General features: G+C 40.5%; 1 protein-coding gene and 1 long non-coding RNA gene across 2 annotated transcripts; both read right to left on the bottom strand.

Moving 5' to 3' along the window:
- Positions 1-99,206: 99,206 nt before the first annotated feature.
- On the bottom strand, positions 99,207-100,587 carry LOC133026986 (uncharacterized). The gene is made up of 4 exons (XR_009683246.1): positions 100,097-100,587; positions 99,761-99,875; positions 99,548-99,641; positions 99,207-99,456 (listed from the first exon to the last, which is right to left on the bottom strand). It is a non-coding gene; the product is annotated as an uncharacterized LOC133026986 (long non-coding RNA).
- Positions 100,588-106,308: 5,721 nt separating this feature from the next.
- pde1ca (phosphodiesterase 1C, calmodulin-dependent a) lies at positions 106,309-237,126 on the bottom strand. Its single transcript, XM_061093614.1, has 17 exons — positions 237,042-237,126; positions 226,876-226,926; positions 225,666-225,825; positions 224,149-224,262; positions 222,898-223,080; positions 219,914-219,980; positions 219,173-219,289; positions 203,586-203,726; positions 189,167-189,267; positions 188,777-188,905; positions 188,215-188,316; positions 175,676-175,796; positions 160,039-160,120; positions 143,137-143,257; positions 129,862-130,016; positions 122,227-122,397; positions 106,309-106,469 (listed from the first exon to the last, which is right to left on the bottom strand). The coding sequence occupies exons 1-17, from the start codon at positions 237,124-237,126 to the stop codon at positions 106,309-106,311; spliced, it is 2,061 nt and encodes a 686-aa protein (XP_060949597.1).
- Positions 237,127-288,358: the final 51,232 nt, after the last annotated feature.

The raw sequence follows: 288,358 nt of genomic DNA, 5'->3' as shown, positions 1-288,358 counted from the left end.
GTGATGAAAAATTCAAGAATTTAACCTTTTCTTCCAAAAAAAGGCAGATCTCCCTGTTTCCAGCGCTTTTCTGACACTGGAGCTGATATGTGATGAAAAAGTCAAAATGTTAACCATTGCTTCCAAAAAAGGCTTATCTCCCCGTTTCCAGCTGTTTAGTGACATTTGGGATGATGTGTGATGAAAAATTCAAGAATATAACCTTTTCTTCCAAAAAAAGGCAGATCTCCCTGTTTCCAGCGCTTTTCTGACACTTGGGCTGACATGTGATGAAAAAGTCAGAAATCTTAATCAATTCTTCCAAAAAAGGCTTATCTCCCCGTTTCCAGCTGTTTAGTGACATTTGGGATGATGTGTGATGAAAAATTCAAGAATTTAACCATTTCTTCCAAAAAAGGCTTATCTCCCTGTTTCCAGCGCTTTTCTGACACTTGGGCTGACATGTGATGAAAAAGTCAGAAATCTTAATCAATGCTTCCAAAAAAGGCTTATCTCCCCGTTTCCAGCTGTTTAGTGACATTTGGGATGATGTGTGATGAAAAATTCAAGAATTTAACCATTTCTTCCAAAAAAGGCTTATCTCCCTGTTTCCAGCGCTTTTCTGACACTTGGGCTGACATGTGATGAAAAAGTCAGAAATCTTAATCAATGCTTCCAAAAAAGGCTTATCTCCCCGTTTCCAGCTGTTTAGTGACATTTGGGATGATGTGTGATGAAAAATTCAAGAATTTAACCTTTTCTTCCAAAAAAAGGCAGATCTCCCTGTTTCCAGCGCTTTTCTGACACTGGAGCTGATATGTGATGAAAAAGTCAAAATGTTAACCATTGCTTCCAAAAAAGGCTTATCTCCCCGTTTCCAGCTGTTTAGTGACATTTGGGATGATGTGTGATGAAAAATTCAAGAATTTAACCATTTCTTCCAAAAAAGGCTTATCTCCCTGTTTCCAGCGCTTTTCTGACACTTGGGCTGACATGTGATGAAAAAGTCAGAAATCTTAATCAATGCTTCCAAAAAAGGCTTATCTCCCCGTTTCCAGCTGTTTAGTGACATTTGGGATGATGTGTGATGAAAAATTCAAGAATATAACCTTTTCTTCCAAAAAAAGGCAGATCTCCCTGTTTCCAGCGCTTTTCTGACACTTGGGCTGACATGTGATGAAAAAGTCAGAAATCTTAATCAATTCTTCCAAAAAAGGCTTATCTCCCCGTTTCCAGCTGTTTAGTGACATTTGGGATGATGTGTGATGAAAAATTCAAGAATTTAACCATTTCTTCCAAAAAAGGCTTATCTCCCTGTTTCCAGCGCTTTTCTGACACTTGGGCTGACATGTGATGAAAAAGTCACAAATCTTAATCAATGCTTCCAAAAAAGGCTTATCTCCCCGTTTCCAGCTGTTTAGTGACATTTGGGATGATGTGTGATGAAAAATTCAAGAATTTAACCATTTCTTCCAAAAAAGGCTTATCTCCCTGTTTCCAGCGCTTTTCTGACACTTGGGCTGACATGTGATGAAAAAGTCAGAAATCTTAATCAATGCTTCCAAAAAAGGCTTATCTCCCCGTTTCCAGCTGTTTAGTGACATTTGGGATGATGTGTGATGAAAAATTCAAGAATATAACCTTTTCTTCCAAAAAAAGGCAGATCTCCCTGTTTCCAGCGCTTTTCTGACACTTGGGCTGACATGTGATGAAAAAGTCAGAAATCTTAATCAATGCTTCCAAAAAAGGCTTATCTCCCCGTTTCCAGCTGTTTAGTGACATTTGGGATGTTGTGTGATGAAAAATTCAAGAATTTAACCTTTTCTTCCAAAAAAGGCTTATCTCCCTGTTTCCAGCGCTTTTCTGACACTTGGGCTGACATGTGATGAAAAAGTCAGAAATCTTAATCAATGCTTCCAAAAAAGGCTTATCTCCCCGTTTCCAGCTGTTTAGTGACATTTGGGATGATGTGTGATGAAAAATTCAAGAATTTAACCTTTTCTTCCAAAAAAGGCAGATCTCCCTGTTTCCAGCGCTTTTCTGACACTTGGGCTGACATGTGATGAAAAAGTCAGAAATCTTAATCAATGCTTCCAAAAAAGGCTTATCTCCCCGTTTCCAGCTGTTTAGTGACATTTGGGATGATGTGTGATAAAAAATTCAAGAATTTAACCATTTCTTCCAAAAAAAGGCAGATCTCCCTGTTTCCAGCGCTTTTCTGACACTTGGGCTGACATGTGATGAAAAAGTCAGAAATCTTAATCAATGCTTCCAAAAAAGGCTTATCTCCCCGTTTCCAGCTGTTTAGTGACATTTGGGATGATGTGTGATGAAAAATTCAAGAATTTAACCTTTTCTTCCAAAAAAAGGCAGATCTCCCTGTTTCCAGCGCTTTTCTGACACTGGAGCTGATATGTGATGAAAAAGTCAAAATGTTAACCATTGCTTCCAAAAAAGGCTTATCTCCCCGTTTCCAGCTGTTTAGTGACATTTGGGATGATGTGTGATGAAAAATTCAAGAATATAACCTTTTCTTCCAAAAAAAGGCAGATCTCCCTGTTTCCAGCGCTTTTCTGACACTTGGGCTGACATGTGCTGAAAAAGTCAGAAATCTTAATCAATGCTTCCAAAAAAGGCTTATCTCCCCGTTTCCAGCTGTTTAGTGACATTTGGGATGATGTGTGATGAAAAATTCAAGAATTTAACCATTTCTTCCAAAAAAGGCTTATCTCCCTGTTTCCAGCGCTTTTCTGACACTTGGGCTGACATGTGATGAAAAAGTCAGAAATCTTAATCAATGCTTCCAAAAAAGGCTTATCTCCCCGTTTCCAGCTGTTTAGTGACATTTGGGATGATGTGTGATGAAAAATTCAAGAATTTAACCATTTCTTCCAAAAAAGGCTTATCTCCCTGTTTCCAGCGCTTTTCTGACACTTGGGCTGACATGTGATGAAAAAGTCAGAAATCTTAATCAATGCTTCCAAAAAACGCTTATCTCCCCGTTTCCAGCTGTTTAGTGACATTTGGGATGATGTGTGATGAAAAATTCAAGAATTTAACCATTTCTTCCAAAAAAGGCTTATCTCCCTGTTTCCAGCGCTTTTCTGACACTTGGGCTGACATGTGATGAAAAAGTCAGAAATCTTAATCAATGCTTCCAAAAAAGGCTTATCTCCCCGTTTCCAGCTGTTTAGTGACATTTGGGATGATGTGTGATGAAAAATTCAAGAATTTAACCATTTCTTCCAAAAAAGGCTTATCTCCCTGTTTCCAGCGCTTTTCTGACACTTGGGCTGACATGTGATGAAAAAGTCAGAAATCTTAATCAATGCTTCCAAAAAAGGCTTATCTCCCCGTTTCCAGCTGTTTAGTGACATTTGGGATGATGTGTGATGAAAAATTCAAGAATTTAACCTTTTCTTCCAAAAAAAGGCAGATCTCCCTGTTTCCAGCGCTTTTCTGACACTGGAGCTGATATGTGATGAAAAAGTCAAAATGTTAACCATTGCTTCCAAAAAAGGCTTATCTCCCCGTTTCCAGCTGTTTAGTGACATTTGGGATGATGTGTGATGAAAAATTCAAGAATTTAACCATTTCTTCCAAAAAAGGCTTATCTCCCTGTTTCCAGCGCTTTTCTGACACTTGGGCTGACATGTGATGAAAAAGTCAGAAATCTTAATCAATGCTTCCAAAAAAGGCTTATCTCCCCGTTTCCAGCTGTTTAGTGACATTTGGGATGATGTGTGATGAAAAATTCAAGAATATAACCTTTTCTTCCAAAAAAAGGCAGATCTCCCTGTTTCCAGCGCTTTTCTGACACTTGGGCTGACATGTGCTGAAAAAGTCAGAAATCTTAATCAATGCTTCCAAAAAAGGCTTATCTCCCCGTTTCCAGCTGTTTAGTGACATTTGGGATGATGTGTGATGAAAAATTCAAGAATTTAACCATTTCTTCCAAAAAAGGCTTATCTCCCTGTTTCCAGCGCTTTTCTGACACTTGGGCTGACATGTGATGAAAAAGTCAGAAATCTTAATCAATGCTTCCAAAAAAGGCTTATCTCCCCGTTTCCAGCTGTTTAGTGACATTTGGGATGATGTGTGATGAAAAATTCAAGAATTTAACCATTTCTTCCAAAAAAGGCTTATCTCCCTGTTTCCAGCGCTTTTCTGACACTTGGGCTGACATGTGATGAAAAAGTCAGAAATCTTAATCAATGCTTCCAAAAAAGGCTTATCTCCCCGTTTCCAGCTGTTTAGTGACATTTGGGATGATGTGTGATGAAAAATTCAAGAATTTAACCTTTTCTTCCAAAAAAAGGCAGATCTACCTGTTTCCAGCGCTTTTCTGACACTGGAGCTGATATGTGATGAAAAAGTCAAAATGTTAACCATTGCTTCCAAAAAAGGCTTATCTCCCCGTTTCCAGCTGTTTAGTGACATTTGGGATGATGTGTGATGAAAAATTCAAGAATATAACCTTTTCTTCCAAAAAAAGGCAGATCTCCCTGTTTCCAGCGCTTTTCTGACACTTGGGCTGACATGTGATGAAAAAGTCAGAAATCTTAATCAATGCTTCCAAAAAAGGCTTATCTCCCCGTTTCCAGCTGTTTAGTGACATTTGGGATGATGTGTGATGAAAAATTCAAGAATTTAACCATTTCCTCCAAAAAAGGCTTATCTCCCTGTTTCCAGCGCTTTTCTGACACTTGGGCTGACATGTGATGAAAAAGTCAGAAATCTTGATCAATGCTTCCAAAAAAGGCTTATCTCCCCGTTTCCAGCTGTTTAGTGACATTTGGGATGATGTGTGATGAAAAATTCAAGAATTTAACCTTTTCCTCCAAAAAAGGCTTATCTCCCTGTTTCCAGCGCTTTTCTGACACTTGGGCTGACATGTGATGAAAAAGTCAGAAATCTTAATCAATGCTTCCAAAAAAGGCTTATCTCCCCGTTTCCAGCTGTTTAGTGACATTTGGGATGATGTGTGATGAAAAATTCAAGAATTTAACCTTTTCTTCCAAAAAAAGGCAGATCTCCCTGTTTCCAGCGCTTTTCTGACACTGGAGCTGATATGTGATGAAAAAGTCAAAATGTTAACCATTGCTTCCAAAAAAGGCTTATCTCCCAGTTTCCAGCTGTTTAGTGACATTTGGGATGATGTGTGATGAAAAACTCAAGAATATAACCTTTTCTTCCAATAAAAGGCAGATCTCCCTGTTTCCAGCGCTTTTCTGACACTTGGGCTGACATGTGATGAAAAAGTCAGAAATCTTAATCAATGCTTCCAAAAAAGGCTTATCTCCCCGTTTCCAGCTGTTTAGTGACATTTGGGATGATGTGTGATGAAAAATTCAAGAATTTAACCATTTCTTCCAAAAAAGGCTTATCTCCCTGTTTCCAGCGCTTTTCTGACACTTGGGCTGACATGTGATGAAAAAGTCAGAAATCTTAATCAATGCTTCCAAAAAAGGCTTATCTCATCGTTTCCAGCTGTTTAGTGACATTTGGGATGATGTGAGATGAAAAATTCAAGAATTTAACCTTTTCTTCCAAAAAAAGGCAGATCTCCCTGTTTCCAGCGCTCTTCTGACACTGGAGCTGATATGTGATGAAAAAGTCAAAATGTTAACCATTGCTTCCAAAAAAGGCTTATCTCCCCGTTTCCAGCTGTTTAGTGACATTTGGGATGATGTGTGATGAAAAATTCAAGAAAATAACCATTTCTTCCAAAAAAGGCTTATCTCCATGTTTCCAGCGCTTTTCTGACACTTGGGCTGACATGTGATGAAAAAGTCAGAAATCTTAATCAATGCTTCCAAAAAAGGCTTATCTCCCCGTTTCCAGCTGTTTAGTGACATTTGGGATGATGTGTGATGAAAAATTCAAGAATTTAACCATTTCTTCCAAAAAAGGCTTATCTCCCTGTTTCCAGCGCTTTTCTGACACTGGAGCTGATATGTGATGAAAAAGTCAAAATGTTAACCATTGCTTCCAAAAAAGGCTTATCTCCCCATTTCCAGCTGTTTAGTGACATTTGGGATGATGTGTGATGAAAAATTCAAGAATATAACCTTTTTTTCCAAAAATAGGCAGATCTCCCTGTTTCCAGCGCTTTTCTGACACTTGGGCTGACATGTGATGAAAAAGTCAGAAATCTTAATCAATGCTTCCAAAAAAGGCTTATCTCCCCGTTTCCAGCTTTTTAGTGACATTTGGGATGATGTGTGATGAAAAATTCAAGAATTTAACCATTTCTTCCAAAAAAGGCTTATCTCCCTGTTTCCAGCGCTTTTCTGACACTTGGGCTGACATGTGATGAAAAAGTCAGAAATCTTAATCAATGCTTCCAAAAAAGGCTTATCTCCCCGTTTCCAGCTGTTTAGTGACATTTGGGATGATGTGAGATGAAAAATTCAAGAATTTGACCTTTTCTTCCAAAAAAAGGCAGATCTCCCTGTTTCCAGCGCTTTTCTGACACTGGAGCTGATATGTGATGAAAAAGTCAAAATGTTAACCATTGCTTCCAAAAAAGGCTTATCTCCCCGTTTCCAGCTGTTTAGTGACATTTGGGATGATGTGTGATGAAAAATTCAAGAATTTAACCATTTCTTCCAAAAAAGGCTTATCTCCCTGTTTCCAGCGCTTTTCTGACACTTGGGCTGACATGTGATGAAAAAGTCAGAAATCTTAATCAATGCTTCCAAAAAAGGCTTATCTCCCCGTTTCCAGCTGTTTAGTGACATTTGGGATGATGTGTGATGAAAAATTCAAGAATATAACCTTTTCTTCCAAAAAAAGGCAGATCTCCCTGTTTCCAGCGCTTTTCTGACACTTGGGCTGACATGTGATGAAAAAGTCAGAAATCTTAATCAATGCTTCCAAAAAAGGCTTATCTCCCCGTTTCCAGCTGTTTAGTGACATTTGGGATGATGTGTGATGAAAAATTCAAGAATTTAACCTTTTCTTCCAAAAAAGGCTTATCTCCCTGTTTCCAGCGCTTTTCTGACACTTGGGCTGACATGTGATGAAAAAGTCAGAAATCTTAATCAATGCTTCCAAAAAAGGCTTATCTCCCCGTTTCCAGCTGTTTAGTGACATTTGGGATGATGTGTGATGAAATATTCAAGAATTTAACCATTTCTTCCAAAAAAGGCTTATCTCCCTGTTTCCAGCGCTTTTCTGACAGTTGGGCTGACATGTGATGAAAAAGTCAGAAATCTTAATCAATGCTTCCAAAAAAGGCTTATCTCCACGTTTCCAGCTGTTTAGTGACATTTGGGATGATGTGTGATGAAAAATTCAAGAATTTAACCTTTTCTTCCAAAAAAGGCTTATCTCCCTGTTTCCAGCGATTTTCTGACACTTGGGCTGACATGTGATGAAAAAGTCAGAAATCTTAATCAATGCTTCCAAAAAAGGCTTATCTCCCCGTTTCCAGCTGTTTAGTGACATTTGGGATGATGTGTGATAAAAAATTCAAGAATTTAACCATTTCTTCCAAAAAAAGGCAGATCTCCCTGTTTCCAGCGCTTTTCTGACACTGGAGCTGATATGTGATGAAAAAGTCAAAATGTTAACCATTGCTTCCAAAAAAGGCTTATCTCCCCGTTTCCAGCTGTTTAGTGACATTTGGGATGATGTGTGATGAAAAATTCAAGAATTTAACCATTTCTTCCAAAAAAGGCTTATCTCCCTGTTTCCAGCGCTTTTCTGACACTTGGGCTGACATGTGATGAAAAAGTCAAAATGTTAACCATTGCTTCCAAAAAAGGCTTATCTCCCCGTTTCCAGCTGTTTAGTGACATTTGGGATGATGTGTGATGAAAAATTCAAGAATATAATCTTTTCTTCCAAAAAAAGGCAGAGCTCCCTGTTTCCAGCGCTTTTCTGACACTTGGGCTGACATGTGATGAAAAAGTCAGAAATCTTAATCAATGCTTCCAAAAAAGGCTTATCTCCCCGTTTCCAGCTGTTTAGTGACATTTGGGATGATGTGTGATGAAAAATTCAAGAATTTAACCATTTCTTCCAAAAAAGGCTTATCTCCCTGTTTCCAGCGCTTTTCTGACACTTAGGCTGACATGTGATGAAAAAGTCAAAATGTTAACCATTGCTTCCAAAAAAGGCTTATCTCCCCGTTTCCAGCTGTTTAGTGACATTTGGGATGATGTGTGATGAAAAATTCAAGAATATAACCTTTTCTTCCAAAAAAAGGCAGATGTCCCTGTTTCCAGCGCTTTTCTGACACTTGGGCTGACATGTGATGAAAAAGTCAGAAATCTTAATCAATGCTTCCAAAAAAGGCTTATCTCCCCGTTTCCAGCTGTTTAGTGACATTTGGGATGATGTGTGATGAAAAATTCAAGAATATAACCTTTTCTTCCAAAAAAAGGCAGATCTCCCTGTTTCCAGCGCTTTTCTGACACTTGGGCTGACATGTGATGAAAAAGTCAGAAATCTTAATCAATGCTTCCAAAAAAGGCTTATCTCCCCGTTTCCAGCTGTTTAGTGACATTTGGGATGTTGTGTGATGAAAAATTCAAGAATTTAACCTTTTCTTCCAAAAAAGGCTTATCTCCCTGTTTCCAGCGCTTTTCTGACACTTGGGCTGACATGTGATGAAAAAGTCAGAAATCTTAATCAATGCTTCCAAAAAAGGCTTATCTCCCCGTTTCCAGCTGTTTAGTGACATTTGGGATGATGTGTGATAAAAAATTCAAGAATTTAACCATTTCTTCCAAAAAAAGGCAGATCTCCCTGTTTCCAGCGCTTTTCTGACACTTGGGCTGACATGTGATGAAAAAGTCAGAAATCTTAATCAATGCTTCCAAAAAAGGCTTATCTCCCCGTTTCCAGCTGTTTAGTGACATTTGGGATGATGTGTGATGAAAAATTCAAGAATTTAACCTTTTCTTCCAAAAAAAGGCAGATCTCCCTGTTTCCAGCGCTTTTCTGACACTGGAGCTGATATGTGATGAAAAAGTCAAAATGTTAACCATTGCTTCCAAAAAAGGCTTATCTCCCCGTTTCCAGCTGTTTAGTGACATTTGGGATGATGTGTGATGAAAAATTCAAGAATATAACCTTTTCTTCCAAAAAAAGGCAGATCTCCCTGTTTCCAGCGCTTTTCTGACACTTGGGCTGACAAGTGTTGAAAAAGTCAGAAATCTTAATCAATGCTTCCAAAAAAGGCTTATCTCCCCGTTTCCAGCTGTTTAGTGACATTTGGGATGATGTGTGATGAAAAATTCAAGAATTTAACTATTTCTTCCAAAAAAGGCTTATCTCCCTGTTTCCAGCGCTTTTCTGACACTTAGGCTGACATGTGATGAAAAAGTCAAAATGTTAACCATTGCTTCCAAAAAAGGCTTATCTCCCCGTTTCCAGCTGTTTAGTGACATTTGGGATGATGTGTGATGAAAAATTCAAGAAAATAACCTTTTCTTCCAAAAAAAGGCAGATCTCCCTGTTTCCAGCGCTTTTCTGACACTTGGGCTGACATGTGATGAAAAAGTCAGAAATCTTAATCAATGCTTCCAAAAAAGGCTTATCTCCCCGTTTCCAGCTGTTTAGTGACATTTGGGATGATGTGTGATGAAAAATTCAAGAATTTAACCATTTCTTCCAAAAAAGGCTTATCTCCCTGTTTCCAGCGCTTTTCTGACACTTGGGCTGACATGTGATGAAAAAGTCAGAAATCTTAATCAATGCTTCCAAAAAAGGCTTATCTCCCCGTTTCCAGCTGTTTAGTGACATTTGGGATGATGTGTGATGAAAAATTCAAGAATTTAACCATTTCTTCCAAAAAAGGCTTATCTCCCTGTTTCCAGCGCTTTTCTGACACTTGGGCTGACATGTGATGAAAAAGTCAGAAATCTTAATCAATGCTTCCAAAAAAGGCTTATCTCCCCGTTTCCAGCTGTTTAGTGACATTTGGGATGATGTGTGATGAAAAATTCAAGAATTTAACCATTTCTTCCAAAAAAGGCTTATCTCCCTGTTTCCAGCGCTTTTCTGACACTTGGGCTGACATGTGATGAAAAAGTCAGAAATCTTAATCAATGCTTCCAAAAAAGGCTTATCTCCCCGTTTCCAGCTGTTTAGTGACATTTGGGATGATGTGTGATGAAAAATTCAAGAATTTAACCTTTTCTTCCAAAAAAGGCTTATCTCCCTGTTTCCAGCGCTTTTCTGACACTTGGGCTGACATGTGATGAAAAAGTCAGAAATCTTAATCAATGCTTCCAAAAAAGGCTTATCTCCCCGTTTCCAGCTGTTTAGTGACATTTGGGATGATGTGTGATGAAAAATTCAAGAATTTAACCATTTCTTCCAAAAAAGGCTTATCTCCCTGTTTCCAGCGCTTTTCTGACAGTTGGGCTGACATGTGATGAAAAAGTCAGAAATCTTAATCAATGCTTCCAAAAAAGGCTTATCTCCACGTTTCCAGCTGTTTAGTGACATTTGGGATGATGTGTGATGAAAAATTCAAGAATTTAACCTTTTCTTCCAAAAAAGGCTTATCTCCCTGTTTCCAGCGATTTTCTGACACTTGGGCTGACATGTGATGAAAAAGTCAGAAATCTTAATCAATGCTTCCAAAAAAGGCTTATCTCCCCGTTTCCAGCTGTTTAGTGACATTTGGGATGATGTGTGATAAAAAATTCAAGAATTTAACCATTTCTTCCAAAAAAAGGCAGATCTCCCTGTTTCCAGCGCTTTTCTGACACTGGAGCTGATATGTGATGAAAAAGTCAAAATGTTAACCATTGCTTCCAAAAAAGGCTTATCTCCCCGTTTCCAGCTGTTTAGTGACATTTGGGATGATGTGTGATGAAAAATTCAAGAATTTAACCATTTCTTCCAAAAAAGGCTTATCTCCCTGTTTCCAGCGCTTTTCTGACACTTGGGCTGACATGTGATGAAAAAGTCAAAATGTTAACCATTGCTTCCAAAAAAGGCTTATCTCCCCGTTTCCAGCTGTTTAGTGACATTTGGGATGATGTGTGATGAAAAATTCAAGAATATAATCTTTTCTTCCAAAAAAAGGCAGAGCTCCCTGTTTCCAGCGCTTTTCTGACACTTGGGCTGACATGTGATGAAAAAGTCAGAAATCTTAATCAATGCTTCCAAAAAAGGCTTATCTCCCCGTTTCCAGCTGTTTAGTGACATTTGGGATGATGTGTGATGAAAAATTCAAGAATTTAACCATTTCTTCCAAAAAAGGCTTATCTCCCTGTTTCCAGCGCTTTTCTGACACTTAGGCTGACATGTGATGAAAAAGTCAAAATGTTAACCATTGCTTCCAAAAAAGGCTTATCTCCCCGTTTCCAGCTGTTTAGTGACATTTGGGATGATGTGTGATGAAAAATTCAAGAATATAACCTTTTCTTCCAAAAAAAGGCAGATGTCCCTGTTTCCAGCGCTTTTCTGACACTTGGGCTGACATGTGATGAAAAAGTCAGAAATCTTAATCAATGCTTCCAAAAAAGGCTTATCTCCCCGTTTCCAGCTGTTTAGTGACATTTGGGATGATGTGTGATGAAAAATTCAAGAATATAACCTTTTCTTCCAAAAAAAGGCAGATCTCCCTGTTTCCAGCGCTTTTCTGACACTTGGGCTGACATGTGATGAAAAAGTCAGAAATCTTAATCAATGCTTCCAAAAAAGGCTTATCTCCCCGTTTCCAGCTGTTTAGTGACATTTGGGATGTTGTGTGATGAAAAATTCAAGAATTTAACCTTTTCTTCCAAAAAAGGCTTATCTCCCTGTTTCCAGCGCTTTTCTGACACTTGGGCTGACATGTGATGAAAAAGTCAGAAATCTTAATCAATGCTTCCAAAAAAGGCTTATCTCCCCGTTTCCAGCTGTTTAGTGACATTTGGGATGATGTGTGATGAAAAATTCAAGAATTTAACCTTTTCTTCCAAAAAAGGCAGATCTCCCTGTTTCCAGCGCTTTTCTGACACTTGGGCTGACATGTGATGAAAAAGTCAGAAATCTTAATCAATGCTTCCAAAAAAGGCTTATCTCCCCGTTTCCAGCTGTTTAGTGACATTTGGGATGATGTGTGATAAAAAATTCAAGAATTTAACCATTTCTTCCAAAAAAAGGCAGATCTCCCTGTTTCCAGCGCCTTTCTGACACTTGGGCTGACATGTGATGAAAAAGTCAGAAATCTTAATCAATGCTTCCAAAAAAGGCTTATCTCCCCGTTTCCAGCTGTTTAGTGACATTTGGGATGATGTGTGATGAAAAATTCAAGAATTTAACCTTTTCTTCCAAAAAAAGGCAGATCTCCCTGTTTCCAGCGCTTTTCTGACACTGGAGCTGATATGTGATGAAAAAGTCAAAATGTTAACCATTGCTTCCAAAAAAGGCTTATCTCCCCGTTTCCAGCTGTTTAGTGACATTTGGGATGATGTGTGATGAAAAATTCAAGAATATAACCTTTTCTTCCAAAAAAAGGCAGATCTCCCTGTTTCCAGCGCTTTTCTGACACTTGGGCTGACAAGTGTTGAAAAAGTCAGAAATCTTAATCAATGCTTCCAAAAAAGGCTTATCTCCCCGTTTCCAGCTGTTTAGTGACATTTGGGATGATGTGTGATGAAAAATTCAAGAATTTAACTATTTCTTCCAAAAAAGGCTTATCTCCCTGTTTCCAGCGCTTTTCTGACACTTAGGCTGACATGTGATGAAAAAGTCAAAATGTTAACCATTGCTTCCAAAAAAGGCTTATCTCCCCGTTTCCAGCTGTTTAGTGACATTTGGGATGATGTGTGATGAAAAATTCAAGAAAATAACCTTTTCTTCCAAAAAAAGGCAGATCTCCCTGTTTCCAGCGCTTTTCTGACACTTGGGCTGACATGTGATGAAAAAGTCAGAAATCTTAATCAATGCTTCCAAAAAAGGCTTATCTCCCCGTTTCCAGCTGTTTAGTGACATTTGGGATGATGTGTGATGAAAAATTCAAGAATTTAACCATTTCTTCCAAAAAAGGCTTATCTCCCTGTTTCCAGCGCTTTTCTGACACTTGGGCTGACATGTGATGAAAAAGTCAGAAATCTTAATCAATGCTTCCAAAAAAGGCTTATCTCCCCGTTTCCAGCTGTTTAGTGACATTTGGGATGATGTGTGATGAAAAATTCAAGAATTTAACCATTTCTTCCAAAAAAGGCTTATCTCCCTGTTTCCAGCGCTTTTCTGACACTTGGGCTGACATGTGATGAAAAAGTCAGAAATCTTAATCAATGCTTCCAAAAAAGGCTTATCTCCCCGTTTCCAGCTGTTTAGTGACATTTGGGATGATGTGTGATGAAAAATTCAAGAATTTAACCTTTTCTTCCAAAAAAGGCTTATCTCCCTGTTTCCAGCGCTTTTCTGACACTTGGGCTGACATGTGATGAAAAAGTCAGAAATCTTAATCAATGCTTCCAAAAAAGGCTTATCTCCCCGTTTCCAGCTGTTTAGTGACATTTGGGATGATGTGTGATGAAAAATTCAAGAATTTAACCATTTCTTCCAAAAAAGGCTTATCTCCCTGTTTCCAGCGCTTTTCTGACAGTTGGGCTGACATGTGATGAAAAAGTCAGAAATCTTAATCAATGCTTCCAAAAAAGGCTTATCTCCACGTTTCCAGCTGTTTAGTGACATTTGGGATGATGTGTGATGAAAAATTCAAGAATTTAACCTTTTCTTCCAAAAAAGGCTTATCTCCCTGTTTCCAGCGATTTTCTGACACTTGGGCTGACATGTGATGAAAAAGTCAGAAATCTTAATCAATGCTTCCAAAAAAGGCTTATCTCCCCGTTTCCAGCTGTTTAGTGACATTTGGGATGATGTGTGATAAAAAATTCAAGAATTTAACCATTTCTTCCAAAAAAAGGCAGATCTCCCTGTTTCCAGCGCTTTTCTGACACTGGAGCTGATATGTGATGAAAAAGTCAAAATGTTAACCATTGCTTCCAAAAAAGGCTTATCTCCCCGTTTCCAGCTGTTTAGTGACATTTGGGATGATGTGTGATGAAAAATTCAAGAATTTAACCATTTCTTCCAAAAAAGGCTTATCTCCCTGTTTCCAGCGCTTTTCTGACACTTGGGCTGACATGTGATGAAAAAGTCAAAATGTTAACCATTGCTTCCAAAAAAGGCTTATCTCCCCGTTTCCAGCTGTTTAGTGACATTTGGGATGATGTGTGATGAAAAATTCAAGAATATAATCTTTTCTTCCAAAAAAAGGCAGAGCTCCCTGTTTCCAGCGCTTTTCTGACACTTGGGCTGACATGTGATGAAAAAGTCAGAAATCTTAATCAATGCTTCCAAAAAAGGCTTATCTCCCCGTTTCCAGCTGTTTAGTGACATTTGGGATGATGTGTGATGAAAAATTCAAGAATTTAACCATTTCTTCCAAAAAAGGCTTATCTCCCTGTTTCCAGCGCTTTTCTGACACTTGGGCTGACATGTGATGAAAAAGTCAGAAATCTTAATCAATGCTTCCAAAAAAGGCTTATCTCCCCGTTTCCAGCTGTTTAGTGACATTTGGGATGATGTGTGATGAAAAATTCAAGAATTTAACCATTTCTTCCAAAAAAGGCTTATCTCCCTGTTTCCAGCGCTTTTCTGACACTTGGGCTGACATGTGATGAAAAAGTCAGAAATCTTAATCAATGCTTCCAAAAAAGGCTTATCTCCCCGTTTCCAGCTGTTTAGTGACATTTGGGATGATGTGTGATGAAAAATTCAAGAATTTAACCTTTTCTTCCAAAAAAGGCTTATCTCCCTGTTTCCAGCGCTTTTCTGACACTTGGGCTGACATGTGATGAAAAAGTCAGAAATCTTAATCAATGCTTCCAAAAAAGGCTTATCTCCCCGTTTCCAGCTGTTTAGTGACATTTGGGATGATGTGTGATGAAAAATTCAAGAATTTAACCATTTCTTCCAAAAAAGGCTTATCTCCCTGTTTCCAGCGCTTTTCTGACAGTTGGGCTGACATGTGATGAAAAAGTCAGAAATCTTAATCAATGCTTCCAAAAAAGGCTTATCTCCACGTTTCCAGCTGTTTAGTGACATTTGGGATGATGTGTGATGAAAAATTCAAGAATTTAACCTTTTCTTCCAAAAAAGGCTTATCTCCCTGTTTCCAGCGATTTTCTGACACTTGGGCTGACATGTGATGAAAAAGTCAGAAATCTTAATCAATGCTTCCAAAAAAGGCTTATCTCCCCGTTTCCAGCTGTTTAGTGACATTTGGGATGATGTGTGATAAAAAATTCAAGAATTTAACCATTTCTTCCAAAAAAAGGCAGATCTCCCTGTTTCCAGCGCTTTTCTGACACTGGAGCTGATATGTGATGAAAAAGTCAAAATGTTAACCATTGCTTCCAAAAAAGGCTTATCTCCCCGTTTCCAGCTGTTTAGTGACATTTGGGATGATGTGTGATGAAAAATTCAAGAATTTAACCATTTCTTCCAAAAAAGGCTTATCTCCCTGTTTCCAGCGCTTTTCTGACACTTGGGCTGACATGTGATGAAAAAGTCAAAATGTTAACCATTGCTTCCAAAAAAGGCTTATCTCCCCGTTTCCAGCTGTTTAGTGACATTTGGGATGATGTGTGATGAAAAATTCAAGAATATAATCTTTTCTTCCAAAAAAAGGCAGAGCTCCCTGTTTCCAGCGCTTTTCTGACACTTGGGCTGACATGTGATGAAAAAGTCAGAAATCTTAATCAATGCTTCCAAAAAAGGCTTATCTCCCCGTTTCCAGCTGTTTAGTGACATTTGGGATGATGTGTGATGAAAAATTCAAGAATTTAACCTTTTCTTCCAAAAAAAGGCAGATCTCCCTGTTTCCAGCGCTTTTCTGACACTGGAGCTGATATGTGATGAAAAAGTCAAAATGTTAACCATTGCTTCCAAAAAAGGCTTATCTCCCCGTTTCCAGCTGTTTAGTGACATTTGGGATGATGTGTGATGAAAAATTCAAGAATATAACCTTTTCTTCCAAAAAAAGGCAGATCTCCCTGTTTCCAGCGCTTTTCTGACACTTGGGCTGACAAGTGTTGAAAAAGTCAGAAATCTTAATCAATGCTTCCAAAAAAGGCTTATCTCCCCGTTTCCAGCTGTTTAGTGACATTTGGGATGATGTGTGATGAAAAATTCAAGAATTTAACTATTTCTTCCAAAAAAGGCTTATCTCCCTGTTTCCAGCGCTTTTCTGACACTTAGGCTGACATGTGATGAAAAAGTCAAAATGTTAACCATTGCTTCCAAAAAAGGCTTATCTCCCCGTTTCCAGCTGTTTAGTGACATTTGGGATGATGTGTGATGAAAAATTCAAGAAAATAACCTTTTCTTCCAAAAAAAGGCAGATCTCCCTGTTTCCAGCGCTTTTCTGACACTTGGGCTGACATGTGATGAAAAAGTCAGAAATCTTAATCAATGCTTCCAAAAAAGGCTTATCTCCCCGTTTCCAGCTGTTTAGTGACATTTGGGATGATGTGTGATGAAAAATTCAAGAATTTAACCATTTCTTCCAAAAAAGGCTTATCTCCCTGTTTCCAGCGCTTTTCTGACACTTGGGCTGACATGTGATGAAAAAGTCAGAAATCTTAATCAATGCTTCCAAAAAAGGCTTATCTCCCCGTTTCCAGCTGTTTAGTGACATTTGGGATGATGTGTGATGAAAAATTCAAGAATTTAACCATTTCTTCCAAAAAAGGCTTATCTCCCTGTTTCCAGCGCTTTTCTGACACTTGGGCTGACATGTGATGAAAAAGTCAGAAATCTTAATCAATGCTTCCAAAAAAGGCTTATCTCCCCGTTTCCAGCTGTTTAGTGACATTTGGGATGATGTGTGATGAAAAATTCAAGAATTTAACCTTTTCTTCCAAAAAAAGGCAGATCTCCCTGTTTCCAGCGCTTTTCTGACACTGGAGCTGATATGTGATGAAAAAGTCAAAATGTTAACCATTGCTTCCAAAAAAGGCTTATCTCCCCGTTTCCAGCTGTTTAGTGACATTTGGGATGATGTGTGATGAAAAATTCAAGAATTTAACCATTTCTTCCAAAAAAGGCTTATCTCCCTGTTTCCAGCGCTTTTCTGACACTTGGGCTGACATGTGATGAAAAAGTCAGAAATCTTAATCAATGCTTCCAAAAAAGGCTTATCTCCCCGTTTCCAGCTGTTTAGTGACATTTGGGATGATGTGTGATAAAAAATTCAAGAATTTAACCATTTCTTCCAAAAAAAGGCAGATCTCCCTGTTTCCAGCGCTTTTCTGACACTGGAGCTGATATGTGATGAAAAAGTCAAAATGTTAACCATTGCTTCCAAAAAAGGCTTATCTCCCCGTTTCCAGCTGTTTAGTGACATTTGGGATGATGTGTGATGAAAAATTCAAGAATTTAACCATTTCTTCCAAAAAAGGCTTATCTCCCTGTTTCCAGCGCTTTTCTGACACTTGGGCTGACATGTGATAAAAAAGTCAGAAATCTTAATCAATGCTTCCAAAAAAGGCTTATCTCCCCGTTTCCAGCTGTTTAGTGACATTTGGGATGATGTGTGATGAAAAATTCAAGAATTTAACCTTTTCTTCCAAAAAAAGGCAGATCTCCCTGTTTCCAGCGCTTTTCTGACACTGGAGCTGATATGTGATGAAAAAGACAAAATGTTAACCATTGCTTCCAAAAAAGGCTTATCTCCCCGTTTCCAGCTGTTTAGTGACATTTGGGATGATGTTTGATGAAAAATTCAAGAATATAACCTTTTCTTCCAAAAAAAGGCAGATCTCCCTGTTTCCAGCGCTTTTCTGACACTTGGGCTGACAAGTGTTGAAAAAGTCAGAAATCTTAATCAATGCTTCCAAAAAAGGCTTATCTCCCCGTTTCCAGCTGTTTAGTGACATTTGGGATGATGTGTGATGAAAAATTCAAGAATTTAACCATTTCTTCCAAAAAAGGCTTATCTCCCTGTTTCCAGCGCTTTTCTGACACTTAGGCTGACATTTGATGAAAAAGTCAAAATGTTAACCATTGCTTCCAAAAAAGGCTTATCTCCCCGTTTCCAGCTGTTTAGTGACATTTGGGATGATGTGTGATGAAAAATTCAAGAATTTAACCATTTCTTCCAAAAAAGGCTAATCTCCCTGTTTCCAGCGCTTTTCTGACACTTGGGCTGACATGTGATGAAAAAGTCAGAAATCTTAATCAATGCTTCCAAAAAAGGCTTATCTCTCCGTTTCCAGCTTTTTAGTGACATTTGGGATGATGTGTGATGAAAAATTCAAGAATTTAACCATTTCTTCCAAAAAAGGCTTATCTCCCTGTTTCCAGCGCTTTTCTGACACTTGGGCTGACGTGATGAAAAAGTCAGAAATCTTAATCAATGCTTCCAAAAAAGGCTTATCTCCCCGTTTCCAGCTGTTTAGTGACATTTGGGATGATGTGTGATGAAAAATTCAAGAATTTAACCTTTTCTTCCAAAAAAGGCTTATCTCCCTGTTTCCAGCGCTTTTCTGACACTTGGGCTGACATGTGATGAAAAAGTCAGAAATCTTAATCAATGCTTCCAAAAAAGGCTTATCTCCCCGTTTCCAGCTGTTTAGTGACATTTGGGATGATGTGTGATGAAAAATTCAAGAATTTAACCTTTTCTTCCAAAAAAAGGCAGATCTCCCTGTTTCCAGCGCTTTTCTGACACTGGAGCTGATATGTGATGAAAAAGTCAAAATGTTAACCATTGCTTCCAAAAAAGGCTTATCTCCCCGTTTCCAGCTGTTTAGTGACATTTGGGATGATGTGTGATGAAAAATTCAAGAATATAACCTTTTCTTCCAAAAAAAGGCAGATCTCCCTGTTTCCAGCGCTTTTCTGACACTTGGGCTGACATGTGATGAAAAGCCAGAAATCTTAATCAATGCTTCCAAAAAAGGCTTATCTCCCCGTTTCCAGCTGTTTAGTGACATTTGGGATGATGTGTGATGAAAAATTCAAGAATTTAACCATTTCTTCCAAAAAAGACTTATCTCCCTGTTTCCAGCGCTTTTCTGACACTTGGGCTGACATGTGATGAAAAAGTCAGAAATCTTACTCAATGCTTCCAAAAAAGGCTTATCTCCCCGTTTCCAGCTGTTTAGTGACATTTGGGATGATGTGAGATGAAAAATTCAAGAATTTAACCTTTTCTTCCAAAAAAAGGCAGATCTCCCTGTTTCCAGCGCTTTTCTGACACTGGAGCTGATATGTGATGAAAAAGTCAAAATGTTAACCATTGCTTCCAAAAAAGGCTTATCTCCCCGTTTCCAGCTGTTTAGTGACATTTGGGATGATGTGTGATGAAAAATTCAAGAATTTAACCATTTCTTCCAAAAAAGGCTTATCTCCCTGTTTCCAGCGCTTTTCTGACACTTGGGCTGACATGTGATGAAAAAGTCAGAAATCTTAATCAATGCTTCCAAAAAAGGCTTATCTCCCCGTTTCCAGCTGTTTAGTGACATTTGGGATGATGTGTGATAAAAAATTCAAGAATTTAACCATTTCTTCCAAAAAAAGGCAGATCTCCCTGTTTCCAGCGCTTTTCTGACACTGGAGCTGATATGTGATGAAAAAGTCAAAATGTTAACCATTGCTTCCAAAAAAGGCTTATCTCCCCGTTTCCAGCTGTTTAGTGACATTTGGGATGATGTGTGATGAAAAATTCAAGAATTTAACCATTTCTTCCAAAAAAGGCTTATCTCCCTGTTTCCAGCGCTTTTCTGACACTTGGGCTGACATGTGATAAAAAAGTCAGAAATCTTAATCAATGCTTCCAAAAAAGGCTTATCTCCCCGTTTCCAGCTGTTTAGTGACATTTGGGATGATGTGTGATGAAAAATTCAAGAATTTAACCTTTTCTTCCAAAAAAAGGCAGATCTCCCTGTTTCCAGCGCTTTTCTGACACTGGAGCTGATATGTGATGAAAAAGACAAAATGTTAACCATTGCTTCCAAAAAAGGCTTATCTCCCCGTTTCCAGCTGTTTAGTGACATTTGGGATGATGTTTGATGAAAAATTCAAGAATATAACCTTTTCTTCCAAAAAAAGGCAGATCTCCCTGTTTCCAGCGCTTTTCTGACACTTGGGCTGACAAGTGTTGAAAAAGTCAGAAATCTTAATCAATGCTTCCAAAAAAGGCTTATCTCCCCGTTTCCAGCTGTTTAGTGACATTTGGGATGATGTGTGATGAAAAATTCAAGAATTTAACCATTTCTTCCAAAAAAGGCTTATCTCCCTGTTTCCAGCGCTTTTCTGACACTTAGGCTGACATTTGATGAAAAAGTCAAAATGTTAACCATTGCTTCCAAAAAAGGCTTATCTCCCCGTTTCCAGCGCTTTTCTGACACTTGGGCTGACGTGATGAAAAAGTCAGAAATCTTAATCAATGCTTCCAAAAAAGGCTTATCTCCCCGTTTCCAGCTGTTTAGTGACATTTGGGATGATGTGTGATGAAAAATTCAAGAATTTAACCTTTTCTTCCAAAAAAAGGCAGATCTCCCTGTTTCCAGCGCTTTTCTGACACTTGGGCTGACATGTGATGAAAAAGTCAAAATGTTAACCATTGCTTCCAAAAAAGGCTTATCTCCCCGTTTCCAGCTGTTTAGTGACATTTGGGATGATGTGTGATGAAAAATTCAAGAATATAATCTTTTCTTCCAAAAAAAGGCAGAGCTCCCTGTTTCCAGCGCTTTTCTGACACTTGGGCTGACATGTGATGAAAAAGTCAGAAATCTTAATCAATGCTTCCAAAAAAGGCTTATCTCCCCGTTTCCAGCTGTTTAGTGACATTTGGGATGATGTGTGATGAAAAATTCAAGAATTTAACCATTTCTTCCAAAAAAGGCTTATCTCCCTGTTTCCAGCGCTTTTCTGACACTTAGGCTGACATGTGATGAAAAAGTCAAAATGTTAACCATTGCTTCCAAAAAAGGCTTATCTCCCCGTTTCCAGCTGTTTAGTGACATTTGGGATGATGTGTGATGAAAAATTCAAGAATATAACCTTTTCTTCCAAAAAAAGGCAGATGTCCCTGTTTCCAGCGCTTTTCTGACACTTGGGCTGACATGTGATGAAAAAGTCAGAAATCTTAATCAATGCTTCCAAAAAAGGCTTATCTCCCCGTTTCCAGCTGTTTAGTGACATTTGGGATGATGTGTGATGAAAAATTCAAGAATATAACCTTTTCTTCCAAAAAAAGGCAGATCTCCCTGTTTCCAGCGCTTTTCTGACACTTGGGCTGACATGTGATGAAAAAGTCAGAAATCTTAATCAATGCTTCCAAAAAAGGCTTATCTCCCCGTTTCCAGCTGTTTAGTGACATTTGGGATGTTGTGTGATGAAAAATTCAAGAATTTAACCTTTTCTTCCAAAAAAGGCTTATCTCCCTGTTTCCAGCGCTTTTCTGACACTTGGGCTGACATGTGATGAAAAAGTCAGAAATCTTAATCAATGCTTCCAAAAAAGGCTTATCTCCCCGTTTCCAGCTGTTTAGTGACATTTGGGATGATGTGTGATGAAAAATTCAAGAATTTAACCTTTTCTTCCAAAAAAGGCAGATCTCCCTGTTTCCAGCGCTTTTCTGACACTTGGGCTGACATGTGATGAAAAAGTCAGAAATCTTAATCAATGCTTCCAAAAAAGGCTTATCTCCCCGTTTCCAGCTGTTTAGTGACATTTGGGATGATGTGTGATAAAAAATTCAAGAATTTAACCATTTCTTCCAAAAAAAGGCAGATCTCCCTGTTTCCAGCGCCTTTCTGACACTTGGGCTGACATGTGATGAAAAAGTCAGAAATCTTAATCAATGCTTCCAAAAAAGGCTTATCTCCCCGTTTCCAGCTGTTTAGTGACATTTGGGATGATGTGTGATGAAAAATTCAAGAATTTAACCTTTTCTTCCAAAAAAAGGCAGATCTCCCTGTTTCCAGCGCTTTTCTGACACTGGAGCTGATATGTGATGAAAAAGTCAAAATGTTAACCATTGCTTCCAAAAAAGGCTTATCTCCCCGTTTCCAGCTGTTTAGTGACATTTGGGATGATGTGTGATGAAAAATTCAAGAATATAACCTTTTCTTCCAAAAAAAGGCAGATCTCCCTGTTTCCAGCGCTTTTCTGACACTTGGGCTGACAAGTGTTGAAAAAGTCAGAAATCTTAATCAATGCTTCCAAAAAAGGCTTATCTCCCCGTTTCCAGCTGTTTAGTGACATTTGGGATGATGTGTGATGAAAAATTCAAGAATTTAACTATTTCTTCCAAAAAAGGCTTATCTCCCTGTTTCCAGCGCTTTTCTGACACTTAGGCTGACATGTGATGAAAAAGTCAAAATGTTAACCATTGCTTCCAAAAAAGGCTTATCTCCCTGTTTCCAGCTGTTTAGTGACATTTGGGATGATGTGTGATGAAAAATTCAAGAAAATAACCTTTTCTTCCAAAAAAAGGCAGATCTCCCTGTTTCCAGCGCTTTTCTGACACTTGGGCTGACATGTGATGAAAAAGTCAGAAATCTTAATCAATGCTTCCAAAAAAGGCTTATCTCCCCGTTTCCAGCTGTTTAGTGACATTTGGGATGATGTGTGATGAAAAATTCAAGAATTTAACCATTTCTTCCAAAAAAGGCTTATCTCCCTGTTTCCAGCGCTTTTCTGACACTTGGGCTGACATGTGATGAAAAAGTCAGAAATCTTAATCAATGCTTCCAAAAAAGGCTTATCTCCCCGTTTCCAGCTGTTTAGTGACATTTGGGATGATGTGTGATGAAAAATTCAAGAATTTAACCATTTCTTCCAAAAAAGGCTTATCTCCCTGTTTCCAGCGCTTTTCTGACACTTGGGCTGACATGTGATGAAAAAGTCAGAAATCTTAATCAATGCTTCCAAAAAAGGCTTATCTCCCCGTTTCCAGCTGTTTAGTGACATTTGGGATGATGTGTGATGAAAAATTCAAGAATTTAACCTTTTCTTCCAAAAAAAGGCAGATCTCCCTGTTTCCAGCGCTTTTCTGACACTGGAGCTGATATGTGATGAAAAAGTCAAAATGTTAACCATTGCTTCCAAAAAAGGCTTATCTCCCCGTTTCCAGCTGTTTAGTGACATTTGGGATGATGTGTGATGAAAAATTCAAGAATATAACCTTTTCTTCCAAAAAAAGGCAGATCTCCCTGTTTCCAGCGCTTTTCTGACACTTGGGCTGACATGTGATGAAAAGCCAGAAATCTTAATCAATGCTTCCAAAAAAGGCTTATCTCCCCGTTTCCAGCTGTTTAGTGACATTTGGGATGATGTGTGATGAAAAATTCAAGAATTTAACCATTTCTTCCAAAAAAGGCTTATCTCCCTGTTTCCAGCGCTTTTCTGACACTTGGGCTGACATGTGATGAAAAAGTCAGAAATCTTACTCAATGCTTCCAAAAAAGGCTTATCTCCCCGTTTCCAGCTGTTTAGTGACATTTGGGATGATGTGAGATGAAAAATTCAAGAATTTAACCTTTTCTTCCAAAAAAAGGCAGATCTCCCTGTTTCCAGCGCTTTTCTGACACTGGAGCTGATATGTGATGAAAAAGTCAAAATGTTAACCATTGCTTCCAAAAAAGGCTTATCTCCCCGTTTCCAGCTGTTTAGTGACATTTGGGATGATGTGTGATGAAAAATTCAAGAATTTAACCATTTCTTCCAAAAAAGGCTTATCTCCCTGTTTCCAGCGCTTTTCTGACACTTGGGCTGACATGTGATGAAAAAGTCAGAAATCTTAATCAATGCTTCCAAAAAAGGCTTATCTCCCCGTTTCCAGCTGTTTAGTGACATTTGGGATGATGTGTGATAAAAAATTCAAGAATTTAACCATTTCTTCCAAAAAAAGGCAGATCTCCCTGTTTCCAGCGCTTTTCTGACACTGGAGCTGATATGTGATGAAAAAGTCAAAATGTTAACCATTGCTTCCAAAAAAGGCTTATCTCCCCGTTTCCAGCTGTTTAGTGACATTTGGGATGATGTGTGATGAAAAATTCAAGAATTTAACCATTTCTTCCAAAAAAGGCTTATCTCCCTGTTTCCAGCGCTTTTCTGACACTTGGGCTGACATGTGATAAAAAAGTCAGAAATCTTAATCAATGCTTCCAAAAAAGGCTTATCTCCCCGTTTCCAGCTGTTTAGTGACATTTGGGATGATGTGTGATGAAAAATTCAAGAATTTAACCTTTTCTTCCAAAAAAAGGCAGATCTCCCTGTTTCCAGCGCTTTTCTGACACTGGAGCTGATATGTGATGAAAAAGACAAAATGTTAACCATTGCTTCCAAAAAAGGCTTATCTCCCCGTTTCCAGCTGTTTAGTGACATTTGGGATGATGTTTGATGAAAAATTCAAGAATATAACCTTTTCTTCCAAAAAAAGGCAGATCTCCCTGTTTCCAGCGCTTTTCTGACACTTGGGCTGACAAGTGTTGAAAAAGTCAGAAATCTTAATCAATGCTTCCAAAAAAGGCTTATCTCCCCGTTTCCAGCTGTTTAGTGACATTTGGGATGATGTGTGATGAAAAATTCAAGAATTTAACCATTTCTTCCAAAAAAGGCTTATCTCCCTGTTTCCAGCGCTTTTCTGACACTTAGGCTGACATTTGATGAAAAAGTCAAAATGTTAACCATTGCTTCCAAAAAAGGCTTATCTCCCCGTTTCCAGCTGTTTAGTGACATTTGGGATGATGTGTGATGAAAAATTCAAGAATTTAACCATTTCTTCCAAAAAAGGCTAATCTCCCTGTTTCCAGCGCTTTTCTGACACTTGGGCTGACATGTGATGAAAAAGTCAGAAATCTTAATCAATGCTTCCAAAAAAGGCTTATCTCTCCGTTTCCAGCTGTTTAGTGACATTTGGGATGATGTGTGATGAAAAATTCAAGAATTTAACCATTTCTTCCAAAAAAGGCTTATCTCCCTGTTTCCAGCGCTTTTCTGACACTTGGGCTGACGTGATGAAAAAGTCAGAAATCTTAATCAATGCTTCCAAAAAAGGCTTATCTCCCCGTTTCCAGCTGTTTAGTGACATTTGGGATGATGTGTGATGAAAAATTCAAGAATTTAACCTTTTCTTCCAAAAAAAGGCAGATCTCCCTGTTTCCAGCGCTTTTCTGACACTGGAGCTGATATGTGATGAAAAAGTCAAAATGTTAACCATTGCTTCCAAAAAAGGCTTATCTCCCCGTTTCCAGCTGTTTAGTGACATTTGGGATGATGTGTGATGAAAAATTCAAGAATATAACCTTTTCTTCCAAAAAAAGGCAGATCTCCCTGTTTCCAGCGCTTTTCTGACACTTGGGCTGACAAGTGATGAAAAAGTCAGAAATCTTAATCAATGGTTCCAAAAAAGGCTTATCTCCCCGTTTCCAGCTGTTTAGTGACATTTGGGATGATGTGTGATGAAAAATTCAAGAATTTAACCATTTCTTCCAAAAAAGGCTTATCTCCCTGTTTCCAGCGCTTTTCTGACACTTGGGCTGACATGTGATAAAAAAGTCAGAAATCTTAATCAATGCTTCCAAAAAAGGCTTATCTCCCCGTTTCCAGCTGTTTAGTGACATTTGGGATGATGTGTGATGAAAAATTCAAGAATTTAACCTTTTCTTCCAAAAAAAGGCAGATCTCCCTGTTTCCAGCGCTTTTCTGACACTGGAGCTGATATGTGATGAAAAAGACAAAATGTTAACCATTGCTTCCAAAAAAGGCTTATCTCCCCGTTTCCAGCTGTTTAGTGACATTTGGGATGATGTTTGATGAAAAATTCAAGAATATAACCTTTTCTTCCAAAAAAAGGCAGATCTCCCTGTTTCCAGCGCTTTTCTGACACTTGGGCTGACAAGTGTTGAAAAAGTCAGAAATCTTAATCAATGCTTCCAAAAAAGGCTTATCTCCCCGTTTCCAGCTGTTTAGTGACATTTGGGATGATGTGTGATGAAAAATTCAAGAATTTAACCATTTCTTCCAAAAAAGGCTTATCTCCCTGTTTCCAGCGCTTTTCTGACACTTAGGCTGACATTTGATGAAAAAGTCAAAATGTTAACCATTGCTTCCAAAAAAGGCTTATCTCCCCGTTTCCAGCTGTTTAGTGACATTTGGGATGATGTGTGATGAAAAATTCAAGAATTTAACCATTTCTTCCAAAAAAGGCTAATCTCCCTGTTTCCAGCGCTTTTCTGACACTTGGGCTGACATGTGATGAAAAAGTCAGAAATCTTAATCAATGCTTCCAAAAAAGGCTTATCTCTCCGTTTCCAGCTGTTTAGTGACATTTGGGATGATGTGTGATGAAAAATTCAAGAATTTAACCATTTCTTCCAAAAAAGGCTTATCTCCCTGTTTCCAGCGCTTTTCTGACACTTGGGCTGACGTGATGAAAAAGTCAGAAATCTTAATCAATGCTTCCAAAAAAGGCTTATCTCCCCGTTTCCAGCTGTTTAGTGACATTTGGGATGATGTGTGATGAAAAATTCAAGAATTTAACCTTTTCTTCCAAAAAAAGGCAGATCTCCCTGTTTCCAGCGCTTTTCTGACACTGGAGCTGATATGTGATGAAAAAGTCAAAATGTTAACCATTGCTTCCAAAAAAGGCTTATCTCCCCGTTTCCAGCTGTTTAGTGACATTTGGGATGATGTGTGATGAAAAATTCAAGAATATAACCTTTTCTTCCAAAAAAAGGCAGATCTCCCTGTTTCCAGCGCTTTTCTGACACTTGGGCTGACAAGTGATGAAAGAGTCAGAAATCTTAATCAATGGTTCCAAAAAAGGCTTATCTCCCCGTTTCCAGCTGTTTAGTGACATTTGGGATGATGTGTGATGAAAAATTCAAGAATTTAACCATTTCTTCCAAAAAAGGCTTATCTCCCTGTTTCCAGCGCTTTTCTGACACTTAGGCTGACATGTGATGAAAAAGTCAAAATGTTAACCATTGCTTCCAAAAAAGGCTTATCTCCCCGTTTCCAGCTGTTTAGTGACATTTGGGATGATGTGTGATGAAAAATTCAAGAATATAACCTTTTCTTCCAAAAAAAGGCAGATCTCCCTGTTTCCAGCGCTTTTCTGACACTTGGGCTGACATGTGATGAAAAAGTCAGAAATCTTAATCAATGCTTCCAAAAAAGGCTTATCTCCCCGTTTCCTGCTGTTTAGTGACATTTGGGATGATGTGTGATGAAAAATTCAAGAATTTAACCATTTCTTCCAAAAAAGGCTTATCTCCCTGTTTCCAGCGCTTTTCTGACACTTGGGCTGACATGTGATGAAAAAGTCAGAAATCTTAATCAATGCTTCCAAAAAAGGCTTATCTCCCCGTTTCCAGCTGTTTAGTGACATTTGGGATGATGTGTGATGAAAAATTCAAGAATTTAACCATTTCTTCCAAAAAAGGCAGATCTCCCTGTTTCCAGCGCTTTTCTGACACTTGGGCTGACATGTGATGAAAAAGTCAGAAATCTTAATCAATGCTTCCAAAAAAGGCTTATCTCCCCGTTTCCAGCTGTTTAGTGACATTTGGGATGATGTGTGATAAAAAATTCAAGAATTTAACCATTTCTTCCAAAAAAGGCTTATCTCCCTGTTTCCAGCGCTTTTCTGACACTGGAGCTGATATGTGATGAAAAAGTCAAAATGTTAACCATTGCTTCCAAAAAAGGCTTATCTCCCCGTTTCCAGCTGTTTAGTGACATTTGGGATGATGTGTGATGAAAAATTCAAGAATATAACCTTTTCTTCCAAAAAAAGGCAGATCTCCCTGTTTCCAGCGCTTTTCTGACACTTGGGCTGACGTGATGAAAAAGTCAGAAATCTTAATCAATGCTTCCAAAAAAGGCTTATCTCCCCGTTTCCAGCTGTTTAGTGACATTTGGGATGATGTGTGATGAAAAATTCAAGAATATAACCTTTTCTTCCAAAAAAAGGCAGATCTCCCTGTTTCCAGCGCTTTTCTGACACTTGGGCTGACATGTGATGAAAAAGTCAGAAATCTTAATCAATGCTTCCAAAAAAGGCTTATCTCCCCGTTTCCAGCTGTTTAGTGACATTTGGGATGTTGTGTGATGAAAAATTCAAGAATTTAACCTTTTCTTCCAAAAAAGGCTTATCTCCCTGTTTCCAGCGCTTTTCTGACACTTGGGCTGACATGTGATGAAAAAGTCAGAAATCTTAATCAATGCTTCCAAAAAAGGCTTATCTCCCCGTTTCCAGCTGTTTAGTGACATTTGGGATGATGTGTGATAAAAAATTCAAGAATTTAACCATTTCTTCCAAAAAAAGGCAGATCTCCCTGTTTCCAGCGCTTTTCTGACACTGGAGCTGATAAGTGATGAAAATGTCAAAATGTTAACCATTGCTTCCAAAAAAGAATAATCTCCCCGTTTCCAGCTGTTTAGTGACATTTGGGATGATGTGTGATGAAAAATTCAAGAATTTAACCATTTCTTCCAAAAAAGGCTCATCTCCCTGTTTCCAGCGCTTTTCTGACACTTGGGCTGACATGTGATGAAAAAGTCAGAAATCTTAATCAATGCTTCCAAAAAAGGCTTATCTCCCCGTGTCCAGCTGTTTAGTGACATTTGGGATGATGTGTGATGAAAAATTCAAGAATTTAACCATTTCTTCCAAAAAAGGCTTATCTCCCTGTTTCCAGCGCTTTTCTGACACTTGGGCTGACATGTGATGAAAAAGTCAGAAATCTTAATCAATGCTTCCAAAAAAGGCTTATCTCCCCGTTTCCAGCTGTTTAGTGACATTTGGGATGATGTGTGATAAAAAAATTCAAGAATTTAACCATTTCTTCCAAAAAAGGCTTATCTCCCTGTTTCGAGCGCTTTTCTGACACTTAGGCTGACATGTGATGAAAAAGTCAAAATGTTAACCATTGCTTCCAAAAAAGGCTTATCTCCCCGATTCCAGCTGTTTAGTGACATTTGGGATGATGTGTGATGAAAAATTCAAGAATATAACCTTTTCTTCCAAAAAAAGGCAGATCTCCCTGTTTCCAGCGCTTTTCTGACACTTGGGCTGACATGTGATGAAAAAGTCAGAAATCTTAATCAATGCTTCCAAAAAAGGCTTATCTCCCCGTTTCCAGCTGTTTAGTGACATTTGGGATGATGTGTGATGAAAAATTCAAGAATTTAACCATTTCTTCCAAAAAAGGCTTATCTCCCTGTTTCCAGCGTTTTTCTGACACTTGGGCTGACATGTGATGAAAAAGTCAGAAATCTTAATCAATGCTTCCAAAAAAGGCTTATCTCCCCGTTTCCAGCTGTTTAGTGACATTTGGGATGATGTGTGATGAAAAATTCAAGAATTTAACCATTTCTTCCAAAAAAGGCTTATCTCCTTGTTTCCAGCGCTTTTCTGACACTTGGGCTGACATGTGATGAAAAAGTCAGAAATCTTAATCAATGCTTCCAAAAAAGGCTTATCTCCCCGTTTCCAGCTGGTTAGTGACATTTGGGATGATGTGTGATAAAAAATTCAAGAATTTAACCATTTCTTCCAAAAAAAGGCAGATCTCCCTGTTTCCAACGCTTTTCAGACACTGGAGCTGATAAGTGATGAAAATGTCAAAATGTTAACCATTGCTTCCAAAAAAGGCTTATCTCCCCGTTTCCAGCTGTTTAGTGACATTTGGGATGATGTGTGATGAAAAATTCAAGAATTTAACCTTTTCTTCCAAAAAAAGGCAGATCTCCCTGTTTCCAGCGCTTTTCTGACACTGGAGCTGATATGTGATGAAAAAGTCAAAATGTTAACCATTGCTTCCAAAAAAGGCTTATCTCCCCGTTTCCAGCTGTTTAGTGACATTTGGGATGATGTGTGATGAAAAATTCAAGAATTTAACCATTTCTTCCAAAAAAGGCTTATCTCCCTGTTTCCAGCGCTTTTCTGACACTGGAGCTGATATGTGATGAAAAAGTCAAAATGTTAACCATTGCTTCCAAAAAAGGCTTATCTCCCCGTTTCCAGCTGTTTAGTGACATTTGGGATGATGTGTGATGAAAAATTCAAGAATTTAACCATTTCTTCCAAAAAAGGCTTATCTCCCTGTTTCCAGCGTTTTTCTGACACTTGGGCTGACATGTGATGAAAAAGTCAGAAATCTTAATCAATGCTTCCAAAAAAGGCTTATCTCCCCGTTTCCAGCTGTTTAGTGACATTTGGGATGATGTGTGATGAAAAATTCAAGAATTTAACCATTTCTTCCAAAAAAGGCTTATCTCCCTGTTTCCAGCGCTTTTCTGACACTTGGGCTGACATGTGATGAAAAAGTCAGAAATCTTAATCAATGCTTCCAAAAAAGGCTTATCTCCCCGTTTCCAGCTGTTTAGTGACATTTGGGATGATGTGTGATAAAAAATTCAAGAATTTAACCATTTCTTCCAAAAAAAGGCAGATCTCCCTGTTTCCAACGCTTTTCTGACACTGGAGCTGATAAGTGATGAAAATGTCAAAATGTTAACCATTGCTTCCAAAAAAGGCTTATCTCCCCGTTTCCAGCTGTTTAGTGACATTTGGGATGATGTGTGATGAAAAATTCAAGAATTTAACCTTTTCTTCCAAAAAAAGGCAGATCTCCCTGTTTCCAGCGCTTTTCTGACACTGGAGCTGATATGTGATGAAAAAGTCAAAATGTTAACCATTGCTTCCAAAAAAGGCTTATCTCCCCGTTTCCAGCTGTTTAGTGACATTTGGGATGATGTGTGATGAAAAATTCAAGAATATAACCTTTTCTTCCAAAAAAAGGCAGATCTCCCTGTTTCCAGCGCTTTTCTGACACTTGGGCTGACAAGTGATGAAAAAGTCAGAAATCTTAATCAATGCTTCCAAAAAAGGCTTATCTCCCCGTTTCCAGCTGTTTAGTGACATTTGGGATGATGTGTGATGAAAAATTCAAGAATTTAACCATTTCTTCCAAAAAAGGCTTATCTCCCTGTTTCCAGCGCTTTTCTGACACTGGAGCTGATATGTGATGAAAAAGTCAAAATGTTAACCATTGCTTCCAAAAAAGGCTTATCTCCCCGTTTCCAGCTGTTTAGTGACATTTGGGATGATGTGTGATGAAAAATTCAAGAATATAACCTTTTCTTCCAAAAAAAGGCAGATCTCCCTGTTTCCAGCGCGTTTCTGACACTTGGGCTGACATGTGATGAAAAAGTCAGAAATCTTAATCAATGCTTCCAAAAAAGGCTTATCTCCCCGTTTCCAGCTGTTTAGTGACATTTGGGATGATGTGTGATAAAAAATTCAAGAATTTAACCATTTCTTCCAAAAAAAGGCAGATCTCCCTGTTTCCAGCGCTTTTCTGACACTTGGGCTGACATGTGATGAAAAAGTCAGAAATCTTAATCAATGCTTCCAAAAAAGGCTTATCTCCCCGTTTCCAGCTGTTTAGTGACATTTGGGATGATGTGTGATGAAAAATTCAAGAATTTAACCTTTTCTTCCAAAAAAAGGCAGATCTCCCTGTTTCCAGCGCTTTTCTGACACTGGAGCTGATATGTGATGAAAAAGTCAAAATGTTAACCATTGCTTCCAAAAAAGGCTTATCTCCCCGTTTCCAGCTGTTTAGTGACATTTGGGATGATGTGTGATGAAAAATTCAAGAATATAACCTTTTCTTCCAAAAAAAGGCAGATCTCCCTGTTTCCAGCGCTTTTCTGACACTTGGGCTGACATGTGATGAAAAGCCAGAAATCTTAATCAATGCTTCCAAAAAAGGCTTATCTCCCCGTTTCCAGCTGTTTAGTGACATTTGGGATGATGTGTGATGAAAAATTCAAGAATTTAACCATTTCTTCCAAAAAAGGCTTATCTCCCTGTTTCCAGCGCTTTTCTGACACTTGGGCTGACATGTGATGAAAAAGTCAGAAATCTTACTCAATGCTTCCAAAAAAGGCTTATCTCCCCGTTTCCAGCTGTTTAGTTACATTTGGGATGATGTGAGATGAAAAATTCAAGAATTTAACCTTTTCTTCCAAAAAAAGGCAGATCTCCCTGTTTCCAGCGCTTTTCTGACACTGGAGCTGATATGTGATGAAAAAGTCAAAATGTTAACCATTGCTTCCAAAAAAGGCTTATCTCCCCGTTTCCAGCTGTTTAGTGACATTTGGGATGATGTGTGATGAAAAATTCAAGAATTTAACCATTTCTTCCAAAAAAGGCTTATCTCCCTGTTTCCAGCGCTTTTCTGACACTTGGGCTGACATGTGATGAAAAAGTCAGAAATCTTAATCAATGCTTCCAAAAAAGGCTTATCTCCCCGTTTCCAGCTGTTTAGTGACATTTGGGATGATGTGTGATGAAAAATTCAAGAATTTAACCTTTTCTTCCAAAAAAGGCTTATCTCCCTGTTTCCAGCGCTTTTCTGACACTTGGGCTGACATGTGATGAAAAAGTCAGAAATCTTAATCACTGCTTCCAAAAAAGGCTTATCTCCCCGTTTCCAGCTGTTTAGTGACATTTGGGATGATGTGTGATGAAAAATTCAAGAATTTAACCTTTTCTTCCAAAAAAAGGCAGATCTCCCTGTTTCCAGCGCTTTTCTGACACTGGAGCTGATATGTGATGAAAAAGTCAAAATGTTAACCATTGCTTCCAAAAAAGGCTTATCTCCCCGTTTCCAGCTGTTTAGTGACATTTGGGATGATGTTTGATGAAAAATTCAAGAATATAACCTTTTCTTCCAAAAAAAGGCAGATCTCCCTGTTTCCAGCGCTTTTCTGACACTTGGGCTGACAAGTGTTGAAAAAGTCAGAAATCTTAATCAATGCTTCCAAAAAAGGCTTATCTCCCCGTTTCCAGCTGTTTAGTGACATTTGGGATGATGTGTGATGAAAAATTCAAGAATTTAACCATTTCTTCCAAAAAAGGCTTATCTCCCTGTTTCCAGCGCTTTTCTGACACTTAGGCTGACATTTGATGAAAAAGTCAAAATGTTAACCATTGCTTCCAAAAAAGGCTTATCTCCCCGTTTCCAGCTGTTTAGTGACATTTGGGATGATGTGTGATGAAAAATTCAAGAAAATAACCTTTTCTTCCAAAAAAAGGCAGATCTCCCTGTTTCCAGCGCTTTTCTGACACTTGGGCTGACATGTGATGAAAAAGTCAGAAATCTTAATCAATGATTCCAAAAAAGGCTTATCTACCCGTTTCCAGCTGTTTAGTGACATTTGGGATGATGTGTGATGAAAAATTCAAGAATTTAACCATTTCTTCCAAAAAAGGCTTATCTCCCTGTTTCCAGCGCTTTTCTGACACTTAGGCTGACATGTGATGAAAAAGTCAAAATGTTAACCATTGCTTCCAAAAAAGGCTTATCTCCCCGTTTCCAGCTGTTTAGTGACATTTGGGATGATGTGTGATGAAAAATTCAAGAATATAACCTTTTCTTCCAAAAAAAGGCAGATCTCCCTGTTTCTAGCGCTTTTCTGACACTTGGGCTGACATGTGATGAAAAAGTCAGAAATCTTAATCAATGCTTCCAAAAAAGGCTTATCTCCCCGTTTCCTGCTGTTTAGTGACATTTGGGATGATGTGTGATGAAAAATTCAAGAATTTAACCATTTCTTCCAAAAAAGGCTTATCTCCCTGTTTCCAGCGTTTTTCTGACACTTGGGCTGACATGTGATGAAAAAGTCAGAAATCTTAATCAATGCTTCCAAAAAAGGCTTATCTCCCCGTATCCAGCTGTTTAGTGACATTTGGGATGATGTGTGATGAAAAATTCAAGAATTTAACCATTTCTTCCAAAAAAGGCTTATCTCCCTGTTTCCAGCGCTTTTCTGACACTTGGGCTGACATGTGATGAAAAAGTCAGAAATCTTAATCAATGCTTCCAAAAAAGGCTTATCTCCCCGTTTCCAGCTGTTTAGTGACATTTGGGATGATGTGTGATAAAAAATTCAAGAATTTAACCATTTCTTCCAAAAAAGGCTTATCTCCCTGTTTCCAGCGCTTTTCTGACACTGGAGCTGATATGTGATGAAAAAGTCAAAATGTTAACCATTGCTTCCAAAAAAGGCTTATCTCCCCGTTTCCAGCTGTTTAGTGACATTTGGGATGATGTGTGATGAAAAATTCAAGAATATAACCTTTTCTTCCAAAAAAAGGCAGATCTCCCTGTTTCCAGCGCTTTTCTGACACTTGGGCTGACATGTGATGAAAAAGTCAGAAATCTTAATCAATGCTTCCAAAAAAGGCTTATCTCCCCGTTTCCAGCTGTTTAGTGACATTTGGGATGATGTGTGATAAAAAATTCAAGAATTTAACCATTTCTTCCAAAAAAAGGCAGATCTCCCTGTTTCCAGCGCTTTTCTGACACTGGAGCTGATAAGTGATGAAAATGTCAAAATGTTAACCATTGCTTCCAAAAAAGAATAATCTCCCCGTTTCCAGCTGTTTAGTGACATTTGGGATGATGTGTGATGAAAAATTCAAGAATTTAACCATTTCTTCCAAAAAAGGCTTATCTCCCTGTTTCCAGCGCTTTTCTGACACTTGGGCTGACATGTGATGAAAAAGTCAGAAATCTTAATCAATGCTTCCAAAAAAGGCTTATCTCCCCGTTTCCAGCTGTTTAGTGACATTTGGGATGATGTGTGATGAAAAATTCAAGAATTTAACCATTTCTTCCAAAAAAGGCGTATCTCCCTGTTTCCAGCGCTTTTCTGACACTTGGGCTGACATGTGATGAAAAAGTCAGAAATCTTAATCAATGCTTCCAAAAAAGGCTTATCTCCCCGTTTCCAGCTGTTTAGTGACATTTGGGATGATGTGTGATAAAAAATTCAAGAATTTAACCATTTCTTCCAAAAAAGGCTTATCTCCCTGTTTCCAGCGCTTTTCTGACACTTAGGCTGACATGTGATGAAAAAGTCAAAATGTTAACCATTGCTTCCAAAAAAGGCTTATCTCCCCGATTCCAGCTGTTTAGTGACATTTGGGATGATGTGTGATGAAAAATACAAGAATATAACCTTTTCTTCCAAAAAAAGGCAGATCTCCCTGTTTCCAGCGCTTTTCTGACACTTGGGCTGACATGTGATGAAAAAGTCAGAAATCTTAATCAATGCTTCCAAAAAAGGCTTATCTCCCCGTTTCCAGCTGTTTAGTGACATTTGGGATGATGTGTGATGAAAAATTCAAGAATTTAACCATTTCTTCCAAAAAAGGCTTATCTCCCTGTTTCCAGCGTTTTTCTGACACTTGGGCTGACATGTGATGAAAAAGTCAGAAATCTTAATCAATGCTTCCAAAAAAGGCTTATCTCCCCGTTTCCAGCTGTTTAGTGACATTTGGGATGATGTGTGATGAAAAATTCAAGAATTTAACCATTTCCTCCAAAAAAGGCTTATCTCCTTGTTTCCAGCGCTTTTCTGACACTTGGGCTGACATGTGATGAAAAAGTCAGAAATCTTAATCAATGCTTCCAAAAAAGGCTTATCTCCCCGTTTCCAGCTGTCTAGTGACATTTGGGATGATGTGTGATGAAAAATTCAAGAATTTAAACTTTTCTTCCAAAAAAGAGGCAGATCTCCCTGTTTCCAGCGCTTTTCTGACACTGGAGCTGATATGTGATGAAAAAGTCAAAATGTTAACCATTGCTTCCAAAAAAGGCTTATCTCCCCGTTTCCAGCTGTTTAGTGACATTTGGGATGATGTGTGATGAAAAATTCAAGAATTTAACCATTTCTTCCAAAAAAGGCTTATCTCCCTGTTTCCAGCGCTTTTCTGACAATTGGGCTGACATGTGATGAAAAAGTCAGAAATCTAACTCAATGCTTCCAAAAAAGGCTTATCTCCCCGTTTCCAGCTGTTTAGTGACATTTGGGATGATGTGTGATGAAAAATTCAAGAATATAACCTTTTCTTCCAAAAAAGGCTTATCTCCCTGTTTCCAGCGCTTTTCTGACACTTGGGCTGACATGTGATGAAAAAGTCAGAAATCTTAATCAATGCCTCCAAAAAAGGCTTATCTCCCCGTTTCCAGCTGTTTAGTGACATTTGGGATGATGTGTGATGAAAAATTCAAGAATTTAACCTTTTCTTCCAAAAAAAGGCAGATCTCCCTGTTTCCAGCGCTTTTCTGACACTGGAGCTGATATGTGATGAAAAAGTCAAAATGTTAACCATTGCTTCCAAAAAAGGCTTATCTCCCCGTTTCCAGCTGTTTAGTGACATTTGGGATGATGTGTGATGAAAAATTCAAGAATTTAACCTTTTCTTCCAAAAAAAGGCAGATCTCCCTGTTTCCAGCGCTTTTCTGACACTTGGGCTGACATGTGATGAAAAAGTCAGAAATCTTAATCAATGCTTCCAAAAAAGGCTTATCTCCCCGTTTCCAGATGTTTAGTGACATTTGGGATGATGTGTGATGAAAAATTCAAGAATTTAACCTTTTCTTCCAAAAAAAGGCAGATCTCCCTGTTTCCAGCGCTTTTCTGACACTGGAGCTGATATGTGATGAAAAAGTCAAAATGTTAACCATTGCTTCCAAAAAAGGCTTATCTCCCCGTTTCCAGCTGTTTAGTGACATTTGGGATGATGTGTGATGAAAAATTCAAGAATTTAACCATTTCTTCCAAAAAAGGCTTATCTCCCTGTTTCCAGCGCTTTTCTGACACTTGGGCTGACATGTGATGAAAAAGTCAGAAATCTTAATCAATGGTTCCAAAAAAGGCTTATCTCCCCGTTTCCAGCTGTTTAGTGACATTTGGGATAATGTGTGATGAAAAATTCAAGAATTTAACCTTTTCTTCCAAAAAAAGGCAGATCTCCCTGTTTCCAGCGCTTTTCTGACACTTGGGCTGACATGTGATGAAAAAGTCAGAAATCTTAATCAATGCTTCCAAAAAAGGCTTATCTCCCCGATTCTAGCTGTTTATTGACATTTGGGATGATGTGTGATGAAAAATTCAAGAATTTAACCATTTCTTCCAAAAAAGGCTTATCTCCCTGTTTCCAGCGCTTTTCTGACACTTGGGCTGACATGTGATGAAAAAGGCAGAAATCTTAATCAATGGTTCCAAAAAGGCTTATCTCCCCGTTTCCAGCTGTTTAGTGACATTTGGGATGATGTGTGATGAAAAATTCAAGAATTTAACCTTTTCTTCCAAAAAAAGGCAGATCTCCCTGTTTCCAGCGCTTTTCTGACACTTGGGCTGACATGTGATGAAAAAGTCAGAAATCTTAATCAATGCTTCCAAAAAAGGCTTATCTCCCCGTTTCCAGCTGTTTAGTGACATTTGGGATGATGTGTGATGAAAAATTCAAGAATTTAACCATTTCTTCCAAAAAAGGCGTATCTCCCTGTTTCCAGCGCTTTTCTGACACTTGGGCTGACATGTGATGAAAAAGTCAAAATTATAACCATTGCTTCCAAAAAAGGCTTATCTCCCCGTTTCCAGCTGTTTAGTGACATTTGGGATGATGTGTGATGAAAAATTCAAGAATTTAACCTTTTCTTCCAAAAAAAGGCAGATCTCCCTGTTTCCAGCGCTTTTCTGACACTTGGGCTGACATGTGATGAAAAAGTCAGAAATCTTAATCAATGCTTCCAAAAAAGGCTTATCTCCCCGTTTCCAGATGTTTAGTGACATTTGGGATGATGTGTGATGAAAAATTCAAGAATTTAACCTTTTCTTCCAAAAAAAGGCAGATCTCCCTGTTTCCAGCGCTTTTCTGACACTGGAGCTGATATGTGATGAAAAAGTCAAAATGTTAACCATTGCTTCCAAAAAAGGCTTATCTCCCCGTTTCCAGCTGTTTAGTGACATTTGGGATGATGTGTGATGAAAAATTCAGGAATTTAACCTTTTCTTCCAAAAAAAGGCAGATCTCCCTGTTTCCAGCGCTTTTCTGACACTTGGGCTGACATGTGATGAAAAAGTCAGAAATCTTAATCAATGCTTCCAAAAAAGGCTTATCTCCCCGTTTCCAGATGTTTAGTGACATTTGGGATGATGTGTGATGAAAAATTCAAGAATTTAACCTTTTCTTCCAAAAAAAGGCAGATCTCCCTGTTTCCAGCGCTTTTCTGACACTTGGGCTGACATGTGATGAAAAAGTCAGAAATCTTAATCAATGCTTCCAAAAAAGGCTTATCTCCCCGATTCCAGCTGTTTAGTGACATTTGGGATGATGTGTGATGAAAAATTCAAGAATTTAACCATTTCTTCCAAAAAAGGCTTATCTCCCTGTTTCCAGCGCTTTTCTGACACTTGGGCTGACATGTGATGAAAAAGGCAGAAATCTTAATCAATGGTTCCAAAAAAGGCTTATCTCCCCGTTTCCAGCTGTTTAGTGACATTTGGGATGATGTGTGATGAAAAATTCAAGAATTTAACCTTTTCTTCCAAAAAAAGGCAGATCTCCCTGTTTCCAGCGCTTTTCTGACACTTGGGCTGACATGTGATGAAAAAGTCAGAAATCTTAATCAATGCTTCCAAAAAAGGCTTATCTCCCCGTTTCCAGATGTTTAGTGACATTTGGGATGATGTGTGATGAAAAATTCAAGAATTTAACCTTTTCTTCCAAAAAAAGGCAGATCTCCCTGTTTCCAGCGCTTTTCTGACACTGGAGCTGATATGTGATGAAAAAGTCAAAATGTTAACCATTGCTTCCAAAAAAGGCTTATCTCCCCGTTTCCAGCTGTTTAGTGACATTTGGGATGATGTGTGATGAAAAATTCAAGAATTTAACCTTTTCTTCCAAAAAAAGGCAGATCTCCCTGTTTCCAGCGCTTTTCTGACACTTGGGCTGACATGTGATGAAAAAGTCAGAAATCTTAATCAATGCTTCCAAAAAAGGCTTATCTCCCCGTTTCCAGATGTTTAGTGACATTTGGGATGATGTGTGATGAAAAATTCAAGAATTTAACCTTTTCTTCCAAAAAAAGGCAGATCTCCCTGTTTCCAGCGCTTTTCTGACACTGGAGCTGATATGTGATGAAAAAGTCAAAATGTTAACCATTGCTTCCAAAAAAGGCTTATCTCCCCGTTCCAGCTGTTTAGTGACATTTGGGATGATGTGTGATGAAAAATTCAGGAATTTAACCTTTTCTTCCAAAAAAAGGCAGATCTCCCTGTTTCCAGCGCTTTTCTGACACTTGGGCTGACATGTGATGAAAAAGTCAGAAATCTTAATCAATGCTTCCAAAAAAGGCTTATCTCCCCGTTTCCAGATGTTTAGTGACATTTGGGATGATGTGTGATGAAAAATTCAAGAATTTAACCTTTTCTTCCAAAAAAAGGCAGATCTCCCTGTTTCCAGCGCTTTTCTGACACTTGGGCTGACATGTGATGAAAAAGTCAGAAATCTTAATCAATGCTTCCAAAAAAGGCTTATCTCCCCGATTCCAGCTGTTTAGTGACATTTGGGATGATGTGTGATGAAAAATTCAAGAATTTAACCATTTCTTCCAAAAAAGGCTTATCTCCCTGTTTCCAGCGCTTTTCTGACACTTGGGCTGACATGTGATGAAAAAGGCAGAAATCTTAATCAATGGTTCCAAAAAAGGCTTATCTCCCCGTTTCCAGCTGTTTAGTGACATTTGGGATGATGTGTGAGGAAAAATTCAAGAATTTAACCTTTTCTTCCAAAAAAAGGCAGATCTCCCTGTTTCCAGCGCTTTTCTGACACTGGAGCTGATATGTGATGAAAAAGTCAAAATGTTAACCATTGCTTCCAAAAAAGGCTTATCTCCCCGTTTCCAGCTGTTTAGTGACATTTGGGATGATGTGTGATGAAAAATTCAAGAATTTAACCATTTCTTCCAAAAAAGGCTTATCTCCCTGTTTCCAGCGCTTTTCTGACACTTGGGCTGACATGTGATGAAAAAGTCAGAAATCTTAATCAATGGTTCCAAAAAAGGCTTATCTCCCCGGTTCCAGCTGTTTAGTGACATTTGGGATAATGTGTGATGAAAAATTCAAGAATTTAACCTTTTCTTCCAAAAAAAGGCAGATCTCCCTGTTTCCAGCGCTTTTCTGACACTTGGGCTGACATGTGATGAAAAAGTCAGAAATCTTAATCAATGCTTCCAAAAAAGGCTTATCTCCCCGTTTCCAGCTGTTTAGTGACATTTGGGATGATATGTGATGAAAAATTCAAGAATTTAACCTTTTCTTCCAAAAAAAGGCAGATCTCCCTGTTTCCAGCGCTTTTCTGACACTTGGGCTGACATGTGATGAAAAAGTCAGAAATCTTAATCAATGCTTCCAAAAAAGGCTTATCTCCCCGTTTCCAGATGTTTAGTGACATTTGGGATGATGTGTGATGAAAAATTCAAGAATTTAACCATTTCTTCCAAAAAAGGCTTATCTCCCTGTTTCCAGCGCTTTTCTGACACTTGGGCTGACATGTGATGAAAAAGTCAGAAATCTTAATCAATGGTTCCAAAAAAGGCTTATCTCCCCGTTTCCAGCTGTTTAGTGACATTTGGGATAATGTGTGATGAAAAATTCAAGAATTGAACCTTTTCTTCCAAAAAAGGCAGATCTCCCTGTTTCCAGCGCTTTTCTGACACTTGGGCTGACATATGATGAAAAAGTCAGAAATCTTAATCAATGGTTCCAAAAAAGGCTTATCTCCACGTTTCCAGCTGTTTAGTGACATTTGGGATGATGTGTGATGAAACATTCAAGAATTTAACCTTTTCTTCCAAAAAAAGGCAGATCTCCCTGTTTCCAGCGCTTTTCTGACACTGGAGCTGATATGTGATGAAAAAGTCAAAATGTTAACCATTGCTTCCAAAAAAGGCTTATCTCCCCGTTTCCAGCTGTTTAGTGACATTTGGGATGATGTGTGATGACAAATTCAAGAATTTAACCATTTCTTCCAAAAAAGGCTTATCTCCCTGTTTCCAGCGCTTTTCTGACACTTGGGCTGACATGTGATGAAAAAGTCAGAAATCTTAATCAATGGTTCCAAAAAAGGCTTATCTCCCCGTTTCCAGCTGTTTAGTGACATTTGGGATGATGTGTGATGAAAAATTCAAGAATTTAACCTTTTCTTCCAAAAAAAGGCAGATCTCCCTGTTTCCAGCACTTTTCTGACACTGGAGCTGATATGTGATGAAAAAGTCAAAATGTTAACCATTGCTTCCAAAAAAGGCTTATCTCCCCGTTTCCAGCTGTTTAGTGACATTTGGGATGATGTGTGATGACAAATTCAAGAATTTAACTATTTCTTCCAAAAAAGGCTTATCTCCCTGTTTCCAGCGCTTTTCTGACACTTGGGCTGACATGTGATGAAAAAGTCAGAAATCTTAATCAATGGTTCCAAAAAAGGCTTATCTCCCCGTTTCCAGCTGTTTAGTGACATTTGGGATGATGTGTGATGAAACATTCATGAATTTAACCTTTTCTTCCAAAAAAGGCTTATCTCCCTGTTTCCAGCGCTTTTCTGACACTTGGGCTGACATGTGATGAAAAAGTCAAAATGTTAACCATTGCTTCCAAAAAAGGCTTATCTCCCCGTTTCCAGCTGTTTAGTGACATTTGGGATGATGTGTGATGACAAATTCAAGAATTTAACCATTTCTTCCAAAAAAGGCTTATCTCCCTGTTTCCAGCGCTTTTCTGACACTTGGGCTGACATGTGATGAAAAAGTCAGAAATCTTAATCAATGGTTCCAAAAAAGGCTTATCTCCCCGTTTCCAGCTGTTTAGTGACATTTGGGATGATGTGTGATGAAAAATTCAAGAATTTAACCTTTTCTTCCAAAAAAAAGGCAGATCTCCCTGTTTCCAGCACTTTTCTGACACTGGTGCTGATATGTGATGAAAAAGTCAAAATGTTAACCATTGCTTCCAAAAAAGGCTTATCTCCCCGTTTCCAGCTGTTAAGTGACATTTGGGATGATGTGTGATGACAAATTCAAGAATTTAACTATTTCTTCCAAAAAAGGCTCATCTCCCTGTTTCCAGCGCTTTTCTGACACTTGGGCTGACATGTGATGAAAAAGTCAGAAATCTTAATCAATGCTTCCAAAAAAGGCTTATATCCCCGTTTCCAGCTGTTTAGTGACATTTGGGATGATGTGTGATGAAAAATTCGAGAATTTAACCATTTCTTCCAAAAAAGGCTTATCTCCCTGTTTCCAGCGCTTTTCTGACACTTGGGCTGACATGTGATGAAAAAGTCAGAAATCTTAATCAATGCTTCCAAAAAAGGCTTATCTCCCCGTTTCCAGCTGTTTAGTGACATTTGGGATTATGTGTGATGAAAAAGTTAGGATTTTAACCATTTCTTCAAAATAAAGGCTTATCTCCCTGTTTCCAGCTGTTTAGTGACATTTGGGATGAAAAAGTCAAGATTTTATCCAGTTCTTCCAATAAAAGGCTTATTTCCCTGTTTCCAGCGCTTTTCTGACACTGGAGCTGATATGTGAAGAAAAAGTCAAAATGTTAACCATTGCTTCCAAAAAAGGCTTTTCTCCCCTTTTGCAGTTGTTTAGTGACATTTGGGATGATGTGTGATGAAAAATTCATGAATTTAACCTTTTCTTCCAAAAAAGGCTTATCTCCCTGTTTCCAGCGCTTTTCTGACACTTGGGCTGACATGTGATGAAAAAGTCAGAAATCTTAATCAATGCTTCCAAAAAAGGCTTATATCCCCGTTTCCAGCTGTTTAGTGACATTTGGGATGATGTGTGATGAAAAATTCGAGAATTTAACCATTTCTTCCAAAAAAGGCTTATCTCCCTGTTTCCAGCGCTTTTCTGACACTTGGGCTGACATGTGATGAAAAAGTCAGAAATCTTAATCAATGGTTCCAAAAAAGGCTTATCTCCACGTTTCCAGCTGTTTAGTGACATTTGGGATGATGTGTGATGAAACATTCAAGAATTTAACCTTTTCTTCCAAAAAAAGGCAGATCTCCCTGTTTCCAGCGCTTTTCTGACACTGGAGCTTATATGTGATGAAAAAGTCAAAATGTTAACCATTGCTTCCAAAAAAGGCTTATCTCCCCGTTTCCAGCTGTTTAGTGACATTTGGGATGATGTGTGATGACAAATTCAAGAATTTAACCATTTCTTCCAAAAAAGGCTTATCTCCCTGTTTCCAGCGCTTTTCTGACACTTGGGCTGACATGTGATGAAAAAGTCAGAAATCTTAATCAATGGTTCCAAAAAAGGCTTATCTCCCCGTTTCCAGCTGTTTAGTGACATTTGGGATGATGTGTGATGAAAAATTCAAGAATTTAACCTTTTCTTCCAAAAAAAGGCAGATCTCCCTGTTTCCAGCACTTTTCTGACACTGGAGCTGATATGTGATGAAAAAGTCAAAATGTTAACCATTGCTTCCAAAAAAGGCTTATCTCCCCGTTTCCAGCTGTTTAGTGACATTTGGGATGATGTGTGATGACAAATTCAAGAATTTAACTATTTCTTCCAAAAAAGGCTTATCTCCCTGTTTCCAGCGCTTTTCTGACACTTGGGCTGACATGTGATGAAAAAGTCAGAAATCTTAATCAATGGTTCCAAAAAAGGCTTATCTCCCCGTTTCCAGCTGTTTAGTGACATTTGGGATGATGTGTGATGAAACATTCAAGAATTTAACCTTTTCTTCCAAAAAAAGGCAGATCTCCCTGTTTCCAGCGCTTTTCTGACACTGGAGCTGATATGTGATGAAAAAGTCAAAATGTTAACCATTGCTTCCAAAAAAGGCTTATCTCCCCGTTTCCAGTTGTTTAGTGACATTTGGGATGATGTGTGATGAAAAATTCAAGAATTTAACCATTTCTTCCAAAAAAGGCTTATCTCCCTGTTTCCAGCGCTTTTCTGACACTTGGGCTGACATGTGATGAAAAAGTCAGAAATCTTAATCAATGCTTCCAAAAAAGGCTTATATCCCCGTTTCCAGCTGTTGAGTGACATTTGGGATGATGTTTGATGAAAAATTCAAGAATTTAACCATTTCTTCCAAAAAAAGGCATATCTCCCTGTTTCCAGCGCTTTTCTGACACTGGAGCTGATATGTGATGAAAAAGTCAAAATGTTAACCATTGCTTCCAAAAAAAAATTATCTCCCCGTTTCCAGCTTTTTAGTGACATTTGGGATGATGTGTGATGAAAAAGTTAGGATTTTAACCATTTCTTCCAAATAAAGGCTTATCTCCCTGTTTCCAGCTGTTTAGTGACATTTGGGATGAAAAAGTCAAGATTTTAACCAGTTCTTCCAAAAAAAGGCTTATTTCCCTGTTTCCAGCGCTTTTCTGACACTGGAGCTGATATGTGATGAAAAAGTCAAGATTTTAACCATTGCTTCCAAAAAAGGCTTATCTCCCCGTTTCCAGCTGTTTAGTGACATTTGGGATGAAAAAGTCAAGATTTTATCCAGTTCTTCCAAAAAAAGGCTTATTTCCCTGTTTCCAGCGCTTTTCTGACACTGGAGCTGATATGTGAAGAAAAAGTCAAAATGTTAACCATTGCTTCAAAAAAAGGCATATCTCCCTGTTTCCAGCGCTTTTCTGACACTGGAGCTGATATGTGATGAAAAAGTCAAAATGTTAACCATTGCTTCCAAAAAAAAATTATCTCCCCGTTTCCAGCTTTTTAGTGAAATTTGGGATGATGTGTGATGAAAAAGTTAGGATTTTAACCATTTCTTCCAAATAAAGGCTTATCTCCCTGTTTCCAGCTGTTTAGTGACATTTGGGATGAAAAAGTCAAGATTTTAACCAGTTCTTCCAATAAAAGGCTTATTTCCCTGTTTCCAGCGCTTTTCTGACACTGGAGCTGATATGTGATGAAAAAGTCAAGATTTTAACCATTGCTTCCAAAAAAGGCTTATCTCCCCGTTTCCAGCTGTTTAGTGACATTTGGGATGATGTGTGATAAAAAATTCAAGAATTTAACCATTTCTTCCAAAAAAAGGCAGATCTCCCTGTTTCCAGCGCTTTTCTGACACTGGAGCTGATAAGTGATGAAAATGTCAAAATGTTAACCATTGCTTCCAAAAAAGAATAATCTCCCCGTTTCCAGCTGTTTAGTGACATTTGGGATGATGTGTGATGAAAAATTCAAGAATTTAACCATTTCTTCCAAAAAAGGCTTATCTCCCTGTTTCCAGCGTTTTTCTGACACTTGGGCTGACATGTGATGAAAAAGTCAGAAATCTTAATCAATGCTTCCAAAAAAGGCTTATCTCCCCGTTTCCAGCTGTTTAGTGACATTTGGGATGATGTGTGATGAAAAATTCAAGAATTTAACCATTTCTTCCAAAAAAGGCTTATCTCCCTGTTTCCAGCGCTTTTCTGACACTTGGGCTGACATGTGATGAAAAAGTCAGAAATCTTAATCAATGCTTCCAAAAAAGGCTTATCTCCCCGTTTCCAGCTGTTTAGTGACATTTGGGATGATGTGTGATAAAAAATTCAAGAATTTAACCATTTCTTCCAAAAAAAGGCAGATCTCCCTGTTTCCAACGCTTTTCTGACACTGGAGCTGATAAGTGATGAAAATGTCAAAATGTTAACCATTGCTTCCAAAAAAGGCTTATCTCCCCGTTTCCAGCTGTTTAGTGACATTTGGGATGATGTGTGATGAAAAATTCAAGAATTTAACCTTTTCTTCCAAAAAAAGGCAGATCTCCCTGTTTCCAGCGCTTTTCTGACACTGGAGCTGATATGTGATGAAAAAGTCAAAATGTTAACCATTGCTTCCAAAAAAGGCTTATCTCCCCGTTTCCAGCTGTTTAGTGACATTTGGGATGATGTGTGATGAAAAATTCAAGAATATAACCTTTTCTTCCAAAAAAAGGCAGATCTCCCTGTTTCCAGCGCTTTTCTGACACTTGGGCTGACAAGTGATGAAAAAGTCAGAAATCTTAATCAATGCTTCCAAAAAAGGCTTATCTCCCCGTTTCCAGCTGTTTAGTGACATTTGGGATGATGTGTGATGAAAAATTCAAGAATTTAACCATTTCTTCCAAAAAAGGCTTATCTCCCTGTTTCCAGCGCTTTTCTGACACTGGAGCTGATATGTGATGAAAAAGTCAAAATGTTAACCATTGCTTCCAAAAAAGGCTTATCTCCCCGTTTCCAGCTGTTTAGTGACATTTGGGATGATGTGTGATGAAAAATTCAAGAATATAACCTTTTCTTCCAAAAAAAGGCAGATCTCCCTGTTTCCAGCGCGTTTCTGACACTTGGGCTGACATGTGATGAAAAAGTCAGAAATCTTAATCAATGCTTCCAAAAAAGGCTTATCTCCCCGTTTCCAGCTGTTTAGTGACATTTGGGATGATGTGTGATAAAAAATTCAAGAATTTAACCATTTCTTCCAAAAAAAGGCAGATCTCCCTGTTTCCAGCGCTTTTCTGACACTTGGGCTGACATGTGATGAAAAAGTCAGAAATCTTAATCAATGCTTCCAAAAAAGGCTTATCTCCCCGTTTCCAGCTGTTTAGTGACATTTGGGATGATGTGTGATGAAAAATTCAAGAATTTAACCTTTTCTTCCAAAAAAAGGCAGATCTCCCTGTTTCCAGCGCTTTTCTGACACTGGAGCTGATATGTGATGAAAAAGTCAAAATGTTAACCATTGCTTCCAAAAAAGGCTTATCTCCCCGTTTCCAGCTGTTTAGTGACATTTGGGATGATGTGTGATGAAAAATTCAAGAATATAACCTTTTCTTCCAAAAAAAGGCAGATCTCCCTGTTTCCAGCGCTTTTCTGACACTTGGGCTGACATGTGATGAAAAGCCAGAAATCTTAATCAATGCTTCCAAAAAAGGCTTATCTCCCCGTTTCCAGCTGTTTAGTGACATTTGGGATGATGTGTGATGAAAAATTCAAGAATTTAACCATTTCTTCCAAAAAAGGCTTATCTCCCTGTTTCCAGCGCTTTTCTGACACTTGGGCTGACATGTGATGAAAAAGTCAGAAATCTTACTCAATGCTTCCAAAAAAGGCTTATCTCCCCGTTTCCAGCTGTTTAGTTACATTTGGGATGATGTGAGATGAAAAATTCAAGAATTTAACCTTTTCTTCCAAAAAAAGGCAGATCTCCCTGTTTCCAGCGCTTTTCTGACACTGGAGCTGATATGTGATGAAAAAGTCAAAATGTTAACCATTGCTTCCAAAAAAGGCTTATCTCCCCGTTTCCAGCTGTTTAGTGACATTTGGGATGATGTGTGATGAAAAATTCAAGAATTTAACCATTTCTTCCAAAAAAGGCTTATCTCCCTGTTTCCAGCGCTTTTCTGACACTTGGGCTGACATGTGATGAAAAAGTCAGAAATCTTAATCAATGCTTCCAAAAAAGGCTTATCTCCCCGTTTCCAGCTGTTTAGTGACATTTGGGATGATGTGTGATGAAAAATTCAAGAATTTAACCTTTTCTTCCAAAAAAGGCTTATCTCCCTGTTTCCAGCGCTTTTCTGACACTTGGGCTGACATGTGATGAAAAAGTCAGAAATCTTAATCACTGCTTCCAAAAAAGGCTTATCTCCCCGTTTCCAGCTGTTTAGTGACATTTGGGATGATGTGTGATAAAAAATTCAAGAATTTAACCATTTCTTCCAAAAAAAGGCAGATCTCCCTGTTTCCAGCGCTTTTCTGACACTGGAGCTGATATGTGATGAAAAAGTCAAAATGTTAACCATTGCTTCCAAAAAAGGCTTATCTCCCCGTTTCCAGCTGTTTAGTGACATTTGGGATGATGTGTGATGAAAAATTCAAGAATTTAACCATTTCTTCCAAAAAAGGCTTATCTCCCTGTTTCCAGCGCTTTTCTGACACTTAGGCTGACATGTGATGAAAAAGTCAAAATGTTAACCATTGCTTCCAAAAAAGGCTTATCTCCCCGTTTCCAGCTGTTTAGTGACATTTGGGATGATGTGTGATGAAAAATTCAAGAATATAACCTTTTCTTCCAAAAAAAGGCAGATCTCCCTGTTTCCAGCGCTTTTCTGACACTTGGGCTGACATGTGATGAAAAAGTCAGAAATCTTAATCAATGCTTCCAAAAAAGGCTTATCTCCCCGTTTCCTGCTGTTTAGTGACATTTGGGATGATGTGTGATGAAAAATTCAAGAATTTAACCATTTCTTCCAAAAAAGGCTTATCTCCCTGTTTCCAGCGTTTTTCTGACACTTGGGCTGACATGTGATGAAAAAGTCAGAAATCTTAATCAATGCTTCCAAAAAAGGCTTATCTCCCCGTATCCAGCTGTTTAGTGACATTTGGGATGATGTGTGATGAAAAATTCAAGAATTTAACCATTTCTTCCAAAAAAGGCTTATCTCCCTGTTTCCAGCGCTTTTCTGACACTTGGGCTGACATGTGATGAAAAAGTCAGAAATCTTAATCAATGCTTCCAAAAAAGGCTTATCTCCCCGTTTCCAGCTGTTTAGTGACATTTGGGATGATGTGTGATAAAAAATTCAAGAATTTAACCATTTCTTCCAAAAAAGGCTTATCTCCCTGTTTCCAGCGCTTTTCTGACACTGGAGCTGATATGTGATGAAAAAGTCAAAATGTTAACCATTGCTTCCAAAAAAGGCTTATCTCCCCGTTTCCAGCTGTTTAGTGACATTTGGGATGATGTGTGATGAAAAATTCAAGAATATAACCTTTTCTTCCAAAAAAAGGCAGATCTCCCTGTTTCCAGCGCTTTTCTGACACTTGGGCTGACATGTGATGAAAAAGTCAGAAATCTTAATCAATGCTTCCAAAAAAGGCTTATCTCCCCGTTTCCAGCTGTTTAGTGACATTTGGGATGATGTGTGATAAAAAATTCAAGAATTTAACCATTTCTTCCAAAAAAAGGCAGATCTCCCTGTTTCCAGCGCTTTTCTGACACTGGAGCTGATAAGTGATGAAAATGTCAAAATGTTAACCATTGCTTCCAAAAAAGAATAATCTCCCCGTTTCCAGCTGTTTAGTGACATTTGGGATGATGTGTGATGAAAAATTCAAGAATTTAACCATTTCTTCCAAAAAAGGCTTATCTCCCTGTTTCCAGCGCTTTTCTGACACTTGGGCTGACATGTGATGAAAAAGTCAGAAATCTTAATCAATGCTTCCAAAAAAGGCTTATCTCCCCGTTTCCAGCTGTTTAGTGACATTTGGGATGATGTGTGATGAAAAATTCAAGAATTTAACCATTTCTTCCAAAAAAGGCGTATCTCCCTGTTTCCAGCGCTTTTCTGACACTTGGGCTGACATGTGATGAAAAAGTCAGAAATCTTAATCAATGCTTCCAAAAAAGGCTTATCTCCCCGTTTCCAGCTGTTTAGTGACATTTGGGATGATGTGTGATAAAAAATTCAAGAATTTAACCATTTCTTCCAAAAAAGGCTTATCTCCCTGTTTCCAGCGCTTTTCTGACACTTAGGCTGACATGTGATGAAAAAGTCAAAATGTTAACCATTGCTTCCAAAAAAGGCTTATCTCCCCGATTCCAGCTGTTTAGTGACATTTGGGATGATGTGTGATGAAAAATACAAGAATATAACCTTTTCTTCCAAAAAAAGGCAGATCTCCCTGTTTCCAGCGCTTTTCTGACACTTGGGCTGACATGTGATGAAAAAGTCAGAAATCTTAATCAATGCTTCCAAAAAAGGCTTATCTCCCCGTTTCCAGCTGTTTAGTGACATTTGGGATGATGTGTGATGAAAAATTCAAGAATTTAACCATTTCTTCCAAAAAAGGCTTATCTCCCTGTTTCCAGCGTTTTTCTGACACTTGGGCTGACATGTGATGAAAAAGTCAGAAATCTTAATCAATGCTTCCAAAAAAGGCTTATCTCCCCGTTTCCAGCTGTTTAGTGACATTTGGGATGATGTGTGATGAAAAATTCAAGAATTTAACCATTTCCTCCAAAAAAGGCTTATCTCCTTGTTTCCAGCGCTTTTCTGACACTTGGGCTGACATGTGATGAAAAAGTCAGAAATCTTAATCAATGCTTCCAAAAAAGGCTTATCTCCCCGTTTCCAGCTGTCTAGTGACATTTGGGATGATGTGTGATGAAAAATTCAAGAATTTAAACTTTTCTTCCAAAAAAGAGGCAGATCTCCCTGTTTCCAGCGCTTTTCTGACACTGGAGCTGATATGTGATGAAAAAGTCAAAATGTTAACCATTGCTTCCAAAAAAGGCTTATCTCCCCGTTTCCAGCTGTTTAGTGACATTTGGGATGATGTGTGATGAAAAATTCAAGAATTTAACCATTTCTTCCAAAAAAGGCTTATCTCCCTGTTTCCAGCGCTTTTCTGACAATTGGGCTGACATGTGATGAAAAAGTCAGAAATCTAACTCAATGCTTCCAAAAAAGGCTTATCTCCCCGTTTCCAGCTGTTTAGTGACATTTGGGATGATGTGTGATGAAAAATTCAAGAATATAACCTTTTCTTCCAAAAAAGGCTTATCTCCCTGTTTCCAGCGCTTTTCTGACACTTGGGCTGACATGTGATGAAAAAGTCAGAAATCTTAATCAATGCCTCCAAAAAAGGCTTATCTCCCCGTTTCCAGCTGTTTAGTGACATTTGGGATGATGTGTGATGAAAAATTCAAGAATTTAACCTTTTCTTCCAAAAAAAGGCAGATCTCCCTGTTTCCAGCGCTTTTCTGACACTGGAGCTGATATGTGATGAAAAAGTCAAAATGTTAACCATTGCTTCCAAAAAAGGCTTATCTCCCCGTTTCCAGCTGTTTAGTGACATTTGGGATGATGTGTGATGAAAAATTCAAGAATTTAAACTTTTCTTCCAAAAAAGAGGCAGATCTCCCTGTTTCCAGCGCTTTTCTGACACTGGAGCTGATATGTGATGAAAAAGTCAAAATGTTAACCATTGCTTCCAAAAAAGGCTTATCTCCCCGTTTCCAGCTGTTTAGTGACATTTGGGATGATGTGTGATGAAAAATTCAAGAATTTAACCATTTCTTCCAAAAAAGGCTTATCTCCCTGTTTCCAGCGCTTTTCTGACAATTGGGCTGACATGTGATGAAAAAGTCAGAAATCTAACTCAATGCTTCCAAAAAAGGCTTATCTCCCCGTTTCCAGCTGTTTAGTGACATTTGGGATGATGTGTGATGAAAAATTCAAGAATATAACCTTTTCTTCCAAAAAAGGCTTATCTCCCTGTTTCCAGCGCTTTTCTGACACTTGGGCTGACATGTGATGAAAAAGTCAGAAATCTTAATCAATGCCTCCAAAAAAGGCTTATCTCCCCGTTTCCAGCTGTTTAGTGACATTTGGGATGATGTGTGATGAAAAATTCAAGAATTTAACCTTTTCTTCCAAAAAAAGGCAGATCTCCCTGTTTCCAGCGCTTTTCTGACACTGGAGCTGATATGTGATGAAAAAGTCAAAATGTTAACCATTGCTTCCAAAAAAGGCTTATCTCCCCGTTTCCAGCTGTTTAGTGACATTTGGGATGATGTGTGATGAAAAATTCAAGAATTTAACCTTTTCTTCCAAAAAAAGGCAGATCTCCCTGTTTCCAGCGCTTTTCTGACACTTGGGCTGACATGTGATGAAAAAGTCAGAAATCTTAATCAATGCTTCCAAAAAAGGCTTATCTCCCCGTTTCCAGATGTTTAGTGACATTTGGGATGATGTGTGATGAAAAATTCAAGAATTTAACCTTTTCTTCCAAAAAAAGGCAGATCTCCCTGTTTCCAGCGCTTTTCTGACACTGGAGCTGATATGTGATGAAAAAGTCAAAATGTTAACCATTGCTTCCAAAAAAGGCTTATCTCCCCGTTTCCAGCTGTTTAGTGACATTTGGGATGATGTGTGATGAAAAATTCAAGAATTTAACCATTTCTTCCAAAAAAGGCTTATCTCCCTGTTTCCAGCGCTTTTCTGACACTTGGGCTGACATGTGATGAAAAAGTCAGAAATCTTAATCAATGGTTCCAAAAAAGGCTTATCTCCCCGTTTCCAGCTGTTTAGTGACATTTGGGATAATGTGTGATGAAAAATTCAAGAATTTAACCTTTTCTTCCAAAAAAAGGCAGATCTCCCTGTTTCCAGCGCTTTTCTGACACTTGGGCTGACATGTGATGAAAAAGTCAGAAATCTTAATCAATGCTTCCAAAAAAGGCTTATCTCCCCGATTCTAGCTGTTTAGTGACATTTGGGATGATGTGTGATGAAAAATTCAAGAATTTAACCATTTCTTCCAAAAAAGGCTTATCTCCCTGTTTCCAGCGCTTTTCTGACACTTGGGCTGACATGTGATGAAAAAGGCAGAAATCTTAATCAATGGTTCCAAAAAAGGCTTATCTCCCCGTTTCCAGCTGTTTAGTGACATTTGGGATGATGTGTGATGAAAAATTCAAGAATTTAACCTTTTCTTCCAAAAAAAGGCAGATCTCCCTGTTTCCAGCGCTTTTCTGACACTTGGGCTGACATGTGATGAAAAAGTCAGAAATCTTAATCAATGCTTCCAAAAAAGGCTTATCTCCCCGTTTCCAGATGTTTAGTGACATTTGGGATGATGTGTGATGAAAAATTCAAGAATTTAACCTTTTCTTCCAAAAAAAGGCAGATCTCCCTGTTTCCAGCGCTTTTCTGACACTGGAGCTGATATGTGATGAAAAAGTCAAAATGTTAACCATTGCTTCCAAAAAAGGCTTATCTCCCCGTTTCCAGCTGTTTAGTGACATTTGGGATGATGTGTGATGAAAAATTCAAGAATTTAACCTTTTCTTCCAAAAAAAGGCAGATCTCCCTGTTTCCAGCGCTTTTCTGACACTTGGGCTGACATGTGATGAAAAAGTCAGAAATCTTAATCAATGCTTCCAAAAAAGGCTTATCTCCCCGTTTCCAGATGTTTAGTGACATTTGGGATGATGTGTGATGAAAAATTCAAGAATTTAACCTTTTCTTCCAAAAAAAGGCAGATCTCCCTGTTTCCAGCGCTTTTCTGACACTGGAGCTGATATGTGATGAAAAAGTCAAAATGTTAACCATTGCTTCCAAAAAAGGCTTATCTCCCCGTTTCCAGCTGTTTAGTGACATTTGGGATGATGTGTGATGAAAAATTCAGGAATTTAACCTTTTCTTCCAAAAAAAGGCAGATCTCCCTGTTTCCAGCGCTTTTCTGACACTTGGGCTGACATGTGATGAAAAAGTCAGAAATCTTAATCAATGCTTCCAAAAAAGGCTTATCTCCCCGTTTCCAGATGTTTAGTGACATTTGGGATGATGTGTGATGAAAAATTCAAGAATTTAACCTTTTCTTCCAAAAAAAGGCAGATCTCCCTGTTTCCAGCGCTTTTCTGACACTTGGGCTGACATGTGATGAAAAAGTCAGAAATCTTAATCAATGCTTCCAAAAAAGGCTTATCTCCCCGATTCCAGCTGTTTAGTGACATTTGGGATGATGTGTGATGAAAAATTCAAGAATTTAACCATTTCTTCCAAAAAAGGCTTATCTCCCTGTTTCCAGCGCTTTTCTGACACTTGGGCTGACATGTGATGAAAAAGGCAGAAATCTTAATCAATGGTTCCAAAAAAGGCTTATCTCCCCGTTTCCAGCTGTTTAGTGACATTTGGGATGATGTGTGAGGAAAAATTCAAGAATTTAACCTTTTCTTCCAAAAAAAGGCAGATCTCCCTGTTTCCAGCGCTTTTCTGACACTGGAGCTGATATGTGATGAAAAAGTCAAAATGTTAACCATTGCTTCCAAAAAAGGCTTATCTCCCCGTTTCCAGCTGTTTAGTGACATTTGGGATGATGTGTGATGAAAAATTCAAGAATTTAACCATTTCTTCCAAAAAAGGCTTATCTCCCTGTTTCCAGCGCTTTTCTGACACTTGGGCTGACATGTGATGAAAAAGTCAGAAATCTTAATCAATGGTTCCAAAAAAGGCTTATCTCCCCGGTTCCAGCTGTTTAGTGACATTTGGGATAATGTGTGATGAAAAATTCAAGAATTTAACCTTTTCTTCCAAAAAAAGGCAGATCTCCCTGTTTCCAGCGCTTTTCTGACACTTGGGCTGACATGTGATGAAAAAGTCAGAAATCTTAATCAATGCTTCCAAAAAAGGCTTATCTCCCCGTTTCCAGCTGTTTAGTGACATTTGGGATGATATGTGATGAAAAATTCAAGAATTTAACCTTTTCTTCCAAAAAAAGGCAGATCTCCCTGTTTCCAGCGCTTTTCTGACACTTGGGCTGACATGTGATGAAAAAGTCAGAAATCTTAATCAATGCTTCCAAAAAAGGCTTATCTCCCCGTTTCCAGATGTTTAGTGACATTTGGGATGATGTGTGATGAAAAATTCAAGAATTTAACCATTTCTTCCAAAAAAGGCTTATCTCCCTGTTTCCAGCGCTTTTCTGACACTTGGGCTGACATGTGATGAAAAAGTCAGAAATCTTAATCAATGGTTCCAAAAAAGGCTTATCTCCCCGTTTCCAGCTGTTTAGTGACATTTGGGATAATGTGTGATGAAAAATTCAAGAATTGAACCTTTTCTTCCAAAAAAAGGCAGATCTCCCTGTTTCCAGCGCTTTTCTGACACTTGGGCTGACATGTGATGAAAAAGTCAGAAATCTTAATCAATGGTTCCAAAAAAGGCTTATCTCCACGTTTCCAGCTGTTTAGTGACATTTGGGATGATGTGTGATGAAACATTCAAGAATTTAACCTTTTCTTCCAAAAAAAGGCAGATCTCCCTGTTTCCAGCGCTTTTCTGACACTGGAGCTGATATGTGATGAAAAAGTCAAAATGTTAACCATTGCTTCCAAAAAAGGCTTATCTCCCCGTTTCCAGCTGTTTAGTGACATTTGGGATGATGTGTGATGACAAATTCAAGAATTTAACCATTTCTTCCAAAAAAGGCTTATCTCCCTGTTTCCAGCGCTTTTCTGACACTTGGGCTGACATGTGATGAAAAAGTCAGAAATCTTAATCAATGGTTCCAAAAAAGGCTTATCTCCCCGTTTCCAGCTGTTTAGTGACATTTGGGATGATGTGTGATGAAAAATTCAAGAATTTAACCTTTTCTTCCAAAAAAAGGCAGATCTCCCTGTTTCCAGCACTTTTCTGACACTGGAGCTGATATGTGATGAAAAAGTCAAAATGTTAACCATTGCTTCCAAAAAAGGCTTATCTCCCCGTTTCCAGCTGTTTAGTGACATTTGGGATGATGTGTGATGACAAATTCAAGAATTTAACTATTTCTTCCAAAAAAGGCTTATCTCCCTGTTTCCAGCGCTTTTCTGACACTTGGGCTGACATGTGATGAAAAAGTCAGAAATCTTAATCAATGGTTCCAAAAAAGGCTTATCTCCCCGTTTCCAGCTGTTTAGTGACATTTGGGATGATGTGTGATGAAACATTCATGAATTTAACCTTTTCTTCCAAAAAAGGCTTATCTCCCTGTTTCCAGCGCTTTTCTGACACTTGGGCTGACATGTGATGAAAAAGTCAAAATGTTAACCATTGCTTCCAAAAAAGGCTTATCTCCCCGTTTCCAGCTGTTTAGTGACATTTGGGATGATGTGTGATGACAAATTCAAGAATTTAACCATTTCTTCCAAAAAAGGCTTATCTCCCTGTTTCCAGCGCTTTTCTGACACTTGGGCTGACATGTGATGAAAAAGTCAGAAATCTTAATCAATGGTTCCAAAAAAGGCTTATCTCCCCGTTTCCAGCTGTTTAGTGACATTTGGGATGATGTGTGATGAAAAATTCAAGAATTTAACCTTTTCTTCCAAAAAAAAGGCAGATCTCCCTGTTTCCAGCACTTTTCTGACACTGGTGCTGATATGTGATGAAAAAGTCAAAATGTTAACCATTGCTTCCAAAAAAGGCTTATCTCCCCGTTTCCAGCTGTTAAGTGACATTTGGGATGATGTGTGATGACAAATTCAAGAATTTAACTATTTCTTCCAAAAAAGGCTCATCTCCCTGTTTCCAGCGCTTTTCTGACACTTGGGCTGACATGTGATGAAAAAGTCAGAAATCTTAATCAATGCTTCCAAAAAAGGCTTATATCCCCGTTTCCAGCTGTTTAGTGACATTTGGGATGATGTGTGATGAAAAATTCGAGAATTTAACCATTTCTTCCAAAAAAGGCTTATCTCCCTGTTTCCAGCGCTTTTCTGACACTTGGGCTGACATGTGATGAAAAAGTCAGAAATCTTAATCAATGCTTCCAAAAAAGGCTTATCTCCCCGTTTCCAGCTGTTTAGTGACATTTGGGATGATGTGTGATGAAAAAGTTAGGATTTTAACCATTTCTTCAAAATAAAGGCTTATCTCCCTGTTTCCAGCTGTTTAGTGACATTTGGGATGAAAAAGTCAAGATTTTATCCAGTTCTTCCAATAAAAGGCTTATTTCCCTGTTTCCAGCGCTTTTCTGACACTGGAGCTGATATGTGATGAAAAAGTCAAAATGTTAACCATTGCTTCCAAAAAAGGCTTATCTCCCCGTTTCCAGCTGTTTAGTGACATTTGGGATGATGTGTGATGACAAATTCAAGAATTTAACCATTTCTTCCAAAAAAGGCTTATCTCCCTGTTTCCAGCGCTTTTCTGACACTTGGGCTGACATGTGATGAAAAAGTCAGAAATCTTAATCAATGGTTCCAAAAAAGGCTTATCTCCCCGTTTCCAGCTGTTTAGTGACATTTGGGATGATGTGTGATGAAAAATTCAAGAATTTAACCTTTTCTTCCAAAAAAAGGCAGATCTCCCTGTTTCCAGCACTTTTCTGACACTGGAGCTGATATGTGATGAAAAAGTCAAAATGTTAACCATTGCTTCCAAAAAAGGCTTATCTCCCCGTTTCCAGCTGTTTAGTGACATTTGGGATGATGTGTGATGACAAATTCAAGAATTTAACTATTTCTTCCAAAAAAGGCTTATCTCCCTGTTTCCAGCGCTTTTCTGACACTTGGGCTGACATGTGATGAAAAAGTCAGAAATCTTAATCAATGGTTCCAAAAAAGGCTTATCTCCCCGTTTCCAGCTGTTTAGTGACATTTGGGATGATGTGTGATGAAACATTCATGAATTTAACCTTTTCTTCCAAAAAAGGCTTATCTCCCTGTTTCCAGCGCTTTTCTGACACTTGGGCTGACATGTGATGAAAAAGTCAAAATGTTAACCATTGCTTCCAAAAAAGGCTTATCTCCCCGTTTCCAGCTGTTTAGTGACATTTGGGATGATGTGTGATGACAAATTCAAGAATTTAACCATTTCTTCCAAAAAAGGCTTATCTCCCTGTTTCCAGCGCTTTTCTGACACTTGGGCTGACATGTGATGAAAAAGTCAGAAATCTTAATCAATGGTTCCAAAAAAGGCTTATCTCCCCGTTTCCAGCTGTTTAGTGACATTTGGGATGATGTGTGATGAAAAATTCAAGAATTTAACCTTTTCTTCCAAAAAAAAGGCAGATCTCCCTGTTTCCAGCACTTTTCTGACACTGGTGCTGATATGTGATGAAAAAGTCAAAATGTTAACCATTGCTTCCAAAAAAGGCTTATCTCCCCGTTTCCAGCTGTTAAGTGACATTTGGGATGATGTGTGATGACAAATTCAAGAATTTAACTATTTCTTCCAAAAAAGGCTCATCTCCCTGTTTCCAGCGCTTTTCTGACACTTGGGCTGACATGTGATGAAAAAGTCAGAAATCTTAATCAATGCTTCCAAAAAAGGCTTATATCCCCGTTTCCAGCTGTTTAGTGACATTTGGGATGATGTGTGATGAAAAATTCGAGAATTTAACCATTTCTTCCAAAAAAGGCTTATCTCCCTGTTTCCAGCGCTTTTCTGACACTTGGGCTGACATGTGATGAAAAAGTCAGAAATCTTAATCAATGCTTCCAAAAAAGGCTTATCTCCCCGTTTCCAGCTGTTTAGTGACATTTGGGATGATGTGTGATGAAAAAGTTAGGATTTTAACCATTTCTTCAAAATAAAGGCTTATCTCCCTGTTTCCAGCTGTTTAGTGACATTTGGGATGAAAAAGTCAAGATTTTATCCAGTTCTTCCAATAAAAGGCTTATTTCCCTGTTTCCAGCGCTTTTCTGACACTGGAGCTGATATGTGAAGAAAAAGTCAAAATGTTAACCATTGCTTCCAAAAAAGGCTTATCTCCCCTTTTGCAGTTGTTTAGTGACATTTGGGATGATGTGTGATGAAAAATTCATGAATTTAACCTTTTCTTCCAAAAAAGGCTTATCTCCCTGTTTCCAGCGCTTTTCTGACACTTGGGCTGACATGTGATGAAAAAGTCAGAAATCTTAATCAATGCTTCCAAAAAAGGCTTATATCCCCGTTTCCAGCTGTTTAGTGACATTTGGGATGATGTGTGATGAAAAATTCGAGAATTTAACCATTTCTTCCAAAAAAGGCTTATCTCCCTGTTTCCAGCGCTTTTCTGACACTTGGGCTGACATGTATGAAAAAGTCAGAAATCTTAATCAATGGTTCCAAAAAAGGCTTATCTCCACGTTTCCAGCTGTTTAGTGACATTTGGGATGATGTGTGATGAAACATTCAAGAATTTAACCTTTCTTCCAAAAAAAGGCAGATCTCCCTGTTTCCAGCGCTTTTCTGACACTGGAGCTTATATGTGATGAAAAAGTCAAAATGTTAACCATTGCTTCCAAAAAAGGCTTATCTCCCCGTTTCCAGCTGTTTAGTGACATTTGGGATGATGTGTGATGACAAATTCAAGAATTTAACCATTTCTTCCAAAAAAGGCTTATCTCCCTGTTTCCAGCGCTTTTCTGACACTTGGGCTGACATGTGATGAAAAAGTCAGAAATCTTAATCAATGGTTCCAAAAAAGGCTTATCTCCCCGTTTCCAGCTGTTTAGTGACATTTGGGATGATGTGTGATGAAAAATTCAAGAATTTAACCTTTTCTTCCAAAAAAAGGCAGATCTCCCTGTTTCCAGCACTTTTCTGACACTGGAGCTGAATATGTGATGAAAAAGTCAAAATGTTAACCATTGCTTCCAAAAAAGGCTTATCTCCCCGTTTCCAGCTGTTTAGTGACATTTGGGATGATGTGTGATGACAAATTCAAGAATTTAACTATTTCTTCCAAAAAAGGCTTATCTCCCTGTTTCCAGCGCTTTTCTGACACTTGGGCTGACATGTGATGAAAAAGTCAGAAATCTTAATCAATGGTTCCAAAAAAGGCTTATCTCCCCGTTTCCAGCTGTTTAGTGACATTTGGGATGATGTGTGATGAAACATTCAAGAATTTAACCTTTTCTTCCAAAAATAGGCAGATCTCCCTGTTTCCAGCGCTTTTCTGACACTGGAGCTGATATGTGATGAAAAAGTCAAAATGTTAACCATTGCTTCCAAAAAAGGCTTATCTCCCCGTTTCCAGCTGTTTAGTGACATTTGGGATGATGTGTGATGACAAATTCAAGAATTTAACCATTTCTTCCAAAAAAGGCTTATCTCCCTGTTTCCAGCGCTTTTCTGACACTTGGGCTGACATGTGATGAAAAGTCAGAAATCTTAATCAATGCTTCCAAAAAAGGCTTATCTCCCCGTTTCCAGCTGTTTAGTGACATTTGGGATGATGTGTGATGAAAAATTCAAGAATTTAACCTTTTTCTTCCAAAAAAAGGCAGATCTCCCTGTTTCCAGCGCTTTTATGACACTGGAGCTGATATGTGATGAAAAAGTCAAAATGTTTACCATTGCTTCCAAAAAGGCTTATCTCCCCGTTTCCAGTTGTTTAGTGACATTTGGGATGATGTGTGATGAAAAATTCAAGAATTTAACCATTTCTTCCAAAAAAGGCTTATCTCCCTGTTTCCAGCGCTTTTCTGACACTTGGGCTGACATGTGATGAAAAAGTCAGAAATCTTACTCAATGCTTCCAAAAAAGGCTTATATCCCCGTTTCCAGCTGTTTAGTGACATTTGGATGATGTGTGATGTAAATTCGAGAATTTAACCATTTCTTCCAAAAAAGGCTTATCTCCCTGTTTCCAGCGCTTTTCTGACACTTGGGCTGACATGTGATGAAAAAGTCAGAAATCTTAATCAATGGTTCCAAAAAAGGCTTATCTCCCCGTTCCAGCTGTTTAGTGACATTTGGGATGATGTGTGATGAAACATTCAAGAATTTAACCTTTTCTTCCAAAAAAAGGCAGATCTCCCTGTTTCCAGCGCTTTTCTGACACTGGAGCTGATATGTGATGAAAAAGTCAAAATGTTAACCATTGCTTCCAAAAAAGGCTTATCTCCCCGTTTCCAGTTGTTTAGTGACATTTGTGATGATGTGTGATGAAAAATTCAAGAATTTAACCATTTCTTCCAAAAAAGGCTTATCTCCCTGTTTCCAGCGCTTTTCTGACACTTGGGCTGACATGTGATGAAAAAGTCAGAAATCTTAATCAATGCTTCCAAAAAAGGCTTATATCCCCGTTTCCAGCTGTTGAGTGACATTTGGGATGATGTTTGATGAAAAATTCAAGAATTTAACCATTTCTTCCAAAAAAAGGCATATCTCCCTGTTTCCAGCGCTTTTCTGACACTGGAGCTGATATGTGATGAAAAAGTCAAAATGTTAACCATTGCTTCCAAAAAAAATTATCTCCCCGTTTCCAGCTTTTTAGTGACATTTGGGATGATGTGTGATGAAAAAGTTAGGATTTTAACCATTTCTTCCAAATAAAGGCTTATCTCCCTGTTTCCAGCTGTTTAGTGACATTCGGGATGAAAAAGTCAAGATTTTAACCAGTTCTTCCAAAAAAAGGCTTATTTCCCTGTTTCCAGCGCTTTTCTGACACTGGAGCTGATATGTGATGAAAAAGTCAAGATTTTAACCATTGCTTCCAAAAAAGGCTTATCTCCCCGTTTCCAGCTGTTTAGTGACATTTGGGATGAAAAAGTCAAGATTTTATCCAGTTCTTCCAAAAAAAGGCTTATTTCCCTGTTTCCAGCGCTTTTCTGACACTGGAGCTGATATGTGAAGAAAAGTCAAAATGTTAACCATTGCTTCAAAAAAAGGCATATCTCCCTGTTTCCAGCGCTTTTCTGACACTGGAGCTGATATGTGATGAAAAAGTCAAAATGTTAACCATTGCTTCCAAAAAAAAATTATCTCCCCGTTTCCAGCTTTTTAGTGACATTTGGGATGATGTGTGATGAAAAAGTTAGGATTTTAACCATTTCTTCCAAATAAAGGCTTATCTCCCTGTTTCCAGCTGTTTAGTGACATTTGGGATGAAAAAGTCAAGATTTTAACCAGTTCTTCCAATAAAAGGCTTATTTCCCTGTTTCCAGCGCTTTTCTGACACTGGAGCTGATATGTGATGAAAAAGTCAAGATTTTAACCATTGCTTCCAAAAAAGGCTTATCTCCCCGTTTCCAGCTGTTTAGTGACATTTGGGATGATGTGTGATGAAAAAATTCAAGAATTTAACCATTTCTTCCAAAAAAAGGCATATCTCCCTGTTTCCAGCGCTTTTCTGACACTGGAGCTGATATGTGATGAAAAAGTCAAAATGTTAACCATTGCTTCCAAAAAAGGCTTATCTCCTCGTTTCCAGCTGTTTAGTGACATTTGGGATGATGTGTGATGAAAAATTCAAGAATTTAACCATTTCTTCCAAAAAAGGCTTATCTCCCTGTTTCCAGCGCTTTTCTGACACTTGGGCTGACAAGTGATGAAAAAGTCAGAAATCTTAATCAATGCTTCCAAAAAAGGCTTATCTCACCGTTTCCAGCTGTTGAGTGACATTTGGGATGATGTGTGATGAAAAATTCAAGAATTTAACCATTTCTTCCAAGAAAAGGCATATCTCCCTGTTTCCAGCGCTTTTCTGACACTGGAGGTGATATGTGATGAAAAAGTCAAAATGTTAACCATTGCTTCCAAAAAAAAATTATCTCCCCGTTTCCAGCTGTTTAGTGACATTTGGGATGATGTGTGAGGAAAAAGTTAGGATTTTAACCATTTCTTCCAAATAAAGGCTTATCTCCCTGTTTCCAGCTGTTTAGTGACATTTGGGATGAAAAAGTCAAGATTTTATCCAGTTCTTCCAAAAAAAGGCTTATTTCCCTGTTTCCAGCGCTTTTCTGACACTGGAGCTGATATGTGAAGAAAAAGTCAAAATGTTAACCATTGCTTCCAAAAAAGGCTTATCTCCCCTTTTGCAGTTGTTTAGTGACATTTGGGATGATGTGTGATGAAAAATTCGAGAATTTAACCATTTCTTCCAAAAAAGGCTTATCTCCCTGTTTCCAGCGCTTTTCTGACACTTGGGCTGACATGTGATGAAAAAGTCAGAAATCTTAATCAATGGTTCCAAAAAAGGCTTATCTCCCCGTTTCCAGCTGTTTAGTGACATTTGGGATGATGTGTGATGAAACATTCAAGAATTTAACCTTTTCTTCCAAAAAAAGGCATATCTCCCTGTTTCCAGCGCTTTTCTGACACTGGAGCTGATATGTGATGAAAAAGTCAAAATGTTAACCATTGCTTCCAAAAAAGGCTTATCTCCCCGTTTCCAGCTGTTTAGTGACATTTGGGATGATGTGTGATGACAAATTCAAGAATTTAACCATTTCTTCCAAAAAGGCTTATCTCCCTGTTTCCAGCGCTTTTCTGACACTTGGGCTGACATGTGATGAAAAAGTCAGAAATCTTAATCAATGGTTCCAAAAAAGGCTTATCTCCCCGTTTCCAGCTGTTTAGTGACATTTGGGATGATGTGTGATGAAAAATTCAAGAATTTAACCTTTTCTTCCAAAAAAAGGCAGATCTCCCTGTTTCCAGCACTTTTCTGACACTGGAGCTGATATGTGATGAAAAAGTCAAAATGTTAACCATTGCTTCCAAAAAAGGCTTATCTCCCCGTTTCCAGCTGTTTAGTGACATTTGGGATGATGTGTGATGACAAATTCAAGAATTTAACTATTTCTTCCAAAAAAGGCTTATCTCCCTGTTTCCAGCGCTTTTCTGACACTTGGGCTGACATGTGATGAAAAAGTCAGAAATCTTAATCAATGCTTCCAAAAAAGGCTTATATCCCCGTTTCCAGCTGTTTAGTGACATTTGGGATGAAAAAGTCAAGATTTTAACCAGTTCTTCCAATAAAAGGCTTATTTCCCTGTTTCCAGCGCTTTTCTGACACTGGAGCTGATATGTGATGAAAAAGTCAAGATTTTAACCATTGCTTCCAAAAAAGGCTTATCTCCCCGTTTCCAGCTGTTTAGTGACATTTGGGATGATGTGTGATGAAAAATTCAAGAATTTAACCATTTCTTCCAAAAAAAGGCATATCTCCCTGTTTCCAGCGCTTTTCTGACACTGGAGCTGATATGTGATGAAAAAGTCAAAAATGTTAACCATTGCTTCCAAAAAAGGCTTATCTCCCTGTTTCCAGCTGTTTAGTGACATTTGGGATGATGTGTGATGAAAAATTCAAGAATTTAACCATTTCTTCCAAAAAAGGCTTATCTCCCTGTTTCCAGCGCTTTTCTGACACTTGGGCTGACAAGTGATGAAAAAGTCAGAAATCTTAATCAATGCTTCCAAAAAAGGCTTATCTCACCGTTTCCAGTTGTTGAGTGACATTTGGGATGATGTGTGATGAAAAATTCAAGAATTTAACCATTTCTTCCAAGAAAAGGCATATCTCCCTGTTTCCAGCGCTTTTCTGACACTGGAGGTGATATGTGATGAAAAAGTCAAAATGTTAACCATTGCTTCCAAAAAAAAATTATCTCCCCGTTTCCAGCTGTTTAGTGACATTTGGGATGATGTGTGATGAAAAAGTTAGGATTTTAACCATTTCTTCCAAATAAAGGCTTATCTCCCTGTTTCCAGCTGTTTAGTGACATTTGGGATGAAAAAGTCAAGATTTTATCCAGTTCTTCCAAAAAAAGGCTTATTTCCCTGTTTCCAGCGCTTTTCTGACACTGGAGCTGATATGTGAAGAAAAAGTCAAAATGTTAACCATTGCTTCCAAAAAAGGCTTATCTCCCCTTTTGCAGTTGTTTAGTGACATTTGGGATGATGTGTGATGAAAAATTCATGAATTTAACCTTTTCTTCCAAAAAAGGCTTATCTCCCTGTTTCCAGCGCTTTTCTGACACTTGGGCTGACATGTGATGAAAAAGTCAGAAATCTTAATCAATGCTTCCAAAAAAGGCTTATATCCCCGTTTCCAGCTGTTTAGTGACATTTGGGATGATGTGTGATGAAAAATTCGAGAATTTAACCATTTCTTCCAAAAAAGGCTTATCTCCCTGTTTCCAGCGCTTTTCTGACACTTGGGCTGACATGTGATGAAAAAGTCAGAAATCTTAATCAATGGTTCCAAAAAAGGCTTATCTCCCCGTTTCCCGCTGTTTAGTGACATTTGGGATGATGTGTGATGAAACATTCAAGAATTTAACCTTTTCTTCCAAAAAAAGGCAGATCTCCCTGTTTCCAGCGCTTTTCTGACACTGGAGCTGATATGTGATGAAAAAGTCAAAATGTTAACCATTGCTTCCAAAAAAGGCTTATCTCATCGTTTCCAGCTGTTTAGTGACATTTGGGATGATGTGTGATGACAAATTCAAGAATTTAACCATTTCTTCCAAAAAAGGCTTATCTCCCTGTTTCCAGCGCTTTTCTGACACTTGGGCTGACATGTGATGAAAAAGTCAGAAATCTTAATCAATGGTTCCAAAAAAGGCTTATCTCCCCGTTTCCAGCTGTTTAGTGACATTTGGGATGATGTGTGATGACAAATTCAAGAATTTAACCTTTTCTTCCAAAAAAAGGCAGATCTCCCTGTTTCCAGCACTTTTCTGACACTGGAGCTGATATATGATGAAAAAGTCAAAATGTTAACCATTGCTTCCAAAAAAGGCTTATCTCCCCGTTTCCAGCTGTTTAGTGACATTTGGGATGATGTGTGTTGACAAATTCAAGAATTTAACTATTTCTTCCAAAAAAGGCTTATCTCCCTGTTTCCAGCGCTTTTCTGACACTTGGGCTGACATGTGATGAAAAAGTCAGAAATCTTAATCAATGCTTCCAAAAAAAGGCTTATATCCCCGTTTCCAGCTGTTTAGTGACATTTGGGATGATGTGTGATGAAAAATTCGAGAATTTAACCATTTCTTCCAAAAAAGGCTTATCTCCCTGTTTCCAGCGCTTTTCTGACACTTGGGCTGACATGTGATGAAAAAGTCAGAAATCTTAATCAATGGTTCCAAAAAAGGCTTATCTCCCCGTTTCCAGCTGTTTAGTGACATTTGGGATGATGTGTGATGAAACATTCAAGAATTTAACCTTTTCTTCCAAAAAAAGGCAGATCTCCCTGTTTCCAGCGCTTTTCTGACACTGGAGCTGATATGTGATGAAAAAGTCAAAATGTTAACCATTGCTTCCAAAAAAGGCTTATCTCCCCGTTTCCAGCTGTTTAGTGACATTTGGGATGATGTGTGATGAAACATTCAAGAATTTAAACTTTTCTTCCAAAAAAAGGCAGATCTCCCTGTTTCCAGCGCTTTTCTGACACTGGAGATGATATGTGATGAAAAAGTCAAAATGTTAACCATTGCTTCCAAAAAAGGCTTATCTCCCTGTTTCCAGCTGTTTAGTGACATTTGGGATGATGTGTGATGAAAAAGTTAGGATTTTAACCATTTCTTCCAAATAAAGGCTTATCTCCCTGTTTCCAGCTGTTTAGTGACATTTGGGATGAAAAAGTCAAGATTTTATCCAGTTCTTCCAAAAAAGGCTTATTTCCCTGTTTCCAGCGCTTTTCTGACACTGGAGCTGATATGTGAAGAAAAAGTCAAAATGTTAACCATTGCTTCCAAAAAAGGCTTATCTCCCCTTTTGCAGTTGTTTAGTGACATTTGGGATGATGTGTGATGAAAAATTCATGAATTGAACCTTTTCTTCCAAAAAAGGCTTATCTCCCTGTTTCCAGCGCTTTTCTGACACTTGGGCTGACATGTGATGAAAAAGTCAGAAATCTTAATCAATGCTTCCAAAAAAGGCTTATATCCCCGTTTCCAGCTGTTTAGTGACATTTGGGATGATGTGTGATGAAAAATTCGAGAATTTAACCATTTCTTCCAAAAAAGGCTTATCTCCCTGTTTCCAGCGCTTTTCTGACACTTGGGCTGACATGTGATGAAAAAGTCAGAAATCTTAATCAATGCTTCCAAAAAAGGCTTATATCCCCGTTTCCAGCTGTTTAGTGACATTTGGGATGAAAAAGTCAAGATTTTAACCAGTTCTTCCAATAAAAGGCTTATTTCCCTGTTTCCAGCGCTTTTCTGACACTGGAGCTGATATGTGATGAAAAAGTCAAGATTTTAACCATTGCTTCCAAAAAAGGCTTATCTCCCCGTTTCCAGCTGTTTAGTGACATTTGGGATGATGTGTGATGAAAAAGTTAGGATTTTAACCATTTCTTCCAAATAAAGGCTTATCTCCCTGTTTCCAGCTGTTTAGTGACATTTGGGATGAAAAAGTCAAGATTTTATCCAGTTCTTCCAAAAAAAGGCTTATTTCCCTGTTTCCAGCGCTTTTCTGACACTGGAGCTGATATGTGAAGAAAAAGTCAAAATGTTAACCATTGCTTCCAAAAAAGGCTTATCTCCCCTTTTGCAGTTGTTTAGTGACATTTGGGATGATGTGTGATGAAAAATTCATGAATTTAACCTTTTCTTCCAAAAAAGGCTTATCTCCCTGTTTCCAGCGCTTTTCTGACACTTGGGCTGACATGTGATGAAAAAGTCAGAAATCTTAATCAATGCTTCCAAAAAAGGCTTATATCCCCGTTTCCAGCTGTTTAGTGACATTTGGGATGATGTGTGATGAAAAATTCGAGAATTTAACCATTTCTTCCAAAAAAGGCTTATCTCCCTGTTTCCAGCGCTTTTCTGACACTTGGGCTGACATGTGATGAAAAAGTCAGAAATCTTAATCAATGCTTCCAAAAAAGGCTTATATCCCCGTTTCCAGCTGTTTAGTGACATTTGGGATGAAAAAGTCAAGATTTTAACCAGTTCTTCCAATAAAAGGCTTATTTCCCTGTTTCCAGCGCTTTTCTGACACTGGAGCTGATATGTGATGAAAAAGTCAAGATTTTAACCATTGCTTCCAAAAAAGGCTTATCTCCCCGTTTCCAGCTGTTTAGTGACATTTGGGATGATGTGTGATGAAAAAGTTAGGATTTTAACCATTTCTTCCAAATAAAGGCTTATCTCCCTGTTTCCAGCTGTTTAGTGACATTTGGGATGAAAAAGTCAAGATTTTATCCAGTTCTTCCAAAAAAAGGCTTATTTCCCTGTTTCCAGCGCTTTTCTGACACTGGAGCTGATATGTGAAGAAAAAGTCAAAATGTTAACCATTGCTTCCAAAAAAGGCTTATCTCCCCTTTTGCAGTTGTTTAGTGACATTTGGGATGATGTGTGATGAAAAATTCATGAATTTAACCTTTTCTTCCAAAAAAGGCTTATCTCCCTGTTTCCAGCGCTTTTCTGACACTTGGGCTGACATGTGATGAAAAAGTCAGAAATCTTAATCAATGCTTCCAAAAAAGGCTTATATCCCCGTTTCCAGCTGTTTAGTGACATTTGGGATGATGTGTGATGAAAAATTCGAGAATTTAACCATTTCTTCCAAAAAAGGCTTATCTCCCTGTTTCCAGCGCTTTTCTGACACTTGGGCTGACATGTGATGAAAAAGTCAGAAATCTTAATCAATGCTTCCAAAAAAGGCTTATATCCCCGTTTCCAGCTGTTTAGTGACATTTGGGATGAAAAAGTCAAGATTTTAACCAGTTCTTCCAATAAAAGGCTTATTTCCCTGTTTCCAGCGCTTTTCTGACACTGGAGCTGATATGTGATGAAAAAGTCAAGATTTTAACCATTGCTTCCAAAAAAGGCTTATCTCCCCGTTTCCAGCTGTTTAGTGACATTTGGGATGATGTGTGATGAAAAAGTTAGGATTTTAACCATTTCTTCCAAATAAAGGCTTATCTCCCTGTTTCCAGCTGTTTAGTGACATTTGGGATGAAAAAGTCAAGATTTTATCCAGTTCTTCCAAAAAAAGGCTTATTTCCCTGTTTCCAGCGCTTTTCTGACACTGGAGCTGATATGTGAAGAAAAAGTCAAAATGTTAACCATTGCTTCCAAAAAAGGCTTATCTCCCCTTTTGCAGTTGTTTAGTGACATTTGGGATGATGTGTGATGAAAAATTCATGAATTTAACCTTTTCTTCCAAAAAAGGCTTATCTCCCTGTTTCCAGCGCTTTTCTGACACTTGGGCTGACATGTGATGAAAAAGTCAGAAATCTTAATCAATGCTTCCAAAAAAGGCTTATATCCCCGTTTCCAGCTGTTTAGTGACATTTGGGATGATGTGTGATGAAAAATTCGAGAATTTAACCATTTCTTCCAAAAAAGGCTTATCTCCCTGTTTCCAGCGCTTTTCTGACACTTGGGCTGACATGTGATGAAAAAGTCAGAAATCTTAATCAATGCTTCCAAAAAAGGCTTATATCCCCGTTTCCAGCTGTTTAGTGACATTTGGGATGAAAAAGTCAAGATTTTAACCAGTTCTTCCAATAAAAGGCTTATTTCCCTGTTTCCAGCGCTTTTCTGACACTGGAGCTGATATGTGATGAAAAATTCAAGAATTTAACCATTTCTTCCAAAAAAAGGCATATCTCCCTGTTTCCAGCGCTTTTCTGACACTGGAGCTGATATGTGATGAAAAAGTCAAAATGTTAACCATTGCTTCCAAAAAAGGCTTATCTCCCTGTTTCCAGCTGTTTAGTGACATTTGGGATGATGTGTGATGAAAAAGTTAGGATTTTAACCATTTCTTCCAAATAAAGGCTTATCTCCCTGTTTCCAGCTGTTTAGTGACATTTGGGATGAAAAAGTCAAGATTTTATCCAGTTCTTCCAAAAAAAGGCTTATTTCCCTGTTTCCAGCGCTTTTCTGACACTGGAGCTGATATGTGAAGAAAAAGTCAAAATGTTAACCATTGCTTCCAAAAAAGGCTTATCTCCCCTTTTGCAGTTGTTTAGTGACATTTGGGATGATGTGTGATGAAAAATTCATGAATTTAACCTTTTCTTCCAAAAAAGGCTTATCTCCCTGTTTCCAGCGCTTTTCTGACACTTGGGCTGACATGTGATGAAAAAGTCAGAAATCTTAATCAATGCTTCCAAAAAAGGCTTATATCCCCGTTTCCAGCTGTTTAGTGACATTTGGGATGAAAAAGTCAAGATTTTAACCAGTTCTTCCAATAAAAGGCTTATTTCCCTGTTTCCAGCGCTTTTCTGACACTGGAGCTGATATGTGATGAAAAAGTCAAGATTTTAACCATTGCTTCCAAAAAGGCTTATCTCCCCGTTTCCAGCTGTTTAGTGACATTTGGGATGATGTGTGATGAAAAATTCAAGAATTTAACCATTTCTTCCAAAAAAAGGCATATCTCCCTGTTTCCAGCGCTTTTCTGACACTGGAGCTGATATGTGATGAAAAAGTCAAAATGTTAACCATTGCTTCCAAAAAAGGCTTATCTCCCTGTTTCCAGCTGTTTAGTGACATTTGGGATGATGTGTGATGAAAAATTCAAGAATTTAACCATTTCTTCCAAAAAAGGCTTATCTCCCTGTTTCCAGCGCTTTTCTGACACTTGGGCTGACAAGTGATGAAAAAGTCAGAAATCTTAATCAATGCTTCCAAAAAAGGCTTATCTCACCGTTTCCAGCTGTTGAGTGACATTTGGGATGATGTGTGATGAAAAATTCAAGAATTTAACCATTTCTTCCAAGAAAAGGCATATCTCCCTGTTTCCAGCGCTTTTCTGACACTGGAGGTGATATGTGATGAAAAAGTCAAAATGTTAACCATTGCTTCCAAAAAAAAATTATCTCCCCGTTTCCAGCTGTTTAGTGACATTTGGGATGATGTGTGATGAAAAAGTTAGGATTTTAACCATTTCTTCCAAATAAAGGCTTATCTCCCTGTTTCCAGCTGTTTAGTGACATTTGGGATGAAAAAGTCAAGATTTTATCCAGTTCTTCCAAAAAAAGGCTTATTTCCCTGTTTCCAGCGCTTTTCTGACACTGGAGCTGATATGTGAAGAAAAAGTCAAAATGTTAACCATTGCTTCCAAAAAAGGCTTATCTCCCCTTTTGCAGTTGTTTAGTGACATTTGGGATGATGTGTGATGAAAAATTCATGAATTTAACCTTTTCTTCCAAAAAAGGCTTATCTCCCTGTTTCCAGCGCTTTTCTGACACTTGGGCTGACATGTGATGAAAAAGTCAGAAATCTTAATCAATGCTTCCAAAAAAGGCTTATATCCCCGTTTCCAGCTGTTTAGTGACATTTGGGATGATGTGTGATGAAAAATTCGAGAATTTAACCATTTCTTCCAAAAAAGGCTTATCTCCCTGTTTCCAGCGCTTTTCTGACACTTGGGCTGACATGTGATGAAAAAGTCAGAAATCTTAATCAATGCTTCCAAAAAAGGCTTATATCCCCGTTTCCAGCTGTTTAGTGACATTTGGGATGAAAAAGTCAGGATTTTAACCAGTTCTTCCAATAAAAGGCTTATTTCCCTGTTTCCAGCGCTTTTCTGACACTGGAGCTGATATGTGATGAAAAAGTCAAGATTTTAACCATTGCTTCCAAAAAAGGCTTATCTCCCCGTTTCCAGCTGTTTAGTGACATTTGGGATGATGTGTGATGAAAAATTCAAGAATTTAACCATTTCTTCCAAAAAAAGGCATATCTCCCTGTTTCCAGCGCTTTTCTGACACTGGAGCTGATATGTGATGAAAAAGTCAAAATGTTAACCATTGCTTCCAAAAAAGGCTTATCTCCCTGTTTCCAGCTGTTTAGTGACATTTGGGATGATGTGTGATGAAAAAGTTAGGATTTTAACCATTTCTTCCAAATAAAGGCTTATCTCCCTGTTTCCAGCTGTTTAGTGACATTTGGGATGAAAAAGTCAAGATTTTATCCAGTTCTTCCAAAAAAAGGCTTATTTCCCTGTTTCCAGCGCTTTTCTGACACTGGAGCTGATATGTGAAGAAAAAGTCAAAATGTTAACCATTGCTTCCAAAAAAGGCTTATCTCCCCTTTTGCAGTTGTTTAGTGACATTTGGGATGATGTGTGATGAAAAATTCATGAATTTAACCTTTTCTTCCAAAAAAGGCTTATCTCCCTGTTTCCAGCGCTTTTCTGACACTTGGGCTGACATGTGATGAAAAAGTCAGAAATCTTAATCAATGCTTCCAAAAAAGGCTTATATCCCCGTTTCCAGCTGTTTAGTGACATTTGGGATGATGTGTGATGAAAAATTCGAGAATTTAACCATTTCTTCCAAAAAAGGCTTATCTCCCTGTTTCCAGCGCTTTTCTGACACTTGGGCTGACATGTGATGAAAAAGTCAGAAATCTTAATCAATGCTTCCAAAAAAGGCTTATATCCCCGTTTCCAGCTGTTTAGTGACATTTGGGATGAAAAAGTCAAGATTTTAACCAGTTCTTCCAATAAAAGGCTTATTTCCCTGTTTCCAGCGCTTTTCTGACACTGGAGCTGATATGTGATGAAAAAGTCAAGATTTTAACCATTGCTTCCAAAAAAGGCTTATCTCCCCGTTTCCAGCTGTTTAGTGACATTTGGGATGATGTGTGATGAAAAAGTTAGGATTTTAACCATTTCTTCCAAATAAAGGCTTATCTCCCTGTTTCCAGCTGTTTAGTGACATTTGGGATGAAAAAGTCAAGATTTTATCCAGTTCTTCCAAAAAAAGGCTTATTTCCCTGTTTCCAGCGCTTTTCTGACACTGGAGCTGATATGTGAAGAAAAAGTCAAAATGTTAACCATTGCTTCCAAAAAAGGCTTATCTCCCCTTTTGCAGTTGTTTAGTGACATTTGGGATGATGTGTGATGAAAAATTCATGAATTTAACCTTTTCTTCCAAAAAAGGCTTATCTCCCTGTTTCCAGCGCTTTTCTGACACTTGGGCTGACATGTGATGAAAAAGTCAGAAATCTTAATCAATGCTTCCAAAAAAGGCTTATATCCCCGTTTCCAGCTGTTTAGTGACATTTGGGATGATGTGTGATGAAAAATTCGAGAATTTAACCATTTCTTCCAAAAAAGGCTTATCTCCCTGTTTCCAGCGCTTTTCTGACACTTGGGCTGACATGTGATGAAAAAGTCAGAAATCTTAATCAATGCTTCCAAAAAAGGCTTATATCCCCGTTTCCAGCTGTTTAGTGACATTTGGGATGAAAAAGTCAAGATTTTAACCAGTTCTTCCAATAAAAGGCTTATTTCCCTGTTTCCAGCGCTTTTCTGACACTGGAGCTGATATGTGATGAAAAAGTCAAGATTTTAACCATTGCTTCCAAAAAAGGCTTATCTCCCCGTTTCCAGCTGTTTAGTGACATTTGGGATGATGTGTGATGAAAAATTCAAGAATTTAACCATTTCTTCCAAAAAAAGGCATATCTCCCTGTTTCCAGCGCTTTTCTGACACTGGAGCTGATATGTGATGAAAAAGTCAAAATGTTAACCATTGCTTCCAAAAAAGGCTTATCTCCCTGTTTCCAGCTGTTTAGTGACATTTGGGATGATGTGTGATGAAAAAGTTAGGATTTTAACCATTTCTTCCAAATAAAGGCTTATCTCCCTGTTTCCAGCTGTTTAGTGACATTTGGGATGAAAAAGTCAAGATTTTATCCAGTTCTTCCAAAAAAAGGCTTATTTCCCTGTTTCCAGCGCTTTTCTGACACTGGAGCTGATATGTGAAGAAAAAGTCAAAATGTTAACCATTGCTTCCAAAAAAGGCTTATCTCCCCTTTTGCAGTTGTTTAGTGACATTTGGGATGATGTGTGATGAAAAATTCATGAATTTAACCTTTTCTTCCAAAAAAGGCTTATCTCCCTGTTTCCAGCGCTTTTCTGACACTTGGGCTGACATGTGATGAAAAAGTCAGAAATCTTAATCAATGCTTCCAAAAAAGGCTTATATCCCCGTTTCCAGCTGTTTAGTGACATTTGGGATGATGTGTGATGAAAAATTCGAGAATTTAACCATTTCTTCCAAAAAAGGCTTATCTCCCTGTTTCCAGCGCTTTTCTGACACTTGGGCTGACATGTGATGAAAAAGTCAGAAATCTTAATCAATGCTTCCAAAAAAGGCTTATATCCCCGTTTCCAGCTGTTTAGTGACATTTGGGATGAAAAAGTCAAGATTTTAACCAGTTCTTCCAATAAAAGGCTTATTTCCCTGTTTCCAGCGCTTTTCTGACACTGGAGCTGATATGTGATGAAAAAGTCAAGATTTTAACCATTGCTTCCAAAAAAGGCTTATCTCCCCGTTTCCAGCTGTTTAGTGACATTTGGGATGATGTGTGATGAAAAATTCAAGAATTTAACCATTTCTTCCAAAAAAAGGCATATCTCCCTGTTTCCAGCGCTTTTCTGACACTGGAGCTGATATGTGATGAAAAAGTCAAAATGTTAACCATTGCTTCCAAAAAAGGCTTATCTCCCTGTTTCCAGCTGTTTAGTGACATTTGGGATGATGTGTGATGAAAAATTCAAGAATTTAACCATTTCTTCCAAAAAAGGCTTATCTCCCTGTTTCCAGCGCTTTTCTGACACTTGGGCTGACAAGTGATGAAAAAGTCAGAAATCTTAATCAATGCTTCCAAAAAAGGCTTATCTCACCGTTTCCAGCTGTTGAGTGACATTTGGGATGATGTGTGATGAAAAATTCAAGAATTTAACCATTTCTTCCAAGAAAAGGCATATCTCCCTGTTTCCAGCGCTTTTCTGACACTGGAGGTGATATGTGATGAAAAAGTCAAAATGTTAACCATTGCTTCCAAAAAAAAATTATCTCCCCGTTTCCAGCTGTTTAGTGACATTTGGGATGATGTGTGATGAAAAAGTTAGGATTTTAACCATTTCTTCCAAATAAAGGCTTATCTCCCTGTTTCCAGCTGTTTAGTGACATTTGGGATGAAAAAGTCAAGATTTTATCCAGTTCTTCCAAAAAAAGGCTTATTTCCCTGTTTCCAGCGCTTTTCTGACACTGGAGCTGATATGTGAAGAAAAAGTCAAAATGTTAACCATTGCTTCCAAAAAAGGCTTATCTCCCCTTTTGCAGTTGTTTAGTGACATTTGGGATGATGTGTGATGAAAAATTCATGAATTTAACCTTTTCTTCCAAAAAAGGCTTATCTCCCTGTTTCCAGCGCTTTTCTGACACTTGGGCTGACATGTGATGAAAAAGTCAGAAATCTTAATCAATGGTTCCAAAAAAGGCTTATCTCCCCGTTTCCCGCTGTTTAGTGACATTTGGGATGATGTGTGATGAAACATTCAAGAATTTAACCTTTTCTTCCAAAAAAAGGCAGATCTCCCTGTTTCCAGCGCTTTTCTGACACTGGAGCTGATATGTGATGAAAAAGTCAAAATGTTAACCATTGCTTCCAAAAAAGGCTTATCTCCCCGTTTCCAGCTGTTTAGTGACATTTGGGATGATGTGTGATGACAAATTCAAGAATTTAACCATTTCTTCCAAAAAGGCTTATCTCCCTGTTTCCAGCGCTTTTCTGACACTTGGGCTGACATGTGATGAAAAAGTCAGAAATCTTAATCAATGGTTCCAAAAAAGGCTTATCTCCCCGTTTCCAGCTGTTTAGTGACATTTGGGATGATGTGTGATGACAAATTCAAGAATTTAACCTTTTCTTCCAAAAAAAGGCAGATCTCCCTGTTTCCAGCACTTTTCTGACACTGGAGCTGATATATGATGAAAAAGTCAAAATGTTAACCATTGCTTCCAAAAAAGGCTTATCTCCCCGTTTCCAGCTGTTTAGTGACATTTGGGATGATGTGTGATGACAAATTCAAGAATTTAACTATTTCTTCCAAAAAAGGCTTATCTCCCTGTTTCCAGCGCTTTTCTGACACTTGGGCTGACATGTGATGAAAAAGTCAGAAATCTTAATCAATGCTTCCAAAAAAGGCTTATATCCCCGTTTCCAGCTGTTTAGTGACATTTGGGATGATGTGTGATGAAAAATTCGAGAATTTAACCATTTCTTCCAAAAAAGGCTTATCTCCCTGTTTCCAGCGCTTTTCTGACACTTGGGCTGACATGTGATGAAAAAGTCAGAAATCTTAATCAATGGTTCCAAAAAAGGCTTATCTCCCCGTTTCCAGCTGTTTAGTGACATTTGGGATGATGTGTGATGAAACATTCAAGAATTTAACCTTTTCTTCCAAAAAAAGGCAGATCTCCCTGTTTCCAGCGCTTTTCTGACACTGGAGCTGATATGTGATGAAAAAGTCAAAATGTTAACCATTGCTTCCAAAAAAGGCTTATCTCCCCGTTTCCAGCTGTTTAGTGACATTTGGGATGATGTGTGATGAAACATTCAAGAATTTAAACTTTTCTTCCAAAAAAAGGCAGATCTCCCTGTTTCCAGCGCTTTTCTGACACTGGAGCTGATATGTGATGAAAAAGTCAAAATGTTAACCATTGCTTCCAAAAAAGGCTTATCTCCCCGTTTCCAGCTGTTTAGTGACATTTGGGATGATGTGTGATGAAAAATTCAAGAATTTAACCTTTTCTTCCAAAAAAAGGCAGATCTCCCTGTTTCCAGCGCTTTTCTGACACTGGAGCTGATATGTGATGAAAAAGTCAAAATGTTAACCATTGCTTCCAAAAAAGGCTTATCTCCCCGTTTCCAGCTGTTTAGTGACATTTGGGATGATGTGTGATGAAAAATTCAAGAATTTAACCATTTTTTCCAAAAAAGGCTTATCTCCCTGTTTCCAGCGCTTTCTGACACTTGGGCTGACATGTGATGAAAAAGTCAGAAATCTTAATCAATGCTTCCAAAAAAGGCTTATATCCCCGTTTCCAGCTGTTTAGTGACATTTGGGATGATGTGTGATGAAATATTCAAGAATTTAACCTTTTCTTCCAAAAAAAGGCAGATCTCCCTGTTTCCAGCGCTTTTCTGACACTGGAGCTGATATGTGATGAAAAAGTCAAAATGTTAACCATTGCTTCCAAAAAAGGCTTATCTCCCCGTTTCCAGTTGTTTAGTGACATTTGGGATGATGTGTGATGAAAAATTCAAGAATTTAACCATTTCTTCCAAAAAAGGCTTATCTCCCTGTTTCCAGCGCTTTTCTGACACTTGGGCTGACATGTGATGAAAAAGTCAGAAATCTTAATCAATGCTTCCGAAAAAGGCTTATATCCCCGTTTCCAGCTGTTGAGTGACATTTGGGATGATGTTTGATGAAAAATTCAAGAATTTAACCATTTCTTCCAAAAAAAGGCATATCTCCCTGTTTCCAGCGCTTTTCTGACACTGGAGCTGATATGTGATGAAAAAGTCAAAATGTTAACCATTGCTTCCAAAAAAAAATTATCTCCCCGTTTCCAGCTGTTTAGTGACATTTGGGATGATGTGTGATGAAAAAGTTAGGATTTTAACCATTTCTTCCAAATAAAGGCTTATCTCCCTGTTTCCAGCTGTTTAGTGACATTTGGGATGAAAAAGTCAAGATTTTATCCAGTTCTTCCAAAAAAAGGCTTATTTCCCTGTTTCCAGCGCTTTTCTGACACTGGAGCTGATATGTGAAGAAAAAGTCAAAATGTTAACCATTGCTTCGAAAAAAGGCTTATCTCCCCTTTTGCAGTTGTTTAGTGACATTTGGGATGATGTGTGATGAAAAATTCAAGAATTTAACAATTTCTTCCAAAAAAGGCTTATCTCCCTGTTTCCAGCGCTTTTCTGACACTTGGGCTGACATGTGATGAAAAAGTCAGAAATCTTAATCAATGCTTCCAAAAAAGGCTTATCTCCCCGTTTCCAGCTGTTTAGTGACATTTGGGATGATGTGTGATGAAAAATTCAAGAATTTAACCTTTTCTTCCAAAAAAAGGCAGATCTCCCTGTTTCCAGCGCTTTTCTGACACTGGAGCTGATATGTGATGAAAAAGTCAAAATGTTAACCATTGCTTCCAAAAAAGGCTTACCTCCCCGTTTCCAGTTGTTTAGTGACATTTGGGATGATGTGTGATGAAAAATTCAAGAATTTAACCATTTCTTCCAAAAAAGGCTTATCTCCCTGTTTCCAGCGCTTTTCTCACACTTGGGCTGACATGTGATGAGAAAGTCAGAAATCTTAATCAATGCTTCCAAAAAAGGCTTATATCCCCGTTTCCAGCTGTTGAGTGACATTTGGGATGATGTTTGATGAAAAATTCAAGAATTTAACCATTTCTTCCAAAAAAAGGCATATCTCCGTGTTTCCAGCGCTATTCTGACACTGGAGCTGATATGTGATGAAAAAGTCAAAATGTTAACCATTGCTTCCAAAAAAAAATTATCTCCCCGTTTCCAGCTGTTTAGTGACATTTGGGATGATGTGTGATGAAAAAGTTAGGATTTTAACAATTTCTTCCAAATAAAGGCATATCTCCCTGTTTCCAGCGCTTTTCTGACACTGGAGCTGATATGTGATGAAAAAGTCAAAATGTTAACCATTGCTTCCAAAAAAAAATTATCTCCCCGTTTCCAGCTGTTTAGTGACATTTGGGATGATGTGTGATGAAAAAGTTAGGATTTTAACAATTTCTTCCAAATAAAGGCTTATCTCCCTGTTTCCAGCTGTTTAGTGACATTTGGGATGAAAAAGTCAAGATTTTAACCAGTTCTTCCAAAAAAAAGGCTTATTTCCCTGTTTCCAGCGCTTTTCTGACACTGGAGCTGATATGTGATGAAAAAGTCAAAATGTTAACCATTGCTTCCAAAAAAGGCTTATCTCCCCGTTTCCAGCTGTTTAGTGACATTTGGGATGATGTGTGATGAAAAATTCAAGAATTTAACCTTTTCTTCCAAAAAAAGGCAGATCTCCCTGTTTCCAGCGCTTTTCTGACACTGGAGCTGATATGTGATGAAAAAGTCAAAATGTTAACCATTGCTTCCAAAAAAGGCTTATCTCCCCGTTTCCAGCTGTTTAGTGACATTTGGGATGATGTGTGATGAAAAATTCAAGAATTTAACCTTTTTTTCCAAAAAAAGGCAGATCTCCCTGTTTCCAGCGCTTTTCTGACACTGGAGCTGATATGTGATGAAAAAGTCAAAATGTTAACCATTGCTTCCAAAAAAGGCTTATCTCCCCGTTTCCAGTTGTTTAGTGACATTTGGGATGATGTGTGATGAAAAATTCATGAATTTAACCATTTCTTCCAAAAAAAGGCATATCTCCCTGTTTCCAGCGCTTTTCTGACACTGGAGCTGATATGTGATGAAAAAGTCAAAATGTTAACCATTGCTTCCAAAAAAAAATTATCTCCCCGTTTCCAGCTGTTTAGTGACATTTGGGATGATGTGTGATGAAAAAGTTAGGATTTTAACCATTTCTTCCAAATAAAGGCTTATCTCCCTGTTTCCAGCTGTTTAGTGACATTTGGGATGAAAAAGTCAAGATTTTAACCAGTTCTTCCAAAAAAAAGGCTTATTTCCCTGTTTCCAGCGCTTTTCTGACACTGGAGCTGATATGTGAAGAAAAAGTCAAAATGTTAACCATTGCTTCGAAAAAAGGCTTATCTCCCCTTTTGCAGTTGTTTAGTGACATTTGGGATGATGTGTGATGAAAAATTCAAGAATTTAACAATTTCTTCCAAAAAAGGCTTATCTCCCTGTTTCCAGCGCTTTTCTGACACTTGGGCTGACATGTGATGAAAAAGTCAGAAATCTTAATCAATGCTTCCAAAAAAGGCTTATCTCCCCGTTTCCAGCTGTTTAGTGACATTTGGGATGATGTGTGATGAAAAATTCAAGAATTTAACCTTTTCTTCCAAAAAAAGGCAGATCTCCCTGTTTCCAGCGCTTTTCTGACACTGGAGCTGATATGTGATGAAAAAGTCAAAATGTTAACCATTGCTTCCAAAAAAGGCTTATCTCCCCGTTTCCAGTTGTTTAGTGACATTTGGGATGATGTGTGATGAAAAATTCAAGAATTTAACCATTTCTTCCAAAAAAGGCTTATCTCCCTGTTTCCAGCGCTTTTCTCACACTTGGGCTGACATGTGATGAGAAAGTCAGGAATCTTAATCAATGCTTCCAAAAAAGGCTTATATCCCCGTTTCCAGCTGTTGAGTGACATTTGGGATGATGTTTGATGAAAAATTCAAGAATTTAACCATTTCTTCCAAAAAAAGGCATATCTCCGTGTTTCCAGCGCTATTCTGACACTGGAGCTGATATGTGATGAAAAAGTCAAAATGTTAACCATTGCTTCCAAAAAAAAATTATCTCCCCGTTTCCAGCTGTTTAGTGACATTTGGGATGATGTGTGATGAAAAAGTTAGGATTTTAACAATTTCTTCCAAATAAAGGCATATCTCCCTGTTTCCAGCGCTTTTCTGACACTGGAGCTGATATGTGATGAAAAAGTCAAAATGTTAACCATTGCTTCCAAAAAAAAATTATCTCCCCGTTTCCAGCTGTTTAGTGACATTTGGGATGATGTGTGATGAAAAAGTTAGGATTTTAACCATTTCTTCCAAATAAAGGCTTATCTCCCTGTTTCCAGCTGTTTAGTGACATTTGGGATGAAAAAGTCAAGATTTTAACCAGTTCTTCCAAAAAAAAGGCTTATTTCCCTGTTTCCAGCGCTTTTCTGACACTGGAGCTGAAATGTGATGAAAAAGTCAAAATGTTAACCATTGCTTCCAAAAAAGGCTTATCTCCCCGTTTCCAGCTGTTTAGTGACATTTGGGATGATGTGTGATGAAAAATTCAAGAATCTAACCATTTCTTCCAAAAAAGGCTTATCTCCCTGTTTCCAGCGCTTTTCTGACACTTGGGCTGACATGTGATGAAAAAGTCAGAAATCTTAATCAATGCTTCCAAAAAAGGCTTATCTCCCCGTTTCCAGCTGTTTAGTGACATTTGGGATGATGAGTGATGAAAAATTCAAGAATTTAACCTTTTCTTCCAAAAAAAGGCAGATCTCCCTGTTTCCAGCGCTTTTCTGACACTGGAGCTGATATGTGATGAAAAAGTCAAAATGTTAACCATTGCTTCCAAAAAAGGCTTATCTCCCCGTTTGCAGTTGTTAAGTGACATTTGGGATGATGTGTGATGAAAAATTCATGAATTTAACCATTTCTTCCAAAAAAGGCTTATCTCCCTGTTTCCAGCGCTTTTCTGACACTGGAGCTGAAATGTGATGAAAAAGTCAAAATGTTAACCATTGCTTCCAAAAAAGGCTTATCTCCCCGTTTCCAGCTGTTTAGTGACATTTGGGATGATGTGTGATGAAAAATTCAAGAATTTAACCATTTCTTCCAAAAAAGGCTTATCTCGCTGTTTCCAGCGCTTTTCTGACACTTGGGCTGACATGTGATGAAAAAGTCAGAAATCTTAATCAATGGTTCCAAAAAAGGCTCATCTCCCCGTTTCCAGCTGTTTAGTGACATTTGGGATGATGTGTGATGAAAAATTCAAGAATTTAACCTTTTCTTCCAAAAAAAGGCAGATCTCCCTGTTTCCAGCGCTTTTCTGACACTGGAGCTGATATGTGATGAAAAAGTCAAAATGTTAACCATTGCTTCCAAAAAAGGCTTATCTCCCCGTTTCCAGCTGTTTAGTGACATTTGGGATGATGTGTGATGAAAAATTCAAGAATTAAACCATTTCTTCCAAAAAAGGCTTATCTCCCTGTTTCCAGCGCTTTTCTGACACTTGGGCTGACATGTGATGACAAAGTCAGAAATCTTAATCAATGCTTCCAAAAAAGGCTTATCTCCCCGTTTCCAGCTGTTTAGTGACATTTGGGATGATGTGTGATGAAAAATTCAAGAATTTAACCTTTTTTTCCAAAAAAAGGCAGATCTCCCTGTTTCCAGCGCTTTTCTGATACTGTAGCTGATATGTGATGAAAAAGTCAAAATGTTAACCATTGCTTCCAAAAAAGGCTTATCTCCCCGTTTCCAGTTGTTTAGTGACATTTGGGATGATGTGTGATGAAAAATTCATAAATTTAACCATTTCTTCCAAAAAAGGCTTATCTCCCTGTTTCCAGCGCTTTTCTGACACTGGAGCTGATATGTGATGAAAAAGTCAAGACTTTAACCATTGCTTCCAAAAAAGGCTTATCTCCCCGTTTCCAGCTGTTTAGTGACATTTGGGATGATGTGTGATGAAAAATTCAAGAATTTAACCATTTCTTCCAAAAAAAGGCATATCTCCCTGTTTCCAGCGCTTTTCTGACACTGGAGCTGATATGTGATGAAAAAGTCAAAATGTTAACCATTGCTTCCAAAAAAGGCTTATCTCCCCGTTTGCAGTTGTTTAGTGACATTTGGGATGATGTGTGATGAAAAATTCATGAATTTAACCATTTCTTCCAAAAAAGGCTTATCTCCCTGTTTCCAGCGCTTTTCTGACACTTGGGCTGACATGTGATGAAAAAGTCAGAAATCTTAATCAATGCTTCCAATAAAGGCTTATCTCCCCGTTTCCAGCTGTTGAGTGACATTTGGGATGATGTGTGATGAAAAATTCAAGAATTTAACCATTTCTTCCAAAAAAAGGCATATCTCCCTGTTTCCAGCGCTTTTCTGACACTGGAGCTGATATGTGATGAAAAAGTCAAAATGTTAACCATTGCTTCCAAAAAAAAATTATCTCCCCGTTTCCAGCTGTTTAGTGACATTTGGGATGATGTGTGATGAAAAAGATAGGATTTTAACCAGTTCTTCCAAATAAAGGCTTATCTCCCTGTTTCCAGCTGTTTAGTGACATTTGGGATGAAAAAGTCAAGATTTTAACCAGTTCTTCCAAAAAAAGGCTTATTTCCCTGTTTCCAGCGCTTTTCTGACACTGGAGCTGATATGTGATGAAAAAGTCAAGATTTTAACCATTGCTTCCAAAAAAGGCTTATCTCCCCGTTTCCAGCTGTTTAGTGACATTTGGGATGATGTGTGATGAAAAATTCAAGAATTTAACCATTTCTTCCAAAAAAAGGCATATCTCCCTGTTTCCAGCGCTTTTCTGACACTGGAGCTGATATGTGATGAAAAAGTCAAAATGTTAACCATTGCTTCCAAAAAAGGCTTATCTCCTCGTTTCCAGCTGTTTAGTGACATTTGGGATGATGTGTGATGAAAAATTCAAGAATTTAACCATTTCTTCCAAAAAAGGCTTATCTCCCTGTTTCCAGCGCTTTTCTGACACTTGGGCTGACATGTGATGAAAAAGTCAGAAATCTTAATCAATGCTTCCAAAAAAGGCTTATCTCACCATTTCCAGCTGTTGAGTGACATTTGGCATGATGTGTGATGAAAAATTCAAGAATTTAACCATTTCTTCCAAGAAAAGGCATATCTCCCTGTTTCCAGCGCTTTTCTGACACTGGAGGTGATATGTGATGAAAAAGTCAAAATGTTAAACATTGCTTCCAAAAAAAAATTATCTCCCCGTTTCCAGCTGTTTAGTGACATTTGGGATGATGTGTGATGAAAAAGTTAGGATTTTAACCATTTCTTCAAAATAAAGGCTTATCTCCCTGTTTCCAGCTGTTTAGTGACATTTGGGATGAAAAAGTCAAGATTTTATCCAGTTCTTCCAAAAAAAGGCTTATTTCCCTGTTTCCAGCGCTTTTCTGACACTGGAGCTGATATGTGAAGAAAAAGTCAAAATGTTAACCATTGCTTCCAAAAAAGGCTTATCTCCCCTTTTGCAGTTGTTTAGTGACATTTGGGATGATGTGTGATGAAAAATTCATGAATTTAACCTTTTCTTCCAAAAAAGGCTTATCTCCCTGTTTCCAGCGCTTTTCTGACACTGGAGCTGAAATGTGATGAAAAAGTCAAAATATTAACCATTGCTTCCAAAAAAGGCTTATCTCCCCGTTTCCAGCTGTTTAGTGACATTTGGGATGATGTGTGATGAAAAATTCAAGAATTTAACAATTTCTTCCAAAAAAGGCTTATCTCCCTGTTTCCAGCGCTTTTCTGACACTTGGGCTGACATGTGATGAAAAAGTCAGAAATCTTAATCAATGCTTCCAAAAAAGGCTTATCTCCCCGTTTCCAGCTGTTTAGTGACATTTGGGATGATGTGTGATGAAAAATTCAAGAATTTAACCTTTTCTTCCAAAAAAAGGCAGATCTCCCTGTTTCCAGCGCTTTTCTGACACTGGAGCTGATATGTGATGAAAAAGTCAAAATGTTAACCATTGCTTCCAAAAAAAAATTATCTCCCCGTTTCCAGCTGTTTAGTGACATTTGGGATGATGTGTGATGAAAAAGTTAGGATTTTAACCATTTCTTCCAAATAAAGGCTTATCTCCCTGTTTCCAGCTGTTTAGTGACATTTGGGATGAAAAAGTCAAGATTTTAACCAGTTCTTCCAATAAAAGGCTTATTTCCCTGTTTCCAGCGCTTTTCTGACACTGGAGCTGATATGTGATGAAAAAGTCAAGATTTTAACCATTGCTTCCAAAAAAGGCTTATCTCCCCGTTTCCAGCTGTTTAGTGACATTTGGGATGATGTGTGATGAAAAATTCAAGAATTTAACCATTTCTTCCAAAAAAAGGCATATCTCCCTGTTTCCAGCGCTTTTCTGACACTGGAGCTGATATGTGATGAAAAAGTCAAAATGTTAACCATTGCTTCCAAAAAAGGCTTATCTCCTCGTTTCCAGCTGTTTAGTGACATTTGGGATGATGTGTGATGAAAAATTCAAGAATTTAACCATTTCTTCCAAAAAAGGCTTATCTCCCTGTTTCCAGCGCTTTTCTGACACTTGGGCTGACATGTGATGAAAAAGTCAGAAATCTTAATCAATGCTTCCAAAAAAGGCTTATCTCACCGTTTCCAGCTGTTGAGTGACATTTGGCATGATGTGTGATGAAAAATTCAAGAATTTAACCATTTCTTCCAAGAAAAGGCATATCTCCCTGTTTCCAGCGCTTTTCTGACACTGGAGGTGATATGTGATGAAAAAGTCAAAATGTTAACCATTGCTTCCAAAAAAAAATTATCTCCCCGTTTCCAGCTGTTTAGTGACATTTGGGATGATGTGTGATGAAAAAGTTAGGATTTTAACCATTTCTTCCAAATAAAGGCTTATCTCCCTGTTTCCAGCTGTTTAGTGACATTTGGGATGAAAAAGTCAAGATTTTATCCAGTTCTTCCAAAAAAAGGCTTATTTCCCTGTTTCCAGCGCTTTTCTGACACTGGAGCTGATATGTGAAGAAAAAGTCAAAATGTTAACCAATGCTTCGAAAAAAGGCTTATCTCTCCTTTTGCAGTTGTTTAGTGACATTTGGGATGATGTGTGATGAAAAATTCATGAATTTAACCTTTTCTTCCAAAAAAGGCTTATCTCCCTGTTTCCAGCGCTTTTCTGACACTGGAGCTGAAATGTGATGAAAAAGTCAAAATATTAACCATTGCTTCCAAAAAAGGCTCATCTCCCCGTTTCCAGCTGTTTAGTGACATTTGGGATGATGTGTGATGAAAAATTCAAGAATTTAACAATTTCTTCCAAAAAAGGCTTATCTCCCTGTTTCCAGCGCTTTTCTGACACTTGGGCTGACATGTGATGAAAAAGTCAGAAATCTTAATCAATGCTTCCAAAAAAGGCTTATCTCCCCGTTTCCAGCTGTTTAGTGACATTTGGGATGATGAGTGATGAAAAATTCAAGAATTTAACCTTTTCTTCCAAAAAAAGGCAGATCTCCCTGTTTCCAGCGCTTTTCTGACACTGGAGCTGATATGTGATGAAAAAGTCAAAATGTTAACCATTGCTTCCAAAAAAGGCTTATCTCCCCGTTTCCAGCTGTTTAGTGACATTTGGGATGATGTGTGATGAAAAATTCAAGAATTTAACCATTTCTTCCAAAAAAAGGCATATCTCCCTGTTTCCAGCGCTTTTCTGACACTGGAGCTGATATGTGATGAAAAAGTCAAAATGTTAACCATTGCTTCCAAAAAAGGCTTATCTCCCCGTTTCCAGCTGTTTAGTGACATTTGGGATGATGTGTGATGAAAAATTCAAGAATTTAACCTTTTCTTCCAAAAAAAGGCAGATCTGCCTGTTTCCAGCGCTTTTCTGACACTGGAGCTGATATGTGATGAAAAAGTCAAAATGTTAACCATTGCTTCCAAAAAAGGCTTATCTCCCCGTTTCCAGCTGTTTAGTGACATTTGGGATGATGTGTGATGAAAAATTCAAGAATTTAACCATTTCTTCCAAAAAAGGCTTATCTCCCTGTTTCCAGCGCTTTTCTGACACTTGGGCTGACATGTGATGAAAAAGTCAGAAATCTTAATCAATGCTTCCAAAAAAGGCTTATCTCCCCGTTTCCAGCTGTTTAGTGACATTTGGGATGATGAGTGATGAAAAATTCAAGAATTTAACCTTTTCTTCCAAAAAAAGGCAGATCTCCCTGTTTCCAGCGCTTTTCTGACACTGGAGCTGATATGTGATGAAAAAGTCAAAATGTTAACCATTGCTTCCAAAAAAGGCTTATCTCCCCGTTTGCAGTTGTTAAGTGACATTTGGGATGATGTGTGATGAAAAATTCATGAATTTAACCTTTTTTTCCAAAAAAAGGCAGATCTCCCTGTTTCCAGCTGTTTAGTGACATTTGGGATGATGTGTGATGAAAAAGTTAGGATTTTAACCATTTCTTCCAAATAAAGGCTTATCTCCCTGTTTCCAGCTGTTTAGTGACATTTGGGATGAAAAAGTCAAGATTTTAACCAGTTCTTCCAAAAAAAGGCTTATTTCCCAGTTTCCAGCGCTTTTCTGACACTGGAGCTGATATGTGATGAAAAAGTCAAGACTTTTACCATTGCTTCCAAAAAAGGCTTATCTCCCCGTTTCCAGCTTTTTAGTGACATTTGGGATGATGTGTGATGAAAAATTCAAGAATTTAACCATTTCTTCCAAAAAAAGGCATATCTCCCTGTTTCCAGCGCTTTTCTGACACTGGAGCTGATATGTGATGAAAAAGTCAAAATGTTAACCATTGCTTCCAAAAAAGGCTTATCTCCCCGTTTGCAGTTGTTTAGTGACATTTGGGATGATGTGTGATGAAAAATTCATGAATTTAACCATTTCTTCCAAAAAAGGCTTATCTCCCTGTTTCCAGCGCTTTTCTGACACTGGAGCTGAAATGTGATGAAAAAGTCAAAATATTAACCATTGCTTCCAAAAAAGGCTTATCTCCCCGTTTGCAGTTGTTTAGTGACATTTGGGATGATGTGTGATGAAAAATTCATGAATTTAACCATTTCTTCCAAAAAAGGCTTATCTCCCTGTTTCCAGCGCTTTTCTGACACTGGAGCTGAAATGTGATGAAAAAGTCAAAATTTTAACCATTGCTTCCAAAAAAGGCTTATCTCCCCGTTTCCAGCTGTTTAGTGACATTTGGGATGATGTGTGATGAAAAATTTAAGAATTTAACCATTTCTTCCAAAAAAGGCTTATCTCCCTGTTTCCAGCGCTTTTCTGACACTTGGGCTGACATGTGATGAAAAAGTCAGAAATCTTAATCAATGCTTCCAATAAAGGCTTATCTCCCCGTTTCCAGCTGTTGAGTGACATTTGGGATGATGTGTGATGAAAAATTCAAGAATTTAACCATTTCTTCCAAAAAAAGGCATATCTCCCTGTTTCCAGCGCTTTTCTGACACTGGAGCTGATATGTGATGAAAAAGTCAAAATGTTAACCATTGCTTCCAAAAAAAAATTATCTCCCCGTTTCCAGCTGTTTAGTGACATTTGGGATGATGTGTGATGAAAAAGATAGGATTTTAACCATTTCTTCCAAATAAAGGCTTATCTCCCTGTTTCCAGCTGTTTAGTGACATTTGGGATGAAAAAGTCAAGATTTTAACCAGTTCTTCCAAATAAAGGCTTATTTCCCTGTTTCCAGCGCTTTTCTGACACTGGAGCTGATATGTGATGAAAAAGTCAGGATTTTAACCATTGCTTCCAAAAAAGGCTAATCTCCCCGTTTCCAGCTGTTTAGTGACATTTGGGATGATGTGTGATGAAAAATTTAAGAATTTAACCATTTCTTCCAAAAAAGGCTTATCTCCCTGTTTCCAGCGCTTTCTGACACTTGGGCTAACATGTGATGAAAAAGTCAGTAATCTTAATCAATGCTTCCAAAAAAGGCTTATATCCCCGTTTCCAGGTGTTTAGTGACATTTGGGATGATGTGTGATGAAAAATTCAAGAATTTAACCTTTTTTTCCAAAAAAAGGCAGATCTCCCTGTTTCCAGCGCTTTTCTGACACTGGAGCTGATATGTGATGAAAAAGTCAAAATGTTAACCATTGCTTCCAAAAAAGGCTTATCTCCCCGTTTCCAGTTGTTTAGTGACATTTGGGATGATGTGTGATGAAAAATTCATAAATTTAACCTTTTCTTCCAAAAAAGGCTTATCTCCCTGTTTCCAGCGCTTTTCTGACACTGGAGCTGAAATGTGATGAAAAAGTCAAAATGTTAACCATTGCTTCCAAAAAAGGCTTATCTCCCCGTTTCCAGCTGTTTAGTGACATTTGGGATGATGTGTGATGAAAAAGTTAGGATTTTAACCATTTCTTCCAAATAAAGGCTTATCTCCCTGTTTCCAGCTGTTTAGTGACATTTGGGATGAAAAAGTCAAGATTTTAACCAGTTCTTCCAAAAAAAGGCTTATTTCCCTGTTTCCAGCGCTTTTCTGACACTGGAGCTGATATGTGATGAAAAAGTCACGATTTTAACCATTGCTTCCAAAAAAGGCTAATCTCCCCGTTTCCAGTTGTTTAGTGACATTTGGGATGATGTGTGATGAAAAATTCATAAATTTAACCATTTCTTCCAAAAAAGGCTTATCTCCCTGTTTCCAGCGCTTTTCTGACACTGGAGCTGAAATGTGATGAAAAAGTTAAAATGTTAACCATTGCTTCCAAAAAAGGCTTATCTCCCCGTTTCCAGCTGTTTAGTGACATTTGGGATGATGTGTGATGAAAAAGTTAGGATTTTAACCATTTCTTCCAAATAAAGGCTTATCTCCCTGTTTCCAGCTGTTTAGTGACATTTGGGATGAAAAAGTCAAGATTTTAACCAGTTCTTCCAAAAAAAGGCTTATTTCCCTGTTTCCAGCGCTTTTCTGACACTGGAGCTGATATGTGATGAAAAAGTCAAGACTTTAACCATTTCTTCCAAAAAAGGCTTATCTCCCTGTTTCCAGCGCTTTTCTGACACTTGGGCTGACATGTGATGAAAAAGTCAGAAATCTTAATCAATGCTTCCAAAAAAGGCTTATCTCCCCGTTTCCAGCTGTTTAGTGACATTTGGGATGATGTGTGATGAAAAATTCAAGAATTTAACCTTTTTTTCCAAAAAAAGGCAGATCTCCCTGTTTCCAGCGCTTTTCTGACACTGGAGCTGATATGTGATGAAAAAGTCAAAATGTTAACCATTGCTTCCAAAAAAGGCTTATCTCCCCGTTTCCAGTTGTTTAGTGACATTTGGGATGATGTGTGATGAAAAATTCATAAATTTAACCATTTCTTCCAAAAAAGGCTTATCTCCCTGTTTCCAGCGCTTTTCTGACACTGGAGCTGAAATGTGATGAAAAAGTCAAAATGTTAACCATTGCTTCCAAAAAAGGCTTATCTCCCCGTTTCCAGCTGTTTAGTGACATTTGGGATGATGTGTGATGAAAAAGTTAGGATTTTAACCATTTCTTCCAAATAAAGGCTTATCTCCCTGTTTCCAGCTGTTTAGTGACATTTGGGATGAAAAAGTCAAGATTTTAACCAGTTCTTCCAAAAAAAGGCTTATTTCCCTGTTTCCAGCGCTTTTCTGACACTGGAGCTGATATGTGATGAAAAAGTCAAGACTTTAACTATTGCTTCCAAAAAAGGCTTATCTCCCCGTTTCCAGCTGTTTAGTGACATTTGGGATGATGTGTGATGAAAAATTCAAGAATTTAACCATTTCTTCCAAAAAAAGGCATATCTCCCTGTTTCCAGCGCTTTTCTGACACTGGAGCTGATATGTGATGAAAAAGTCAGAAATCTTAATCAATGCTTCCAAAAAAGGCTTATCTCCCCGTTTCCAGCTGTTTAGTGACATTTGGGATGATGTGTGATGAAAAATTCAAGAATTTAACCTTTTCTTCCAAAAAAAGGCAGATCTCACTGTTTCCAGCGCTTTTCTGACACTGGAGCTGATATGTGATGAAAAAGTCAAAATGTTAACCATTGCTTCCAAAAAAGGCTTATCTCCCCGTGTGCAGTTGTTTAGTGACATTTGGGATGATGTGTGATGAAAAATTCATGAATTTAACCATTTCTTCCAAAAAAGGCTTATCTCCCTGTTTCCAGCGCTTTTCTGACACTGGAGCTGAAATGTGATGAAAAAGTCAAAATATTAACCATTGCTTCCAAAAAAGGCTTATCTCCCCGTTTCCAGCTGTTTAGTGACATTTGGGATGATGTGTGATGAAAAATTCAAGAATTTAACCATTTCTTCCAAAAAAGGCTTATCTCCCTGTTTCCAGCGCTTTTCTGACACTTGGGCTGACATGTGATGAAAAAGTCAGAAATCTTAATCAATGCTTCCAATAAAGGCTTATCTCCCCTTTTCCAGCTGTTGAGTGACATTTGGGATGATGTGTGATGAAAAATTCAAGAATTTAACCATTTCTTCCAAAAAAAGGCATATCTCCCTGTTTCCAGCGCTTTTCTGACACTGGAGCTGATATGTGATGAAAAAGTCAAAATGTTAACCATTGCTTCCAAAAAAAAATTATCTCCCCGTTTCCAGCTGTTTAGTGACATTTGGGATGATGTGTGATGAAAAAGATAGGATTTTAACCATTTCTTCCAAATAAAGGCTTATCTCCCTGTTTCCAGCTGTTTAGTGACATTTGGGATGAAAAAGTCAAGATTTTAACCAGTTCTTCCAAAAAAAGGCTTATTTCCCTGTTTCCAGCGCTTTTCTGACACTGGAGCTGATATGTGATGAAAAAGTCAGGATTTTAACCATTGCTTCCAAAAAAGGCTAATCTCCCCGTTTCCAGCTGTTTAGTGACATTTGGGATGATGTGTGATGAAAAATTCAAGAATTTAACCATTTCTTCCAAAAAAGGCTTATCTCCCTGTTTCCAGCGCTTTTCTGACACTTGGGCTGACATGTGATGAAAAAGTCAGAAATCTTAATCAATGCTTCCAAAAAAGGCTTATCTCCCCGTTTCCAGCTGTTTAGTGACATTTGGGATGATGAGTGATGAAAAATTCAAGAATTTAACCTTTTCTTCCAAAAAAAGGCAGATCTCCCTGTTTCCAGCGCTTTTCTGACACTGGAGCTGATATGTGATGAAAAAGTCAAAATGTTAACCATTGCTTCCAAAAAAGGCTTATCTCCCCGTTTGCAGTTGTTAAGTGACATTTGGGATGATGTGTGATGAAAAATTCATGAATTTAACCATTTCTTCCAAAAAAGGCTTATCTCCCTGTTTCCAGCGCTTTTCTGACACTGGAGCTGAAATGTGATGAAAAAGTCAAAATGTTAACTATTGCTTCTAAAAAAGGCTTATCTCCCCGTTTCCAGCTGTTTAGTGACATTTGGGATGATGTGTGATGAAAAATTCAAGAATTTAACCATTTCTTCCAAAAAAGGCTTATCTCCCTGTTTCCAGCGCTTTTCTGACACTTGGGCTGACATGTGATGAAAAAGTCAGAAATCTTAATCAATGCTTCCAAAAAAGGCTTATCTCCCCGTTTCCAGCTGTTTAGTGACATTTGGGATAATGTGTGATAAAAAATTCAAGAATTTAACCTTTTCTTCCAAAAAAAGGCAGATCTCCCTGTTTCCAGCGCTTTTCTGACACTGGAGCTGATATGTGATGAAAAAGTCAAAATGTTAACCATTGCTTCAAAAAAAGGCTTATCTCCCCGTTTCCAGCTGTTTAGTGACATTTGGGATGATGTGTGATAAAAAATTCAAGAATTTAACCATTTCTTCCAAAAAAGGCTTATCTCCCTGTTTCCAGCGCTTTTCTGACACTTGGGCTGACATGTGATGAAAAAGTCAGAAATCTTAATCAATGCTTCCAAAAAAGGCTTATCTCCCCGTTTCCAGCTGTTTAGTGACATTTGGGATGATGTGTGATGAAAAATTCAAGAATTTAACCTTTTTTTCCAAAAAAAGGCAGATCTCCCTGTTTCCATCGCTTTTCTGACACTGGAGCTGATATGTGATGAAAAAGTCAAAATGTTAACCATTGCTTCCAAAAAAGGCTTATCTCCCCGTTTCCAGTTGTTTAGTGACATTTGGGATGATGTGTGATGAAAAAGTTAGGATTTTAACCATTTCTTCCAAATAAAGGCTTATCTCCCTGTTTCCAGCTGTTTAGTGACATTTGGGATGAAAAAGTCAAGATTTTAACCAGTTCTTCCAAAAAAAGGCTTATTTCCCTGTTTCCAGCGCTTTTCTGACACTGGAGCTGATATGTGATGAAAAAGTCAAGACTTTAACCATTGCTTCCAAAAAAGGCTTATCTCCCCGTTTCCAGCTGTTTAGTGACATTTGGGATGATATGTGATGAAAAATTCAAGAATTTAACCATTTCTTCCAAAAAAAGGCATATCTCCCTGTTTCCAGCGCTTTTCTGACACTGGAGCTGATATGTGATGAAAAAGTCAAAATGTTAACCATTGCTTCCAAAAAAGGCTTATCTCCCCGTTTCCAGCTGTTTAGTGACATTTGGGATGATGTGTGATGAAAAATTCAAAAATTTAACCATTTCTTCCAAAAAAGGCTTATCTCCCTGTTTCCAGCGCTTTTCTGACACTTGGGCTGACATGTGATGAAAAAGTCAGAAATCTTAATCAATGCTTCCAAAAAAGGCTTATCTCCCCGTTTCCAGCTGTTTAGTGACATTTGGGATGATGTGTGATGAAAAATTCAAGAATTTAACCTTTTCTTCCAAAAAAAGGCAGATCTCACTGTTTCCAGCGCTTTTCTGACACTGGAGCTGATATGTGATAAAAAAGTCAAAATGTTAACCATTGCTTCCAAAAAAGGCTTATCTCCCCGTTTGCAGTTGTTTAGTGACATTTGGGATGATGTGTGATGAAAAATTCATGAATTTAACTATTTCTTCCAAAAAAGGCTTATCTCCCTGTTTCCAGCGCTTTTCTGACACTGGAGCTGAAATGTGATGAAAAAGTCAAAATATTAACCATTGCTTCCAAAAAAGGCTTATCTCCCCGTTTCCAGCTGTTTAGTGACATTTCGGGCTGATGTGTGATGAAAAAGTCAGGATTTTAACCATTGCTTCCAAAAAAGGCTTATCTCCCCGTTTCCAGCTGTTTAGTGACATTTGGGATGATGTGTGATGAAAAAGTCAATATTTTTACCATTTCTTCCAAAAAAAGGCTAATCTCCCTGTTTCCAGCGCTTTTCTGACACTTGAGCTGATATGTGATGAAAAAGTCAAGATGTTAACCATTGCTTCCAAAAAAGGCTTATCTCCCTGTTTCCAGCTGTTTAGTGACATTTGGGATGATGTGTAATGAAAAAGTCAGGATTTTAACCATTTCTTCCAAAAAAAGGCTTATCTCCCCGTTTCCAGCGCTTTTGTGACATTTGGGATGATGTGTGATGAAAAAGTCAAGATTTTAACCATTGCTTCCAAAAAAGGCTTATCTCCCCGTTTCCAGCTGTTTAGTGACATTTGGGATGATGTGTGATGAAAAAGTCAATATTTTAACCATTTCTTCCAAAAAAAGGCTAATCTCCCTGTTTCCAGCGCTTTTCTGACACTTGAGCTGATATGTGATGAAAAAGTCAAGATGTTAACCATTGCTTCCAAAAAAGGCTTATCTCCCTGTTTCCAGCTGTTTAGTGACATTTGGGATGATGTGTAATGAAAAAGTCAGGATTTTAACCATTTCTTCCAAAAAAAGGCTTATCTCCCCGTTTCCAGCGCTTTTGTGACATTTGGGATGATGTGTGATGAAAAAGTCAAGATTTTAACCATTGCTTCCAAAAAAGGCTTATCTCCCCGTTTCCAGCTGTTTAGTGACATTTGGGATGATGTGTGATGAAAAAGTCAAGATTTTAACCATTGCTTCTAAAAAAGGCTTATCTCCCCGTTTCCAGCTGTTTTGTGACATTTGGGATGATGTCTGATGAAAAAGTCAAGATTTTAACCATTGCTGCCAAAAAAGGCTTAACAACAGAAACGTTCTCTTTTTTCCAGCCGCTTTTTAATGACAGAAAAGTTGTTTTTTTTCTTCCGCTTTTTAACGGCAGAAAAGTTCTCTTTTTTTATGCCCCTTTTTAACAACAGAAAAGTTGTCCTTTTTTCTGCCGCTTTTTAACAGCAGAAAAGTTGTCTTTTTCTCTGCCGCTTTATAACGACAGAGAAGTAGTTTTTTTTCTGTCGCTTTTTAATGGCAGAAAAGTTGTCCTTTTTCCTGCCACTTTTTAAAGACAAAAAAGTTCTCTTTTTTTCCTGCCGCTTTTTAACGACAGAAAAGTTGTCTTTTTTGATGATGCTTTTTAAAGGCAGAAAAAATGTCTTTTTTTCTGCCGCTTTATAACGACAGAGAAGTAGTCTTTTTTATGCCGCTTTTTTACGACAGAAAAGTTGGGGGTTTTTTATGCCGCTTTTTAACGGCAAAAAATGTATCTTTTTATGCAGCTTTGTAACGACACAAAAATTGTCTTTTTTTCTGCTGCTTTTTAACGGCAGAAAAGTTGTCTTTTTTTATGCCGCTTTTTAACGACGGAAAAGTTGGTTTTCTTATGCTGCTTTTTTACGACAGAAAAGTTGTCTTTTGTATACCGCTTTTAAACGACAGAAAAGTTGTATTTTTTTATGCCCCTTTTTAACAACAGAAAAGTTGTCCTTTTTTCTGCCGCTTTTTAACAGCAGAAAAGTTGTCTTTTTCTCTGCCGCTTTATAACGACAGAGAAGTAGTTTTTTTTATGCCGCTTTTTAACGACGGAAAAGTTGGTTTTCTTATGCTGCTTTTTTACGACAGAAAAGTTGTCTTTTTGTATACCGCTTTTAAACGACAGAAAAGTTGTATTTTTTTATGCCCCTTTTTAACAACAGAAAAGTTGTCCTTTTTTCTGCCGCTTTTTAACAGCAGAAAAGTTGTCCTTTTTTCTGCCACTTTTTAAAGACACAAAAGTTGTCTTTTTTTCTGCCGCTTTTTAACGACAGAAAAGTTGTCTTTTTTGATGATGCTTTATAACGACAGAGAAGTAGTCTTTTTTATGCCGCTTTTTTATGACAGAAAAGTTGGGGTTTTTTTATGCCGCTTTTTAACGGCAAAAAATGTATCTTTTTATGCAGCTTTGTAACGACACAAAAGTTGTCCTTTTTTCTGCTGCTTTTTAACGGCAGAAAAGTTGTCTTTTTTTATGCCGCTTTTTAACGACGGAAAAGTTGGTTTTCTTATGCTGCTTTTTTACGACAGAAAAGTTGTCTTTTTGTATACCGCTTTTAAACGACAGAAAAGTTGTATTTTTTTATGCCGCTTTTTTACGACAGAAAAAGTTGTCTTTTTTTATGCCGCTTTTTAACGGCAGAAAAGTTGTCTTTTTTATGCCGATTTTTAACGACAGAAAAGTTGTATTTTTTTATGCCCCTTTTTAACAACAGAAAAGTTGTCCTTTTTTCTGCCGCTTTTTAACAGCAGAAAAGTTGTCTTTTTCTCTGCCGCTATATAACGACAGAGAAGTAGTTTTTTTTATGCCGCTTTTTAACGACGGAAAAGTTGGTTTTCTTATGCTGCTTTTTTACGACAGAAAAGTTGTCTTTTTGTATACCGCTTTTAAACGACAGAAAAGTTGTATTTTTTTATGCCCCTTTTTAACAACAGAAAAGTTGTCCTTTTTTCTGCCGCTTTTTAACAGCAGAAAAGTTGTCCTTTTTTCTGCCACTTTTTAAAGACACAAAAGTTGTCTTTTGACTTTGTCTGAAAGCATCACTCGTTCAGAACCCATCACACGTCCTGAATACATCACACGTTCTGAACGTGTGACACGTTCTGAACGTGTGACACGTTCTGAACGCGTCACACATTCTGAACCCGTCACAGGATCTGAAAGCATCACTCGTTCAGAACCCGTCACACGTTCTGAATACATCACACGTTCTGAACGTGTGACACGTTCTGAATGCGTCACACGTTCTGAACCCTTCACAGGTTCTGAACACGTAACAGGTTCTGAACCCATTACACATTCTGTCAAGTTATGAACGTGTGACGTTGGGATACTGCGAGGCACTTTACATTATAGCAAAATGCCTAGGAATGTCCCACACTAGTGGTTACGGAAGTGCAATACTTGGGACAACTCTAGGCACTTATCACAGTAGCAAAATGGCTAGAAATGTCCCGACCAATCAGAATGAGCTGGACACTTTGTCATGGAAATTATTAAATCTAACTGTCCTCTTGTAATTGTAACAGATTCTCCTGTCCTGACATAGCTATGCTCAAAGTTCAGTTGGATGGACCTAAAAAACATCATTATATAAATTCTACCTAATGTTTGCATCTGCCTGATATCAGGAAATGTTAGTTAGTTTGAACCTAAACGTCCTTGTGACTATTTGATGTTCTGCCCAGTGTCTATACACGCAGGAGAGAGGGGGCATTTTGCCCAACCTCTGAGGAATGTCTGAGCAATGTCTGAGCACTGGGCACATCCTGCCTGCATGATATCGAAGGATGACGTGGAAACCCTTGAGCTGTGCATAAAAAAGCTGGCACATCCCACCCGCCATTTGTCAGATCCTTGATACTTGCAGGGGTGCTGAGGATTCTGTGCCGCTTGGCTAAGTGTTTGCTTAGTAAAACTGTTTGTGTTCAAATCTATTCTCTGTAAATTGTTTCTTCACCATTAATTAAATACTTTGATATAATTGAATTGATCACTCAGTCTGATGGTTTATTTCCTCACCAGGGAATGAAATACAAATTCCCTTCCACCACACACTTTCTCTTGGCACTTATCATTGAGGCAAAATGACTAGAAATGTCCCATTCATTTGGCTAGGTATCTGCAATACTTGGGACACTTGTAGGAACTTATCATTATAGCAAAAATGCCTTGAATTGTCCCACACTTGTGGTTAGGGATGTACAATACGTGGCACACTTCTAGGCCCAGGGTTCATACACATTTTGACCAATGCATTTTCGTGACCTTTCCATGACTTTCAATAACTTTAAACCAAATTTCCATGACCAAACATTTTGTGAGAACTCGGTGTGTACATGAAAAAGTAAAAAATTGTATTATTTAGGCTAACAATGAGAATTTCACAGTATACAGTATACCTTGAATGACACAAATGAATGAGACAATAGTTCTTCCTGAGGAGACTGGCATGGCTGGAAAAACACTGGCAAACTTTTACAGGTGCACCATCGAGAGCATCCTCACAGGCTGCAATACTGCCTGGTATGGTAGCTGCTCTGCTGCTGATCGCAAGGCCCTGCAGAGGGTGGTGAAGACAGCGGAGCGGATCATCGGCTGCCATCTCCCTTCCGTGCAAGGCATCTACAGCACAAGATGCCTGAGAAAAGCACGGAAGATCATAAAGGACCATAGCCACCCAGGCTATGGAATTCTCACACTGCTGCCGTCTGGGAGACGTTACCGGAGCATCCGAGCACGGACTACCAGACTTAAAAACAGCTTCTTCCCCCAAGCCGTAAGGCTTCTGAATCAGCAACACTGACCCTCTGAACAGTTACCATGTACATTCTGCTCCACCACCCATACAAATACACTTTCTACACATATATTCATATTATTTAATTTAATATTCCCCCCGCTTCAAACTGTTGGTAAACTGCTGCTTCATTTTGCTATGTTATATGGTATATGTTATATGTTAGAGGTTATATGTTATATGTTATATGTTATATGTTATATGGTATGTTATTTTATTTTTATTTTGTAAAGCCCTTGCCTGCCAGGTCACAAGATCACAGGTCCCACTTACTACGTACTTACCTCACATATATTCATATTATTTAATTTAATATTCCCCACTCTTTCACCCTGTAAACTGCTGCTTCATTTTAATATGTTATACGTTATATGTTATGTCAATCTTTTACATTTTTGTAAAGCTCGTCTACTGTGTAGATGCTGCCTGCCATCATCCCAAGAATTTCACTGCTCCAATGACGCTGTCATTGGTGCATGTGACAATAAACTTTGATTTGATTTGATTTGAACAGAGCCACTCGTTCGGACCAAGCTAAACACGAGCCGGAAGTTTCATGTCTGCGGAAGACAGACGCCGCATTCCCGAGGCTGTTATTGGATGAGCCCATCAGGTGATGGCGCTAAAAAATGTCATGAGAAAATGTACTGCAATTTAACATGTCATTGCCCAAGTTTCCTGGCTTCATCCCCATCCGGACAGATATTTTTATGGAAAGCCAGTATTAGTTTGGAGATTACAGGGCACAGACACATCCTACCCAGCATAATGTCTTCCTGTTGAGATGATTGCTGGTAGATGTGTCGTTTACACACGGTCATGGGCGGCTGTGGCTGAGGGGTAGAGTGGTCGTCCTCCAACATGAAGGTCGGCAGTTCGATCCCCAGTCTGACCCATCTGCATGCCGAAGTGTCCTTGGGCAAGATGCTGAACCCTCAATGGCCCCCCATAGAATAACAAAGTGCTGTGAATAGTATGAATGTATGTGTGAATTGGTGAATATAAAACTGTACTGTAAAGCGCTTTGAGTGGTCATCAAGACTAGAAAAGCGCTATATAAATACAAAGCAATCAGAATTCTTTTATTTGCCAAGTATATTTGCACATACAGGAAATTGCCTTGGTGTCATTGGTGCACTTAACATAAAACAACAATATAAAAACAACAATATAAAACAAAATAGAATAAAACAGAATAAATATATATACAGTAACAGAGTTATGGGCACGTGCGGTGCTAAGGTGCAGAGATTGGTGATAGCGCCAATAATATTAAAATTAATAATTATAAATTATGTGCAAGGGGTGGGGGGGGCAGAGTCAGTGTGATGCAGAGTCAGTGTGATGCAGGGGGCTTGTTTGTGAGCCCCACTGCCACGGGGAAAAAACTGTTCGGGTGGCGCGAGGTTTTAGTCCCTATGGCCCGGAACCTTTTTCCGGATGGAAGTCTCTGGAAAAGGTGGTGACCGGGATGTGAAAGATCAGCAATGTTCTTGCCTGCTCTCTTACTGGTCCTGGAGTGGAACAGGTCTAGGAGAGCCGGCAGGTCACATCCGATGTCCTTCTCAGCTGACCTTATGATCCGCTGCAGTCTGCCCTTGTCCTTGGCAGTGGAGGCAGCGAACCAGACGGTAATTGACGATGTGAGGATGGACTCAATGATGGCTGTGTAGAACTCAACCATCAATTTCCGCGGCATGTTGAATTTCCTCAGTTGCCGCAGGAAGAACATCCTCTGCTGGGCCTTCTTGATGATGGAGGTGATGTTCTCCGCCCACCTCAAGTCCTGTGCAATGATGGTCCCCAGGAATCTGGAAGACTCCACTGTTTTAACTGGGGAGTCGCACAGGCTGAGCACTAGACGAAAAGCAGTATTATTGTCACAGTGAACCTCTACGGACAGGCCTAATCCCCTGCTGTAACCAACTGTTTCCATGATGTTACCTCGGCGTTCGCCAGTGAAGACAAGGTGGGTCTATCGGCGTTTGCGGACCTTAAGGGGGATTTGGAGAACAAAGGAGAGAGCCGCGGGGGGGCTCGCTGAGCCTCGCGGACCGATCGCGACGTGTGATCTAATTAGCATATGAATCGGAGTCCAGCCGCTGGCTAGAACCTCTCTCTACTCACCATTGGAGGAAACCACAGACCCTTGAAACTAATGTCACTCGTGATTGGTTGGTAGAAGTGTTGCTATTGGTCACCTTATGGGTCATTGCAGTGCACACGTGGGGTCACAGCAATCCGCACGTGGGGTAAGCCCCTCCCACACAATATTTATAATAAAAATGTATATATTAATATTTATTATTATTTATAAGTAAGCCTTTACCAAAAGCACTGCAGTTAATTAAAACTAAACATTCATGTGATGCTTGATGTTATAGGTGAACATATTGTACAGGGAACAAATGTGAACAAGGTATATGTGGAGTGAAAGCTTTATTTACATACAGCAAAAATATTGTACAAAAACTCAGATGAGGCTTGAAATGTTTCTCTGCAGCCTCTGGGTCATGACTTCTTTGTGGGACTCTTCTCCAGTGTGTAGACGTCTGTGGTGTGTAGCTGTGAGATCAGTGTAGCTTCCAGTCTTATATGAAGTGTGGGACACAGGTCGGTGCGCTCCTGGCTGTGGAAGGATGGATCCATGTCATCTGTCCCGCTTCAATCAGCTGTAAACACATTCAGTAAAATTAGCACAGTTCAATTACAACATACACCTTTACATGTAACTGGAAAATTATTTAATGAATATAACCTTACCCTCTTTCTTCTCCGACAACTCCTCAATGCTGATGTAAGGTCTGGTCGGATCATACTGGCTCATAGTGTGTCTTTGTACGTCATGGACAGGCAGCTGGAAAACAACACATGTAACATGACTTTATTATTAATAAACGGAAATAGCCGCGCTGCATCACCGTTGGAAGATCCACAGCAAAAAAACACCAAAACAATTCATAAACAGTTACTTACATTCAATGGCTTCATTTTCTGCACTTTAAATCCGGACTTTCAGCGTCTCAGCCTAACGCCTCTTTGTTTGTGTGTGTGTGTGCGTGTGTGTGTGTGTGTGTGGGGGGGGCTGAGGCTGTGAAAACATACAGAAAAAAGTCACGTTGATGAAAAAACTTAACGAGAACAAACTGTTACATCTAAGTAATTCATACATATTTACACATGCACTAGATCTGCTCCAGCACTCGATGCTGTATTCGTATTTAAGCAACTTTCTCGCTATCCCAAAGAGTGGCGGACATGCTTTCAGATGTACCAGTTAGCTTAGTGGTTAGCATGGCGGCTCTAGCTCACCGTAACTCAGGGACTGTGCGCCCGTCTTCTCCGCCTCGACTCGTCCACACCGGGCCCGCGGCTCTGCCTCCACACGCACTCATCTTCTCCTCCAGGGAACAGCGTCGTGTCGACTTCAGCAAGTTATTTACCCCGAAGACAGAGTCACTCGTACGGGACAAGCTAAACACGACCCGCTTCCTGTCTGCGGGACACTCGACGCTGCTGCACGGCGTTTACGAGGCTCTGATTGGACGAGTCCATCAGCTGATGACGCGAGCGGGTGACGTGAGCAGCGGTTAATTCATATGGGATAAGTATTTGACTGAGGCCAGGTTTATTTTTTGTGGTGTTTAGTACATTTACACACATGATTCACGCTGTTCTGTGTTCGTAACCTTATAGTTGAATGCACTTATCGTAAGTCGCTTTGGATAAAAGTGTTGACTGTTTTAATGGAATACTGAGAAAGTTTAATAACAACAATTAGACAATTGAAGTTCAAATTATGAAGGAATTTAAGCTCTATATTGTGTCTCCTTTATATTTAAAATAATAATCAAACTGAGTGGAGATGTATGTTGTATCCAAACAGCCGGCTGCTGTGTTTTGTCACTGTGCAGTCCATGGGGGATTAAATATTACTATTTTTATTATTAAATCATTAAATCAATGAATGTTTCATAGCAATTTTGAAAGTAGTGGTGAAAAGGTACCATTTATAATTCATGGAACAGCTTAGTTTGCCATTGACATGTGAATTTGATGCCAGTATTTTGGGAGGACAGATATTTTTATGGAAAGCCAGTAGAAGTTTGGAGCTTACAGGACACAGATGATCATACCCAGCATCATTTATTTGCTGGTAGAGGTGTGGTTTACACTTCCTCTGTGCATTTAACCAGCACAATTGAAAAAGTGACTGTAATCATGCCACTCTGTACAGTTGTTGAGATTTAGGATTGGATGACAATAAAAATTTGAAATAAAGTGCATTGTTTCATTTCTTTTGACTGCATTGACCTTTGTTCGTGGTATACAATATAATTCATTATAGCACACTTACTTACTTAAGAACAATTTAAAATTTCAGGTTTAATATTTATTTTAAGCCTGGTTTACTCAGCCAGATAGTTTGTTGGTGCCTCTTACACATTGGTGTTATCTGCTCTCAGGGAAACTGATTTGCATTTGTGAAGCTCAGAGCATTGTCATTTGCATGTGAAAGCGTCCTCTAGGAGTTGGAGCAGGGGGGGTCAAATCTCAACAGCTCACAGGCTTGACAACTGCAGGAACCCTGAGCGTTTCCTTTGCTGCCTGCAGATACGTGTGAAAGTCGTTAACCGAAGGATGTGCCAACACTTCTCTGCGACACAGATTGACACAAACGCTTCTTTTCATGCAGTGGAGGGGGGGGGGGGGTTTGGGCTGGGCTCCTCCTGAAGTCTGCCACCATCTCTACAGTTTTCAAAGCGTTCAGCTCCAGGTGGTTCTGGCTGCACCAGGAAGCCAGGCTGTTAACTTCCTCTCTGTAGGCGGCCTCATCCCCATTGGAGATTAATCCGATAAAGGTTATGTCGTCTGCAAACTTCAGGAGTTTGACAGAGGGCTGGCTGGAGGTGCAGTTGTTGGTGTAGAGGGAGAAGAGAAGAGGGGAGAGCACACAACCTTGTGGGGCTCCAGTGCTGATGGACCTGGACTCAGAGACAAGCTTGCCCAGCCTCACGCGCTGCTTCCTGTCAGTCAGGAAGTCAGTGATCCACCTGCAGGTGGGCTCAGGCACTCTCAGCTGTGTCAGCTTGTCACAGAGAAGAGCTGGGGCGACGCTGTTCAAAGCGAAGCTGAAGTCCACAAACAGGATCCTGGCGTAGGTGCTGGGGGAGTCGAGGTGCTGGAGGATAAAGTGGAGTCCCATGTTGACTGCATCATCTACAGATCTGTTGGCTCTGTAGGCAAACTGCAGTGGGTCGAGGAGGTGGTTGGTTAAGGTCTTGAGGTGGGTCAGCACGACGTGCTCAAAGATCTTCATTACTACAGAGGTCAGGGCGACTGGTCTGTAGTCATTAAGGCCTGTGATCCTCTGCTTCTTGGGAAGGGGGATGATGGCGGGTACAACACATTCAGCCAGTGAGGTGTTGAAGATGTAAATGGTAAATGGATTTGTATTTATATAGCGCTTTTCTAGTCTGATGATGACCACTCAAAGCGCTTTACAGTACAGTTTCAAATTCACCCATTCACACACACATTTATACAGTGCATCTACTTGCAGCACTTTGTTATTCTATGGGGGGCTATTGAGGGTTCAGCATCTTGCCTGAGGACACTTCGGCATGCAGATGGTTCAGACTGGGGATCGAACCGCCGACCTTCAGGTTGGAGGACGACCACTCTACCCCTCAGCCACAGCCGCCCAAATCCGCCCCAATGTCCGTGAACACTGGAGAAAGCTAGTCTGCACAGTGCCTCAGTGTGGAGGGGGACACAGCGTCTCGTCCAGCTGCCTTGCGGGGGTTCAGTTTCTTCAGAAGTTTGTTGACATCTCTCTCCTGAATTGAGAGAGGTATGGTAGGGGGGAGGGGTCATTTTGTGGTGGGGGGGTAGAGTCTTTGTCCAGGCTGGGGTGAAGAGGTGTGATAGCTATGTGAGGGGGCTGGGAGTGTGGGTTAGAACTGGTCCACTGTCTTTCGAATCTGCAGTAAAAGTCATTCAGGTCGTTTGCAAGTTTGAGGTCTTCCATGGAGTGGGGGGATTTGGTTTGCAGCCGGTGATCACCCGAAGCCCCTTCCAGACTGACAAGGAGTCGTTGGCTGCAAACTGTTGTTCCAGCTTCTTGGAATACTGTCGTTTGGCCTCCTTAATCTCCTTGCCAAACGAGTATTTAGCCAGTCTGAAACTATCCATGTCCCCACTCTTAAAGGCTTCTCCTTCTCCAAACGAAGCTGTTTGAGTTGTGCTGTGAAACAGGGCTTGTTGTTGTTGTAGCTCACCCTGGTGCGTGTTGGAATACATCGGTCTTCACAGAAGCTGATGTATGACGTCACAGCATCTGTGTATTCGTCCATGCTGTTAGAAGCAGTTTTAAAAATGTCCAAGTCAGTGTTGTCCAGGCAGTCAAGCAGCTCCTCCACAGCTTCTCTGTTGCTCCAGTTCTTTGATCTCAGCACAGCAGCTTTAGAAAGTTTGAGTTTCTGCCTGTAAGCTGGGATCAGGTGAATGAGAGCGTGGTCAGATAGGCCCAGAGCAGCGCGGGAAACTGCATGATATGCTTTGCTGATGGTGCTGTAGCAGTGGTCCAGAGTGTTCTCACCCCTAGTCGGGCATTTGACTAACTGTTTATATTTGGGGAGTTCATGAGATAAGTTCCCCTTATCAAAGTCCCCGAGGACAATAACAGGGGAATAAGTGTTCTCTCTCCTCCTCTCCACCCCCAGTACCTGCTCGGCGAGTTGGCGTTGAGCCTCGCGCACGTCAGTTTGCGGGGGGATGTAAACTCCAGCCAGGATGAAAGAGGTGAATTCACGGGGAGAGTAGAACGGTCTGCAGGTAATGAAAAAAGTTTCCAGGTCCAGAGAACAGGACTGTAAAATTACTTTCACGTCTCTGCACCAGCCCTGATTTATATAAAAACAAATCCCTCCACCTTTTGTCTTGCGTGAGAGGATCGGGTCGCGGTCCGCGCGTAACAGCTGAAAGCCGGAGTCCGGTGTGGCTTCGGTCAGCCACGATTCCGTGAAACAAAAGACAGAAGAAAGGGAAAAGTCTCTATTTGTCCGGATGAGGAGGCGCAGTTCGTCCAGCTTATTACACAGCGAGCTTACATTGGAGAGGAGGATGCTCGGGAGAGGTGAGCGTAATCCTCGCTCCCTGAAGCGCACCAGGGCCCCAGCTTCCCTCGTCGTCTCAGCCGGAGTCTCGCTGCGTGTCCGAGGACCACCGCACCTTTGATGAGTAAGTCCACTAAATCCACCGAAGAGGCGAGAAAGTTGGGACATAAATTGGATGGTGTTGTGTCCCTGATGGTAAGAAGCTTGTCCACTGTGAAAGTAATCAGAGTAGGGTCGCAGTAAACAGAATTAAATACTAAAAACAAACACAAAAGTGCGCACCAACACACCGAGGCAGCCGTTCGTGGCGCCATCTTGCATGTCAATACAAAGCCATTACCATTACTGTGCATTTAACCAACACAAGTGAAAAAGTAACTGTAATCATGCCACTCTGCAAAGTGGTTGAGATTTAGGATAGCGATCATGGGCAACTAAGATTGAAGAGGTGGGTTGTCACTCCTGTCCATGCAAACAGACTTACTGAGCCTCATTGTTTTGGATTATAATAAAATGTTGAAATAAAGTGCACTGTATAAAGTGCATTTTTTTCATAGCATTGACCTTTACTCATGAATATAATGTAATTCATTATAGCACACTTACTTAAGGGAAACAATTTCAGGCTTTATATTTATTTTAAGCCTGGTGTACTTACGCCAGAAAGTTTAGTTGGTACCTCTTAGAAAAAGGTGTTATCTGCACTGAGGGAAACTATCCCTGATTTGCATTTGTAAAGCTCAAAGCATTTCAATTTGCATGTGAAAGCCTCCCCTAGACTTAGGAGCAGGGGGGTCACCCCCAAACATTCACAGGCCTGTAAAACTGCCAGAAACTTGTAAACCCGCGTCAGCCTGACAGTTTTCTGTGTTGCCTGCAGATTCCTGTTAAAAGCCGTTAACCAAAAATTTCATGTGACACTTAGTGACACAAACTCTTCTTCCTTTAATGCAGTTTGGCTTCATGAACATGCAACCAATCTGTTGCGTTCAAGAATGCTTTATTCTGCATCTATAATTAGCATATTGTGTTCAGTGCAAATTGTATTACTATTTAAAATGATGTAGGCAATATACTTTCTTATGTTTGCAAAGCTATTGAGGTTGCAGACCCTTTGGTTGGGGGCATCCGCACCTCCCTGTGACCCCCGGGAAATCCACCCTGATTCTTATAGACTGGTTTTGACTGCTCCAGGTATAAATAATCAAATTTGGATTTGTAAATCTCCAAATATCAACCAGATATAAAGCATGTTTAAGGCTAGTTATCTTCATAAGAGTTTATGGGTGGGAGGTAATAAGAGATGTTTCTTTTCAATCTAGTGTGTTATTTAAGGCAATATATGGAGATTGTGTGTAACAGCATTCCTGACTTATCAAAAGACATTGTTGAATGATGTCAATAGCACTTACCTACATTGTACCAGGGTAGCATTATCATATATGAATATAATTTATCGTTAATGTTCATAGACAAGGCATATAGATATGAGGTAAAGATGCAAAGAAAAATATCAACAAATAAGTACTTTTCTAAAACCAAATTTAATGAAGCAAGTCTTACAAAAAAAGCAAGTCCTCTATTTTTCAATTATATGGTGAAGTGCTTCAAAAAAGGATCGAAGGAACTTGCAGCTCACTCAGAACATAGTACCTGGCCTCCTAGTTTTTTTCAGAAATAAAAATGAATTTAAAACTCCTAAATGCATATAGTCAACTCACAATCAGCTCTACATAGTCCCTAAATGTACAGCACAATCAAGACAAGTCATTATATCAGGGCATAGTTGCATGAAACTCACTTGCCGATCAGATTACTAAAGTACATTGTAAAGCAAGATTTAAACACCAAAGAAAGTAACTACTATTAGTCCTACGCAAATACCCACATTCTTAAAAAATCCATAGAGATAGATCTTGATGGTCATATTTGAATAATTGGTTGCGTTTGAACTTGTTTAAATGTGTATTAGTATATGATCTAAAATAATATTTGAAAATATTATATATTAATATACAACAATTTAATATGGCTAAATATAACTTTTGGCGCTTGTCAGAGAGAGTTAAGGTGTTAACTCAACATGTTTGAACATTCTTGCCATGTTTCAATCTTGCCAAGTTAAATAAATTGTGTACCTCAATATAGCACATGGATGTATCATCTCCAAGATACCATATTGTCATCATCTAATAAATAAGGCCTATGAATTTGAGTTAGACCCCCTCAAAAAAGTTGAAGAGATTTAAAAGAAGTGATGGGACCACACATAGCAAAAAGAGATGGCACTGGTTAAGGGGAAAAACATGACGAGAGAGCAGTAGCAATGTAGCAATGATGACCTAAAGGAGATTTTAAGAGATATAAAGGAAGTTGTTAGGGTTACAGATATGTCGTTGTAGATGGTCATTTTCGGCAACGCAGAGAGATGTTTTGCAGTCTTCTGGCTTTTCCTCTGGCATCAAAGGGCTGCATCTCCTTAACTTTTGAGCTGGCCAGCTGGTAGGAGCTGGAGCAGTAGCCAGGTCTCTTGCAGTATTGGATCGCAGTGCAACGAGGCTGAGAGTCTGCACAAAAAACAAAATGAAAGTTAGTATGGAAGCAATTCTGTCAGGTTCTTGAAGCATATAGAGTTCTGAAAATCAATTATAAAATGTTTGTGGTTATTTTAAATTGATTTTAAAATGCAGTGGTGGTGAGAGTGAAAATATACTCCCCATCAACACATACAAAAGCTTTATCAGCCAAATTAAATTGTTCATGTTAAATCTTAGTGACTAGTAACTGTTAAAATGCAAGATTTGCCTTTGAAATATAGTGGAATAGAAGCTTAGTCCCGTCACATACTTAAGTAAAGGGGAAGAGAACCAGGTGCTGCCTGAACACCTCCTGAATCCATCACTGCATATTCCTCTTTCTTGACTTTCTTCATGCTCTTGATTCACCACTACAGATTAAAGCCTGCAACATTAGCATCACAAGCTACACGCAGGATAAGGGTTGACATCAGCTTTTAAGAGATGACTTTTGGGCATCCCATCTACGTATGTGCCATCGATACAGAACCTTTGGTTATTGGTCAGGACCTGCTGGACTGACTAGCTCCACTCATTGATTGTCACTGGGCACACATTTGGCCCAGGTCGACACCCCTGTTGGGATTATTCTGCTTTAAACTACCTTTTGGCATTCAATAAATCCAGCTATCAGACACATATTAATATTGAATAACAACTTTAATTGACATTAAAGCTACCTCTGGGCACTACCCTTCAAAAGAAGGAAAAAGATAGCAAATTTACAGATTTTGTCTCATGAAATTACTTACAAGTTTGGACAATTTAATTGATAAGTATAACCCAAATTACCATATCAGTAGATAGCAAAAGTGAAGTATATGGAGTTCTTGACATTGTAGATGTTGGCAAAATTCACACTTATGCAACATTAATTAAAAAAGTATGTGTGTCAAAGAAAAACATTTCTAATGAAAACAATAAATGGTAAATGGATTTGTATTTATATAGCGCTTTTCTAGTCTGATGATGACCACTCAAAGCGCTTTACAGTACAGATTCACATTCACCCATTCACACACACATTCATACAGTGCATCTACTTGCAGCACTTTGTTATTCAATGAGGGGCCATTCAGGGTTCAGCATCTTGCCCAAGGACACTTCGGCATGCAGATGGTTCAGACTGGGGATCGAACCACCGACCTTTAGGTTGGAGGATGACCACTCTACCCCTCAGCCACAGCCGCCCATAATAACGGTATAACATACAAACTAACTAAAAGTACTTACTATATACAGATGTGTGTGAGTGAGTGTGTTTCAAAATGGCGGCAGGGGCCACTAAGAAGACAAAAGGACCACTGAGTGTGTGTTAAGTTTGTGGAGATGTGTGTGTGAGGTGCTGGTGCCTGGTTACAGAAAGTAGTTGCATGCAAAGAAAGTCTCTGCGTCTATGAAGAGCATAACAGAGCTAACATTAGCTTTCAAATAACTAAAAACTATCACAACACAAAATCGACATAAACTTAAATCAAACTAATGACACTGTTCTGTGCATAGCCTGGCATAATTAGCCCAGTTGAGTTGCCAGTTCGTGAAAAGGGAGAAATGGTATTTTTTTGATGTGCTGTTTGAAGTCCAGTGAAGGGGTCTAGCCAGCTGGTTTGTAGCTCCTGTTGTTGTTGTTGTTCTGCTGGCAAGACTGTGTCTCCTAACCTATCCCTTTTCTTCTTTCCCCTGAGCTGTAGGTGGAGATGACGTCAGCAATAATCAGTACACACCTGGGCCAGGTGTGCTGTTCTTTAAAAAGCCTTGCCACATTCATGTCACACGTCTTGCGCTCTCTGTGGGACGAGGTTGGCTCTCCCCGACTCCCATATGCAGCATCCTTTTATGTTTTGTTCATGGACACACGTTGTTTTGTTGATTATAATTAATTTTGTAATCATATGTCTTCATTATCAATGTCTTGAGACCCATTTGATACAGTTTGACATGGTTGAGGTCAGTGGATGAGGAGGAATACATCCAAATGTAAGACATGCAAAAAACAAGACATTTCCTGTTGCCACCAGGGGGCGCTGTGATTTCAAGTCATAATTTCTGTGTAGATGTCATCATTTTTAAGTCAGTTTTTATCTCCATCTTGTTGTGATTACACTTATTAAAGTTTTAAGTTGATTTGATGAAAGCTCTACGACAAGTCCGTCAAAGTAAAAATGTGGAATATGGCCACTAAATCCAAAAAGGCGGGCTTCCTGTTCTTCATCCCGTTTTTCATAATGCTCCTTGAGGCTTTTTTTCTATGATTTGTCCAGTTTCGGTGAAAATCGGTTATTTGGAAACCTAGGGGCTGGGTTCCAGGTGGCGCTGTTGAGCCATTTTGCCACGCCCATAACCGAATACTCCAGAATACGTACATTTTCACCACTTTCTAATTTACTGCAAACTAAAAAAAATCTGAGCATGTTGAAGCCCTCAAAAAGCCAATTCAATGAGGTCGTAATAATCATAATAATAATAATACATTTTATTTATAAGGCGCTTTTCAGGACACTCACGCACTCACACACTCAAGGTCGCCGCACAACAGTCAACAACACAGTCAAAACAAATCTCTAAAACCTCTAAAATGCACAAAGCAGAGCAGCAATAATAATAAGTCTTTCAATTTCAATAGGGCCTCTCACCGTTGGTGCTCGGGCCCTAATAATAAAATTCCTTACAATTTCAATAGGGCCTCTCACCATTCGGTGCTCGGGCCCCTTATAATAACAAAAATCCTTACAATTTCAATAGGGCCTCTCACCATTCAGTGCTCGGGCCCTAATTACCAGAGTTTGCTTCTCAACGGGTACGTTGCTGAGTGAAGAGAATCTATTTGAAACGTGAGCTGGTGGGTCTTTAATCGTGGGCTGTTTTTAAGGGTAGCACTATTCCCCCTCAGGACCGTCACCCAGCCGCCCTGGGCTCCCAGCTGCACGGGACAAGTCAAGGGACTGCTAGCTGTGGCTATGCTACATGCTAAGCTAGGTGGCTCTGCGGGGGCTGGCTAAATACAGCTAACAGAGGTTTTAAGCTGCAGAGCCGAGCTTCTAAGTCGCCAAGCCTTGCCTCCATCGCTACCAACACACTACATTAATTACATGTACAACTACTGTTAAAGGAGGCAGAGGAGTAAGTAAATATGAGACACTCGGAGCAAGAGAGAGAAGTGGAGCAAGAGGGAGAGAGAGAAGCAAGGGTGAGCTCAAACAGAAGAATCCGGTGACATGCAGATGGAAGGACACAGAATCACTAAAGCACCAAAGAGTATGGGTTGGTATCAAGGGACAACACTCTGCACTGGGCAATGAGGCTATCACGGTGTGAAAAAAGCTGCAGTTCCATGGGAAGCCGCTACGCACGGCTCCAAGAGAAAAAAAGTCCCATTGTCTCCCATGTTAAAAAGCCCGACTTTAGAGCAGAATTAAACCTGTTTACAGCCTGGTACAAAAATTGGTTTTAGTCTCAATCGCGAGATTCTTCCTTTGTGACAACTCTGAGGGGTTGAATTTTATTCTAACGCCCTCGTTTAAGCGATATAGAGGTTGGAAATTCACGTGACGTCACAGTAAACTCGCCGACTGTCACTACCTGGTGTCTGCTCGGCTCTCCCGGAGCTAACAGTCTAACATAATCCCTGTTAGAGTGAGCACAGCCTGAGCCTGGAGACGCTTCCACCCACTCATCGGATGAGTAACACGGTTTGAAGTTCTGCTGGTTCTCCTGACTGACTAACTAGAGGTGTCTGCGCTCCCGTTTCTGTGGTAAGTGAAGTTTACTCTTTTATTTAGATGTGTAAGCAGGTACCGGTGTCTCTGTAGCAGGCTCGTTAGCTTAGCTACGCTAAACAGCAGTCAAGACACCACCAGCAGGGGTGGACTGGCCATCGGGCATACCGGGCATAATCCCGGTGGGCCGTTGACCCAATGTGGGCCGGTCTGGTCCGCTATGTTGTTGTTTTTTTTTTTTCTCTTCTTCCTCTCTAAATTCCCTCCAATTGGGCCGGCCAATTGGCTACAGAGGGCTAGCAGTGTGTTGCCAGCATCGACACATATTATTGGTCTATTGTTTGTCATTGTCAATCAATCATGGGCTGACAGGCTCAGAGAGCCCTGACAGTGCTGTCAATCACAACACAAACCAGGGTGGGGCGGGACCTCATTGCATTGGCGGTGGGAGTCGCGGGACGGGCTGCTGCTGAAACAGAAACTTAAAATGGATAATAAGAGTAAAAAACGCATCCGGGAAAAAAAGCAGAAGTCTCTGGAGGTGGAGGCTGCTAAATGTGCCAAACTGACGGACCTATGTGGTGCCGGGTTCACCAGCCCAGCAGCAGCAGGTGCGCCGGGAGACGAGCGAGGAGGACTCGACAATGATGAGCGAGTGGAGGCAGACATGTGAGCGCGCATTTTCAATTTTCAATACATTCTCCAAACTGGCTCGTTACTTGAGCAGCGGAGGTTGGCGTCGCACGCCTCTACCGACGGCGCACCTCTCTCTCTCTCTCGCTCTCACTCGCTGCCCCCTCCCTCCTGAGATGTGCAGGTCCCGGTGGCGTGTTTGCCGTCGGGGGGGGCAGCGCGAGAGGTTGGTCTATCCCTCCGCAGGTTCACCTTCAGAAATCTTGTTACGACTTTTACTTCCTCTAGAATAGGATAAGAGATAGTGTCTTATTTTGTGTGCCTATAGTATAGTGGTTATACTGTGGTTTATTAATGTTCTTGGGCAGACACAAGAGGCACTTGTTTATAGTTAAATAGAAGTTCAGATGCACTGGTCCATTACTATTTGAACCTCAGCATCTAGGGTTCAAAATTGGTAAAATTATACATTATATGCATATTGTTGTTGTAATTTTTCAGTCAGTTGAGATAAATCTTGAGGAGAAACATTTTGGGTTGTTTTGTGTCTGTATAGACCTACTATAAAAAGCAATTTGCATTTTTAATTTTAGTTCTTGTACTTTTGATACTTAAGTACATTTCAACACCAGATACTTTAAATACTTAAGTACTTTTAATATGAGCTACTTTAAATTGACGTAACTTATGTCTTCTAAATGTCTTAATGGCAGATGTGCTCGGCTAATTATGTGGGCCGGTCTGAGCCAAAAAATGCCCGGGCCGTTTTGTTCTCCCAGTCCAGCCCTGACCACCAGTAATAGCGATGCTAATTGGGCTTACCGGACGGGAGTTTTTACCTACACACACCGGGATGCGCTGATCCCCCAGCAGAGAGAAGCGGTAGAGTTTGGTGATGAATCTTTAAGACTGAGACAGGAGACTGTGTGTGTCCGGAGCTAACGTGTCCGGAGAATTAGCTCCACCACGTAAGATAACTGATGTTATGTAAAGCTGTTTCACTCACCATCCCATTTGACTTGACTGTGTTACACAGATTCTTATTCTGCAGAAACAGATTTACTGTTATCAACTGAACCCTGAGTATTTAAAGTCACATCTGCATTGTAAAAGCAGCTGTTTAAAGTAGCATTAAGTCTCCTCAACCTCTTTATTCAGAGTATTGGTGTTGTGTTGTAACGTATTACAGTGAAAACTAAACGTGTCTGCTGCCTTCAGTTTTTACATCGTTAATCTTAGGCAGACCTCAGTGAATTATTGTGTTAATTATAAATAAATTATAGGAAGTGTAACTTTACTAGAATAGACAGTCACATAGAGAAGCTGAGGATGATGTCCACAACCTATTTCCTAAGCTGAAATGGGTTGTGGACATCATCCCATGTCCACAACCCATCTGATGAACTTTGAAGTAATAAACATTTATTTTTACCATGTAAAAGTTGTTAAGGAGTTAACCTGGCACATGTATGACTTAACATATGTGTATTTGTGTTGAATGTTCGTAGAGTGTTTTCATTACTTACAAACAGTCAAAGCAAAGTATTGCAAATAATACATAACGTATTAAATAATATATGCAATATTTTTAATGTGAAAGAACTCCATACTGTACATTCATTGTCTTGGTAGTGCACAGTTTAATCCAAAAGCATATTCAAATACTTAGTTGAATATCCACAGAAAATAAGGACACAAACTTTGTTCATAAGCAGCACTTCCTCAACAATAATGCCATACTTTTATGTTTCCTATCATTTTATTAGGGATGGACGAGCCTGAAGGACACAGCTGTGCTGACCGTGTTCTGTCTCTTATGCCAAAGAAGAAAAATATAACACTGGGTTCTTATTTAAAGTGTATCAAATCAGAAAGCAAAAGATAAACATTGTTCTAATAAGTGTTCATTTTTTATCCAACCATAATGAATACAAACATCAAACAGTGCTAACTCCAAGAGAAAAAGAGGGGGAATACGAATAAATGGTTGATTACATACATAATTTATTAAATAAAAAGGAGAAAGAAGAAAGAAAAAAAAGGTAAAATTAAAATAAAACCAGGGATAAAGAAATAATAATTGTCCACTCCAGAATGTAGTATGTGCTATATATGCTTTTCAGAGAGGATGGTGTATAATGTATGTGAATAGGGAGAGTTGACAGATAACCGCTCAACCAGAGGCCCAGAGCGAGATTTATTATAACCCTCATTGTATTTATAACGCAGAGACAGGACCCCATAGTTTAGTAAAGATAGACTTTTGGAGCCTTAATGAATATGTGATTTGCTCCATTTGGTAGATGTCCCATACTTTTTGGGTCCATATATTGTATGCGGGGGGGGGTCGGGTTTTAACCATTTGATGGCTATACACTTCAATGCTGCTGTGGGTAGTATGTTTAGCAAGTATTCTTTGGCCCTCCCGTCCAGGCCTTCAGGCATTGCTCCCAATAGTGCTACTGTGGGGTCTTGTGGTATGTCCTGTTGGAATATCTCTTTGAGGGCATCAAAGATTTCTCTCCAGTATGTGTTTAACTTAGGGGAGAGCCAGAATATATGTGTGTGATTGGCAGACCGTGTTCCACAGTTCCGCCAACACAATTTGGAATGCGTCGGGCCCATCTTGGCTAATATTTCTGGTGTTCTGAAGATTCTGGTAATTATTTTCCATTTAAATTCCCTCCAGGTGTTTGAATTTGTAGCTAGGTGTGCATCTGTGCACATCCCCTCCCAGGTATTCTGTGGTATGACTGTGTTCATTTCCGCCTCCAATCTCTGCTTTATCTGCAGGGAATTATGTAGATTTAGATAGAAATATGTTATAGAGTTTTCTTATTGTTTTCTTATCTTCGTTCCCCATCTGTAATTCTATTAAGAACTCCTCTAAAGGGGTACGTTTTAAAAGCTTTCCCCACTCTTTGTGTGTTGTTAGAAAAGCTCTCAATTGTAGATATCTGAAGAAATCTGTTTTGGGGAGATCAAAATCCCTTTTCAGCTGCTCAAATGTCTTGAGGTTGTCCTCATTAAATAGCTGATGCAGGTAGACCAATCTTGTATCTGACCACTTTCTAAAGCCTGTGTCTCGATTGTTAGGTGTGAAGGTCTTCATAGATCCAATACTTGTTAGTGATGAAATTAACTTTGGAAGCCCAAAAGCGGTCTGTATTTTGTTCCAGATTTTAAGAGTGATCTTTGTCCCCTCTGCCAGTTCTTTAATGGGCGCATCTTAAAATGCCAAGTTTTGTAAGGGCTCTGGGGATATGTTTTTCTCAATATTAAGGCAGCGAGTGTATGTGCTATTCTGAATCCACGCTATCAAGGGTTTCATTTGTTCTGCCCAGAAGTAATATTTTAAGTTTCGAAGTTTAAGGCCTCCGTTTTCCTTAGATAGTTGTCAGGTTTTAAGTCTAATTCTAGGACGCTTTTTTTGCCATATAAATTTGGAAATGATTTTATCCAGGTTATCAAAAACAGATTTTGGGATTTCTATAGGTAGCATCTGAAATAAGTAGAGAATTCTGGGCAGAACATTCATGCGAATACTTTCAACACGACCGAGCAGGGATAGAGGGAGCATGGACCATCGGTCACTAGTAATGCATCAAATTATTTTACTATAATTGGCCACTGCAAACAGCAGGGTTGATAAAGGGCAGCCTTGTCTGCAGCCGCGTTCCAGTGTGAATCTTTGTGATCTATATCCATTAACTTTAACAGCTGCCTGTGGTAATGAATAAAATGTTTGAATCCAGTTTAGAAAGTTGGGGCCAAATTCGAATCGTTTTAGTGTTTGGAATAAATATTGCCATAAAGTATCACTGTTCCCTGTCAAATGCTTTTTGAGCATCTACGGACATAATCATTGATTCTGATTTCTCTTCTTTTTGATGGGATATAATGTTTAATAAGCATCGTAAGTTATCGCCATAGTATCTTCCAGTGATGAATCCCGTCTGATCTGTGCGGATAATTTCAGTGATTATATATGATTGACTCTTCTTGCTAGGATTGCTGTTAGGATGCGCAGGTCCCTGTTCAGCAGTGATATCGGTCTATAGGATTGGCACTCTGTGGGGTCTTTACCTTCTTTATGAATTACCACTATAGTGGCCTCTTTCCAAGATGGTGCGATAGATTTAGATTCTAATGCATGGTGGTATGCTTTTAGCAACAGTCGTGATAAAATATCCTTAAAGGTTTTACAAAATTCATTAATATATCCATCTAGTCCTGGGCTTCTATTATTTTTGAGTGTTGAGATCACTTGCTTGATCTCCCATTCCTCAATAGGCTCATCTAATTCCTTAGCTGCTTGTTCTGTCAGTTCAGTTAATTTTATAGGGTTTAGGAACTCTGTAAGTTTTGCATCATCAGAGCAGTTATCTGTATTTTTGTATAGAGATTCATAAAACTCAGCAAAGGATTCTGATATTTTATCTGGTTTTGTAACAAACGTTTCTTTTGATTTTATTTTCTGTGCTGTATTAGATGATTGCTGTTTTCGTAATCTGAATGCTAATAATCTGTTTGCCTTGTTACCGTGTTCATAGTATCTTTGGTTTGTGAATCTTAAACTTCACTCAATTTGATCTGATAGTAGGCTGTTGAGTTCTCTCCGGGTTGCGTTTAGGTCATTTAGGAGACTGGCCGAAGCTGATTGTTTATTCTCTTTAGATGTTGGTCTTTGGCCTATGTCCCATTTTAATGCCACAGGTGCGTGATCAGATATAGTTATTGGCAGAATCTCAATGTCCACTATCCTATGTAGCTCTGCTTTAGTGGTAAAGAAATAATCAATCCTTGAATAGGATGTATGTCTGCCTGAATAGAAGGTGAAATCCCTGCTTCTCGGAAACCTGCTTCTCCATATATCTACTAGGCCTGGTTCTAGGGTATTTGAGCATTCTGCTCATTCTAGAGCAGGGGTGTCAAACTCAAATACGCAGTGGGCCGAAATCAAAAAATTGCTTCAAGTCGAGGGCCACATGGGTTCAACGTTTATTGAAAACTTATTGAAAGAACCTTAGTGCACATATTGAACCTGGAACTAACAAGGCCTATAGAGTATGCCGATAAAACAACATTAATTATGAAAAAAATGAAATACAAATAATACATAAATAAATATAAAAGTAATAAAATCAGTTTCATTAATTGCTTTCTGGCTCTATCTGCAGTATTTCCAGAGTAATTTCCAGCGAAAACATTTTCTACAGGCAAACAACAGCCAAAAATAATTGGCTTCAAAGAAAAATCAAATATCTGGCGGTGATTTAAACCTTTGGCTCTGATAAAGTTAACCGCTAATGTTATGATGCTCATCACATGTTCATTTTCAAGGCTTTGCCACACAACGACTCCTGGTGTATGATGCCGTGATAAGCTGTCAACTCACTTTTTTCCTCCTTCATCCTTTCTCGGATCCACCCTTTACATCCGCGAACGTATACTGTTCCTCCCACCTGTCTTGAAAGCTCCTGTTTTCAAATGCCACCTTTCGTTTAGACATTTTTGGGAGCGGGATAGTTGAAAGTTGTCACAAGTGATATGTAATACAGACTGTGAGGCGCGTTCACGGGACCGTGATTGACATGCCGACACACGGGCAGTGCATTGTGGGATCTGTCATTCACCATTGACCCGCCCACTCGTCAGCCAATGAGAGCCTGCCATTGGTCTAGAACTGTCACGTGCCCCATCCCGACGTGTTCACTGACCCTCAGGAATTCTCAGTACTTATTTTGTATTGAGAACTTGCAAAACACTGCCGGCGGGCCAGCTCTAATAGTAAATAGATTTTATCATGCAAATGTGGCCCGCGGGCCTTGAGTTTGACACATGTGTTCTAGAGAGTGGAGCTTTAGAGGCAGGTTGTCGGTCGATTAATTGTGACCTTACGCAATTCAGGTCTCCTCCCATCAGTAGCAGTCCTGACCTGAACTATGTTGTAAAATCTTATTGAACAATGTCCTGATAAAGCCGGGCTCGTCTTCATTAGGTGCATATACATTTATGAGGGACACTGCTATGCCATCAATTAAACCATTAACTATAATATATCTCCCCTCGGTATCTTTATGCACCAGTGTTTGTGTGAAGTTCATTTGTCTGTGTATAAGTATGGATACTCCCTTTTTTCTCCCTGATCGGTGTGAAGAGTAATATACTTTATCTGCCCGGGATGTTTTCAACTTTTCATGTTCCGCATCAGATAAATGGGTTTCCTGTACGAATGCAATGTGACAGTTGGCTTGTTTCATCTGACGTAGAATTTTCTTTCTCTTAACAGGGCTATGGAGACCTTTGACATTTGAACTTATAACTTTTAGCAGGTACATTACGTATTATATGTAACTTGCATATTTTGAGAGTTCGTGCAGAGAAAAGGGAAGCGGAAGTAAGCAGTGAGCACATGGGCCATGTATCTTGTTATGTGGAGTGTGAGGACTTTGACTACATAATGAAAACAATAGAGGTGGGTTAAACAAGGATATTTAAGAAAAATAGATAACGACCTTGTTGTACTTATATCCAACATAGGATCCCATGGGAACAGTGGGATCAGAACAAGGGGAGCACAACAGTTGTGACTGCTGCTAACTAACATCAACAGTCAGGTGGGACCTAGTCCTACACACTTCTCTGTGCTCCCTAGAGATCAGCATTCCTGAGACTCTAGCCGAGGAGATAGAGTTGCTGCAATTTTTAACTCCAGTTTATCAAATAATCCTAAAACTGACTAAACTACAACTAATTTGAAAGGAACTATAGACTGGAGCAGTGGCAGGTTGAAAATGTCTATTAACACATCTGCCAGCTGACCTGCACACACCTTGAGAGGTCGGCCAGGGATGCCATCCGACCAGGAAACACCGGGTTCACACCGGACGCGTAAGCGATGCCAAAGCGACGAGCCAGCTAGCTCCCATCCACTCCCATGTTAAACCTTTGTGCGGGTCCCACCGGAGGCTGAAGCGCTGCGCCAGGGCAAGGCTGCCTAGCGCTGTGCAGCGATGGTTTCGGCGTTGAGTCTATTTTTTGCGCTTGACGCGAGCGTATCGCGCCAGGAAACACACTGAAAAATGATTTTAAACGATATTGATGTCATATTTTATATGATATAAATGGTCAAATATACATCCCATAGTTTGTATTCCCATTCTGTTGTCCTGGAGTTTTAATTTTACCAATCACATTATTAAATGTCCCCCTCTGCCCATCCACTACAGACACACAAGCAGTCATGAAGATAAAAAGAGAGGGGGGGGGGGGGGGGGGGCGCTACGTATTCTCCACTTACCCTCCACACCCGACATTGAACGGAGCAAACAGCGGAGAAGTTTTGAAGATGGATGACATTATATTAATAATTGAAGTGGAGAAGTACAGTGAGCTGTATGATCCTCAGCACATATAAGACAAAAAAGACACATGTTGTGACGCTGTTGCAGTTAATGTTGGAGCAACAAATATATGCTTGAAAAAAATGATTAAATTTTACTCCTCGCTGGCCTCCTGCAGAGCCATGACAGCGGAGCTCTGGAAGAGCAGGTCGGTCTTAAAATCCTGAATGATTTCTTCCACAAGGCGCTGGAAGGGCAGCTTGCGGTTCAGCAGCTCCGTAGATTTCTGGTAGCGACGGATATCGCTCAGAGCCTCGGTACCGGGCCTGTAACGGTACCGGGCCGTTAGCGGTGAGGATTCTTAACGCCGCTGGCGTCCGGGGCTCTCACGAGCAGCCCTGGTCTCCAGCTGCATCCTGGGGGATTTGCCTCCGGTGGATTTACGAGCTGCATTTGCAGCATTTCCATATATTTATTTAATAAACTCGTGAAACAGAGAAGTACTGTCATGTAATCCATTGATTCCAACAATGTAACTGTATTCTGAATACCATCTACTTAAATTGTAACTGTAACAGAATACAGTTACTCATAATTTGTATTCTAAATACGTAACGCCGATACATGTATTCCGTTACTCCCCAACACTGACAGGGGGGCAGAGGTCCTCCTGGGCATTTGGTATCTCCACAGTCTGTGATGGTTATTAATCCAGCAACATGTTCCTCGAGTTGGAGCCCTGGTAGTGAGACACTTTGTCCCTGTACTGTCTTTTGGCACTGCCAATAACACTCCGTAGCGCGTACTTGGACTTCCTGTACACATCCAGATCACCTCAATTGTAGGGATGGTCCGTGCCTAAAGTTTCGATTGACCAGGGCTTCTGGTCTGGGAATGTTTGTACAGTAATCCTCGGTACGACGGCATTATTGCATTTGCTGACGTAGCAGATGGCCGTGTCCGTGTTGATGTCCTGTAACACAGGAAATCAACACGGACTCCGTAATGCTTTAGCAGTCCCGTAGAGCCGAGTCTGATTGGTCGGACCACTGCTGAATGTCACCCGGGAGGGAGGGCCTTATATGCATCCCGGAAGGGAGTGTAAACATGGTAGAGTGTAGGACAGCTGTTGTGTTGATGGTATCTTGGCATTGTTAAAATTACCGGCCACAATAAACGCAGCCTCCGGCCGTGAGGTCTCTGTCCTGCCGATAACCGCATGTAGCTCTTCCAGGGCCTGATTTGTGTCAGCAAATTGCGGAATATACACTGTTATAACGAGCTATGTAAACACCTCCTCCCTTGCTCTTCCCGAGTTTATTGTCCGGTCCTTGCGGTGAATGAGGACCCCCTCTGGAACAATGGCGGAGTCCAGGATTGAGGGATCAGGGGTCAAGGACGCCGGACCATGACCCTTGTTTTCTTGGTTGCCTCCGTGCTCCAGGCACAACAGGTAAACAGCGCCATGGGTATTCCCCTTTGTTTGCTGATGGTGGTGAAAAAGTGTTTTCCCAAAGTCAACCTGATGTACAGAAGTTGTTCTCTATCATATTGTATGATAGGGCTCCCTTGGTCATTGTGCACAATGCAAAATAAAGCAGAATAAATTACAAAAAGTCAGAAAAAAAAGCAGAGCTCTGGGGGAGCCTGAGAGACGGCAGCTGTCCTCAGCCACATCTTAGGCTGAGAAGGAGAGTATCTAGCGGATGAGACCGTAAATAACAGAGGGAAAAAAATGTTGTGACAAATTTCCCCATGGTGGGACTAATAAAGAATGATCTTATCTTATAATTATGAGAAATGCCTTTTTCTCTCTTGAAACCCTGCACCCCGAATTGGGTGACATAACAGATTCCTTCTGCTGGTTTTATACATATTCATTGCAAGTGGAGCCATTTGCCACAAAGTCTTTTACGTTTGGAAACAAAAGCATGCCCCTGACTTGTCTGTAACATGCCTCTGCGCAGATGTGGCTAGTGTGGATGCATCAGGGCCTTTGGAGAACAATGCACTGCAATGTTAGGGCCAGCAGTCCCACACTGTCACTGGTGCTTCCTCCTTAATATCAGGCCACCCATGGACTATCATTGAGATTTCAGCTCTTGTAGGTGACATGAATACAAATTAAAAATCCTGCTCCTCACACACAAAACCATCAACAATAAAGCTCTATCATAAATTAAAGAGAGTGATGCACTGTATTGCCCTAACCACCTCGCTCCCAAAATACAGGCTGACTTTGGGTTCCCACAGTATATAAGTTTAAAAGAGGTAGATCCTTCAGCTTCCAGACTCCTCTCCTGTGGAACTGGCTCCCAATCGTGGATCCCAATCTTTACATTTTATCATAACCCACCACCACCTGCTCTGAAGAAAGATTTAACTCTGTGATGATCAGTGTTGATATTGTGGCGACAAACAAATCAACTTTTAAACTGTAGTGAGTCAGAGATGGCAGCTTAGAGAGAGAGAGAGAGAGAGGGAGATAGAGAGAGACATAGTCTGTGTGTGCGCTGTTACTTCCCTCAGGTTCTATGATCATAAATAAGCTTCATAATAATCATTAGGGATGAGCGAGTACAGCATTATCTGTATCTGTTAACCATATGAATTATCCGTATCCGTACTCGGAGTGGGCGGGGCCTAACCCGGAAGTGGGTGTGATTTAACCCGGAAGTGGGCTGGTTCAACATAACTTTCTTTTTTAACTTTGAAATTTTTTTATGATTTTTTTATTTTTATTTTTTTTAAATTAATTTCCACACCAGGTGTGTGTGTGTGTGTGTGTGTGTGTGTGTGTGTGTGTGTGAGTGTGTGTCTGTGAGTGAGATGCGAGGGACGTTCACTGTCTCCCGGAGAAACAAACACTCTGTGTCCCCAGCACAGAAAGACGCGAACCACATTCGCCCACAAGTCATACAGACCGGCCCTGCCATTTTCACCCTACACTAACACCTAAAGTTTAGTGCAGTGTAATTGTTTGCCGTGATAATTAAATGCCAGTGTGATAATAAATGACAATTTCAAACCATACAAACTGTCATGTTGTACTGTATTTAATAGAGGTTTACTTTACTGTAAAGTAAGTGTAAATGTAAAGTGAAAACAACAAAACCAGTCACCATGACCCGCGAACAAATACAACCCACGTCCCTCCACACCAAAAACACAGAGTGCTCACCTCTCCGGGAGACAGCGAACGTCCCTCGCATCTCCAGCGCTCCTCTGAGCGAATGCAGGTCTCGTACCCTGGGTCTTCGGGTACGTGCAAGACTCGTACCCGAAGACCCAGTCGGGAAATGAACGAATCATTTCTGCTTCCTTGACTGAGCCTATGGAACAGTCCCGATGCGCAGTGAACCTGAGTGACTGAGAGACAGAGAGCTGTTCTGTGAGTGAGTTAGCAGAGCCGTGTGTGACAGGAGGAGCGCTGTGACGCTGTGTGAGGATTTTCATTCAGTCCGAGCACAGATAATGACTCCGATTACTCGTATAATAATCGTACTCGGCAAAAGTGCTTTATCCGTACCGGATACTCGTTTCAGCCGAGTATCCGGCTCATCTCTAATAATCATAATGAATCTGACCCGGGACAAACGTGATCACTAGAAGTTTCCATGGTAGAATTTAGTCGGAGGAGACAGAGCGAGATTTGAGGGTTGCTCCGTCAAATCTCTTTTCTACTTCTCTGTTTTCACTCTATTTTTCTTATTATCTTCTTCCGACAATGTTTCACTGATGGAAAAACCTGTCAATGATCTGAGAGTCTTTCATTTATCATCAAAAGAGGCCAAATATATTGACATGCAGAGCGTGAATGCGTGGCACATGGATCATCATCGATATAACTGTTCACGTAACTTACTGGACTCAAAAGTAAACAAATTATGATCTATGTACCAAGAAACCAACAGATATTTGTTTCATTTTGGTTTTCACACTGTGTGGGTGATACGCCTCTGTTTTTCCTGAGGTATTTTGTATTGTGACTTTGAAACCTCAAAAAATAATAATCACAATAATAATAAGTGAAAATGCAGACAGTTTACGTACCATTCTGACATTGTCGCTCCTGGTTCTCTGTAGCGCTATCAGGTTTCTTCTTGTCCATGACATCATTGTCTCCATCCTCCATTTTAGGCTTTTGCTCCTCCTGCTTCATCCTGTTCTCCACCGCTTCCTGTTGGCCCACTTCTTTTTTCATCACATCCTGTCCTTCCTTGGCTCCGTCAACAGTTCTCCTTGATTTTACCACATCTGCTGTTTGCTTTTTGTCCTGACCAACCTCTTCTTCCTCCTCCTTTCCTTCCAGGTCTACAGTGCACACACACACACACACACACACACACACACACACACACACACACACACACACACACAACACACACACACTTATAAACACTTCTTTAAAATCATACTTTGATAAATAAATATGTTCTGTATTATGTTGCCAAATTAATGTCATTAATGTTGGTCTGTCATTTCCCAAGAGTAGTAATACTGTCCAGTGCAGAGAGTGAAATCATTGCCGTATCAAATAACTTTTAATTGGGAACTTAACCTCTATCAATTCCTACATTAAACTTTTTTTCTCTCTGACTAGTTTTGATTCGGGACAGTACTGATGGAGTCGCACATCCTGAGTCATAAAAGTTTAATCAGCCATCACAATCTCAAGCCCTATAAGGAGGGCTTGAGCTATATCACTAGCTTTTCACCATTTTGAGGCGTACGTAGGCTAATCCAACCTCCATGTCACCATTTACACAGATCACAATCTGTTTTTGTGTCTGTTCTTTTTGCAGAGAACAAACAGCAAACAGCAATGATAGTGTGAGAACAATGCAAGACTATGGGATCCAACGTGGTGGCGCCCTGCTGCTGGACCATTCATACAAATCCATGTAGCCCTGTATAAAAATCACTAGGATACAGTGCCTAAAATTAATCTCAAAATAGCATAACAAATGTTGTATTAAAAGAGAAAGTTCATGATAATTAGATAAGTTCATATTATTAAAAATAGTAGTTAAAATAACGTTAAATACGGGATAATATGTACAGTTAATAAGTTTAGCTATTTACAGTTAAAAAGTAAATCAATAAATAGATGTGTGGTTAAAAGGCTCTGTGATTGAGAAGACGAGAGACTTATTGATTTGAGTGCTTTTAATGTGCAATCTAACTTTTCTCAGTGTTGTGTGTCAGTCATTCAGTTTCTGCATTTCTCATTGGGTAGTAGCAAAGTCACAGCCAATCCAAGTCACCTGTCTTGTATGGGGCGGGACTTGAAGTGCAGGTGGTGGTTTAGCATGCCTTGAGCAGGTGGGTCAGAGAGAGAGATAGAGTCCAGATGTCCTGAGGAAAAGTGTTGTGCTGTGGGAAACATTTAAGAAGTATCTTCGAGGTCGACTACTCGTGGTCCTGATATAAACTCTTCTATGTAACCTGCCAAAGGTAAATATAATGTGTATGCCTTAAATTGTGAGCTGTAACTTAATGTTGTAGTGGAAAAGACCGGAGTGTAATGTAGTTAGCCACCCGCTAGCTTAGCATCACGTGTCATAGCTTTAGCACTGTTGTTGTTTCAATGCTAAAACGGGCTAACATTAAGTCAGTACGATTTAGTGTGATGATATTATGGCTCAACAGAGTTCATGTAATTAAAGGAGACGGACGTCTGTGAAGAGAGAGAGAAACTGAGATTGTTGGTGGATGGACCCTGCTGTTTTCTTCTTCCCTGGATTTTCATTGCTGTGTATGCTGCCTGAATTTGGATTGTGACTGCCATCATCACCCCTATCTGTGACATTGCCCTATTGCTCCTCGTTTGGACCTGTGAGTATTGAACTGATATGACAATGCACGTGCTTTTATTTTCTGCTCTTGGCTGAGTGAAGTGGCCATAACAGTTTTCAGGCCTCACCGCACCCGAGCATCACTACAGGCCTGCAACTGAGTCTACAGTTTATCATTTCAGTTACCTTTCATATAACTGTTGTGCATTTATTTTGTTTTGTAAATATTTTACTTCCTGAGAGAGGAGCTCACAGCAATTTCATTTATATCATATTGTAAATAAACACCTGTGAAGGTTTTGACGTTTAAAATACAGTTGTGGTGGTCTTCAATATTAATTAGAGGAATTTAAACAAAAGATAAGATTAGTTTCAAATATTCTTCTGAGATCTTATTCATTTTTTTGTGTTTACAAACTCAGGCCCAGGAGATCTGGGTAACATCCAACTCTCCTGAAACGATCAGAACTTTCTGCCCTGGATTATAGCATCATAACTCTGGAAAAACTAGAAGACTGTCCAAGCAAACGAGAAGGGACTGGTCCACTTAAACAGATGACAAAACTACTATTATTAAGGTCAGTGTGCTACAGTTAGTAAACAGTAAACTGTTAATTCTGGAAATACTTCACGTGGAAATAAAGGATCTTAAGGCGAGCCTCGAGTTCAGCCAGTCATATTTCAAAACACTACAGATAGAAAATAAGAAGCTAAAACAACACAGTAAACACAGTCTCCGCATAGGTCGACACCATCGTCACAAAACACAAAATCTTGAATTAACCATTTTGGACATCCAGTTTCGCAGTATTGTTACAAGCTAATATTCTCTGGAATAACTGAACAAACCCAAGGAAAAACAATAAAGGAATTCATGCTCTCAGCACTGAAACTAACTCAGGAAATATCACCTTCCAACGAGTCCATCACACTCCCAAAAAAACACTACACACTACACCAGTAGACCAAAACCCATCATCCACAAACATTGCACATTACAAACAAAAAGAGTTGGTAAAGAGCAGAGGAAAGGGACAGAAATAAATCAGTATCTCTGTGAGATTCAGAAAAGAAGGAAAAAACTTTTACTAATCATGAAACAACGGTGTCAAAGCTTATCTAGACAAACTGTACATAATCAGTCAACTCTTCCTTGATAGCCACATCACCACCCTTACTGCTATAAGCACCTTCACCTCGTCATTCTGACCAAAGATGACTAAAATCTGTGGGAAAAAAGTAGACTAAGATACCAAAACATTTATTTCCAATGGAGCATGAAATCACATTGCAAACCATATATACACATATACCGTGCATCCCGAGAGTTTTCAGACCCTTTCAAGTTTTCCACATTTTGTTATGTTTCAGACTAATCTTAATATTTATTCAATTCATTATTTAACTCATACATCTACACACAATCCTCCATGATGACAAAGCAAAAATAAGTTTTTTGAGTGTTTTGTAAAAAAAATGTAAATTAGAGTCAAATATTCCATCTGCATAAGTATTCAGGCCCTTCACTTACTACTTGGTTAAACCACCTTTAGCAGCAATGACAGCCTTGAGTCTTCTTGGGAATGATCCTAAAAGCTTGGCACACCTTTCTTTTGGAAGTTTTTCCCATTCTTTCAAGAGCAACCACCTCTGGCCACTCTACCATGAAGGCCTGATTGATGGATGGCTGCAATGGTTCTCCCATCTGCACAAAATAACTCTGGATCTCCTTCATAGTGAGCATTGGGGTTCTTAGTTACCCGTCTGACCAAGGCCCTTCGTCCCCAATTACTCAGTTTGGCTCGGCGGCCAGATCTAGGAAGACTGTGGTTCCAAATCTCTTCCATTTGAGAATGATCGAACCTACCTTGCTCTTGGGCACTTTAATGCAGCAGACATGTTTTTGTATTCTTCCCCAGATCTGTGTCTTGACACAATTCTGTTTCGCAGGTCTATAGGGCTTGGTTTTCACTCTGGTATATATCATCGACTGTGAGATCTTATCTAGACAGGTATTTGCCTTTCCTAACTATGTCAAATGAATTGGCACAGGAGGACTCCAATCAAGAGGTAGAATGGTAAAATGGTTTTGTATTTATATAGAAGCATCTCAAGGACCATTCATAGAAGCAGGATGCAACATAACAAAATGTGGAAAACTTGAAAGGCTCTGAAAACTTTGTGGATGCACTGTAAACAAAGTAAACTGACTCAGTTAATTAAAGGGACCATTTTTGAGAGCAACAGCTAAGAGGGAATGCCATAAATCTGACATGCACCCAATCAATAGATAGGTCAAATAGTCTGACCTGCAGTATCTGTTTCGTAATGCAGGGCTTACCTTACACCAGCAAGACTGACAACAATGACAAACAATTCCTTCATAAGCCGACATCTGATAGTATTCGATCAGCCGTAGCAATTAGTTTCTGAGTAATTAATTAAAGGGCCCATATTTTACACCTTTTGGGGATTTAATCTAAGATGATATATCATTGGTTTAAAGTAGAAAAAACTTCTGCAATGTGTATTTCCATGTCCTCTCTTCAACCTCTCTCTGGAGCTGCTGACAGAAAAGGCATGTTGAGCTCCTCCTCTGATTGACTGTCTGCACTTTGAGTGGCACGCTACCAGGCTTATCACCGGCCTCTTTCTGGCGCATTCACTCTGGTAAACACCGCTGAAAGTCACGCTGGTATGTTTGGATACAGCTATAACTTCCCCTAGCTTAGCCACTTCTGATTAGTTGAAAACACGGTGGAAATGACCTTTTTCGATGTGAATATGAATGTCGGGGCTTGCAGATACTTGGATGACACCACACAAACTTAAAAGTCCTAGCGGACGTAAGCATTTCTGACGGTCCGGTATGCACCTCAAGGACATTTAGGCTTTAAAAAACAGTGTAAATTACCTTGTTTAGAGTCGAATATGAATGTCCGGGTTTGTGGACACTTGCAGTATGGAGGCATGTTGTGTTTTGTACATCAGAAGATAGGTCCCTAATATCTTCAGTTGTATTGGATTCAGCTGCAATCTGGCTGCAACACTGTTTACCCATGAAACTCCAGCACACTTCAACACGTCATCATCGCCCCAATAGGCATATAGTCCAGGCAAAGTAGCGTTTAACGACTGACTAATTGTAAAATAATTTTTTTCAGCATAGATCATTTCTATGAGTGGTCCAGAACAACAAACTAAAATTCCTAAGAAATCCTATTTTTTTCCTTTACTCCTATCAAAATGAAACTTTACAGAATGAAAGTACCCATGAAAAGTAACATTTTTCTGTTACAGGTTTCTTTGATAATGTATTTGAATATGCAAATTAGCTATACACTAATCAAATATGCCCCAAATACACTCAAATAAGCTAAAAAAAATTCTTTACTCCTACCACAATAAAACTTTACATAGTAAAAGTATACATGAAAAGTAACTTTTTAGTATTATAAGTTTCTTTTGAAATGAATTTGAATATGTCCTAATTTGCTTAGGCAGAAACAGCATTCATATGTATGACAAATACATCGGCCCAATCTTCATCCAATCATCCCACTGCCAATGGGTGATGGCAAAGCTGCTTTTAGACTGGCCTCTAACCTGAAAACTGTCTGGCTTGGTAGTACCTGCCAGGGGTATAACCCCCGTCGGTATAGTCTTCAGGGTCACGTGGTGAGTTACTTTATCACAGAATCGCCTGTATCTCAGCATATCCAGTGAGTCATCTTTTTCGCCCCCATACAGTGATACTAGAGCTTTTTTACCTGCTGCAATGATGATGCCTTTTCCCACATTTTCCTGTGACTGAATACCTTAGCTTGTTATTCTAGTTATTCTTGTTATTAAAGCTAGTGTCATTCTTTATTCTTTCGTGGTGGGGAGGCTTGTGTGCCTCCGTGACCCTGAAGACTATGCCGGCGGGGGTTATACCCCTGGCAGGTACTACCAAGCCAGGCAGTTTTCAGGTTACAGGCCAGTCTAAAAGCAGCTTAGTCATCACCCATTGGCAGTGGGATGATTCGGTGAGGATCTGGCTGATGTATTTGTCATACAACTCCTACCACAAAAAAAAGTTTTTTTTGTGGTAGGAGTAAAGTAAAACAATTAGCCTATTTGAGTGTATTTTGGGCATATTCAATTAGTGTATAGCTCATTTGCATATTCAAATGCATTTTCAAAGAAACCTTTAACACAAAAAATTGTACTTTTCATGGGTACTTTCATTGTGTAAAGTTTAATTTTGATAGGAGTAAAGGAAAAAAATAACCCCATTAGGGTGTATTGTTGCCTGGCCTTATTGGCACACATCTCGGATTGATGAGAATTAAACATATTTCCTCAACTAGGATTTCTCAGGACTTTTAGTATGTTGTTCTGGACACCTCATAGAAATGATCTATGCTGAAAAAATTATTTTACAATTAATTCGATTTTTGGCTCCTTAATAAGTTACTTTGCCTGGACCAATATGGGTTAGAAGATAATGAGTGAACTATTTTTAGCTGAACAATTCCTTAAAGCGTCATCGTATGGCATCACCAACATCTCAAGGCTTCCCTGACAAATGTCGAGGTGAATCAAATGAAAAAGCTTGACGAAGCATGTAAAAGTGGAAAACATCGTACTTCATTTCACACCTAGTGGGCACTTTGACTATTATATCATGTTGGCATAAAAATGTACTCAGGACAGGACCCCTTTCACACATATGAAGTTTGACAGTGATTGGAGCAAAAACATGGAAGTTACAGAAGGTTCAATTTTCACGGTGCGACATTGAAATTCACCGCCACTCTATGGACAATAAAACTCAAAAGTTTAATTATATGGTATCACTCACTCCTTAAGGCTCTCGTGACGAAAACACATGCATCCGGTAAACTGGCTAGCCACAGGACACCAAAAATGTAAAACATGACATGTTCTGTTACAGCTAGGGGGCACGATGACTATTATTGAATATTATTATATGGATCTGTTCAGGGCGGGAATTTTTTTCGTACACTTGAAGTTTTGAGTTTAGAAATTTTGACACGACTCCACAGACGAGGCCCGTGACTAAAACTCACAGAAAATACAACTTTAATTAACCAAAATCTAAGTCAATCAAATGAAATCTGTAGTAGTAGGATTTTTTAGCATGAGTGAAAATGCCAAAAATCTTGCGAAATTTGTATGTTCAATGCAAAGTGGCTGATCCCCAAGATACAAAGTGTGTTCAAATTGAATATCTCGAGGGAAAAGTACATGAATAAGAAGACCCTAAGAGAAAATCTTTAGGGGGTGCTATGGTGGATTATACAAAACTAATGAGCATCATGTCAACACTCAACTGTCCAATAGAGGAAGCCTTTTTGTTTTTAGATTTTAATTGATTTAAATGTGGATTAAGGAAGAAAATATACAAATGGGGTAGTGAGCCCTCTCTTCTTCTGGTGAATACTATCTGATACCACATTATTGTTACATCTAGATTGGTGTTACAGTGCCCCTATTCTTCTTTTCACACCTTACAAATCCCTATATCCCGGAATCCCCTTTCCGCCTTTCGTTTGTAAGCTCTGTGAATGTAAATCACAATTTCTGTACCTTTTTGATAACAACTACAATTCCCCTGTATTTTTCTCTGGGTCAGTTTGCTGTCTCACATCTGTAATGTACAGCAGTCTCATTGTATTCTGAAACTCACAACATGACATACTTTACGACTGGTTGATATCTCTTCATCAAGCACAACCAATATTTAGGCATGTTGCAGGGTGTCTATTCAGGACTAACACACTAAGCTAGTGCTCAGATCTTTCTTTGAAAATGTTGATCCAGATATAGTAAAATACCTTAAAAAGACTAGATTTGCATAAGATATAGAGAAGTGTGTGGCTACCTTTGGCTGCCTGGGCCTTCCATAACTCCCTGTTGTGATGAATCTCTTGGTTCCACCTGACCTTGTAGCTCTTGAAGTCCTCAGTTGTCAGAGAGCAGCAGGCCTCTGAGCCTGTACTCATACTGGTATGTTTTCCATCACAGCCACAAATATTGCTGACACTGTTGAGACATCCATGTGCACAGCACGCAAACACACACACACACACATATACACAAAACATGTCATCAACATCAAAGATATTACAGTATCTGGGCAAAACATAGTTATCTCAAAAAACAGCCTCTCAAATTGTGAGATGTCTACGTTTTTGTCTGCCCGTTGTTTTTGCATTGGCCTGTGCCTGTGTCACGTGACTCTCAAATTCCCGTCTGTGAAACAAAAATATGACAGACATTCCATGTATTTTCAGGTAAAAATGTAATTTTATAACATAGTTTGGGCATCAAAATACATTCTGATTACTTTACAAGCGAGAAATATGCCCTATGAATTCTGTCCGGATGCGCAAAATTGCAAACGAGAACCCAATAGCACGACACTTGAGCAGTTTTAGGAGTAGCAAGACTTCAGGTTTCATGGATGAGCAGGGGTCAAAACCAGGCAGACAGTCAAACAAGAGATAACGTTGGAAAGCAAGGGAAAAAAAACTTTTTGGCATATCTGGCATAGAACTAGGGGTGCAACGATTAATCGACGTCGTCGACAAAAATCGATGACAAAAATAGTCGCCGACGAATTTACTCGTCGATGAATCGTTGGTTACGTCATAAGGGGTGTTTCTCGTGCCATGCATCTGAACTAAACGTTGTTTTACCGGAGGTGCTGATGGAAGTAGCTGAGGAGTGAGCCATCTCACTTCCTTCCTATCTCTGAAAGTCGCGCATGTGCAATAGCGACAAAACATGGACCAATGGCGGTGTCCGCTGCATCGCGTACCAGGAAGTCAAAAGTTCGGGAGAACTAACATAGCCCGAAAAACTACCTTCAGTATCTGTGCGGCGGACCTGCTCTCCATGGAAGCATGACATGCGCATTTGAGGAGGAGGCACATTTGACATCGTAGCGGAGACGATGCGGACTCGTCTCGGTCAGATGTTATATATAAACGTATATACCTGCGTGCAGGATTCTAGAATCCATTACAAAAATATGGTTTAAACTTTTTGTTAACGAGTTTAAAAGGGTAATGTTATCCTATGCCTGACAAATGTCTTTTTTTAATCACAATTATTTAGTCTGAAAAAGACTGGTTTCGTTTGTTGATGTTTTTATTAATGTTATTTTCCGTGTCCTTTTCGTTAACAGGAAAAATGGATAATTGATTTTTAATTTATTTTTAGTATCTGCACTTGGCCTGTTCTTGGTTCACACGAAAAAGGGAAACTTGAATTTAATTTTTTTATTAGCCCTTTGCCTTTCCTTGGTTTTGAATGGACAAAAACTAGATTACTTCGGTTTTGTGTAAACAGTACACTTATATGCAGCAAGGTTTATTAAAAGACATTTATTTTAATGAAGTATCGATCTTTATTGTCTTTATTTTCAGCCATCACATGCCTCGAACAACTTCAAGCTAAATTTAAAAGCTGTTTGCTAAATAAGAACAATTGAGAATTTGTGTCATTCATAATCCGATGAGTCGATTAATTGTTTCAATAATCGGTGACTAATCGACTATCGTCGTTAGTTGCAGCCCTACATAGAACACACGAAAGGGCTGGTATACAGTATATACTGAGTGACTGATGGAAAGCAGGTGCGTCTGGGGTTGGGGGAGGCAAGGTCATTAGAATCCGTGGGAAGAGGTAATGCAGAGCAGGGGGGAGTGGCTGAGTTCTGAAACGACATGAGAGTTAGTATATGGAAAACAAAACACAAAATGAAAATACTAAGAGCTGCCTGAAGTTGTGTAAATTTCACAATCTTCAGCAAGTTCATGCTTATGACTATATTTTAGAAGTTATCAGGAATATTTTTTCAGATCTCGCAAGAAAATTGTAAAACTGCAATGTTTTTATCATTGCTATGGTGGTCGCTATGGACACTGCCATGGTGGAAACCATGGCAGTGTACATCATGTACTCTGTAATAAAAAATACAAAACCAAACCATAATAGCAATGAGTTCAAAATAAAACTCCCAGCATACTGTAGACAATAGGATTGATGAGTGCAAATCTGCTGTCTACTTGAATTCTTATTTCAACATTTTTTATAACTGTATAGAGATAATAGGCATACTAGCTGCACAATATATCAAACAATTACGGACATCACGATATCAACATGCGCAGTATACATATCACAAAACACTGCTTGGCCTGCAATTCATGCATATTCAGATCATTCCGAGCCGGCTCTGTCTAATTCCCGCTGCGTCCAAAAAAATTATAGTACAGTGGAAACTGCTAGTAATCACGTTTGTCTGGGGCCAAACTGTCTATAAGCGGTTGATAATATTAAAGAATTGCACAGCTTCTTTAATATAGTCCTAGAATCTGAGGGAAAGGTAACAGCACACACACACTCCGCTGCTAACTGCTCACTCTCTTTCTCGCTCTCTCTCACAGACTCAGCTGACGTCTCTGATTCTCTACACCATCGGTTCCCAAACCCTGGTTCAGGGGTACACAGGGAGAAAATTTGATTAGTGTTTTCAAAGTGAAAAAGCCCATTACGTTTTCAAACTGAGCTATAAAATAGACAAGCCGCATTACCAAAAATACTCATGTATACCAATAACGGCAGGTTAGTGACCGTTAGTCAAAACATAGGCACAACGGTTAGCTCCCTCGTCAAAATTTCACTTGCTGATGCCAAGTTTAGGGAAGCAGGAGCTTGTTTCGATTGCTGCACGAACAGGGACAAGTGGTTGAAAAGAGTTAATCCCCTATCCAGAGAGTCACCATCGGCTTCTACCAGTAGGCCTACAATCTAGGATGCACCTTCCGGTGCCAGCAACCCAGGTTGCTCTTACGAGTCCTTGGATCAGGGTGCAAGCAGCAGTACATTTGTGCTAGTGTGGCCAAATGCGGGCGCCCGCCCTGCCACTAGGAGCGCTATACCTGCGTGCGCCCTCCACGCCAAGTGGGGCGCTAGCACCCCTATTTAAGGTAACAGCTCACTCTCGCTCTCCCTGGCCCTTTGCCTCGTTCCTGGACTTTGGTTGGCATGCGGGGGTAGCGTGGTCTAGTTTGCACATTAGCTTGCACATCTCATCCACTGCAGTTATTCCTAGGCCTCTGACGTACGGCACGGAATCGCTCTGCCGTGAGAGACGAGCACAGTAGCGCGCCAGCGGGCTAATTACCTAACTCTGTTAAACGCTGAGGATATCCCCCCTCCGGGCCACGGAGACGCACCTTTGGCCTGACACGGTGGGTGAGGCCCTTCCCCCTCATCGACTCCAGCAGCCACGTGTCTCAGGACGTTTGAAACCTGCTATTCTGGCACACCTGGAATTTGGGACTCCTCTTCGGGAATTCTGGTTTTATATTGTGTTTTAATATTACAAACAAGGACCAGGAGTAATAGACAATATACTCCACGCTGCACCTTCACGGTGTGTAGAGAGCAACATGTCCAGGGGGACGCCCACATCTTATACTTATCTTTTAAATCAAGTATACTGTGTTTTAGATAGGTTTGTATGTGTTATTTTGTTGTGTTGTTTTGTTTGTTTACCTCATTTTAAAACCTTGACTTGTTTTAATCATCTTTTTGTCGTGGGCAGGTGCTGTGGCCCGGAGGCGAAATAAAACATTTTACAAACAGATTAAATGTATTTCTACCTCATCTGTAATATTAAAGGTGATAATCTCCCAGAGAGCTGTTGATAACACTCCACATCCTATACTTAATATGACAACTGTTTACAACGTTGGTGTTATATTAACTTATTAAAATAAATAATCAAGTCACAACCAAACACACGACTGAAGTTAACTTGCTTCAATCTATTCATTAGACTTGTTAAATAAACGGTAACTTATAAAAATTACACATTAAAAACCACTTGAGGCATGTAAGCATATGATTATGATGATATATAAATAAATAGGTTTTGTTGTTGTATAGTTTCAAGGTTACTTACTGCTCGTTCATGGTAAAGTTTGCGACCGTCCGGTCACAGCACAGTGCTAGCTGTTAGCTCCGCTGGTTAGCATGTCTCAGCTAGCCGTTAGCTCCCCTGGTTAGCATGTCGCGAGTAGCCAGTTAGCTGTAGCCTGAGCTAACCAGGAAAGAGCTCGTCTGCCGTCGCTAAGCTGTGAGTCAGCACTCACGCTGCTCGTCCTTGCCCATTGATTGGTCAGCGAGGAACGAGGAGGAGTCAGCACCGGCAAGATGGGAGGAACGCCTCCTACTAGCCTCATTCACCCTCTGCAGAAACCAATAGTGACGTCACGGACCCTCCGTTCATCTATATATACAGTCTATGGTTTGAGTTCATCTCCCCTGCCCTGAGGCAGGACTACTCCAAGGCCCACTCCTGAAGCGTCCGTCTACACCACAAAGGGCCGGTCGAAGTCTGGGGTCTGCAATACTGGATCATTACAGAGAGTTTCTCTCAGACTCACAAACGCCTCTTCATGCTTCTTCTCCCAGGCCAACTGATTGGGGGAGGACTTGCGGGTCAGACTGGTTAAAGAAGGTGCCAATGATGCAATGTGGGACACAAATCGCCTGTACCACCCTGCCAACCCCAGAAAGGACTTAAACTCTGACTTAGTTGTGGGACGAGGACAGTTCTTCACTGCCTGTACTTTGTCTTGTTGGGGCGTATCATCCCCTGGCCCAACAGATAGCCTAAATACCTGGGGCCTCATTTATAACCGTTGCGTACGCACAAAACGGGCCTGAAACGTGCGTACGCCACTTCTCGCGCCAACGTTGGGATTTATAAAAACAAACTTGACGGGAAAATGTGCGTATTTCTACGCAAACTTAGACCCATGCTTACGACCGTTTTGGGGCGACGGGAAAACGGCGACACAGACGTGAGGTGGTGAACTGCAGCAGATTATTGATCCAATTCATCATTTACATTAAAACCAACAGTTTTTCTTACGTGACGTATCTGCTCCACACGAGCCTTTAATTAAAAAAAATATAAAACAACTTTAAGCAAATTAGGTTCAGATTCGATTTAAGAGCCGAGTTACGGTGCCGAGTCATTAATAGGTTTTAATAATATCTTCTAACACTGTGCGTGTATCATCAGATCGCTGCAGTGAACGGGACTGAGCCAGAGAGCGCAGAGAGCGCACAGACCACAGAGCGCACTGGAGATTACTTATAAGAAATGAGGAAACTTTCCAAATAATATCCCAGAGGAGGTGAGGATCCACTGATGTGAGGGAATCGTTCCGATGCTCTAAATCACATGTGTCAAACTCAATGCCCGGGGGCCACATGTGCGGATGAATTATATGTGGCCCGCATGATAAAATCTATTTACTATTAGAGCTGGCCCGCCGGCAGTGTTTTGCAAGTTCTCAATACAAAATAAGTATTGAGAATTCCTGAGGGTCAGTGAACACGTCGGGATGGGGCACGTGACAGTTCTAGACCAATGGCAGGCTCTCATTGGCTGACGAGTGGGCGGGTCAATGGTGAATGACAGATCCCACAATGCACTGCCCGTGTGTCGACACGTCAATCACGGTCCCGCGAACGAGCGCCTCACAGTATCACATATTACTTGTGACAACTTTCAACTATCCCGCTCCCAAAAATGGCTAAACGAAAGGTGGCATTTGAAAACCGGAGCTTTCAAGACAGGTGGGAGGCAGATTATACGTTCGCGGATGTAAAGGGTGGATCCGAGAAAAGATGAAGGAGCCAAAGCAAAGCCTTGAAAATGAACATGTGATGAGCATCATAACATTAGCGGTTCACTTTATCAGAACCAAAGGTTTAAATCACCGCCAGTTCAAGTCTTTTCTGGAGGACAAAGTAGAACTGATTAAGGCCCAACAGAGTGACTGTACCTTAGTTAGTAGTTTATTTGCAGCTTCTGTTCAGTCCAAGATGAAAAGCAGAGACAACCAGAAATCTGTGTCGAGAAAGTTCCAGTCTGGGGATAAGGTTCTGGTTTTGTTACCATTTAGTGGGTCTGGCCTGCAGGCAATTGTAGATTTCCCAGTGCCCAAGACCCGGCGGGAACTTCAACGTTTTTTAGGGATGTGTGGGTACTATCGTGGATTCTGCAGAAGCTTTTCTGATATTGTTGCTCCCCTCACTACCCTGTCCAGTCCCTCTAAACCCTATGTGTGGACTACTTCGTGTCAGGAAGCTCTTGAATCTGCTAAGGCTCTTCTCTGTAGCACACCTGTTCTTTCTTCCCCAGACTTTCTACTACCCTTCAAACTTGAGGTTGATGCCAGTGGTCACGGGGCTGGGGCGGTGCTGCTGCAGGAGGATGTTAATGATGTGGATCAACCGGTCTGTTTCTTCTCTAAGAAATTCAACAAACTAGCTGCTGATCAGTGACGCAGAACAGCTTCAGCCTTTCTTCATGTTCATGGCACAACCAGTCATCAACCTCTTTGACATTTCCATCCTCTCTCCTGCTTGTCGACTTCTTTTTCAACAAGACTTTTCAAACTGTGATTGGTTGGAAGACATTTCTCCTTTTCTGGAATATCAGCTCGACTCTGTGGACACTGGCGCTGTAAACTCAGAGAATGATTAATACATTCTCTGCAGAAAGAGTGGCCACACAGAAGCACTACAGGATCAGTGAAGAATGACAGACAAATGGAACAAGTCAGATCTTCTGTGTAAGAAGCAGACGCCACCCCCAGTGAGGGCTTTTAAAACCAAGCTGCACATGGGAGACGCAGATGCTGCAGGGAAACTTGTTTTTCTCTTGCTACTACAGGACATTTGATTTTTCTTTGAAGTCAATTATTTTTGGCTGTTTGCCTGTAGAAAATGTTTTCACTGGAAATTACTCTGGAAATACTGCAGATAGAGCCAGAAAGCAATTAATGAAACTGATTTTATTACTTTTATATTTATTTATGTATTATTTATTATTTGTATTTCATTTATTTCATAATTAATGTTGTTTTATCGGCATACTCTATAGGCCTTGTTAGTTCCAGGTTCAATATGTGCACTAAGGTTCTTTCAATAAGTTTTCAATAAACGTTGAACCCATGTGGCCCTCGACTTGAAGCAATTTTTTGATTTCGGCCCACTGCGTATTTGAGTTTGACACCCCTGCTCTAAATAAATAAATACTGCAGTGACACTGGTGCGGGGTTCTGCTCGATGTGTGCAAGCGAATGGAAGAACGAGGAGGAAGCGAGGGTTCAGCGATCTATGATCTCACACAGTGTGTTATCCACAGCAGCGGCAGAGTATCAGTGTATTTTCTTTATACGTGACATCACTGCTGTCCCATAAAGTCGCTCTTCACCTCCACCTCACTAACAAACACCCCGATGTCAGTGTCAGAAAGTTTCCCTTCCTCTTCACATCGCTTGATGCGGTGACTCCGTCAGGACTCACGGTGGAAACCCATTGGTCAGCAGCATCATTTAATTTTCACGCCGTGCTTTGCATTGACCATTAATGGTTGAAAGTGGGTGTAGTGGCCGTTCCACTCCGTTCCAATATGACGGCCACTTGATTTTGTCTGAGGGAGTATTTGTAACAGCTGACTCGTGTCCACATACTAGCCAGGCCCGACCCTGCGTGACAACCCACTGTTCCACGAACACATGAGTCGGGTTAATCTTGAAGTGAGGTATTTTATTCAAGTTGGTGTGGCTGTAAGCCTTACAGCACCTGATATTCCCAGGCAGTCTTCACGTCAATGTCACTCAAGATTGCACGCATGCTTCACATTAAATTCACGGTCAAAACTTGTTGGAGTAAACTCCTGCAGACTCCTTAAACTCACCAATCTTCTTGTGCGTCACTTAACCAGCCCCGCTGGCTCACGACCCACCTGATATAGAGAACCGCCTTACGGCTTCATCAAACTGTTGCAAAAAAAACCCGCAAACAGTGCTCAAAACAAAATTATCTTTTGCGTACGCCATTTCCGGATTTTGTATGTACGTACACTTTTAGTATGAAACCTACGCACTCTTTTATAAATTAGACCCCTGGTCTCCTGTTGTGCAATGGAGCACTTCTTGGGCTGCATTGTCAAACCCACTTCATGAAGGCGCTGCAGAAGCTCTTTGAGATGCTGCACATGTTCCTCCCATGTGATACTATGACGATATCATCAAGTTAAGCCGCTGAAAAAGACTCTGTCCCTGCTAGGACTTGGTCATTGAGGTGGCAGGTGCTCCCTGTTACCCAAAGGGCATAACAGTAAACTGAAAAAGGCCTTGAGGTGTTCTAAAGGCGGTGTACTGCCTGATCTCAGGAGCTAAGGCACCTGCCAATAACCTCTACATAGGTCGAATGTGCTTATGTACTTGGCTTTACCAATGCGCTCAATAAGGTCATCAAAAATGTGAGAGTTGAACTTACGAGTGTCAATACAAAATGTTATGGATCCATCCTTTTTCAGGACCAGCACTACTGGACTTTTCTACTCACTCTTTGACTTTTCAATGACCCCCAATGACTTCATCACTTCGAGTTCCTCCTTTAAGGCAGGAAGAGGCCACTCAGGACCTCTATACATTCTTTAACGGCTTAGGGATCCTTAAGGATAATATTGTGCTCCACCAAGGAGTTGTGAGCCTGGTTTGTCCACGAACAAATCTGGAGGAATAATGGGCAGCAGTTGCTCCTGCATGTCTGAGAGCAAATCAGAAAAATCCAAGTTAACATGAGTGTCATCTGTGTTTTGGGGAAGAAACTGGTCAGTTATATCCTCCTTTTTCTTGACAGCTCTTACCAGGAGTTGGTCTGCTCTGGAGTGCCACTGTTTGAGTAGATTTACATGAAAAGTTTGTTTCTTTCTCCTATACAGTGGCATACTAATGGCATAGGGCTAAACTAATGGCTAAACACTCATTAAAATCACAACTGTTTGCTGTCCTGGCTCCTAAATGGTGGAATGAGCTCGCCATCGACATCCGGACATCAGAAAGTTTACACATCTTCCGCCGAAAACTAAAATCACACCTCTTCCGACTATACCTTAAAAAAAATAAAAAAAATAAAAAATTATTTTGGAACTAACAATTTAGTAGCACTTAAATGGCACTTACTTCGTTTTTTGTAGTTTTGCTTCATTTTTTAAGAAAATTGTACTTTCTTGATTCTTGTTGTTCTTGGTTTGTACCCTTGGGGTTCAATGCACTTATTGTAAGTCCCTTTGGATAAAAGCGTCAGCTAAATGAAATGTAATGTAATAGGGTGGCAGGACCCATCTTCCTTCATACATCAAAGGGGCCTTGCCACGGGCTAGCGGCTTATTGTCCGACGTTGGCAGGAGAAGGAACACCTCTTGTCCTGGCTGGAACACTCTGGCTTAAGTTCCCATATCAACAGTGATTTTTCTCCTCAACTGTGTTTTTTTTCCATATTGTCATCCACCAATTTAGCCATCTGATCCATTTTCTCTCTCATTTGGAGGTCATACTGGAAAACAGGAATTGGCTGGGGACTCTCATGATGCTCCCACTCATCCCGAAGCACATCAAGGGGTTCCCTGACTTGTCTCCCATACAGCGGCTTGAAGGGAGAGTAACCTGTTGAAGCCTTCTCTCTATGAAGTTGATCTGATGAAAGCCCTGGGACAAGTACATCAAAGTAAAACTGTGGGAGATGTCCAATATGGCCACTAAAGTCAAAATGGCGGGCTTCCTGTTGCTTTTTTCCAATTGCACCTCCAACCTTTTGTTTGTCTGATCATGTTACACCTGGGCTAGGTGAAAGATCGGTGAAAGCTAACTGAGGGGCTTTTCCTTAGATGGCGCTGTTGAGCCATTTTTCCACGCCCATTTCAAATTACCCCCTAAATACAATTACTTTATGGGTTTTGAATTCCCTGCAAACTTTGGTGACAATTTGAGCATGTCTAGGCTGTGAAAAAGCCCCAAAAGGGAATGTAAATCCTTCTAAATATAATAGGGCCTCCCATCGGAGGTGCTCGGGCCCTAATAAGAAAAATCCTTGCAATTTCAATAGGGCCTCCCACTGTTCGTGCTCAGGTCCTAATAATAGGACCATTGTCAGAATTATGAGGCAATTTCAGCAGAATCTTTTTCCCAGTAGTTTGGGAGGACAAATGTTCTCCCAAACTAATAATATCTGACCCAAAAGCTAGCAGTTTGGGTCAGATATTATATTATTTTCTCCAATGGACAACTTCTTTAACCTACAATGTGTCAGCTGTGTCAAGGCTGGTCAAGAAATTAACATTTTGCCTAACAACTATCAGAGGAGGTGTAAGATTGGGAGTGGCTCCTGTTCACTTCCTTATTCCAATGCAAAGAGGATGGACTACGCCTGCGACTGTTCTAAATATTTCAAACGCCTTCTGTTCGATGGGACTTATGAATACCCCATGCTCTTTTAGTCGAGGCTGTGCATGAGTGCCCATTGCTTTGCTCTTCATACTTTTTCATTGCTTCTTAATTAATACTTGAATTAGATCAGTCCGTCTCTTCTCATATTTAGGATAAACAAACACGCAACAAACTCCTAAATGGTGGAATGAGCTCCCCATCGACATCCGGACATCAGAAAGTTTGAAGATATTCTGACTATTGAAGATATAAACTAACAATTTACTTATAGCACTTAGTTTAGCTTTTTTTTGAAGAAATTGTTCTTTCTTGATTCTTGTTGTTTGTACCCTCGGGGTTGAATGCACATATTGTAAGTCGCTTTGGATGAAAGCGTCAGCTATATGAAATGTAATGTAATTTAAAAATATCTGATGAAACATATAACATTCAATATCATCCTCCCCTGACCTCTATAATAAGAGTATCTCCCTCGGAACAGACTTTTATCGCCTCTTTCTACTGAGGAATCAGCAAAAATACTTTTACAGAGCAGAAATAGAGTATATGAGCAGGGTGATAAGACAGAGCGCTTATTAGCTCACCACATAAGGCAAACTGCTGCATCAAGACTTATAGTCCGATCCACAGGAGATCAATGATGAATTTAAAACTTTCTAAACAAAGCTTTATACCTCAGTTTCCAAGGGCGACACCTCATTATTAAAACATTTTATAAACAAACGTCAGATTCCTATACTGGAGGGAAGCCACAAGGCTGGCCATTATGAACCCTCTACTGTTACGTCCAAACCTGGTTACTAAGTTAAGTTGGCCTGATATTAATCGTTTATTCTTCTGTTCTGTGTTGTGATTGTTTACCCATCTCTCCTTTCGTTTCAGAATCCCCACTCCACCTTGGTGATTGTCTGCTCCTCCCCGATTGTTTGCACCTGTTCCTGTCATCACCTAGTGTATTTAGTCTGTGTGTTCCTGTGTCGCGTTGCCAGTTCGTCTTTGTTTCCCCATGTCTCAAACGTCCCAGCGAATTATATTATTATTAAGCTTCTGGTGATTCCGTCCCGGTCAATGTAATCGACTCCGCTTTTGCTTCTTCCCTGTCTGTACCTCTGCCTGCTCAGCAATTGTCTACCCGTGTACCGAACCTGGACTGGATCTTCCCCGAACCCTGCTACTCCTGACACTCATTTGGATCGTGTGTTTGTTATAAGACTGCCTCACCTGTGTACCGAACCTGGACTGGATCTCCTTCAACTGCTACTGCTGCCCGACACTTATTGGAATATTGTGTTGTTTACTGGACTGCCACTCCGTGTACCAAAATCATCCAGTAAATGTATTCCTTTTTATCTCTGTCTCCGAGTCGAGCATTTGAGTCCAACTCATCCCAGTACATTACATTCACACTCTGAGACCTAGAGAATGTGAGTATTATCTCTTATCAACCTATTAGTCTCCTAGATGTGGATACAAATTGGAGACTAATGGGTTGAAGATGCCTGCCAGATAAGTCTGGATTTATAAAAAAAAAAAAAAAAAAATTGTTTTCCAATAACAATAATAATAATAATAATAATAATAGACTTTATAACATTTTATCACAGAGACCCTTGCGTCTGTGGATGCAGAGAAGGCCTTTGATTGAGTTGAGTGGGACTTTCTTTTCACTGTCTTTGGGAAGTTTGGTTTAGGAAAAAACTATATATCCATTCCTGACATTATGACTATTTTAAAAGAATATGGTACAGTTTCTGGTTATGAGTTAATTCTAACAAAATCTGAATTGTTCCCAATTAATACAGCGACACAAAGCCTTTGATTCACACATTAGCCATTCAAATTGACAATTAACTATTTTAAATATCTAGTGGTGGTGACAAGGGACCAGAGATGGCTTGTTTAAAGCAAACTTTAAGCCATTATTTTAGTGCACTGTTCTTGAGCAAGAGAGGTGCTTCCATCTCCCCATCCCTTTGGCAGGCAGAATAAATCCAATAAAAATATCCTTCTCAAATTTATTTTCCTTTTCCATAATATCCTAAAACTCAAAAAACATTCTTAACATCATTTGACAAAATAATCTTACATTTCATTTGTAGTAGGAAGAAACCAAGTTGTAGGAAATCTTGTTTTCAGCGGTTGAAGCCGGATGGGGAAATTACTTTTCAAGCCTTGAGTGGGAGTTCCTTAAGGTAATCCTCTGAATACTGCCGGACATTTAGAGGTGCATTAGGCTGAACTAATAGCTGAACTAACTAATAGCTAACAGGCTGAACTCCTCCCAAGAACACAAGGCATAACTTCTTAACAATCTTTTATGTAAAGTTCTCCTTTCCCCTATATAGGGCAGAATACCAGCTATTTGCCCTGAACAAAGAACTCTTGTTTATAATTTTCTTACTGTGATCAATATTTATTTTGTAAAGTGAAGTGTAGGTAAGACAATGCAGCACAATCTGTGAAACTGCAAACATGCTAACACTACCCTACTTGTGAGACGAATGGAGCAGAATGCTATGATAGCATTGCTATCTAACATCTGCACTCATTTCTTATGTGGTTGACTGACTCTGGTAGATTGATTGTAAAGGTTTTTTAATTGAAATGCGTTGAGTCGTTTTAATAATATGGCCAATGTATGATGATTAAAATACAAAATAACAATTAAGAACTACTACTTAATACTCCTTGTGATATGTCATTTGACTTCAGAGGGAATCATGATAGAAACAAAGATATAATTTGTGTCTGATTACAGTAGTACTTCTATGAATATGAGTGTGAGGAGTTTCACAAAAAAACATATGGGTCTTGTGTCTGGTCACCTTGAGCTCCTGAAACTGGCCAATCCAGAGAAAGATGCCTCCTCAATGACTGGTGTCACAATCTTCTCAATCATTTCCGTCAACACAGTGAAGGTTGGCTCCACAATGAAGTCAATGAATCCTGCAGGAAACAGTAAGCATGCCAAACTTCACTTGTGTACAATGTGATTTACCACAAAATCTGACATGAAATCAAAAACTGAACTGAGTGTCAAATATTGTAAGTATATAGCCCACAAACATGCTGCACATTTACAATTTACTATGTATTTTTTAATTTCAGGCATGTAAGGAGGTTACGTTTTCACCTCTGTCCATTTGTGTGTTGGTTGGTTGCGTCATTGGGCAGGCGGTTAAGATTATACCAAAGGCTTAAAAGATTGTGTTTCATTCAAGTTTTCAAGTCTTAAGGCTGATATATGCTTCTCCGTTTTTACTGACACGGACAGAAACGGACAGAGAAACGCCCACTCCGAGCGCCTCGGAGAGCTTTTCGTGCAACTCTGATTTTTCTAACTATCCGTGGTTATTTCGGAGAGCCTAGGGACAGCCCTTGGCTGTGATTGGTCTGCTAACGACAGCATTTCGGAACGACATCATTTCCGGAAGTCAAACTTCCTGCTTCATTCCCTGTATCACAACAAACCCAAACACAACTACGATTCTATGATTAATGTGACAAGTGTGTTAAGCCAGCGGAGTTGTCCGGCTGACGGCGGCTGGTTAGAGCACTGACAGACCGAGAGCTGTTGTGTTGCAGGTGTGGCCTGCCCCTTTAGGGAAAGTTTGTAGTGTGTGACCTAACGCACCTGGGTATTGTGGGTCAAGACACTCATAAAAGTGAACGTGTTCAATGAACGCGTTCTTTTGTGTTCGTTCATGCACAGCACTGGTGTACGGTCACATATGGTTATAACGAACTTTCATAACGCCGCTAGCGGGCTAGCCACCATGCTAACTGCGGTGGTAACAGCACAAAAACCCGCTGTCACGACATTAATTCCACTTCTATCATGACACTGTTTCTCAAACACCGTCAGGTTAGAAGCAAACACTGGGTAGTAGTTAGTATCGGGAGTCCCTGCTGACTGTGTGTGGAAGCTGGGGTTGAAGCTAGCTGGGGGGAAGCTAGCAGCTGCCTCCGTGTATCTTCAAGCTGTGGAATTAGCAACGCAGTTTGGAAACAAGAAAGGGGAACCGCTGCGCTAAGAAATTACATCAGCATTTTGACCCGCTGGGTTTCACTTTATTTAGTTCTGTTAGTTGCCATAGTTCACTGTGTGCGAGGGAAGCCAGGGAGCAGGAAGATAAACATACGTGGACTTCTTCTCGAACATAGAGGTAGGTTTCTCTAAGCTCGTCTTCTGTTGCGCCTCCTACTGTTTGGCGGTGAATTGTTTTCAAACCTACAGTCGCCGGAGAAGCAAAAATCCAAAAGAGTCCGTGGGATCCGTGCGTCCCTCCACGCGCCACGGAGAAGCATAATGGAGCCTTTAGCCCTTGCAGAATGTTTCACCTGCATGTGTGAAATTCAGTATACAAAGACTTACAAAAAAGCTTTTGGGGGCTGTATCCTGCACCTAATGAATAAAGTCAGCCAATTTGATTTTTGTCTGCAACATCAGTGCATTTTGGCTAAATACATGTCTTGATCTGATATTCCTACATAATTAAAAAATGTTTCCCATTACCATTTCGGATGAAAACAAAATGTTGACGACTGACATTGTGGCTAGATTTTGTAAGACTTTTATTGATTTCTTAGAAATGAGTCAATGGACACGTTTGTTGGGACCTAGTATTCGTGAGCAAAAGTTAGACCTACATGTGTAGCCAAAGCCTGCATACACATGTTTCCCTTGTTCTGTAGACAGGACAGCTTCAAGAACTCAGTCTCCCAGGCTACCTGCCCCGTTCAACCACTATTGGTCACTGTATGTACCATGACCCATGAGGTCACCAAGCCAATAAAAGCCCAGTTCCCCTTCTTTTGGTGTAGGTCTTCTGCTAACCCAGCCAGGGAGACCTCTCACTACCCAAGCTCTTCTAAGCTCTTTTGTTTGTGCGGGCCGGCCACGTTCGAGGGAATTTTCTCCACAAAACGGGATTATTGCCTGGGCGACACTATAATGGATTACCGCAAGAACTGAACTTTTTTCTGGGCGCTCGGAAGGTGGTGAGGCCAGCGCGGACCATTGTTTGTATTGTTTGCGGCAACTCACCACGCCACACGCAAACATTTTGCTTTGGGACATTGGGGATTGTATGAACCTTGGGTTGGGGAAATATTGATGAATGGGATTTGTTTTAAAAGTGTGTTTATGTTCACGTTTCCACCTTTGTTCGTGGGCACAAGTCCAGGTTAGTTCTGTTATGCTCTTCATAGAATCAGACTCTTTCTTTGCATGCAACTAACTACTTTCTCTGACCTGGCAACTACTCACACACTCATCTCTCCAAACATTAACACAAACATGATCCCAAAACTCCAGGGGTCTTTTGTCTTCATAGTGGCCAGCCTCATAAAATTCAAACTCACTCACTCGCTCGCACACACGCGCATATTCACACATAAACATATGCACATCTGTATATAATCAACTTTGTAGTAAGAACTTTCGTGAGACCTAACCAATAAATTGGCTATCTTCTCCCTTCCTTTGAAGGGTGGTAACCCGTAGTAGCTTTAAGGTCCATTAAAGTTATTATTTGATATTAATATTTTTTAAATTAATATTGAGTATTTCTCTGATAGTCAGATTTATTGATTGCCCAAAGGAACACCATTTAATGGAGCCACACTTGAGGTTTAATAATCACAACATGTTTATAAATGTTATTTATGGGCTTATGGTGCAGATCCAATTTATTGTAATTTCTTAAGCCTTTAGTGTCATGGAAATTATTGAATCTAAATGTGCTCTTCTGAAATGTAACAAAATCATTCTGTTCTTACTAGGGATGAGCAAGTACAGCATTATCTGTATCTGTTAACCATATGAATTATCTGTATCCGTATCTGTACTCGGAGTGGGCGGGACCTAACCCGGAAGTGGGTTTGATTTAACCAGGAAGTAGGCCGGGTTGTCTTGAAACGGGCGGGGCTTTAACCAGTATGTTATTTTAAGCATGCAATTGATATGGGTTGATCAGAAATTGTTATTGCTGATTAGAAAACTATTACAGGACAGCATCAGCATTGAGCTTCAGATCAATGATTTTGATCACAATAGCAAACGAACTATTTACAGAACAAGGTTTGCAACAATGAATACAGCACATGCTGTTGCAATTATGAAGTGAAATGTAATAACAAGTGTTTTCATACTCAACATAACTTTCTTTTTTAACTTTGAAATTTTTTTATGATTTTTTTATTTTTATTTTTTTTTAATTTATTTCCACACCAGGTGTGTGTGTGTGAGTGTGTGTATGAGTTAGTAAGAGAGAGACAGAGAGAGAGAGAGGGGGGCGGGGAGACTGTTTTCTACGGATCAAATAGTCCGATGCTGTTTTTCAGATCTGCATTGACTTTAATGAAGACCAGTTGTTCCACATGGCTAGGGTCTAAGTTTGCACGCTGTGGACTGACCACATTTCCAGCTGTGCTAAAAACACGCTCAGACTGGACACTTGTAGGTGGACAACTGAGATGCTGCAGAGCAAAGCGTGTAAGATTGGGCCAGCATTGAAGCTTGCCTGACCAGTATTTCACTGGGTCATCGGTAAGGCTGATGTCCCCATCTGCCAGGTAGGCCTCCACATCACCTGATGGTAAATGTGTCCTCTTTGGAATAGCCGATTTCTTTTTCTGCAGGAAAGACAAGACTGAAGTGCTGCTGGTGTCAGGTGTCTCTTCTGTGTTTCTTGCAGGTGTAGCCACAGAGTTACAGAGCTCCATCCTGTGGAGTAATGTCCTCTTCAGTGCCTCCACATCAATATTGTCTGGAAAACCGCTGGCTTTATATCTGGGGTCAAGGAGAGTGGCAAGCAGAAATGTGGAGTTTGCAAAAATTGGTTGGAAACACCATTCTAGTTCTTTGCTCAGATTGGCTCCCAGTCTCCTTGCTGCTGTGCCTAACTTTTCCCTGGACTCAGCCGCAACATCTTGGCCCAGCCCCACTGTGGCATCCTGATCATCATCACCAGCCATGAACTGATCAGATTCATCCTCAGATTCCTCACCAGCTGCAAGACCTCCCACATGCAGTGACCTGATGATGGAGCACAGGCCATGCAGGAGGGGGATGACCTCAGAGATGGAGGTGCTGTGTTTTGAGAGTGCCCTTGTGACCTCCTCAAAAGGACAAAGAACAGTGAGCATGTCTAATGCTAACCTCCACTCATTTGGATAGATGATTGTTGGAGCTCTACCCATGTTAGACTCCTGTGTCATCATCTGCACAGCCCTGTGCTGTTCCAGCAGCCGCTGGAGCATGTAGAACGTATAGTTCCACCTTGTTTTTATATCTGTTATGAGCGTGTGCTGGGGGAGGTTCAACTGTGTTTGCAGCTCATGTAGTCTGTTGCTGGCTTTGCTTGAGCGATGAACATGGCCAGATATGATCCTGGCTTTGGAGAGAAGGGATGTCACAACCCTGTCCTTCTCCAGTGCTTTGATCACCACCAAGTGAAGCGTATGGGACATGCAACGGATGTGCCCATATTCAGTCAAAGCTTTCACCATGTTGGCTGCATTATCTGAAACAACAAACCGTATTGGGACAGACTCTTCCCACTCTCTCATCTTTTCCTTAAGGCAGCACAGAATGTTGTTTGATGTGTGCTCAATGTCCAGCACACCAACATTTAGCAGCCCTGCTTTCCTCTGTACTGAAGCTTCCCCTACACATTCACATAAGTGCCCAATTAGGCAGAGATATGCATGTGCGTTGTGATTGCTGGTCCAGAGATCTGTAGTGAGGTTGATGACACCTCCTTCAGCTGCCTTAAGTGACTGGACCAACTCCCCTCTCATTGCCCCATACAGCTCAGGCACTACAGTTCGACTGAAATAGTGCCTCGATGGGATCTTATACTTGGGCTCTAAAAAGCCAACAAGTGTCTTGAAGCCTCTCCTCTCCACCACAGAGAAAGGTTCAAGATCAGTGCAGATCATTTTACCAATCATCTCTGTAATTTGTTTTGACCGAGGATGGTTTGCTGAGAATGGCTGCTTTGCTGCAAATGCAGTGAGTATTGGTGAAGAGGAAGATGAATGTGAGCCCTTAGTAGCACCAAGCTGAACACCAGTGACCCGAGAAGGAAGAGGAGAGGAGGAGGAGGTGGCTGATAAAGTGGGCTTTCTAATGTGATGGGCATATAGCAGATGGTTATGTAGAGATGTTGTGTTGTAATGTTTTGCATCTCTACCTCTGCTTAGCTTGGACTTGCAAAGCTTGCAAATGGCTTTGGAGGGATCATTTTCAGACACAGTGAAAGAGTCCCATACTGCAGAAGTCCTCTTGGTCTTTGGTGGAGGAGGACCTCCATCACCAGATGCAATATTGGTCTCAGTAGGGGAAAGGTGGGTGCTACTGCCACCCTCACTGTCCTGCAAGGTTTAGCAAACTCTGACTGATGGTTCAGTGTCAGCTGAAATATACTCTCTGTATTACTCATTATTCTGTATCACTGATCATGCGAGAGAGAGAGGGGGAGTGTGTGTGTGTGTGTGTGTAGCTTAATTTGTAATATTTTTTATACCACTAATACCTAAAAAGTGTCAGACACTCAGTGCGTGAAGTAAAATAAAACTGGTTAGAACTGACGGTTTAAAAAAAAACAAAAAAGTCCAACGACCGGCAGAGAGAGGGAGAGAGAGAGAGAGAGAGAGAGAGTAGCCAGACGCTAGAGAGTAGTCAGACACTCTGAACGAACCCACGTTTAACAGAACTCTACTGGATAATAAGTAAGTACAAACTGAAATAAAAACAAACTTCAAGCTGAAGAAACCTTAAACGTTAACGGAAAAGACCCGCGAACCAGAGAGTGACAGAGAGCTGTTCTGAGAGTGAGTGAGCAGAGCGGTGTGTGAAGCTGTGACGCTGTGTGAGGATTTTCATTCAGTCCGAGCACAGATATTGACTCGTATTACTCGTATAATACTCGTGCTCTGCAAAAGTGCTTTATCCGTACCGGATACTCGTTTCAGCCGAGTATCCGGCTCATCTCTAGTTCTTACATAACTATGCTCAAAGTTCAGATGGATAACCTAAAAAACATCATTATATAAATTCTATGTAATGTTGCGTCTGCCTGATACCAGGAAACATCTGTTAGTTTTCACATAGATGTCCTTGTAACTATGTGATGTTCAGTCTAATGTCTATACCAGACATGGGCAAAGTCAGTGACTTGCCCAATGAGAGGCGTGTAGATCCAGACTGTTGTGTGCTCACGCTATTATCGCCAATAATGAATACAACGGAGACACAGGAGAACTACTCCTAAACCTGTATTAGTTCGTACACAGAGCAGAGGATGGCAACAGCGTAAGCGCGTAACATAAAGGGGGTGTAACAGTGAGCGTGAAGGGACAAACATAGGCGGTCAATACACAACATATCCCTCCCCCTTTATCTTTGATGCTCCTTCAACAAAAATAAACATTTTACCGTCTCAGTAACTTTTCTGAAATGTCTCATCTCAATTCATCATCACCCCTTTTTTCTTTTCTTTTGTTATATCACAATGTTATTTACTGTATTCCTTTCTTCTATAATGAACTTTTAACAACTTGTTTTGGCTATAGAACTTTGCCTAAACTAGGGAAAGAGGGTAGACTACCTAATCCTGGGGATTATTCTAGCCCAGTGTCAATGGCAGAGGTGTAAAGTAACGAATTACATTTACTCACGTTACTGTAATTGAGTAGTTTTTTGTGTACTTTGTAATTTTTTGAGTAGTTTTTGAAATGGGTAATTTTACTTAAGTAGATTTTGACTGAAGTATTGTACTTCGCTACATTGGAAATTACATCCGTTACTGAGTAAAAAAAAACATAGTTCAAGGCGCAAGGCAATTCTCACTGCAGTGGTAGACAGTGTTGTGCGCGAGGCACACCTGCCAGTAGCGATCTTCCGGAAGTTCCTTTTCAAAATAAAAGAAACCATTTCAAAATAAATGTATCAAAACTTTGATTTGTTGTGCCTTTGTTTGCAGGGTATGAATAAATAAACAGGGAAAATTAGCAATAATAAAACAAAATAAAAAAAACATTTATTTTAGTAATTGATACATATGAAGTACACTTTAAGGCAAGGGTAGTGGTAGTGATGGATAATGTTTTCTTTAAAAAACAAGTTAAGTCTTTCATTCTCACTTTCCACTCCCTCACTTGAAATTAACTGAACTATGAACTAGTTCAGAATTTAAATGGTGAACTATGAACGTGAACTATTCATGTTTACTTGTATGAACTGAACTTTGAACTAGTTCATGAGAGGTGTGAACTTGCACAACACTGGTGGTAGATGCTGCATAGATTGGATGATTGAGTTGATGTCACAAGAGCTAGAGAAGGATGATATTGCGGTCGACCAACAAGCGGAAGCATCAAACTTTCCGCCAGTTGAGATTAAAGCAGATGAAGAAAACCCGTGGCCACATCTCAGCAAGATGTTTGTAGACTAGGGCTCTAAAGGTGGACCAAAGTTTAACCAAAAGTTTAAATATACAGTGGGACAGCGGCATTTTAACTTATTTTAGCTGTCATGTGGTTCATGTCTTGACATGTCCTCCCAAAAGTTCTTAAAGGTTGTGTTGACATGTTAAATGTTTAATGTCATTGCACTTATATTTGTAAAGATTCTCCTTTAATTAAAAATAACTATTTTTGGATTGGATTTATGACCCCTTGTCCTTTTTGGCACTGTATAGGAGCGGCCCCCATCAAGTTGTTGGAAGTAACTGAGTAACTTTTACTTAAAGTACATTTTAAATGAACTACTTTTTACTTTTACTTGAGTAAATTTTTAGATGGGTACTTTTACTTGTACTTAAGTAAAATTTCATCAAAGTAAAGGTACTTTTACTTGAGTACAATATTAAAGAACTTTATACACCTCTGGTCAATGGTAAGTCTCTACTCTACAAGTTCAGTCTATCAGGAGGCCGTCTGTCTCTTCTGAGGTAGGTACGACCTTTAGGCAAGTCAGTCACCTTGTCTCTTGTAGGGGACTGTATGATTCCCGGTCTGGGAGAAGTGATGCCTCAGGTAGGTAGGCACCTGATCAGGGCAAAGTGTGCCGGGAACAGTGTCCAGTTCTGAAGGATGCGTCAGGGGTTCTTCTGGGGATAGATGCAGTTCCTGGTAGGCCTGCTGCTCTAGAAGAAGGGATGGAAGCTCAGGTGAGTCATCATGGGATGCGCGGAGCAGTTGATCGATGTGTCTTCTCCAGATGAGGTGATATGTGTTTCAACTGTGTATGACACGGGGCCTGTTTCTGCAACAACTGTAGCAGGCATCCAGTTTATCCCTTTGGTATAGTTCCGGGCGTGAATCATGTCTCCAGCTGTGAAACTCCTGAACTTTGCTTTCGCTCATCTCTCCACTTGAGCTCTCTGTTGTAGGTGCACAAACTCTCTTGTCTTTTGAGGTCGCAGGAGGTCAAGTCGAGTGCAAAGTTGTCTTTTGAGCACAGCCATGGCAGGAGACACCTTTGTCGTAGCATGAGGTGGATTTCGGTAGGACAACAGGAAAGCACTGAGGCGCCTGTTGAGGGACATGAGATCTTGCTTCATGGTTTGTACAAATCTTTCAGCGAGCCCATTGGTAGCTGGGTGATATGGCGCAGACTTGAGGCGCTGAATACCGTTCTCTTCCATGAATGTCTTGAATTCTTCATACACTAGTTGCGGACCGTTAACACTAACAAGCTGTTGTGGAAGACCAAAACGGCTGAAGATAGACCCATTTATTCTTACCAGGTAAGACTTTGGATTGGATTGGCTGAAGCCCCCCTTAAATGTTCTTCAGCCCCCCATATAATTATTGGGATTTTTTTTTTAATTTTTTTTTTTTAAATTTAATTATTGTTTTACACATGGACAAGTTATTTATAACTCTAACATGCTACATATGTGAGTGCGTTTCTGGTTTGTAGGTTTTCTCCCCCTTCAAATTACAATCCAATAGCCTCTCATCATTCTTAACAATAAAGACCGGGCACTAGGACCTTGGGGAGTCTGCATCGCTGCTGCGCTGGCTTTCTCACTCTGCAAGTAACGTCTCTCATCAATACAGCAGGATTACAGCCAAGGAGTTTAGCTCATAGTAAATGATGCACGGACTGAAATTGTAAGTACAGGTAGTTACAGAATGTGGCTATCTGTAGTTGATAACGATTGTTACCTGCTTAAATTTAGGTTTACTTGAGGCAAATGAAAGGGAATATTGTAATGAGCTATGTTAACACTAAGCTAGCTAGCTAGCTATTTTGTTAGAAAATGTCTCCAGTGAGCAAGAGTGTGAACGAGCAAATTTGAAATGTAAGAAATAACTATCGACAGCTCTCTATTCTTTGCATTAATATCTATCTTTAGTATTTTAAAAGAATAATATCAGTGCCTATAGAATGTTGTTGTTTATAATCAGTTAATGCTAGTGAAAACTAAATGTCATAGTGTCCCTCATAACGCTATTGTACCAGTATATCATCCAATTCATTGACCAGATGGATATAAGAAGATTCTTTAGCAGAGGTGACAGCTTCGCCCTAGTCAAAACTAGTATATCCGTCTTTCCTTTACAAGCAGGAAAATTATTTCTCTCTTTTTGAGAAAAGTTCATATTTGTGTTGTCAAATTTCACAATGACCCTGAAATTCTGTCTCTTCTGTTATCTTATACTGAATGAATGCAAGCAAAGATACAGACAAAAATCACACTCTTTCTGATTGAACCAATCTATGAACTGTCTGAAACAATAGATATCCGCAGCCCCAAATGAGCCCAAAAAAAATTGGCGCGCGCTGCGAGCGCAAACATTCAGCATCCTTAAGGGCTGAGCCCCCCTTTCTTTCAATCCTAGAAACGCCCCTGGTGTCACCTCTCCTTTCCTTCCCCAAGCGGCTATGTCCATAACCTCAGACATGACCGGGTAAGTGCGTGTGTGCCTCCTCACATGAGTCAAGGTTATAGGAGCAGCCGCCACATCCTTGAAATAGAAAATCTCAGTCTGTGTTGACTCAGTGTGAACGACAGGTAGCAGGAGCCGTGAGAGCCCGTCAGCATTCCCATGCTGGTCCGACTTCCTATACTTGATGTCATACTGGTGGGCAGACAATAACAAAGCCCATCGCTGCATACGACTGGATGCAAGCGACGGAATGACAGTATGAGGACCAAAGATTGAGGTGAGAGGTCGATGGTCTGTCAGTGGCGTGAATTTCCAGCCGAAAAGAAACTGATGGAATTCCTCATTCCAAACACTATAGACCTCTCATGCTCAATCTGTGCGTAATTGCCTTCTGCTTTGCTCAGTGTCCTTTATGCAAAGGCATTGGTCTCTCTTTCCCTGATGGCATAATGTTTGACACAACTGCACCCACACCATAAAGTGAGGCGTCACATGCCAGCTGAATTGGTATTTTGGGGTCAAAGTGGATTAGGGCCTCAGATTGAGAGAGAGAGCTATCTTCACTTTTTTAAAAGCGGTCTCACATTTGTCCGTCCTCTTCTATGTCTTGGTTTTATTTAGAAGCTCATGCAGTGTTTTCAGCTTATTCGAAAGGTAAGGCATGAACTTTGCAGAGTATGTCAGCAAGCCAAGGAATTACCTCAACTGACTCACATTCTTTGGGGATGGAGCATCCACAATAGCCCTTACTTTTGACGGTGCCTTGTGGAGTCCAGTGCTGTCGATTTTGTGCCCCAGGTACTCGACAGAAAGCTTGAAAAACTCACATTTGTCTTCCCAAACTCTCAGACCATACTCCTCCAGTCTCTGTAATGTTGCATCCAGATTCCTTTAGTGTGAGTGCTCATCTGGTTCTGTTATAAACAGATCATCCAGGTAACACTGGACCGGACTCTGATAGCCCACTCAGAATCTGGTCCATTGCTCTATGGAAAAGAGCTGGAGCAGAGGTAATCCCAAAAGGGAGTCTCCGGTATCTGAAAATACCTTTTTGTGTCACTATGGTCAACAGTTCCTGTGACTCTGGATCAACATCCATCTGGAGATATGCCTGACATAAATCTATCTTACTAAACTTCGGTCCTCGAGCCAAGCCTGCAAAAATTTCATCGATGAGGGGTAAAGGATACTGTTCTACAGTCAAGACAGGGTTCACAGGGACTTTAAAATCACCACAGATCCTTAGAGACCCATCTTTTTTTATAACTTGAACAATCGGTGTAGCCCAGGGGTCTTCAACGTTTTTCAGGCTAAGGACCCCCAAACAGGTGGAGAGATGGAGCAGGGACCCCCTACTATATATATTGTATAAAATTGTGTTTTATATTAAACTGGGCCTAGTGCCATGTATAAACATAACTACCCTGATATTGTGCATTCAATACTAAGCTATTCAAATATTAAACGGGTTCATATATTCATGTTTTTAATTTAAACATGTGCAAGGTACAGGGTGGACATGCCACTGCCATTTATAAACATACAGTGGGTACATACATTTTTCACTCTGTTTCATTGCAGCCATATGCTAAAATCAAATAAGTTAATTTTATTTCTCATCAATGTACATTAGCACCCCATCTTGACAGAAAAAAACAGAAATGTAGACATTTTTGTTTATTTTAATTTATTAAAAAAGAAAAACTGAAATATCACATGGTCATAAGTATTCAGACCCTTTGTTCAGTATTGAGTAGAAGCACCCTTTTGAGCTTGTACAGCCATGAGTCTTTTTGGGAATGATGCAACAAGTTTTTCACACCTGGATTTGGGGATCCTTGGTCATTCTTCCTTGCAGATCCTCTCCAGTTCCGTCAGGTTGGATGGTGAACGTTGGTGGACAGCCATTTTCAGGTCTCTCTAGAGATGCTCAATTGGGTTTAGGTCAGGGCTCTTGCTGGGCCAGTCAAGAATGGTCACAGAGTTGTTCCGAAGCCACTCCTTTGTTATTTTGCCTTGTTGGAAGGTGAACCTTCGGCCCAGTCTGAGGTCCAGAGCACTCTGGAAGAGGTTTTCTTCCAGGATATCTCTGTACTTGGCCGCATTCATCTTTCCTTCAATTGCAACCAGTCGTCCTGTCCCTGCAGCTGAAAAACACCCCCATAGCATGATGATGCCACCACCATGTTTCACTGTTGGGATTGTATTGGGCAGGTGATGAGCAGTGCTTTAAGAATTATGGCGGCCACTGTGCTCTTAGGAACCTTGAGTGCTGCAGAAATTCTTTTGCAACCTTGGCCAGATCTGTGCCTTGCCACAATTCTGTCTCTGAGCTCCTTGGGCAGTTCCTTCGACCTCATGATTCTCGTTTGCTCTGACATGCACTGTGAGCTGTAAGGTCTTATATAGACAGGTGTGTGCTTTTCCTAATCAAGTCCAATCAGTTTAATTAAACACAGCTGGACTCCAATGAAGGAGTAGAACCATCTCAAGGAAGATCAGAAGAAATGGACAGCATGTGAGTTAAATGAGTGTCACGGCAAAGGGTCTGAATACTTGACCATGTAATATTTCAGTTTTTTTTTTAATAAATTTGCAAAAATTTCTACCTTTCTGTTTTTTTCTGTCAAGATTGGGTGCTGAGTGTACATTGATGAGAAATAAAATTAACTTTTTTGATTTTTGCTGCAATGAAACATGAAATATTTAAAGGGGTCTGAATACTTTCCGTACCCACTGTACATCTTGCATACAACACTGAGCTATTAAAGTAATTCACAGATACATTTTTTTATTTTTAACATACATGTACAAGAGACAGTGAATCCTCAAGCTATCTGTGGATGGCACACATACTCCCACATTAGTGAGATGTCGGACCCTGATGGGAAGCACACAACTTATCTAATCTTGGATGGATGGAGGTTGTCAGGCAGAGGGTCAAATCGGCTTCACAATATGTTGGATGCATGTTAATGTGTATTGAAAGACATTTAAATTCGTGAAAAAAAAAAAATTGTTAAAAATTTAAAAAATTGTCTAATCAACCAAAGATGACACGGAACCCTGTTGAAGACCTCTGGTGTAGCCCATTGACTTGTGCTCACGGGTTCCAATACACCACATCGCATTAATCTGATTAATTCTGCCTCTACCTTGGGTTTGATAGCATATGGAACAGGTCTAGCTTTAAAGCGTTTTGGTGCACTTCCTGATTTAACTGTCAGCTAGCTGTAATGTCGTTCATGCTACCAAGTTCTCCGTCAAAACTTTGGAGGGCTTCTTCAGGATCTCCTGTAGGATGCTCGTGTCTACATCATTGACCATGAACACTTCTTGCCAATTCAGTCTGAGCTTCCTCAGCCACCTGCGGCATAGCAGAGCTGGACGTTTTCCTGGAAAGATATACAATGGAAGAGTCTTTTTCTGATTCTGGTGTTCCACGTTCACATCCACGACTCCTAACACTGGAACAGGCTCACCAGTGGAGGTCCGTAAGTTCAACTTAGTTCCTCGAAGAGTGAGGCGCTGCAGCTTCTCCTTGTAAGCAGCTTCTGATACCATGGATACACGTGTACCAGTGTCCACCTGCATCTGCACTGCTTTGTTTTCCAGCAGTGGGGTAACCCAGTATGCATCATCACTGTCCATAACAGATAAAATATGCACTGTATCTTGGTCATCAGAGTCACTCTGTTCGACTTGTTCATGCTCCATCTTATTCACATGTTTATTCTTATTTCTGTAAAAAACACTTTTCTTCATCTCAGTGTGCTGTGTGTTTTTCGGAGTATTTTTACTTTGACAGGCACGTTCAACATGGCCTTTCTTACCACAGGTCCTGCAGTCTAAGTCCTTACACCAACACTCTGATGCCTGGTGTCCCACTTTTCCGCAGCTGTAGCATGGCTTGTTCTTGGACTCAAAAGATAACCTTTGGACTGAGTTGATGTACTTAGCTGCTGTCCTTCTCGGGCAGCCATCTCCATTGACTTGCTTATCTCTATGACTTTTTCCAGTTTCAGTCTAGCTTCTGTAAATAAGCGTTTCTGAATAGACTCACTGCGTAGACCACACACCAATCTGTCACGTATAGTGTCATTGAGTGAAAGTCCAAATTCACAATGTTCAGATAACTCTTTCAGTTCAGCAACGAACTCTGAAACAGATTCACCATCTTCCTGGTTCCTTTTATGGAATCTGAACCTCTCAGCAATAACGAGTGGTTTAGGGGAGTAGTGACTTCTTAATATTTTCACTATTTCATCATAGGACCTGTCCCCTGGCTTGTCAGGTTGCACACGACTACGTAGTAGGTTCAAAGTTTTTGCTCCCATGACACTTAAGAATGTTGGCACTAAGACATCTCCTTTAATCTTGTTAGCCAGTACGAAATACTCAAACTTCTCGGAGTATGAAGTCCATTGGACCGTCTGTTCTTTGAATGGTCCAATATTTCCACTAAGTGCAGGCATTTTAAAGAAATATTCTTTATTCCTTTGTTTTCTGCAATAAGTCCTTGTGGTCCCTATATCCGTCCTACCAGAGTTCTCTTCAGTCTCCTTACCACCGCGGAGTTTTCTCCTCCCAGGCAGCCGCGCTGTTCTCTGTGCAGGTGCCGTCTCATCCGCGCTGTAGCTGCTAGCTTGCGCCATACATCCGCCAAAAAAAAACTCCAGTAAACTCAGACTTTCAACTGAAAATACCAAACACAACTTGAGAACGCATAATCCTCGTCACCAGTTTTGTTGTGTACTCACGCTAATATCGCCATAATGAATACACGGGAGACATGAGAGAACTACTCGTAAACCTGTATTAGTTTGTACACAGACCAGGGGATTGCAACAACGTAAGCACGTAACATAAAGGGACGTAACAGTGAGTGTGAAGGGACAAACTTACACGGTCAATACACAACACAGACAATATCGAACTGCCAACCTTCTGGTTAGAGGACAGCTTTCTACCACCTCAGCCACAGCCGCCCAGTTCAGAGCTAGTGACAGCGTCAAGGTGTTGTAAACATGATCCCGTGATCTACGCAGTGGAGATAATACGTCACTTCCTGTCTCTGTCTGCTGTACCCGGCTTTCCTGCTCTGATGCTGTTGTGAACGTGTCTGCGTTCCCAACAGCATCCGCCGCGGTGTGAATCTGTGAAAGCCAGATGCTTGGTAAACTCAGTAGCCAATTTTCCAGATTCAACCCAGAGGTCATGTTTGAAAACAGCTTATTCAAATATCCTAATTCACATTTTATGTACACTTACATGTCAACCATATTACAATTTAAGATTCTAGAGTACATGTGTCAAATAAAGCTTCTCTTTCTCTTTGTTTAAAAAAGCCTCCTGGCTCCCAGTGTTATGTTAATCTGACTTAAGCTCAGGACATAGATGGAGCATCCATTATCCAGAAGGTCTGTGGATTGATCCCCAAATCTCCCTTGTTAACAGTGAATGAATAGTGTGAGATATGGGAATATCACGATATATATATACACACACACCGGCCACTTTAATAGGTACACCTGTTCAATTGCTTGTTACAACAAATAGCTAATCAGCCAATCACATACCAGCAACTCAATGCATTTAGGCGTATAGACATGGTAAAGACGACTTACTGAAGTTCAAACCGAGCATCAGAATGGGAAAGAAAGGGGATTTAAGTGACTTTGAACGTGGTATGGTTGTTGGTGCCAGACGGACTGGACTGAGTATTTAAAAAATCTACATGGATCTTCACACACAATCATCTCTAGGGTTTACAGAGAATGGTCCGAAAAAGAGAAAATATCCAGTGAGCATCAGTTGTGTGGACAAAAATGCCTTGTTGATGTCAGAGGTCAGAGGAGAATTGGCAGAGTGGTTTGAGATGATAGAAAGGCAACAATAACTAAAATAACTACTCGTCAAAACCAAAGTATGCAGAATACCATCTCTGAACACATAACACGTTGAACTTTGAAGCAGATGGGCTACAGCAGCAGAAGACCACACAGGGTGCCACTCCTGTCAGCTAAGAACAGGAAACTAAGGAAACAATTCGCACAGGCTCACCAAAATTGGACAATAGAAGATTGGAAAAGCATTGCATCGTCTGATGAGTCTCGATTTCAGGTGCGACATTCAGATTGTAGGGTCAGAATTTGGCATAAACACCATGAAAGCATGGATCCATCCAGCTTTGTATCAACGGTTAAGGCTGGTGGTGGTTGTGTAATGGTGGGGGGGATATTTTCTTGGCAAACTTTGGGCCCCTTAGTACCAATTGAGCATTGTTTAAACTAGTACCGGGTTGGACCTGGTACTAGTTTAAACGATAACATTAAACGATAACTAGCAAGGTGTACCTAATAAAGTGACTGGTCATTTACCATCACATATTTTATAAACTGTTCGTGTCCCCTCAGAATCAATGTGCATTCTTCCTTAGACAAATGCTGAGCCTTGGTCATTACAAAGCAACTCATTGTGCTGCTGAATATTCCCCTTTTATGCATGAGGACATCTGTGTAAATATACTCCAATAAGGACAAAATCTGACTTAACTGAACAACATCTTAATCATCTTTGTAGTACTGTTTTACACCGATTCAGACAGCCAGGGTTTGTCAACCACCACGTGTTTGTTAACCTTGAGTTAAATCAGGAGGTATTACTCAATTCATAGTACAGGTCTCATAAGTGTACAACGGATAATCATTACCAGGTTTAGAGATGTAAAACTGCTTTTACAAATATACAAATATAAACAACCACTATGTCCCCTGGGGACTTAACATGAATTTAGCATTTGTTGTATTAGTGTACTTTACCAATCTGGGACTGTGCCACCATGGTGGAACTGCGGTCACATAGTGGAGAGAAAGGTAGGCCCAACTCTGCTTCTTTATCACCCTGAAAACAAATGCATCATCACAAAGTCAGCACAGGTTCACTTCCAATTACAATACAAAATAAGGAATGCATAATTTCCCCTGAACAACATTATGACATTATGACCAATGAAATACGTGTTTCTTAAAAATATCAAGCACCATTATTTAGACATATAATGAAGTTGACATCACCCAAAACTGTTCTTGTGTTAAAGTGTTTATTAACTTAGAATATTTAAGTAGCAATACTATTTTTGTGGACTGCAGCATTAGTGTTTCAGGGACCACAGTAATGAGAGTCAGCAATGTTTGGCTCATCTTCCTGCTAAATACAAACAATATGCATGTTACGAGTTACTGTTGGCTGCAATGTGTACTTTAGCCTTCAGTGGCTCTATAATCCCCTCCTAATGTGATTCAAAAGTATGATTTGGAGGACAAAATTCTCAGTCCTTACGAATAAAAACGCTTCTACATCTTAAAGCATTTTATGGTTTGAATTCATTGAGATGTCTGATTGAGAGAGTGACACCATTTAAATCAAGCCGTTTTGAGTGGAATTTGCTTCCGGACACTTGGATGACACCACATGAGTAGTATGGAGGCATTTTGTGTTTTTCCTGTTGTTTTTTTTCCGTCTGAGGATGAGTCCCTAATTTCTCCCTAACGACACAAACACATAACCAGACGTAATTATCAGCAAATGCATCGATGACGTCGTACAGAAGGTTACTGTACGGACATTCCCAAACCAGAAAATAAGATTAATGGTCACGTCCATGCCAAACTTAAAGCGTAGAACGACGGCCACAACTCAGGTAATCTGGAGGAGTACAGCAAGTCCAGGGATGTGCTCCAGACTGATAGTAGCAATGCTAAGAGACAGTAGAGGGACAAAGTGGAGTCTCATTACCAGGTCACCAAAACTAGGAACATGTGGGGTGGACTAAAAACCATCACAGACTGAAAAAGAGGACGAGCAGTGCTGTCTGTGGTGTCTGCATCTCTCTGAGAACTGAACACTTTGTATGCTCACTTTGAGTGCAACTCCCTTAATGTGGAGGTAAAAGAGGCCTCTAACTGTAATAACCAGGGCAAATGTGTGTAAATCACTTAAACTAACTAACACACGCAAAAACATATTTGTATTCACTAAGCAACAAATTGGATGAACTTCAGCTCCTGGTGGCTAGAAACAATTACTTTTATTTCATCTTCCTTTTTTTGTTTCACAGAGACATGGCTGTGCAGATAAATACTGGCCTCTGCGCTGCAGCTGGAAGGGTTTCCAGCTGTTCCAATCGGACTGCGACACGGAACTGTCAGACAAAAGGAAATGTGGGGGAATCTGTTTCTATACAAACAGCAGCGGGTGCAGTGTACCAGCAGCACTGTTCTCCTTTTATGGAAAGCTCTTTGATTAACTGCAAACCCTTCTAACCTCCCTGTAAGTTCACAGGATGCATAGCGCACTCTCGCCAACCACACACTCTGTGTGGAGCGGACATACCCGTACTCCCTATTTATTGTCCTCTGTGATTTTAACAAAGGAAATCTCAGCCACGAACTCTCCAAATTGAACAGTTCATTTGGATCACTGTTACACAACAGTCAGTGGAGCCAGAAATGAAAGCTCTCTAACGAGGATGTGGAGGACCTTCAATATTGATTGGACTCCACTGACTGGGATGCCTTCAGGTCTGCTACCAACTGTCTGGATAAATACACAGAGGCTGTGACTTCATACATCCGTTTCTGTGAGAACCTCTGTATCCCATCACGTACCAGGGCGAGTTACATCACCCAGGACCTGAAGTGGGAGCTGAACATCTCAAGATCTTGGTTAACTTCTATATTGCCATCATTGAGTCAATCCTCAACTCATCCATCAACGTATGGTACACTGCTGCTACTGCCAATGACCAGGCCAGACTGCAGCGCATTATTCACTCTGCGAAGAAGGGCTGCAACCTTCCCTCTCACCAGGACCTGTACGTCTCCAGGATGTTGAGGCGTGCAGGCAGTGCCGCTGCTAGCCATTTTGGTGCCCTAAGCATAACTCCTTTATGATGCCCCCCCCCCCCCCCCCCGAGAAAAAAACTTTGTTTCTGCCAGTTTAACATTTTATTATAATGAAAAAGGAAAATTTACTTTGTAAACACAGTACACAGAACAGCCAAAACATACATACACATAAGTATTGGGATGTGCAAAATCTTCGTAGAAATTAAATAGTCATAAATACAAACTTAGAAGCAGAAGTATACAAGTAAGCAATCTTCTTCAATAAAGCAAAGATTTAGAAGCAGAAAATTCACACAATTTTACTTTACTTTGTAAACACACTATAAAGAACAGCTTAAACACACACATTCAAGTATTGACAAAATCTTCACAGCTTTACTGACTTTGTAAACATATTATGTAGAATAGCCTTGAAACTAGAGACTGAGACAGAAACTCCTGAATGTTATAGAGTGAGAAGTGGAGTCACTTTCCATAGAAACTATACATTTGAAAGTGCAAACTATTCTTCAGTAAACAGAATCTTATCAAAATAAACCAGACATGTTTTTCCAAAATTCAATGTTACTTTGAATAAACTACATTAAATAATCATCAATAAGTACAAACAAGAACAGTCAATCATCTTAAATAAAACAAATATTTAGAGGACGACAAGTCACAACTTTACTTACTTTGTAAACACAGTAGGCTATGTAGAACTAGGGATGGGTATCGTTTGGTTTTTATCCGATACCGGTTCCTAACCGATAATTTTAAAACGATACCGGTGCCTAAACGGTGCCTGAACCGATACTTTTTTCAAAAAAGTGCACAAAACGATACTTGACTAAGAAAGGCTTTTTTATTGCCAAATATATTAACTGTATAAAGTAGATTATAAATATGAATAAATACAAAACCCTTTTGAACTTAAAACTATGAATAACATACGACCTGTTAACAAAAGTTTACACTATACTTAAATAAATAAAAATAAATACAAAACACACACACTCTGACTCGTGACTCTGACTTCGGTGCCTGAGCCAAATGAAGACTGAGGGTCGCTTTTCCATCACTCAGAGACCCCCGTGTCTCCGCGGCTGGGGCTGTCGCAGGCAGGCTTCGGCCCACCTTCGTCCCCCTAAAATGCGGTCGCTTTTATGAAACATTTCTCGCCGTGGTCTTCGTTCCTCCCGAAGCCGGTCCCGGAGCCGGTCCCGGAGCACCGCCAAGGAGGAAATGCGCCCGGCGGGGGGGGGGCAGCCAGCGCCGGGGAGAGGTCTCACGAGGAGATCCCATCCCCCACCTGCACGGGAGCCTGTCCTGTCAGGAGTCTGTCCACCGGCAGCCGCGCCCGCGGGGGCCCGCGGGAGCCCGCCGCTTCCCGTGAAGAAAGGAGCGGAAGTGTGAGTAGGCGGGACGAGCGGAGACCTCAGTCTTCCATTGGCTCAGGCACCGAAATGAGGCACCGAAATCTCCGTTGCATTTCGGTCCGGGTAGGTACCGGTTGTATTGGAACCGGTTCCATATTGGAACCGGTTCTCGGTACCCAACCCTATGTAGAACAGCTAAAACACACATTCAAGTAAAGTGCAAAATCTTCTTTGACCAAATGTTATCAAAATAAATCAAAGAGAGAGCCATAATGCTATTCTGTATGGATCAAGCATTTCCCCCAGTTTTGGAAGGCTCTATAGAGGCACACGTCTGCATTTCTTCGCTGTAAAATCACTAATTAGGTCATCATATGACAGCTTCTGAGCCACTTCACCATTGATGCTGATGACAGCAAGACCACTTAGAGGTTCCTGCCCCATTGTTGAACGTAAGTATGTTTTAATGAGTTTTAGTTTTGAAAAACTTCGCTCAGCAGAGGCAACTGTAACAGGGAGTTGCAATTCGAAGAGCAACCCAGAGATTTGGATAGACCTCTTGAAGGTATTTCTCATGGAGAAATGTGAGCAACTCCATGGCAGTTGTCTGTGGTGGCAGTTGTGGAAGGTTGATGATTTCCTGAACCATCTCAAGTCCATCAATATCAGAACATCCTTTCTCAGTCAGTGTCTTCTGCACTTCAATGCAGTTTTTTTGTAAGTCCTCCTTTGACATTCCGTTCACTCTGCTGAAATCAAGCAGCACTCCAAATTTGTCTCTGACCTGGGTCATGGTCTCAAAACGTTCCTGCAGTGACATCAAAGCTGAGTCCACAACACTATTGAAAAATTTTACCTCAAGCCTTTTGAGGGTATCACTGAAGGGCTCGTCAGCAGCCTCATATGCAAACTGCCTTTTCTCCTTGAGCTCTGGCTCTATGTTCATGGCCTCACAAAGGTCCTTGGCAGTTGACACTACCTCAGCAAACCCAGATTGCCTGTATCTGGAGAGGGAGGTTTTGGCATTGTCAATGAGCCTGACAGCGTTGTCAAGCTGCATTGAACTACTCTGCAGAAGCTTGTTTCCTTGGTTAGTGGCCGTAAGAATTTCACACCAGACAACAGAACAGATCAGAAATCTAAAAGAGGCCACCTCTTCTGCCAGGGCTTGAGCCTCTATTTTTGCGACTGGATCACTGACTGTTTCCCTAGCCTCGATGAGCGCATTTCTGATTTCTTTAATTTGGCTTCTGGCAGCTGTGACACTCTTAAGCCTGCCCTCCCACCTCACATCACTCCATGATTTCCCAGTCAGGCTGACGTGGTTTGTCAAGATTCTCCATCGCTGTGTAGCTGTGTAGTAGAGAAGAAACAAAATAGCTTCTCTATTCCCTCAATGCAATGCCACTTGGTGTCTGTCCAAAGATCAAACCAGATGGGATAAATGCAGAGGACTAATTTCCCCATTGCATGAGTGTGTCTATGCATGTTTCTGCATGTGTGTGGGATAAATAAAGTGTATCTTCTTCTTAGATATAGCCAGATTAGATGATGGTGATGGTATTGAGGAAACTCTACGAAAAAATGATGCACAGTATCATAAAAGCTGTAAGCAACAACACAAAATTACAAAGAGCTCAAAAGAGAACTTCCACTCTCTCAGAACTCTCCTCTGATCCAGAAGAGGGCTGCTGCACAAGCAAGCTTCCCAGAAAAAGTCACGATCAAAAGGCAATAGAATGCTTTCTTTGTGAGAAACCTGACACAAAAGAAAGCCATGACCATGCAGCTGACTGAAAGGATAAACCAGTGTGCACTGACTCTACTGAGTGGGCCACATGGTTTTCATCGTACTACCATACAAACCAGTAGCCAGTCAGATTTACCTTGAGCCTCAGTGTAGCCTCAAGTTCGGCCTGTATCATTGTAAAATTGATTAAAAGGCAAAAACCCCTGATGACGCTAAGACGCACAGGGAATTTATGACACATGACACACGGAGCTTCTCTTTCCTGCTTCTCCATACTTATCACATCAAAGTAATTCCTCTCTCATCAGTACATGTTACTAACTTGACCCCTTTCCCGGAGTTTCTGTGCCTTATCCCCCGCAGATGCAGGGCCACAGCTGTGGCCGCACCATGGATTATGATTGTAGATCGCGCTTCAGAGGTCGCAATGGTGGATCCAGTTTGGTGGATTCTGGATCGTGCCAGCTGATCGTAGTGGTAATGGAGGATCCTTTGTCGCGTTGGCATCAGATGATGGTGGACCACGACCGAGGCGGTGGCTGATGACGGATCCTAACTAGCGGCAGTGGACAATGACTGTGGACTATAGTGGATCCCATCTTGATGCTGGATCGTGATCTTGCTGGCTGCTGACCAGAGACTATGATTGCAGCAGGACTACTTGACATATAGTATTGAAGTTATCCTTCAAAAATCTTTACCCTCATCGATGCTACTAAAAAACGTTAATCCCGATGATGTTTTCCTACACTTGACATCTATTGCACTTCTGTCCGTCCTGGGAGAGGGATCCCTCACATGTGGCTCTCTCTGAGGTTTCTACATATTTTTACCTGTTAAAAGGGTTTTTTGTAGTTTTTCCTTACTCTTGTTGAGGGTTAAGGACAGAAGATGTCACACCATGTTAAAGCCCTATGAGACGAATTGTTATTTGTGAATGTGGGCTATACAAATAAAATTTGATTTGATTAAATGATGGGCGTCTTCTTGCCAGACTAAGCGCTGGAGATGCTGTGGCTCAGGAGCTAAAATATCACCCTGGCTGTTTAGTCACACTCTATAACAGGGAGCGGACCCAAAAGAATGCTGAAAACTCAAGAAACGACCCTAAGGTGCACCACAAGAAGGAAGCACATCCATTCGCTTTTTCTGAGTTAGTCAGCTACATATGCCAAAAATCTTTAGACTCGCAGACCTTGTTCACCTTTACAAGGAGCGGCTAGAACAGCTTGGTTCTGAAGCAATAGATGTGAATTCTACAAGAGTGAAAGACCAACTGATAGCGCACATTCCACTTCTGGAAGCTCATAAACAAGGGCGAGACATACTGATGGCCTTCAAGAACGATGTAGGCACAATCTTGGCAGAGACAAGCAAGTACAATGACGCTATTAATTTGGCTAAGGCTGCTTCAATGCTACGACGTGAAATGTTGCAACATAAGTCGACATTTGAGTCATTTTTGGAAGGTGACACTGATGGTGCTGTTCCACCATTGCTCCTTAAATCTTTTAGCATGATAGAGCATGGTTCAGACATCAAATCACAACTGGAACATGGGGCATCCAAATCTGACATTGCAATTGCGCAGCTATTGCAATATAACTGCTTTGACAAGTACAAGGAGGGTGCTCAAACTCACCGACATTCAAAAGATTGTGAGACACCTTTGCGGTGTATATGGGCTTGAGTGTCTTTGGCAAAACCAGAAAGGGAAGGGGAAGAGCGTGATCCACTCAAACTGACTAATGGAACAAAAAAGGCAAAAGGTGTTCTTGAGCTTCCTGAAGCATATACCAATATCCAACCAGCATATATGGTCCAAAAACCAAATCCTCCATCAATAGAAGCCCCACATTTTCCAGCCCCTGATTTAATCAGATCACACTTGAAGGAAGAATATGCCTGGTTGGATGAAGTATTTCTTACTGAAGAGGTGGGTGGTGCTATCAACATCACTTGGTCAGCTTACCATGCATCACAAAAACAAGGCCAGGCATTTAATGTCAGCATCGGCGCCTTACTGCCCCTGCTCAGAGATAAAGCAAACATACCATGGGGAAAATCCGTGAGACAACTGCTTTCCTAAATCCTGGACAAACACCAGTTGTTGCAGCTGACCAACCGCTCTATGCTTTGGCTAAACAGATCCAATGGCAGTGGCCAGAAGAATATGGAGAAGACAAGTTTGTGGTTAAGTTTGGGGGGCTCCACATTGAAATGGCAGCTCTAAAATCAATTATGGAAGGACTGAAAAGTCATAATGAATTTGCATTTTCCAAAGCAATCAAGAGGAATCCAGTTGCTTCCTTCAAGCCTAAAGCTCCTACCATTGTTTCCAAGGAGAATGCCCTGAAATCAGATTGTCAGTTGTTTTCACGACTCTTCATCTCTTGCTAGACAAGGCAGTGTGACTTGGAAGAATTCTTCATGCATGAAAACTATTCAGCTCCTGCTTCCCTGAGTGATAATGGAATGCTTCACTCATCCCAGAAGGCAGAACTTCTGCACATACTGGAATCTCGAATCGCCAAGCCTGATGTAGAGCCACAGGCTGACGCTATCATTATTGATGGGTGAGCCTTCATCAATGCAAACCCTCCATGTAGATCAAAAACGTTTAGGGACTATGCTGCAGAAGACATCCTTCCTAAGGTAAAGGCATATTGTTCAAAGTACAAGCGAGTTGACATAGTCTTCGACGTTAACAAGAAGTCCAGCCTGAAGTCAGAAACCAGAGCACAACGTGGGAAGGCCATTAGAAGAAGGGTAACAGAATCTAGTAGGCTCCATCAAACTGGAAAAACTTCCTACGAGATGATGACAACAAGACTGAAGTCTTTAGCTTTCTGGCAAGCAAACTATGTCAAGTAGTAGCAGAAAGCACTATTGTGGTGACAAACGGAGAAGAGATAGTCAGCAACAAGAGTGAAATCACAGAATCTTCAGACCTGGCCCAATGCTCCCAAGAAGAGGCAGATACGAGAATATTTCTCCATATGCGACATGCAACAGCAAATGGAAGTAGCACAGTGACAATCAAAGCAAACAACACTGTTATATAATTGTTATTATAGCAATATCCTGCTTCCAATCCTTCAAAGCAATAGGTCTGGAGAAGATGTGGATTGCTTTTGGTCAGGGAACCCATTCATGATGGATTCCAATCCATGACATCGTTTCAACAATTGGGCCAGAAAGATCCAGTGGCCTACCATTTTTCCATGCATTTAGTCGGTGTGACGTTGTGTCTGCATTCCGTGGCAAGGCCCAAGAAATCTGTATGGCAAACATGGAATGTGTGTGATGAAGTGCCAGGGACATTTACCAAGCTCAGTCACTGGCCCACAACCGTTGATGATGATGACCTCCAAATGCTGGTCATAATGTAAGACCGATCAAGTGCAGCCACATCTGTGAATGATTCACGACTGCATCTGTTCGCCCACAAGCAAAGGCCATACGATGCCATACTACCAACAAGTGCAGCCCTCAAGGAACACATTAAACGTGCAGCCTACCAAGCTGTCTGGGGCCAAGCAACTGTCACTCAACCAGTTTTACCAAGTCCTGCAGAATGGGGATGGAAACTGCAAGGACAAAGGTGGTTGGTGAACTGGACAACACTTCCACCAATTGCTGTAAGTTGCCTGGAATTGGCAAAAGGCTCATGCAAAAACAGCTGTACTAATGGCAGGTGCAAATGTTTTCTTCTGACTGTCTTGTACAGCCTTGTGCAGCTGTGAATGTCACTGAGACGTTTGAGGCCCAATGAAGTTCTTTTGACTTGACACTGGAAAAATTGCATTTTCAGACTTATTTTCAGCCAAGTGATCGCTTGTAAAAATCGATTAAAAAAAACCAACGTAAATGACAAATAAAAGAAAAAATAACAAAGACAACATAAAAATTACAAAATAACAAAAAAATATTTATCTATCTATCACAATTGGTGAGATATTTCCCCAAATATGCAAGAAATATAGTTATGACTAGGGATGGGCATAATTAATCGACGATCGATTAATTGATCATTAAGAATTTCTGTTGCGTTCACTGCCAACACTGCGAAGCTATACGTCTCCATGAGCGCATGAGGAGTCCACTGCTCTTCTTCAGTAGGAGGTAGTAATATCCTAGTTGCCTGAACGCAGCATAGTGAGGATGTTAGCAGCTGTAGGAAGCAGCCCGGAGCTATACGCTACTAGCCCCGCTGAAAGACCAGCAGCTAGCCCCTGAGAGCTAGCTGGATTTGACAGTTTTCGACCTCTCAGTCCGGTTGTTGTCACGTCATCAATCCCGGAACCTCACCCAGACCCGGGTCTGTACGGGTTCCCTTCCCCGTAGACTGAGGGTCCGTGTGCGGACATGAAGCCGAGCTAGCGGAGGCTAGCTCCAAAGCTAGCCCCTTCGGACCCGGACAAACCCAGGTCTGGTTGAGGGGTTCTGGGAGTGAGGACGCGTCAACAACCGGAGTAAGAGTTCGAGAACCGTCAAATCCAGCTAGCTCTCAGCGGGTAGCTGCTCTCTCAGCGGGGCTGAAGAGTACAGCAGCGCATATTTTCAAGTGTAACCATTGAACGGATCCCGTTTAACTGCCATAAGAGTTGTTCATCTTGTAATAAAGATCTCAATGAGGAAACACGCTGTGTTTTTTCTATTTTCACTGCATTTTAACAGCCTATAAATAGTGAATTTTAATATAAAAATAATAACGATTAATCGAAAATTCGTCATTAACTCTCCCGACGATCGATTAAGACAATTTAATCGAATGCCCATCCCTAGTTATGACTTGATGATTTGGCGGCCATCTTGAAAAATTACCGCCATATTGGATTTTTGGATGGCCCCCATTCTAAAGTTAAAGCCCAGAAGAATGTTTATGCCAAATTTCATGCTTGTATCACAAAATGAACGATTGTTCCCCTTATTTCCTCTATCTACTCTACATTGTCACCTGCTGATGGACTCTCAATGACAGGACTTGTGCTTTCAGAGGTGGTGGTTCTCTGCGGATCTGTCCCTAAACTGCTGGTTGAGGGTTGTTCATCATCAGGGCTTGGTATTCTGGAGTCTACAGAACTGCAAGACGGTTGCTCCTCGTCTGCATCTTCGTCTTGGTCACGTGCTTCCGCTTGCACATATCTCAGAATAGACCCTGCATTAATTTAGAAATACGACAAAAAAGGATCAGTATAGAAAGAGACAAAATATTCAAACAAAGAATCTTATACCGAAAAAATTATAAACATTTAAAACTGAAAGCATGCAGCCAAGGTGCTCTCCCCCTTTATTTATCAACTATTTGATAAATCTAATCTAATGTAAAAGCATAATAGAATGTAAAGTACAGTAACATCTAGCTGGCGTCAGTTGGGCCTACTTGTAAAATGCATAACGTTTAACAGTAAAATCTCAATTTAGCTTGCACCTAAGTTATAACATATTTGAGTGTGCTAATATTAGCAATAAAGTAAGCTAGTTTGAGGTGTATGCATAGGCTAACCATTAAATTAGCAGCACATTTCCCGTATTTAACAATGATTAAACATGGACTTACCTGAAAGTGATGCACGGGCATCATCTCGCAGTTTCTTTCTCTTTCTTTTCTGCCCCTGACTCCTGTTGTCTTTTTGAGGCCATTTTCGAAAAGTTGAACGACTACTGTCAAAGTTCGTCAGGCCACGGAGATAGGAAATGGCACCCACGGCGAGCTTGGGAAGTTGAGTGTGTATTTTTTTTTGGGGGGGGGGGGGGGGGGGGGGGGGGCATGCACCATTGTAACTTTTTTTGAGCAAATAAATATATCTCTTGTTCTGCCTGTTTGGCATTCGGCATTATAATTGTAAGCTATTTTATTTAATGACGTTATTGTTGAGGGTTGATTTGTATTTCCTGTTCTAAGGGGGTTGTTGGTAGTGACTCTTATTTTGAAAGGGGGTTTTAAAGGAAGTGGGTTCTGTGACGAGTGAAGTTCCAAAGTGAGCGGAGAATAAAAGGGTGTGCTGTCCCGAGCGCATGCCCTGCTCTTGTGTCCTTTGTCGGCTGAGGCCGGACCTATGATACAACCAAACGCTTGGATACATAAATATATAATTATAACTATGATGATTTTTCAGTTGCCTATTTTTTGATGCCCCCTCAGGACTTGGTGCCCTACGCACAGCGCGTAGTGCGCGTTACGGGAGCGCCAGCACTGCGTGCAGGTAAGATTGTGGCCGACCCTCCCACTGTGTACATGGAGTCTTTAAGCCGCTTACCTCTGGCAGGAGGCTAGAACATCACTCAAATACAAAGTGGGCCAAAATTAAAAAATTGCTACAAGTCAAGGGCCAGACGTGTTCAATGTTTATTGAAAACTTATTGAAAGAACCTTAGTGCACATATTGAACCTGGAACTAACAAGGCCTATAGAGTATTGCCAATCAAAACAACATTAATTATGAAATAAAAATAATAAATAATACATAAATAAATAAAAATGAAAGTAATAAAATCAGTTTGATTAATTGCTTATGACTCTATCTGCAGAGTAATTTCAGGTGAAAACATTTCTACAGGAAAACAACAGCAAAAAATAATTTACTTCAAAGAAAAATCAAATGTCCTGTAGTAGCAAGAGAAAAAAAAATGCAAAAATGAAACTGCATTAAAAACTGAAAATGCGTCAAAGCATCGTTTGCTGCTCTGTGATGCTCACTGGTCTGAGACAGACACTTTGTGTCTCATCTTGAATACAAGTTCATCAATGTCTGGGGTCATAGATTTTATCATGCGGGGCCAAAGATAATTCATTCACGTGCCGGATGTGGCCCGCAGGCCTTAAGTTTGACACATGTTCTCTAACCAATCCCTCCAGCTAATTGTATTTTTTATTTTGCTCATTTTTCCTTTTTTTTAATTTAGAATTGCACAAACATACCACAGCAAACTCCTTGTATGTCTAAAACTGTTTTGCAATAAAACCAGATTCTGATTGACTACAGTTCAGCATTCTATTTCATTGCCAAGCTAAGAGATCTTGTGTTTGACACCGCCCTCTGTGATAGAATCCTGAATTATCATGAAGGGCAAACCCCAGCCTGTGCGGATAGGAAGCACCACATACTCCACCCTGACCCTCAACTAGGGCTGGGCGATATGGGAAAAAATGTTATCACGATATGTTTTTCCATGTTGATCGATCTCGATTCTTATCACGATATGTAGTTTTTGATCAGTTTCCTGAAGCCGTCCCTCTCCACTGTGCTCAGGGGCATCATATCTGTAGCTAAGAAATAAGTAGTAGCGCTCGTTATATTTTTTCCCCGCTTCGATTGTTTTCATATGGGGCAATGGCTGCAAAACACGATTGGATGGACTGTTGTTTTGCTAACATAGCATCGCTAACGTTAGATTAGATTAGATTTCTTTATTTATCCACACAACGGGGAAATTCACTTGTTACAGCAAAAAAGAGAAAAACAGAATTTAAATAACAGTGCCGAAGCAACAATAAAAAAGAAAGATCAAAATATATACACTACTAAACTACACATAATGAGAGTAAAAATATACAGAAAACAAAAACAAAAAACAACCTGCAAAACAGACACTGTGCAAAAGCAGGTACTGGGGAGAAAGTGGAGTGATGTAAGTGTTATTGTAACGATGCTAACGGGAGACGTAGTGGTCTTGCCTGTCTCTTTGTTTGGTGTCGTGCAAACTTGAGTCAAACCAGAGTCAAACTCTCTGTGTAATCACTGGGATGGTGCCGTCTCAGGTGATTGAAAAGGTTTGTGGTGTTTCCCGTCCTGGCTGGTACCGACCGCCGGCATTTTGCAGACCGGCTTCGTCTGCTCCTCGTCCTTTTAGCCGTATCCAAACCACGTCCACACAACTGACGTCGCGTTACGCTTTTTTTCGACAATGTCTTTGGTTCCGGGTGATGTAGTGATGTCGCTCTCACATTCGGCATTATTTTCGCTGTCCCCGACTTCAGTTTCACTCATTTTTTCTCCTTTTTCCAACTTCATTCTCTCTTGTTGTCTCTCTCGCAACTGCAGCAGCTCTCACGATGGGAAGGGGGCGTGTCGTGTCCTAACTGCAGCTGGCAGACTCCGACACTGTTGTTGCGCTTACTTTTGCCACGTGAGATCGAATACATGTCACGAGGAGATAATCGAAATCGATCAAAATTTTATCGCGATCCCGAATCGGGATCGAAAAATCGCCCAGCCCTACCCTCAACACCAATGGCCCCAGGGCTGCGTGTTCAGTCCTCTCACAACTCTGCAACAGCTCAAGAAACAAAGACTTTTAAATGTGGTCTTCCAACATAAGATAATTATCATCAAAGGCTGTTTTAGTTAATGAACTAGTCTCAGATCACAACATTGATTTATTTTCCCTCACTGAGACTTGGCTGCATCTCGATGAATATGCCAGCCTAAATGAACCAACTCCTACTCCACCCAGTCATGTTCAAACGTTAGAATTTGGCCGAGGAGGTGGAGTTGCTATTTTTAACTCCAGTCTATCTATTAATCCTACACCTAAACTAAGCTACAAATCATTTTGGAGTCTTGTTCTTAGTCTTCCACACCAATCCAAGAAACACCAACAGCCAATCATATTTGCTCTAGTTTACCCTGCTTCTGAGGATTCTGAATTTTTAACAGATCCCTGAGTTTCTTTCAAACCTATTCCTAAACACCGATAAAATTATTGTTGTTGGTGACTTTAATATTCATGTTGACAATAATAATGATAGCGTACAAAGCGTAGCATTTATTTCAGTGCTAGGCTCTTTTGGTTTCAGTCAGTGTCTACACCAACCTACTCATTGTTGTAGGTAGGACTAATCACACTTGACCTTGTGTTATCTTACAGTTTTAAAATTGAACATTTAACAGTACTTCCGCGCAAACCAATTATATCAGACCATAATTTAATAATCTTCAACTTTTCATTATCAAAATATATGCAACTAATAAACAACAACTTTTCTAGATGTCTACCCAGTAGCTAAATTTAAGGAAATAATTCAGATTACATTGAAACCCGTATTATCGTATTATTATAACAAATTCATTAAAAACCCTAGCTACGCTCGCGTCAAGCGCAAAAATTAGACTCAACGCCGAAACCATCGGTGCAGGGCGCGCGGCGCATCGCAGCCCATGTGAACCGCACAAAGTTTTAACAGGGGGGTGGATTGGAGGCACCTGGCTTTCCTTGGCGCGGCGCAGCGCTTCAGTGCCCGGTGTAAACCCGGTGTTACTGCCAACATCACTGCAACAACCCGTTCCTGTAGATACATGCTGCACAACGTCATGATAATACGTCCCCTTCTCACTCAGAAGTCGGCAGAGGTTCTTGTCCAGGCTCTGGTCATCTCAAACCTAGACTATTGCCACTCCCTCCTGGCTGGTCTATCTGCTAGTGCCATCCAACCTCTGCAGCTCATCCAGAATGCAGCAGACCGACTTCTCTTAATTCACTCACACTACTCTGCTCCTCTGCTCACTTCACTGGTTAACATTGGCTGCATGAATCCGTTTCAAAACACAAGTACTTGCGTAACGTGCTGCGAACGGATCAGGTCCAGTGTACATCCAGGAAATCGTCAAACCTTACACCCCAGCCTATCCACTCCGGTCTGCATCTGCCAATCGACTTGTTGCTCCCTCAAAGCAAGCTAACCACTCTAAAATCAGGAATCTTTGCTGTCCTGGCTTCTAAATGGTGGAACGAGCTCCCCAATGACATCAGGACAGCAGAAAGTCTACACATCTTTCGCCGCAGTCTTGTTTTCGGTTTGTACCCTCATGGTTGAATGCACTTATTGTAAGTTGCTTTGGATAAAAGCGTAAGCTAAATGAAAAGTAATGTAATGTAATGTAAATCTAGGTTTTATTTTGAACCTTAAGTACAAGTGAAACCTAAGCAGTTTCACTCATTTTTCTCTGACCCTAACTTGCCTAAGGGTAGCCATCTTGCATTTTCTGGAACCTAAAGACTGCGCCTAAGTGTTTTGACTTCAGACACTGCCTCTCTCCGTACACTCAGAAGTTATAATTCAGATATGGATATTCACTAACAAACATTGATCCATGTAAAATTCAAACCGCATTACTTAATAATAGAACAGTACTAAAAACTCATAAGCATTAAGATAAGAAGGAAATTAGCAATATCACAGCAGCAAAAATACATCAGCAGTAATAAGTACAAATATGAAATAAATATATAGAAATATAGAAAAATATGAATGATTTAAACTAATATATACAGTGTAAAGCCATATTATGTGAGAGAATATGGCACAGTGAAATTGGTGATTAAGGGTACAGCCATGAAAACCAGCTTCAAGAAAACCCAAAATAAACTTTTGAGTTTGTAGTACTGTTTGGGTTTACAATATATTGTAAATGTTATCTGCACTATTTGGCTTTACCTGTCTGAAGAACTCCTCCAGAAGAGATGTGGTCCAGTGGTGATGGAGTTCCCAGCATTTTGCTGGGTGGCTGATGTCAGCGGTGTGCAGCAGCAAAGATAAGGCCTTCGGTTTGTCAATCCTGCAAATAAAGTCCAGTCAGTCAATGACCAAACCTACTCAGTGTCCTGTCTAAGGACGGTAGAAACCAGGGATTGAACTAACAATATTCTGGTAAGTGGATGACCTGCTCTAAATCCTGAGCTAATTTCCCAAAAAAAACTACATTAGCCTACAATAAATAAAGTCAGCTGAAAAAAAGTTTTAAAAAAAACTGCTGTTTGTGGCCCTTGCAGGACTGTAAAAAACCTCACCAATCACTGTGATTAGTTCAAACGAAATGACTGGCTAGCATTGGCGGCACCTCTCTGTGCTCTTACTCTGCATGACTGGAGTCTTCAGCTGGGGAGGCAAGCACTGCAGCAGAGACAAGACTGAGAAGAACAAGTCACATAAAAGTCAGCTTCTACCAGTTGTCAGGCAGTGTGCATTAATATGGTTATAGCTTTGACAATGGCTAATGGGAAGGGATAGATGTGGATCACTGCTCCTCTGGGAGTGTCTCTCTCTCTCTCAGCAGGGCCTGCTGCATCAGCATGAACCTTTTTCCTTTGTCCATAAGCTCCAGCTTATATCGCTCCAACTCCAACTGTTGTCTTGCCAGAACATAGGCTAGTTCAGCCGCCCGAAGATGGGCATCTTGTCTTAACGTTTATAACTCCAAGTTTAGTACTCCAAAGCTCCAATGCTCCTCATGACATGAGGAACTTGTCTTTTCTTGAGCCCAAACCGGAACCTCAATTACTGACTTTGACGAAGACGGTTTAGTGTGTGCCTGCACGGCGGCAATGACATGGCTTCTTTCTTCAGCATGCAAAGACACAAGAGCCGCAGATGGTTTTGCCGGTAAATAAACAGGCCTTGGATTTTTTTCTCAGCATTGGACAATCATTTCGCCAGTGACCCTTACCAAAACAGTAATTACAGACGCGATTGGGGTCCAGCTTTCGCCGTAATCCCGGCTCTGCTTTAGCTGAAAACCTTTCTGTCCCTTCTGACCAAAACTTACTAGAGTTAGCTCTAACCATACTCTCTTGGAAGCCAGAATCTCTATGACCACGGCTCTCACCAAAGAAAACTTTATGGGTCAAAACAAACTCATCTGCATCTTTTCCTGAATGTAGGTAACAACACGGTCAGGCAAAGTATTTCTGAACTGTTCAAGCAAGATTAGTTCTTGAAGATCTTCCACAGTATTTACCTGAGAAGCAGCAAACCAGCGATTAAAGTTAGTGTTTAATTCGCGGGCAAACTCAATGTGAGACTGCTTATCTTTTCTGAATAATCTGAACCCCTGACGATAAGCTTCTGGTACCAATTCATATGTCCTAAGTACAGCAGCTTTTACCAACTGGTAGCTACCACTATCAGTAACAGACAAGGCTGAGAAAGCCTCCTGGGCGTTGTCAGTGAGCAAAAATTTAAGCAATAAGGTACGCGCCGCGTCCAACCAATTTCGTGCCTATGCTAAACGCTCAAACAACATGAAGAAAATGTCAGCGTCCCTTTCAAACTTTGAGAAAGGGAGTGAGAGGAAAATACATGTAAAGATATTAAGAGATTCAGGGGCTCTGGACTCATTTATTGTGAAATCTGTATTGACCTTCTCTTCTGAGACAGACACTGGTTCCAGTGTTGAGTTCAGAGGGATGAGTTTGACAGTCTTCTCTGCTCCTTAGCATAAACTGACACTAATCTCCAATCTGGTGCAAGGTGATGTGATCATGGGAGTGCGTCCTTCTTTGCCTGGCTGAGTCCCCAAAAACCCCTTCTGTTGTACTTCCCACCTGTGCAGTGACACGTGCTAAGAGTAGTGCCAGTGGAGATTCCTGTTTTGAACATTCAGATGAGAAAATAGTGTTCTTGTTTTCTGTGCTTGCCTTCCCCTCTCCTGTGTCTTGCAGTGACCTTGTCAAAGAGCAAAAAGATGACCCAACGCTTCAGGCTCTGTACAACCAGGTTTTCCGGATGATGAGGTGGAGAGTAGGGCTGAACGATTAATTGCATTCGCGATTTAATCGCGATATGATAAAACGCGATTTCCTAATCGCAACGTGCGCGATTATAACGTGCGAACGAGAGTAGCGCACCGGGCTGCCGTCCGCACCCGCAGCCAGAATGCCGCGGGACAACACAACTCCGCTGATCCAGAAGATAGCGAAGCAGGCCTGCGTCACCTACGTGGCGCAAACATAGAGCGAGCTCATCTCGCTGGTGATCGTGTTGCCGGCGGCGGACCTGAGGCGGGGTTCCAGAGCCCCCGGTCCCCTTCATGCACATCTGCGAGACGGAGGTGTTCAGCATGGGGGTCTTCCTGCTGAGGCCCGGCGCCTCCGCACCGCTGCACGACCACCCGGACATGAACGGGATGCGCCAGGTCTTTACACCGCCTCATGCCTGTTGTGTTGTGGCTCCACACGTGACTTGTGTTCAAAAGGGTTAAAAAACAAAGTCTGAGGAGTGGGACCATTTCATTAGCTTCAGGAAAGTGTTCATACATGCAGTTGTACTGTTTGGCCTGTGCATTTCTCCGTTTTTTATTTATAACTTTATTTACTTTGATTTTACAAAATGGCAAAGGCAAATTCTAAGTTTCAGTTGTGTGAAATGTTTCTGACTTGGGAGCAGTAAGACACCTATAATTTTAAATATTATTTAACACTAAATGTATCTAATATTGTGTTGGTCATATTTAAATCATTCATTACGTTTTGTTGGGGAAAAAAATTGGATCAAATAAAAAAATCGCATATTAAATCGCAATCGCAATATTGGGGGAAAAAAAATCGCAATTAGATTATTTCCCCAAATCGTTCAGCCTAGTGGAGAGTGCAGCCCATGGTTATTTTCACCGAAATGGCCCAGGACATAAAGTGCCAGCTGGTGGATAGAGTTAAGAGTTATATCAAACTCTGCCCAGCTGCTTGTTTTCTTCAGATACAGCTTTGACGGACATGCTGTTGCTCCCTGCTGGAGGGAACGTGCAGAGGTGAGGACATTTTTGAAAAGCTTGACAGAAAACTAAAAGAAGAGGCACTATCTTGGAGAAATTGAATTGGTGTGTGTACGGACAGGGCTGGAGCAATGCTGGGGAAAAAGAAAGTACTGAAATCAAAAGTATTAAGTGATGCCGCACGTAAATTTCACACACTTCATTATTCACAGAGAATCTCTTGCAAGCAAAACACTTGAGCCAGACCTTAAATTTGTTCTAGACACTGCGATTAGAATGGTCAACTACATAAAAACACATCCACTTAATATTAGACTGTTTGCCTATCTGTGTAATGAACTGGGATCAGATCATGAGGGCCTGCTGTTCCATACCGAAGTCCGATATTTCTGATGGAGCATGGAACCCAGATTGCCGATCACCTCACTGACCCTGCCTGGTTAACAATGCTGGGTATTTGTCTTGCATATTTGAAAAATCCAACAGACTTAAACTGGCACTGCAAGTTGAAAACACATCTTGTCAATGTCTTGTCATCTTGTCATCACAGTCAGTGTGTACACCAACCTACTCATTGTTGTAACCACACACTTGACCTTGTGTTATCATACGGTTTTAAAATTGAACATTTAACAGTACTTCTGCGCAATCCAATTACACTCCTGATCAAAATCTTAAGACCAGTTAAAAAATTGCATGAATTTGCATTTTGCACTGTTGAATCTTAGGAAGGTTCTAAGTAGAGTTTCAAAATGCAAAAAGAAGAAATGGGAACAAGAGCCCAAAAGTTGTGAGCAGGCAATTTATTGAAAACAACAATTTAACTGAAGTAGGTTGTTCATCAGCTGATCAAAAGTTTAAGACCACAGCTAAAAAAAAAAAAAAAAACCTCCTAAAACAGAAATTAAAGTGTCAAAAACTGACTCAGTAATGAGTAGCTCCACCATTATTGTTGATCACTTCAAAAATTCGTTTTGGCATGCTTGATGCAAGTGTTTCCAAAAGGCTAGTGCGAATGTTGCGCCAAGTGGCCCTTCACGAAGGGCATCCACTGTCTGGAACTGAAGTCCATTTTTGTAAACTTCCCTTGCCATCCATCCCCAAATGTTCTCAATTGGATTAAGATCAGGGGAACACGCAGGATGGTCCAAAAGAGTGATGTTATTCTCCTGGAAAAAAGTCTTGGTCAGACGGGCATTGTGAATTGGAGCGTTGTCCTGCTGAAAAACCCAGTCGTTACCACACAGACGAGGGCCCTCAGTCATGAGGGATGCCCGCTGCAACATCTCCACATAGCCAGCTGCTGTTTGACGCCCCTGCACAACCTGGAGCTCCATTGTTCCATTGAAGGAAAAAGCACCCCAGATCATAATGGCGCTCCCTCCACTGTGCCGCGTAGAAAACATCTCAGGTGGCATCTCCTTGTCATGCCAGGGACGTTGGAAGCCATCAGGACCATCAAGGTTAAACTTTTTTTCGTCAGAGAATAAAACTTTCTTCCACCTTTGAATGTCCCATGTTTGGTGCTCCCTTGCAAAGTCTAAACGGGCAATTTTGTGGCGTTGAAGGAGACGTGGCCTTTGAAGACGTTTCTTATTTTTGAAGCCCTTCCTTCGCAGATGCTGTCTGATGGTGATTGGGCTGCAGTCAGCACCAGTAATGGCCTTAATTTGGGACGAGGATCGTCCCGTGTCTTGACGGACAGCCATTCGGATCCTCCGGCTCAGCGCCGGTGAGATTTTTTTGGGTCTACCACTTGATTTTTTTGTTCCATAACCCTGAGGATCTTTTAAGAAATGCAAAATGACTGTCTTACTTCGTCCAACCTCAGCAGCGATGGCACGTTGTGAGAAGCCTTGTTTATGCAGTTCAACAATCCTACCACGTTCAAAGACGGTGAGCTTTTTTGCCTTTGCCATCAGGAGATCTTCACAGTGTGATTACTTGACAGGAAATGACATGGAATCCAAATTTTTGCACAGATTTTGGCTTTTAAAGGCTGTGGTCTTAAACTTTTGATCAACTGATGAACAGCCTATTTGAGTTAAATTGTTGTTTTCAATAAATTGCCTGCTCACAACTTTTGGTCTCTTGTTCCCATTTCTTCTTTTTGCATTATGAAGCTCTACTTAGAACCTTCCTAAGATCCAACAGTGCAAAATGCAAATTCATGCAATTTTTTAACTGGTCTTAAGATTTTGATCAGGAGTGTATATCAGACCATAATTTAATAATCTTTGATTTAGATTTTTCATTATCTGAATAAATACCACTAATAAAAAACTCAAATCAAATCAAAGTTTATTGTCACATGCACCAATGACAGCGTCATTGGAGCAGTGAAATTCTTGGGACATGGCAGGCAGCATCTATGCAGGCAGCATCTACACAGTAGACGGGCTTTACAAAAATTAAAAAAAAAAAAAATTGACATAACATATAACATATTAAAATATTCAAATGAAGCAGAAAAATATTCAAATGAAGCAGATGTTTACCGGTTGGAGTGGGGAATATTAAATTAAAACAAAAAAATATGAATATATATGTAGTAAGTACGTAGTAAGTGGGATCTGTGATCTTTTGACCTGGCAGGCAAGGGCTTTACAAAATAAAAATAACATATAACATAGCAAACCAAAAAGAAGCAGCAGTTTACCAACAGTTGAAGTGGGGGGAATATTAAATTAAATAATATGAATATATGTGTAGAAAGTGTATTTGTATTGTGGTGGAGCAGAATGTACATTGTAACTGTTCAGAGGGTCAGTGTTGTTGATTAAGAAGCCTTACGGCCTAGGGCAGGGGTCTCAAACTCGCGGCCCGCGGGCCAATTGCGGCCCGCGGGACGATATTTTGTGGCCCCCACCTTAATATGAAAGTTTAATGTTAGTGCGGCCCGCACAAACATTGTAGCACCTCCGCTGTTAGCTGCTGTGTGGGACAATGTTATGATATTCTGGTTTCCTACTGTGTGCCTGACCAGTGAACGCAGCATGCAAGTGAGTGACATGGGGGGCGGAGTCGTGTTTGTGTGTGTACGTGTGAGAGTGAGTGAGAGAGAGAGCCGGGAGAGAAAAGAGTGGCTTTGGATGTGCGGTGCGGGAGGGTGAAATTCATAGTTTTCCGCCCTCTTTCGAGCAGGTCATGATGTATCCAGTGCTTCATTTGTAAATCACAAGGTGCCGGAACGCTAAGTACATATCACAGCGCAGGTACGACGAGCACAGGTCCCGGAACGCACATAAAACGCCGCTTAAAACAGCACACACATGCCACTTACAATGCAGTGGGACTTATTTAGGCTATACTGCAGTGACGGTATCAGTCTTTATGTCAGTGATTAATAAAGTGGCGTCCTGAGCAAAGGCGACTTCTGTGTCCAGCGGAACGGAACACACACACATACACACACACACACAATTTGTTAAATTGAAGGCAAATTCAAGGGACACCACGGCTCCTTTACGCACACGCTGTGAGGTTTTGGGAGCTTCTTTACGCAGACAGATTATTCTAAACCGCAGCAGTTTATAACACGTCATTGAGCTAATATCTACATTTTACAGTCTGGGCTGTTTACATTATTATTTACACCTGATATGTGTGGATGAATTTTAATGATTTCAATTCCCTCATCCTCTGGTGGTGACATTTACGCACCGAGCCACGGACTGTACATGACGATGTGCTAGTTATTTTGGTTCATCTTAGAAGTCTGCATTTGTTATTATTTTATGAAATTGTGATGCTATTGTTAAGAAAGCTTTATATATAATTTATTAGATTATCTTGTTATTGCGTGGCCACAAATTAGTATTTCATCCACCAATGTCAACAGGGGCTCCGTAATTTTCTAGTGATTACATTATATTGTTATATTTTATTTTAATCATTTCTTAAAAAACTTTTTTTAATATTCATATTTTTTTCGATACGAGAGGTACCGGATCTGCTCAAATAAGTCCCAGAACGCAGGCAAGCCAACACGCCGGCACAAAGTAAGCACAAACATGTATAGAAAAATGTGAGGCTACAGGAGGAATTCGATCATAGATTTGCAGACTTCAAGACGCACAGAGCGACTTTTACAAAAATTTTGCTGATCCCTTCTCCTTTGATGTGCAAGATGCCCCTCCTGTGCTTCAAATGGAGCTCATTGGCCTGCAGTGCAACTCTGACCTCAAAGCCAAGTTCAGGGAGGTGAGTGGAAAGGAAGACAAGCTTGGGCAATTTTTGTGAGAATTGAACCCCAGCTTCCTTGAGCTTTCCCGAATGTTCAAGCGGACCATGTGCCTTTTTTGGAGCACATATTTGTGTGAAAAGCTCTTCTCCACCTTGAACTTCAATAAGTCCAGGTACAGGTCCAGGCTTACTGATGATCATCTTCAAGCCATACTGAGGGTCTCAACTGCTTCCTCCCTCAAGCCAAATGTGGCTCAGCTATGTGAGAGGAAGCGCTGCCAGGTCTCTGGCAGCAAGAAGTAGGCAAGAGAAGCCATGTTTACAAGAACCGTTCGTGTTCTTCAATATTCTATTCATGTTCAGAAGAACCCATTGAAGTTAAATAACAGTTAGTAATGACATTAGAGAAGTTTGGATTTTTTTAGCAAAGTTTTTTTTTTTGTGGAATACCTGATGCGGCCCAGCCTCACCCAGATACTGCCTCCAGCGGCCCCGATGTAATTTGAGTTTGAGACCCCTGGCCTAGGGGAAGAAGCTGTTTTTAAGTCTGGTGGTCTGTGCTCGGATGCTCCGATAGCGTCTCCCAGACGGCAGCAGTGTTAGAAGTCCACAGCCTGGGTGGCTGTGGTCCTTGAGGATCACAGCCACCCAGGCTGTGATCCTGGCAGCCAATGATCCGCTCCGCTGTCTTCACCACCCTCTGCAGGGCCTTGCGATCAGCAGCAGAGCAGCTACCAAACCAGGCAGTAGTGCAGGCTGTGAGGATGCTCTCGATGTTGCACCTGTAAAAGTTTGTCAGGGTTTTTCCAGCCATGCCAAACTTCTTGAGTCTCCTCAGGAAGTAGAGGCGCTTTTGTGCAGTTTTGACAACCGAGTCCGCTTGTTTGGACCAGGTCATGTCATCTGTGATGAACACACCGAGGAACTTGAACTCGGAGACTCTTTACACCACAGCTCCGTCGATGTGTATGGGATTGTGACCCCCCCTCTGCAGCTTCGTGAAGTCCACGATCATCTCCTTGGTCTTGCAGACGTTGAGAGACAGGTTGTTCTCTTGGCACCATGTAACCAAGCCACTGACCTCATCTCTATAGGCGGTCTCATCGTTGTTTAAACAGGTGATGGATGGTTTCTTGGGTATGGGGATGATGGTGGCCTGCTTGAAGCAGGTGGGGACTGTTGACAGATGAAGGGAGAGGTTGAATATGGAGGTGAAGACCTCCGCTAGCTGGTCGGCGTACCCCCTGAGGACACGGCCTGGAACTCCTTAGGGCCCAGATGACTTTCGAGGCTTCACTCTTTGAAGCTCTCGCCTGACGTCAGCCACGGTCAGGGACAGAGTGCAGTCATCGTCTCGGTCCTCGGCCAGTCTCGCGGACGGAAGGGTGTTGGTTGCCTCAAACCATGCGTAGAAGGTGTTGAGGTCATCAGGTAGAGAGGCGGCGGGCTGATCATCACTGCTATTTCTCCCTTTATAGCCTGTGTGTTGTGTCGCACGCCACCCCACAAGCGTCGGGGGTCAGAGCTGAGGTAGTTGGACTCCAGCTTGTCCCTGTAGTCTCTTTTTCCATCTCTGATAGCCCTCCGCAGGTCCCATCTGGACTTCCTCAAGGCCTCTGGGTCACCGGAGTTAAAGGCAGAGGTCCGTGCTCTGAGCTTAGCATCATTACCATTTACCCAGGGCTTTTGGTTAGGGAAAGTCCTGACTAGGGATGGGCATTCGATTAAATTGTCTTCATCGATCGTCGGGAGAGTTAATGACGAATTTTCGATTAATCATTAATATTTTTATATTAAAATTCACTATTTATGGGCTGTTAAAATGCAGTGAAAATAGAAAAAACACAGCGTGTTTCCTCATTGAGATCTTTATTACAAGATGAACAACTCTTGTGGCAGTTAAACGGGATCGTTCAATGGTTACACTTGAAAATATGCGCTGCTGTACTCTTCAGCCCCGCTGAGAGAGCAGCTAGCCGCTGAGAGCTAGCTCGATCTGACGGTTCTCAGTCCGGCCGTTGTCACGTTCTCACTCCCAGAGCCCCTCCACCAGACCCGGCTTTGTCCGGGTCCGAAGAGGCTAGCTGCGGCGGCTAGCTGCGGAGCTCGGCTGAATGTCTGCACACGGACCCTCAGTCTACGGGGAAGGGAACCCGGAGAGACCCGGGTCTGGGTGAGGTTCCGGGATTGATGACATGACAACAACCGGACTGAGCGGTCGAGAACCGTCAAATCCATCTAGCTCCCAGCCGCCGGTCCCCCAGCGGAGCTTGTCTCTGGTAAGTTGTTTCAAAGCAGTAGTAGGAGAGTGCTAATGGCTTCAGCACTCCAGCGTTGAACTGCCCAAAAAAACGGTTTTTCCTGTTTTAGGCGCTGTCTGTAGGTTGGGATGAGCATAATGGAGGTGTGATCCGACTTCCCAAAAGCCGGGCAGGGGAGGGGTTTGTAGCTATTCCGTATTTGTGTGTAACACATATCAAGAGTCTGGTCACCCCGGGTGGGAAAGTTAATGTGTTGCAGATATTTTGGCAAAACTTTCCTCATATTAGCCCTATTGAAGTCACCAACAACAATAGAGACTGCCTCAGGGTGTGCATCCTCAAGTCCATTAATAACACCGTACAGGTCGTCTAACGCGCACGTTTTGTCTGCCTGCGGTGGAATGTAAACTGCTGTGATGATGACGGAGCTGAATTCACGGGGCAGGTAGAAGGGGCGCACTTTTATCGCTAGCAGCTCCAGGTCTGGTGAGCAGCGTGTAGAAAGCACACCAACATCCGAGCCCCAGCGAGAGTTCACCATCAAGCACACCCCTCCACCTCTGCTCTTACCCGACTCGGAGGCTCTATCCTGCAGGTAGATGGAAAAACCGGCCGGAGTAACAGCCGCATCAGGCACCATGGGATCCAGCCAGGTTTCTGTGAGCGCCAGCACACAGCAGTTCGCGATGTCCCGCTGGAAGTTAATCCGTGCATGTAGCTCGTCCATTTTATTATCCAGGGATTGGACTTTCGCGAGCAGAATGCTCGGCAGCGGGGGATTGCAGCATCTCGTCCGAGATCTGCACAGGATACCGGCGCGCTTCCCTCGCTTCTTTCTCCTCCGTCGGCGTATTGGTAAACACAGCAGCGGTAGAACAAAGGAGCTGCAGCAAACACTCTGGTAAGTTGAGAAAAAGTCCGTATTTAGCAACGAACGTATATCCAAAAGTGCGAGTCGATCATACTGTATGAGCGACAGTGCAGTGTGTACAAAAAAACAAACAGGAAAAAGTGAAATAAACATAAAACTGCGTAGTGCATGCGGAGCCATTGTCAGTGCGACCTTTCTCTACGGCGCACCTTCATTTTCTAGATGTCGACCTGATAGTGCTGTAGCTAAATTTAAGGAAATGATTCCGATTACATTTAAACCCATATTATCCATCGATATAAACCACAAATTCATTAAAAACCCTAGCTCCACTGAGATTGACCCTGGAATGCACAGACTTGATTGGCTGAATAGTATCATGTGGGATGGCTTAACTTGCATGCAATTGGTCAATGCGTTTTACTCATCCACTACCGTAATGACTACAAAAGCTGCGCTGTTTAAAAATAGAAGCACCCCGTCAGGTTTTAAATCATAACCTTCTGTTTTGGCTGTAGGTCCGGGTCCATATGGGACGGCTTCTGGGTCCGGACCCGGACCGCGGTCCGCCTGTTAGTGACCCTGGTATAGAGGAACGAAATTACGGATGGTCTCAAAGGTGAGGAGCAGAATCTTAAAATCAATACGGCTTTTGACTGGTAGCCAATGAAGCTGCTGAAGGAGTGATGTGACTAATGGAGGGGGTTCTGGTGATGATACGAGTGGCAGAGTTATGGACTAGATGAATTTTATGAAGGAAGCATTGCATTTACACCATGTTTTTAAAGGGTGATCTTTGCAACTTTCTTATTCAGGAAGTTGTTATCAAACAAGTAGCCCTTCGTACTACTCAGTACCTTCAATGTGGTTCAATTTAAAAAACCTTGGTGACCCCTGTTCTAGACCTTTCTGCTGCATTTGACACAGTGGACGACCAGATCCTTATTTCCTCCCTTCAGGACCTGGGTGTCTCAGGCTCCACTCTCTCTCTGCTCTCATCCTACCTCAACGACCACACTAACCGGGTAACTTAGAGAAGATATGTGTCTGTCTGAACCTCGTCTTCTCACTACTGGGGTCCCTCAAGGTTCCGTCCTGTCCCCTCCTCTTCTCTCTGTACACCAACTCTCTCAGCTCTGTCATTCCCTCACATGGCTTTTCCTACCATAGCTATGCGGATGACACCCGAACTAATCCTTTGTTTTCCCCAATCTGAAACACAGGTAGCAGCACAAATCTCTGCCCGTCTGACTGACATCTCTCAGTGGATGTCCGCACACCATCTAAAATTAACCTTGACTAGACTGAACTACTTTTCCTTGCAGGGAAAGGCTCTCCCACCCACGACCTGACTATTACCTTTGACAACTCTGTGTTAGACCCCACCCAGACTGCTAGAAACTTGGGCGTGACACTTGATAGTTAACTCTCCCTACTGCCAACAATACCTCAACAACACGTTCCTGTAGATACATGCTGCATGACATGAGGAGAATACGTCCCCTTCTCACTCAGTACGCGCCGCAGGTCCTGGCTCTGGTCATCTCAAGCCTAGACTATTGTAACTCCCTCCTGGCAGGCCTCGCTGCTAGTGCCATCCGACCTCTGCAGCTCATCCAGAATGCAGAAGCTCGACTGGTCTTTAACCTACCTAAAGTCACTCACACTACTCCGCTCCCTTCACTGGTTAACACTGGCTGCCTGCATCCATTTAAAAACATTAGTACTTGCGTACGGTGCTGTGAACAGATTGGGTCATGTCTACATCCAGGACATGGTCAAACCTTATACCCCAGCCTGTTCACTCTGCTCTGCATCTACCAATCGGCTTGTTGTTCCCTCACTGTGAGCTAAACACTCACAAAAATCATGACTGTTTGCTGTCCTGGCTCCTAAATTATGGAATGAGCTTCCCAATCACAATAGGACAGCACAAAGTCTATACATCTCCCGCCGCAAACTAAAAACACCATCTAGAAAATTGTACTTTCTTGATACTTATTGTAAGTCGCTTAGGATAAAAGCATCAGCTAAATGAAATGTAATGTAATGTAATTCTGCAACAGAATTTATAATTAATGTTCGACCCCCTACATGCCCAACACCCAAGCGCCATTCCATACCTGAAAAGCTGTCTGAAAACAACGCTGACTCACAATCCACTACTTACGCTTCAGGCTGCTGTAAGAGGGTTTTCATGGCTTTGATCTGCTGGAAGTGGCAAGACATGTCAGTGGCCAACACCATCTCCACTACCAAACTCCGCAGTTCCCTGAAAGAGGAAATGAAGATGAGATATCTGAACAACTAGTCGATGAACTGCCATGAACCTTGTCATGTTCATGCTGAGTGAATTGAAATACCTTTTCAGCTAGCATTATCACTTCAAAATGTACAAAGTACTTTCGGCTATGAGAGAATACCGGTTAAAATGATGTACTGGCCTCAACTGTACCTTTTGTTTCGTGCTTTTTGGCACATGAAACACACTTAACTTAAATAATTAACATACAATACATTTGGTTATTATATATCAGCATAATAAAATAGTCACTGTTTACTATGCTGACATCATTTAGGCCAAGACACTGCTGTGCAGCTGCCTCACGATGATTGTTTAATTCATTATTTGGGTTTGGTGTGGCAGACTGAAAGAAAGACCAATGTGAGTCTTTAGTTTTGTTGTTTTATAGCAAGGAAAATAGATACAAATGGAGACTATCTGTTCTCACCTCCAGTCATCTTTGTTAAGATTAGAGAGGATGTTCTTTTCATCATCATCCTGTAGGAGACGATAGGCTGCGCTGACATGATGGTTCTCTAGAACAGCTCGGTCATTGTACAACATGGCTGTGTCTGACCTGAAAATTCCACATTAACATTCACTGTGAAACACATTTAAAACGGTATCATCTTGTGAAAAATGATTGGTGATGGTATCAAACACACCTCAGTTTAAGTAAATATGTTTTCGCTGATGGGTGTGGAAAATGTCTAAATATTAAAAAATTACCCTTCATATGCATTTTCATTTTATATTCATGTAGACAGTTATTCTGTCCTTAATATCCTTAGCAGCTGCAGCAGTCCAAAATGTTACAAATTATACCATGTCAACTTACCTTGTCTGAATATGGAAGTTATTAGTGGTCCCTGTGTGCTCATAGTCATGGATGGCAGCGGCAAAGATTATGGCAAAGATCTCCAACTCAGTTAGCCAATGCTTAGAGAGAGAGACAGATAGTTAAGGTTGCCATGGTTACAAAACCTGGTTCACAGCAGAACTGATGCACTCTTGACATTTGTTTTGTAAGATTTTTGCAAACATAACATATACAGAAAACAGTAAATCCTGTTTCTTCATTAATCAGGTGTAATAATAACACATAACAACATACACAAAGTGCAATCATTGTGAAAATGGCAGAGTTAATGTCCAGCCAGCCTCATTGGAAATTTAAAATGTAATTGTTAACATACGATTAAGATAGATCAATGTGGCTAATAAGGTCTCACAAATTAAGCTTGATTGAGCGCATTAACATTCACACAGGCATGTTCTAAATCTTACTAACTGATAAACAAACAGTTCTTTAAGAAAAAGTAATTGCTCTTCAATATCTATCAGCTCCAACACCGTCTGCCATCGACACTCGCCATCGTTCTGAAGTAAACAGAGACGCCGGCGTTTCAGCGGTATAATTGCAGCTAATCTCACACACACCTATAGACTACTATGAATACCTGGCCCCATGCGTCGGCTACTAGCGCATCTATGGTGTAGCTTTGACGCAGAGGCATTAATCAGGAGATGGGAGAGCAGGGGTCGGGTGCCAGGCAACAGTGAGACAGGGCAGAGGCAAGGGGAGGTTGTGCTCTGAACAGTCATGTCATGCTCAGTAAACAATGGTGTTGAATAACAAGTGAGTAAATCACCAAAAGGTGCATAAACACAAATTTTTATTTTAAAAGGAACGTACACAGCGTTTACAGCGCAGAATGCAACTTTGCACAAAGACAGCTATGGACAGATGCATTCACACCATTGCATATTTTAGCATGTGGCAAAGAGAAGAGAGGAAATCAGAGCCATCAACCAAACTGGAACAGGCAAAATCTGTACTGATATTTGAATGATGATGATGATACTTTTATTGTCAGAACGCATCTGTAATTTTTTTTGCGTCATATAGCAGCTCCATTTACATTGGAGGCAATTACATGTAGGTTTTGGAAAAGAAAATTTTATTATCAAATAGGTAGATTTGTATTAGGTGGGAAAATAGTGTACAAATATTTCTTTCCGAAATGTGTATTATCCACCAAACACAGGACCATACATATGATAAGCTGATATAGGTAATAACAACAAAAGGTAATGGGATTTAAGTATTTAAATCTAATAATGAACCTGTAGAAGAATATATTTTACTTAATATCTAATTTGTTATTTTCGGAATGCATCCAGATCTATTTTCTTTATTCCTCTACATCAGGGGTTCCCAAACTTTTCAGCCTGCGACCCCCAAAATAACGGTGCCAGAGACTGGCGACCCCCAACGACACTGGAGGTGGTTTATAATGTTGCGCACAGCCATGCACATGCACTATGCATGCGTGTGTGCTTGCGTGCATGCTTGTGCGTGTCTGTTCTCCCAGACAGCGCGCGCACACACAGGCCCCCGCTCACTTGACCAGAGAGACACACACAGTGAGATCAGAGCTCGTTCACGTGAAGCAGCTGATCAGTGACTGACTGCTTCCTAACAGTTGAAACAGTGAAAACACAGAGTCTCTCTGGTCACAGTTTCTTGAACAGAGCAAGAGCTACTGGTGGTTTGTACCTAGTTTCTGTGTCCTCCTCCAGTCCGACCTGCTCTCACGTTTAGTTTTAATATTTCGTCAACTAAAATATATATTTTTAAGCTATTAGGCTGCAGCTATATAATATTATTTATTTCAAAATAGAGTACTTCTTATTTTATACATTTCATACATATACACACATATATGGGATATATATATATAGGACTTAAATAGGCGCATAGTTCTGTGTTTAATTTATTTCAAAGTAGGCCTATACTTGCAGGTGTATTTTTTTCTCTTCAGACGAGTTTGATATTTTCCTTTGTTGTCACAGCTAAAAAAAGCAAAAAAAATGTCAACAGTTTTATTTATTGTCGTTCTATACTTTCATAAATGCAACAAACTATAGTTTTAATATATACAGTATAACTATATATAAAACTTTATAAGCTGTGTTATCAAATATGTTTTGCGGCTCCAGACAAATTTGATTTGGGGGAAGAGGGGGCAAAACGGCTCTTTTGATAGTAAAGGTTGCCTACCCCTGGCCTATGCAAAACGGGCATTAATACAACACAAAATAACAACAGCCTTACAGAGATGAAATTATTTTATAGTTATTTGAGAAATAAAATGCAACCAGAATACAGGGAAATTTTAAACAGCAGGGCTGAGTGAACATACAATTATAAACAAGTGTGCAGGTAAGTCTTGGTAAGTCTACCTTCGCTGACCTCTCCTGCTCCGCTTGCATCTCAAGCTCCGCTGGCCTCTCCTGCTCCACGAGCTTCTCAAGCTCAGGTAGCCTCTCCTTCTCCGCTAGCTTCTCAAGCTCAGGTAGCGTCTCCTTCTCTGCTAGCTTCTCAAGCTCAGGTAGCCTCTCCTTCTCCGCTAGCTTGTTCTGTTCCTGTGGCCTCCTCGATTTGGTTGGTATTAACCAACGTTTCATTGTGACTGTCAATAATTTTCAGCTGCTTTCCAAAAGAGTTTTGGCCAGCTACCGTGTGACCGGTGCTGCTGTTAATTTAACTATTGCTGTCGCTAACCTGTGTCGTAAGATAAAAAAAGGAAATGGTTTTTTTTTGTTGAGGAAAAAAAGGGGGGGGGAAAGAAAAAAAAGGGGTTTTACCGGAAGGATGTGCTGTACTAAACGGCTGCTATGTCTCCTGTGTCTTCTTTAGGCTGAGGCCTTATTTAATACAACTAAACGCTCGGCTACAATGGCATGGTTTTATTCTAATATCAACTCATATGTATATATTATACAAAAAAAATAAAATAATTGTATTTGTTTTTTGAAATGCATTTCGCGACCCCGCCTCTGTGTTCGGGGGGGGTCGCAACCCCCACTTTGGAAACCCCTGCTCTACATGACACTGTATAAATTTACGTTAATTATCAGGTACCTTTGTAAAACAGGCCCTCAGCTTCAGCACCATTGACTGACACTAACGCAATCGAACATGAGACTCCATGCCAGTCAGACAGACTGAATGGGAAACTAGATGCAATAAACATGCAAGTGTTGGGTGCCCCTTCTCGATGTTGGAAGCATCCAGGACTGACGGCCCTGTCCCAGTCTTCAGGCCATGGTCTGAGCAAGACATTTTAGAAGCTGTGGCTCGTATATCCAGCCCAGTAGACAACCTGTCTCTGTTTTTGAGGCAGGTGGAAGAGTTTGTCAAAGAATACTGTCCAACAATGATTGAACTGAGACCACAAATGAGAAAAATAATCAAACATGACTTCCACAAGATCTCCTTCTTTCATGAGGCAAGAATGCTCCTCCTGACACAACATGACTGGAATCATCTGGACAATGCGACATTCAGAAATGCAATAACAAAGCTGATCAATGCCTGCAAGAATGCTTTTCCCATCAGAATAAATCTGTTAAACATTACTATTCTGTCATAAGAACAAACAGAGTCCTGCACTGCTTTCTCTGCAATTCTCACAACTGCATTTAACCTCCACAGTTGCCTGACAAGGGGAGAAATGGGAACATCCCTACTGGAGGCCTATAAAGAGCATTCAAGGAACATTTCCTGGGACAAATGAAACCAGAAATTGCATCACCTGCAAGACAGCATCCCTGGAGACTATCTAGAGCAGTGGTTCTCAAATAGGGGTTTGTGAAGGCACTCCAGGGGGTAAGTGAGATTTTTTTTCAAAATATTATAAATTAGCATCCATTCAAAAATCCTTTTAAAATTGTTATTTAATAAATATTCAATTAAATATAAGTGTAAGTTCATGAACTGAATTTTATATTCAGTAGGCTATTCAATTTCATTATCCAAAAAAACCCTGAGTCTCCCCCATACCAGGATGGTTTGACCCAACCTGGCACATGCGACCTGTCATCAACCCCGGCTTGAAGCGTAGCAGCAATGCCGCTGAAAACACGGAGGGACAACGGGAAAGAAGGCAAAACTGTCCATGAGTTGCCACCCACCCAAGGCTTTCTAAGCATATCCCCGAAAGATGGTCGAGACTTTAACTGATGTTTTCAGGTTTATTTGAAACTTCCCTAAACAACACCGTAAGAGCTTGTGCGTATAGAAGGCTGCGTCTGTACCTGAACACTTTAAAATAAAAGCATGTAATACCAAAACGTGACCTTAAAGCGGGCAAATATTTCACAGAAAGACACTTAAACAATATCAACAACTTAGTTGTAGCACTAACGGGCCCGAGCACAGGCAATTTCAAGTCTGTTGCAGTCGGTGAAGAGAGTTCGTTCGATGACCAAGCGCTCATCTCCACGTTGCATGCGTTTGCGCACTGCGGCAAGGATAAACACTTCACTTCTGTAGCCAGGAGTAGGCGCTATGATTTTAAGTCATGTTGTCTTTGTAGATGTCATCAGGTCGCAACTCTCGTCTTACATTTCTAGTATGGCCTCAATTGGACAAAATGTGTCTGAGATACAGAAGCTCGTGTTTGATGGCGTGTAATCAAACTTTGACGCCAGGCCACGGTCAAACCGTGTGATGGAATCAAATATACCCAGTCAGTTTATATTTCCATATTGTTTAGATGACATTCCCAGAAGTTGATCTGATGAAAGCCCAAGGACAAGTTCATCGGTGTTAAATTGTAGAAAATGGCCAAAATGGCCACCATATCCAAAATGGTGGGCTTCCTGTTTGGTCTAGCATATTAAGTCATGTTGTCTTTGTAGATGTCATCAGGTCGCGACCCTTGTCTTACATTTCTAGTATGGCCTCAATTGGACAAAATGTGTCTGAGATACAGAAGCCCATGTTTTGATGGCGTTAAATCAAACTTTGACGCCATGCCACGGTCACACGGTATGACGAAAAGTTAAAATTCAAGTAAGTTAGGATCTCCATCTTGCTGTGATAACACTCATCTAAATTTTAGGTTGATCTGATGAAAGCCCTACGACAAGTTTGTCAAAGTAAAAATGCGGAATATGGCCAAAGTGGCCACTAAATCCAAAATGGCGAGCTTACTGTTGCGTTTTTCATAATTCTCCTTGAGGCTTTTTTGTATTAATAGTCATGATACACCTTTGTACAGATTTTGGTGGAGATAGGTTATGTGGAAACCTAGGGGCTGCGTTCCAGGTGGCGCTGTTGAGCCATTTTGCCACACCCATTTCCAAATACTCTAATTTACTGCAAACTTTAAAAGATTTTTGAGCACTTTGAAGCCCTCAAAAAGCCCATTCACTACGCTCAGAATAAACCTTACAATTTCAATAGGGCCTCTCACCGTTCGGTGCTGGGGCCCTAATAATCATTTCAATTTCAATAGGGCCTCCCACCAATATCGGTGCTCCACCCCTAATAAGAAAAATGCCTTCAGTTTCAATAGGGCCTCCCACCTGTTTCGGTGCTCGGGCCCTAACTAGGGCTACGTTGTAGCTAATGGTCCCGAGCACAGGAGATTTCAAGTCTGTTGCAGTCGGTGGAGAGAAAGTGATCGATGATCAAGCGCACGTCTCCGCTTTGCATGCGTTTTGAACACACAAGGATAAATGCTTCACTTCCTGCGTCCGTCATGCGACGTCGATCATTGCCTGCTCATTGCTCATTACGGTCCACGCTATCAAATAGCACATCAAACTGCAAAAATGTTACGTAAATCGAATGATATTTGTGAACAAAGCTTACTTCCTGTTGCCAGTAGGTGTCGCAATCACTATTATTAAGTACAGAATAATATATCTGTTCCAGTAGGGGCTCTGATGTAGCGTGAGCAATTTTGTGTTAATTGGACAACGTTACAACAACTTAATTTTCACACTGATCAGTAGGTGGCGCTATGACCATGAACCAATATTAATATATGGATGTGTTCATGTCAGGATTGTGATCATCGGTCAGTCATTTTTGGCAGGTTGGATAATACAGAGTGGATTTACAAATTACTTCCTGTTTAAGGCGAATCAGTAGGTGGCGCTATGACGTTGAGGAAAGATTGACACATAGAGCTGTTCAGACTTTTGGTTGTGATAGGACAATGCACAGGGGCGTTTTAATATATCCCTCTTTTTTGGTGAACCATCAAAATGTCAAGCCACACCACGGTCACACCGTGTAACGTACACGTTAAAAATTCTTCTTTTACCCTCAATCATGAACTAAAGTTATCTCTCAACATTAATTGTCAAACATCTGTAAGTGTAATTTAGTTTCCAACACAGTAAAACTGTGTCAAAGAAATGTTTAGCCCTGGGAAAGAAGATTTGGTCCTTGGTCAAACCATGGTCTTACACTGCCCTCTAGTGACTTAATATTGCAGGTGCAGCTCAATCGCTTGATTTGAATCATCAAATTTTGATGCTGCGGTCACACGGTATGATGAAAGGTTAGAAATTCTACTAAGTTTAGATCTCCATCTTGTTGTGATGACACTCATATAATTTTCAAGGTGATTTGATGAAAGCTCTACGACATGTGCATCAAAGTAAAAATGTGGAGAGACTTTATTGTGCATCTCGTCATGATACACAACTATCCTCATTTTCGTGAGGATCGGTGAAAGCTAACTGAGGGGGGCTTTCCATAGGTGGTGCTGTTGAGCCATTTTGCCAAGCCTATTTGAAATAACTCCAGAATGCAACTACATTTTTGGGCTTTGTACTTCCTGCAAAATTTTAAGAATGTTTTACTTTGTCTAGGCCCAAAAAAAGATCAAAAAGGGAAATAATATTAATAATAAGAAGAAGAAAAATGCCTTAAATTTCAATAGGGCCTCCCACCGGTTCGGTGCTCGGGCCAATTTCAATAGGGCCTCCCGCCGGTTCGGGGCTCGGGCCCTTATAACATGGATTGGGTTATTTACACTTTGTGTTTTTTCTGTGGGGAGAGATTAGCCAACAGTGGTGTCAAGCCAGCACATCTCAGCGGTATCTCCAGACAAAACATGAAAGTCATGTTGGTAAGCCACCTGAGTTTTTTTAAGAGGAAACTTTCTGAATTCAGGTCATCTCAAGACACGATGCGAAAAGCATCCCTGAAGCAAACGGAAACAAGCTACCTGTCACATCAGGAAAAACTCCCGGAAGTATCATCTGACCTTGGCCTCCAGATGAAGTTTGCCACATCCACACTCACACAGTTTTGGGTGTGGGTGAAGCAGGAGCACCCTGACCTTGGACAGAAAGCTTTGCAGCTACTACGTTTTGCCTCCACATATTTATGTGAGGCCTCCTTCTCTGCATTGACTGTGATCTGTGCCTGGAGAGGAGCTTGATCACAGCAGTTGCTTCCCTGCCACCAAGACTGACAAAGATCCTCAGTGAAGCACAAGCACAGGTTTCTCACTAAAATGTAAATGCACAGGCACTCATGAGTTCAGTTGAGAACATATCATTATTATGATCCCAAAATAGGTCACTTTAAGATGATAGTTATTTTTATGTGAACAAATATTTATTTATAATTGAGATAATTATTTATTTTTGAATAAGACTTTAGTTATTTTTGTATCTTTTTATTTCAAAATAGTTCAAGATAGACCACTACAAATGAGAAATGTTATGGACATTGATTTTAAATTTGAAAGTGTCTCGTTACAATGTTTAATAAATCAGACACTAATGGCACAGCACTGTGTATTACATCTTTCTTTCAACCGAAAATGCTTTGCGCTGGTTAGGGGGTACTTTATTTTGATAAAACTCCTTTTAGTTGATTTTATTTTGAAAAGACCACAGCAAAAAGTCTTCGCAGGCCGAGCTCACAGACTTTTCCCCCGATCCACAAATAACTGCTCCACAGTTGTTCATCCCTGCAGATGGACAAAAGCCTTCATCGAGGAGAGAGACAAAAGTTCTCTCCTTTCGCCCCAGTGCCATTCCTGCTGCCACCGACCGAACCAGCGAACCGCCGCTCCCCAAGCCAGGCAAACAATTCACTTGTCTTCCCAGACCGCGCCGCTCGCGCATGAACAAACGAACTGAGGATAAACAACAAGTAAGAGGCTTATGTCTGGGCAGAGACTAGTTTTAATAATTAGCGGGTTATTATTTGATCGTACGATTGTGTAAGACCGCTGCCTCTATCCTTGTCCCATGCCAGCACGTTGTGATGAACCGGCGCTTCCGGCTGCATTTTTATAGTTAGGTCCATTTTTTGTGGAGGTTTCTATTTATCAAAAGATCGGTAAACAGCTAGTTCGCCTGCTTGGGTACCGAGTGACAGAATCACCGCAAAATCGTCTCTGTCGTTGTTTGAGATCTCCTCTGATCAATTATTTCATTTTGCACTTTTTCTTTTACTCTCTCTTGTCTCCTACACCTGCTTACACACACATTCCAGCCTGCATATGTAACGGTGTAAATAAGTTGTTCGTTAAATCCTGTTCAACGTGGAACTGCATTCACAGTTTTTTATGTATTTCTTTTATCTTGCCATGTTTGTCTTATTTTGAAGGCCCACAACGGGAACTTCTGGGGATTAGGTGTGGCGCACCCTTTTTTACCTCAGAAGCAGATTCCCCCGTTCTGAGTTAGTTGTGTCGCTCTGTCTGTAAGTGTATTAGTTGATAATGGTTAATTTAGTGTTTAAAACGTGTTAAGTAATATGAAACTTTTGCAGCTTTTCTTTTATAGATGACTGTGGCTGTTTGTGACAGGTATGTTGTTAATAGAACTAATTGTAAAACTATACGATCACGTGATAGCTCATAAGCAGATTCCCCCGCTCTGAATTACTGTGGCTGTTTGTATGTTACAGAAAATAAAGTTAAACTGTTTTACCAAGCCTGAGTCAAGTGAAATGAATGAAGAAAGCAGCAGTGCAAACAGAGACGATCACACATACACACAAATTCAAATTATGTATATACATATTCTAAGACCTAGATAGCGTGGTCGCATCTCGACGCCATTTGACGCTCCAAACCACGGGTTAGATCAGAGCTCCTTTGTTCTAAATTTCCCTTGTTCTAAATGTTCTTGTTCAAGTCAAGTTGTCCTTCGGCCATTTTGATTTCAAGTCACGTGGTTCACACCACCATCTTGATTTCAAGTCACGTGGTCCGTTGGCCATTTTGATTCCAAATTACGGGTTCACACCACCCTTTTGATTGCAAATCCCGTGGCTCGTCTGCCATTTTGATTTCATAAACCATTTTCAACCCCCTCATTCCGCACACACACATAGACTTACCAGTACTGCAGTGGTGATAAATCGTGATAAATGCTGTAGCCGCTATCTTTGATATAGTGGAGTTTGAAATAATAATCATTGATGGACATTGTTATTACCTTTAAATGAATTCTAGTATAATTATAGTACCTGTATCTTGTGATTATTTGTGCATATGTATGGGATTATAGTTGGATTATGATAGCCTGTGAGCTCGAATTTAAACCCTTCATTGTATCATCATTACTATTAAATATTGAGATTACTAATTGAACTTGTCCAAACTGAGACTGTTCTTTACAGATAGATTGTTGGTCCCTGATACCAGGGTGGTACCCCGTCTTTGATACATTATAATTACAGATCGTATTAGTCTTTATTGTTAATTTTATTGTTTTTCATTAATAAACTTTCATTTTTCTTAATCGATAACTTTATCATTTTTAATTAATGATTGTATTATTTTTAGTTTATAATTTATTGTTTTTAATCAATCATATTTTAATAATCATATTTTATGATTATTAATAAATTTGCCAACGTCAAGTCTGGCTGCTTTTGCATTACACAGTGATTTTTTTTTTCAAAGGGGATACATTACTGTAAAAAGGTTGGGAACCATGTAGAGCATGCTAGACATGCAGAACACCAGCTGTACCATTGAGAGCAAAGCAAGAAAAACATGACACAGAAAAAGTTTGACAACGTCAATGACAGGGATGGCAAATGGAAACCAAGGGAGAGTACACGGCAGAGGCCGAAGGAAAGGGTGTGGGGAAAGAGTTCTAAGTGCTCAAAGCGCTTTACAGTGCAGTTCTACATTCAAACACACATTCATACAGTGCATCTATTAGCAGCACTTTTGTTGTTCTATGAGGGCCAAATCAGGGTTCAGCATCTTGCCCAAGGACACTTCGGCATGCAGATGGGGACGACTGGGGATCGAACTACCGACCTTCAGTTTGGAGGACGACCGCTCTACCCCTCAGCCACAGCCACCCTATGACCCTGATGTCTGTCATCTGTGTTGCCAACATGGACAGTGGCATCAAGACTGTCCTTAAACTCAAAAGCAGAAGGATAAGCCATCTTTTCAACCATCAAATTGAAATTGGGAGGTGGGGGAACTGATGCCACTTACCTGCACAACACACACAACACAATGCTGGGTAAGTCATAGCCGCACACAAACTATGACAAAATAATGCATGCTATTCACATTGAAGCTAAGACTAAGTGAAGATCTCTCATTTTCCATATATGACAACAGTGAAGTTGGTTATAAAAAATGGCCAGAATTTATAATTTGTCATGACTGAGTTTTGATTTATAGTTTTATTTACTTATTATGCTCCTTGTGTGTCATTTGCTATACTTCCTGCCTTTGTCCTAATTGTCCTGCCCTTGTGATCATCTGTACCTGTTCCTAATGTGTTTAACCTGTGTTCAGTTATCCCTGCCTCCCTCATGCTTATAAGTCTCTTCCATGTGTCCTCCTGCATGGATTCAGGTGCAACATTATCTACCCTGAAATAACTGGCGTTGTCACTCAAAGAGAGGCAAATTATGTACTGTGGGTGCTGGAGGTTTTTCAATAATGGAGCCCTACACCTCACAACTACCATGCATACTTGATTATTTAACTATAAAACACTCATTCATTCCTACTGTCCAATCACTCTCCAGTCAATCTTCTGTGCAGTGACCAAATGTGCGTTTTTGGCATAGTTCTGGCTTCACACCCAGATGATTTAAAAGTTTCCAAAAAGCCTGTGGCCTTACAGTTTCCTAAATATCATCCATCTGCATTGCTCTACATTTTCGAGTGGTCACTGCTGCCATCTAGTGTGGGTACGATTACATCACACCTCATCTCCTTTGTGCATGCTGACAGTACACAGGCAGGAAGATTCATGACATCTGATTCATTGCACTGCACCACGTGTCAGTAGGGACAGATGAGAAATTTGATTAAGTTTGAAACAGGAAGTCGGACGAGGCAGAACATTGGAAATGTCATGGATTTACTGGACAGGAGAGGCAGTTCCTGTTTTTGTATCTCTCTTCATTTTACAACCTGGTTTGATGTGTAATCTCCACACGTGGGATTTGGGACCATGGCTCTGGAGTCAACAGACCATGACTGACCTCACACCATTTTGGCTAATATCATCTGATGCAACCACTTTTGGTTTGCTTTCTCTTTCGATGGAAAAGGAAACACCTTGACTCTATGTCCTCAGGGCTATTCTGAAAGTCCTTGAGTTTTTCAAAGTGCACTGTGCAACAATTTGCAAAATCTGAATTTAACATCAGGTTCCATTCTGTTACTGTAAGTTGATAATTTGATGATATGTAGTCCGTCACGTAAAACATGCAAAATAGTAACAAGTGTTTCACACATTGAGCAAATATCTTGGACGTGTGATCACAGCTGAGGGCAAACCCCTATCTCCAATATCCCTTCAGGCTGTTCAATCAGTGCCAAAACCAACCACTAAAGGCCAATTTATGCCTCTCCGTTTTTTCTTTTACGGACAGATAAGACCGCCCTATCCGTCGTGAAACGCCCTCTCCGAATGCTTCGGACAGCTTTTCGTACACGTCTGATTTTTCTAACTATCCGTCTTCATGTTGGAGACCCGACGGACCGCTCTTGGCTGTGATTGGTCCGCGAACGACATAATTTCCGTATGACGTCATTTCCGTACGACGTCATTTCTGTTCGACGTCATTTCCGGCCTCAAACGTCCTGCTTGACAGCTAACCCAAACACAACTATGATTCTACGATTAATGTGACGTGTGTGTTAATCCAGCGGAGTTGTCCGGCTGACGGTGGCTCGTTCGAGCACTGAGGGCATGTGTGTACGGTCACATACGGTTATAACGAGCTTTCAAAACGGCGCTAGCAGGCTAGGCTAGCGGGCTAGCCACCATGCTAACTGCGGTGGTAACAGTGCAAGAACCCGCCGTCACGACTTTAATTCCACTTCTATCATGACACTGTTTCTATAATACCGTCAGGTTAGAAGCAAACACTGGATAGTAGTAGTTAGTGTCTGGAGTCCCTGCTGACTGTGTGGAAGCTGGGGGGGAGCTAGGTCCGTGTAGCTTCTAGCTACATGTAGCCTCAATCAGATTCATGCTGTGGAATCAGCAACACAGTTCGGAAACAAGACCGGGGAAGCGCTGCGCTAAGAAACGATTACATCAGCATTTTGATCTGCTGGGTGTCACTTTATTTAGTTCTGTTAGTTGCCATGGTTCAGTGTGTGGGACGCAAGCTAACATGTAAACAGAGACACGTGGACTTCTTCTTCCCAAATGGGGTAGGCTTCTCTGAGCTCGTCTTCCGTTGCGCCACCTATGGGTTTGGCGATGAATTTTTTTCCGACGGACTGTGTCGGAGAAGTAAAAATCAAAAAGACTCTTTGCCCACCGCTGAGACCTCTCCGAGAAACGGACACGTAGTAGTATATAAGAGCCTTAAGAAACAAATGTCTTAGTAATGACATCATACGGCAGACAATTCCAAACTACTAAGATAGAGAGGCACCCCTCTCTTCCATTGTTCATGGTAAAAATCTCAGTGCACATGACAAAGTGACTTGGACTGACGAAGCAGACAAAGCTTTTATTGACTTTAAGACTTCTCTACAGTCTGTTCCCATACCAGGACTGCCAATGATTGGCTTATCCATATACTCAGGTTTTTGACCAAAAATATGGTTATATGACTTTTGTTTTAACACAAACATTGAGCCAAACTACAACCAGGTAACCAGGCTTGATCCTGTTGCAGCTGGTGTTTACACGCAGTAGCTGCAGCAGAAAAGGCTGTGGTTGTTTCAGGGGACATAGTAGTATATGGGGAGCTTACACTTATGGTTCCTTATTCTGTGGGTAACATTCTACACACGCAGAAAACCTTTCATCTTGCTGCTCAGCGCTGGTTAAGACATCACACCATGCCTGCTTTTGACCACAGCCTTAAATGTGTACACTGATCAATGTACATATTATGTTACATGACAATTGGAGCATGTTAAACTGTCATAGTAGGAACCGTGCAGGATTGTTTATTTTGTGTTTTGTTATTTTATAAGTTGTGAAATTCAATAAAAAGACCATTGTAGGAAGATATCAAAAAACACGGCTTGATATACCTAAGAAAACTGAGAAGAAATGTAATGTTGTCAACCAAGCAACACAAAACGAGGCCTGAAAAGTGCGTAAACCACTTCTCAAGCAAACGTTAGGATTTATAATAACAAACTGGACGGAAAAATGTGTACATTTCCACGCAAAGTCTGACCCATGCGTACAAACGTTTTTAGGATGGGAAAGTGGCGATGCAGACGTGAGGTGGTGAACTGAAGCCAGATTATTGATCCAATTCATAATTTACTTTAAAACCAACAGCTTAGTTGTGCTCGCGTGGCATATCTGTTCCACACAAACCTTTTAATTGAAAAGATATATAACAACTTACAGCCGAGTCATTAACAGTTTTTAACAATATCTTCTAACACTGTTTGTGTATCATCAAATCACTGCAGTGAAAGTGAATTTGTCATCAGGCCCCGCCATCAGAAAATCCACCCAACTTCACCCAGCATGCCGAAGTGTCCTTGGGAAATATATCGAACCCCAGATTTCCCCATCTCATCAAGAATGTGCTGCACATAGATCCACTGTAGATGTACTGTAAAGCTTTGTCAAGCTCTGTATAAATACCGATCATCTACATGAACATTCTAGAGAGAGTTCAGCTCGCTGATAGGGGCCACCTAGAGCGTATATGAATCGTAAACCCCATAATCTCTGTTTGAGGCTGAACCTCCAGTGATTCCTGATATGGAACTGATCACCTGCCTTTCCCCGTGTCTGCTGAGAGCGTCATTAATGATCAATTCCAACTAATTATATCCAACTGTATCATGTTGCATCTGGGTCCTACCCATACAATTTATATTTGACCGTAAACTCAATATTGAAGCACCTATGGGGACATTGGAGAGAATTGCTTGAAAGAAATAAGCAAATTTCTATCCATTGTGATACATTGCATGATAGTGTCTGCATTAACCCAACACCAGACTTACCACCATACCAGTCTTGAGGATCAGGAAATGGATAGTCTGTGTGACATCAGCAGCGTGCATCAGGTTGTGGTAGGGGTTCTTGTGCTTTCTGTAGCCCCCCTCCAAAGAGTCCACAAATGATATGAGGGCAGAAACAGGGACCTGACATAAAGGCAACACAACAAAGAAGCACATTGACAAATAACATTTCTAGCATCCCTAACATTTCCAGACACACAATGAAGAGTTAAAATCTTATCAGAATTGATGCAGCAAAACTAGACAGACCTTTGTTTATTACATGAAATTTTATCCTGCATCAAAACCTGATGTCTACAATGGCCAAAATGCAATTACTCCACTAAAAGACTCAAGGATATTTGTAAATGTTGCCATTATTCTTTATTGAGAAAAGAAATGCTGTAATATGACTTTTTCTACACATACGTAGAGCCCCCAGCACCTGCCGGAGTTACCTTTTAATAATAGCCGAGAAACATCACTAGTGAAAGTTACAAATGACTATTGATCTGGTTAAGGATCTGAGATCAATTTTTTTATTGACCATCATATTCTATTGCAGAGGCTGAATCATTTAATTGGCATTACACAAACTGTGTTTAGCTAATTTAAAAGTTATACAGTATTGATTAACACAAAATTTGCTTTCAAACTCACATCTCTAACCAAAGGAAATGCTTCAAGGGTAACACGACTCTTTCCTCCCTTTGGTCACAATCCTCCCTTCCTTAATGTCTTCAACAAAGTTTTGTAAAACCCAATATAAATGGCCCCCTTAATACAGAACAAGAGTATTGGAATCTGTAAGACACTTCTATTGGAAAAATGTGTGTTTTTAACTTGCTGTGACTAATGCTGAAACGAATTTGGATTAAAGTTAAAAGACTGTTGTGTGAACCCATCCCAACTGGATGGAGCTACTGCTGCTACTCAGATAAATGGTGATCACAAAAGGCAGGTAGGCACTTTTTTGTGTGGTTGTATCTGATTGCAATGCGTAGCCTTTCTACTACCAGAGAGCATATCTGTGGAATGTAAACACTTACCCTAATTTAATGATAGCATAAAAGATAAAAACAGTGTCAGTGTAAACTAATCTGTGATTATAGCTTCCTTTATATTTGAAAAAAGAAAAAAATCCATATAATGGATTATAGACTGTCAACTTGGCTGTAAGAGAAAATTATTCTGAACAGGTAGTAGATCTAAGGGGTGGCCAGAGAGACTATGAATGTGTACACTTAAACAAGAATCAAGAAAACTAGAAAGGAAGTTGCGCTCCAACAACTGAGTTGAGAATCACCTATCCTGGAAGGATATTCTTAGGGTAAGTAAGAAGGCCCTCCAGAAAGCAGGAGCTGCCTATTGCTCCACATTAATAGAAGAAAATGAAAACAACCCCAGGTTTCTCTGTAGCCTGGCTGACAAAGAGTTACAGCTCCATTTACTCCAGTACTCATCCATCCCTAAACAGCAATGTCTTTAAGAATTTCTGTAATGATAAAATTCATACTATTAGAAATAAAGTCTAACATCTCCTTCCCTTAGTTCTTAATACATCATCAAGCACAGAAATCTCAGGAACAGCTGAGAATCCTACAAATTATTTAGACAGCTATTCTCCAATCTCTCTAACCAGTCAGGGTTAAGAGCTCATCATTGTACAGAGACAGCCTTTGTAAAAGTCCCAAATGACCTTCTAATAGCTTCAGATCGAGGGTTGTGTCTGTTCTCGTCCTGTTAGATCTTAGTGCAGCATTTGACACTATTGATCATCACATTTTATTATAGCGACTACAACAGTTTATTGGAATTAAAAGAACAGTTCTAACCTAGTTTGAAACCAATTTATCAGATCAATTCCAATTTGTGCAAATTAACGATGAGTCATCTGTGCGCACCAAAGTTATTCATGGTGTCCCTCTAGGTCAGGGGTATTCAACTAAAATTTAAAGTGGTCCAGTTAGAGTATATTTCTTGAAGCAAAGGTCCTGAAGATCATAATGTCTAACTTTTTAGTGTGATATATATGTAAGTAGCCAGTTTTATCAACATATGCATGTACTAAATACCTGACTTTCAAATCAAATTAATTCAGTACGATTCAAAAACTTTGTGACAATATTTATTGTAGGGCTGCATTTCAAAATAAGAAAAAATAAATACAATGTGAAAATTGTGCATTTTCAAATAAAGGGCTTAACTTCAGAAAAATAACATAAAGGGAGCAAAAGCTATAATTTCAACATCTTAACAAGTGTCCCCTGCTCTAGGTTCTGTGCTCGGCCAGATTTTATTCACCTTAATTATTCTTCCACTAGGAAACATTATCAGGACACACTCAATTACATATCTATGCAGATGACACCCAGTTAAGCCTATCAATACCCCCCCCCCCCCCCCGTGCACATATACAGCCTCTGACTCTCGCGCGGGTTAGACTCCTTGGTCCGTGTTTCAAGACACAGGTAGGTTGGGTGGGTTCGACATCGCCACAGACCCCTGGCGACTGGTTTTACGAGGGCCGCTCCCCGCCCTGACCGACGCAACGCGGTTGAGGCACACTGAGAACAGTTATACAAAAAAAGTTACTTTTCATGTACACCTTTACCATGTAAAGTTTTATTTTGGTAGGAGTAAAGGAAAAAATTAAGCCTATTTGGATGTATTTTGGCCATATTCGATTAGTGTATAGCTAATTTGCATATTAAAATTCATTTTCAAAGAAACTTGTAATACAAAAAATGTTACTTTTCCTGATTACTTTCATTGTGTAAAGTTTAATTTTGATAGGAGTAAAGAAAAAAATGGCCCCATTGGGGTGTATTGTTGCCTGGCCTTATTGGCACACATTGATGAAAATTAAACATATTTCCTCAACTGGGATTTCTTAGGACTTTTAGTATGTTGTGCTGGACACCTCATAGAAATTATCTATTCTGAAAAAAATTGTTTTACAATTAGTTAGTTTTTGGCTCCAAAATGGGTTACTTTGCCTGGACTATGGGGTCATTCTCCGCAGTTAAATGATTACATTGTTCTGTAAGATACAGTCAAAAGTTTGGACTCTTAGGCAGATGATTTGTGAATTGCCACTGCCACATGGGACATTGTTCTTTGCAATAAAAAAAAAATAATGCAGTTAAACATCACCCGCATCTAATGGTCAATGAACTTCGAAATGAAATAAGTCTTGAGTCAGAGGCCTCCAAAACTCCAAGATTTATAATGGTGTCAAAATTTTACCGAAAACTACTGCTTTACTACACCATTAGAATCGACCCCTGGTGCAACTGTAGACGGACACAAAGTTAACTTGGGAAAGTGTGACACCATTATATTGAGGACGAATCAGAAGTTTTGAATCAGAAAGAGAGATCCACCTCCTGAATGGTTGACCAGGCAACAGCAGAGACGAGTATGAGCATATAAGCCAGAGGGTTTGAAGTTCAGTCTTCAGTTGGGTTCTACGGCTCAGGGTTACATTTTACAAAAGAATAAACGCTACTTCATTGAACTCTCACCATCTCAAGTGAATTATATTGACCAATTATTAGTACTCCAGCACTGGCAAAGTATACGTATTGGAAAAGAAGTCTAGATTTAATATCTGGCCCAGCATTAGACTTTTTATCTCCAACATTTTCTTACACCTGCGCAATATAATGAAAATTTGAATATTCTGTCTCACAAGGATCCTAAAAAACTAATCCATACATTTGTTACCTTTAGAATGGATTATTATCATTTCTTATTATGAACCTTCTCCCCCCTATCGCTTTCTCTCTTCTATCCCCCTCTTTTCCACCCATCTTCCCTCTCCTCAACTTTTCTCTGCTCACCCAAACCGGTTGAGCCAGGATCTGCTAGAGATTCTCCCCTAGGAGTTTTTTGTAAAGTGCCTTGAGATACTGTATGTTATGATTTGGGGCTATCAAAATAAAACTGAATTGAATATCAGGATATCCCAGTAAGTCTGTGAAAAGCCTCCAGTTGGTCCAAAAGGAACTAGAAGTAGAGATTATATTACTTCTGTCTTAGCTTCTCTGATTTGACTCCCTGTAAAATTGAGAATAGAATTCAAGATCCATCTGCTCACATGCAAAACCTTAAACAATCAAGCCCCATCATATATCAAAGAGCTCATAACACCGTATTGTTCAGATACGTCACTTCGCTCCCAAAATAAAGGTTCTGTTGTGGTTACTAGAGTCTGTATGAGTAGTATGGGAGGTAGAGCCTTCAGCTAACAGGCCCCTCTCCTGTGGAACCAGCTCCCACTCTGGGATTGGGAGGCAGACACCATCTCTACATTTGAAGTTAGACTTAAAACTTTCCTTTTTGATAATGCCTATAGTTAGGAATGGACCAGGTGAGTCCTGAACCATCCCCCCTATGGTGCTATAGGAATAGACTGCTGGGGGAACTCCCATAATGCACCTGTTTGTCTTTTTAAGCTAAGCGTTTCTAGAGATATATTGAAAACTATAAGTAACCTTTATATGTGATATAACTTTCTGACTGAAGAAAACACAATAACTGATTATTTTGCACAAGCACGTCAGCAGTCAAGTGTGCATAAGAGTGCCTTGAATGTGCGTTGATTCTGCTTAGCTTCTTAGTCTCAAGATAAAAACACATGTTGAGAAACAACAATGGCAAATTTCAAACCATACCAGTTTGACAATAAGTCCAACAGCGACAGAGAGGAAGCTGGTAATCCAGAAATGCAACCAAGAATAGAGCAGGATGTTTCAGAGTAGCAAGTTGTCTCCCTGTGTTATCTGTTGCAAAGATATACAAAAGCTAAGGCTGCCACTAACGACTATTTTTCAATCGATTATTCTGTTGACTATTTTACTGATTAGTCGATTAATCTGAACGATTAACCATTTCATTTCATTTCCGTAGCGCCGCACCGCGGATAGGAGGCGCCTAGAAAGTTAGGCGCCTCCTATCCACCCCCTGTTAAACCTTTGTGGGTCTTCATGGGCTGCGATGCGCCTCGCGCCCTGCACCGATGGTTTCGGCATCGAGTTCGCTTAATAATGTGCGTGAGATAGATAGATAGATTACTTTATTCATCCCCGAAGGGAAATTAAGGTTTCATAGCAGCCGGTATATTTGAATACAATAAAATACAATACAATAGAATAAAATAAAATAAAATGAAAAATATTGAGGTAGAAAGAATAAAAAACAGAAACACAAGATAAATGGGTAGATAAGGTGCAGTGGCAAGATGATGGTAATAGTACTGATGATATGATGGTAATGTTATTGTTAGACAGTATATAAACATAGTACAGTATATATAGTATATAATATAACATAATATATATTTATATATGATAGTAATTATACCAATATAATAGCAGTATATAGTAATAATGGCAGCAACAGTATATATAATAATAATAGTAATATAATAATAATAATAATTATTACATGTACACATGTATAAATATGTGTATATAGACTTATATACACAAAGAATATACAGAGAGTATGATATAATATATGATATATAGTAGAGGTATAAATATTTATACTCAGGTGTGAACTCCTTCAGGAGTTTTTGACTATACTATTGTATAGTCAAAAACTCCTCCTAGTAGTATTTGACTATACAATAGATAATATAATATACTATGAGTGTAAGAACATGTAGACAGAGTGTGCAAAAGACAATATTATTGTATAAAATGATATATTATATCAATATGGTTTATATTAACACATTTCACATATGATGTGAAGTAAGTGTATATGGAGCAGAGTGTTGTACAGGGTACACAGTGCAAGGAGACAGGTATATTTAGTGCAGTTCTGTGATGGTGGCTCTGACAGAGGTAGATGAGTTGTACAGTCTTATTGCGGTTGGGAGGAACGATTTGCTGTATCGATCCTTAGAGCAGCGGGGTTGAATGAGTCTGTGGCTGAAGCTGCTCCTTAGCTTGTCCAGTGTTTTGTGGAGGGTGTGAGAGGGATTGTCCATGATTGCCAGCAGTTTTGCCAGCATCTTGTCCTCCACCACCTCCTCCAGGGTGACAAGCTTAGAGCCAACCACAGACTCTGCCTTCCTTATGAGTTTTTTCCGCCTGTTGGCGTCCTTTGCCTTGATGCCCGCACCCTAGGACACCACAGCAAAGAAGATGGTGCTCGCCACAACAGACTTATAGAACATCTGCAGCATCTTGTTGCAGACATTGAAGGACCTGAGCCTCCTCAGGAAATAGCCGGCTCAGGCCCTTCTTGTAGACGGCCTCTGTGTTGGTGGACCAGTCCAGTTTATTGTCCAGTGTGACACCCAGGTACTTGTATGCAGATACGACCTCCACATCCGTCCCACCGATGCAGACAGGAGAGGGCAGGGGCTTGTTCCTCCTGAAGTCCACCACCATCTCCCTCGTCTTCGCCACGTTGAGCTGCATGCAGTTCTCCCCACACCACTTCACAAAGCGGTCAACCAGGTCCCTGTACTCAGCCTGTGTCATCAGAGAACTTCTGCAGATGACACGACTCAGTGTATGTGGTGAAGAGGAAGGGGGACAGTACAGTTCCCTGGGGGGGCCCGGATGTTACTGATCAGACGATCAGACACACAGTTCTGTAATCTCACAAACTGCGGTCTGCCTGTCAGATAGTCATCGACCCAAGTGATGAGGGGAGCACTTACCTGCATGCCCTCCAGTTTGGCCTTCAGCAGTCTGGGCTGGATGGTGTTGAAGGCGCTGGAGAAGTCGAAGAACATGATCCGGACTGAGTCGTTGGGTCTGTTGCTTGGAGAAGCAGAGGAGGCAGTGGAGGGTCCGCTGGGGGTGGGGGGGTTGGAGTTGAACCTATTGAAGAACGTGTTCAGCTCGTTCGCACGTTGTTCATTCCCAACTGCTCCCCCACCTCTCCTCTGGAAATCGGTGATCTCCTTCATCCCACTCCAGACGTCCCTGGTGTTGTTGTCTTCCAGTTTGTGCTCCAGTTTTCTTCTGAAGTTGTCCTTGCTCTCCCTGATGCTGCGCTTGAGCTCCCTTTGTACCTGCTTGAGTTCTGCTATGTCCCGTGATCTAAAGGCCCTCTTCTTCTCGTTGAGAAGGGCCTTCAGGTCGCTTGTTACCCACGGCTTGTTATTTGGGTAACAGCGAACCTCTTTAGTGGGGATGGTGTTGTCTATGCAGAACCCAATGTACTCAGAGACACAGTCAGTCAAGCCATCAATATTCTCACCATATGGCTCATACAGATCATCCCAGTCTGTGGCCTCCAGCCCTCTACGCAGTGTTTCCATGGCCTCAGGAGACCATTTCCTCACTGTCCTCACTGTGACTGGGTGCTGCTGAACCACAGGCTTGTATGATGGTGAGAGCAGGACTAGGTTGTGGTTCTGCTCAGTGGTGGCAGGGCAGTGGAGCTGTATGCATCCTTAACATTTGCATACAGCAGGTCCAAAGTCTTATTTTCACGGGTGGCACATTTGACAAACTGGAAGAAGGTTGGGAGTGTGGATGAGAGGGAGGCATGATTAAAGTCACCTGTGATGATGATGAAGGCCCCGGGGTGTTGTGTCTGTAATCCTGCAGTCACAGTGTGGATGACGTCACACGCTGCTTCCGCGTTCCCGGATGGAGGAATGTAAACAGTGATGGCGAAAACACTGGTAAACTCCCTCGGCAAATAATATGGACGGAGTCCAACGGTGACGTGCCCGGGGTGACACCACCTGTTGTTCACGAGCACGGCGAGGACCCCTCCTTTCTTCTTGCCGGTCGCGGTGGTGTCTCTGTCGGCTCGAACCGTCTGGAAGCCGGGAATGGTGACGTTGGAGTCCGATATCTGCTCGTGCAGCCACGTTTCCGTGAAACACACAATACTGGACTCCCTGTACTCCCTCTGTGTCCTGATATGCGCTTCCAGTTCGTCCACTTTATTTGCCAGCGATCTCACGTGTCCAGTGATGACTGCAGGGATGAAGGGCTTAAACTTCCTCTTCTCCATCCTCCGTTTAATCCCCGCTCTGCAGCCCCGCCGTCTCCTCTTTAGCTCCTCCGGGATGGTGGGTCTCTCTCCGGCCAAGAGGGTGGTGTGCCTCAGGGCCATCAGCTGTTCGCGGGAGTAAACAAAGCCGGCGTGTGTTACAGGCATGCTCCCAGTGATCCGAAGAGACCGAAGTGCGGTTCAAAGTTATAAAAAGTGTCCGATCAGTTGCAAAAGCACCTCGTCCTTGTGCGGTACGAAGATGCACAGAGCAGTGCAAAATTAAATATAAAAAACAAACAGCAAACGTAATAAAAACACAAGAAACCGACAGTAATACCAGGAGCTGCTACGACAGGCTCCCGTTAGTACGGCGCCATCTTCAGACTGTCTACTAATGTTGACATCTCTATTCGGATCCTCACTTCCGTGTCTGACCCCGCCCCCCACATTCATTGCCTCCTCCTATTGGTCCACAACATCCCAACATTGGGGCTTCCTATTAGCTAAACCCAGCTTTTGGCAAGTTACTGAAAATTAGTAATTAGTTACAGTAACTAGTTACTTCTTTTAAAAGTAATTGAATTACTTCACCAGTTACTGTATATCAAACGCAATTAGTTACTAGGGAAAGTAACTTTTAAGTTACTTTTATGTCTGCTTTTTAAATGTAATGAATATGAACAGTACTGAACATTTCAACACAATAAACATATTTTTTAGACCTATTTATTGTAATCAACAGGGCAACAGGCCCATTTGTGGGTCATTTGGTACCGGGCCGCACAGAAAGAATAAACATTTTACATGTTTTCTGTTTTATCTATTATCCAGTCATTTTTCAAAATAAAACACCGTTTTATTTTGAAAATTACCAGATCCTCTCCGTTATGACTCATGCTTTACGCATGTCAAGACGCTTGTCTCAGTCACGTCACTTTTTCGCTGAACACAAACCAACACGGTATTTGTCGGACCCATTTGTCAACAAACCAGGTGAATCCAGCATTTCTGTTTAAAAAGAAGATCAGCTGCTGGAGATCGCAAATGACGGCGGCCCTAAAAGTATGTTTGAGAAAACAACTCTGCCGGTGTCCTGGATTAAAGTCATAGCAGAAAACCCTGAGATCGCCACAACAGCACTAAAAACTCTGTTGCCATTTCCGACATCATATCTGTAGTACCAGAGGGACTCCATAGTGAGGCTCCGTAGCCACACCTTAACGGTCGGTCCGTGAAAATATTGTCTGACATCCAACCTTGTCTTCTTGTCTGCAAGTGTTCCTTTTTAACAAAAGAGAGAAACGCGAGTAACGAACTCATTTAAATTTCAGTAATTGTAACTGCGTTACATGATTTAAAAAAATACTTCGTTTACGCTAAAAGTAGTGGAATTACAGTAACGCGTTACTCCCAACACTGGCTAAACCTACATGTCAATCAACTGTTGTGAATAACATTGAACGATACCACGGTCTTTTTTTATCGCGCCAGGAAACAGATTGGAAAATGATTTTAAACGATATTAATGACATATTTTATATGATATAAATGATCAAATATGCATATGGGAGATGTGATCTTCCTCCTGTTCTCCAGTGTTTACGGTAAGCGTGCTGCGTCATTTCGTCACTTCCTGTTATTGCCACGGGACACGGGTGGTGTAGTCGCTATCTGAATTAGCTCCTCCGCTAAACACAACTGTCTTTCTGTTCTACTACGGCTAAAATCACCGGTATATAGTTAAGGACCCTCACATACCAGCCCCTCCTCTCTGGTGCTTTGTGATGCTGTGTTCTGTTTAAATCTCACACTCATAGTTTTAGCAGCGATGTGTTCTCTCTCTCCCTCTCGCTCCACCGCTCTCTCCTGCTCCGAGTGTCTCATGTTTACTTACTCCTCCGCCTCCATTAACAGTAGTGGTAAATGTAATAAATGTAGAATGTTGGTAGACATGGAGGCGAGGCTTAGCAACTTAGAAGCTCGGCTCCTCAGCTTAGAACCCCCGTTAGCTGTAGTTAGCCGGCCCGTGCTAGCCGCAGCGAAGCCACCTAGCTTAGCTTCAGCTAGCAGTCCCTCGACTTGCCCCGGGCAGCTGGGTGCCCAGGGTGGCTGGGTGACGGTCCGGAGGGGGCATAGTACCACCCATAGAAAGCCCACGATTAAAGACCCACCAGCTCACGTCTCAAATAGATTTTCTCCACTCAGCGACGCACCCGCTGAGAATCAAACTCTGGTTATTGGCGACTCGGTTCTCAGAAACGTGAGATTAGCGACACCAGCGGCCATAGTCAATTGTATCCCGGGGGCCAGAGCCGGCGACATCCAATCCAAATTGAAGCTGCTGGCTAAAACTAAACGTAAATACAGTAAAATCGTAATTCACGTCGGCAGCAACGACTCCCGGCTTCGTATGTCGGAGGTCACTAAAGTTAATGTTGAGTCTGTGTGTGCTTTTGCTAAAACGATGTCGGACACAGTAATTTTCTCTGGCCCTCTCCCTAACACTACAGGTGATGACATGTTCAGTCGCATGTTGTCTTTTAACCGCTGGCTGTCAAGGTGGTGTCCTGTAAACGGTGTGGGCTTTATAGATAATTGGCAAACTTTTTGGAGGAAACCTGGTCTTGTTAGGAGAGATGGCGTTCATCCCACTTGGGATGGAGCAGCTCTCTTATCTAAGAATATTACTAAGTCTATCACATGACAACCCAGAGTTGGGACCAGGAAGCAGAGCTGCAGTGCTAAACACTTCTCTGCGCTCCCTCTGGATCAGTCACCCAACCGCATAGAGACTGTCTCTGTCTACCGTCCGATTCAATTATTTAAATTAAACAATAACAGAGCGAGAACTCACAATAATCTTATACAAATTAACACAGCCTCTGGAACAACACAGGAAACTAAGACTTTCAAATGTGGTCTTTTAAACATTAGATCACTGTCCTCAAAGGCTATTTTAGTTAATGAACTAGTCTCAGACTACAATATAGATTTATTGTCCCTTACTGAGACGTGGCTGCATCCTGATGAATATGTCAGTTTAAATGAATCTACTCCCCCCAGTCATATAAATTCACACGTTCCCAGGGAACTCGGGCGAGGAGGTGGAGTTGCTGCTATTTTTAACTCCAGTCTATCAATTAATCCTAAACCTAAACTTAGCTACAACTCATTTGAATGTCTTGTTCTTAATCTTCCACGTCAATCCAGGAAACACCAACAGCCAATCGTATTTTCTGTAGTTTATCGTGCTCCTGGGGCTTATACTGAATTTCTAACAGAATTCCCTGAGTTTTTATCAAACCTAGTCCTAAAGACAGATACAATTATTATTGTTGGTGACTTTAATATTCATGTTGACAATAATAAAGATAGCCTGAGCGTAGCATTTATTTCAATACTAGACTCAATTGGTTTTAGTCAGTGTGTGCATCAACCTACTCATTGTTGTAACCACACACTTGACCTTGTGTTATCATACGGTGTCAAAATTGAACATTTAACAGTACTTCCGCGCAATCCAGTACTATCAGATCATAATTTAATAACCTTCGATTTTTCACTATCTGAATATATGCCCCTAATAAAAAACTCATTTTCTAGATGTCTACCTGATAGTGCTGTAGCTAAATTTAAGGAAATAATTCCGATTACATTTAAACCCGTATTATCCGTCGACATAAACAACAAATTCTTTAAAAACCCGAGCTCTATTGAGATTGACCACCTCGTAGAAAGCTCTGCAGACTCATTACGATTAACATTAGACTCAATAGCGCCTCTAAAAAAGAAATGTGTAAAACATAGTAAATTAGCTCCGTGGTATAATTCCAAGACACATGAGTTGAAACAAATATCAAGAAAACTAGAAAGGAAGTGGCGCTCCAGCAACAGTGTTGAAAATCTACTAGACTGGAAGAGTAGTGTTACAGAATATAAAAAGGCTCTCCACAAAGCAAGAGCTGCCTATTATTCAAAACTAATAGAAGAGAATAAAAACAACCCCAGGTTTCTCTTCAGCACTGTAGCCAGGCTGACAGAGAGTCACACCTCCACCGAACCCAGTATTCCTCGATCCCTAAATAGCAATATCTTTATGACCTTTTTTAATGATAAAATTCTAACTATTAGAAATAAAATCAATCATCTCCTGCCCTCAATTGGCACTAATACCCTCCCAACAATAGAGATCTCAGAAACGGCTGAGAATCCTTCCCATTATTTAGACAGCTTCTCTCTGATCACCCGTGATCAGTTTACCAAAATAGTCTCAGGTTCTAAACCAACAACCTGTATTTTAGATCCGATTCCAACTAAATTACTTAAAGAAATTCTGCCCCTAATAGATAATTCGTTACTTAACACAATCAATCTGTCATTATCATCAGGTTATGTACCACAGACTTTTAAAATAGCTGTAATCAAACCCCTACTCAAAAAACCCGCCCTAGACCCAGAGGTTTTAGCAAATTACAGGCCAATATCTAATCTCCCCTTCCTATCTAAAATCTTAGAAAAAGTTGTAGCCAATCAGCTGTGTGAGTTTCTCCAGGAAAATAATATATATGAAGACTTTCAGTCTGGGTTTAGAACCAATCACAGCACAGAGACAGCCCTGGCAAAAGTCACTAATGACCTTCTAATAGCTTCAGACCAGGGACTTGTGTCTGTCCTCGTTCTGTTAGATCTCAGTGCAGCATTCGACACAATTGACCATCAAATTTTATTAGAGAGACTAAAACAGTTAATTAACATTAAAGGAACGGCCTTAAACTGGTTTAAATCTTATTTTGCTGATCGCTCCCAATTCGTTCAAATCAATGATGAGTCATCGGTGCGCACCAAAGTTAACCATGGTGTCCCACAGGGGTCTGTGCTCGGCCCAATTTTATTCTCATTATATATGCTTCCACTAGGAAACATTATCAGGACACACTCGGTAAATTTTCACTGTTATGCAGATGACACCCAGTTATATTTGTCAATAAAACCTGATCAAAGTAATCAATTAACTAAACTTCGAGCATGTCTCAAGGACATAAAAACCTGGATGACCCGCAATTTTCTCTTATTAAACTCAGATAAAACAGAGGTTATAATACTCGGCCCTAAACACCTTAGAGATACATTATCTAATGATATAGCTGCGCTAGATGACATTGCCCTTGCTTCCAATGACACAGTCAGGAACTTGGGAGTGATCTTCGATCCTGATTTGTCCTTAAATAGTCACTTAAAAGTAATTTCTAGGACCGCGTTTTTCCACTTGCGTAATATCTCAAAAATCAGACATGTCCTTTCGCAAAAAGATGCAGAAAAACTAGTCCACGCCTTTGTTACATCGAGACTGGACTATTGTAATTCATTATTATCAGGCTCCAGCAGCAAGTCGTTAAAGACTCTGCAGCTGGTCCAAAATGCCGCAGCACGTGTCCTGACGAGAACTAAGAAAAGAGAGCACATTTCTCCAGTATTAGCAGCGCTACACTGGCTTCCTGTTAAATCTAGAATAGAATTTAAAATTCTCCTCCTCACCTTCAAGGCCCTTAATGATATGGCACCTCTTTACCTTAAAGAGATGTTAGTACCATATCAACCTACTAGAGCACTCCGATCCCAGAACTCAGGTTTACTTGTTGTCCCTAAAGTCTCTAAAAGTAGAGTAGGAGCCAGAGCTTTTAGCCATCAAGCCCCACTGCTGTGGAATAATCTCTCACTTTCAGTTAGGGAAGCAGACACGCTCTGTTCGTTTAAAAGTAGACTCAAAACCTTCCTTTTTTATAAAGCTTATAGTTAGAGCTAATTAGTGCGATGTTCCAAATTTGATTAAATGGCAAAAACCCCTGATGATGCTAAGACGCACAGGGAATTTATGACACAAGACACACGGAGCTTCTCTTTCCTGCTTCTCCTTCCTTTTTCTCCATATTTATCACATCAAGATAATTCTTATCTGATCAGTACATGTTACTAACTTGACCCCTTTTCCCGGAGTTTCTGTGCCTTAGCGCCCGCGGATGCAGGGCCACAGCTGTGGCCGCACCATGGATTATGATTGTGGATCGCGTGTCGGAGGTCGCAATGGTGGATCCAGTTCGGTGGATTCTGTATCGTGCCAGCTGATCGTCGTTGTAATGGAGGATCCTTTGTCGCGTTGGCATCGGATGATGAGGGACCACGACCGAGGCGGCAGCTGATAATGGATTCTAACTGGCGGCGGTGGACAATGACTGTGGATTACAGTGGATCTCATCCTGATGCTGGATCGTGGTCTTGCTGGCTGCTGGCCAGAGACTGTGATTGCAGCGGGACTGCCTGACACATAGTATTGAAAAATGTTTAGCCTCATGGATGCTGCTAAAAATCCTGATGATGTTTTCTTACACCTGACATCTATTGCACTTCTGTCCGTCCTGAGAGAGGGATCCCTCACATGTGGCTCTCTCTGAGGTTTCTACATATTTTTACCTGTGAAAAGGGTTTTTAGTAGTTTTTCCTTACTCTTGTTGAGGGTTAAGGACAGAGGATGTCACACAATGTTAAAGCCCCATGAGACGAATTGTTATTTGTGAATGTGGGCTATACAAATAAAACTTACTTGATTGATTGATTGATTTATTGATCCCATTCTTTGTATTTCCCTTCTATTGTCCTAGAGTTTTTATTTCCCCAATAACATAACTAAATGACCCCCTCTGCCCATCCACTTCAAGCACACAAGCAGATAGACAGAGACAGGAAGAGAAAAAGAGAGGTGGGGGGGCTATGAAGACCATCATCATGAACCAGTACATTTAACTGGTTACATACAACAACAAGCGGGTTAAAGCAGGATCGCGGGCTGACCGGCGCTGAGACATGCGCGTCCCCTGTGAACCGCCCGGTCGCCTGCGCGCTTGAGAATAGCGCTGTGCTGCGCGGAGCGGCGCAGTGCTTCGGTGTCCGGTGTAAACCCGGCGTTACGTGGTGATATTGAAGAAGAACATTTGTTATAATGAATTGTAATGAAACGTTTTAGAAATCTAAAAGGTAAAATTCATAATTTGTGTGGGTCCGACGCGTCGACTTAAAACATTGACGTCGACTAATCGCGGCAGCCCTAGTACAAGCAGTAACTAAAGTATGTTGCTAACTACGGGGTAACATTACTTAATGTTAAAAGCACAACTCGGTTTTGTTGAATCACACTAAAGAAAGTTCTCCTAAATTTGTTTTATTGTAATTGTCTTATAGTTTCTTTGGATTCTTGATTTAATACATTTTACTGGCAGTAAATGTGAGAGCACAGACACATATTATGTATACATTCATTTCTTTTATACGTTTATAATTAATCTCCTGATATTAATATGCAGTATGCATACTCGTCAAAAAACAGCCTCATCAATTCACCCACATAATCTGTAAGATATTTCATTAAAAAATGTATATACTTGTTTTCCTGAATCCTCCTTTGTTTACTGTTCACTTTAAATTGTGCCGAATATTATTCATTTGAATTTGTTTCATGCTGTGTATTATATGAAAAAAAACAATAAAAAGCTCTATTCTACCCCTCTACCTCTTTCTTTAATACATATATGATAAAATACCACATAACTGAAATGACATACCTTAAAACGATTGATCAAGTCGTATCTGGTGAGTAGTTCATATAGGACAAATTTCAGAGCATGATCTCCACTGGCATCATTCAGCTTAAACACATCAAAGGACCACATGTCTATGTGCTAGAATGGACACATACAAAGATAAACAAGTTTATTAGCAAATGAATATCAACATGCCATACCAATCTGTTTTTGGTATGGAAGTTTTTAAAGGTATCATAGACAACAAGTACTTAGTGTAAGTGACTTATCAGGGTACTTTCAGTGGTCAGTAGTAACTTCACTGTTAACCCATTTTAAGAAATGTTTAACTCAAGGTGCTGCCAAGGTTTTTGTTGTTTAGTCAAAACATTTAAATTTACTTAAAAGCAACTATCTACATTATTAACAGTATATAAGCAAGGTTATCGTACCTGCTATCTGATTTGCAATGAGATTTAGTGTTACAACGGATGTGGTAGCAGTAATGCAGTGTTATAATTTAAAAACATTTATTATGTCCCACACTTAACGTAAACTCTTAAACAACCCTCAATTCTAGACCCTTACTCAAGTATCAGTTCAAAATGTGAGTGGATTGATTAAAAATATTTAAACTCAGCATGAGCATGATATTAAAGCCTATGTAGAAATTCACCAAAAATGTATGTCAATTTGATATTGGATGACAGAAATCTGGAATAATGTTGTATGCCATTTGTATATGAATCAGTTACACAGACAAACAGAAAATCCCATCAATACCTTGAGAACAGTGATGACATTTGGGGGATAACAGAAACCAGTCATGTTGGAGTTTCGTCTGTACATCCTGTACAAGACACACATAACATAGTACAATGTAAAACAAGCCAAGACACACTGAATGCTTCATGGCTAGTATTGTAAGAATTTCATATTTTTTTAATTTCTTTTCAACAATTTGTTTAATTATTGAAATGGCCCATGCGTTTTGAATCACAGCATTTATTATGAATAGTAAAATAGTTAATAGTAAAATAAGATAAAACAATCAAGCTGAATTTAAAGTTTATTATAGTGTTTCAAAGTATATTGTTGTGGGGCAAAACTAGAGACTAGAGAAAAAATTATCACAGTTACTTAATATGGGAAGCAAATAGCTCAAAAAATAATTAGCAGTCAAAAACAGGAAAAGTCTGAAAAGCTGCCAACACGCAAGTCCTATGGACATCAAATTCAACTCACACTGTAGTATTGAGCCCCATAGTGGAAGAAGGAGACATTAATCAAAATCTTCCACTCGTGCTTAAATTTTATTGTTAACACCAGGCAAGTTCAAATGTGCAGTGTTAAAAAAAAAAAGTACTATTTTTGAAACTCTTCAAACTAAAGAAAGACAACCTAAGTCACTTCACTATGACACAATAACCACTACTAGGCCCCTGACTCTTGGCCTCCAGGCCCAAGCTTAAAGGCTGAAATATGCTACTCTGATTCCACTTTAATATGGCAGCATGTGGTAACTTGTCAGCTTTATACCATGTTGTAAGTGACATGTGCACTGGCCTCTTGAAGGATCAGGTCTTGAAGTATCTCTGTTTTTATCTTAGATGGTAGAGGGTGATGAGACATGTAATCCGGGGGTCTACAGCTCCCTTTCTGTATTCCATCTCTCTTCTCTTCTGGAAAACTCTGCAGTGTCCGTGTTGATTAGTCTGTGAATCATCTAACTTTAACCTGTGCATTGTCCAATCAGCCTCAAAACTCTTTCACATGATCACAGTTCCGCCCTTATCAGTTCCATATGTCAATATTGACGCATCGTCACAGCGCCACCCACGGATACACTGTGAAAAAGATGCATCAGGTCCCACATCCCCAAGTGCTCTGGCCTGCACAGTGCTGCTCACGCAGCCCTAATTATCTGATAGATTTTAATTTGTTAATGTTAACAATGACTCCTCCATGCACACAAAAGTCATGGAGTTCCACAAGGACTGCTACTCTTCACCTTATATATGCTCCTTTTAGGCAACATCATCAGAAAGAACCACATACACAACCATTGCTACGCAGACGACACCAAGCTGTACATATCTATGAAGCCTGATTAATCTAATCACCTCAGGAATGTCTCAAGAACGTCAAGGCCTGGATGACCCAAAACTTCTTTCTTATAAATTCAGACAAAACTGAGGTCATTTTAATTGGCCCTTAACATTTCAGGAAAACACTGTCTGACCAGATAGTCACCTTGGATGTATCATTATGGCCCCTAGCTCCACTGTAAGGAACCTTGGAGTTATGATTGACTAGGACCTGTCATTTGAACCACATAAAAAAAACACGTCTCTGGGACAGCTTTCTTCCACCAGCACAGTATTATAAAAATTAGGAACATTCTGCCTAAAGAGAAACACCAGCAGAATGAGGCAACAAGGTGTGTAAAGGAAGTCGCACAGGCTAGGCAAGGACAATGAATGAGATGACAGCCAGTGGTAGAGAGAAGACCCCACATGCTCCCTCTGTCAAACCTTACATTTCCTCCTCATTCACTCAACTCTGCAGCAAAAGCATTTGGCAAGACTTTTCACTTCAAGACCAGACACTGGGCAGCTAAGCGGAGCACTTGAATGAAAGTTTCCGTAGATCTGACCTACTGCATCACTGCCTGGTTCTGCAACTGCACAACTGCTGAACAGAAACAGCTGGTAAAGGCAGTTTACTTGACCTGTGGTGATGCTCAAGAGCTAAATTCTGAATTATTTGTTGTCGTTATTGAGTCCCCAGGGGTTAGCGCAGTTGTCCTATATCCAGAAGGTTGACGGTCCGATTTACACTTGCTGAAATGTCCTTGGGCAAGATATTGCCCTTTCTAATAGAGAAAATCCTGCACTTAGATGCACGGCATGTATGTGTGACAGACCATTTACAATTTGTAAATGGTTTGTATGCTGGGTGTGGTGTGTACAGCCTTTTATAAACAGGCTATGGTAGAGAGTTTTATCTGAAGTGAAGATTTTATAGTCATTGTCTTTCATAAAACTACACTGAATTTGCTTTATTTAGATGTGTGGTGTGTGTATACATTTGAATGATTTGCTTAACTGGTGGTGTTACAACTCTACCTCTGAGTGAACAATGTTGCATAACTTGTTTTGACCAAACTTGGCTGCAGTATGGTGACGACCAACTCCCACTTGTATCGTCATCCCATCAAAACAACATATCTAAGAACACATTCCATATAAGACCATGCTGGAGAGATTGGAGCACACACACACAAAAACACACAACAGACTTCCGGGAGAACATGCACGCGTCCACGTCAGCACTGGCAACAAGACTCAGATCGAGGGACATAAATACTGGTGCGCATGCTGAAATAAACAGACCCCTTTTGAAACTGCAATCCTGCCTGTGTGTTCTTCATAAGCAACCACCTACAACATTACTTACTCAAGTTCGAAACTTTTCAAAATCAAAGCTTTGTAATTCAGCTGGATATATGAATTAAAACTCTGTCTTCCTGTCAACTATACACTATACCTATGAGACAAATTGTGATTTGTGAATATGGGTTATACAAATACAATTTGATTGATTGATTACATGGTAAACATGTGTAAATGTGTGAATAGCAAAACTTTGACTGAGTGGTCATCAGTCATCGAGTCATCAAGACTAGAGAAGCACTTTATAAAAACAAATACCATTACACTTCCTCAAGTCCTGGACACATAATACTTAATGTAAGTAAATCAAACCTCTCCACAAAGATGCCAGCCTGCACTACATGGACAATGCTGCGGAAGCGTGGCTTGTCTTCATTTCGGCGTAGCATGATGCCCCTTTGCCGGGTAAAAGTGGAAGCCAGCCAGTCACGAACTTCTGATGGAACAAAGTCTGACCTGATGTCACTGAGCTCATCCTCTGGATCCAGCTGCCTCCTGTGAAAGATTCACAGAAATCCCAAAGCTCATACACTGCACAATTTCTGGAAGCTACTTTTCACATCAACATGGCCTGACTAACACTGTTTATTTACTTGTAATGTTTATTCATACAACTTTTTTCCTCACAGCTCTTTGGGTTAGGGTGAATTTCACTCAACTTTTATAACAAATTCTTAGAGAAATGCACACCAGACCCGGCTGTTACCTTAACTTTTGCAGTTGTGCCTTTCTCCTTAGACTTAAAGTCAGGTGAATTTAGGCAAACTGACCAAATAATTAAAAAAATGGCTCTCAGACGGCAGCTGGCTTCCAACATTTCTGTAAGAGAGCCGGCTCATAGAGCCAAAAAGTTCATAACACATAATTGTCATTGCAGACTGACCTAAAGGTAAGTATAACTCTTTTGAAGGTCACATCCTCACCCTCATACACCCAAGCTACTAATAAAAATAATGACTCATCTAATTATTATATACAATATTGTCCACCTGCCACTTACTCTGAATTTCTATATAATCTCTCTGAATTTTTACCTGAGCCCGATGTTATCACAGATAATGCTATTATAGGTGATTTCAGCATTCATGTAAATGTTGCACATGACAGCCTTAGATAGACTCCGTCGGTTTTATTGAAAATGTAAATAACCCCACTCACTCTTTTAAACACACTCTCGATCTTCTTCTAAGATGTGGCATAGAAATTGAATATTTAATAATAATTTCGCAATACCCATTACTGTCTGAATCTTTTTAATTACATTTGTAAATACATTTACTAACTACACCAATTTTAGATACAAATTATATTTGTGGGGGTGAGGGGTCTGGGTGAGTGCCTACACTCATGAATGAATAATACAAAGATTTGCCACTGACCTTTTTTTCCCCTATTTTTGAAAAACAATCAGTTATTGGTTTATGGGTATCAGATTAAAAAATGAATAACGAAAAAAGGATTTTGGTTTTCTAATTGAATTTGAAAAGTTCAAATGATATAGGATTTGATCCAAATAGTATGTATGGTTTAATATAAAACAGAACTGAGCTAAAAACTCCTTGCCTGGTTTCATCATTGTATACATGTTCGAGGACAGATGCAGCATACTCCAGGTTTTTCTTCAGGTTCACCACAGATGCCTCCCCCCTCTCCAGTTGCTTAACAAGACATCTCAACCTGCAATAAACACACACACACACACACACCACATTACAAATGCCCCTTACACTTAAATAATGTTAATAGTTAAAATCGTCAGGCTTCACCCAAAATTTTAAAAAGGGTGGATTGATAGATGGAACTTCACCATCACCATGAATACTTATATTATTCCGAAAAAATATTTTCGAATCTTTAATTAACAAAAGACCAAAGGCCTCTTCTGTGAGTGGCTGGGTGATAAATGCAGATATGACACAGAAGACCAGGAGTTATTTTAAAGGCAGAATCTTAACTCACACTCAAAATCATAATGCATTCTGTCTAGTTGGGGAAGCAAAAGTTAAAAAATCAAATATAGTAACAAGGGTCAAACATGAAGAGGCTACATAAGGAAGAATGTGGAAGATAGTGTATATACCAGGGCAACTGTAACAATGTTAATGTAAAAATGAAAAAGGTAAGTTAGACAAGATATCTCTGGACAGGAAACACACAGGCAGGAACTAATCAGATAATAGGTGAATGAAGTCAACAACGACTTTTGTCTCTGAGCCCCAACATCAAGACAGATGAAGCCTTGTGTCATTATAGGAAACTCAAAACAGCCATTGGGCTGTGGCCCCTGATTTATGGGCAAGCCATTGGCCAAAACAATATTAGAAAAAAAGGCCGACAGATAAAATGCCCTTTATACCAGAGAAGAGAAGAGCTTTCCATGCATCCTGAGTGGGCCATTTTCAATTTTCCACCAAAGAGAGGGCCAAATGTGATCCGCTGATCAGTGGTGCCTGTCAAGTTGACAGGGTTAGGGTCTGTCAACTAAGAACCCACTGGTGGACACCAGCTTGGAGCCAACTGAAGAAGGAGGCCTTTAGGAGTTGTTTGGCAGAGGGGCCTCCTGCGTCAGCAAACAGGATTCAGAAGGCACTTTGAGTACCTCCTAAATCCATTAATCGGTTCTAAAGATTCAGTAGAAGTCTCACATGTATCCCTAACAGAAGTAGCTAATATAGTGAAGGGGATGGTTGTTGATGAGATTAGCCCTGATACCATTCAGCAGAAGCAGTAGCCATTGTTGGGCTGTTGTGGCTGACACATCTCTCCACTGTAGCATGTACAATGAGGACAGTAACTGTAGCAGAGCAGCAGACCAGACCTAATTTTTTAAAAAAGGGGGCCACAAGATGCGCTCAAAGTACGAGGGTAAAAAGTTACTGCTCAGCCTCCCTGGGAAAATACAGGGTCCTGATAATTGTCAAATTCTCCTCTATCACATCTTCACATTGTAATTGTGGATGATACATTTACAGGATAGAGCATAAAATAAAGATAAATAATAACGTAAAATGTTTATTATTTTGTCTTTAATTGAGAGTTTCTATACGTGTGTTATTTCAGTGTGTGTGTATATATTAAACCTGAGAGCAGTCTGCTCCATAGCGTCAGGTGCATCAGGATATGGCAGCTCATCAGCCAGGACCTCTTCAGCACTGCGTGGGCTAGTCAGAATTCCTTTGTTGTCAGTGATGTCAATGCCGGCTGTGATAGTGGTGCATAGTGCATTCTGGGACCATGAGCCTAGACAATTTCAATAAAAACAATTAGACTTTTTCTTGCTTTAACACAGTTTAGTATTTTAAACCACACTTTCACATCATAACTATCTTTACTGCGCCCCTGATTATAATGATACTGTCACGTGCCCCACCCCGACCTGTTCACTGACCCTCAGGACATCTCAATACTTATTTAACATGGTGTACTTAGCTGAACGCGTTCATGCATAACACTGGTTACTGCAGATGACCAATCACAGGCATAGACAAGGTTACTGGCAGCAGAGCTGCATGTTTCACAACGGGAAGCAAACCATTATATGATAAAAATACAGGAGAAAGACATGATCTAGACTAAGGGAAACACAGTTACAGCTGGAAGAGAGTCATAGGTTGTATGAATGTGTGAATGTTTTATGGTAAAACCTTCCTATCACTAGGGCAAGAGTAGATCTGACGATAATTTAGTTTGTGTTGCCATTACATTAATCTGTAATTACATGTTTACTCATTGTGTGTAGGACAGTTTTAGATGTACTATTTCAGGTGCAACACTGGTGGGTTCAAACTTGGGAGCAAAAGAATTATAAACACCAGCATCACTAACAGTACACAAGCTACTCCATCAAGCAAAGAAACTTAGGACAATGCAGACAGCGATACTGTGAGCGCATTGCTCCTTCCTGTCGGGTTGGTCATGTTTGGGTCCAGCAGCTGGCAGATGAGAATCTATGTTTTTGATATTAATACTTATCAATGTAGGAAAATGGATTATGTCCGCCGCAACAAGCTCCACGGGATCCTCTTAGACGAATTGATTAGTCAGTGGGCGGGGATTTTACACAGGTTGATCTCTTATCTTGAACTGAACCTTCTCTTGAGTCGGTTGGCCGTTAAGCATACATAACCATGCTGATTTACCCCGATTAGAAATTAAACAAGCTACATAAGACTGTAATCTTTGACTCAAGCCTGAATTTTCCCAGATAACAGCAAATTATTCGTAATATAAGCCCACGCATTTTCAGAACTGAATTGGAAAATTTAAAATGGTGATAGCTGATGAACTCACGTGCAAAGCGGGCCAGTGAACAGCGGGTGTCTTTTCCCACCTCATTGGCAACTGGAAAGTGGAGAAAATTCAATAATATTATATTAGTATAGCACCAAATCATAATGTATTCTCCCAAGGCATTTTATATAGTGGAGTAATGATATAACAATTTGCAGAGAAACCCAACAGTTCCCACAATGAGCAAGAACTTTGGCGATTGGAGAGAAAAAATAAATTAACTGGAAGAAACCTCAAACAGAACCAGACTCAATGTGGGCAGCCATCTCCCTCGACTATGTGAATGGAGAAATGGGGAATAGAGGAGACGTGGGTGGAAAAGAGGGGAGAGAAGAGAGATAGAGGGGGAAGAGAGAGGAGTGAGAGACGAGGATACGTTTTGAAACCATCATGTTTCAGCTCTCTGTCAGACTGGTTGTTGTAGTGAAGTGTTGAGTCATATCTAAAGATGTTATGATTTTAAAAACGGGATAGCAACACCAGTTAAAATATATGATGATGAATAATAATAATAGCAAAAATGTGGAATATGGCCACTAAATGCAAATTTTTCAGGTTAGCTGTTATGTTTTTGTAATTTCACCTAAGACTTTTTTGTTTGTCTAGTCATGATACACCTGTGTATTGATTTTTGTGAAGATCGGTCAATGTGAACGCGTTCCAGGGGTCTCGGGGGGGCCCCGTTGAGCCATTTTGCCACTCCCATTGAAAATTCTTCTAGAATACGATCATTTTCACAACTATCAAATTTTCTGCAAATTTTGTAAGAATATGAGCATGTAAAGCCCTCAAAAAGCCAATTAATTTGCCCGAAAAAACAAAACAAAAATAATAATAATCCTCACAATTTTAATAGGGCCTCACCTCGTGCTCGGGCCCTAACTTTAGAATTTCAATAGGGCCTCACTGTCTGTCATTGCCTGTCAGCGCTTGAGCCCTAATTCATAATAATTAGTATTATTTGTCATGTGGATCCTGCAGCTGTGAAGTCAGAGATACCTGCAGAATAGAATCAGCCGGAATTATACAGCATAACTGGAAACACAAGAAGTTCTTCAAGACTTAAGTGAAAATACATTCACAAATCTTATTGGCACTCTTTAGAAAAAGCTAAAATCCCCAGGAAACCATTTAAGCATCAGAAATCATGTAACACGTACATATAGAATAAGTGGCTCCAGATAAAGTTTGAAGTTGATGCGAGTGAATTCTATCCTGTTGTGCATTTGTCTACCTTTTTACTTTTCTCTACTGTTTTGTCCTTACAAAACATATGTAAAGCGTCCTTGGGTCCCGTGAAAGGCCCTAAACAAAGATAAGCCATTATTATTTTTATTATAATAATAAGTAAATTAAAGTCCTCTGTAACAAGATAAATATAGAAAGATCTATGACCCAGGAGGACACCTGACTCTCCTGAAATTTTAAGCAAGGCATGAAATGATTACTAACTGCATTTGGTCTAGAATGTCGGGGGACACATTACACGTGGAGGTTCTCTTTCCAGCTTCTCCTTCCTCTTCTCCATCCTTATCACATTAAATAAATTAATATCTCTTAACTTCACTTCTTCCCCGGAGTCCCTTTGCCTTATAGTCCGCAGATCCAGGGCCACATTGTGAATTGTGATGGTGGATCGCGTATCAGAGATCGTGATCGTAATGGTGGATCCAGTATGGCGGATTCTGTTTCGTGTTGGCTGATCGTGATAATAATGGCGGATCCTGTATCGTGTTGGCATCTGATAATGGTGGTGGACCCCGATCGAGGTGGCAGCTGATGATGGATCCTGATGGCGGCAGTGGACAATGACTGTGGACTATAGCAACATGGACTATAGCGAGAGGTGGCTGCTGACCATGGACTATGATTGCAGCAGGACTGTTTGATATATAGTATTTCTATTCAGATACTGGACCATTACTGACACTAATCCATCAATTCCACAGGGCGGCTGTGGCTGAGGGGTCGTCCTCCAACCTGAAGGTCGGCAGTTCGATCCCCAGTCTGACCCATCTGCATGCCGAAGTGTCCTTGGGCAAGAAGCTGAACCCTGAATTGCCCCCCATAGAATAACAAAGTGCTGCGAATAGATGCACTGAATGAATGTGTGTGTGAATGGGTGAATGTAAAACTGTACTGTAAAGCGCCTTGAGTGGTCATCAAGACTAGAAAAGCACTTTATAAAAATACAAAACCAACCAATTCATTGACCTTCAGTTATGCTTCATAATGTTTATTCTAATCAATGCTGCAAATACACTTATCTTGCTGATGTTCTCCTTTTCACTTGACAGCTATTGCACTTCTGTCCGTCCTGGGAGAGGGATCCCTCACATGTGGCTCTCTCTGAGGTGTCTACCTTCTTTTTACCCTGTTAAAACTTATTTTTAGTAGTATTTCCTTACTCTTGTTGAGGGTTAAGAGCAGAGGATGTCACACCTTGTTAAAGCCCTATGAGACAAATTGTGATTTGTGAACATGGGCTATACAAATAAAAGCCCCATTTCAGACAGGAAACGAAGAACAAGGGTTGCTGTTCTTCCAAACAAACTGTTCTAACCTGACAACATTATTTATATGACTGGCACTGTAGTGTATTCAGATGGAACTGGTTGAGGGGGGTGACTCCAAGAAGCAATGTTCAGCTCAACATCAGTGCTACTCTTCACGCTCAGAGCAGGGACTCACCATCAGGACATAACACAGACATAGGACATAAAACCGTCTGAAACAAAAGATGCACTCGACTTTATGCAGCACGCCACAGCACTGATTTACATGATGCATGCTGGTCCTAACACAATGCATGCTGGTTAGAATTTTTGTCTGACTTCAGCGCTGCTCATGTGACCTTAAAACATGCTGCAGTTAGACTGTGCTTTTGATCTTTTCCAGCTGCAGCTTGGAGTCCATCTCTGTAATGAAACAACTCTGCTCTGATTGGCTAGACTCTTCACTGACAGGCATGATATGTGTTGTGGTTTTAGTTTTTAGTTTGTATATTCATGAATGTAGATTGCTGTACTATCTGGTTTTCCAGGCAGCAAATGTTTTTATGAAATAGGTTTTCCATTGGTTTGGCAGGGGTCTGGGCATGGTTGTGGCAGCTGATCACTAATCGCGTGCTGCAGTATAACAACCCTTGTCTTCACTCCACTCATCACCAGATTATAAATCTACACTGTCTAAAACAGCCCTCCTCAGATTGACCTGTTTTGAGTGCCCCGCCCCCATCTCAAGCGAAACTACAAAATGCTATAGGTAAGTGCCGTATAAGTGCAACTAAATTGATACTTTTCATTTTATTTATTCAAGGTATATTCTGAAGAGATGTGTTCTTTGTTTTAAAGGACCCATCGTATGCCCATTTAACCACAGTTGATATGGTTCATTGGGGTCTTAATGAAATGTCTGTAACATATTTTGGTCAAAATACCACAAGGATCATTTAAAACAGCACCTTTCTACCCTGTCTAAAACAGCCCTACTCAATTTGACCTGTTTTGAGTGCCCCGCCCCCCTCTCACCCCCCCACCCTCTCCCCCCTCCTCCCTCCTTCACGAGATACAAGCGCCCAGATTTTTAGCTATCCATTACCTCTGTAGAAATATGGCTACTGGAGACAAAGATACAATCTTGCAACCATATAGTTTTGAACCAGAGTCAGGTGGGCCGAAGCCTGGCTGCGAGAGCCCCAGCGCAGCCCCACAGTGGTAGCTGGAGCTAGCGCAGCAGCAACATCCTTCCAAACTGTTGAATCAACGTTTAGAGGCGTCCGGGGGGTCTCCGCCTCGACGATCGGCATGTTTATGCAGCCACTTAGATGTCTGACGGGTAGCAGCAGCGAGCTAACGCTAGTTTGCAGTGGAAGCTCACGAGCTAAGGCGCTCCGGGCTCCACCGGCCCGGCTCCGTTGGCGCCGCTGTCTCCCCGGGGAGAGGGTGGAGCGCGTTAGCTCGTGAGCTCACGCTAGCCGGGGAGCTGGGCCGTCTCTCCCCGGAGCCGGTGAGATGATGGTGGGGGGTGGTCCAAGGCCATGTAGCGAGACTCCCTACATGGGCATGTTTGGAAAATGACGTTTTTTTTCGTAATCCCATTCGACGCACTCTAGCGTATCGTTTCTGACAAAGAGGAACCACAACAACCCGCGGGAGTTGTTTTTTTCCAGAGTTTTTGGGACGGTAGACATGCCAGATACCCAAATTAACGTGTAGAAGCACTACAAAAGTGGAATTTTCATAATACGTGCCCTTTAATATTTAGGTAAGGTATAACACATGTCACATACATTTGTCATTAACATTATCACCACACAATTTATTTGAACATATTCATCTACCACCATCAGCCTGTGTCATTTTCAGCCAGTTCCAAATTCTGTGGGTGGTTCAGATGAATTTTAGTCCCTGCACAGTGGAGACAAGAATCACTGCAGGGCAACACAATGTTGTCTAATGGTTAACATTCAGAGAGAGGTTTTACACTATTACATCAAGGCACATGGAAAACAATAGGTTCTGCGTTGAGCTTAACAAAGGATCTGTGTGAGAAGTTGAATGCAATTTAAGAGGTCCAGGACAGGCAAATTTATAATACAAATAATATCTGCCAGTTACCCCTTTGGTCATTCCCTTCAACAACCTCGGCTAGATTTATGTTGGATAAGGAAATTATTAGAAAGAAACATTTTCTTTTACAGAAGAGAACAAAGATCAATTGAATCGAGAATTCATAATGTCATGATCCAGGACCGATTATTAATTGAACTGTGTAAATTTTCTCTAATAGGAGCTGGTGCCCCCTTTCTATTAATAAATGCAACTTAATCTCAATTGGTCTGTTTTTCTAATCTTAATGACCACTCAAAGCACTTTCCACTACTCACATTAATACAGTGCAACTATATATAGCACTTCTTGATTGACATAGACAATTCTCACACACTAATCACACAGCCATCAGGAGCAATCTTTTCTGAGGACAACTTAACAGGCCTCACCCGCCCATTGTGCGTGCGTGCATGTGTGTGTGTACATATGAAATTAGGACGACAAGGGGATAAAGAACCACTACATTACACTCTGTGACAGAGGCTACTTCATTAGTGATAATGACTCCCTGAGCTCAGCACCCTAGCAACTAAAACCACACACACATACATATTATTTTGCAGCTAAACAAACAGTCATTTCCTGTCTCATCTGATCCCCTCAGATAGGACAACCTGTAAACACATACACATGCACACAGATAATCCTTTCTGTTATTAAATATTGCACATTGTTAATTTTGTTTGTATTGAGTCACAGTCGGCAACAGAACCCTGGTTTCAAAGAGTGTTTCATTAATCAAGCCAGGCTGGCATCATTGGTTGTATGCAGGCCCCCTGTCGTCAAGTCCTAAAGTTGGAAGAATCCATCATACTGTCTCACCCAATTTGGCCATTTGCAAGATACTAGTTGCGAACAGACAGAGCACTGTCAAACATCAGACTCACCAAAGCTGCTTTCAGAAATGCACTGAGCTCACAGTTCCTCAGTATTTTCTCTGGAGGAGGGGCATATGTGAACTCAAATGTCTGATTGAGATGCTCTGCAGTTACTGCAAACTTTTTCCACGTGTATAAAGTCTCTAGAAAACCAGTAGAAGTGAGCAAGGGATCCCAGCTGGATTCACCGTGAGGGAACAGGAGGGTTGATGAAGCCTCTAACACGCCACAGATGCTAAAATGAAAATTACAAAAAGAAGACAACTATTTCCCAGTGATAAAGTGGTGGCATACGTGAATAAGACAGACAAAGACGTTAACAGAGTTTTGCTTCCTGTCTCTGCCTGCTGCACACGGCTGCTCCAACTCTCGCCTTAACAAAGCTCATGTTACCCTATTTTTTCATAAGTTAGATATGCCATGCCACAAAATCATGTTGCTGATATGTCACAAATAGAGAAAAATATCATATCATAATGGAAAAGCGTTTTAATAGGGTTGGTCTCCATCTGGACCAAAATGTTGCAGCACAAGTGCTGACAGGAACTAGAAGGAGAGATCTTATTATCCCTGTCTTAGCTTCTCTGCTTTGGCTCCCTGTAACATTTAGAATACAATTCAACATCCTGCTCCTCAAAACCCTTAACAATCAAGCCCCTTCATATATCAAAGATTTCATAACACCTATTGTCCAAATAGATCACTTCACTCCCAAAACACAGGCTCACTTAACTAGTCTGTAGAATAGAATGGGGGTAGAGCCTTCAGCTACCATGCTTCTCACCTGTGGACCCAGCTCCCACTCTAGGCTCTACATTTAAGATTAGACTTAAATGTTGGACTCAGCTCCCACTCCAGGCTCTACATTTAAGCTTGGACTTAAAACATTCCTTTTCGATAAAGCCTATAGTTGGATGGATCAGGTGAGTTATTCTGCTAAAGGCCAAGACAGCTGGGGGATCTCCCATCATGAAGCTGCTGACAATTGCTTTGGATATTCTTCAAGGGGAAGATAATGCAACTGTCCTGCCATCACTCAAGGCCTTAAAGGCTAAAACGATAGGAATGAAGGACAACCACTCTTGTATGACATCTGGACTACCCAATGTCATAGTCGGTGTTAAAGTATTTTTGCTCATGTTCACTTGCTTAGTAGCAATTTTCATGCAAAACATTGTTAACAAAACTTACATGTAGCCTACACAAGGTATATTTTAGATTGGAACAGCTGAGGGTAGTTGTCAAATTAACTCTTCCTCTAATAGCTACCAGCTACCAGTCCACATGCTTGGAGCTTCAGTTTCCTCTTATATATCCCACTAATGTCCAAACCCCAATTCTACTGAATTCCTCCACTTCACTGAAATAGTAAATGGAAACATAATCATAACTGGGTTCACAGAAATATTGACAACACTTAAAAGATTAGAATAAATATACATACATTTTATTTATGATTACATTTTAATAGATATAGGCAGTGGCTGACCCAGAACATTTTCAGTGGGATTGCCACGATAATTCTGGCGTGGCCAAAATAGATCACTATTACATGAACATAAAAATATGTTTGAGTAGAAAATACAGGGCTATATAAAGGCAAAGCTTACATTCTAAAAATATATAAATGTGGTGCGATATACAGACTATCTAGAGTTCGGGGATTGTTTCTGATGTTTTTTTTATATTATATTTTGTATATAGGGGTTTGTGATGATAATAAAGGCATTTTGTTCAATTCTGTAAAACAAGTGTCCCAAACTACAGACTATCAGGGCTCCACGATATTATGAAAACATGCGATATGCGATAACATTATAATACTGCAATGACAATATGAAATGCGATAAAAAAACATAAACTGGCCCTGGCTATGGAGACCACGGACAGCACAGCAGCCGAGAGAAGGCTCACAGCCTGGCCACAGCACCACCAAGTCCGGGCTTTTTATACATGTTTGGACTGTGAAAAGTTATTTGTTAATAGATTTTAGCAACTATGTAAGTAATTTACTGCTCCTCTCTCTCCACCATTTGCGCTGTGAGCATGACGCCATCTCCTCCAGCTTTACATACATTTACTTAGTGTACAAAGTCTGTTTATATTCAGACTGTTCACACTGTGTTTGTGAGTTTATGTGTGTGTGTGTGAGAGAGAGAGAGAGAGAGAGAGAGAGAGAGAGAGAGAGAGAGAGAGAGAGAGAGTAGTAGAGTTTGTGTGCGCGCTGTTACTTTTCCCTTATGTTCTTGGGTCATAAATAAACTACACAACTGCTCATAGTAATGAATTTAACTTGTGATAAACTTGATCACAAGAATTTAGGCTGGAGGAGGCGGAACGAAATCGAATCTCCGTTTTCAAATTAATTTTTATATCTATTCTCTTCTTGTCCTCTTCTTCCAACGTTTCACTGACAAAAAACCTGTCAATGATCTGAATGTCTTTAATTTACTATGTAGGGCAGCAGGGCTCAATCTGATTGGCCAAATATATTTACATGCAGAGCGTGAATGCGTGGCGCATGGCACAAATCTGGTACAAAAATTCACTTTGTTTCAAAAACAAAAACTGCTATGAATGCATAGCAGTTTTTGTCACCTTTACGATACGTCAATCGTGCATGATGATACAACGATGACGATTGATTTTTGATATATCGTGCAACCCTACTGACTATTACTAAAGTTCTAGGAGCAGATGTTCAGCTCAGCTTATGGTAATCACTCACAGGATGCGTGCAGTTTAAGTTTCCGGCAGTGTGCCTGTGTCATTGAAGTAAGGTTCCGCAAGGGGGAAACCACTGACGGCTGTGACGTGATGCCTGGGGTGGTCGTGGCCTTCCCTAGCCATCCCCCAGCTCTGCCACTGAATATAGGTAAACAGTTGATATTGAGGGAACGCCTCGGGATCCCCCCGTCAGAGCTGGTCAATGTGGCCCGGGAAAGGGAAGTCTGGGGCCCCCTGCTTGAGCTGCTCCCCCCGCGACCCGACCCCGGATAAGCGGATGACGATGAGAGATGAGATGAGAGAGTTGATATTGATTTGCAGGGACCAGGAGCAGGCACTGGCCTCACTGCTGACAAGGGACCATGGACAGGGTCAGGAGCAGATGCTGGCCTCACCACCAATGAGGTACCCAGGACAAGACCAGGGGCTGGTATTGACCTCACCGTCAAAGTGGGCCCAGGGACAGAAGCAGGCGCCAACATCACCTCTGAAAAGGGGCACTTCAGTGTACATTATCAAATCTGCACCATACTTCTAATATTTGATAATAGTCGCAAATACACTGTTTGTTCCTGATTCAGTCCGCTCTGATGTTCTCCAGTGGGCCCACTTCACTCAAAACAAAAACAAGACCCACTTCTGGTCTGCTTTTCCCCTTGCCCATACCCGCCGTCCCTGGTCACACATTGCTCTAGACTTTGTCACCGGCCTTCCCCCATTTAATGGTAACTAATGACATTGTGTCTGACAGGGGACCCCAGTTGACATTGCAGGTATGCAAATCCTTCTGATCAGCTCTTGGTATCAATGTCAGACTTCCTTCTGGATATCCCCCCCAGTTCAATGGCAAGACTGAGCGGGACAATCAGGAGATTGAGACTGCACTACGCTGTGTGACTTCTACCAACTCATCCTCCTTGAGTGCTCAGCTACCATGGGTTGAATATGCCCACAATACCCTTACCAACACCTTGTCAGGAGGGAATTGGCTGAGGGAATTTAAAACGGGAGAAAAAGTACTTTTATTGCTCCCCTCTTCTAGCTCTAAATTACTCGCCATGTGGAAAGGGACCTTTTTCGTTCAGACGGCGAGTGGGGTATGTCGATTGTGAAATTGTGTGGTCTGTAAGGGGTTGAGTCACACAAATATACAACCTCAACCTCCTGTATGCATTGAAAGAAGGAGAGCCCGTTTCTCTGGGGGCAAAATGTCTCTTTTGATACTAAAGGTTTCCTACCCCTGCACACTATGGACAATACATTGCCTCACAAACAGGGGCTTGCTTTTTAGCGCTGTTTATTCAGTTTAACAGGAGAAGATGGCATGTCTCTAGATCGGACCCTCTTCCGTGCTCAGAGCTCACTGTGGGTCGCTCCGAGCGAGTGGGCGGGGTCGGAGCCCCGGGACCCGGGGCCGGTGCGCTCGCCACACACACACACACACACTTGCCCGCTCCAGGTATTTCATGATGGCCTGATACGGTGATGATTTAAAGAATGAACGTGACATTCACGTTAATAATATGAAAACTGATTCGTTCAGCGTTTGCGAAAAATATGCACAACACTGTCCTGTACAGCCACTGGACAGGGCTGACAAGCCGCATTCGGCTCCAGAGCCGCGGGTTGCCACACATAGTGTATTACAGAGCAGAAAAGGTACTGAAATGGGCCCCAGTTATAGACAGATACACAACTTTTCAACTATATCTTACACTGACACGTTGTTGAGCTCGAGAAAAATGTGATAAAACTAAATAACAATACATAACTGAATGAAGCAGGAACAATAGCTTAAGCTGTCAGTGCAGAAGACAGCATATTTAGAACATTTTAAATAAGGTAAATAAAAGGATCACTTGTTAAGCAACACAAAAGCAAAAGCTTGATTTCTCTTTCTCTCTCATACACACACACAAATAACATACTGTAACAAAGAGTATTTTACCGATAGTAAAGCTGAAGCCATCAATGCTGATAGTGGCACTCCGACACTTTTTAAATCCCTGATTCTTAGATGTTGGTTCTGTCATTGTGGCTCTTTATATTTACTCCTCTGCTCCCTTTCTCTCAGTGAATAGGTGTGGAAAAAGCAGAGTATTGCTTCCCAGGAGAGGAGGAAACTCATAGGATGTCACCCCTGAGAGGCTGTAACCCTGGCAGTGATTGCTGGAGGGTGGAGGTGTTGCTGAGCACTCAGCACTCATGTTAAGGAGGGACGCTGGGATCCTGTCCCATCCTCCTCCTTGCTCTAAATCCTAAAGCCACTGTGCACCTGTAAGAGCACCCAATGCTTCCAAAAGACAACATTGATGGAAAAAATATTGTTATTTAATTTTTTTTTCAACTGCAAATCATAACACGCAAGTAAAACTCTGTTGTCGGTTTTATCTAAAAAGATTTTATAACAGAAAAAAAGGGTTGTCAAGTAAGTCTTAAATGTCTTAAGCACCTGAAAAAACAAGCCATTTTTTGTGCTCTATATATAATTCCTTTGTGATGCAGCCCCCCCAAAAAATTAAACAAATATTTGTATTGGTTAAAATTGGAAACATACAGTTTCAATTTACCTTCTACATTAGATTAGACATTGACCTTATTTCTCCTTACAATTCAAATGTTTTGCTAAAACTGTTTTAGCATTTTACATTTTAATTAACTGTTTTCCCATCACCTTAATACAATAATAGTTGCATATTATCAAACTAATTACACAAAGTTGACGGAAACGTTTTTTTAGTGGAGTCAATTGGAGGTTCCAATTTTTTTTTTTTTTTTTTTTAAATATTTGTATTAGGAGGTAAGGCACAGTAGAACAAGAATCAATGATACAGTCTACTTCCTTGGATGATTTTCTTAATTAAAGGGCCACATGAACGTGGTCCTGCGAACAATACATTACACAATTCAATGAAAATAAGAATAGGGAGTCTCAATTTTAATACAGTTGTGGCACCTTAGTTATCCAACTTTGAGTTTAGTGTTTAGAATGATTAATCCTTGATGCCTATGCACATCAGTGCGCGCATGATTTTGATACTATGTCCAATTTTTGAAAGTTACTGTACCAGGATCTGGTCAATTTTGAGTTCCACCAAGACAGGGGGGGGTTCCAATCTTGATATGGGCCAACTGTCTTACAGGTACTCACTGCTGGATGGTGCTGATTGTACAGGCTAAACACATAATTAGCTCACTCTGGTGGCTATAATAATCACACACTGTTAAACAAGAACAATATCAAATCAGCTTAATCATTGCTTGGTCATTCAAACAATCATATACAAAATTAAGTTGGCAGCAGTTACGGTCAAGCCCTTGCAGTCCACATACACTGGGTGAGCTGAGGCTCTGGTGTAGTTGCCGGAGGTTGGTTGACAGGGCTTTGTATTGTGTTATGCGTTTTTGTACAAGGAATTATTATTGTCACATCCTGTTGAGGCTTGCATCCAGTTGCTAGTAGGTGGTGCTATGATTATGCTGAATTTTGGCATGTAAATGTGGTGCTGCGTAATCTCAGAGCAGCCAGCAGCTACGTGTAAACTTTGATGTATTTTCCCTTGTAACTCGTGTTCATGTAAACAAAGCCGGTATCTTGCTATCAAAATGGTGGCTAGTGTCTCCTATTGGTTCAAGTGAGCTGTCAATCTAAACTTGACCCAATCGGAGCTAGCATGGGTTGTCATGAATGTCAGAGTCTGTAAGCGCCTTGGCCAGTCACTTCTCTCATCAGGAGACAACGCACGGATCATGCCACCCAAAGTACGGTTGAAACGTTCTACACTCCCGTTTCCAATAGGATGGTAGGGGGTGGTGTGTGATTTTCTGATGCCTGAGACTCTGAGAAGCTCACACATCAGGTGATTCTCGAAGTTAGCACCCTGGTCACTGTGGATCCTCTCAGGAAAACCAAAGACACAGAGTATCGATCCCAGAGAACTCTTGCAACCTGTTTGGCTGTCTGATCCCTACATGGAAATGCCTGAGCCATTCTTGTGAAATGGTCCATAACCACTAAGACATCAATGGACTTGTTTTTGGAATCCTCAGCTGACCAAAAGTCAATGCAGATATATTCTAGCGGCCTTGTAGATGTGATGCTCTCCAACGGGGCTCTCCCCTCAGGCTCAACCGTCTTGCTGACAATGACGAACATAATCTCTATCAAGCGTTGGCCAGAAAAACCTCTGTCTAGTCAAACTGAGAGTCCTGAACTGAGCCAGGCAGATTCTCATTTATAACCGTTGCGTACGCACAACACGGGGCCTGAAACGTGCGTACGCCACTTCTCACGCCAACGTTGGGATTTATAAAAGCAAACGTGACGGGAGAATTTTTGGAGACGGGAAAGTGGCGATGCAGACGCGAGTGAATGAACTGAAGCAGATTATTGATCCACATCAATTACACTTAAACCAACAGCTTAGTTTTGCTCGCGCGACATTTCTGCTCCACACAAGCCTTTTAATTTAAAAAACAACTTACAGCGAATTATGTTCAGATTTCATTTAACCCGAAGTTACAGAGCCGAGTCATTAATAGGTTTTAGTAATATCTGCCATCAGGCGCACAGAGCGCACTGGAGATCAATTACAAGAAATGAAGAAACTTTCCAAATAATATCCCAGAGTGGAGGTGAGGATCCACTGATGTGAGGGAATCGGTCCGATGATCTTAATAAGTAAATACTGCTGTGACAGTGGAGCGGGGCTCTGCTTGATGTGTGCATGCGAATGGAAGGATGAGGAGGAAGCGAGGGTTCAGCGATTTCTGATCTCACACATTGTGTTGTCCACAGCAGCAGCAGCGGCAGAGTGTCAGTGTATTTTCTTAATTAGTGACGTCACTGCTGTCCCATAAAGTCGCTCTTCACCTCCACCTAACTAACAAACACCTGGATATCAGTGTCAGAAAGTTCCACTTCCTCTTCACATCGCTTGATGCGGTGACTCCGTCCGGACTCACAGTGGAAACCCATTGGTCCGCCGCATAATTTAATATTCACGCCGTGCTTTGCATTGACCATTTATGGTTGAAAGTGGGCGTGTGGAGGACAGATTTGGAGGCAGATCCACGTATGAATATTTCCAGGTGGACTGTGATTTATATAGCGAACATTGCGTTCAGGTGAGCGTGTGCACGGTTTTATAATCGGAATTTTCTTTGACGTACGCCATTTTCGGCTTTTGTGCGTACTTACAGTTTTAGTATGAATCCTACGCACTGTTTAATAAATGAGACCCCTGGGCATATAACGGGGATTATATCCTAACAAATATTTTCAGTCTTTTTCTGTCCAATATTGAAGAGGAGCTTGATAAAGTTGTAACTGCCTGGAATGACCATCGCATAGGAACAACAAACAATCCTCGGGCTCCTAATGGTTAGGGTTAGGGTTAACCCTAACCCTCCATAATGTATGCAGTTCCTAACCTTTATGGGGCTCGAAAATTTCTTGCAGCCAGCTGATCAAATGAAAATATGCAGAGAGGACTGTTGTTTTAAGGACAGCCCTTGTGATGAGGATGTGTTTCACTTATGTATGGAACTTATGGCTGAACACAAACTGGCAATGTTTGATGATGAGTATGGAATTACAGACCTTTATCTAAGACTTCGTCCAATAATTGCTGATGGACGAGGGGAATGAAGTATGTGCTATGATAAACAATGTCAGCTGGCCTACCATTGTAAACAAATATGTCCTGAATTGTTTATTGTACATGCCATCTGAAATACAGGCACATGAAAAATAGATCACTGTCAATTTTTGCTACATTTTCAATATCAATCTGTAGAATATATCACAGAAATGAAATGAAAAAAATATATCAATCATTTTGTAACTCATCCATTTGTATCCGTTTCAAATTAAAAGCCTAGTCTAGCATTTCTTTGGATGGAATCCCTTAATCTGTTAACAATGCTTTTATTGATGGCCATCATCAAATCCAAACTACATGTTCAAAGACGGGGCTTGCAGCAACAGCGCTGTCTGTGTGGACACCAAACATGCATGCGAACTGCTGCAGTTCAGCGAGGTAGCCGACGCACAGGTAGAGAGGTATAGGCAGTTTGGCCCAGGGGTAATACTATGCAAAGAGCATGTGCAGATTATGAAAACATAAATATTTTTCATTTTGAGCAGGTTCATGCCCTAATGTTAAATCTGTTAGAGTTCCATTATTGTCAAGTTGGCCCCCAAGAAATGCTTCTTCCTCAGGGGATCCGTAAAATGTCTTGGTCACATAATAGAAAGAGAGATAATGGTGTTTCTAAGACCCCTCTAAGGTTGACAGCATCACAAGCATGACAAGCAAAGTGTAACAATCTGTTCAGTCTGTTTCTGTTTGTATTCACTTCCTGTATTATTTTGTTGTCTGGGTTCTTGTGTCTAGTGTCTAGCTCTACTTCCTGTTGGTTTCCCCACACACCTGTACCTTGTTTGTCATTGAGCATTCCCTATTTATACCCTGTGTTTCGCCCAAAGGGAAACATCCTGGGCTGAGCGATGAAGCCGATACGGAAGTGCAAAAAGCTGCAGTTCCATGGGAAGCCGCTACGCCTGGCTCCAAGAAACAGGAAGTCCCATTGACTACCATGTTAAAAATCCCGACTTTAGAGCAGAATTAAACCTGTTTACAGCCTGGTACAAAAATTGGTTTTAGTCTCAATCGCGGGGTTATTCCTTCATGACAACTCTGAGGGGGATGAATTATTTCTAACTCCCTCGTTTAAGCGATATAGAGGTTTGAAATTATGAGTAATTTGGTAGTGCACAGTTTAATCCAAAAGCATATTCAAATACATAGTTGAATATCCACAGAAAATAAGGATACAAGCTTTGTTCATGAGTAACACTTCCTCGACAATAATGCCATACTTTTCTGTTTCCTATCATTTTATTAGGAACGGACGAGCCTGAAGGACACAGTTGTGCTGACCGTTTTCTGTCTCTTATGGCAAAGAAGAAAAATAAAACACTGGGTTCTTATCTAAAGTGTATCAAATCAGAAAGTAAAAGATAAACATTGTTCTAATAAGTGTTAATTTTTTTATCCAACCATAATGAATATAGAAATTAACTCTATTATCCATGACACTCAGCAATGAGCCAAACTCTAAACAGTTGCAGGCCATCTTTAGTTAAGGAAGCAAAACTCAAGTGTTGTGTAGATGAAGCTGGTGCAGGTCGCCCTCATGTTGACCAGCCTGAAGCTGCTGATCTCCACCATGTTGCTGCTGAGGACATCAGGGGCTGCAGTGCTTCATCTAATGAAAAGAAGAAATTCACTGTTAAATAATGTTTTGTGTTGTGTATGAAACACCACAGATGTCAGACAGAACCGATGTGCTGGGCTCTGGGTTTGTACCCTCATGGTTAAATGCAGATATTGTAAGTCACTTTGGATAAAAGTACTGTTGTGGGTGGAAATCAAAGGCAGGAGTCGTCGTTATTAAGTTAACACACTTGCGCAGTGTAACTTTAGCATGAAAAGTACAAGCGGAGCGTCTGTTTCATTCAGTATAATTTATTCTTCCTCGTGCACCGGCTCTGTGCATCCGTTAGCACAGGTTCACAACAACAATAACACAGGATGTGACGACATACACGTCATATATACACAGGTACGAGAGAAACGTAAAACCTCTAATAACAGGCAAAACTATTACCGTATAACAATAAGAGCGTTCTCTAGAATAATGATAGTTTAACACCCGCACTCGCTCTTATCACATTAGGTTGCATCAAAACAAAAATAACAGAATGTGTTATCCTTGATACTCAAAGAAACAAAATACTCTTTGCACTCTTAAGTACCAAACATGTTTCGTGCAAATCTTTTTAACTTCAGCTTAGTAGCTGGCTTTGTCATGACATCAACAATCATTTGCTCAGTAGGACAATAGTCCAAAATAAACTTTTCATTGTTGACATTTTCCCTGATAAAATGATACTTAATGTCAATGTGCTTGCTCCGTTGTCTGTTGACTGGATTTTTGGCTAGTGCTATGGCACCTTGGTTGTCTTCATACATTTTTGTTTTTGCAAATTTAAAAGTGTCTATACCCCTGAGTAACTGCTCTAAGTAAATGCATTCCTGTACGGCTGAAGCTAAGGACATGTATTCAGCCTCACAACTGGATAAAGCTACTGTCGGTTGTTTTCTTGTTTTCCAGGATATCAAAGAGCTTCCCTCTTTTAGACTGACACAATAACCTGATGTACTTCGCCTATCTGCTGTGTCTGCTGCCCAGTCAGCATCACTGTAGACTCTTAGGCCTAATTTTTCTGTGTCATTTCTCCTAAAACATAATCCCTGTTCTGTTGTACCTTTTAGGTACCTGAACACATGTTTTAATGTGTTCCAGTGTTCTACTGATGGTTCAGCAAAGTGCTGGGAGAGTTTACTGACCACAAAAGTTATGTCTGGTCGGGTACATGTAGACAAGTAAATTAAACTTCCTACTGCCTCCCTGTACATTCTTGGGTCTTTCAGTTTTTCTGCATCTTCTGTGTATTCAAGTTTTGGTTCACATGGAGTTTCTCTAGCTTTGCAATCCTGCATCCCAAATCGATCTAGAATTTTGCTCACATATCTCCCCTGTGACATTTTGACTACACCATCTGCTTGTTCGAAATCTATGCCCAAGAAATGTCTCAGCTTTCCCAAGTCTTTCATTTTGAACCTTTCAGTGAGAATTCTCTTTACATTTATCAGAACATTTTCATTACTAGCTGCTATCACCAGATCGTCAACCCATATGATTAGGATTACTTTCTCGTTGTGCTTTTCTTTTGTATACACACAGTTATCAGCTGGGTTCTGTACAAAATCATTCTCAACTAAACATTCATGCAACATAGTATTCCAATTTCTCCCTGATTGTTTCAGACCATAAATAGATTTTTGTAATTTACACACAAGTGTAACACACATCCATCTGGTGTAGGACTAGGTTATCTTGTACAGCCTTTTGCATGACCACTCTCACACTTGATATATCAGCAATGGGTGAGAAAGTCTCCTCGTAGTCAGTGCCTGGTTTCTGACTGTAGCCTTTTGCTACAAATCTTGCTTTATATTTATCAGATCCATCAATTTTGGTCTTAAGAGCATAAACCCAACTGCCCCCCACTGTCTGTTTGCCTGGTGGCAGCTGAGTAAGCTTGAAAGTCTCATTCTCCTCCAGGGATGCATCTCCTCTCTCATGGCATTAGTCCACTGCCTTGCTTTGCTTGATGCAATGGCGTCCTGGTAATTTTGAGGTATGTCACACACTGCTCTGTAACAAGAGTCCATGCATGTGTGCAGTTTGTCATCCGTCACATAATCCTGTAGATAAGCTGGTCTCTTTCTAATTCTCGGTGGGTTCCTCTTGATCACAGTCTCTGTGGACACATCTGGCTGTGTGTACTCAGTCTCTTCAGATGAAGTCTCACTATCATCACTTTGAACACCTTGACCTGGTACCTTTTTCACATTCTTATCAACAACATACTCATCACTGTTGTCATCAGTAGAGTGTATATCCCCGTATTCTATGTGTGACTCAGATGTTTGTGTTTCCCTTTCTTTGCTTGCTTTAGTGGTGAATTTCACCAACCTATGCTTTTTAACCCTCTCTGGACAGCCCTGGGCCCATAACCTGTTAAGTTAACACACTTGCGCAGTGTAACTTCAGCGTGAAAAGTACAAGCGGAGCGTCTGTTTCATTCAGTATAATTTATTCTTCCTCGTGCACCGGCTCTGTGCATCCGTTATAGCACAGGTTCACAACAACAATAACACAGGATGTGACGACATACACGTCATATATACACAGGTACGAGAGAAACGTAAAACCTCTAATAACAGGCAAAACTATTACCGTATAACAATAAGAGCGTTCTCTAGAATAATGATAGTTTAACAGTCGTTCTCAAGTGTAAATTAAGCAAGTTTATTCAGAGGTCACAGGTCAGGAAACTGCGGTGTCTAGCAATTGGACATGCATGGGCCCATGCATGGGCCTCCAGTCCTACGCAGTAGGCTGACAGGGGAAAAAAGGCGTTTTCACAAAGTGCGCACATCGTTTATATATCGATATACTGGGTGTGACAGAGGTTCTTGGATTGGTCGAGACAAGACGGAAGCTGCTGTATCTTACACGGGGCAGTGCCTAGTTGGCTGGTTCACAAGGCAGTCCTGCCCTCCTGGGGTCGCGTGTTGATGATGCTTAAAACAGCCTGGATGATTAACACATGTCAAGAGAGGGACCGTTAAGATAACACTACAACTGTTTCCCTCAATTTGAATGATGTAAATCTTCTCGACTCATGCATGGTCAGACACAGAGCAAAACCACAGAAAGTGCAACGAGACAGGAATCCACCATAGCAACGAACTGGTAACCATGCACATGAGAGAGGACGTCTCAGAACTAATATAATGAAGTGATTCATGAAAAGTGTGTGTGTGTGTGAGGGAGGGCCTTGGCCGAGGTCCGCTCATTATCCTTGTGTGTGTGTGTGTGTGTGAGGTGCATGAAACATCTGAAGTTGAGAAGCAGAAGAAGAATGTATTAGGTTTACGCTCAAAGGACATTATGTGTATCTGACTGCACGTTAAAGTGTGTGTATGTGTGTGAACAGTGGTGTATTGTAGAGATGAGCCGGATACTCGGCTGAAACGAGTATCCGGTACGGATAAAGCACTTTTGCCGAGTACGATTATTATACGAGTAATCGGAGTCATTATCTGTGCTCGGACTGAATGAAAATCCTCACACAGCGTCACAGCGCTCCTCCCGTCACACACGGCTCTGCTCACTCACTCACAGAACAGCTCTCTGTCTCTCAGTCACTCAGGTTCACTGCGCATCGGGACTGTTCCATAGGCTCAGTCAAGGAAGCAGAAATGATTCGTTCATTTCCCGACTGGGTCTTCGGGTACGAGTCTTTGGAAAATTTTTCACGAGACCTGCATTGGCTCAGTAGAGGAGCGCTGCAGATGCGAGGGACGTTCACTGTCTCCCGGAGAAGTGAACGCTCTGTGTTTTTAGTATGGAAAAACGTGAATTGTATTTGTTCAGGGGTCATGGTGACTGGTTTTGTTGTTTTCACTTTACATTCACACCTACTTTACAGTAAAGTAAACCTCTATTAAATACAGTACAACATGACAGTTTGTATGGTTTGAAATTGTCATTTATTATCACACTGGCATTTAATTATCACGGCAAACAATTACACTGCACTAAACTTTAAGTGTTAATGTAGGGTGAAAATAGCAAGGCCAGTCTGTGTGACTTGTGAACGAATGTGGATCGCGTCTTTCTGTGCTGGGGACACAGAGTGTTCGTTTCTCCGGGAGACAGTGAACGTCCCTCGCATCTCACTCACACACACACACACACACACCCACACACACACACACCTGGTGTGGAAATAAATTAAAAAAAAATAAAAAAATCATAAAAAAATGTCAAAGTTAAAAAAGAAAGTTATGTTGAACCAGCCCACTTCCTGGTTAGGCCCCGCCCACTCCGAGTACGGATACGGATAATTCATATGGTTAACAGATACAGATAATGCTGTACTCGCTCATCCCTAGTGTATTGTCAATAGTACTAAAGAAATAAAACATTGTACAAATAGATAAAATGTCTTTCTACCTCATCTGTAATATTCAAGGTGATAATCACCCACAGAGCTGTTGATAACAGTCCACATCAAGTCTCCCCACTTCTCTCTGTGAAAACATAATTATATAATTAATATGAGAACTGTTTACAACAATGGTGTGTGGAGATTATAATCATATCTAGACTGTCTAATTCCCTCAAATTCCATAACAGGCTAAATAAACTAGTTGGCAATAATAATGGTGGATATACCAGCCTGTATCAGAATATGTGTGACACAGTTACTAGGGATGAGCGAGTACAGCATTATCTGTATCTGTATCTGTTAACCATATGAATTATCCGTATCCGTACTCGGAGTGGGCGGGGCCTAACCCGGAAGTGGGTGTGATTTAACCCGGAAGTGGGCTGGTTCAACATAACTTTCTTTTTAACTTTGACATTTTTTTATGATTTTTTTAAATTTATTTCCACACCAGGTGTGTGTGTGTGTGTGTGTGAGTGAGATGCGAGGGACGCTCGCTGTCTCCCGGAGAGATGAGCACTCTGTGTTTTTGGTGTGGAAAGACGTGAATTGTATTCATTCGCAAGTCATACAGACTGGTTTTGTTATTTTCACTTTACATTAACACTTAAAGTTTAGTGCAGTGTAATTGTTTGCGGTGATAATTAAATGCCAGTGTGATAATAAATGACAATTTCAAACCATACAAACTGTCATGTTGTACTGTATTTAATAGAGGTTTACTTTACTGTAAAGTAGGTGTGAATGTAAAGTGAAAATAACGGGGCCAGTCATTGTGACTTGTGGACGGATGTGGTTCGCGTCTTTCTGTGCTGGAGTGTTCATTTCTCCGGGAGACAGTGAACGTCCCTCGCATCTCCAGCGCTCCTCTACTGAGCCAATTCAGGTCTCGTGAAAATTTTTCCAAAGACTCGTACCCGAAGACCCAGTCGGGAAATGAACAAATCATTTCTGCTTCCTTGACTGAGCCTATGGAACAGTCCCGATGCGCAGTGAACCTGAGTGACTGAGAGACAGAGAGCTGTTCTGTGAGTGAGTGAGCAGAGCCGTGTGTGAATGGGAGGAGCGCTGTGACGCTGTGTGAGGATTTTCATTCAGTCCGAGCACAGATAATGACTCCGATTACTCGTATTATAATCGTACTCGGCAAAAGTGCTTTATCTGTACCGGATACTCGTTTCAGCCGAGTATCCGGCTCATCTCTAACAGTTACTATCACATGCAACTTACATTATTGATATTAACTTATTAAAATAAAAAATCAAGTCACAACCAAACACACAACTCTGTAGTTAACTTGCTTCAATCTGTTCATTACACGTGTTAAATAAACGGTAACTTTTATAGCAATAACATATTAAAAACCACTTGAGGCATGTAAGCATATGCTTATGATGATGGATAAAGCCATAGGTTTTGTTGTTTCAAGGTTACTTACCTCCAGTTCATGGTAAAGATTACGACCATCCAGTAGCAGCTCCAGCACAGCGCCAGCCGTTAGCAGCGGCGGTTAGCATCTCGCGGTAAGCCTAGCGCCGTAGCCTAAGCTAACCAGGAAAAGTTGCCGTTGCTGAGCTGTGAGTCTTCACTCACGCTCCTCGTCCTTTCCCATTGATTGGTTAGTGAGGAACTATGAGGCGTAAGCACCGGCAAAATGGCGCCGGGGGAACGTCTCCTAGTAGCCTCATTCTCACCCTGCAGAAACGAATGGTTGACGTCACGGACCCTCTGTCCATTTATATATACAGTCTATGGTTTCCCCTCAACCTCTGCCAGATTGTCTTTGTCTCTTTCGTGTGTGCATGCTCTCCAGCGTTAACTTCCTTGTGTTTGCCTACCTGGTTTTGGACTCTGCCTGGATTAACGACTTTGGATTTTTTGCCTTTACCTAAATGGACTTGTTTGCTTCTCTGACTGCCTTCCTGTGTATGACCTCTGGACTGTTAAAGTAAAGTTTTATTTTGTACTTTATTTTCTGTCTCCCGTGCTTCCTTTGGCAACTGACTTCCAGCCTAGTACAGAACTGTCATACAAAGACCTGATGGAGCCAGATGGCAAGACACCGTCTCAGAAGAGAATTAGGTCCTTTTAAGGGATGGTGAATTACTACAAACACTTTGTGCCCAGGTTCACTGCCATCGCCAAGCTGCTTTTCGATCTGCTGAAAGGTTGAAAAAGGAAAGGCAAACAGCTCAAAATCAAAGTGTCAAGTAGAGAGCTGTGTGAAGCTGAATGGACTAGAGAGCAGGACCAAGCTTTTGAAAACCTGAAGGACTTGCTAGTTGGCAGTGTCGCCTGGGCTCACCCTGACCTCACCCGTCCCTTCATGCTGTCAACTGATGCATCCTTGGATGGCGTGGGAGCTGTGTTGTTTCAAATCCAGGAAGGTGATACCCAGACCCATTGCTTTTGCCAGCACGTCACTGTCTCAGTCCCAAAAGAACTATCCAGCCCACCGGTTAGAGTTTCTCGCTTTGAAGTGGTCAGTCTGCGACAAATTCAGTCACTGGCTAAAAGGCCACAAATTCACTCACATCCTGACAAAGCCGAAACTAAACTGTTGTGAGCAACGCTGGGTAGCAATGCTGGCAAGTAATGAATTTGACTTTAAGTACGTCCCGGGTCGGCAGAACGTTGTAACTGATGCTCTGAGCCGTGTGCCATTCGTCAGAGAGAGTGTTGGTCACAGACTGCTCTCTGAGCCTTGCAAAGGTCTTCTTAACGAGGTCTCAGATGTGTCTAGTGCTTCTGTTCAGAGAGCCTTCAAATCTTCCAGTGTTCACCAAATAGTAACTGAATGTAACGACATTCATAAAAGTAATAAAATCAGTCCGATTAATAATGCTTATCTGCAGTTTTTCCAGAGTAATTTCAAGTAAAAACATTTTCTACAGAAAAACAACAGCAAAAAATGATTTACTTCAAAGAAAAATCAAATGTCCTGTAGAAGCAAGAGAAAAAAAATGCAAAAATGAAACTGCATTAAAAACTGAAATGCATCAAAGCATTATTTCCTGCTCTGTGATGCTCACTGGTCTGAGCCAGACACTTGGTGTCTCATCTTGGAAACAAGTTCATCAATGTCTGGGGTCAGGCTCTGAGCTGAGGAAATCCTCAGGATTGAGTGAAGGTTCTAATCAGTAAGACGAGTCCTGTGTGAAGTTTTGTTTATCTTCATCAAAGAGAACAGTTTTTCAAACAAGTATGTGCTGCCAAACATAAAGAGCGTTTCAGCAGCCTGGGAGCGCAGCTGGAGCATTGTGTCTGGGATGAAATGTGTAAACTCTGCAGCGCCCACAGACTCATATTTTGCCTTCAATGTTTCACTTCATTGAAGCTCTATCAGCTCCATTTGGAGGTTTGATGGTGCGTTTTCCACATCAGCTGCAATTGGATTACTGAGCAGTTGAAACCTGCTTTCTTGGGCTTCAAAATCGGCAAATCGCCGTGTGAAGACAGCACCAACTATGGCGAGTTTTTCAGCAAACTGTGTAGTTGGGAAGGCAGCGACCTGCTCTTTCATTGTTTGGCAGTGCGGAAAATGGCTCAAGTTTTCCTGCAGCATCTGCGTCTCCCAAAGGTGCAGTTTGGTTTTAAAAGCCCTTACTGTAGCGTACATGTCAGTGATGACACGGCCAGCCCCGCCCCTGAAGCTGCAGGTTGAGCGCATTCAGGTGGCAGGTCACCATATTCTGTACTTAACTCCTCCAGAAAAGACTTGAACTGGCGGTGATTTCAACCTTTGGCTCTGATAAAGTTAACCGTTAATGTTATGATGCTCATCACGTGTTCCATTTTCAAGGCTTTGCCACACAAGACTCCTGGTGTAAGATACAGTGATAAGCTGTCAACTCACTTGTGACATTTGCCTCCTTCGTCATTTCTCGGATCCTCCCCACCAATCCACTCTTTTGACCGCACATCGCAGGGGCTCCTTCTGTTGTCAGTCCCACAATTTTATCCCACGGCAGCCCCATTTTATCTACACATCTGGACACCTCTTCAAAGAGATCTCTCCCCGTAGTTCTGCCATGCATTGGGTGTAATCCCAAAAACTCATCTGTTAAGCACAGGCTTGAGTCCACACAGAAATGTCGGTGCTCTCATCCGCAGCAAGGGAGTACGCAATGAAATCTTTTCCCTTTCCCACAAGCTGTTGTTGGAGATTGGCAGCAAGGTGACGCACACAGCCAGCAACGGTGTTTCGGCTTAGGCTCACATTTAAAAATGCTTGCCTTTTTCCTGGGCACATGGCGTCGCAAACTTTAATCATGCAGTTTTTGACAAATTCCCCCTCGGTAAAGGGCCGGGCTGATTTTGCAACCTCTGCTGCCACAATAAAACTGGCCTTAACAGCAGCCTCGCTTTGTGATTTGGCTTCAGTGAACATAGCCTGCTGTGACACCAGACTTATTTTTAACTCCTCTACCTTATGTAGCCTTTGTGTCGTGTCCAGATGCTTGTATTTTGTATTCTTTCATTACAGCCACACGGTCTCCACACAGAAGACACACAGCTTTGCGCTTTACATCCGCGAACATATACTGTGCCTCCCACCTGTCTTGAAAACTCCTGTTTTCAAATTCCACCTTTCGTTTTGCCATTTTTTGGGGAGAGGTATAGGTGAAAGTTGACACAAGTGGTATGTAATACAGACTGGGAGGCGCGTGTTCGCGGGGCCTACACACTGGCAGTGCATTGTGGGATTTGAAGTATTATGGTGGTGCGTGCGATATACCTGCGGGCAGTGTTGTGCATGAACGAGTTCAAAAGAACGCGTTCATTTTTATGAGAACGATGAACATCAATCAACCTAATGACAAATAATGAATTTGAATGGTGAACACGTTTATATTGTAGCGTCCTGGCTTATAGACAACAGGAAACTTCTCTCTTTATGTGTAACTTTATTAAAATCCAACAAACACGACAGACGTCTCGTTCGTAACTCCGACACTCATAACATCCACCGCCGTATTCTTCACTCCCCTTCCTCATTCACCCTTGACCTGCCAACTCATCAGCCAATGAGAGCCTGCCATCCCACAAAACCCCACAGCCATTGGTCTAGAACTGTCACGTGCCCCACCCCCACCTATTCACTGACCCACAGGACATCTCAATACTTATTTAACATGGTGTAGTTAGTTAGCTGAACATAAGTCATAACAAACACAGTGCAGTCAAACAGAACATAAACCTAAATACCAGTCTGTTACAATATTATCTGACGTCTAGCTAAAAGTTACAGTTACAGTAAAATGCAGCCTAACCTAAACCAACTAACTCGACTTGGCACTACGTTACCCATGATTCATCGCACACAAATGCAGACCAAACAAGCAGCGTATTCCAAGTGTTTTCTTCTCTGGCCAGTGTCTCGTCTTCGTACCGTAGTTGGGAGCTCAGCTCACGGGTTATTTTGGCTCGCTGTCTGGACAGTAACCAGCCTTCCGGACCACTCCGTGAATAAGGAGGAGGTGACTCTTTTTTTACTTGGAAAGCGGCCACTTTATATATATATACAGCAGGAGCAACACTCATCACCCCTAGGTGGTCCGTCACTTCTCGTTAGACACACACTTTTAGCGTCTTTTCCCACAATACCCAGGTGCACTACGTCACACACTAAAAACTTTCCTTAAAGGGGCAGGCCATACCTGCAACACCACACAACAGCTCTCGGTCTCATATAAAAATGGCAAGTGAAAGCAGAGACGCAGACTCAGCGACTACATCCGATGCACCTTATTATTATCTGAGGGATTTTTACACACTGTCTGATAAAGATTCCGACAGTAAAGGCAAGGGGAAGTGATAGATACACTTTTCTTTAAAAAGCAAGTTAAGTCTTTTTTTTTTATACTTTATTTTTAAAGAAACAAAGATACAATGAAACATACATACATACAACAAACAAAAAAAGAAAAATTGGTCATATATACATTTATACTGATGGTACACTGATGGAGATAAATGTCAATTCATACAGTAACAGATCAGTGATGATCCTGTGAGGTCACAAACACAATCCATTTTTCCCACTACTGCAAATATTTGCCAAACTGTAGATTCAGCGAAAAAAACATTCTCTCCATATTTTGAATATCAGTTACAATATCTATCGAGTCAGTCTCTGTTGGGGGTTCGGCCTGTAGCCATTTTTGTGTTACAGCTTTCTTGCTTGCTGCTAATAGTATCTTTAACAAATATTTTTCTCCGAAATGACAAGTCCAGATTCTTTCTCCCATTTTAATCTAACCTTATCTGTTGAGTGTTTTGTAATGGATTGAATACTTGAGTATAATTTTGAAATAAGTTTCCTGTTGTCCATATTTTTATACATGTCAATGAATATGTCGATTAAATTGGCATCACATTTCTCCTTGGATTTAATCACATTATTAAAGTAGGTCCTGGTTTGTAAATACCTAAAAAAATCCACCTTTTCCAAACCATACATCTCTGAAATTTTCTGAAAACTATCCACTTCTCCCTTTGATGAGATTGAACAGTAATAAGTGATGCCAATTCTATGCCAATACCTAAACCTCCCATCAATCCCTGCCGGCTTAAAGTCCGGGTCAAAAGCGACCCATCTCAACAGTCTAGACCGTCTTTCAAATAGTGGTGATCTACATTCCTCAAACCAGATTCTAAGAGGAACGTTAGTCCATTGATTTAAACTTTTAACATGCTGCTTGTACAAGATGTTGCTACCTAATATGGATTGTAATGGTATATCTAACTGTGAGGTTTCCAAATCTTTCCATTTTGCTATATACATTGAATTACAGCAACATGCTAGTGGTCTTAATTTTGCCGCCTTGTAATAATCTGTTAAACAGGGTAAAGATCTACCCCCTTTTTCTTTAGAAAGTTGCAGTGTTTTGAATTGAATTCTTGGTCTTCTACCCCCCCAAATTAATCTTGATATCCACCTATCCCATTCATTAAATTGTTGCAGTGGTACTACAGCTGGCAACGATTGAAAGAGATACAAGAGTCGGGGGAGTACATTCATTTTTATCGTTTCTATTCTATTATGCATATCTAAGGGCAGTTGGGACCATCTGTCGATATCTGCCTTGATGTTTTTACTTATAGGGCCATAATTGCTATCATATATTTTGGAAATGTCCTTAGGTATTTGAATTCCCAGATACTTTATGTGTGATGAGGTCCATTTGAAACCAAATCTATTTAGCATGTCTTTCTGAGGGATGTAGTTATAACTTAGAGTTTGCGTTTTTTGCACGTTTAATTTATATCCAGAGTAAGTTCCAAAATCTTTAAGCGAGGACATCAGTCTGGGAATGCTGACCTCTGGTGTCGTTATAAAAAGCAGAGCATCATCTGCATATAGACAAATCTTCTGCTCTGTACCTCTAATCATGACTCCTTTTATCACCTCATCATCCCTGATTGACTGTGCCAGGGGCTCTATAAATAAAGCAAAGAGGGCGGGACTGGGGGGCAGCCTTGGTGGCAGCCTCTCTCCAAGTTAACAACCTAAGAGAGGTGTCCATTAATCTTTATTCTGGCGTTTGGTGAGGAGTATAGAGTTCTGATACAGTTATTAAAATCATCCTTAAAGCAAAATCTTCTCAACACCAAGTACAGATATTTCCAGCGAACCGAGTCGAACGCCTTTTCCGCATCTAAGCTAATCACTGTGGCTCGAATATTCCCCTTATTCACATGATCGTTAACGTGTAGCACCCGTCTAATATTATCTTGTGTCTGTCTTTCACGCACAAAGCCAGTTTGGTCTGGATCCACTAGTTCTACAATTGTATGCTCTAACCTTTTACTAATATTGACGCATACAACTTGTAGTCTATATTGAGTACAGAAATTGGTCTATATGCGCTGCATTCTTTTCTGTCCTTCCCCTCCTTAGGAATAACCGAAATGATTGCCTCCCTCCATGTACCTGGTTGTTCACCTTTTTTAAGGGTATAGTTAAGCAGTCAAAAAGCATAGGTGCTATTTGATCCTTAAAGGCCTTGTACCACTCGGCTGGGAAGCCGTCCGTACCCGGCGCTTTATTTGCTTTTAACCTAGAGATTGCTTTCCCTATTTCCTCCATTGTTATCTCTGCCATCAGGGCTTTATTCTGTTCTTCACCTATAGACGGTAGGTCCATTGACTCCAGAAATGAGTTTATTTCCTGAGGGCTAGTTGTATTTGGTTCCTTATATAAATCTCTATAGTAATTTTCAAAAATATGTTCAATACCCTCTAACTTATGGCATAATTTTTTTGTTCCAGGGTCCCTAATTTCATATATGGAGCTGTCTGCTTGTTGTTTCCTTAACCTCCATCCCAGAAGTTTCAGGGCCCTTGGTCCATTCTCCTAATATCTCTGCTTTGCAAATTTGGCTTTTTTCTCTAATTCTTCCTCACATAATTTGTTTATTTCTTTTCTGACATTTTTTATTTGATCTAGAATGTAAGGTTTCTTATTTTCAATGTGTGCACTCTCTCAAACTTTAAGATTCTCTTCTAAATCAGACAGTTTTATATATCTTTCCTTTTTTCTGTGTGAGGTCAGTGCTATAAGCTTTCCTCTGATCACTGCTTTTGCAGTGTTGTGCAATAATGGTTAGGAGTGATACCATAAGCTAGTGTGCCTGTAGGCGTTCAATAAATCTGGTTATCAAAATAAAATATAAAACATTAATATTTAAAATATTAATATTAAATCATAACTTTAGTTTGTTTAAGTTCTCACAGGGCACCACCCTTCACAGAAGGGAAAAGATAGCCAATTTATTGATTAAGATCAGTCTCATTTAGATCTAGTTCAATTAGAAATCTTAATATTTACTATTAAAGATTATATAATGAACAGTTAAGGTTTATAGAGTTCTTGACAGTGTAACGGTTGGCAAAATTCACTTATGCAACATTAATGAAACGACAACGTTAAAAGAAAACATTTATTATAAACATAATAAGTATAAAAACACCAATTACTAAACAAAATACTAACTAACAAAGATGTGTGTGTGTGTGTGAGAGAGAGGGGATCTCTGGTAGTTAAACAAAGAGAGTCACACCTTCCTGTAGTCTTTTAAGATGGTCTCTAAGATAGCAGTCCCCCCTCCTTCCTTCTGGAGTGGGGAAGTGGGTACGAAGGTAGTGATATGCAGTGTCTGTGAGAATGTTTATTAGAAAATGGCAGGGTCTGTGTAGATCAGGGGTGTCCAAACTACGGCCCGCGGGCCATCTGCGGCCCGCCATCCATTTTAAATTGGCCCGCCTCAAAAAATTAAAAAATTAAAAATAAATTTTTTTTTTTTTTTGAAACTAACAATTTAGTAGCACTTAAATGGCACTTACTTATAGCACACTTATTGTAGTTTTGCTCTATTTTTGAAGAAATTGTACTTTCTTGATTTTTTTTGTTCTGGGTTTGTACCCTCGGGTACCCTTGAATGCACTTATTATAAGTAGCTTTGGATAAAAGCGTCAGCTAAATGTAATGTAATGGACTATGGCCCACTGTATGTACTTCTCAGTTAACACCGTTACGCCCTCCCCGCCCTGAGCGACGCGATTGTCAACAGTCCGCTCCAGGGCAGGGGGCGTGGCGGCGTGAGTGGCCCAGACCTTCGTATTTTTTTCTGTATGTGGCCCTCGGGATAAAAAGTTTGGACACCCCTGGTGTAGAGCCTAACTCACATTAACTTTCATTTAGCTTGTAACTACAATAACACCACATATATCAAACTTTAAAAACCCCACACAGAATCAAATAAACAGTCTTGCTTAGTTCTAGTGTCATTATTAAGCCCAGTTTGTTACCAGTCCTTGAACAGGGAGAAAGTTGCTGTGCGGTTTGCCGTTCGTCTTGGCGCTGAAGTCTCTGGTTCGTGTGGTCTCTGCTTCCGCGGTTCTGTTGAGCTGTGATGCTCTGGCTTGTTGAATTCCTTATCTGGAGGATATCGAATCGCTGCAAGGAGAATGGTAGAGCTTGAAGGGCGAGGAGATTTCCTTGAGAAGGTGGGCTGGAAGCTCGACCTTTGCCCTGCGGTTGTTGGATAGAGAAGATTTGAGCTGGAGGAATCCGGTTCCTCCACTTGCCGATGCGGAGAAAGAGAAAGAGAGTGAATCCTGGCATTAGGAGTTAGTCTCTTAAGTGTATTAGAGTCATGCTTAGGTTGTAACTGAATGTTCCAATCTCCTCCACATATCAAAACACCCGAGGCCTCAGAAGCTCAGAGCCCCCCTTCAGTGCAATCTATAATAACCCTCCTTAATGAGTCTATTTTGTGCACTTTGTGTGTGACCAGATCCCTTACCCATATTCGGTCAACTATATTCACTCTATAAGCTAAGGGCGAGCCAATGTAATTTCAAAGAAAAAATATTAGAATTATCTTATATTCAGTATAGGAAAAATAAATTCACTTAGGGAAGCAACAGACAGCCTTCACTTAGACACTTCAGGGGCATATAGTTTCATCCCTTAAAACAAATGTCATTAATAAATGTCCTTAACTGGGCAGTAATATTGCTTACCCGATTCTTTGCAGTTTATTAGGAATAAACGCGTGTCAGTCCGTTACCTCCCGATCTCCCTGTCTCTCTATCTTGGCCGGTGAAAACCTTGCAGCTTCTCCTTAATCTGTTCTTGGCGGGTCTGTTGGGTGGATGTAGCCCCTGCTCGCTGCCAGGTCCCCTTCATCTTCTCCGGAATCCCAGGCTCATCAGCGGGCTTCTCCAGCTTGATGGAGATTCCCCTGGTCTTTAAGTCCCGCGGCGCTTCTGCTGCGCTCCCGTAAGTTATAGGCCCATCGTCGAAGAAGACTCGTAGTTTGGCTGGCAGTGGTGTTTGGAATCATATTCTTTTTTCACGAAGAGTTCTCCTTATTTGTGCATACTCCTTCCTCTTTGCCAAAGTTTCAGCGGGGTAATCGTGGTCGAAGTTAATCCTCCTGTCGCCGTGGTAGATCTCTTTCTTCTTCCATGCAGAGTGTAACACAAGTTCTTTAGTTTTAAACTCCTGTATGTATGCAATCACTGACCTGGGTTATATGGTTTTGGCTGCGTCCGCCATGACACTCTTGCCGTTCGTCCATGCTGGCCCCTTCAATCGCTGTTTTACCATTTTTTTCCACTTTCCCATATAGCTTTCCCTTGCTCTTCTTGTGTTTTTCCCCTTCCATCATTACTGAGAACGAAATTTAAGTCATTCGTTAAATTGGGGGATAAACTCCGACCGACCGGGAGGTGTTGTTTAAGCAGCCACGCGCTCCAGTGTCACCGCCGGAAGTTGACACTGCAAGTTAAGTCTTTCATTTCTTCATCACTTTTCAACTTAAAACTATGAAATGAACTGAACTATGAACTAGTTCAGAATTTAAATGGTGAACTATTCATGTTTACTTGTATGAACTGAACCTTGAACTAGTTCATGAGAGGTTACTTAGTAACGCGTTACTCTAATCTGACCACTTTTTTCAGTAACGAGTAATCTAACACGTTACTATTTCCAAACCAGTAATCAGATTAAAGTTACTTGTCCAAGTCACTGTGCGTTACTATTTTGTCATTAATAGTAAAATATATATTTGATTTCTTCTTGCGTCTCTGGGAGTGAAGTCTTGTAGCCCAGTGATTTTCAACCAGTGTGCCGCGGCATACTAGTGTGCCGTGGGAAATTATTATCACGGCTGGGGGAGCAGTCGCCCCGGCGCTCTCCTCTTCACGCAGCCGGAGGCTCGGTGTGCGGCCCGCCTCGACGTATTTTGGGGGGGGGAGTTCTCGTCCGCGGCGCCTCACGGCATCTCTGGTGCGGGACCTTCTTTCTCTGGACCGCGGGGTGGTGTCCGTCGCCGGTGCGGAAGGCAGGGACCGGGTACGGCGGTCGGCGACTCTGGCAGCGTGCTGGGCCCTTGTCGCGGATCACCTCAGCTACGGCGCCCGCTGGGGGAACCCTCCCTTCGCGCAGGGGGCCCCCCCGGCGGCGCGCTTCGGCTGGCGCTAGCAGCTGACTGAGAACTGGTGCGGACCACTCGCCCCACTCCACTGTTTCACTCATAACATGCAATTACTACATAAGATGTTTTGTAAAACCACTCATTGCTTCTCTAATGCTTTGAACAACAGGTACAATGTTCATAAAACATGTTGAAAAGAATTTAATAGTTACATTTATAAACAATGTAGATCATAAATAGTAAGTTTTGCCATTACAGTGTTAACAGTTAAATATGTCAGGTCAAGAAAGACTGTCTTTATTTTATTTTAGAAAAACAAGTATTTATGTTAAGTGAAGTCAAGAAAGACTGTATTTATTTTATTTTTATAAAAACATGTATTTTTTCAGGAAATAGTTTTTAAGTTCAACTTAAAATGTCAGGGGATACATTGTACTAGGGATGAGCGAGTACAGCATTATCTGTATCTGTTAACCATATGAATTATCCGTATCCGTACTCGGAGTGGGCGGGGCATAACCCGGAAGTGGGTGTGATTTAACCCGGAAGTGGGCTGGTTCAACATAACTTTCTTTTTTAACTTTGACATTTTTTTATGATTTTTTTATTTTTATTTTTTTTAAATTTATTTCCACACCAGGTGTGTGTGTGTGTGTGTGAGTGAGATGTAGCGAGGGACGTTCACTGTCTCCCGGAGAAATGAACACTCTGTGTTTTTAGTATAGAAAGACGTGAATTATATTCGTTCACAAGTCATTCAGACTGGTTTTGTTATTTTCACTTTACATTAACACTTAAAGTTTAGTGCAGTGTAATTGTTTGCCGTGATAATTAAATGCCAGTGTGATAATAAATGACAATTTCAAACCATACAAACTGTCATCTTGTACTGTATTTAATAGAGGTTTACTTTACTGTAAAGTAAGTGTAAATGTAAAGTGAAAATAACAAAACCAGTCATTATGACTTGTGAACAAATATAATTCACGTCTTTCTATACTAAAAACACATAGTGTTCATTTCTCCGGGAGACAGTGAACGTCCCTCGCTACATCTCCAGCGCTCTGAGAGACAGAGAGCTGTTCTGAGAGTGAGTGAGCAGAGCCGTGTGTGAAGGCGAGGAGCGCTGTGACGCTGTGTGAGGATTTTCATTCAGTCCGATCACAGATATTGACTCCGATTACTCGTATAATACTCGTGCTCGGCAAAAGTGCTTTATCCGTACCGGATACTCGTTTCAGCCGAGTATCCGGCTCATCTCTACATTGTACATTGTTGTTATGTACATTACTATTAAAAATGCACTTCTAATAAAGTGAGTGTTGGCAAAACCGGTTGTCATTTTTATGTTGAGGCGACGGTGGTGTTGTTGGCAGCTTCTGAATGTAACCAATAAAGTAACTTGTAATCTAACTTAGTTACTTTTAAAATCAAGTAACTTGTAATCTAACTAAGTTACTTTTAAAATCAAGTAATCTGTAAAGTAACTAAGTTACTTTTTCAAAGTAACTGGCAACACTGGTGAGGAGCGGCGTACGCACGTTTCAGGCCCCGTTTTGTGTGTACGCAACTTTTATAAATGAGACCCCTGGTCTCTATAGTTGGTTTTATCAAAGGGATTGATTAGATCTATGTTTACCACAAATTCTGCCTATAGGACTTATTTGTATTTATACTTACTTACAAAACAAGGGGCGGAGGTTTTAGTATGTAGACTACTGCATGTAAGAATAAATTTCACGTTGGTGTTTCTAATTTATTAAAGTATTTGATTATATTTTTGTGTTTGATTTGGCCAATAATTGTGTCATGTGTTTGCTGGCAAAAACCTCCTGGATCAGGGCCTCCATTGACAAATTGGGTGGGAATTATTAATTTCTCGGGTTTTTTTTAAAGATCAATGACAGCATCACTAGACTAGGGTTGTCACGATACCAAAAAATGCATGTAAGAATAAATTTCACGTTGGTGTTTCTAATTTATTAAAGTATTTGATTATATTTTTGTGTTTGATTTGGCCAATAATTGTGTCATGTGTTTGCTGGCAAAAACCTCCTGGATCAGGGCCTCCATTGACAAATTGGGTGGGAATTATTAATTTCTCGGGTTTTTTTTAAAGATCAATGACAGCATCACTAGACTAGGGTTGTCACGATACCAAAATTATGACTTTGATTCTTCACCTGCCAAAATATCACGATACCCGATACTTACGGTACGGTACGACAAATGCGATACAATACCACAAATGCGATACGAGATATATACGATATGATACTGGTATATTTATCTATGATAGTAATAAACAAAACATCTGTAAGGTTCCCTTTTTTACCAGCTTGTTCCTGCCCAGCTTTTTGAACACTTAACAAATGGCATTCATATTTGCCTACAGCAAGATATTAATAAACTACATGGGGACATCATAGCATTGATTATACACGACTATGTAGGCCTATTGTCCGTATCTGACTACAGAGTTATTTCCATAAGTATGAGTTACATAATTTTACAGACGTGTGTTTGAGGTGAAAAAACCCCAAAGCTATGTGGGTTGGGTACATTAAAGATGGACACAATTAAATTTCTCCCCTTTATTGAAAAACAACAATGAAAAACATGTCACCTGAGCTAGTGAGTGGAGGCGGGGGCCTGTGTGTGTGTGCACTGTCTGGGCGCGGGCGTGTGCGCAAACACTCACACACACACGCCTGCTTCTGTTTTTTTCATGCTGTCCTGATACGATGATGATTTGACAAATTAACGTGACGTTCCCTCACATTACCGTTCAACATATGATCACTGTACAGGGAGCCACTGCAGAGGGGCTGAAGAGCCGCAGGTTGCGACCCCTGGCTCCAGTAAAGAACAACCTGTTTTAGTGTTCCGCCGTGAAAGAGATGCAGAGGTCTTAGTTCCGCCTCACATTTTGCCCCACCTGTTATGTCTCCGCCCAGTCGCGCCACACAGTTTGAGAGAGATTCACTTTCAACAAGCCGAGGACGGTCGGAGAGCTCGTGCACATGAGGCCGTTTCTCCCCTGAGGTCACTCGCTGTGAGTGAGCGCTGCCTGTTGCATGTGTGAGAGCTGGGCAGCCCTGCCCCTTGCAGTCAATGCGTGCAGGCAGCCTGACAGGGAGCGAACAGTGAGTGTGCTCTGATTAAGTGCTATTTTAATGAAGTACTGGTACAAAAAATATGCAAAATCGTATCGTTTTTAACGTAAGGGTAACACGGTACCTTTCTAGTACCGGTACACCGGTGATCAAGGGGAGAGCAGTGGTATTTCGGCTGAGCAGATTAACTACCCATACTCTCCTGACAGTGATTTCTCATTTCCAACTGACTCAGCTTTAATACTCTCAACTCATGGCTTCTTATTTATCTCTGCAGACTCCATAGACAAGTGGTGGCGTTCGAGCATTTGTAGGATTGCGATGTTCTTTCAAGTAGGCCGGAGGTTGATAGGTTAGGTCAGAAGTGGTCTACTATCATGTTGAAGTGGAATGAGTCTGTGAAAACAGGAGGTTTCTTCTCAATTCCAATCTGGAAATTGCATAGTCAGAGACACCACAAACAGGAATACACTGGAAATGACTCATAACCTATTAAGGACTATCTTAAAAATTCATCCAAATATTACTACATTATGAATACATAAAATGCCATGGAAATTGATGAATATAAATGTATATCAAATGAAAGAGTAAAACAGTTGTGTTTTCGTATTTTTTAGGCGCTCCAACTATCTAAACCCTTTACCATAAAAGGCGCGAGTGGACGCGCAAACAGAGACCCAAGGGGCGGCTGGCTTCACACATGACGGCTCACTTTACTGCAGTCTGTTACCATGCTTGGTGAACATTGTGTTTGTTAGCTGGAAGCAAAGTAACGCTATGCATATTGTATAGGCGATGAGCACTCAGCATCTTCATGACAGACACTGTTTTGTTTCCACAACTGCAGATGCTGGTGGTCAGTGTGGATAAAAGAGTCTGAAGGTTCCAGTTATCTATGTGGCTGTTGCTGGACAGACAATAAAAACATTTGGAAAGACATCGTATTTGAAGTGTGTCCTAAAAAGCATTCACAACGCAGAATTAAAGACACTACAAGAGCACAGGCATTGAAACATGCAGGTTTTCCTGCATGTACTGTATCTTTGCCTGTCCATTTCCTTGAGCATTATCCACAACTAATCAAGGCTTTAGGACCGCTTGTAGCTCTGTGGACGATGCGCTTTGAAGCGAAACATAGCTTCTTTAAGCGAGTCGTTTGACATACCAGCTGTTTTCACAACATGTTATTGTCTCCTGCTGTTAAGCCTCAGTTCATGCTGGCTTACCATTAGCATGCCACAGGCATCCTCAAACCTGCCCTCTGTGTCACAAATCTGTACACAGTGCCTGTGGATGCCCTCAAGGAAACATACAGGATATAGTGGAAAGAAAGTTTCCTGGAGAGACATGTGTTCATGTGGCCAATACAGTGATTTGCTATGGCACCAGTTACTCAGTGGGAATGATCTTGCCCTATGGATCCACTGGAGGGCTTCCAGAGTTTGTTGAACTGAGTCTAATCCTAATTTTCCATGGTGAGCCTGTATTGGTTGTCAAGTGTTTACATTCATGGTATAGTGAGCACATCAGGGCTTTTGAATTGGAATCCAGAAGACAAGTGACTGTCCTTAAGCTGCAGGAATTAATAGACTCTTACCATCTTGTAGCATACACTGTTACATTGAAGTCTCACATTCCCCTGCAAGATTAGGTAGTTACTGTAGTATAAATTGACATGTTTTCAATTGTTTTCATTTTTCATTTGTTTTAAAATATGTACTTATGAAACTTCAAAAGCCATTATTTACTTAGCGGAGGATGCCCCCTACTCTGTTTTTTTTTTTTTATCTCTTTTTAATAGCAATTTGATCCTTTGTATGCCTAAATTATATTTCCAGTTGAAGAGGATGTTAGTATGCAGTTACAGGACCAAGAGTTTGATGGTCAGTTTTTTACTCTCCTTGAAACTAGCAATATAAAGGATAAATACACCATCAAGGTGTTTCATGCTGAACCAGGGATCACATTAGCAGCTGAGAGTTATTTGCCAGCTAAAGGACTCCAGGAGAGCTATGACGGCAGTTGTACAGAGTTATCTGATGATGTTGGTTGCAGTTCCACTGCACCTACCTTCTCCTTTAACAGCGACCTCATTCTACAAGCTTCAAATAAAGCTTACCAAAAGGACGGAACCCTACTCAGCAATCTTGCACTAAAATTTCAAAACATTCTGGAGAAATTAGCAGAGACCATTTTTGTCTACACTGCCTATCCTTCACAAACATAAAGGGAGGACGTTGCAGAGGCCCTGATTATGAAGCACCCATGTTTGAAGGACCCAGTATCATTCAATGGTTTGTATGGCTGCCCTGTTTGAGCTTTCCCAGGTATGTTAAACATTTGAATCTTGTCCTCTCCAATACAGGATTGTTAGGAGCAAAGTGGATTATCTCTGTTTTGAATTATCATTATCAGATTGTTTCTGTATCTTTTTCTCTCTCAGGTTGAGGAGGAGTTCCGGAGGATCACTCTGAAGCCACTACAGTCCACATTCCTGGGGAAGTTGGACCAATAAATACTCAAGCTGTTGAGCTTGTACAGGAGGAAGGGAGGAGCTGTCACGAGGAAACTCAATGAGACCCTTGCAATGTTAAATGAGGCACGTTCTTACCACAGTATAGCAGTTAGCTTTGTGTAGTAGCATTCTGATGTCTGTACTTTACATAATCTCAAATTTCATATTTAGGTAGCACAGCCATATTGAGTCTCGGCGAGAAGCGGTGGTGAGAGGCCTCATTCTCTACCTTGGAGAGAAGCCGGAGGAATTCATCAAGCTCTATCATGTAAAGAAAATGTACCTCTGCTATATATTTATAAATATATATATTTCTACTGAAGTGTTCATCAAATCTTCAGGTTCTAAACAAGGCACTTGTAAATTTTGGGAAATAAATATACCCAATATAGTTTGTTATCTGATATAGATGTATTATAAAACAGCTGGAGTAAGCTCAGCTAAGCAAAGTAAGTGCCATTTGAAATGTATGTATTAACTAGGGCTGTCAAAATTAACGTGATGATTAATTTGTGGAATTAATTAACATTTTTTAAGCATACAGTAACGCAAAGTAAAGCTATGCATATTGCACAGGCGATGAGAACGCAGCATTGTCATGACGCATATTTTTAACTTATACAGAATGACCCGCTCCATGTACCCATACCCGCCCCCACTCACTTGCTCTGAACGACACACACAGTGAGATCAGAGCTCTTTCACGTTAAGCAACCAGTTGGTTAGTACCGAGCTGGAGTTCCCGTGTCTTCCTCCACTAGGACCTGCTCTCTCTCAACCTTCACTAGTTATCATCAGTTAAAATGAGCGGAGTGACACGCAGACATGATCTGACACCATTGATTCATAATCAAACACATTTTGGTTTATTTATTCAAAAAGGGAAAGGAAAAAAAACAAATTCAACCATCCTATATTTGCAAAAATTGTTTAGGATAAAGATTATTTTTGAGTTTGATTTAAAAAAAAAAAATTAAAAAAATCTAAATAACATCATCCTATATTTGCTCAGAGGCATAGCAAAGAGACAGCCAAAACTAATTATGCTGTAGTATGTTTTAGTTTGATTTTTCAATCTTAATAACGCCATCATTTGGACTTCAATAAAAAAACAAGTGTTAAATATATATATTGTCGTGTTCTTTTATCCCGAGATATGAGAAGAGCCGGTCTCCGCAAATGATGAGGATCAGTTACTAGGCAAATCTTCACATTTCTGAAAAGGTACAAACAAGCCTCGACTCTATGGGGTGCCGTTTGTCAAGCAGCTCACCCTGAAAATAACAGCAACATTTTGTCACATTTAGCTTCAAACCATGTTTAAAAAACTGGTGTGAATTTTTGAGAGTCACTTTTTTGCACAATTACAACAATATTTGTCAACTTGGAGATATTTTAAATATTTAAATCCAAATGTTAAATGTAACACTTAAATGTTAAATCTAAATGCTAAATCTAAATGTTAAATGTTAAATGTAAATGTAAATGTTAAATCTAAATCTAAATGTTAAATTTAAATCTAATTGTTAAATCTGAATCTAAATATAAATGTTAAATCTAAATATAAATGTTAAATCTAAATGTTAAATTTAAATCTTAATGTTAAATTTAAATCTAAATGTTAAATCTAAATCTAAATGTTAAATCTAAATGTTTCGGGTGAAACTAAATATTTAGCTAATATGCAAATTCAAATGCCGGTTACAGGAAGTAGTAACAAAATAAAAGCTTGAGGAAGTCAGAGTGTGTTTATTAAGGAGCCCCCCAGGGGACACGGGGGAAAATGAGGACAGCAAAATGACTTTTGCGAGATCCCGAGAAAGTTTAGTTCAATGTACATCCGGGTATCTCATAATAATGACATATTAAGTCATTATTATGAGATACGGGTTGTGGGCGGGGCGCCACAGAGCAGGGAAGCCGAGACTGAGCGGCTGCGGGGACAGTTGCCCTACTCGCGGAAGTGGGCGACTGTGCATCGATACAGAGACATAACAGGATCGATCCATGTTTTCTGCTCCGTTCATTGTCTTAGCGAAGTCCTGTGTGTGTCTGTGTCTGCTTCCGCCTCACTTCCCTCTGTCCCGCGCTCACTTTACACTTTAACAATAAACACCAGCGCTGATCACAAGTTATTAGGACACCTACAGGACTGATGTTATGATCTCATACTATCTCATAATAATGAGATACTGACTGCTAGGGTTGCAAAGGGGTGGAAAGTTTCCGGTAAATTTCCGGAAACTTTCCATGGGAAGTTTAGCTTGGGAATTTGGGGAATTTTGAAAAAAATAATAATACGCAAATTAAACGCTGAGCAATAAAAACATCATTAAAAACTCTATTTTAAAGATGTATGGAATGCAACACAGGCTGCACATTGAGTTCCAACCCTCCACTGTGCATTCTTCCATCACATGCACAGATAATTCCCAGCATCCTTCACACTACAGCAGGGCTATTGAGGCCTGCTGTAGTGTGCAGAACTAGTCAGGTCAGTTTCCATGATATTACTGGGGAAAATATATTAGCATGCTGATTGAGAATTGTTCATCTGTTCATCTAGCCTATTTCAATTCATTTATCCATCAATTATAAAATATGTTTACAGACGATTCCAATTGTTTGGCTAACTATTTATATCTCTGGCATTGCATTAGCGTTTTTTTAAAAACTTTTTTCTCATCTTATTCTACTGAACAATGCCACGTGCACTATCTCATGTGTGGAGACATTTCACCCCATCCAATGTAGAAGGAAAGGCTGTGTACATTTGCAAATACTGGACCTATGTTAAGAATGACACAACAATGCAGAAGCATATAGTCAAGTGCCCAAAGTTTCCTCAGGGCTCAAATCAGCCTATGACAAAACTAAATGTTTATATTTATGTCTGTATATGACAAAGTAAATACAGTAAGTATAAATTACCCACAACATTTTCCGTTAATTCCCGTATATTCCCGTTAATTCCCATGGAAAGTTTCCAACTTTGAATATTCCCGGAATTTTGCAACCCTACTGACTGCAGGGTCTGTCATGGGAGACTGTGTGTGTGTGTGAGGGCTGTGTGCCTGTGTGTGTGTGTTGGGGGGGGTGTATGCTTGTCTCTGTTCCTCTTCACTAAAACTGATAATCACATGTATTTTTTAGTTATTATCCGATGATGACCGATCATGACTTCGGATCGCTCCGTCACTTTAACGCTGACAGTCCTGACTGTGCGCGTCACGTTCTGCTCGTGTTGTGTGTAGCGGGGACTACGTGCACACGGTGTTTAAACATGTGTTTCATGAGCTCAAACAAACACAAAGTAAACATCAGTCCTGTACGTGTCCTAATAACTTGTGATCAGCGCTGGTGTTTATTGTTAAAGTGTAAAGCGAGCGCGGGACAGAGGGAAGTGAGGCGGAAGCAGACTCCGATACAAGCAGGGCGACTGGACTTTTAATGAGCGTCTGTTCTGATCCTGGAGCACCGCTGGTTATAATTATTCAGCGGTAGCACATCGCTAAGACAATGAACGGAGCAGAAAACATGGATCGATCCTGTTATGTCTCTGTATCGATGCACAGTCGCCCACTTCCGCGAGTAGGGCGACTGTCCCCGCAGACGCTCAGCCTCGGCTTCCCTGCTCTGTGCGCCCCGCCCACAACCCGTATCTCATAATAATGACTTAATCTGTCATTATTATGAGATACCCGGATGTACATTGTCCTAAACTTTCTCGGGATCTCGCAAAAGTCATTTTGCTGTCCTCATTTCCCCCCGTGTCCCCTGGGGGGGCTCCGTAATAAACACACTCTGACTTCCTTGAGCTTTTATTTTGTTACTACTTCCTGTAACCGGCATTTGAATTTGCATATTAGCTAAATATTTAGTTTCACCCGAAACATTTAGATTTAACATTTAGATTTAACATTTAGATTTAAATTTAACATTTAGATTTAAATTTAACATTTAGATTAAACATTTAGATTTAAATTTAGATTTAACATTTATATTTAACATTTATATTTAGATTCAGATTTAACATTTAGATTTAAATTTAACAATTAGATTTAAATTTAACATTTAGATTTAATTTAACATTTAGATTTAACATTTAGATTTAAATTTAACATTTAGATTTAAATTTAACATTTAGATTTTGCATTTAGATTTAACATTTAACATTTAAGTGTTACATTTAACATTTGGATTTAAATATTTAAAATATCTCCAAGTTGACAAATATTGTTGTAAATGTGCAAAAAAGTGACTCAAAAATTCACACCAGTTTTTTAAACATGGTTTGAAGCTAAATGTGACAAAATGTTGCTGTTATTTTCAGCGTGAGCTGCTTGACAAACGGCACCCCATACGACTCGGCTGACGCTTTGTGTGTCAGTGTTGTAGTTCATTGGAGTAAGGAATATTGTGTTTCTGTTTATCGGCTGTATGTTCTGTGTATGTAAACATTCACATTTTCCAGACAAAACAACGCCTTTCTTATCTGCCCTTCAGAACCTGGGGCAGCTGCTTGAATTCTCTCTAGGGCGTAGGTCACAGTTTCTTATAAGCACAATGCATTCATGTATGTATGATGTTGAATAAAGCTAAGGAGGTAGGCTTTTATATAAAAAGTTAGGGATGAGAACAAGTTTAAATACAGTGTATTGCATGCCACAGATTACAGTCCCCACAACAGGCAGCGGCTCTTCCCAGCCTCTTATCAGACAGGTGTGAGACTGAACTGCGGTGTAACGCACACACACTAACTAACTTCAAGATTAACACCAGCCGACAACATTTAATAAAAGTAATTGTGTAAAGGCCATATATTCAGGCTCGGATATGTCTCATACAAAGACAAGAAAGTCAATATTAAACTTCATGAAGGATCTGAGCTTGTATGAAGTTTGGCATGAACTGAACCCCAATAATATTGAATATTCTTCTTGCTCCAGCACACATACAACTGAAGCCCCGTGCCTAGCTCCATGCAGCGATCGTTTCGGCGTCGAGTCTATTTTTTGCGCTTGACGCAAGCGTATCACTCCGGGTAACACAGCGAAAAATTATTTTAAACGATGTTGATGAAATATTTACGCGTCGCTTCAGCGTCGGTTGTGAACCCGGCGTTAGGCTATTGCCACTCAGCTATCTGGCTTAGCACTAGTTAGCAGTGCAGCTTAGCTAGGTGACTCGCCTGACCCTGTGAAAGGTACCTCTGGTTGTGGAACACTGCAGGTCTTGTGTAGCCAGACAGACTACTAACTTAATGTTAGCGACACTGCTTCACTCGTTGGCTTGTTCTACAGCAGGCCAGCTGAACGATGTCAAAACAACGGCCGGGCATGCTCAGGCTCACGCACACACACGTCAATTTCTCATGCTGGTTTGGAACTAACCTTGTAATATATTCCATTACTTTCAGGTACATCATCATTTGCCAAATCAACAATGTAGCTAAAATCTTGACATCTTGTATGGAACCTCGCAATTTAGGTGGGTACATGTGATTGTATTGATAAGGTCTTTATTAACTAAGCCATAGATTTCTTCAACATGTTAGCTAAGTTATTATCATCACCATGTGTTTTCTTTTCTTTTCAAGGTAGAACATGTGAATGGGTGTGTGGGAATGTGAGGTGGGTGAAAAATCTGTAGTAAGTAGGTCTGAATAGCTTAAAAATTTTACCAAAATCATGGCCATCATGGGACAGGTTCAGGCGTCCTTGCCCGTACTCTAATTGTCCTTGCACATTTAGAGTATGGAACAGTCTTTTGAGTCATATTATATTACATATCATTTAACGGACACTTTTATCTAAAGTGACTTACAATAAATGTATTCAACCATTACAGTACAAGCCCAGTACAGCAAGATTTATGTACAATTAGTATTCAAAAAAGCCAAACTTCAAGTGAAATAATTTTAGCATTTTATATTTTTAATATAAACACACAGGTGACGATGGTTATTCGACATTTTCTTCTCAACAAAGATGTTGTCGGAAGAGATGTGTCTTAAGCCTGTGGTGAAAGATGTGTAGCTCTTCTGATGTCAATGGGGAGCTTGTTCCTCTCCTTGATAGGAGGGGAGTTGATTTAAAATAGCATGCTTTAGTGCTTTGGATAGAAAAGAAGAAGAGAAACAGATGCCCTCATCATCCAGGAACTGCCTGTTCACTCTGGCCAAATTAGGCCGACATTGTCCTGCACGAGGAACTCAGGGCCCACTGCACCAGCGTAAGGTCTGACAATTGATCTGAGGATTTCATCCCTGTACCTAACAGCAGTCAGGGTACCGTCGTCTATGACATGGAAGTCTGTGCAAAGCTCCAAGGATATGTCACCCCAGACCACCACTGACCCATCACCAAGCTAGTCCTGATGGATGATGTTACAGGCAGCAGAACGCTTACTATGGCGTCACCAGACTCTTTTACGCCTGTCACATATGCTCAGTGTGAACATCTGGGAAGAGAACGGGGCACCAAATTAAGAAAATGAAACACCCGATTAATGTTCCAACTACATTGGGGGATAACCCTGACTTATCACCATAGTGTACAAGGGCAAATTGTACACTATGGGATTAATAGAATGATATCTGAGAATTTAAAAACATCTGAATCTTTGAAAGCTTAAAATCACATTTCAAATAAGGATTTCTAAAATACTTAGGCCAGACGTTATGGCTACAAAAAAACCACTCACTGGAAATCATAGATTCTAACCTATTAGATATTTTATTTTGGACTATAAAGAGCACAAACATGTTATTCAAAGATGTTAATTTGCACCTGGACAAACTGGCATGGTTAACATCTTGGTGTACATTAGACGTGTAGAGATAATAATCATAATAACTTTAAATGTATAGCACTTTTCAATACAAAGTAAAACGTGCTTATAAAACAAAATGTATAATATAAAACCCATAACCATATTAATTATATTAATTAATAAAAATATATATATTCAAAGTAATAGACGTCACAAGTATAAATCTAACTGTCTCCCATGTAAAACTCACATGGGTACCTGGCTTCAATGCCTGTGGGAATGAAATACATTTGAGATACACAGCATTAGAGAATCAAGTGTTTGCAAATCTACTTCTATGTCTCCTTGGAAATATTCCTGACACACTAATACAACATCAAGATACTGTTCAATCACCTAAGATACGGGCAAGTAAAGGCATTATGGTGAAATCGGTCAGGGTTGACCCTCCCTTTATTTCTATGTGGACATCACTGTTTTTCTGAAGTTGTTATGTTGGGGGGAAAAGGATGTTTTATCAATAGAAAGATTTATGCTTTTGTCTGGAGATGGAAGAGACCATTGGAGATGCTGGGAATCAAATATGACCTGCTGTATTTTAGTATACTAAAGATTGTTTGCGGGCTGCATTAAACCCTAAGGTGCGCAATTTGGAAATTGCTTATATCTCTTGCTGTATAAATCTTACTGCAGAATAAATCTGGGACCAATCAGACACCTCTCTGTCTGTACTATACGGTAATTAAGAATCTAAAACTCCAGTTCATCAAGTGAATAGAATAGGGGTCAACTTTACTATGCTGTCATCCAGAAGTTTGAATTGTGTGTCATTCAATGCCATTATCCTTCAGGAGTTTTCTCACAGTTTTCAGGTAGTCCGAGTCTGGATAGCATTCACTGAGAAAACAAAAAGTTCAAAGAGACGATTACATTTAGGTGTAGCAGTACTTCACAAAGTGTTTCTCCCTCATGCTCCCGTCCCACTAACTTTGACGAAGCACAACACAAAAGTTTTATCCAGCAAAGATCTGGACCCCAAACATAATACAAAGAGCCTTAAGGCCGATTTTTGCTACTCCATTTTTATGACATGGACAGAAACGGAAAGAGAAACGCCCTCTCCAAGCGCCTCGGAGACCTTTTCGTGCACCTCTGATTTTTCTAACTATCCATGGATATTTCGGATAGCCTACGGACAGCCCTTGGGTGTGATGGTCCGCGAACAACATCATTTCTGTACGATGTCATTTCCGGACCTCAAACTTCCTGCTTCCTATCACAGCAAACCCAAACACAACTATGATTCTACGATTAACTTGACGTGTGTGTTAAGCCAGCGGAGTTGTCCGGCTGATGGTGGCTCGTTAGAGCACTGACGGCATGTGTGCACGGTCACATACGGTTATAACGAGCTTTCATAACGGCGCTAGCGGGCTAGGCTAGCGGGCTAGCCACCATGCTAACTGCAGTGGTAAAGGTGCAAAAACCCGCTGTCACGACTTTAATTCCACTTCTATCATGACACTGTTTCTATAATACCGTCAGGTTAGAAGCAAACACTGGGTAGTAGTTAGTGTCGGGAGTCCCTGCTGACTGTGTGTGGAAGCTGGGGGGGAAGCTAGCTAGCTCTGTGTAGCCTCAAGCAGATTCAAGCTGTGGAATCAGCAACACAGTTGGGAAACTAGACCGGGGAACCGCTGCGCTAAGAAACGATAACATCAGCATTTTGACCCGCTGGGTGTCACTTTATTTAGTTCTGTTAGTTGCCATGGTTCAGTGTGTGGGAGTCAAGCCGCCAGAGGTAAATAAACACACGTGGACTTCTTCTTCCCAGAAATGGGGTAGGCTTCTCTGAGATCGTCTTCCGTTGCGCCACCTATGGGTTTGGCGGTGAATTGTTTTCAAACGTACAGTCGTCGGACAAGTAAAAATCAAAAAGACTCTCTGGTATAACAATATAAATGGTATAATTTTTGGTATAACAGACACCAAGCATCTTATTTATTCACTTTGAAATAATAGAAAAAGGCCAGGTCAAATTGTCTGAGCCTAGTCTGACAGTTCCTGTCATTTCAGATCCAGTCCCTCCCACAAGCCTCTGATTACCCCTTCACCTGAGTTTCCCAACCCACATACTCACCTGCATCTTATTCCATCATTAGTTCCTCTGTGTATATTGACCGCTTAAGTTGCATTCACTCTCCTGACCTGTTGACTGCCTTCTCGGATTTCTGATTCCCGTTTGCCTGCCCCTTCGAATGTGTTGCTTTTCGGACTTATATTTAGGTTTTGACCCTTTGCCTGTCTTTTTGTTCTCCAAAGTTACATAAACCACTTTTTGTCTCTTGTGCATTTGGGTTTATTTCTGCCTCCAGTCGTCACAGAACAATCTGCCCAGGGGTTTTGCAGGAGATCTCCATTCGCTTTAAGAACAGCTTGGAGTGACCCTCTCAGAGCGTGCTCCTGCTCCGCCTACTCACGCAAGTTGGCTGGCTCATTCATCTCCGGCTTCATAGCCACAATTGTCTCCCGGAGTCTGTTGGTCATTCCTGGTCAAGTGGTCCCTCACATTCCAGCTCCAGCCTTCCTCCTACCCCACCTAACAATCATTATATCACTCCTCTCTAGCCGAGCCAAGGAATGGGCAACCATTCCTTGAATGAGTGGGAGAGACAATCTTCTTCCTCTGCCACGGTTCAGATGTTCTCTGCTGAGCGACATAAAGTTATTGACAACACCACTCCCAGTATAGAGGCTGCACAGGGTCTACTTAATCTCACCCAGGGCTTGGTATGTTGGCAGACTACTAAATTAAATTCTGAGCTGTTGCAGCTGAGAGTAAGTGGAACGCACCCTCGATGTTTGATGCCTATTAAAATGAACGGTCTGAAGGCCTTAAGGATGTCTCCATGAACCCTTTCAGGACAGATAACTCTGATATTCCCCCTGAATATTTGGATCCCAAAGAGGTGTTCAACAAGTCCTCTCTACCGACCCCCTATGATTGCGCCATCGACCTTCTTCCTAGCTCCACATCTCCCAAGGGTCGTTTCTTCACACTATCGGCCTCAGAGACAAGGTCCATGAAGAAATATATCAAATAGTCATTAGCAGCTTGGATCATGCACCCATCCTCATCTCCAGCTGGAGCAAGATTCTTTTTTATGGAAAAAAAAGGACAAGACCCTCCGGCCCTGTATTGACAAGAGAGGTCTCAACGATGTCACTGTTAAGAATAGAGATGAGCCGGATACTCGGCTGAAACAAGTATCCGGTACGGATAAAGCACTTTTGCCGAGTTTTGTGCTCGGACTGAATGAAAATCCTCACACAGCGTCACAGCCTCCTCCCGTCACACACGGCTCTGCTCACTCACTCAGAACAGCTCTCTGTCTCTCAGTCACTCAGGTTCACTGCGCATCGGGACTGTTCCATAGGCTCAGTCAAGGAAGCAGAAATGATTCGTTCATTTCCCGACTGGGTCTTCGGTTACGAGTCTTTGGAAAATTTTTCACGAGACCTGCATTGGCTCAGTAGAGGAGCGCTGCAGATGCGAGGGACGTTCACTGTCTCCCGGAGAAGTGAACGCTCTGTGTTTTTAGTATGGAAAGACGTGAATTGTATTTGTTCACGGGTCATGGTGACTGGTTTTGTTGTTTTCACTCTACATTTACACTTACTTTACAGTAAAGTAAACCTCTATTAAATACAGTACAACATGACAGTTTGTATGGTTTGAAATTGTCATTTATTATCACAATGGCATTTAATTATCACGGCAAACAATTACACTGCACTAAACTTTAAGTGTTAATGTAAGGTGAAAATAGCAAGGCCAGTCTGTGTGACTTGTGAACGAATGTGGATCGCGTCTTTCTGTGCTGGGGACACAGAGTGTTCGTTTCTCCGGGAGACAGTGAACGTCCCTCGCATCTCACTCACACACACACACACACCTGGTGTGGAAATAAATTTAAAAAAAATAAAAAATAAAAAAAATTCAAAGTTAAAAAAGAAAGTTATGTTGAACCAGCCCACTTCCGGGTTAAATCACACCCACTTCCGGGTTAGGCCCCGCCCACTCCGAGTACGGATACGGATAATTCATATGGTTAACAGATACAGATACAGATAATGCTGTACTCGCTCATCCCTAGTAAAGTACATGTAACCCCTCCCACTCATTGCCACTGCAAGTCGTCCTTGGTCTCACATCTCCCTGGATTTCGTCACTGGACATTCCCCCTCTGATTGTAACACAGTCATCCCCACTTTTGTACACTGCTTTTCCACGACTGCCCAATTCATCCCCTTACCCAAACTAACTTCTGACAAAGAAACTGCTGAGATTATGCTCAATCATGTATATCGTCTGCATGGCATCCCCAGTGACATTGTCTCTTGGCCCCAATTTATCTCTCGTTTCTGGTCTGAGTTTTGTAGGCTCCTGGGAACCTCCATCAGTTTGACCTAGTGATTTCACACTCAGTCCAATGGTCAAACAGAACAGATGAAGCAGGAGATGGGGACTGCACCTCGCTGTCTCTCATTCCTCAATCCTTCCTCCTGTCCCAAACAGCTTATCTGGGAGTTAAATATGCGCATAACCCATTCCACATTCCGCAGAAGTTAAATAAACCACATTTTCTTTACTTGAGTTTTTCATTGTATATGGTTAGAAACGCTTGTGAAGCTGTAACATTCCAATTAAGCAGTCAATTTAAGAAATTTATGAAATTTGACCAATGCAGTGGAGGTAAATGCAGTATATTCTCTTAGTGTTAATAGGTAAAAATACATCCATAAATTTCAACTGGAATGTTGTTTAATCTCTTTTCTGTTTTGCCAATGTTGCTGGATAGTGTTGCCACCATTGAAAGAGTCGATTGGGTTTTGAAGCCCTGTCAGGGTAAGTCTCCTATAATGGTCCCCATGCTATTGAATGCTGTCACTAATGCTACTGACTTGAATGTAACCAAGACATACTGATAATATGGTCCACTAAAACAAGACAAATATAAAAAGAACTGTAAGTATGGACTTTCTTGATCTTTGCTTCCAATTTTCTTTTCCATGGGGGGGAAATGTAATGCTGTCCAGTACTATAATTTTCCTCCTCATGGATGCTGTCATAACTGATGGGTAATGTAACCTTTAGGGATGAGCGAGTACAGCATTATCTGTATCTGTATCTGTTAACCATATGAATTATCCGTATCCGTACTCGGAGTGGGCGGGGCCTAATCCGGATGTGGGTGTGATTTAACCCGGAAGTGGGCTGGTTCAACATAACTTTCTTTTTTAATTTGACTTTGAAATTTTTTTAGGATTTTTTTATTTCTATTTTTTTTTAATTTATTTCCACACCAGGTGTGTGTGTGTGTGTGTGTGTGTGTGTGTGTGTGTGTGTGTGTGTGTGTGAGTGAGATGCGAGGGACGTTCACTGTCTCCCGGAGAAATGAACGCTCTGTGTTTTTAGTATAGAAAGACGTGAATTATATTCGTTCACAAGTCATACAGACTGGTTTTGTTATTTTCACTTTACATTAACACTTAAAGTTTAATGCAGTGTAATTGTTTGCCGTGATAATTAAATGCCAGTGTGATAATAGATGACAATTTCAAACCATACAAACTGTCATGTTGTACTGTATTTAATAGAGGTTTACTTTACTGTAAAGTAAGTGTAAATGTAAAGTGAAAATAACAAAACCAGTCATTATGACTTGTGAACAAATATAATTCACGTCTTTCTATACTAAAAACACAGAGTGTTCATTTCCCCGGGATACAGTGAACGTCCCTCGCATCTCCAGCGCTCCTCTACTGAGCCAATGCAGGTTCAACATAACTTTCTTTTTTAATTTAACTTTGAAATTTTTTTAGGATTTTTTTATTTTTATTTTTTTTAAATTTATTTCCACACCAGGTGTGTGTGTGTGTGTGTGTGTGTGTGTGTGTGTGTGAGTGAGATGCGAGGGACGTTCACTATCTCCCGGAGAAATGAACACTCTGTGTTTTTAGTATAGAAAGACGTGAATTATATTCGTTCACAAGTCATACAGACTGGTTTTGTTATTTTCAATTTACATTAACACTTAAAGTTTAGTGCAGTGTAATTGTTTGCCGTGATAATTAAATGCCAGTGTGATAATAGATGACAATTTCAAACCATACAAACTGTCATGTTGTACTGTATTTAATAGAGGTTTACTTTACTGTAAAGTAAGTGTAAATGTAAAGTGAAAATAACAAAACCAGTCATTATGACTTGTGAACAAATATAATTTTTCCAAAGACTCGTACCCGAAGACCCAGTCGGGAAATGAACAAATCATTTTTGCTTCCTTGACTGAGCCTATGGAACAGTCCCGATGCGCAGTGAACCTGAGTGACTGAGAGACAGTGAGCTGTTCTGTGAGTGAGTGAGCAGAGCCGTGTGTGACGGGAGGAGCGCTGTGACGCTGTGTGAGGATTTTCATTCAGTCCGAGCACAGATAATGACTCTGATTACTCGTATTATACTCGTAATCGGCAAAAGTGCTTTATCCGTACCGGATACTCGTTTCATAGACATGGCAATCCCCACAGCTGAAAGAGCAATAGATTGAAGCACCAGTGATTGAAAGAACAATGTGATCCCTCCGCAGTTCCAACAAACTGTAAGAGTGGCTCCAGCAGATTCCAGGTTCAACATTTGGAATCTATGTTCAGACTAGTGCTTACACACTGCACAGAACCCTCAAACTCCCGGGCCTCTAGTAGACAACCCAAACTTGACCACTCTGAAAAAATTTACTGCCCTTAAAGGGATAATTCACCGAAAAATTTCAATTGAATCATTATCACTTTGCCGAAGGAGGGGTGGGTAAAGCGTGTGAGTCCACAAATGGTTTTTGGACTCCAAAAATAAGAAATTCCTCTATACTGCTCTTGAGGTGCCCCAACATTTAAATTTTACTCCAAACAGCATCATTTACACCATGATTTTAGCAATATTAACTTACACTTGGTTCCCTCCATTTGCTTGTATTTTTAGGGGGATGGAAGAGTTGACCATGTCCCCTCCATCTTTACCAACAGCAACATTGAACAAGAGCTGCTGGTGAAAGGCCTTGTCCAGCAGCTTGAAAACCTTCCCGCCATCAAGGTTGTCAGGCAGGTAAGCACAGAGATGCAGACCTGAATATGGTTGGCCAGGGTGAGGATCTTTTTCCTGCAGGCAGAGAATTTAGGTTTCACTGGTGCAGCAAACATCACTGTCTCCTATAAATTATTTTCAGGGTAAGTACAATTTAGTCAACTTAATATCAACAACTGCATTTGTGACAAATACCTTAGAAATGTATGCAGCTAATTATGGACAAGATTGAGGTTGGTTGTATTGGCCATGTGACAGTTTGAGCCTGAACAAACATGTTTAAAAACTTACCCATTCATTTTTTATGCAACTCCTAGTTCAGCTAAATTTAATCAGAGAGAAATCAGATTGTTATATATGCTTTAATTTTCTCTCATCTAGAGTATTATTAACATTTTAAAACAGAACAGTGGCATGAGGCAAAATTATAAGATTACAGTTATTGGGTACATCTCAATGTCTGTAAGAAAACAGCAGAGGCTGCACTTGAAATGCACACCGGTCAACAAGTGATTCTGCTTCTCTTCTCCTCTTCCAACACCCACACGCAGAACCGATCTCCACTATAACCCGTTAAACTCATATCTATATTCCTGGATAAATGTGGTGGCACTTATTATGCAACAACAAAGTTAAAAAACTGTGTTGATCTTTAATTAGCACAGAAAAGAAAACACACAAATATTAATAATCAGTGCAGGGGGAGGTAGAAAACCCAGTGGGCTGATTTTGATACCCCTATCTAAATATTGTTAAACCGTCATAACAGAGAAGTCAACAAATTGAAAACATAGATAGCCTAATAAACAACAAAACAAAAAGCAAAACTATTATCAATACAAAAAGAAAAGAAAAAAGAAGGTATGTATTTGATGTGGACAGGTGTGCTGATTCATCAGAGTAAGTGTGTATACACATGCATTGACTTCTGAGCAAAGTAGTTAAAAACAAATCCTATCTTCAAAGACAACAATTCATATAGAACAGCTATAAAGCATCAGTTAAATGGTATTGTATTTTTTTTTTTTTTTGCATTTTATAGAAGAACAGTTTGCCACCTGTGAAAAGTCATTGGGTGAGATTGTGTGACAAGCGTTTTGTGTAGGGCAGTAGGAATAGTACGTGGCCAAAGTAAATTACGATATGATAAGATAGGGATAAATTAGGCTATAGTAAAGAATAAGACACTTTCATGACAAGATGACTAACCCTCCTCACTAAACCACAAAATTTATTTCTTTTTCTGTTGAACCAGTCAATATGTTCTCTTCAGCTCAAAGTTTCATCAAGAAATCTTGTCCTTGAAACTTGGGGTATCAAAATTAAACTTGGTTTGTGTCATCTGCAAAAATAATTGGGTATTGAGACCAAATCATTAATGTAAATAAGAAATAGTAACAGTCCAATAATGGACCCATTAAGAACACCAAAGAGCAGCTTTGCTAGTAGTGGCTTTGCGTGAATAGCATAACTGAAACAAATTGTTTTCTGTTGGAAACATAATTCAAACATGTGTGCGAAACACCACGGAAATAGCTTTTCCAGTCAAATATGATGGTTGACTGTATCAAAAGATTTTGAAAAATCTATTAAATCGATTGATTACATTTCTTAATGAGCCTACCAATTTAAAAACATTCATTAAAACTAATAGTAAATTAAAACTAACAGTAATAACCTTTAGAAAGTTTTGATATGCAAAATCAGCATTATCTTTCTTAAATTAATCATTCCATGAAATTCTAGCAAGCAAATTTTAACATATTTGATTTGCTCATTACTCTTCTTTGGAATATTTTCTTGGAATCTTGAGCTTACTGACCTTGATTACAGAGTATTGGAATATGGAGAAATGATCTGACCAGTGTATATATAAAACATTAGATATCATTTCATCGTTCAAGGAGTTACTTAACATATTGTTAATCAATGTTGCAGAATTTCCCTTAACTCTTGTAAATGTATGAATAAGAGGGAAAACAATTATTATAAAAAAAGATATTTAAAAAACTCATACATTGGTGTCTAATATATACTTACAAAATCACTTAACAATACATTTTTAGAAAGACTGCCTATGTAGAAAATACATTTGGGGGCATGGCTACACACGATATTAAACTGACTTTCACTGTAAAAAGTACACAGGTTCCAATCATCAAATGATGAAAAGTTATTGTCTGGGTCAACATCTATATTGTAATTGTCAATTGTAAATTGATCAAATGGTTTAAAAATGTGGTCAGCAGGGTCATGGATTTGGTGTGTGGGTGTACCCAAATTCAGAAGCAAGGGGAGGATAACAAAAAGTATGAGACGCTATCTGAGCCAGTGGCACCAGACTTCTGTAGTTTAAGAAAAAGGATAGAAAAATTATAATAAATTTGTCATAGGAGAGCATTTAATTAGATTGAGAGGTGACTAGTAGTGTGCAAGATAATCCTGTGTTTGTGCTTCATCACCATGAAATGCAAGACTTACAATGTCATTCATGCTCATTATTTCCATGCTTAATTAAATTGCAGGTTATCTGTTAAGTGTTTTCTGGTATTCATGCTTTTAAAGAACATATTATTTGGATTATTGTAAAGAGCAAGATCATAACTTGTCAACTTTAATGACCTAACGTGTTATTATAGATTTACTGCGATACAACAGGAGATTCATCATGGCGACACCCTGTTGCTAGAGTAGCTACAAACAAATTACAAAACTAAATAACACACAACCGGTCATCTTCCCTGGATTACAACGCAAACACTGGATGACCTACAACAGCTCGTTGACAAGTATTTCACGCATCATGAGTTCACCACAGAAAGAACCAAGCCAAGAATGGTCCATGGAAGCTGACTATTGAGGTCAGCGTACTCAAATCCATAAACAATAAATTGTCAATTCTGGAAATACTTTACGCAGACATAAAATAACTAAAGGCCAGTCTGGAATACACACAAAGACAAATCAGGATGTCAATAACCGTACCAAATCAAAACAAAAAATCCAGTGGTCACAGCAGCAATAACATCAGTTTAACAATTACAAGTATCTATGGTCCAAATGCAGACAACCTAACATTTTATCATGACTTCTTTACAGCATTCTCACATTTGTCAACATCATCAATAATCATTGAGGGTGACTTAAACACAGTTGTCAACTCAGCAGAAGAAAGTTCAACAAACTCGCACCATATCATAAACTGGCATTCAACACAGAAAATCTCAAAATAAACAACAGATCTGGGTCTTGGCGATACTCAGAGGCTACAAAACCTGTCAGCCAGGGACTAAACATACTGTTCTAAATCATGATCAATCATTTTCACAATTAGACAACTTCCTGACAAGCAACTCTATGATGACAGATACTTCTCACACCACCATTCATCCAATCATCACATCAGATCATGCCACAATCAGCTTCATATTGCACCAAAAAAACAAAACCAAAGCCAACCATAGATGGTGATTCAACACATCCTTACTTCAAGAAGAAGAATTTGACTAATTTCAAGAGAGAATGGACGTTTTATATGGAAACCAATAACTCAGCAATAACCCCACCGACACTAATATGAGAAACAGACAGAGCAGTACTGAGAGGGAAACTCATTTCATATTCGACACGTTCAGAAAAATAAAGATCAAGACCAAAAAACAAACAAATATGTATCAGTGTATCATACGCAGCCAAGTACAGCCACAGACTGTCCAGGAGCTCACTGATGCCCTGATCCAGGTCTGATCAGGAGCATGCAAAGATGTTGTCCAGAGTGCATACAGGCACACAGGGGCCAAACAAATTGCTGAGTCACACTACGAGTTGCCGTGATGAAATTCACGCAAGTTGGATGAGCCATTTTTTTCCTCTATGGGGGGGGGGGGCTCTAGATTATAATTGAATTTAGTCAATTGTAGTATCTGTCATATAACACTTCAGACACTTAAAACTAAATGTTTTAGCCTGGTTTAGATACAATATATAATGTATTGTCCCCAACTTGACATCTATTGTACTTCTGTCCGTCCTGGGAGAGGTACCTCAGAGGGATCCCTCACATGTGGCTCTCTCTGAGGTTTCTACGTATTTTTACCCTGTTATGATGTCAAGGGTTTTTTAGTTTTTCCTTACTCTTGTTGAGGGTTAAGGACAGTGGATGTCTCACAAAGTTAAAGCCCTATGAGACAAATTGTGATTTGTGAATATGGGCTATACAAATAAAATTTGATTGATTGATTGATTGAATGCGAAATTTGCTTTCGGCACCGTCCAACCTGCAGTTTCACATAAAATAAAATGTTACACATTGGCCTGTAATACTTCCATACACATGCCACAGTTCACATACACATCTGCTGAAAATGACGTCATATTACACTGTGACATATTTTGCAAGCTTTTTATACTAAATTTTGCCAATTAGGTGACTTATTGCAGATCCCTTATTAGGGCCCGAGCACCGAATGGTGAGAGGCCCTATTGAAATTGTAAGGATTATTCTTATTAGGGCCCGAGCACTGAATGGTGAGAGGCCCTATTGAAATTGTAAGCATTATTCTTATTATTGTGACTATTTGGAATTTGCTTTTTGAGGGCTTTCCCATGCTCAAAAAGTTGCTAAACTTTGCAGTAAATTAGAACGTGGTGAAAATGTGCGTATTCTGGAGTATTTGGATATGGGCGTGGCAAAATGGCTCAACAGCGCCCCCTGGAACCCAGCCCCTAGGTTTCCACATAACCAATTTTCACCAAAGTCGGGCCAGAGGTGTATCGTGACTAATGATGAAAAAAAGCCTCAAAGAGCATTATGAAAAACGCAACAGGAAGCCCGCCATTTTCTATTTAGTGGCCATTTTGACCATATTCACCATTTTTACTTTGACATACTTGTCCCAGGGCTTTCATCAGATCAACTTCAAATTCAGATGAGTGTCATCACAACAAGATGGAGATAAAAAAATTGATTTAGGGATTTATCTCTCGTCACACCGTGTGACTGTGGCGTGGCGTCAAAGTTCATCAACTCGCTCTCTCCCCCGACCGCAACAGGCTTCAACGTGCAGGTGCTCGGGCCCGCAAGTGCTACAACGTAGCCCTGGTTACATATTGTTCTCGAGGAGCATAACTGACATAGACAGTTTATAACGGTTAGGGTTAAAACTATGAAATGAACTGAACTATGAACTAGATCAGTTTAAATGGTGAACTGAACTTTGAACTTTCCGCCAGTTGAGATTAAATCAGATGAAGAAAACCTGTGGCCACATCTCAGCAAGCAGTTTGCCTTCAAACGCAAAAGAGGCAACAGCTATATAATGCTCAAACTCAACAAGAAGTTTGTAGACTAGTGCTCTAAAGGTGGACCAAAGTTTAACCAAAAGTTTAAATATACAGTGGGACAGTGGCATTTTAACTTTTTATTTTAGCTGTCATGTGGTTCATGTCTTGACATGTCCTCCCAAAAGTTCTTAAATGTTGTGTTGACATGTTAAATGTTTGATGTATTCAATCTATGTCATTGCACTTATATTTGTAAAGATTCTCCTTTAATTAAAAATAACAGTTTTTGGATTGGATTTATGACCCCTTGTCCTTTTTTGTACTGTAAAGGAGCAGCCCCCATCAAGTTGTTGGAAGTACAAAGTAACTTTTACTTAAAGTTCATTTTAAATTAACTACTTTTTACTTGAGAAGATTTGTAGATGGGTACTTTAACTTGTACTTAAGTAAAATTACTTTTACCTGAGTACAATATTTCAGTACTTTTTACACCTGTGGTTATTACAAGTGTGCTGTAATTTACAATCTATACGATTTTCAAAACAAAAATCAGACTACAACGGTAAGTGGTCTCCACACTGATTTCACATTCAGTCAGTTTAGACTTGTGTGCTGCACCTAAGGCTTAAAATGACAAAACTCTGATAGTGTGTGAATCCACATATTTCTGGAAGATGGGGCACCGTGCAAGTGAAAGCGCTTAGGCAAATCTTTTGAGGAGTAATGCAGGGATACCGCCTGGCCTTGTGGCCTTCTTAGTGCTTGTGTGTTTAAAAAGTGATTGAACTTTAAAGGGGTCTATCACCAGCCTTGCATCCTATTCAGTTACATAGATTGTCTCTAAAACATCCCTATGTTCAAAGGAGTAGTCCTGAGTTTCAAATCTCAAATAAAAGTCACTCAGCTCACATGCTTTCTGCTGGTTATCAGGGGTACTGAGACAATGTTAAGCTGCAGTCATGTTTGTGATTGCCTCCATAGTGTCCCACAGGTTAAATGAGTTAATTGCAGTGAAACTCTGTTCAATGATCTCCTTATGTCTAAACTTTACTTGTTATAATTTCTTGTGTATGATTTAAATATATTTTAAGGTACAAAAAAAATCTTGAAACTGCGTTATGACCTGCTGTCTATAAACAGAAGATGGCATAGATTTTAGCATTCAATGCTATCTTACATTCTTGAAGATTAGGTTATTTGTTGGTTCCTATTTCCATTTGTCTAACTATATACACGGTTTCAAACTTGAAGCAAGTCTAACATAGAAGTCATATTACTGTGGAGAACCTATGGGCGACCAAGAAGTAACCCAGAAACCAGTTTTACAGGACAGCATCAGCATTGAGCTTCAGATCAATGATTTTGATCACAATAGCAAACAAACTATTTACAGAACAAGTTTTGCAACAATGAATACAACACATGCTGTTGCAATTATGAAGTGAAATGTAATAACAAGTGTTTTCATACTCATACTTTCATACTCAACATAACTTTCTTTTTTAACTTTGAATTTTTTTTATGATTTTTTTATTTTTATTTTTTTTAAATTTATTTCCACACCAGGTGTGTGAGTGTGTGTATGAGTGAGCAAGAGAGAGACAGAGAGAGAGAGGGGGCGGGGAGACTGTGTTCTACGGATCAAATAGTCCGCGGGTCTCTCCTGCTTCGGAGGAGGATAATTAAAACAAACACGGTATAATCACATTCATGTGAACAAGAGCGATGCAGCGAAAAAAAACAAAACAGGCAGAGACGCAACGCGAGTCGCTTTCTACCAGCACCACGTCTGAACGAACCCACGTTTAACAGAACTCTACTGGTTAATAAGTAAGTACAAACTGAAATAAAAACAAACTTCAAGCTGAAGAAACCCTAAACGTTAACGGAAAAGACCCGCGGACCTGAGTGACTGAGAGACAGAGAGCTGTTCTGTGAGTGAGCGAGCAGAGCGGTGTGTGAAGGGGAGGAGCGCTGTGACGCTGTATGAGGATTTTCATTCAGTCCGAGCATAGATATTGACTCGTATTACTCGTATAATACTCGTGCTCGGCAAAAGTGCTTTATCCGTACTGGATACTCGTTTCAGCCTGAGTTAATACCACAGCTACAAAGTATATCTGTAGAATACAGCATGAATGGAGCAGCAATAACGACATGGAGCCTTCAGTTCCTCATCCAGACGGCATCTTATTCAAATTAAACACAATTTCAAGTACAAGCATTTTAAAGTGCATAAAACATACATTCAATTATTATGGTGTCTCTTTACTTCAAACATTATCACTCAAAAAGAAATATAAACATTTACAATATAGACCTATTGAACATTGGCTTATAACTGGTCTTTATAGGCACAATAACAATACATGACTTAATTACAGAGTCTGTTTGTGTCGGAGCTGAACTACACCCTGTCTAAAGTAAACAATATACTATCTCGACCCGCCTGCAAGACGACGTGCAGGTAAAATAAACACCTATACAGGCAAGTTTAGACAAGTTTTTACCAGTCTAAGTAGACAATCAAAACGATATCAATATGTCTCAATGACACTCGTGGTGATCAAGCGAAGCTTTAGGAGCTAACGTAGGTGACTCTCACCCACTACTAACCCGTAGAATACAGGATGAATGCAGCAGCAATCAAAACATTTTTTTTATATATATATATTTTTTTTTAGCTGGGCGCAGTTTTTGGCGCCCCCCTCTGAGTGACTGTAGGAAAGACCAGCCCTGCAGCTTATGCACCAAAGACAGTCTCATACAAAAGATTTAAAGATGAAACCTGTGTCTTCAATTGCACCCACAACACTTAAATAAAGCCAAAATTCCTAGGGGAACCAACAATGCCATCTTATGTCTGTAGCGTCATATGGACCAAAACTGAAGCAGTACTTTAGACCAGCCCACATTAGCTGGTGGTTCAGTTAATTTTCTCTTTTTAATTGATTTGTCGCACACTCTGTTTCACTCTCTATTTAAACTGATTAATCAATCAGTACTTTTTTTTGTAAATATCATATTCACAAATAACAATTTCTGTGTATCTGATTTAATCTTCTTGCTTCAACGGATAGCTACTTCACAACCCATCTCGACCCCGCACCTCCTTTCCCTGCCGAATCTTACCAAATCAATGCCATGTGTTGTCATTGATACCTGCTCTGTTCTGTGATAGGGTTCTTAAGCTTCTGTTCTCCCTGCCTCACTTTCAATGAAGCCTCATGGAAGGTAGGGAGGTGTGCTGAAAATATATAAAATACCATATTTGATAAGAAAAAATTATCTCAATTTATTTTACTTTTTAGTTTAGCCCATGTCTCATCCATTAAGCACACATTAATAGGGGTTTAGGACCTATACTACAGCCAGCCACCAGGGTAAAATTGAGGATTACCTTTTGGGGAGCTGTCATGTTGTCCATTTGTATAAATAGCCAGTGACTCGAACCAGAAGCCAAACAGTAATTTGACAAAGGATCAACTTTAAATGATAAATGGTGTTGTATTTATATAGCGCTTTTCTAGTCTTTATGACCACTGAAAGCGCTTTACAGAACAGTTTTACATTTACCCATTCACACACACATTCATAAAGTGCATCTAATCGCAGCACTTTGTTATTCTATGGGGGGCCATTCAGGGATCAGCATCTTGCCCAAGGACACTTCGGGCATGCAGATGGGTCAGACTGGGGATCGAACCGCTAACCTTCAGGTTGGAGGACGACCACTCTACCCCTCAGCCACAGCCACCCTTTAATTCAGACAATAAACAGATATTCTTTTGCCCAAACTTACTGTCTGGATTCCATCTGGAAACATGAAGTTGATCTGCATGGTGTTGTCATTAGGGAATCCTGGTAGGGCTCTGTGTAGGATTACACAGGTCATCTGGCCCTCTGGCTGGCAGCCATTTAGTACGTTGTATTTTCTATTCACCCCATCATTAGCTGCATGGACAGCAGACCATTTATATATGAATTATCCAGAACTCATAATAATAATGATATTTCAATAGACACAAAGAACTAGGAGTTCATATTTGTGAAAAACCTTTTTGCACCAGTGATGGAGGTCCCTCTCCATTCAGATAGCGGTTACAGTGGAACTTGTCGCTGCTCTGGCCAGCACCCATACTCTGCAGCGGGAGACAAACACACAGAGGGGGAACCAGATTAAAAGGTTTGACTGAATTCAAAGTATTAAATATACAAAAATTAACATTGTGAAGAACACAACATTTTAAGTGGATTGCAGTGATGTAAAAGAGACAAAAGTCAGTGTGACAGTTGTGGTTTTGCCTCAGAATTTGCATATAGTTAATAGGTTACTTAGTTATTAGAAGTTGATATGCTGAAAAGTTTTGATGGCAGACTGATGTTCCCCCACTTAGAAAAGATGGTGTATCTATTCACATGACTGTCGTAGATTTTGTCGAATCACTCTCTTATGTGACACTATGGTTATTAAGGACTTATGAATTAAGCAGTCGTTTACCACCACCTTTAATGGTGCACTTCAAATACACTCAATAAGATATTATAATGACAATTAAATCAGTTTTCTCAAATAATTCCCCATCCTCGTCCTAAACGAATGACATATATGCAGTACTAACGGCATCCACATGTTAAACTTGTAAAAATTAAAAAAACATTAATAAAATTGATAATTTACTACTTTTCATGTTTTATAAAATACTGAAAGAAAAACAGCAATAGGTGGACCCACCACTTTGTTTTCAAAGCTTAAATTAAGTGAATTTGCTTTTGCACTTCATATGCAGTTAAACTCTCTAATGGTGAACACTGTGTTTTTTAATGGT

This window comes from Limanda limanda, chromosome 20 (assembly GCF_963576545.1).
Source record: "Limanda limanda chromosome 20, fLimLim1.1, whole genome shotgun sequence".
NCBI lineage: Eukaryota > Metazoa > Chordata > Actinopteri > Pleuronectiformes > Pleuronectidae > Limanda > Limanda limanda.
The sequence above is the reverse complement of the archived record's forward strand: the minus strand, read 5'-3'. Positions and strand labels throughout refer to the sequence as shown.

Bases quoted from the DNA above. Each gene is read 5' to 3' on its own strand.
- pde1ca (XM_061093614.1), bottom strand. From the start codon at position 237,126: ATGACAGAACCAACATCTAAGAATCAGGGATTTAAAAAGTGTCGGAGT. The intron at 189,268-203,585 runs GTAAGTCTGGTG...TCTCTCTCTAAG, and splicing joins TCCTCAAGACTGGTATGGTG to CATTGGCTAACTGAGTTGGA. The intron at 160,121-175,675 runs GTAAAGCCAAAT...ATTTGTTTTCAG, and splicing joins TGGAGGAGTTCTTCAGACAG to GGTGATAAAGAAGCAGAGTT.